Raw genomic sequence first — 236,814 nt, forward strand, 5'->3', positions numbered from 1 at the left:
CGTCAAACTTGAATTAACACCATGGCGCCGCAGCTCCGTGAGCATCAGGCATCCGTGGGGTCAGACCCCCGCCCACCAGCATCCCCTTCTCCTGGCAGGACCTGCAGAGGCTGCAGGGGGGCTTCGGGGACGGGGAGAGGCCAGGCGGGCGCCCGCTGGACGGGAGGCTGGCCTCCCTGGAGGCCAAGGGCAACCACCTTGCTCCCCCGGCTCGGCCCGCCCCCAGGGCTCTCTGGAGGCCCTCGTGGGAGCAGAGCAGCCCCTGGAGACGGGGCACACTGGTGCCGGGGGAGACACGCTCACGCGCACACACACTCACGCGCACACACTCGCACCCATGCACATGCTTGCTCACACTGGTGCACACTCACACCCAGGCACACGCCCGCCCACACGCGTGCACTCACGCCCACGTGCACACTTGCCCGCACACGTGCACACTCCCACGTGTGCGTGCTCACTCGCACGTGTGCACATTCACACTGGATCCTCACTAAGGCTTCCCTCTCTACTGTGGACGCGGCAGGGGGCCCACCCCGGGACACCGAGCCCGTTCTGGGCCCCGAGAGGGCCTCCCCGTCCTAAGCCCAGACCGTGAGGGAGCCTGAGCAGGACCGCTCCCAGGACAGGACATCGGGTCCGGCCTCCAGGAAGAGCACGAGCCTCCCCCACCCCACGAAGAAGACGGGTCAGAACAGGTCACCAGCAAGCCCTCTGGGGAGAAGGGCCCAGCGTGTGGGCACCGTGGCCTCCCATGGCCTGCCATGGCCTGCCGGGGCCCGCTCCCCTTCTGCCATCACAGCCTTTCGATCCCTTCCTCTGCCTGAATTCCAGGAGGCCAAAGGGTAGGACGGTCTGGGCTGGGCCTCCTCTGCCCAAGGATGACAGCAGGACCAGGGGGCCTCCGAGGAGGCCTGGAGATGCGGCCTGGGCCTTTGGGAGAGGCCTGCCACACCTCAGGGTTAAGACTGTGGGGACCTCAGGGCGGGACCAACCAGCCCACTCACCGGGAGGCCGGGTCACGGGAAGCTTGCAGCAGCCCCACAGCAGGGCCATGCGACCTTGGAGACTGCTGAATCGTGGGTGTCTGCCTCTGCAAATGCTCCTCTTCTGGCCCTCGAGGACCTGGCCCGAGGACGTGCCGATGCCCCACCCAGCTCATCGGCCCCGTGGTTCATCCATCCAAGGTCAGTGGCCTTGCCCAACGCTCCGACTGGCTGTCCGCGGTGTGACATGTGGTGCATGTCTGCGCACAGGCGGGCCCCAGGCTGGGCTTGGCAATGGGGAGGCTGGAGCCCAGACCATCCCTGCAAAGGAGGGAGGTGTCCCCTGACTCAAACGGGTGCAGCTGGGACTCAAACCCACGTCTGTCACTAAGGCTGTGCTTCCTCCTGGACCGCTCGCCTCCCCTTCTCGTGGGACCCTTACCATCAACTGGGACAGCTCTACCTCCCTCTCCTCGAAGAGGAGGCCGGCTGATGCAGCATCCAGGGAACTGTCCCCTCCATGGGGCACTCACCACCCTGGGGATCCGGGGTACGGCCGCCCCAACCAACCAGCCAGCTCCTGAGAGTGGCCGCCACACCTGGGTGGCTTTTGTGTCCCACAGCGGGCCCTCAGGAGAGGAAGCTGACCAGCCAGAGCAGGCCAGAACCAGCACTGGCTCCGGGGCCCCAGGAGGGGGACAGAAGACACAGCTTTTGCCACCTCCCTCCTGCTCCTCTCTCTCTGATGCATGCAAGCCGTAAGTGACTTTCTGGACAGCATTTCAGTGATTTAAAAAATATATTCAGAACAGTAACTGCGGATTAATCCCAAATATACAGGGACACAATTATGAAAGAATTTAGGTTCCAAAGCACACAGCATGGAGGCAAAAGCCAGCATCTGGAAGGGGGTGGTCATCAACTCCCCTAATGAAAAGGATGTGATTATTTCCAACAAGTGCAGCCCATAAGAAAACCCCTTCCGCCATTGTGTTGGCTTTAAGAATGACAGGAGCCACATCTTATACCCACCCACCTGTGCAGCCAATCATCACTAATATATTCATCCGTCCGTCACTCATCATGGGCCAATTCATCCGTCCACGCGTCATCACCCAGCCATCCATCCATCCACTCAACCCACCCACCAGCCCATCTACTCATTTACCCACCCATCAACCCATCCATCCATCCACTCACCCACCCATCCACCCATCCATCTACCCATTCACCCATCCATCCATCCATCCTTCCATCCATCCTTCCATCTATACACCATCCATCCATCCACCTACCTACCCATCCACCCATCCATCAATCCATCCAACCACCCACCCACCCATCCATCCATCCAACCAACCACCCATCCATCCATCCATTATCCACCCATCCATCATCCATCCACCCATCCACCCATCCACCCATCCATCTACCCATCCACCCATCCACCCATCCACCCATCCACCCATCCACCATCCGTCCATCCGTCCATCCGTCCATCCGTCCACCCGTCCACCCACCCACCCATCCACCCATCCATCCATTCAACCACCCACCCACCCATCCACCCATCCATCCATTCAACTACCCACCCACCCATCCATCCATCCATCCAACCAACCACCCATCCACCCATCCATTATCCATCCATCCACCCATCCACCCATCCATCCATCCATCCATCCACCCATCCACCCATCCATCCAACCAACCACCCATCCATTCATCCATCCATCCATCCATCTATCCACCATCCATCCATCCATCCATCCACCCACCCACCCATCCACCCACCCACCCATCCACCCATTCATCAATCCATCCAACCACCCATCCATCCATCCATCCATCCACCCATCCACCCATCCACCCATCCATCCACCCATCCATCCATCTATCCATCCACCCATCCATCCATCCATCCATCCACCCACCCACACACCCATCCACTCATCCACCTATCCATCCACTTCCCATTAAATTAATATTAACTGAGCTGCTGGTATGCCCAATACTGTTCTAAATGCAGGTAATAGAAAGATTAAGAAGTTGCCTTGACCTCTGAGTGTGTTGTCTCCCATTATCTCCCTGATTAAATCCAGACATCTGCGCCTGTGGTGTAAAGCTCTCCAGACCCAAGCCTCCCTGTCTGATCTCACCTCTTAGGATAGCTCTACTTCACTGTCACAACAATCTGGACCACTTGCTGTCCCCCGAACATGGGCTGCCCCTCCTCTCCCGTCCCCTCCCACTCTGTGTCTTTTGTCTACGACACCCTTTCTCCCACCACTTTTCCCCAAGAGTCTACCCACACATCAGTGCTCTGCTTTAGTGCCACGTCATCCAGGGAGGCTTCCCAGATTCCCTCAGTAAGATGGTGGAGACCATTGTCTGCCACTGTCCTGCAGCTCTGTCACACGAGTCATCCTAAGCTGGTTTAGGAATGACTTCCCCTCACCCACCTCATGAAGCTGGAGCACTGGTGGGTGAGGGACTGGAGTGGCCCTGTTATCTGGCAGCTGCTGTCACAAGAGCCAGCCAGGGTGTGGAGGGTCAGCCCCAGACTCGGCGCCGGCATTCAGGCCCTGCCCTGTCCCTCCCCAAGTGTGACCAGGCAGCCCCCCACCCTCAGCCCGCTGTCCTTTGTGGACCGAGCCTCAGTTGCTCCTCCTGTCACATGCATACCACCTCATCCATCTCCCGGCTCTGGTGGGAGTAGCCAGACTGGCTCGTGGCTGCGGGCTCACTGAGCCTTGGCCCCCAGCCCTACCTCCTGTGTGACAGTGTTTTTCACTCCCCTGTCTGTGGACAGTGGCTGCTGGCCTCAGCCGATTTCAGGGACCACTTGAGACCACAGAGAAGCAGGCGAGGGGCTGGGGAGCCCGTTAATCCCAGGCTCCTCTGTCCCCGAGGGCCATCTCCGGGATGCCCACGTGGTCCAAGGACCCCCACAGGCAAGACCCTCCTCCACCTGCGCCCGGGGGTGCCAGGACCAAGTGTGACCCACCTCATCTCCATGCGCCGTGACCTTGGCGGGACGCTCTGCCTCCCCGAGTCTCGCTTTGCTCCTCTGCAAAAGGAGCTTAAAGCGGCCCCAGCTCTGGGGGTCCCAGAGAACCCCCAGCAGGAGAGGCCCTGCTCACCCTCCTCCAACCCCATGAAAAGACAGAGGGGAGGCGGGGGGTGGGACAGCCAGAAAGCAGACTCGGGCTCTCTCTCTCTTCACCTGCAGAGTGGAGGACCGAGCTGTAAGGGCACCTCTGATGCCCACGCAGCCCTCTGCCGCCCGTGGACTGGCTGCTCTGTACCGAGCAGGGTACGTGCAGCCCCCAACAGCCCATGAGGCCCATGAGGTCATTGCCACTATGTGCGGACGAGAGTCTGGGCCGACCAGGGCAGGCCCTCTGTGCCCCTGTGCCCTTCCTGCCACACCTCTCCCTGCCTCTGGCCGGGAGGAGCTCCCAGGAGGCTCCCACGGGGCTCTCCGAGGGAGGATGGCTCCCAGGCCCAGCACAGGGGGACAAGGGGCCCCTGTCCCAAGCGAGTATCCCACACGACAGCCCCACCAGGACCTGGAGGAGAGGACGCTGCCCGGGTCTCCCGCCTCCCCCAGCCCCCCGGTCACAGCTTCCTTCCTTCCAGAAGATTCCTGCTTCATCTCTCATTCTGAAATATTTATTTCAACACAAATTATTTAGTATTTAGGAGCAACTTCCCTGCCTCTGACTGTCGGCAGGGATCTCAGACCGCCAGGGCGCTCCAGGACCTTCCAGGACCCACGTCCTCACAGGTGGCAGCATGGCCACCAGCCCTCAGGGTCCTCGGGGCCCCCCGGGGCGCCTCAGACACAGGCAAGCCCTCCCCACCGTGTGACAGAGTAAGGCTGCCCAGGGCCCCCGGGCCTGATCCCCACCTGGGATCACTCACCGGGACCGGACGACGCAGGCTGATGGTCCAGAGGACAGGGGTGAGGCAAGGCCTGGGGACAAGCCCAAGCAAGAGAGAGACACTCACATTGCCACACCGTCAGAGGCCCCCCGGTGCCCTCGAGGAAGCCCATTTCCACCCCGCCCTCGGGGCCCTTCCTCTCAGTCCTTTCTTCCCCCTGTCCGTCCGTCCGTCCATGCTCCCTCAGCTTCCCCGAGTGGACAACCCCCGCCTCCGCCTGTCTGGAGCCTGCCCTTGCCCACCAGCCCCCATCCCTGGGATCGGGGCTTGGCACCTGTTTCCTGCCAAGGGCCACCCGGGCACCGCTTCTGGTGCCACGAGCCGATCTCCATCACAACTGCTCCGTCCCACTGTTGTGGCCCCACAGCAGTCACGGCTGATGCACAAACAAGGAAACTCTCCGCGTCCCAATAAAGCTTCATTTACAAGAAAAGGCAGAGGCTGAATTTGGCCCCTGCCACAAAGGGTCCCCCAGGTCGCTGGAGCGACCCAGAGGCTCCCACGGGCCTCAAGGTGCAGGTCCCATGCTCACACCCCACCTGGCAGCCGGTGCCCGAAACAGGGGCCCTGTCCTCCGCCTGGTGCCCGCAGCTGGCTCCCCTGCCAGGGGCTCCCTCCTGGACCCATGGTGCTCTCGCCGAGGACTGTGGCTGGATGTTCATCGTCGGTTGTCACCTAATGAGGGCTGGCTTCATGATCCTGGTCCTTCTTGAAGGACCTCGGCGTCTGTGGAGTCCCCGCCCTCGCCTGGTCCTTCTTGAAGGACCTCGGCATCTGTGGAGTCCCCGCCCGCGACTGGCACACCCAGCCCCCACCTCCTGTGGCATCTCTCGAGCGTGGGAACAGCACCCACTGCTGAACGCAGGTGCTCTGGGAGGGGCGGGGGCCCGGGGCCTACTGCCCCCTGCACTGTCGGGGCTCAGGTTTCTGGGCACGATCAGAGCCCTGCTGGTGGCCACACACCTACTGCTCAGTTTACGGGTGACACAGCTGAGGTCCGGGGCAGTCCCTGAGCCCAGAGCACCTCTGCTTGAGCAGACACTTTGCCTAGGACCTCTCCCCCGCCAAACTAGCACGTGTCGGGTGCGGCAACCTTAACCCTGGCCAGCCTTGTCCTTGTCCTGTCCCCGTGACACCACAGCCACTCGGGGAGCCTGAGCAGACTGCACGTGCCAGAGTGCACCCCACATCCCCTCCCCCCGTGAGCCTGGGCGGGACGAGCCCCGGCGTCAACCCTGCTGCAGGCCAGCTCGCGGGGACACTCGGTGGGCGCTTGTAACGACAGCTTGTTGAGCTGACCCCCCCGCCCGCCCCCCACACCCTCAGTACCCCCTTTGCACCGGCTCTGTGCCACCGCCCCCACCAGACGCTGCGCTCCGCGTGGGCGGGGACCCTGTCTGTCCCTAGCACGGTGGCCGGCATGCCTCAGGGGGACGTCAGAGGCCACGAAGGGAAGGAAAAGCCCACAGGACCCAGCTGTCACAGCAACGTGGTGACAAACACTTAGCAAGCTGTGCTTTGTGTGCGAGGCTCCAGTCCATTCAGCTCGTCCGTCAGCCTGACAAGATGCTGATTTACTCAGCCCGCGGCCAGATTGAATTGACCTGTGGGGGTGGACAGGGCTGGCGGCAGCGGGAAGACACCAGAAGGGAGGGCCGCGGCACGGGCACCGAGGTCCGCGGAACGGCCCCACGCCGATCTCTGCAAGCCCCCCTCATTCCCGGGACGCCCTTCTCCGAGCCGCCTGCCCCGGCCGAGCAGAGTATGCGCGAGGTCCGCCGGCCACGCGAGAGGCCCCTGGGACGAGGCTCGGGGTGGCCCCGAGCCCTTGAGAATCTCACCTGGGGCACGTCTCCTTGCTGTGTGTTCAGCCGTCCGGCCCCACACACGTCTTCGTTTGTTGCAGCCACGGAAAGAACGTCAGAGCCGGAAGGGGACCTGCTTCAGTCCATCGTGGGCCGCCAGACGCTCAAGCGTGAGCTGCGCCACTGGGCGCTTGCGGCCGTCGCCGCCGCTCTGTGCCCCGGCTCCCCCGTCCAAGATAGCACCACCACCCCCCGCCCCCGCCGGCAGCACTGGGGCGACACCGTGGGGCCGGATGGAGGGGTCCTTGGTCAGCTCTTAGCTGGCGGGGAGCAGCTGTCACGGCCGTGGCCGGGGCCTGGAAATGGCTCCCCGAGAACACCGGCGGGGCTGGAGGCTCAGAGGGAACCCCATTTTCCCCAACGTGACGGGCTCAGACGGTCATCTCTTTCGGAAGAGGAAGGTCACGCTCAGGAAGCCCGAGGGATTTGCTCAGGCCGAGAAACCTGCCTGAGGGTCTGTTTTCCGCGACCACGATGCTTTCCGGCCATGGTCCTGCCCACACGGCGTCCCGCCATGGACACGCCTCCTGTCCCTCTCCGCCGGGCGGGAGGCAGGCGTGGCGCTGCCCCGGGGCCTGTGAGTTCAGGTCTGCTGCACGCGCCTCTCTCGTCCGGGGGCCCGTGGCCACCAGCACTGCTGTCCTCACGGCAGGTGACCGAAGCGCAGAAGCCAGGCCCAACCATCCAAAGACAGGAGACTCGCATCCTGTCCGCTAACAGCTCGCCGGCCAAAGCCGGCCAGACCGGCAGGAACTTTCCGGACAAGAAGGAGGCCGGCTGCCGGTAAGGACGTACAGCCGCACATCCACATCGGCTAGGCTCCAAGGACGCTCCCTCCTCTGACCCGAGAGGCCCTCGAGGCTGGGAGCAGCTGGGACCTCTGCTCTCCAGGTGCCCGGGGCCACCTGCTGCCCGCGGTGGGAATCCACGATGCCGCCTCTCCCAACGCTCCCTCCCGACGCCCGAGGGCTTGTTCACTCTGCCACCCCCAGCCCTCAAGGGCTGACTTCATCGCGGGGCCCGACATGGCTCCCCCAGGGGCCCGTGGGCGGCCTGGCTGAGAGACTGGCCCGGCCGCGCACATCTGACACGGGGGGCCCCCCCCAGCGCGGTCTCGCGTGACTCGGGCCTGATGGCGCTGGAACCTGGGAGACACAGAGGAGGAAACCTGGGCCGTGCTCTCAGGGAGTACAGCCCTCAGTCATTCCCCAAGTGACCGAGGTGCTGGCAGTGGCCGTGGAGCAGAGAGGGAGGGACAGGGAGAGGCCGACTCGGCGAGGGTGACGACGGTCCTGGCAAGGACAGTAGAGCTGAGGAGGCGGGAGTGACGCGCAGCAGCGGCCATAAAACATCAGGAGGACGTGTCGGCCGTGGGCACGGAGCGGCGGTGGCGATGGTGACGGTGACTGTCGTCACGTCAGAGACGCCGGCGGCGACGACAGTCAAGGAGGAAGATTTGCACTGTCAGGACCGTGAGCCCTTTCTCTACACATCTCGCCAGCCTCCACTGACCATGGGGTATGTGTTGTCCCGGCAGGTTGAAGGGCAAAGCAAGCCCTCTCGAGTCCGCGGCCCCCACCTCTGTCCCCATGCCGTCCCACCCCCCCCCCCCCCCCCCGTGCTCCGGCGGAACCTAGAAGCCACCATGGCGGAGGTCACGAGGCGTCTCTTCCCCAAACTGCATGCTCTTCTCAGGTTCCGTTGTGTTTATCGTTAGCGGCATGTTGGAAGCACGTGAGGACTCGTGGGCCTGGGGTCGGGGGCAAACTGGATCCTGATCCTGGATTTTTGGCAAATGTTTGGAAAACCCTGGATTCCCTCCAGACACCCTTGGCTCCCGTGGGTGGGGGGTACCGAGGACTTCTGTCCTGTGTGGCACAAAATTGCAACACGGGTGTGGTGCGTGTTACTTCGTCCCAAGAGGGAAAGGCTCTGCAAAATTGACGTTGGTGATAATATATTATGTCAGGCGAAATAGGCAAGAAGTTAATTAAAGTCAGTGAGTTAATTAATGAGATCCAGCGCGCATTAACGATCATTACCTCATCTGAGAAGAGTAACTCAAGGGGCGTTGCCGGTGTTTCTCTCCTAGGTGCCGAGTTGACACATCCCGTGAGTCAATCGGTGTTGGAGAAGTAATTCTCCCTCCGTGGCAGCTGGGACAGTCAGATGTATCAGCCACGGCCACTGGGGTCTGAAAAGCGGCCTGGTCTCGCGAGCTCCGCGTCGGGTGGAGTGGGCCGCCACGAGCAGTCGTGGACGGGAGGCACGGCCAGCACGGCCCCTGCAGCCAGGTGGGGCCCTCCGGAGGGGATGCTCTGCGGCCGGGGGCCTCCCGCGTCTCCGAGCCCTCCTCTAGGCGCTTGGGCTCACGCAGTGCTGACCTCCGGTGGGGGAGACGGGACCCCGGGGCACGAGCCCCTCTGCGACGGGTACACGCGCACCCGCAATTTCCTGGATGTGACCCCGCTTCCCTCCGGCTGCCCGGCCCCGGTTCCGCGCTGCATGATTTCCGCCTTTGTTAAGGGTGGCCCAACGAGGGAAGGCCGCAGGAAAGCCCAGCATGTAAACCAGACCCTCCGGGGGCGTGGGGGTCCTCTGAGGAGGGGCCCGGGCGCCCATGTGCCCTCCCCTCAGATGCTGCTAGGCCACCTGTATCAGATCCTGTCCTTTCCAGGAACGTCTCCCATCCAGGACACTGCCCGGCAGCTCCCTCCTGAGGCCTCGTACTGTCCCAACCTACAGGCAGGAAACTGAGGCCGGGGAGGGACCAGCCTGCACAGGAGGCCCCCCACTCCTCCAGGAAGGGCAAAGAGTAGGTTCTGGCCCGGGAAGGAGCCTTCCACCTGCCCCAAGGCTGGGCACCGGCAGCTGCCCAGAGAAAGAGGACGTTGTGATGAGCTCCGGGCGAGCCGGGCAGCACGCAGGGGGGCAGGGAGGCGGGGCCGGCTATACCACGGAGCCGCCACGGAGCCACGATGGAGCCGCCACGGAGCCAAGCCATCAGCCATGGGGAGAGAGGCTGTGCCAGGAAGAAGGCCGAGAAAGAACCCCAGAGAGGCAAGAGACCCACCTAGGGGACCCCCAAGGCAGGCCTAGGACCCCATCTCCAGGTCGACGTCCTCGTGGGGCTCAGAGCCACGTTTGAGGCCTTGCTCCCCACCTTTGGGAAAAGCACCGGCTACTCTGGAACTCAGTGTTCCCATCTGCAGAATGGGGCACTGACCAGACACAAGGGTGCCGTACCCCTCGGGCCCAGTATCCTCCAGGAAGGAGGGGTCTCCCTTCCAGAACCAGAGTTCCCGGGGCAGGAGGACCATATTTCTCCCCAGAGCTCTCCCACCCCACGGGACGCCACCCCCTGACCTCAGCCCCTCCCAGGAGCAGCAGGGGCTCCGGGACCCCCTGCCTGCAGACATGTTCTCCACCGGGGCTCCAGGGTAAACAGGAAACACAATGATAACCTGGTTCCTGACGCTTTCCTAAGAGAGTTTAAGGTCGTCAGGTGACCTGCCTACCACACGGCACCATGAGCAGTGATCCTGCATGCAGAACCTTCCAGAACATGGGGGTCTCTTCTGCACCTGGGAGATGGGCACTCGAGCAGCCTGGGCTCTGAGCCTCCCCTCGGAGGGCGCAGGGGACACCAAGCACACCTCCTCAGGCCCCCACACCCCCCGGATTGCCCTTCTCTCCCCTTGCCTGTCTAGGGTCTTGCACAAAGCAGCCGGAACCGCTGTCTTCAAGCTCCGTCACCCGGTGGGAGTCCCTGTGCCGGACGTACAGCAGAAGCACCTACTTCCATGAGCCTCTGCCAGAGCCCCACAGCCAAGCCTCTTTGGGAGCCCAGAGGAGGCCCCGCGTGGCCCGAGGGCTGGCCCAACGGCACACAACAGTCCAGTCCTTGCTCTGCTCCCGGACTACCAGCTCTGGGGGGCGGGCACCCATCCTACTCACACAGGGAGGCCGCACCCCCAGGCGCCCGGCCGATCCGGCGGGAAGCGCAGAAACCCTGTGGGTGCCCTGCAGGCGACAGAACGGGGCTCAGGGTGGCCCGTGGCTCTGGGCTCCCATAAAAACAAATTGCTCGTGGTTCTGCATAATTAACAGTATCTGGTAATTAGGGCTGGAACTTCACAGGATTCGCGGACCGTGGAATTTCCAAAATAACAGCAGATAGACACGAGCACACCTGAGCACACGTATGCACACACACGTTAACCCTGGGTGCTGGGCGTTCTCCGCGGGACACCCCTGGGGCCCTTCAGAAACCCAGGACCAGAGTGACAGCAGCACCTACCTGTCACCTGGCCATTCCGGCCCGGGGGGAGCACGCTGCCTGTGAAGAACCCCCCCCCCCCCCGCAGTGAATCCCTTCCCCACCCAGCCCCCAGACCCCCTACACCTCCACCTTGCCTGCTCCCTGGCCCCCAGGGGATGTCTCATCCTGCAGGCCCCCCCACCTGCCGCAGGGGCCTGGCTCCGCCCAGCTCCTGGCCTCCCACTCTGGCCTCACCTCCCTGGGCTGCGTCCCTTCGGCCATCCGGCCAGGCAGCCGCTGGAGGACTGACGCCTTCCCCGGAACTGCAGCTGGAGGCCTGCGCGGCTGCCCTCCCACCAGATCCCACCCGGCTTCTGCTGGCTGCTCCCACACCACCCAGCGGCCCCAACCTCAGTGTCACCTGCCCACGAAGCTTTCCCTGCCTGACCCGGGTGTCCCTCAGCCCCCATGATGGGCCACAAGCCCCGCCTGGACCGGAAGGGACACCATCCTCCCCGTCGTCACACCCCACCGAGCGCCAACAGCCCCCAGGCTGCCAGTCACCAGCTGTCCCCAAGCCCAGGACTTGGCTGGGCCCGACACCCCCCGCATACCAGCCATTTGTACGTCGTGTCTCACTGGCCTTCACTGTGTCCCCTGAATGAACACAGAATATGTACTCCTGCCCCAGGGCCTTGGCACCGCTGCTCCTGTTTCTCGGGTTCTTTCGTGGCACATCTTTGCATAGCTATCTGTTCACAGCATTCGGGTCTCGGCCCAAATGGTCCCTCTTCAAGAAGCCGTCCCAGCCACCCAGTCCGCAGACCCCCTTCTGCCAGGCGGCCCCTTGCCCGTCCTCACAGCACAAGACGTGTCCCTCCTGCTCCTCCAGGACTTGAACCTGGGGGCGGGCCTTGCCTCCCCTGCGGCTCTGAACAGCATTGTCAGCATATGGAACGGAAATAAGACGGGCCTGTCTCTCGACCGCAGGATGAGTAAGTGGGGAGTGAATGAACCCCAGAGGGCTCACCCCAAAGTGCAGGGGGCTTGCCTCCAGGAGATGCCTCGCACTTCTGCCTCACCCTGCCCTGGGCCGCGGCCCTGCCCCCCGCCCACCCCACCTCCCTGCCCTGGACCCGCGATACCAGTTTATCGACCCCTCCACCCCCAAGGCAAACTCGCCCTGCGCCGTGTCGCCAGAAGCCCCTCGAAGCCGAAGGGCCCAGCCCCAGGAGGCCGGCCTTCCTGCTGTGGCCAGAGGAACGAGCACCCACCCACTCACGGACCCCAGGACCCAGGACGTGGAGGCACCGGGCGCCCCCAGGGAGGGGCCGGAGCACATGCCCCATCCCTCCCCAGGTACGCGAGCTGAGTCTCCAGGCCAGAGTGCGGGCATGAGGCCCTGTGCTCCTCTGCGCAGCCGCAGGTGAGCAAAGTGCTCCGTGGCTTATGCCACGCAAACGCGTTGTCTCCCCGGGGACGCCGTGGCCCTCCTCCAGCTTCGGGTGGCGCTGGCTGTCCTTGACTGGGGTCCCTTCTCGTGGCCGTGCCAAGCCGACCCCAGCGTCCGTGTTCACGCGGGCCTCTCCTTCCGCGTCTCCGAGTCTGCTCCGTGCGGTCTCTGACCCCGGGCCAGCATGGCCCCCTCTGGGGATCTTGACTTTACTCGCACCTGCTCAGGCCCTAATCCCAAGGAAGTCCGTATTCTGAGGGTCCGCGTGGACGTGAATTTGGGGGGCACTGTTCAACCCACTGCAGACCCCAGTAAGGGAGGGGTGTAGGGACGAGCACAGCGGGTCCTAGGTGGGGCGGGGCCTGTGAGGCGGGCTGGCCGCGACCCTCCCAACCCTCTAGGGCCCCGGGCCACCCCGGGCTCCCCTGCAGCTGAGGCGACAGCCGTCCCTGCTGTCTGCCCACCTCACCGCTTGGCTCTGCTCTGACCCCTGGGCACTCGGGCACAGCAGAGGGGGAACGGGTAATGGGCCGGTCAGGAGCCACTGCTGCTGCCGCCAGATGGCACCAGGCTCAGGAGGGCGCTTGGGGACAGGACCCCAATGACCGCCTGGCCCCCGGAGTCAGGACCCCTCCCCCAGGTGCACCCGAGAATCTCCTGGGGCGCTTTTTAAAGGTTCAGACACAAGACCTGCCCAAGAGAGTCTCTGTTGCCAGACGCCAGGGAGGGCCACGGGCCTGGCCCGACAAGCAGGTGCATCCGGTGCCCGGAGAAGAGAATGCACAAGAGGGGAGCCAGGTCCTGGGGGGCTGCCTCCAGGCGGCGAGGACCCCTGGGCCCCCCCCGCATCTCCCTCCAGCTCTGGCAGCCAGGCTTGCCCTCACCGGGGACACGCAGGACAAGGGACAGTTGTCAGCTGCGAAAACGATTTTAAGTTCTCTGGTGCGGCATCCGCGGGCAGCTTAGCCCCCAGTCGCGTTTATTCTTTGCTTCTCTGGGACACGCTCATGCATAGCCAAGAAGATTTAAAATGTTTATGCATTACGCGGGCCGGAATAAAACGAGCAGAGGTGCTGTTATCGCTGGGTCCTCAGACTCCTAATAAGTGGGTTCCTGGAGACGATAATACAGAGAGAAACCTGCGGACGCTGTGGGGCCCTTTGGGCGCAGACTGGACACGGAGCGGGAGCCCCCCGCGCCCAGGCAGAGGGAGCTGCACACCCCAGGGGCCCGTGTCTGCGGGGCTGGCATCCAAGGGCCGAGAGCCGCCTGGCCCCTCCCCCGCTGACCCGTCCACGCCACACGGCAACCCCGTTCTGGAACGGGCAGAGCGAGAGGGCACGAGGGCTGCTACTTCCTGAAGGCCCACCTGTGGTTCTCACACACGCTCTCTCATCTAAGACCCACCCAGCCCGCGCCCCCATTTTACAGGCAAAGTGACGGAGGCTCAGGCGGGTTAGGGGGCCTGTCCAAGGTCACGTACTGAGCGGCAGAGCGGGTTCGCACCAAAACTTGAGGGCCTGCAAGGCCACTCCATGCCCGCCTGCTGCTCCCCGGGCCTGCTCCGGGCCACCCTCCGAGGGGGACACCTGGGAACCAGGCACGAACCCTGAGAGGGAAGATGTGACCCTCGTCACCTGGAAAAGGAAGCAGTTGGGGTCCGTGAGGCCACCGGTAACAGTGGCACGGGGGACACACAGGGCAGGTGCAGGCAGTGGGTGCGGGCTGGGGACACGGTGAGGCCCCGTGCTGTAAGCGCCCGAGAGAACCCAGCTCTCCCCTCGCTGGACCGCCTCCCTGCGGACATCTGTCTCCGCCAGCCTTGGCTTCCCCGGCTGTGACATGGGGCCACTGCGGGTGGTAACGGGATCGAAAGAGCTGTGGTTTCTTGGCCCCATCGCGGCCCGGCCCCGGCCCCCGCCCTCTGCCGGGGGCCTGGAGACACGAGGCCTCTCGGGACCACAGGTGCTCATTCGATGGAGGCGGTTTTAAGCCCACTGCCCTAAACCAGCAGGGGAGCGGGTTTTGTTCGTGCCCGTGTTTCATTCTGCTTGGCAAGGCTGGTGCCGGGGCGCCTGGCACGCGTACCCGGGCATCCAGCGAGCGCCCCCACTCCCGGAGGCCCTTCTCCGGGCTGCCGGGCGGTGGGCCTGGGGCAGCGGACACGCGGCTGGCCCTCCAGGGCTCAGATCCCAGCCCTGCCGCCTCTGGAGCCGGGGCCACGTCGGCCTCTCCGAGGGTTCCACACGCCCGCCGTTGAGGGGATCCACCCGGTTGGGGGCGGGGACGAAAGGGAGCAGGGGAGCCCTCTGCCTGGGGCGGGCAGGGTCCGTCGCTCCTTCAGCGTCTATGAAGCACGTTGCTGTGAGTGGGGAGAGGGTGGTCCGACCAGGGCCCACGAGCCTCGGCCAGAGCCGCCTCCTGCCGTCCCGAGTCGGGGGGACGGAAGGAGTGGAGTGCCAGGTTCGGCCAGCCGCACACACAACGCTCTCAAACTGACGAAGTATTCCTTGTGCGTCGGAACTCGGATCCTGTGTTTTAGCGTTTTCTCTGCAGGGGGTGGGTGCGGGTAGGAACTTGCCAGTCCCAGAGGCGCCCGATGGCCCAGCCTTTCCGCGCACAGCCCGTCCTGGGGGCCGTGAGCACGTGTATCCCTTCCCCGCGCCGTCCCCAAACCAAACAGCAGCGCGAGGAGCCCAGAACCGAATGTTAGCCTCCTGAATACGCCCGCACTGGCCCCTCCTCCCGAGCTGGGTACCCAGAGGAAGAAGGCCGGTGCTCTCAGGCTCCTGAACTAACCTGTCAACCGGCTTGGAGAGTCCCAAGCTACAGGGGGAGGGCGACGGTGAGGCCCCGGGGACAGAGAAAGAGCCCCGAGGGAGGGCACCTCCCTGTGATGTCCGGAATCGGCAGGAGAATCACCCCCCTCAACAGCGGAACCTCCTCTCCGGGAAGCTGCAGGGGTGGATGCGGGGCCGAGATGTGGGAGCCCTCCGCCACTCGGCCCCAACCTCAGAGTCCGCCCTGACGCTGCTGCAGGGACAGCACTTCGTGGATGAAGTGCCCCCAGGTCGGCCTCCCGGCCGGGCGGCCGTGTTCCGCTTCTGCAGGACGTGAGCGGTGCAGAGGCCGAGCGAAGGTGCCCGGGGCGTCTGCCCCACTTCTCGCGCTGCATGCGAACCCGCCCCCAGCTTCCAGCTGAAATCTCAACCCTCTCCCTTCCTCCTTCCACCTGCTCACGCTCTGAAAGGTGCCTTTCAGTTCTGGCCCCTCTTGCTCTGTGCCTCCTTCTCCCCTTTCTTCTCCCCTCCCCCGCCCCCACCGGCAGAACCTGCCGGAACGGGAGGGGGAGTGGCTCACTGGCACACGGCATAAAGGTCAGCCTCGCGAGACACAGATCAGAGGGGAGGTGACGATGATGGCCACCACGGTGGTGGCGGCACCGTGACAGGTGCCAGTGGAGCAGCCCCCGGGGGTGACGGCACTGGGACAGCAGCCAAGGTGCCATCGGTGGCCTCGACTGTGAGGCCGTCGCTGTCTCCACGCATCCCAGAACGCGGCCTCGGTGCGTGGGCTGTGCTGTGTCCGCCCTGAGACCGCCGAGCGTGACTCCCCTGCCAGCTGAAGCCAAGCTGCGCGCTCCGTAGAGACGGGTCTTCGGTTGGGGAAGGCTCCCCGCAGGAGGACCGCGTGAGGGAAAGCAGACGGGGCGTCCGCCTGGCTGCCACGCTCATTAGGCCCCGTCCCCACCCTCTCGGGAACAGCCGTCCTTTCCACTGGCTGCTCCAAGCTGTAATCTGGCTAATTAGAGCCAATTTGCTTTGGATCCAAACAGCGTTTACTGTCACAGGCAGGCAGTCAGGGGACAGTGGAGAATAGCCCTCCAGACGCCCCGGAGAAGAGAGAGGAGGGCGTGCCCCGTGCACACGGGCCGTGCGAGCAGCGGGAGGGCGCTTCACCCCCGGGGCCTCAGTTTCCCCTGCACCCCACAGAGGTCAGGAGGGCCCCTCCCAGGGCCATGAGCGTGAACAAGGTGACGCTGGCTGAGGGCCACAGAGCCTGACGGAGGGGGGGGGGCTCACCTCACCCACCCCTCCCTTGGCCACAAACGGCAGCATCCACACCATGGACAGGGACCCCTCTGCGTCCAGAGTACCCTCCTTGGTGAACGCCCGCCCCGCCCTGACCCTGAGTCTGCCCCACACAGGGGCTAAGGGTGCCCAGGGATTGTGGCGGGGCCCCGGGCTCCCGGCCCTGCCCGGCGGCAGGCCCGGCATGCAGTCCGCCATCAAGTGAGAACAGGGATACTTCTGCGCTCACGTGAGCCCCGCAACTACCAGGAAGCTGGAATAAAGGGCACAAGAGAAAACCTGCTCCCTGCCCCCAGGATTTGCAGCCCAGGGGAGACCCACCTCCGTCACATCCTGAAGACGCAAGTCAGGACATAAACACCGGCTTGGGTGCCATGGGACTCAGAAAAGTGACGGCACAGTCCGAGCGGGCCACCTGGAGGAGGTGGCGAGGACGTGTGAGAGGCGTGTGAGAGGCGTGCGGTCCGGGGGCAAGGGCGCAGGGGTGGGGCTCGCAGTTCTGCCGAGCTCTGCCTCTGCCTTGCTGTGGGATCCCGAGACAGTCGCACGGTCAGCCGTAAAGTGGAAATCTCCCTCGGGCGGCTTAGGGATGCAAGCAGGGGGTGCCCAGGACGCCCAGGAGACAGAAGGGGTCGCCATGGGTGTTTCTAGAGCTGCAGGGAGAGGAAGGAGCGGTGATCCCGGGGTCAGTGCGGCAAGCCCTGGCGCTCCTGGCTGAGCCGCTGGGACGCATCTGAACAAAAACGCCTTCGACTCCGGGAGAACGCGTCGAGAGGCAGTCGGGTGCTCAATTCAATCTCATAGGCCACCGACCCCTGGAAGCCGCCAGTGGGCAGGCAGCTGGGCCACAGGATGGTCAGAGGGGACCCAGGGAGCTGAGACGGTCCTCAGAGCTTCTCCCTCGGGTCTGATTCCGGACTTGGAGACCAGCTGGGCTCGCCACCCCTCCGTGCGTGCCGCAGGGCATGGCAAGGGCGGGCTTGCAGATGAGACAGTCCGGGAGGGGTGAGGCCTGCCTCACCCACCCAGCGTCCCCCAAGGTAGGGTTCCAGGTGAAATACAAGAGGCCCAGGTTGACCCGATAACAGATAAACAGTGAGCAATTGTCGGCCGTGTGCCAGGAGGGCTGAGGGTGGATAGGACACACTTATAATAAGAATCATTCATCCTGCTTCTGAAATTCAAACGTTCCTGGCCGGCCTTCCTAATCTGGCAACCTTACTCAGAGGTCCCCCCACCAAACCAAAGCCCTTGTGAGAAGAGTCAGGCCTTCCCCAGGGAACCCCAAAGGCAGAAGCTGTATGCCCCTCATCAGCATGCGGTGTCCCCCCAGAACGGGATCGTCTCTCCTGCCGGACGGGGCACCCCGGGAGTGAGGACTTGGAACCCCAAAATGTCTGTCTTACTGAAAGGGGCAGCTCTGTGGCCAGCCCACTCCCAGGCATTAGACCCCGACCCCCACCCCCAGCATTAGAACTTCCCATCATTCTGGGGGCCCCAGGATGGGGAGGCTGGCCAGACACCCTAACGTCTCCCCACCCCAGTCCATGGCCGCTTTGCCCCCCGCCTGCCCTCAGCCCCACCATTGTTGGGAAACCCTCCCACCCCCAGGGCCTCAGACCTGAGAGGCCATGTCTCAGGATCCTACACAGCTCCAGTCCTGGCAAGTCTGTGTTTCTTCCATCATATTCCATCAGCCGCAGAATCCCTGCCCCGTGCCCCCCACGTGGGGCCACCCGGCATCTACTCCCCTCTGAGAAAGTCGCCACCCCCCAGGATGGCCCGTTCCATTCTGGAACAGATTTGGCAAGCAAGAAGCTCTTTCCTGAACTAGACTCCAGCTGGCACCCCTGTGGCCACCACCCCCACGGCACGGAGCTGCCCCTGGGCTCTGGGTCCAGTGCCCACAGAGGGAAAGCCCCCTGTGGCACGAGAGCAGAAGCATGAGCCTTTCCTCCTGGCGTGCTCCTCTGGGCCCTGGAGCGGCCCCCACAGAGCCGTGTGTCCAGCGGGGCCCCAGCCCATCAGCTTCTGTTGTGTTCTAGAAGATTCCACAGCATCCTGCCCCCCAGCGGGCCCACGGGAGGCTCCTGGGACTTGTTAGTGCGAGGCCCCGAGGAGTGTGCAAACTGCCTCGGCCCGGTAATGAGAGGGTCGGGCACCCACAGCCTGGGGTGTGCTCCTATGTGTTCCCACCGCCCCCCACCTGGCCCATGGGACCACACCTGACTCACGCAGCCAACAAGGCTGCCCGAAGGCGGAGGAAAAATCAGGCTCATTTCAGGAAGGCTCTGTCGGAAACTAAGGTGAGCGGCAGCCCGGCCCAGGAGAGCGGGGGTTGTCCCCGGGCACAGGCCCCAAGCCACGGGGGACAGCAGCCCACCGCAGGGGCGGAGGGAGGGGGCCACCCAGCTCCCCAGGAGCGTCATTCCCACAGGCCCGGCGGAGGCAGGCGTCAGGACCGGCGCGGCAAACGAGTCACTGGTGGGGTGGGACTGGAGAAGCTGGCAGGCTGCTGGGTGCGGAGTCGTGCCGGGCCTGTCCCCGCGGCGGCCAGGAGGACGGCTGGGCTGGAGCAGAGCGCAAGGGGGTCGCGGGCTCAGACGAGGCAGCCTCGGGCCTGGAGAGGGTGCACCGTGCCCTGCGTGCGGGGGCCACGGTGGTCCTGGGCGGGGAGGGAAGCGTCGGTTTCAACAGGCCCCGCTCTTGGAGAATAGCCGCATGTTAAGGCGGACACAGGTTCCCAGGTGCGTCCTCCTCCCGCACCCACCCGCTCAGAGCGCTCGACTGGAGTTCTCCAGCGGGTGTACATTCACCGCGTGGCACGCAGGGCTCACTCTGAGCTGGCTGCCCCCGCTCTGGAGACCCCTGCGACCCTTGGGGTGATCAGGGCGGCCCCTGGGAGAGGGCCCTGTGAGGCGCACCCCCACACCCCGAAGCAGGGGCGAGCCCAGGCAGGGAGGCGTCTGAGCCTCGTGGCCACCCCCCCTGCATCTCACGACCCCCCGCCCCAGGCCCCCGCTGGACTCTGCCAGCAGCGGGGATGGGCTGATAGGACGGCCCCCTGCATGTACCTCCAGGGCCCAAACGGCACAGCCCAGGACAACGTGCTGCACGACATTTGAGTGAATAACCAATGGGGAAGTCAGCGGGGGAGCCTGGGGGCTGGGGGCTTCCGCTGCCCTGGCCACCAGGGAGGGGGCCATGTCCCCCAGGGAGAGCTCCCGGCCGCTCTCCTGGGCGTCTGGGGGCACATCTACCCGCAGGGCAGGAGGCCAGGCTACTTGAATATTGGGGAGGCATGGCCCCTCTCTCGGATCAGGAGAGGAGAAATCATTTCATCAGGTCGGGGCAGAGCCCTCAGGAAGCAGTAATGACACAATTCTGCATAATCGCCTCTTAAAAGCACTTTAACTCCCCAGAGGTGAGGGGCCTTTCGGTTTAATTGATCCTCAGGGCACCTAAACCGGGTTGGCAGCAGGAAAGGGGTCCTGACCCCAGCTCCTCCCGGCCTGCCGCCTCCAGCTCAAACGGGGGTCAGAGAGAGACAGAGCGCGTGGGGACAGAGACCACTCTGGGGGCACCATCCCTGTGGGCCCCCCTCCGACACCCCCAGCTCCCTGGGCTTCGCAGTGTGCCTGCCAAACACGTGGGGGACCCGGAGCGGCCACTGCCCTGCAGCGGAACGTAGTCTCCCTGTAGCCATGACCCCCGGGTCAGGGGTGGCCCTCTACCCACTTTTCTCTGCACAACAGGGTGGCCTTCCCCCGCTCAGCCCAGGAGGGCTCGGGATGAGTTCACCTGGGTTGTCACAGCCGCAGCAGGGCTGAGCCTCAGAAGCCATGCCTGCACAGAGGACTCGTGGACATGGGCCGACCGCCACAGGACAGAGCCCCACCGAGCTGGGTTGGGTCTCACAGGAGTGGGTTCAGCCGAGCCGAGCCGCCACCAGCTTGAGGGAGGGGGCAACCTCGGGCAGAGTTGTCCACAGGGGCACGGAGATCTCAAGGCTGGACCCAAGAGAGTCAGTTGCTGATTTATTCTTATGATTGATAACAGTGATTATAATGTCAGAGAAAAGGATAATAAATGGCACTCAGGGAAGGGGAAATGTAGCCGTAAGTTTGAGCGTTAGGAAGGAAGTCCAACACAGCGTCCAGCTCGAGGGGCTGCGGCCGGGGCAAGAGAATGGGTAGAGAAGAGAACGGGTGGCCAGGGAAGAAACAAAGTAGAGTCAGATGCCAAGGAAGGTGCAAAAAATAGTCCCCGATATGGATTGGTGGGAGAGCGTTCTGCACACGGGCCACCTACCTCCTTTCAGGACTGTGGACCTTTCACTCGAGGAAGATGGGCTCTTTATAAAAGTATGGTTGTTTTCAAAAATAAAGACCATGTCTCATTTATCTGGGTAAATTGTCCCCCCCCATCTCCCCATCCCACCCTAGGTGGGAAAGGGGTCCCAGCACACAGTAGACACTCAAAAAATAATTGGTGAATGACTGGATGGCAGGAGGATGGTGGTTAGATGGATGGAGGGATGACGGATGGAAGGATAGATGGATGGATGGATGGATGGTTGATGGGCAGATGGATGGATGGATGGATGGTTGATGGACAGATGGATGGATGGATGGATGGTGGATGGTGAATGATGATGGATAGATTGGAGAGGCAGTGTTATCTAGTCCAGCCCCTTCCAGACTGCCCAGGGTCACTGTGCCAGGATCTGTGCTGACCTCCTGGCCTCGGTCTCCTCTTCGCCTACCCCCACACTGAGGCCGGCACACCCTATCGCTCTGCTGTTGTCCTTTTGCCTTTCAGGACCCTCACTCCTGACCATAACCTGCCTTCTGTCTTGCCTCTTATTTACCTCCTGCACCCAAAGGATGTCTCTGATGGCCCGCTCCCTGATTTGCCCCAGGTGCCATGGTGCTGCACACCCGTTTCACCTCCCAAATCCCTCTGGGCCGGTCCAGGCCCATCACAGATGCCCCCTTCCCTAAGGCCTCTCTTCACCTGCCGGCAGCTGGGAGCCTTGCTGCCCCCAAGCCCCCTCCCCTGCTCGAACCTGGGGCCAAGCTGGGCCCCTGATTCATGGCATTGATGAGTGGGTGAACGGGACCCAGCAGATGCCTGGGAGGGGACACGGCTCGAAGCAGAACTCCAGAGAAGACGGCTTGGCAGCCGTCCTCCCTGGCCCCGGGCCCGGAGGCTAATGTGCCCAGCAGGAGGCTGCCTCCACTTCCAGGAGGGGCCATGAGGGCCCAGAGAGGGAGAAGAGTTTACCCAGGGTAGCCCAGCATGGGCCAGGGAGGCTAGCCCGCACCCCTCCAAGGGTTGTTCCAGACAGAATTCTATGATTCCAGAGGCACAGCCTGGTTCCCTGGCTCCTGCCTGCCACGTGGCCCACGTATCTCATGTGTCACACCTAGGAAGAAGTCCGTCAACAGCCAGGTATGCCCTGCATCTGTCCTCAGAGAGCTGAGGAGATCCACAGCCGGGACCCAGGAGCCCAGGCTCTGGCTCCAGTGTGCTGTGTGCCCTAGGGTGGTCCGAGTTGCCTCTCTGAGCCTGTCTTTCCCACAGCCACGTTTGGGTGTCCACGGTCAAGAGCAAGAACTCGGCAGCCGCTCAGTCGCACCAGCAGGGAGCTTGGGTGCAGGACGGGGTGGGGGGCGGCGGGGAGGGTCCGCACCGGGCAGAGACGGCAGCCCCCTCCGAAACCCCCGCCCCCCGGGGCTCGCCCGTGCACCAGCCCCCCAGCGTGTTTATTCACAAGCCCGTCTTGCCTGCGCTGCGGTGCTCGAGCTGGCGTTCACGCTCTCGGACGCCCCGCGGGTGAAGCCGCCACACCGTCTGGACCGTCTCGTTCCCCGCGGATGCCGCTGTTTCGAACCCGCTGTTGCCGCGTGGACCGACAAGGGGTCCGTGTGCAAGAGGGCCGACCTTCTCTTCCCGCTCCTTCCTTATTTCTGAATGCGTCGCAGCTTAAATCAGTGCCGTGAAGGAATCAGACACACGCAGCCCGGGAGGCCTGACGGTGGGGTCCTCGGTCGCAGCAGAGAGCTGGAGACAGTGGGCGGGGCTAGGCGGGCCACGCGACAGCCACAGGCAGGGGCACCGGACACTACGAGCACGAGGGCCACGGCCTCGCCGCCACTCACAAGCAGACAGACATCGGGGTGCACGGAGGCTGGCGGGCCGGGGCTTCACGGCTGTGGGACACTGGGGGAGTCCTTGCGACCCTACACAGGGGCTGCAGACCCCACACGGCACCCGCCAGCTGCTCTGCTGGGTGTGAGGGCCCGGGAGGTCCAGGCAGCGAGTTAAGGGAGCCCTGGGCGGGGAGGGCCGAGAGCTGCACGGGCCTGTGGGGGCCAGGCCGGTGCCCAAGACCCTCGAGGGTAGGGCCACCATCTGCCCGGGGCCAGCCCACAGCAAGCCGCCGGCAGGCAAACAGGGTGCAACGGCGAACTTCACGGTGACCCTCATGACAACCCTCCGGGGAAGCCTCCCTCTGTTTCTCCGGGGGCCTGTTCTCCAGTTTGGTAAGTCTGGGGGCCACCCCGGGAGCCTGCTGGGCCCGGGGAGCGGAGGCTGGGGGAAGGGTTGGTGCAGGAACCACACCCGCTCACCGCCTCCAACGTCCCCACACTGTCCCCCCCGACTGGCGGCCGCGGCTCGGGCTCAGGAGGCTCAGAGGCCACGGACGTTGCTGGAGCAGGGCTCAGCTAGAGCAGGTGCGGCCGCGGGCACCGCCCCCCAGGAGCTCACCCTTCGCCGCCCTGCCCTGGGCTCCCCAGACTCTCCGCCCTGTTTTGTATTCCACGGTTTACAGGAAGGAAGAAAAGAGGTCACTAACTGATGGGTTAATACATTAAGGACAAATGAGCAACATTCTTTTGTCTCAAGCATTTTCCCACAAAAAGTAGCACGCAGTTATCCACAAGAAAAATCAAACGCCAACAAGCAGGAAGGGGGAGGGGGTCCCGCACAGTCCCCATCCCCCACCCGCCGAAGGTAGCTGGGTTTTTTTTTCTAGGCAGAGCTTTGTCTTAAAAAAAAAAAAAATAAACAAATGTTGCATTTATTCTTTGTGATTAAATTCCTCCAAGAACCCTTCCTGAGAAGGAAGCTGGGCCGGAAGGAATTTGCACATTCAGTTACAGGGTTTCCTCGAACCCCCGGGTGCCCCGTCAGGGGGTCCGGCCCTCCCCACAGTCAGAGCCTTCGTCAGAGGTGAGGACAGGGATGCGGTACCTGCCCAGGGTCCCAGGACCACTCGCCCGTCCTTTCCTGCCGTGACACTCTGGGACTCAGAAACCCGCGGGCTTCAAAGACCCCTCCGCTCCTCCGATTTGCTTCCGGAGGGCCCGAGGGACAGCGGGCAGGGGGACAGCTCTCCTGTCCTCCAAACCCGTGAGCCACCACGTGGCTCGGCGTCCGCTCCAGACCCTCCTCCCCCGACTGGGCAGCCCCTGCTCCGGGCCATTCCACGAGCCCCTTGTGCAGGGAGCCGCCTGGGGATGCGCTCCTGCTGCTTCCTGAAGGCACACCTCGGGGGGTCTCCTGCCCAGGTACTTACTGAGCTCTTTCCAGAACATCCTGTTCCCTCCACAGCAGGTGCCCCAGGAGATGCACACCCAGAGCTCTGGCCAGCTCAGGTGCCGTGACCCCCCCCCCCCAATGCCACGCCTGGATCACCCCTCTTCCTCTTCTTCCGATCGCTGCACAGGCTCCCGGAGACCGCCCGCGACCTGCCTGGCCCTCCGCCCTGGACCTGCGCGCCTCCCCGCTGGTGGGGACCCGTGCGTGTCGTGTTGGGGCTCCGTGCTCTCAGCCCCGCCTTCTGCGCCCCTGCTCGGCTTCAGAGCCGGCGTGTCCTTGTGAGTCTATGCGGAGGAATTCAGAGGCCGGTCTTCTCCTGGGCCTCAGGATAACGGCGCGTCCTTTGCCCCAGCAACTTCCACAGGGCCTTTCTTGCTCTGGTGTCCCCACCTCAGCGAGGTCCCCCTCCCCAGTCAGGGACACAGGCACAACGACGCCCAGTTAAATTTCAATTTCGGACAATGTATTTGTCTCATTAGTATAAGTAGGTCCCCCGTGATAGTTAGGAAATCCTACACTAAAAAGTTCCTTGCTGTTCATCTGAAATTCAAATGTAACTGGGCATCCCGTAGTTTCTGGCAGCCCCACCCCCAGCCGGCTCTTCTCTCTGAGGCTAAGGCCACCTCTTTCCACGTCTTCTAAAAACCCTTCGCGGGCTCTGCCCCGGCCACCTGGAGGAGGCCGGGTCCCCTCAGGGGTGGAGACAGGTGCTGATGTGTTTCACGGCACCATATAGGTGGCTGTGTCTGGGCTGGTGAACGCCACGGGGGGTGACACTGTTGACTGGCAGATGGGGTGACGGTGGTGTGGCTGGCCCATCCAAGTCGCAGCGCCCTGGGTAAAGTGGCATGCTGGTCACCAAGTGGCAATGACCGTCACACCGGGGCCACCGACATGGCACGTGTCGGGGTGCGGGTAAAGGCAATTGAGCCAGAAGGGAGTCTTGGATACGACCTGGGGAAGGGACCTGGGCCCCCCAGGCCCATTCTGAGTTGACTGGCTCTGCCCCACCAGACGGGACTCAATACACTCTCGGGCCAAAGTTCAAGAAGGGACCCACGTTGGGGGGGGGCACGGCTTCCTGGGGCACGGAGGGCATGAAGAACACACAAGGCATAAATAAGACATCTAGTCGCCCCTCAGACGAGCCTCAGCCAAGAGTCACAGGGAGTTATTAACTGTGGGCGAGGCTTCTCTCGGGAAGGATGTGATCTATGAATAATGAAAGGCCCTCTGTCTTCCGTCTCAGGGCGTACCGTGATGAAAGGTGCTGTTCTGGGGCTTAAAAAACACTGACACCTTAAATCAACCTGAACGAACCTGCTGTCATCCAGGCTCGGCCCCCACGCCCGGAAACCGGCCATCCGCATCGTGCGGCTCAGAGACTGTTTTCTGGCTGCCGGGTAATCAGGAACCGTGGCTGTTTCCTTGATTTGCTCCTTTTCTGCTATCGTTTTCAGCCTGAGCGTGGCCCGTGGGCCTCTGCCTCCTCCGTGCCCCTCCTCGGCCCCTGGCTGCCCAGGGCGCCGACCTAGGGCCCGGCCCCGGGGACCTGGGCCCATCTGCGACCAGCCCACGTGTGGGGAGGCAGGTGCACAGGCCTAGGACCGCCCGGTGTCGGGGCAAAGGTCTGTGAGACCTGGCGATGACTGTGAACGGGGGGAAATAGCACGGCAACCCGGGCCACATCCTGCCAGCCACCACCGGGGTGGGGCGGGGGGGTGGCGTGGTGGCCACGATCTACTGGGGGGCCTGCTGGGACCCCCGCCTCCTGAGTAGGGGTGCGCCTGGGGCACAGGCACACACACACAGACGACAGTGTCACATGGCTGAAGCTAATAACCGTGTGGCGAATGAGGAAACCAAGGCTCCGAGCAGCAGGGCGCCCACTCCGGGCCGTAGAGCTCCCAGCAGAGAGGAGCACCGGCTTGGCACTTGCTGTATACCTGGCCCCTTCCATCCATCACCTCTGTGGCCCCACAGAGCCTCGCCTTGTCTTCCTAGGGCATTGAGACTGTTCGGAGATGGGAAGCTGGGAAGCGAAGTGACTTCACTGGTAAGTGGCTCGGAATGGCCTGTTCAGATTGGAACACGCATGGCTACGTTACGAACGCAGCATGGATTCGTAAGATGCAACAAGGGACGTCAAGGAAGCACCAAGGCGCTTACGTTTTCCTCTTCTCCTCGCTGGGCTCCCTGACTCCCCGGGGCCAGAAGTGACCCTCATGGGGTCCTGTGATGCAGACTTGATTCTGGCTAATGAGAAGGGAAGTCATAGAGAACGAGAGAGCAAGCTTCTAGCTCAGGGTCACCCAGCAGCTAATAGGCAGATTCGGAGCTTGAGCACGTCTCACGTGGCCCCAGAAGCAGGGTGCCCAGAGAGGGCTACAGCCCGGGCAAGGCGGGGACATGGGGAGGTCTCGCCAGACGCAGGGATTGGAGCCTCCCTCCCCTGAATCATACACCTGACTGGGCAGTGGGACACCCGGGATTGACTCCATTGTTTCTGTTTCCAAATGTGCGTCCTGTCCCTTCTGAGCCTCAAGGGCCTTACCTCTACAGAGGGAGAAGTGACACTTGTCACATGGGTCTACAGGAAGGCTGGGCGGGGACACGTGTGGACAGCAGCCAGCCTGCACTGGGGCATCAGCCCTCTTGTGTCACCCACACCCTCGTGTGTCATCAGTTGTGTGCCCACTTGTCTCACAACAGCCTTTTGCCTACAACGGCCCTAGCAATGCCTTGTTCAAGGGTATGGATTCACAGCCAGGTCACTGGTCACCACCACCCGTAGATGCAAGGATGGACGAATGGGTGGGTGGAAGGATGGATGGATGGACAGATGGACAGATGGATGGACGGACCAACAATGGATGATGAGTGGGTAGGCGGATGTCACGTGCAGGGGACGATGAGGAGAATAGATCAATGGGGAAGTGCCTTCTCCCGAGATGACCACCACCCGCCCCTACCTGGCTGTGAACAGGGGTGCCCTGGACCCCGGGTTCCCCAGAGGCGGCCTGGCCTGGTAGGAGAGCCACAGCCACGGAGCCCTGTCAGCCCACCCTTCCTGACCGTGGGAGCTGGGGGTGCCCGGTCCCCCTCCGGGAAAATGGGGACGTAACAGTGCCCACGGTGCAGCCCAGCCCTGCACACAGAGCCTGACTCCCCCGGGGCCCAAAATGTCAGCTGTTTGTCCTCGCCATCGACAAAAACAAGGCCTTGGAGAGGCGGAGGTCCCCTGCAGTGTGGCCCCCAGAACATGGGGCCCCTGGCTCCCGGCCGAGCCCAGTCCTAACCAGACCTCCCCCTCAACCTCCCGCCCTGAACTCCATGCTCTGCACAAACTCCGCTGTGTGCAGGGCGAATCTTCCTCGACGGCGGGTCCCGGGCCAGTCCCGTCCACGGATGGTTAGAGGACTCGTGGGGCGGAGTCTGCGTGGCACTGGCTCAGCGTGTCCTCCGTGGAAGGACGGGGGTGGGGGCAGGGAGGAAGAGCTCGGATTCCCGCCCAGCACGGACCTGGCCCGTAGTAGATGCTCAATAAATGTTTGCTCAACTGAACTGAAGGGGAAAATTGACTTTCTGTGCTGAGTGCAGCCCAGAGCCCTCTGATCGATGGCGGCCATCGCTCCTTCCTGCTTTAGAAAGTGGCCGCAGTGTTTGTGTTCGTAATGGCCAGAGAAACGAGGAGGCATGTCTCCGACTCTGGGAAAACCCTAACCTCACGCCACCGTGTTGATGGGGCCTCAGGCCGCCTCTGGCTCACGGGGTCCAGGGGAGAAGGGGCCGTCCACACGGACGCAGGGATGGGGTTTGGGCCACCACTCCCTGCGGTCCAATCACTCGGTGGCCAGGAGGAGCGGCTCCCTGCCCAGACTGTCTCAGAGCAGGAGACAACAGCGTGACGACTGAGGTGAGCTGCCAAGCAACGGGGTCGGAGGGGGCTCTGCTGTGCCCCCTCCCTCTCCCCACTGCCCTGCCAGCCTGCGGAGGAGGGCCCGCCCCCTTCTGGACTCTCTCTCTCTCAGCCCTTCTTGGCCTGCACCTCTGGCTCCTTTGTCCCCCAAGGCCAGGGTCTAGCCATCGGGGGCAGCCCCAGCCCCTCCTTCATCACTACCCCTGGGCCCTTACTTGGCATCCGAGACCTGAGGGTCCCGACAGACTCGTTTCAGCAGACTCCCCAGACCCCCCCACCCTGCGTGCCAGGCCATGTGCCAGGAGGTGAGGTGGGACCGGGGGGCAGACCAGGACCCCGCCTGGAGCTGGGATTCTGGGGCAGGAACCTGGGGCCCCCTGACTGGGGCGGGCGGGAATATGAGGAGGAGGCCTCCACCGAGGAGGGAGCGGGGTTGGATGGGCAGACCCCTCTGGGAAGGCCGCGGGGTGGGGGGCTCCACGGAGGAGGTGAGGGGGCGGACAGGCGAGGGGCAGCCAGGGGTCGCGGCACCTGCCCGGGGGCTCCCGCTCCAGCTTCACACCAGGAGCCCTCCTCCGGGTCCGGCAGGTGCAGGGCTATAGGGGGTCTCAAGGACACCTGGGGGCCTCTGCTCACAGGCCTGTCTCCCCCTCAGCCCACGCTGTCCTGAGGAGGCCGGAGCAGCCCTGGCCTCTGCACCCAGCTTCGGCGGATTGCTCCTGTCACCCCGTCAGGGCCCTAGAAGAATCCAGGCAGACGCAGGAGGCCCAGGCGTGGCTTCCCCGCCCCAGGGACGTGCCTTCCCCAGTGGGGACCCTGGCCCTGGACTCCCTGGGCCGTTTCCAGATGACCCGGGGACACAGGGCCTGCCCACCGGCCACCCCTGCAGGAGGAGACATCCTGCCCCTCCCAGAGCCCCTTTCTCCTGTCTGATTGGTTTCTCCCCAGCTGCCCCCCTCCCAGATCTATGCAAATCCAACTGCCGGATTGTTCTTTAATGTCAAGCCCTGGTGGGTGAATGTCAGCTCTGGCCTCAGCCTCAGTCCATAACCGCTCCGGACAGGCTAGCTCAGAATTCCCTCCAAAGCCGGAGGGATCCGCTCTTCAAACCCGTGGCTCAGTGAACCCTCCCTCCCTCTCCACCACCCTGCCCACCGCCCTGTCCCTCCGACACAGTGACACCCACACCCCACACCAAGCTTCAGTGAAACCGGGGGTCGGGTGCTGGCATCGATTCTGCTCGGCAGATCGGGGGCACGAGCCCCACTGCTGTCACCTTGTCACCTTCCCCACCACCAGTGAGGTCACCCAGTTCACCTCCTCCAGCCCCCAGTCACCACCTCCACGATGTCATCATCCCCACCGGCACCCCGTGCCCGCCGGGCCAGGGTATGTGATGTGCCCAGTGCCCGTCCCTCTGTCCCAGCTCACCCCTGCCCAGAGCGCCCGGGGACACCAGCCCGTGAGCTCAACAATGGCGTGACTGACAGCATAGACCCCGGACTTGAGACACAGTCTCAGCCCTGCTGTCTGCCAGCCACGTGATCTCAGCCAACCCCCTTGCCTCTCTGAGCCTCAGTTTCCTCCTCTGTAAAATGGGATGGCAGCGTCCACACCGCAGGCTCAAGGGGAGACTCGAAGGGCGTGAGATAAGGGAAGGCCAGGGCAAGGTACAGGTGAGAAGTCCTTGGGTGCTGAGCAGGGAGAAGAGACTTGGCTTGCCGGAAGCAAGCAGGGAGCCACGGAGGGCACTGGAGCTGGGGAGCGACACAGGCAGCCTCTCTCCCCTGTGGGCACGCCCCCAGGCCTGCAGCCCCTTCCCTCTCCCTAGCACATGGGGATGGGGACAGAGCCCAGGTTTTCTCAAGGGGGCACCGGCCAGGAGCCGGCTCAGGAGCAGCCCGCAGCTGCTAGGGACAGGGCTGTCGTCACGGGGACCCGCGGTGTCTGCACTCACCGTCTAGGTCCAGGGGCCACCCAGAGGGGAAGCTGCTGAGTGAGAGAGGAAAAACAAAAATAGAAGCACCTGCCTCACTGGCAGCAAGATGGTGAGAGATTAAAAGAAAGAAGTTGGGGCAGGGGGGCAGGGGGGCAGGTGGGCTGGGGGGGTTGGGGAGCCAGCTGGGAGATGTCAGGTGGGATATTTCTGGAATTCTCCAATAAAAGGCTGGGAGGGCACATATATTTATGATTCAAAGTGTCTCTCCTGAAACAATCAGGCTCCTTGGAAATGTATGCAAATTCATTTAAATGCATCGGGAGGGAGGGGGAGGGAGGAGGAGGGAGGGGAAGGGAGGGGGCTGTGGGGGGCTCTGCAGAGGGCAGGGCAGCCAGTGACCCTAGACACAGCCCGGCCACCGGGCAGGGGTCGCGCTCCCTGGAGGGTCCTGCAGGGCCAGCCCACCCTCCTCCTTGTCCCCGGATGAGGGTTCGCCTCAGGCCCGCAGAGTCTCTAGGGCAGCGGGGAACCGAAGGTCACCTCCTCCGGGAAGCCCCTGTCCTCTTTAGTGTCCTCTTTCCTGTGAGGACAAGGATTTCCAGGGCACTGTGCACCCTCCCCGCCATCACTTACCCATGAGTCTCTTCTACTTGAGCCCTACAGCCCTAGAGGCAAGAGGACCCTGACCGTCTTGCCCCCAGCGGCCCCCGCTCCCTGGGACGCACTGCCCCTCGATGGGATGGGTGAGGGAGAGACAAAGGAGCGAAAGAGGAATACCACCCCTCCCCCAGCCAACTCGCCCTCAGGGAGTCGTTCACTTTGTCTCCAGAACAAGCTGGTGAAAGAACTCACTTTGCGGCCAGAAACCTGGAGCGGGGGGGGGGGGGGGGGGGGGGGGGGGGGGGGGGGGGGGGGGGGGGGGCGCATGTGGCCACCTGCCGCGGTCTGGGTCCCCCAAGGCTCTGTGCTCCGGGGACGCGGTGCCAGCGCTGGACACAGACGCCTGACGGGTCTTCCTCTGGGACTTGCCAGCCACTCATGCCTCTCCCGAGACCTCTCTCCATCTGGAGGCAACAGTGGCTCCACTGTGGATCGCCTGCGTCCCCGCAATGTCTCCAAAATCCCAGTGATGCGTCCGACACCTCGGGGGTGACCGTGTCCGGAGATGGGCTTTGTGAAGGTGGCGAAGGCACACGGGGTCACTGGGGCCCCCATCCGAGCTGGCTGTTGTCCTCATGAAAAGAGCCCAGGACACGAACACACCATAGGGACGCTCAAGGGACGCCCACATGAGGACACAGGGCGGAGACATGTCCACATGTGCAGGAAGGAGGCTCAGAGGACCGGGCCCGCCACACCCTGGAGCCACGAGACCACACGTTTCTGCCGTTTGAGGCACCTGCCTGCGGTGCTTTGTTACACAGCCGAGCTGACTGCTACACAATGTGGCTTGTAGTAAAGGAACGACCAAGGAGAAGCCGTCGGAGCAGCAATGGGAAGAGTGGGGCCAGGAGACAGTCCCCGCTTGTCCCCCACCCCCCTTTTGATTTCATTTTATAATGAATCGGTTTCAACTTAAGTAGACACATGCGGCCGGTGGCCGGCACCCCCGACGGTGTGGTTTTAGTTGGATCCTCTGGTGACTGGGGCGGACGGACGGTGTGGGGACAATGGGTGGAGCTGGGGACCGGCCAGGACCTGCTCGTGAGGTCGGCCAGTGAGATTCCGCCAACAGGCCCTGCTGGAGACAGACCCAACCTGGAGGCCGCGCACCCGCGTGGGCGCCCGGACGGCTGTCCTCGAAGCAAGAGGACACTCGCGTCCACAAACCTGAAGGGGAAGATCCCGCACCCGAGGAGTTTCGGAGATGTCCTCCCACCCCAGTCCCCACCCAGCCTGCCGGATGCTCCTCCTGACGCACGGGGCCGGCTGGCACACCCGGAGGTGGGTGACGGGGCAGCGAGCGGGGGGAGGACAGGGGGAGGAAGGACTTGGGGGGCTGCCGCCACCCTGAACACAGACAGAAGAGTCCAGCGCCCTCCTAGCTGAGAGCCCCCACCAGCAGCCGCAATTAACACAGAGCCGTTGGCATCTAAATAATGTAAGAGTTATCATAAATAATATGCAGCCATGATGAAGATCAAGTTATTTATAAAAGAATTAATATTCGCTACGTGAGTTCACGGATGGATGAGCATTCGGTGGGGACACTGCCCAGATCCCTGAGCAGAATTTCTAAGGGGAATAATGAGTCCCGGAAGAAGACAAAGACCTTGAAGCTTCCTCTGCTATTTACAAACTCATTCCTGGGAACGAGGAAATTACTGTGGACAGTCACCGAGCTCTGCGGACAGAAGAGGCTGGACGCACAAGCTGGCCCCGGCATCCCGGCCTGGGGACGGCCACTTTGTCTGTTGTTCCAGAACAGGATGAATCAGATGAGCCTCTAGATCAAAGGGCCGGCCGCCGTCCAGAGCCTATGAAAGCACAGACCGCCCGGATGTGGGGTCTGCAGGCCCTCCGGGGCAGGGTCTCCACACAAACCAGAGACAGAGGGGAGATCCGGGGGGGGGGGGGGGGGCGGGGTCACAGGATGCCATGGGGAGAGGAGCCGGACCGGCCCAGGGGGCTGCCAGGAAGGCTGCCTCAGTTTACCTCTGCTGCCAAGGACCGGCCCCACAGCGGGAACAATGAAGGAGTGTCTGGTTTCCGGATGCCAGCCCGCCGCCAAGGCCCCTTCCTCGGTCCTTCGCCTGGGACTCGGGCTCCGGGGACCCTGGGATGAAGCTTCGCAGCTGGCGGCTTCAGCAGGAGACATTTACCGTCTCAGCTCTGAAGGCCGGCAGTCCCAGACCAGCTGTCCAGGGCTGGTTCCTTCTGGCGCCTCAGGGACACTCCGTTAGGGGCCCCTCCCCAGCTCCCACAGCACCCACCGTTGCCTTACAGAAGCCTCAGCCCCTGCCTTCATCCTCCTGCGGGGCTCTCTCTGGGAGCACGTCTATACACGTTTCCCTTCTGCAAGAACCCCAGTCCTATGGATCGGGGCCCACTCTGCTCCAGTTTTTCCTGGAACGACCTCATTCCAAGTACAGCCATACTCCGAGGGGCCGGGACCTGGGACCCCAGCATGAATTCGGGGCGACGCAATTCAGTTCCGGACACCCGCGTGGGCAGGGTCCCCTGGCGACCGTGGGAAAGGGCGGGAGACAGTCCAGCCGGATGCCGGCGGTCCCGAGGTGCGGGAGCGCGGCAGGGCTGGGCACCTCGGTCCTGCACACCCTGTGTCCCCTGCACGGGCGTGGCTGCCGGGCGAGGAGGTTCCACACCCGCCCCCACGCCCCCACACCAAGGGCAGGGGTCAGGATGGGGCTACTTACTCATGTGTTTGTTTTCACAGTTTACATGCCGACCAGGAGGGTAGATCCTTAGAACGGAGACGGATCCCCCCACCCCCGACATGGCCAGGTTCACAGTGCCATCCAAGTCGTGATCCGGTCCCCAAGGAGCCGTGCAGTGGCTGTGGGGACACGGCAGGGGAGGCAGAGGTAGGAACACGTGTCCGCGAGTCTGCTCTGGGCCTGGTGACCGCAGGACGGTCCTCAGTTTGCTGTGTATCAACCGGGGCGGCCGCATCCCCTCTTTACAAGCGAATAGGCTCAGAGAGGCTCTGGGACACACCCAGGGTCACACAGCCAGCTGGGACAGGTGGCCAAGCACTCCAGGCCGTGCCAAGCCCGCCAGCCCCTCCCTGTCACTTCTGGGTGCCCTGAAGGGGCCCTGGCTCTGCTGTCACCTGCAAATCGGGGTCACAGGACTCACCTCACTGCTGGTGGGACGCCACCATCGCCCTGCCACACGCAGTGCCTAACAAGCCTGGGGCCGGGACGACAGCTCCCTCCCCCCGGACGGCCTTTTAGGGATCCTGAGCTGCCCCCAGAGAACTGCAGAGAAGCCTGGGAACGTTTCCCAAGCCAGGAGCACTAATGGAGCTCCACTGCCTACCGGAAGCTTCCCAGCCCTCGGGCCACAGCCCTGCCCAACCCCTCCTCTCTTCCAGGTGCTTCTTTCCTGCAGGCGCTGCCTGCCGGGCTCCCGGCCTTCCACGGAGGCTCACACAGCCTTTACACGACGCATCGGAGGCCCAGGCACCGCAATCTGGAACTTACCTGCTTCGAGCCCTCCGACAACGCGCCATACAAATGGGAAAGTGATGAATTGCCTGCTCGGAGCTCCACCCCCTCCGTGGGCACCCACCTTCCCTAACTGGGCCTGGGGGGAGGCGGCCGCTCGGGGCGGGTGGGAGGGCGGTTAATGCTGAGCTGGCTTTATTGTCGCAAACAGAGCCTCAAATCACGAGTCCCGCAATGGGGTCAGACCCACCCCTAATCTGGGCAAAGCCCTGCCCCCTCAGGACCTCCCTTTCCTCCTTTGCAAAGACAGGCTGTCCCCCAGGGACGTGGGAGTCAGACAGTTGAGGTTCCCGTAATGCTCACTGGGGAGGTTTGGTCCCTCCGATGCTCGCATGCCTTCCACCCATCTAACCTCTCACCACTTTCCAGGTTTCTCCTCAGAGGTCACCTCCTCCAGGCAGCCTGCCGGGCTCCTTCCCTCTGCTTCACTGGCATCACCTGTCCCGCCCAACCTCTCGTGTGGCCTTAGACCCGTCCCTGAGGCCTCTCTGGGGCACTGTCTTCTCGCCTGTAAGGTGGGGATGATTGTCGGGGCCACTTTGTAGGACCGTGAGGATCAGCGAGGTCATGCACGACAAGCACAGGGCCGGTGAGTAGTGACGTGCTAAGTGTCCACATCCCCTTCCCACCTCCAACTGCAGGACCCGGGACCAGGGGATTCCTCTTCCTGGACCCAGACTGGGCGTGCAGCGCCCTGAGGCTGGGACCAGCCAGAAGTAGGCCCAGACGTTCCCCTCGGGCCAGACTGTAATAGAGACCCACCCGGAGGGGTCAGCGAGGGGCTGCGACAGGGGAGGCCCCTAGGCGACTGTGTGGGCCAAGCCAGGCGGGGCCAGCTGCCTCAGTCAGACCTCATTCACGGCTCCAGAGCTCAGGGGGGCAGCTGGCTGCAGACCACCGGCCCCGACTGTGGGCGACCAGGAGGGACCAGCACCCCAGGCATAGCCCGCCCGCCGTCCCTAGGTCCCCAGGACACGGGACACAGGCTCTGTCTTTGCCGCATTATTGCCTCCAGAGCGCGGGACGGGCCTCGGTTGCGTCCCTAATTGTAAGTGTCCTGAAATACTGCCAGAAACACAACCTTTGAGACGTTTCCTCTCATTTAAATTCTTCCGTGACATTTGCACGGCAGTGAACAGAACAAAGCACCAGTCCCTGTTCGAGCGCAGAAGGGGGAGGAGGAAGGAAGGGCCCGCGCCCAGGGCCAGAGAGGGGCCGCGCAGGGACGAGGCACGCGGGGGCGGCGGAGTGGGGCGCCCGGCTGGGGCTCACTTGGCCCGGCAGCCCCGGAGGGGAACCAGTCAACCCCATTCCTCAGGAGGGAAACAGACTCAGAGGGCCCGGTGGCCAAGGGCGCACACCCGGGGAGCTAGTTAAAGCTCATTCTTGCAGGGCCTGCTGTCCGGCAGGAGCACGATTCGGATTCAGATACGCAGAATCCAACGGGCGGACGCGGCCGCCTGCCCCGGGGCTTGGCACACCAGCTCACTGACTCCCCTCAGGTGCTGGGGCCAGTGCCTCCCGCCTGGAACGCAGTCAGCTCTTTGCTCCGGTGCAGGGAGGGGACGGGCCTGACCCACCCCGGCCGGCCCTGTGGCCTCAGGCCGGCTCCCCCACAGACAAGATGGAGAAGCCCCTGCCCGAGGACGGCTGCTGGCCCACATCCAGTCAGGGTCAGAGAGCCACCCGTCCCACGACAGCTGTGTCTAACGGTGATGCTCGGGGTGCCCGAGACCCCCAGTGAGGGGTTCTCTCGGCCAGCGGGGCCTCCCCCGTGACAGCGATGTGTCTTCTCAGAGTATTTGGGATCTTGTGTATCTGCAGAAGGGGGGCTTCTCCCAGGGTCACGGCCCCAGGGAAGAGTAGGGTGCAGCCAGCGCTCCCGTGGGAGCTCAGGGGCTGGGGCAGCCACAGACGGCTCTCTGCGTGGCCCTCCCGCTCTTGACCGGGAGCTGGGGCAGGCTCCCCCGAGCGTCTGCCCCTCCCTCGGGCTCGGGGCCGGGGGCCAGCCACAGCTCAGCCACCGGCCCACAGACCCACGGCCCTCGGCCTGGGCAGCACGGGAAGGTCACCAGCGACCGTCCCACAGCCTGGGCTCCCTCTCAGTTGCCGGCACTGCGTGTGGTTAAAGCTCCTGGGGCCTGGAGGAGCACCAGGGGGGTCGCAGGGGTCCCCCCTGAGCCACCGACCTGGGTCCTGGCACATGAACTGCCCTGCTGTCACCCTAGGCCTCCGTGTCCAGCCTGGACCGGCCCGGGCTTTGAGAGGCCCAGGTTCTGGGTCTTCTCCGACGGGCAGCCCCGGGGCACATCCTCGGAGCTCCGGAAGCAGCTGTCAAAAAACTTTTTCCGGGACAGTGACTCATGAGAAGAGGGGAGGCGTCTTCAGTGCCCCGTTGGACGAGCCGGTGACACTTAGTGAGGAAAGAGCGATGCCCCTCATTCCACAGCCCACTGTGGGCTGTGAACGTGCCCACAGTGTGTGGCAGGCCCAGCAGGACACGGGAGAGGGACCCAGGCTGGCTCGTAGGGCCTCACAGGGCGCTACTGAGACCTTGGGAGCCTCTGGGGAGTTTGGGACAGGACGAGGGACGTGATCTCACCCTGGTACTGACCGGGACCCCTTGGGACTCTGTTGGAAATGACCGGAAGGGTACCGTGGGTGCCAGGAGGCCCTGAGAGGCTGCAGACGCTGACAGCAGCATGGACAGCATGGACAGGGAAGGCACAAACAGGGCAGGAGGGGCCGCCTCTGGGTCTCCCGTGAAGACGCAACCCAGCCCACAGGGCCTGTCCAAAGATCAGATGCGGGGGGTTGGAGGTTCCAGGCAGCGCTCCGGCTCCCGAGTGTCTGGAAGGAGGAAGGACAGAACTGTGGACGGCACACGCAAGGTCTGTGGGAGGAGCTGGTGGGGACAGGCTGTGGGGTCCAGGACGGGGACGCTGCACCTGTGTGCCCGTGAGCCCCCGGCAGAGGCGGTGGGGGCCGCATGTGGGGGTCCTAGAGGCAGGCCTGGCGCAACATGGACACGAGGGAGCCGGGGTGGACTCGGGGCTCAGAGGGAGCCGGGGCGGAGCCGGGGGTGGCGCGCAGGCCTCGGGTCGCAGCTGACGCTGGCCCGGCCGGGGGGCGCCCCGCAGGGCCGGGTCAGCAGCTCCGGAGGCAGGACCCCGAGCCTGGGCTCTCCCCGCTGGCCAGGGCAGGCTGCCAGCCGGGCAGGAGGGGGGCTGGGCCCGTGTCAGGCCCAGCGGGTCCTTCCCAAAGCTGCATTCCGGAACGCCGGTTCCCAGGCCCCGGCGAGCAGGAGGGGTGCGCACTCGTTTTCCCTTCCTTCGATACAATTATAGATTAATTAGCTCTCACCAGGCGATATCTGACCTACATCGGTGCCTCTGTAAGACGCGGAGCCGGGAGAAAGGAGCACCGGCTATATAAAGACAAGCGATCTATTTTAGAAGAGGCCTGTGTGTGGAGAGTCAGCTGTTCCGCGGCCCTGTTACATAAGGCTTATTTAAAGGCGGCGGGCGCTCTCGCTGCGCGCAAGTCACGGCTCGGTAGGTCCGAGCGTGGGGCTGATCGCCCGGTGGAGTCTGGACTGACCGTCGGGGCTCTGGCGGGAGAGCGGCCTGCCCGGGCACACGGAGGCCACGGGCGCGGCCTCACCTCCCCGTCCGAGCACCGGCCGCGCTGTGTTTAACTGTGGGAGCCTCTAGGCCAGGGGCCGCCTCTCCGAGCCGGCGTCCCCCAACACCGGGGAGAGCCCGGGGTGCGGGAGGCGTCACCGTCACCGCGGAGAATGAAGCGTGCTAACCATTGCGATAGGCAGGTGCTAATCTCCCCTGATGGCCTGGCCCCTGAGAGGTGGGCCACCTCAGAGACCCCCACGCTGACCGGCCTCCTGGAACTTGTGCCCCGGGGTCATTCCCTCCCCTCGACGTGGCCGGACTGCTTGGCTCACGACTGGCTTCCAGGCAACAGAAGGGGCAGAAGCGACTTTCCCGAGACGCCCTGCACGTGGTCCCTGCGCGTGCCCTCTCCCTCTGTGCTGCGGGGCCAGGGGCAGAGGCCTGCCAACGACCACACAAGTGAGCTTGGATGCTGACCGCCCCAGCCAGGCCACCCTCAGATGAGACCACAGCCCCGGACAGACGGCAGCCTGACAGCAGCCCCCACAGGGGTCCCGGGGAGGCCATGCCCGCCTTTCCAGCCCACGGACGCCGAGGGAGCATAAGCCGTGCTGTGTCGAGCCCCCGGGCTGTGGGGTGACTGGGTCCACAGCAGTCGATTTTGAGTACACGGCCTCATTTTCGAACTGGGGGCACGGACACCCCGAGACGTTGACTCAGCTCAGGTCACACCACGTGGCCAAGCCCGATTCAAATTCAGATTCTAGAGTATGCTCTGGCCTCCCTGCTCTCCCCACACCTCGCCCCTGCCCTCGGCAGCACCAGCAGAGACCTGCCCTACCCGCCCCCCTCTGCCCCGGGGATCACACCTGCCCCGCCCCCTCCACCCAGGGTCACACCTGTCCCGCTCCAGGCCAGAAGACGGGCCAGCCATTCCTCACCTCCCTGAGCCTCTGCCTCACCTGGAAAATGGGAGGGGACAGAACAACAGCTCCCCAGGCCCATGAGGCCCCAGCCCAAGGCCCTGAGGGGCCAAATGGCCCTGCAGAGGACGAGGCAGGACAAGTACACCACGCACAGGCTGTGGGTACAGTGGTCCCCTCCCTGGTGGCCCCGGCCTGGTGGCCCCGTCCGGGTGACCCTGTCCCAGTGGCCCTGTCCCGGTGGCCGTGTCCCAGTGGCCCCGTCCCAGTGGCCCTGGCCTGGGGGCTCGCGGGGCTGGGGGCCACGCGGGGCTGGCAGAGGAGGTGGGGTCCGACGGCGGGCCCCCTGCCTGTGGGCTCGCTGGAAGTCAGCACCCACATTCTCTCGCCCCGTATTGTGCACTCCTTCAGCCACAGTCCACGCCGCTGCTCGGGCACTGGGACCGCAGCAAACAGAGCAAAGTGCTGCCTCGTGGACACCATGGTCCGGGGAGTGACAGGCCGCGGAATGCACGTGCACGTCGGGGAGCGAACAGCATCTCAGAGGAGGCAGCGGTGGACACGGGGCTTTTCGGTGACGGACCGGCAGGTGCTCTCTGTTACCCCCCACCAGCTACAGGAAGTGACTCGGACCAGTAGGTCCTGATAAGAGGATCCCTTTGCCTCGTCCCCTCATCTTCCTGGTTATTTCCAGCAGGGCCCCAGCTAAGAGGCTCCCGGGGCCACGGCCACAGGCCGGAATGAAATAACACGGGTTTGCTTTCACTGTGTTTCCATCCGTTCGTGGAGAAGGGGAGAAACCCAAGGTCTTTCCATGTGTAGACAGGGTGGAAGCACCCCCAGGTGATAGAAAAACACATTGTAGGAACGATGCGAGGTCTTTGCGTATCTGTGAAGACCGTGGGGACAGGTGTGGGCCACTGGGAGGGAGGGAGCTTGGAGGTATGGCCCCTGGGATGGGAAGAGCTCTGTGCTGTCCGCTGTCCGAGGGCACGGCTGGGGGAGGGGCCCCCCAGCTCCCAGACCTGCCCGGGCACCCAGCCTGGCACAGGCTGGGCCCCCGGATCCCGGCCAACGCCCCTGGACGGAGGCCGGCTGCCCCTTCCTAACGCAGCCTGAGAACCAGCTCTCCTCCCCCCACCTTGTTCCCACTGCCTCCTCTCCTCTCCCTCGCGGTAACTATACTTAGGTATCCCTCTAGCACGGCACTCGGCGACACCGTGCTTGGGTGTTACACACGCCACGCAAGCCAGAAGGGGACGGCCGGGGACGTTAAGTCGCTTGCCCGAGACACACACCAAGAAGCAGAAGCAATGTCTGTGCCCACACCCCCAGGCTGCCGACCCCCGCCCTTTCCAGGCCCGCCTCCAGCACAAGCCCGGGCACAGACTCCGAACCCCCACGTGGTGAATCCCCGCCTCCGACCACCCTGGAGAGGTAAACGGAGGCCAAAGTTCGATTCAAATCGGGCAGCATCCGGTCCAGCCGACGGCGCGGGGCTCTGCGGAGCTGGGCAAACTGAAGGACTTTTACGGACGGAGCCAAGAGGAGTGGTTGCTTGCCTACTTGCCTCCAGGGGCTGTTGGGGGTCCATCAGCCGATGACCTAGCCCTTGCTGATCAGACCGGTCCTGGCTGTCTGGCCTAAGGCGCCACCTCTGGGAAACGGCAGGAAGTTAGCCTCGGCTGAGCGATGTGTGGCCTTGGCCTGAGCGACTCCATTTGGGGGTCGGTTGTCTTGCTTTTGACAGTCTGAGCATTGACGGCTTTATAAACTGCCCGCGCTCTCCCGCCTAACATGGCAGGGTCGGAAAACCCCTATCGCTGGGGGATTCCTCACCGAGCTTGCTCTGCAGAGTGGAGTCTGGAGATCAGCAGGGCCGGGGGCACCTGGGAGGGGGCCAAGAAATGCAGAATGTCAGGCCCGGGCCCAGATTTGCCCAGGAACAAACTGGATGTTGACCGCACTCTACACGTGGAGGGTAGCTGTGGAGGGCAATGCCTCCTGCCCACTGAGGGTGGGATGCCGGGCACTGGCGGGGAAAAATCGGGAATTCAGGAGGGACCGCCGAGTCGGCTAATATTACGCCTGCTGACGGCTGCCCGCAGTAACGCTGGCTCAGACGGCCAGCCTCTGGCCAGATGGGCCCTGCCCGGGCCCGGGTCTTCCACAGGGTCCCCAGGCCCACAGGCCAAGCCAGGCTGTTGATGGAGTCTGGGCTCCTGGCCAAATATCATTCTGGCTTTGAGAGCACTTGGTGTTCCTTCAACGTGTTATGCATCCACGTGAATTGCAGAGTGAATCCTTCAAACCTGTTAAACAGACACACGTGTACACGCACACACGCACACACGCACACACGCACACACACACACACAAGCTAACCTAGTAGTCAAGATCTGTCTCCAGTCTATCCCCATTTCCACCATACCTGACCCCCGGGCCCAAACGTACTTCCCAGCTTCTCTCCCCTGACTCAGTCCAGAAAGAGCCAGGACTAGACGTTCTAATGTCAGGACTCCAGTTGCGACTCTGCTGTGTGACCATAGAGAAGTTGCTTTGCCTCTCTGGACCAGACCTAAGTACCAAGACTCCTAGAAGCTCAGATTGGAAGGAGTCTTGGGGCTCTCCCGGGTCAGCAACCCTAGCATACCCTAATCCTGTCAACAGCACCTAGTTCGGAAGGCGACCCATGGAATGCTTGAATGCCTCTGGGGATGTGGTGCCAGCCCCCAGATAAAATCAGAGACTTAGCACAGATAACTGAGGCCCCCCAGCTGTGAAATCTGTGATCCTGCCTTTTCCTCCCTCCTCTCCGTTCCCTCTGCCCAGAGAAATATTCTGGCACTGGTGGGTCGCCAAAATACCAAATAAAATCAGGATGACGGGTAAGTGATCAGGGAATTGTTGATTGGGTTTCTTATCCTTTTTTTTTTTCCCTTTCTGACACTTCAATTATCTCAGTTATGACTTTTTCATAAAACCGTTCATAGATTGCAGGGGAACAAGTAACCTTTAAGTCTCCCATTTAGCACATTCCAATAATTTCCTAGGAAATGCATTAGAATATCACAGGTGCTCACGTCGTATGACCTACTGCAGGCGCTTCATCAGCAAATTAATGTCGAGGTTAATTCAAACTTTGGGGGAAAGTGCAAACTTGACAAAGATTAACCCAGCCACTCACGGTGACGATCAGGGCAGCCCAGGCAGGCTGCCGGTGCCTTCAACGGGAGAGCAAGCCCGGGAGGCAAGCGAGCCTGCGGTATTTCATCAGAAGTTTCAGTTAGGAGCGGGCATCCCAAGATCGGGTTCCCGGGGTTCAAATTCTGGCTCCAACACTGGCAGACGTGGGATCTTGAGCAAGTGACTGTGCCTTTCCCGACCCCGATCTCTTCATCTGAAATATGGGTAGACAAGAGCATCCGTCGGGTTGTGAGAATGAGATGCGTTAATACACAGTGGTATTCGAACCATCATTCACGTAAGGACAATAAGTGTTAGCTTTTGCGATCCCCTGCATCACTACCGTCAGCAGCAACACCATCACCATCATCACCTCAGCGGGTCCTAACAGCACCCCTGCCACCCTGCTGCTGCCTGGCCCACCGGACCCTCGCAGGCCCGGATCCAGGACTCCACCCAAGCCTGCCCGCGTCACAGACCTCAGGCAGCATAGCCCCTCCCCCCGAGTCGTCACCAGCCTGCCTCCGTGTACTCACGGCACCTCCCTAATGGCTTGTTTGCAGCCGGCTCTTTCTCCTCCCGGGAAGGGAGCATCCCCAGGACCTAGAACACTGCAGACAGAAGGTGTTCAGGGAAGATTTTGAATAAATTAATTGCTGAAAGAGGGGACGAATGATCCAATGAATGACCCAACGAGCAGTCCCATTGCTTCTCCAAGTGGAAGGCCAGCATGCCTCCCTGCCCACTTCCCTACCTGGGAGAGGAAGGAGCCTGGACCCGATGTCACCGGAGTCTGAAGCTGCCCACACGCTGTCGCCTCTCCACTTTACTCAGGCAGACAACAGCCCGAGGAGACTATTTTACAGATAAGGAAAAGGAGCTCCTGGGGGTCAGGGGTCCGGGGACCAGGGCTCAAGCCCATTACTAGTAAATGGCAGAGAAAGGTTTTCCTGAATCAAAGCTGTTCCTTCTCTACCTTAATGCCCCTTCCCCTCCCTCCCCTAAATCTAAGAGCCAGGAGTCACAATCAGGATAAAGGACGTCTGTCCCCTGCTCTCCTGCCCTCCTCATGTGCCATGGTCTCACTTCTGTGGGCTCTGAGAGGCAGGACTGTGTCCTCATCCCTGGCCACCAGCACGGAACCTGCACACAGCAGGTGCATAACTAAATCTCAGATGGGGTCTCTTGAATTGCCAAACCCGGGACAGGATAGGGACAGCGGCCATTGGGGTGGGACGCCCCACGTCCCCAGATGCAGGGGTGCAGAGTGGCGATGGTCTCCTGCACTCACCCTGGACAGGCTGCATCCCAGCTGTGCAGATGGGCAAAGGTGCTGGCACCCAGAATCCTGGCAGAGGAAGGGAGCCCGAGGTGTGGAGAAGTATCAGGAAGGTCTGGGAAGGGCCAGGGCAAAGGGGCAGAGCCCAAAACCCCACCTGGGTTCCCCGGTGCCAGGAGGCCTGGCCCGTGCAAGGCTCAAGGTTCAGCTTCCTCCAGGCCAGGGAGAGCCCGTCAGCAGGACACTCTCCAGAGACGGGTGTGGGACAGTTTCCCCTGGGGCACAGGGTGGGGAGCTTCTGGGGTTCCATGCACCCCAAAATTATGACTCTTCACTAACAATTGCCCACAGAGCCGTAAGCCCCTGGACAGGGAGGAGCTTCTCACAGTGTGCCCTTGATCCTGGGGACCCTGTGACTGAACAGATTCTGATTCTGTGGGTCCACGGTGGCCAGGCTCCCGGGTGACGTGGCCACTGCAGGGCCCAGAACCTCACAGACCGGCAAGGCCTGGTCCCAGGGGAGCAGGGCCAGCACACAGGACCCCCAGGGAGAGCAAGCTGGTGGGATTAGTGGGCCACAGGGGACAGAGGGGGACTCTGCTGCATCTTGGGAGCATGGGGCAGGGGCAGATGTCCAGGGACCCTATGGCCCATTACCTCCTAGGGACACAGGCCCTCAGGGGACTGCTGGCTGGGGCTGGGAGCTCCTGGGGCCCTGCAGTTGTGGGGAGGGCGGAGTCCCCACACGAGCAGCAGAGGCAGCAGTGGGCCGCATGTTCACCACCGCAGGCCCCAGGAGGCGCAGGGCTCCCCATCATCAGGACAGTTTAAACTTGACCTCGCTCTTGGCCGTGACTTGGGAGAAGGGCTCAAAGGTCTGATGGGGGTTGGGCTGGGCTCCCGCAGGACCACTAGGCCGGGAGGGGCCGGCCGAGGCCCCCATTGCGTTGGACCCAAGAAGGTGTTTCCCCAGCTCGGGCTCTCCAGCCGCCGCCTGGTGCAGACTCCCTCCGCTCCTCTCCCTCGGGGCTGGTTCCAGGAGCATCTCACGGGGGCTGGTGGGGGGGTGGGAGCACAGAGCTCACAGGAGACTCCAGGGGGGAGGCGGGGGGAGGAAGAGCATTTCTAGCCAGTAAGTGGTATCAGTTCCGGAGAAAAACCTACCAAGTTGGGACGGAGGCCCAGGAACCAGTGACAGCCGGGGGTGCGTCCAGCTCCCCCAAGGGGCGTCTCCAGGAAGGACTTGAGGGCCTGGGGCAGAGACCCTGAGCAGAAGCGCGGCCGGGACCAGAGAGCAGAGGGCGGCTGGAGACGAGACTCCGCCACCGTCCGTTCATTCCTCAGCAAGTCAGAGCAACACGTCGTCGCCCCTACAAGTCTAGGCAGGTTCGCGGCTAGAAAACACGGCAGGCGGCCTGCCGGCCGGTGTTTGGGCAAGGGACCCGGGGACACCCGGCCGTGCCCCAGCCCAGTCACCACGAGGGGCTCGCGGAGGGGCTGTGCCCCTAGAGAGGCAAAGACAGCAAAGGGCCCGCTCAGGCTTAATCAGCTTTGTGCCTGGACCCCCTGCTCGGGACATGTGTCCGGCTAGCCCCATGGGCCCGGTGAGAGGCCGGGTGCCCAAGAGGATGCGGGCAAAGAGCAGCCACACCCACACACCGCGCCCTCCGCACGCTAACCCCGTCCTCCCTCGAAGGAGGCTCCTCCTGGTCCCAGACAGGGCAGGCGCACTGGCTTTGCTCTCTGGGCGGGAGGTGGGGCCTGCCTGTCCGTGCTCTGGGCCCTTGGTGACACAGACCGTGAGGCAAGCCACCTGGGGGACATGCCGGCTGCCTCCTGACCCACAGTTAGCCCCACACGCAGGCCCCAGATCCACCCGGCCTCCCCTCCAGGCTCCCCGGACCCTGCCTGTGGTCAAATCACCACCATCAGCAGGGAGGTATCCCCACTCAGAGATCAAAGGGACAGCACGTGCCCCGGACCCATAGCCGCTGGGGCTGGCGGCTCCCGGAGCAGGGCCTGGGCGCATGGACCAGCCCCGTCGCGGCTCTGCCCGCAGCCTCCCCGCCCGTGTGCACCCACGGCCTTGGGTTCTGAGCCCAGCCTCCCACCCAGGGCCACGCGCTCAGCAGGGGCAGCCAGGATTTGCCCCGCCCCGTCCAGCAGGGCAGCCCAGAGGACCTGGCCAGGCGTCTGACATCAGCACCAGCACCATCCAGGCAGGGCTGAGGGGGCAGGGCCGTGGGGCAGAGTCAGGGACGGTGTGGCCTCCAGGCCAGGACTCGACCTGCTCCCTCGGGGGAGAAGGCCATCAGCAGGGCGCTGGGGCCTCAGCGGGCTCACCTTGGCTGACCGGGCCAGGATTCCAGCCCCGCGTGGACACTGCCACCACCCTAAGGCAGGGCGGCCCGTCAGGCCCCGGCTGTGGCTTCCCCCTCCACGTCTGGTCACGTTGACCTTTTGCAGAATATCCCCTCCTCCCTTCCCTGGTCCCTCCGCACCTCTTCCCAGCTCCGAGCTCCTGCTGGTCTGGCAGCCCAAGCGGCTCTTTCGGCTCTAAGAGGGGACAGACGTAAAGTGCGGCTGACGACGGGCCCTCGTCAGTGCACGGACCGGAGGGTTCCCGGCAGACGGGCGTTCGGCTGGATTTTGACGGATGTGTAGGAGTTCACCAGCTGGTCAGAGGGCCAGTGAGAAGCATTTTGAGCACAGACGCAGAGTGTGGAAAGTGGGGGGAAGGAGAGGGACCAGCAAGGCTCACGTGAAGAGTCAGGGCCGGGGAGGCCTGGGAGGTGACTGAGTCCCCGTAGGCGTCGGGCACAAGGCTCCGGACTCTCACCGGCAGGAGCGCAAAGGGGACCTCGGAGGTCTGGGAGGGGCAGGGTCACCTGGCCGCTGCTGCCGGATCTGGCCGGACCCTGGTCCCGTCGGGCCCGCCAGGGCTGCCAGGAGGAGGGCAATGGATAGGGCCATTCAGGAGGCAAAAATAAATGGAATACTTATTTTTGGTGCTTTTTATAGATTCAAAGTCACTTTGTTAGCTTAAGAACATAAAAATGTATAATGCATGGCTTGATTTGTTCATAAAATTACCATGTTTTGGTCTATTTAGAGAGAAGGCCAGAGGGAGGGGGCCGCGTGGGAGGAGACTGCTTTCTCCAAGGATTTGTTTAACTCACTTTTTTCAGGTCTTTGCTGCAACGGCAACCTGTCATCTGGGTTACGCTGCAGCGTGTCAGGGGTCAGAGGTGGGAGGTCAGCCCGGTGGGTGAGCCACAGCCCCTGGTCCCGGCCAATGTGGGGGTCGGAGGAGGGACACCTCTCAGAAGGAGTCTGGGGAAGACAGATGGCCAGCTATCCCGGGGGGGGGGGGGGGGGGGGGGGGGGCGGGCTCCTGCCGCGGGACCAGCCCCTCCCACAAGCCCCGGGGCGGTGGCCTTGGTGCCTGCTCAGAGGCTGGGGACAGCCAGGCACTCCGGGCCTCTGCTTGATTTTCCCACCTGGAACCCACTCTCCCTGGGGAGGCTCCTTGCCCCACACCCTCCCCAGTCCTGCTCCGAAGGCCATCCCTCGCCTGCCCGTTGGCTCCTTTCCTGGGGGTTGTGTCTGATGGCCCGGGGGACCCCTGCTGCCCCGCCCAGGACCTGCCTCAGAAAGGGGCCACCACGCGTTTGTTGAGTTACTTGATGACGGGCCTCTGGCTCTTGGCCCAAAGCCCCAGCCAGGAGGGCCCGCGCTAGTGTCCGGCTCCTCGGCTCCGGCTGGGGGCCCGAAGGCGGAGCAGGAATGAGAACAGTCTCCTCGCCCCCCCCCCACCCGCCCCGAGTAGTTTCGGTGGCGGAAGTGATGTCTATTGCTGAGCACGTGTGCTTATGAAGACATGTGACCCCTCAGCAGAGCCCGGGGATGCCCGCGTTGCACACGTGGGGACTCGGGCGCAGGGAGGTGGCAGGGCTGTGCCCGGGGTCACGGCCGCACAGGGGCAAGGCCTGGATTTAAGCCCAGGCTCCCTGAGGGCCCGCTGCACTGTCTGCCCCAGGGGAAGGGGAAGGGTAGGGCCTCTGACGTGGGTGGGGCGGGGGCCTGGGAGACGGCCGGGGACGGGTCGTGCCCTGCCGCCTCCTGGAAACGGAAGGTCAGCTGGACCCTGAAGCGGCCGTCCCCTCGCCCGCACCAGGGCCGACCAGCCAGGGCCCCCAGGCCTGCCGGGAAAACGTGCTGACCCTCGCTGCCCCGTGTGAGGGTGGCCGCTGGCGTGGGTCCACACGCACACCGTAGCGGCCGGTAAGGACCCCAGGGGCAGGTGAGGGATGGTCTGCAGGGCAGGACTGGGGAGGCTGTGGGGCAAGGACCCTCCCCAAGGCAGTGACAGCGGCAGCAATGGGAGCCCCTGTGCCAAGTGTTCTCCAGGTGAGAACGTTCATAAATTTTGGTAAAGTTTATTGATTTTTGAGAGACAGGGAGCGAGAGAGAGAGACAGAGCCTAGTGGGGGAGGGGCAGAGCGAGGGAGACCCAGAATCCGAAGCAGCTCCAGGCTCCGAGCTGTCAGCACAGAGCCCGACGCGGGGCTCGAACCCACGAACCGCGAGATCACGACCGGAGCCGAGGTCGGACGCCCAACCGGCTGAGCCACCCGGGCGCCACTGTTGAGCAACCATTATTTTGTTCTGGTTTTTCGGGGAGCTGTGACTCAGTGGGGCTCTTGCCTGCACCACCCACCGACAGGGGCGGGTCACGTCCACGAGTCCAGCCCCACGATACGTGAGCACCGTCTACAGACAGCAGCGAGGGAGCGCCTGCCTCGGCCTCCCCGGGACCTGGGGCTCTCCGAGGAACGGGCAAACCCCACCAGCCCCTGGACCCCACTGGTCGGGAAAAGCAAGCCAGCGCCCGGGGCACCGTCAGCTCCTCGGAAGAGGGAAGGGTTATTAAGCAGAAGAGCCATAAATGTTGTATTCTGCTGGGTGTCCTGCCGGCCCGGAGAAGATCGATTATTTCTGGTTTATGGACAGCTTACCCGCGAATGTTGCCGGAGCCCGTGACGCCCCATTGGTTTGTCTCTGCCTCTCCCGCCCCGGGACCGGCGTCAGGAGCCTGGAGTGCTGTGATGGATGGCACCGGCCGGTGCTCCCGCCGAGGCCAGAGTCCGCTCTGCGTCTGCAGGCCGCCCCGGGGCCTCACGCGGTGCCGCAGGTGATCACGGGGGCACTGCCAGGCAAGAGGGCTGGGGCCCGGGCTCTGCCTCTCGAGCGCTGTGTGGCCCCGGACAAACGTCCTGGCCTCTCTGGGCCCCTGTGTGTGACTACTCTCCTGCCCCCCTGCCTGGGCCGAGGGTCCGTACAAAAATGGGGCGCCGTGCGTGAGCCTCGCCATCGATGCAAACTCCCCACGGGCCGACCGTTCGATCCAGAACCTTCCATGCCTGTGCTCACCTCACCCCCAGGCAACTCCGCAAGGCTGCCCACGTGCCCGAGCACAAGCGACCCCACGGTGGACTCAGGCCCGGACTCCGCGTGTCTCTGAGACTCGCTTCCTCTGGGTGTCAGGTGGCATGGAGGGCAGGAGGGGCATCGCTGGGCCCATAACCCAAGTGCCGGTTCAATGTCATCACCCCCAGGCAGGGCCACGGAAGGGGAGGCACGGAAGGACCACGTGGTCAGCTCCACCCCAGCGGACGCAGCCTGTCTTCCTGCCCAGGAGCTGGGGCGGCCCCTGCCCACCGGGGCTCCCAGTCACGAGGACCCGGCTGCTTCCAGGCACGAGGCGAGTCCCCCGCGAACGCTGGTCCCTCTCCCCTGCCGGCTCTGTCCTCGGCCCAGTCCCGCTCTCCCTCTCCCCGCTGCCCCTGCCCTGTGAGAGGCTCTGATCCCGCGGGATTCCTGGCACTTCCCAGGGGCTCCAGGCCACGCTTCTCGGGGACGGAGGGAGGGGCCGCCAGCCCTCTGGGGACAGGGCCGTTTTGGCACCTGCTGATTGGGAGGCCTGGGTTTGAACCCACATTTTCCGCAGGCTGAAGGAGCCTCCGCACTGATTCTGGAAGAGGCCAGATTCCTCCTTCCACGTTTCCAGCCCTGCCCCCCCTTCCCTGGAGCCCTTATTCTACAACAGGACCGAACCACCCGTTATTTAATAAAATTGTCAGAACAACTGATCTGTGTGACATACACAGCTCTCTCTCTCTCCCTCTCTCCTTTCTTTCCAGATTCGATAAACCCTGGGAGTGTTCCAAGAAGCCAGGAAAGTGATAGGAGGCATCAGTCACACGTGAGATAACGTGGCCGTGCAGCACCCAAGCCCAGTGCGGGGAAGCCCCCCCTAGAAGAGGTCAGACCGCTACTCTGCGCAGGGGAACTGGCCGCACGCAAGGGCAGCAGCTCACAGGGAGGACAGGGCAGTGGAAGAAGCTTTGGAGGATGGATGCAATCCGGGGAGGCTTCCTGGAGGAGGAAACATCAGCACTGGGTCTTGAAGCACGAACAGGAGAGTTTGCCTGTGGGAAAGGGCTGGGAGGGACTTGCCTGCCAGAGGAACACTGAGTGTGCACGGCCACGGGCAGGACAGCAGGGGCTATGGGACGATCCTTGGTGGCCGAGTGTGAGGCACCTGGGGGGCCAGGTCAAGGCCACAAACTGGATGTGGACGTGAGGTCCTTGATGTTGGTGGCCCTGAGATCACTCAACGGCCACAGGATTTCAGGAGAGGGGTTGCTCTTAACCACAGGCCCTGGGCCCTTCACCCCCTGAGGGCGAAGGCATGATGGGAAGCCTTCTCCTAACTCGTTGCCTGGAGGGCGTCACTCCCCACCCACAGGGCTGTCTGGGTGGACCCTGTCCCCTCCGCACATCTTCAGCGTCTCCTGTCCCCACACTTTAGGGCCCTGAATGGGTGACAGTCCTGGATTCCTGGGTGAGTCCTAATAGTCACTAGGGTCCTGGGGGGGGTGGGGACGGTGGCAGAAGGCCCGCCCACACGAGCAGATGTGGCCACAGACCAGGAAGGCAGGCGCCTGCAGGAGCCAGGAGAGGCAAGGAGCGGGTTCCCCCGGAGCCTCTCGGAGGAAGCAGCCCCCTGGCCACGGGGGGTTTAGCCCCTGACCCCCAGGCTGGAGCTCTGGACCGGCCGCGGCCGCGCAAAACTCACGCGGGGCGCCGGCTCCCAGCCGCAAACCTCAGCGCCCCTCCTTAACCTGGCTTCTCCCCACCAAACGCCGCGGCCCCAGGATTTGAGGAGGACCCCTGCCCCGGCTGACACACGGCCCGGGGGCGGCGACATCTCCCTTCCACGCCGAACAGGGCCCGGGGCTCCCGTCAAGGCCTCGGTGGCCACATTACCGGCAATGGCTGGGTGTTTTATGCCGAACATTAAAGATATTTTACACGGGAGATTTACTACGGAACATTAAGAACCATTGAGATCACTCATATCAATTGAAGATACAGTAATTGAACCCCATAAAGATTACTGAGAAGCTGGGGCAGCTCTGAGGAGAGACGCGCACAGAGATAAACTGGGCCCCTCCCCCCTCACCGCCCCCCCCCCCCCAGCCCCCGGATGCACTCCTTCCAGAAACGCAGGGGCCGCTCCCCGGGGGCTGCGGCGGAGACCGGGGCACGGACAGGTGGGCCTGAGGCCGCTGGTCTCAGAGGGCCCGAGAGGTCCGGAAGTTTCTGTGCATTTCAGATATGTGGCTAATGGAGAGAGCAAAGGGCCCGAGACATTAGCAATTTCATTTCATGTGGCCAGAGTATCTCGCTCTGTCACAGGGCGGTGCCCCATGCCCTGACCCTGGTCAGACCCTGAGTCCCGACCTGGTCATACAATGAACCCTGACTTTCTTGCCCAGGAGAGTCCTGATCCCAGGGGTGGAGAGCCCCTGATGGCACCCACTCATTCACCAGCCCCTCCCCCAGCGCCCCGTGTGCCCGGCCCCGGCTGCCTCTGTGCGTCTCACGCAGGGTCCCTGCCCTCGGCGAGTTTGAGCGGTGGTGGGGGGTGGCAGGGAGAGACCGCTGTGGTCGCCCAAGTGTTGAGACACAGTCCCTGGTGCACCTCCATGGGGGGCAGGGAGCCCCCCCATCACCTCCCACGCCCCGGCCACCAACTCTGACCCCAGGGCCCTCCAGCTTTGGCTGCCCCTATTTGGGGCCCTCAAGCGAACCGAAGTCCTGCTCCTGGATGTCTCCTCCCTGGTGCTCTGTGCGGGGTCCCTGTCCTAGTCTGAAGTGTGTATAAGCCGAGGTCATTCAGGCCAAGCCCTGGGGCTGAGCCCAGGCCCCGCTGCGGGGCCTCACCCCTGCTGCCCCCCAGCCTAGTTCAGAAAAGCTGAGTGGGAAGGAAGGTGCACCAGTCAGTCTGTCTGGCTTCAAACCCCTGGTCTGGCCCTTCTGCGTGTGACACCAGAGCAAGTCACTTAACCTCCCTGAGCCTGGCTCTCCCCTGCAGCCCGGGATGATGATCCATCGGATTCCCGGGGCAGGGGGTGGGGGTGAGCATCATCGCAGGGGACCCAGGTAACCCCTCAGCAAGTCCCTGGGACACGCAGCCCTCGTGAGCTGGGCTCTGGGCCCAGGTCCAGCGGCAGTGACCACGGTGGGTGAGCGGCCGCTGCCCCCGCCGCCCTGCCAGGTTCGTAGACCTGCCCCAGTCCCCTCGAGCCGACGCCCAGCCAGGCTGCCTGCACCATCTCCTGTATTTCATTTACAGGCTGGTCTGCTGCCTGATTCATGACCGATCTGTCACCCTGAGGGATCGATGCATTCCTGGGGAATCACATACATAACACCTGGTGCGTAATTGGATTTGGGCTTCCTGGCATCTCGGTGCGGTTCAGGGCCCCTCCCCGCTCCCAGCCCGGGGCACGGATCCCTCCTGGCCCTGGCACACCGGAATGGGGTGTGATCCCAGCAGCAGGGCACAGGAATGTGATCTCGAGGACAAGGGCAGGCCGGTCAAGGGACCAGTCGCGTCGGTGACTGGAGGTCACCCTGGAGGTCCCGCCTCTCTCTTTGACCTCACTTGGAAGGGCCTCAGAGGCCAGCCCCCCAGGCCCAAGGGCGCAGGGGACAGTACTGGCCGAGTACCTACCTACGTCGGCTCGGGTCATCTGCTCAAAACTCCTGGGGAAAGCTATCATTTTCCCATCTTATGGATAAGGACCCCGAAGTTGAAACGCCAGCTTCCCCGAGGCTGCAGTGCTGGCTGTGAGCCCGTGTCAGGGCCCCGGGGCCTGCCCCCTGCAGGGGTGCAGCCGTGCCCGCAGGCGTTCTCCCAGCCCCCAGTCCGTGGGGCTTGCTCGTTCCCCGGCCCGGCACCCTTGCCGACATCACCTGCAGCAGCTGCAACGAGGCCAGGCCCTCCCCTCCCCCAGATCTTTCTGGAAGGCTGTGGGGCTGGCCTCCCAGGGTCAGGCTCAGCACAGGGCTCCCGCTCGGGGCCCTCCCCTTCCTCACTCTGCAGTTAATGATTCTTCCTTTCACAGACGGGGCGCACAGGATGATAACGGCATCTTGGCTGCTACAAAGATCTATATCCCAAAATAGCAAAAAAATCCCCATCGTGCAAGAATTTTTCAGGCCGAGGCCGTGCAGGATGGAGTTATCGGGCTGTGTTTCCACAGGTTCCTGATTTATGGACACACCTAGCCCTGGGGACCGCCAAATAAATCTGCTCGGAGACCCGGGAAGCCATTCCCCTCCCGGGATGCACCAGGGTGGGGAAGGCTCCAGGGGACAGAGACCAGACTCTGGGCCTGCTCGGCCACGGTCCCTGTCCTTGGTTTCCCCATCCATCACAGGCAGGTGACTGACCCCTGCCCCACAGTAGTGTAAGGGTCAGGCCACATCTGGCCATCTGTAAAGGGCCACACAGATGTCCCTCATCCACAACCCACATCACAAATGAGAAACTGAGGCCCAGACAGGGACATGAACTGCCCCAGGTCTCCCAGGCGGGCCAGCGTGGAGCCAGGACGCTGTTCCCTCAGGCTTTGAGAACCGCCCTGGTCACACAAACGTGTGCACACACAGGCACAAAGAGACACACACACACGCACACACCCAGAGAACAGTTTTGTTTCATGTTTAGGGGAGTGGCCATGCGGTCATGGCCTCTTGTTCCCTGGTGGCCTGGCCTGCAGGGTCACCCCCTGGCCGTCTGGGTGCCGAGGTCCCCCATGCCTCCCACAGGACATGCTGGGACAGGGTGTGGGGCTCAGCCAGAGAGGCGTCTGCACAGCCACCCCGCCCTGGGCTCCAAGGCTTCCCAGACGCGGGCACTGGGCAAGTCCACACTCTGTCCCATCCCTCTGACCCTCTGTTTCCCGTCTGGAAAGCAGAGGTGGTGACGATGTCCACCTGCACACCGAGGTGGCTTATGCCAGCCCCCAGGCACGGAGCCCAGAGCGGACAGTCCCGCTGGAGGTGACATTCCCGCTGGAGGTGACGGGGGAGGGTGATGGGCAGAGGAAGCCCCTCTCAGAGCAGCTGTGCGTCACAACAGGAGAGGCTCTCCAGGCAGGACAACACGAGGAGCGGGGTGGGGGCGGGGGGGACAGGGGGGCCACAGAAGGCCCGATCCAGCACCGCGTGCAGTCCTTCTTCCTGATCCTACTCACAGGATGTCACAGCCGCAGGACCCCAAGACCTCCGGCCCACCTTGCAGATGTGGAAACTGAGGCCCAGAGAGGAGAAGAGCTTTGCTCAGGAATACCCAGCAGAAGCAGAGCCCTCAGAGCTGAAAATGCCTCTCGCCCGCCTCCCTCCTGCAGGGGGACCCAGGAGCAGCACTGGGCAGGGCAGGATCCCCGCCTCCCCTGTTGGCCTAGCGCCAGCCCGCGGGGCCTGAGCGGTGATGGGGGAGCCCCCTGGGGAGACGGGTTTTATGGGGACCGCAGATCACAAGGGGTGGCAGTCTGGAAGGGAGGACACAGGGAAGGAGACGCCGAGGCCGCGGCAGCTCTGGGAGCACAGCCTCTGTGAACTGTGGCAATTCGTTATCCTTCTTCATTTGATGAGGATGAACTCCAGGACAATTAGTCTAGGAATGACTGACGGAGGAGAACGTTAAGAGAAAAATAAATTAAAAAGAAATCCATTCACGCTGTAATTGTAATACCGTGTATCATAGTCAATTGAATCTCAAATACATGCTGGTCCCTTGTCAATTGATTTCAGCGAGTAAACAATTTGGGTATTTAAATTGGAAACTCACAGGGGAAGGGAGCAGGGATTTGGTGAAAGGGACAACTGAAGACTTCGGGCCCAAAGTTGGCTCTGAGCCTCCGGTGCTGCTAGACTGAGCCAGCAATTCTGGGCTGGAAAGAGGTCACTTGCTCCTGCCCTGCCCGCGGCTCACGGGTCACCTCTGGGTATCATCCTAGACCCCAGCCAAAGCACACGGCTACCTGCTCTGTGACACCGCTGTTCCTGTGCCCTTCCACTGCGCCTCCACAACAGATTATGGCTTCTCTGTTTACATGTGTGAATCGGCCTGCACACCGGGAGCTCGTGGTAGGAAGGGGTCCTGGTTTACTTCTTGAAACAAGACCAGGTGGGAGGACATGCGGCTGACAAGAGGATACACAAATGGATAAGTGGATGGTGGATGAATGTATGGTGGGTGGATGAATGGATGGATGATGGGTGGATGAATGATGGGTGGATGGATGGATAAATGATGGGTGGGTGAGTGGATGGATAGATGGATGGATGGGTAGATGGGTGGATGGATGGATAGACGGATGGATGGATAGATGGATGAATGAATGATGGGTGGGTGGATGGTTGGGCGGGTATGTGGATGGATGGATGGATGGATGGATAGATGGATGGATGCATGCATGGATAGATACATGGATGGACAGATTAATTGATAGATACATGGATGGATAGATGGATGAATGAACGATGGGTGGGTGGATGGTTGGGCGGGTATGTGGATGGATGGATGGATAGATGGATGGATGGGTGGATGGGTGGATGGATGGATAGACGGATGGATGGGTAGATGGATGAATGAATGATGGGTGGGTGGATGGTTGGGCGGGTATGTGGATGGATGGATGGATGGATGGATAGATGGATGGATGGGTGGATGGATGGATGGGTGGATAAATGATGGGTGGGTGGGTGAGTGGATGGATAGATGGATGGATGGATAGATGGATGGATGGATAGATGGATGGATAGACGGATGGATGGATAGATGGATGAATGAATGATGGGTGGGTGGATGGTTGGGCGGGTATGTGGATGGATGGATGGATGAACGGATAGATGGATGGATGCATGCATGGATAGATACATGGATGGACAGATTAATTGATAGATACATGGATGGATAGATGGATGAATGAACGATGGGTGGGTGGATGGTTGGGTGGTGAGTGGATGGATGGATGGTGGGGGACACATGGATGGATGGGGGGTGGGATGGATGGATAGGTAGGTGGGTGGATGGTTGGGTGGATGAGTGGACAGGCAGATGGATGGATACATGGGTGGATGGACAGATAAAAGAGACTGATGGATATTTTCTGAGCTCTTGAGGACAAGTGGCCACTTCTCTGCAAGAAACTTTGTTCCTGAGACTCTGGAGCCTTCCTCAGCTTCCAACCAAGAAACCCTTTCCGAAGCCAAAAAGAGCAAACCAACGCATGATGCTCAGAGGACCCACTGGTCTCCCCATCACCCAGAGCAACTAGCCTTGAGCACAGTGGAGACCCACCAGGGACCACACAGCATCAGGAGTGGGCGCCATCTTGCAGGACGGGCGTGTGCTGGGGCCCCTTCCCCCACCGTCAGAGCAGATGAAGCTGGTGTCTCTCAAAGTTACGCCCTCCGCCAAGTTACAACGTCTCCACCCGGGGACTGCCCATGTTAGTGCCCAAGGGAAGAATGTTCCTGCTGGCGGTCGCGGGCCCGGCTCTGCTGCAGTGGCGGCCACTGTCCACTGCCACTGAGGGCAAAGAAGGCACGGAGGCCGTGGCCGGGTGATTGGGCCCGACAGCCCAGAGCAAGAAGGTGGGGGCGAGGCAGAGGCAGACGGAGCCCAGAGGAAGTCCCGGTGCCGTGCGTGTTAACGCGGTCGCCGGCGGAGGATGCCTCGGCCCCCCCAGGCAGGACCCCCACGCCGTGAGGCCCTCAGAATGAATACGGAGGAAGAACTTCCAGCCAGCTGAGACCGAAACAAAGGAGAATTGGGGCAGATTGCATCTTCTAAACGCGGTCATTTGACCCCTCCCAGCGAGAGGGCTCGTCTCCTGGCCCTCCCCTGGGACCCGGACAGCCACAGGAGCGCTGCAGAGGGGATGCTGAGACGGGGTCCCGTAAAAGGACACGGTTTCTGCCCCGCTGTCCCTCGGGACGCTCCTGGGGACGCTTGCCCTGGATGTGTGCCAGGCTGCGAGGAAGCCCTGACCACGGGAGGAGCCACGGCCAGCAGCGCCCGGCAGGCATGTGACCGAGGCAGCCATCAGGCGATCCCAGCCCCACAGGCAGGTGGGGGATGCTTGGCACCCGGTCTGTCACGGCAACTGGCCGTTTCCCTTCTTTACTGCGCCGCTCCCCACCCCACCCCCCTCCAGCACCACACGACCCTGAGGGGACTAGTTTGCCACTTAGCACAGGACACTGTGGTCGCCTGGTGACAGCAGTGCCAGCAAGTGTGCTGATTAAGAGCAAAGCCGCATGGACGAACCTGAGCAACCCCCCCCCACGGGAGGGGGAAGGGGTTTTGCTCTCTGTCGTCTGTCGTTTGCTTGTTCGCCCAAGTTCTATCCTAAACGGAAAGGCTGGGGACACAGTGTCCGCCCTGAGCTGCAGGGCGCCTTTGCCTGTGGCCCCGGCAGGGGCTGGCTCGGCTGGGGCCTCTTGCAGACCCACGGCTCACAGTCAGAAGGGCCCAAAGCGCCCAGGGCCAGCTCCTGGGCAGAGGGTCCCCACGGCAGGGTCCTTGTGGGCTCCTTTGGCAAGGAGGGTGCCAGACGGTCCAGGCAGGGTGGGATGGAGGCTGAGCCCCACACCTCTGCAGCCTGCCCCCCACCCGCCCCCCTGTGATGAAGGCTCTAATCCCCTCCCCCCCTTCATAGCAGAGGAGCTCAGGCTCCCGAGGGAGGGAGGTGTGCGGGGGGGCTGCGGGGTTGGGGGGCAGGGAGGTGTGGGCTGACGACGAATGGGGGAGGGAAGGCTCCGTGGTTCTTGAGATGCGATCTGCGACGGCCCCAATACCCCCGGGCCCCCATGAACCCTGTCCGGCCTGGGAAAGTCCGGCCTCCAGTCTTGCCTGTGCCTCACGGTCCCTCTCTGGGTCCTCCTTCCAGAAGGGGGACAGGGAGGGTCCTTCCACCCCGAGCCGCCGGTTCCACCGGGTCCACGCCGTGCCCACGCCAGACAGGCACCCGCAGGCGTCCCGGCCTCCCTCTGGCTCTTAGCCAACCCCTGCCCCCTGCAGCGCGGGCTGAAGGTCACTCGGACACCTCGCTCGAGAGCTCAGAGGCTGAGTCCCGCCAGCTGGTGGCAGCGGCCGCCTCCATCAGCACTGTCCGCGGTGCCCTCCGCCTGGCCCCGTGCTGCCCTCGGCCCGCCGGCCTGAACTCCTCACCTCAGAACACCTGCTCCCACCAGGGCCACCGACAAGTGCCGACGGGGCCGCGGGGGATGCCTGGGGCCCTGTGGATCCCACCCCCACGTTCCAAGGTCACGCAGCCAAGAGGGAGTCCCAGCCGGTCTCCTCCCCGGGAACACTGAGGCCAAAACCCCAGCCCGGGGACCTCAGTGTGCGGCCCCTGAGCCATTGCCCTCCACCACTCTGGTCTCCCGGTCCCCCATCCCCATTCCAGGGCTGGCCTTGCCCCCGGGGCCCATCCTGGACGCGGCCACCAGCTGCAGGACTGCCGGCTCAGACACGGGCTAAGTGGCCGGCTATGTCTCTTCGTGTCTTCCCTCGCACCTGCAGCTGGAGGTGTAAAATTCAATTTGCTCCCAACGCCTCCTCCGGATCCCCCCGGGGCTTGGCCGGCCCGCAGCCACTGCGCAAAGCTGACGAGGCGGCCACAGCTCAGGCGTCGGGCGGGGGTGGGGTGGGGGGGGGGTCCGTGCACACCCACCTGTCCCCCCTGCCCACACCTCAATGGTGTCGCCTTTCAGGCCCCTGGAGGAGAAAGAGCTGAGACACGCAGGGCTTCACAGAATCTTCTGAAGCATCTTTGGAACAAAGCAGCCAGGATGCAGAAAGCTTTAGAGCTGCCCCAGCCCCAGCAGAGGACCGGGGCTGCGGGAGGGGTGGGGAGGGGTGGGGAGGGGCGGGGCCCTCCGCTCCTGCCCATCTGAGCTGGAAGCAGATTCTGGCAGGCCTTTCTGGAATGTGCCTCCCACGGGGGCATCTGGTGGGCAGCCACGCGCCCCTCCCCCCGTGAGGTCCTGAGCTCGGCAGGGGCTCCGGAAGGGGCTCCGGAAGGGCACTGCTGACCCTGCACTGTGCCGTGGGGCCCTCAGTCCCCCGCCCGGCGCCCACTCCCCACGGTGAGCTGCCTCTTGCCCTCTCCCAGGGGCCTCTCTGGCTCCAGCCCCTCCTACTTAGGGGTGCTTCCCCCACTCCCTGCCCCCTTCTCCACGCCCTGCCCTTCAGCGGGATGCCCGGAGACAGAGAAGCTTCTAGCTAGGGAGCAGGAGGGGGCTTCAGAGCTGCATCCCACCCCCAACCCCCGGCCACTGCTTCCAGGGTGGGGACACCGAGGTCCAGGGAGGGGCTGGGTCCTTGCTGTGGGGGGAGGGGCAGCCCCGGTCCAGCCACCCGGGTTTCACACCCCTGTCACCATGCCACCTGGAACACACTCACGACACGCACACACCCTCCCACTCCGGCCACGGCCTCTCCTGCCCACTGCAGCCCAGGGTCCGTCCCCAGGGGCCCCGGAGCCGGAAAGGACATAGACCGGGGCCAGCAGCACCACGGCCAGCGAAGCGGGCGGTTTATTAGGCCGGGCCCGGCCAGAGGTCGGAGTAGAGATGTCCGGTAGTGCCCTGGAGGGAGGCAGGCAGGTGGCGAGCTCTCCAGGGTGCCTGTAGGCCAGGTCACAGCATCAATCTGCAAAACAGACCCCATCAACTCCCAGCTGGGAAAGCGGGGGCTCAGGCGTGGGGAGGAGGCCCGGGGGCAGGATGGGAGGGAGGGGGGCGCTGGCTCCCCCCTGGCTCTCTCCACCACGGCCCCTTCCTCGGGGAGCCCACAGCTCCCCCACAAAGTCAGGCGGGGCCCCCCTTCCGGCTCACCCGGGGCGGGGGTGGGGGGGGGCTGGGGGCTGGGCAGGAAGGCCTGAGGCAGCAAGTCCACCCTGGTGACCCCCCCCACCTGCCATCCTCGGGTTTGCCCCAGGAGGGTGCCCCCCGCCCCGAGGACAGGTCTCTATTTCACGGATCAGAAGCCAGCCAGCGACTGCCGGGGACCACGGCTGCCAGCACGGACTCTCCCGGCCGGGTCAGGCTGCCCTCCCGCCCCGCTCGCCCCGTCCTCACCCCCCGGCCCGCCTGAGCCCCCGACTCCGCTGCCCTTTGTGCACGCGCCCGGGGACCCCACCAACAACCCCAGCTCCAGGGAACCGGGGAACCCTGCCCATTTCTCCAGGGCTGCAGCTGGGCCGGGGAGGAGGGGACGGAGCTCCGGGACCTCTGCGAGTCTCTCTGGGTGGTGAGCCCACCAGAAAGCGGACTGCCCGGAACATAAGTGGACACCGGACAGAGGCCCCCCTGCCTGCCCATCACGCTCGGGCCTCAGGTCAGACAGGGGGGCCTCTCCAGCATCCTCCCGTGACGTGCCGGCTCCCACGTCCCTCCACGGGACTCCTCAGGCCTGGGGAGGGTCCGGAGGCGCCGGGCCTCGGGAAGGACCGCCCCTAGCTTGTGTCCCAGCCCACAGACTGGGCTCTCTGCCGGGGCCCTGCCTGGGGTCGCCTCCACCTCCCGGTGGTTACACGCCGTTCCGTCCATCTGGAATGCTTTTCCCTGAGATACTGGGCAGCTCTTCAAACGTCACCCTCTTGACGGGTGGCCCTGAGCACCCTGCTGAAAACCACGAGCAGCCTCACCCCCAGCCCCGAGGTCAGGAGGCGCACCCCCTGTCCCCTGATCCCGGGGCCCAGCCACAGGAGTTCCCCAGCACGAGCTGGGCCCAGGCAGGCCCTGTCCCGAGAGCCGGGTGCGGGCCATGCCTCCCGAGCCTGGTTTCCTCCATGACAAACTGAGGAAGTCTCAGCTGGCACCCCTCAGGCTGGCTTTGTGGCTCCGGGGACCTTCCCGGAGGGCTGGGGCCCGGCTGGCCCGTCCTGGAGTCAGCCACGCTACCCCAGCCCCCTGCCTGCCTCTGGGCGTGGGGGCACCCGCAGCTGAGTGGCCTCGTGCCGGACGGGGGTGGGGGGTGTCTCAGAGGGGGACCCACCCCGTTCCCAGCTCTTCTAGGTGCCTCCTGGCCCCAGGACCCCAGCGCGGCGCCATGGCAGTGTGTCCCCAGCCCCCAGGTGCCCGGCCAAGTCCCCCCTCGGACAGAGCCTCAGCCACAAGCCACATAGAGGGAAGCACCAGCACACGGGATTTGGGTGGACCATGGAAGGGACAGGGGCGAGGCAGGGGTGGGGCAGTTGACGCCCAGGCTCTTCCTGAACAGCTGGGTTGCAGGTGGCCCCTGGGCTGGGGTCCTAGAGGGGCCTCTGGGACCTGCACTGCCAGCAGGGCATCTGCTCTCAGGGGGCTGGGGCTTGTCCCTCTCCAGGCTGCCCCTCCCCCTCCCCGGTCGGTGGCCCCCGTACACCTCTTCCCTTGGCTGGGGCCCCCCAGAGCCACCCCTCCCCGGGCCCCCCCGCACACCCTGCTTCTGTTTCTGCCCCGTGTTGCCTGTCAACTCTCAGAGAACCCTCACGCGCGGCCACCTTCTCCGTAGCCACCTCAGATACAAACTTCCCTGTCCTGTGTCCCTCCTCTGGCTCATGCACGTCCCCGCGGAGAGGGGGCGGGGGCTGGTCGGCACAGGAGGGGTCAGGGAGCCCCTCCCAGCTGCTGTCCTTGGGCAGCCCACTCACCGCATCTTGAAAACGGGCGCACGTTTTCACTGACCCCTCAGGTTGAATTCGATTCTCCTCCCAAGCAGCAAATGTGCCCGCATCCCTGGGCCACACACACTCTGGGGTGACCCAGCAGACTCGCAGGCAAAGTCCACAGGGAGCCCGTGGATGGACACAAAGAAACTGCCCAAACTGGCCCTGGGCAGAGAGCGACAGGGCTACTAGCAAACTGGACGGTCCCTGCCCGGCCCAGGGAGGGCTCGGGGGTGTCCCTCACCAGCTGTGCCACCCGCTGTGTCACCGGAGCGTGTGGCTGAGGGCCAGGGACCTCGGGGATGCCAGATCACAGGACTTGGCGCCAAGGACGAGGAAAACAGAGCCCCTGCCGCGGGCAACCCCATAGGCCGTGCTCCATGATGGTGGGGCCCTCCAGCCCCAGGAGCCAGATGCCTGGGCTCCCAGCTTCACTCCTCCCACCTGGCTGACCCCCAATGGCTGAGTGGGGGCAGGGACAGCGGGTGGCAGGGTCCAGGCCTGCTCTCTGGCCCTCCAAGCCCCCCTGCCCTCCACCCTGGAGCACCGAGCCCAGCCCCTGTCTCCCAAACCCCTGTCCCACCATCGAGGCCCACACCGGCCTCCCCAGCAGAGCCTAGGCAGAGGGCAGAGGCCGCTCCTCTCAGCTCCCAGGAGAGCACCTTCACTTCCAGTGCCTATGGATGGACGGAAGGGGCCTGAGGGGCCTCTCACCCAGACCCGCAAATGCCCCGAGCCCCACGATCACAACAGACCACACTTACTTCCCAAGAGCCTGTCACACACTAGGGTTTCCCCTGGATTTGCTCATTTATCCTAAAAAGAGCCTGCAGGGTGGGGACTCAGCCTGGGGCGGGGGCGGAACTGGGACCCCGCTGAACCCAAGCCCTGACCTGCCAGGACGCTCAGAGGAAAAGTTAGGCACCTCCTCCTCCTCCTCCTCCTCCTCCTCCGCCCCCTCCACACCTCCTCCCTGCGCCTCGCCCCTGCTCACTGGCTCCTGCGGTGACTTCTCAACCTCTCCTGTACCCGGGACACCAGCTGCCAGGAGCCCCGGGAGGGGCGGACAGCCCTGCCGCGTGGGCGGGCAACATGCAGGACGCCAGCCTGCATGTCGCGGGAGCGGTGAACGCTTGCGTTAGTGCAAGAACGTCCCAAACGTTGCACGGGGCACGCTCACACCAGCAGATGGTTTGTTCTTGATTGGAAGTTCACATTTAACCGAGCTCTTTTGAGTCAGCTGAATCTGGCGATTATGGCAGGGGCGTCCACTGGCTGAGCTCTGCCTGGGGCCTCTCGGTGCCCACTGCTGCTCGGCCCCCGACCGCGCCTGGGGGATCAGGGCGCTGACACAGAGCCCCGGGGCTGAATTCGGGTGCGGAGCCAGCTGGGGCCGAGCTGAAGGCCGGAGGGCCCAGTGGAAGGTGAGCCTCAGGCAATAGTCCCAGCAGCCTCCGGCCCCGGCCGAGGGAGCAGGGCCTGGCTGGATCCAGCACAGGCTGTACCGGCCCCAGGCAGGCCCTCCTGGGGACCCACCGCTCGCAGTGCCCGCCCCTCCGCTCCCCCTGCCCCAGGCACGGCGCACCCCCTCTTCCAGCCCGGGCCCTCCCACTCAGCCCCAGTCTCCTGGGCAGGGGCCACCATCACGGGGCCAGCACATCCAACAGCCCCACCACCCCTGCCACGGCTCTGCCTGGCTCCAAACACCCTCAGTGCCCCAACGACACTGGACTGAGACCGGTCCCTTGGCCTGCATTCGCCGCCCTCCAAAACGTGCCCCGGGCCTGCCTACCTTCTCCACCATCACCGGCTTTTTGCTGCAGCCGAACACAGTTGTCACGGTCTGAGTTTTCTCATCTCTTAAAAAGAGGTTCGGGACCAGCTTCGTCATGTGACCAGGGTCAGGGCTCAAGGAGTGACCAGGGTCAGGGCTCAGCATGTGACCAGGGTCAGGGGCCAGAGTGTGACCAGGGTCAGGGCTCTGAAAGTGACCAGGGTCGGGGCTCAGAGTGTCCAGGTCATGCCCCGCACGCACCCTGGAGCATGCTCTCTGACCGGCTGAGGCCAGGCCACCCGTAAGCTCCCCCGGCTGAGTGGTGATGGCTGAGAGGCCTAGCGCACAGGTGTCACACAGAGCCCTGGCCTGGCTCACCGGGGTCCTGGTGGGGACAGTCCCCACCTCTCAGGTCACCGTCAATGTCCTTCAGGTGCGTCCTTCTCTCGTCCACGAACCACTCCGCCAAATGGTGCTGCTGCCCTCCCGCGACGAGGGGCCTCGGCTGCCAGGGAGGTGCCACCCAGACCCTGTGGGACCTCCTCCTGCCGATGGCCCGATGCCAGCCTCATGGGCCTGCCGGCTTCCTGGCAGAGTGTGGCCAGGGCGTGACAGCACATCCAGGCTAGCACACTGTCTCCCTCCTGGACCGAGGCCCATGAGGGTCAGTCCCGCCCCGGGAAGGGGGTTCCTGGGGGCCTGGCGGGGAGCACCCTGGGGCAGACATATTCTAGTGGTCCTTGCTGGTGACACTCTCGGAATAGCTTATTAGAGATTAATATTTAATTCTCTTCTGTGGATTTAGCTTAATTATTCAATTTATTATTGCAATTGCTGAGAAGCACCCAGAAGCAAAACTGCCTGCTTCGAGCAGGGAGATGGCACCAGAGGAGGGGCTTGCCACCTGCAGCTGGCTTGGCCGACTCTGCCCAGCGGGGGTCCTCCTGGGTCCCCCTGAAGCGTCCTTTTCTTCAGAAAAACCCTCTTTTCTCTGTCAGGATGGGCCAAGGACGCTCCCGCCCAAGTGTCTTCCCTTCGGTGGGGCCAGAATCCCTGCGTCTAAAGGGGCCCTGAAGGCAGAGTCCCGTCTCCTTCTGCTTTGTGCTGGAGGCCACAGCCCAGAGAAGCAGGATGAGAAAGATGGGAGGAGGAAAGCGGTCAGGCACTCCCATGTCCCCGCTGACCTGCTCTAAGGGAGAGACTGGTTCATTTCACACCTGATGCCAATGTTCCACGAAGTTCAGTGGCTTAGTGGGAACAGTAGGCGGGGACTCAAACCCAGGGCCATCCCACCATCACAGACAAGGTCTTTCCTCAATCAGGTCCTCGGGTCATCGTGCCCTGCTTCCGGCAGGGGGCTCACACCTCCCCAGTGAAGGGGAGGGTTCCTCCCTCCCTCATCTGCTGCTGGGTGTTCCTTGGGGGAAGAGCAAATGTCCTGGGGCAGGCAAGCCCGTGTCTCCTGCCACCTAGTGAGCAAGGGACACAGCAATGCCTGTGTGGCTGGCTGGGAGGGCTGACCCTGAACTCTGCCCCAAGGCCGAGGTGGGCATGGGGGTCAGGCCTGGCTCTGACCTTCTTCCTGCCCTGGATGAGCCCCTCAGAGACTCAGCCGACACCCATCAGGTGTGGCTACAAACTCTCGCTCCCACCCTCCTGCTCACTGAGGGCCCAGTGCCCTGGCACAGCCCTCAGGCTGCTGTGTGTTTGTAGTGACCGTGGTCACTGCAAGGAGGGCGTGGCCCAGTGGAGGGGCGCTGGCCCAGAGCCAGGAGTCGTGGACACCAAATCTGAGGCCATTGGGAGCTGGGGATGAAGGGAGGTAGGGTGGAGAGATAGATGGCAGGGGCTAAGCCCGACCCTCTTTCCAGGAATGAGGGTGGGGTGGCCCACAGGGCTCACGCTCCCTCCCTGTGACCGGGACAGGGGCCTGGCAGCTCAGGTCTGGGGGATGTTACCCAGGCCGGGGTTTCAGGGCTCAGCAGGGGAACTCGAATCCCCACTCTGGGGAGCTACATGGTGGGGGCAGGTCGGTGGCCAGTCTGGGGACAGTTCGCTCGAGATGGGGCTGTACAGAGAAGAAGGGGTCAGGCCAAGGCCCAGAGCAAGACAGGACGTAGGGAGGGGGGAGGAAACGCACCAAATGTGTGCACCAGCTGCGTGCACCAAGGGCACCCATGGCTTCACCCAAGCCGTATAAAACACCCCAGCGAGGTCTGAGTGTCCCGGGCCCAAAGAGGAGGAACCTGGGACTCCACGCGCCACCTACCCAAGGCGCAAGGTTGGAAAGCCGGAAGGGTTCGGCCCGGGTCCTTTGACTCCACTCCCAGACCAGTTCCGGCCCTCCAGCCCCGGCCCCGCCCCCAGGTCTAGACCCGCCCCGCCCCGCCCCGCCCCGCCCCCAGCTCCAATCGCAGGCCAGTCCGGCCACCAGTCCCGCCTCTCAGCCCAGCCCCCTCCCTCAGCCACGCCCCCAGATTCGTCCCAGGCCAGCCCCGCCCCCAGACCCGGCCGGGTCCACCAGCTCCAGCACCCGCCTGCCCATGCAGCACCCCACCTGCGGCGGGAAACTGGCCAACCCGCCAGCGGCCCCAACTGTGTCCCATGGTCCCGCCGTCCTGCCGAGTCCCACCCAGGGACCACGGGGCAGCTGTTCCGGCCGTAGATCCCAGGCTGGGTCTGGTAAGATGCCACCCCCTCTCCATGCTGGCTGACAAACTGCATCATGTCCGTCGACACCTCCCGCGCCACTCACACACTTGCCGCCTTCTGTGCCGGCCACCAGCACGCTCGTGCTTTTCTTTTGCTTTTTTTCATCTTCTTCCTGGCCAAGAGCCGTTTCCACTGGCTGCTTCAGTCCTGCCCTCCTCATATGGCCATCTGCCCGGCCGCGGTGGGAGTGCCAAGGGGCGGGGCAACCACATGCAAAGGGAGGGGGTCTGGCGTCTGCTATGGCTCCCTCAGGCCCACTAGGAAAGAACTGCTCCGGACAAGTGCCCCAGGGAGCCTCTGGCCTCTCGGCCTCTCCACCTGCCACCTCTCTCCTACTCAAGGCCCTGCACAATCCGGCCCCACCCAGCTCTTGCCTCAGTGCTGCACCCACTCTGCCGTCACACCTCTGCCTGGGCTGTGTCCTGGGCCTGGAGTGCCCTCCTCCTGGGCTGACAGAGGAGCCATACCCACCTCTCAATACTCCGCTTTCAAGAGCCGCCTCCTCCAGGAAGCCCTCCAGCAGCACTGCCCCTATTACGGCTTCCACTGTGCTCCTGGCAGTTCACACCTCAAGGGCCTCCCTCTCCCTGAGGCTGTGAGCTCCTCAGGGTGGTGCTGGATCTGACCGCACCTGCAGCTGGCCAACAGGGAGGGACTGGGGTAGTTACCGAACCACATGGACACATCACCAGCCTCTAGGTGGCTCTGGGCCCTGCCCTAGGCAACAGAGAGAGCAAGATATGGCCCTGCTGGCTGGAGGGCCACACGGGAACATGGGAGGGAAAAGGCCAGCTTTGTCGCACCTCCATAAAGCAGAGCAGGTGCGTAATAACAGCGATACGATTAATTGTGGTAGCAATGATGGGGACAGTGAAAACAGCCACCAGCATGGAGTGCAGACCCCCTCCGGGCCAGGCGCCCAGCAGGCTTTCATCACTAATGCTCACCGTGACCCCAAAAAGTATGCCCCCATTTCACAGAAGAAACCGAGGGTGAGATCAGGGCCATGGTGAAGCCCACCGCCCTCAGCTCTGCTTCCAGCCTTCTTACTGGTCTCTGTCCCATCTGCCTGTGACCAGGAGCTCTGGGAGGCAGGACCTGGGCCCCAGAGGAGAGATTTCCATGTGTAACCCCCCACAGAGCCCCCAGGACACCCAAGGAAGCCTCCAGCATCCCAGGCCTGGGCCAACCTTGGCCGGCGTGCTTACAGGCTCAGGCAGAGCAGCAGGGTGGCCCAAAGCCACCAGATCCCCGGCGACCGGGCTCTCGGGACTTTGGCTCAGCACAGAGAGTTCATCCAATTCATCTCCCAAACTTTGGGGATGAAAGGTGCCACCACGAACGACCATGCCCCGACCATGAACGGTCACCACTGAGCCATCTGGAGCCACCCGGAACACACGCAGACCCTGGGTCCACCTCAGGGGCACGAAGACCGGGTCGGAAGCCCGGCCACGGCACGCCCAGCTGTGTGGCCCAGGGCTGCACTTCACCTCCGGGCAAGGGTTTCTCTAACAGTCCCAACGGCGGATGATCATCCCCTCCCCCATGTCGCCCCCTTCCGGGAACGGCCCTCCATCGGCCTGCACCTCAGTTCACTCGTCTGAACAAGGATCCACCAGCACCTCCTTGATAAGGCTGTGGATGAAGTGAGACAATCCCCAGGCGAAGCTCCTACTAAGCGCTTGATGAGCAGAAAACAGAGCCACTGCTGTGTCCTGCCCTCCCAGGATGACGCACTCAGGCCCTTATTCGAATTACAGCTTCAGGGAGCGGGGCCGGGCAGGGAAAGGTCTTTCCTGACCACGCACGTGGAAACACGCACACACGCAGACACACGCAGACACACATGAAAACACATGCGTGTATGCACAGCAGAGAAGCATGGACATAAAAATCCAGGCTACACATTTCCCAAATGGAAATCAATGTCTTTTGGCCGATATTTCACAGCTTTGAGAAAACATTAAAAACATGAGTTGCTAGAAGCCTCCATTTAGCCCCTTAAATTTTTGGGGCTCATGGAAAACACTCCATTGACTGTTGCCTAGATACTGTCATCTTCTGTCCCTCGAAGCCCAGCCTGTGACTCCAGCAGGGAGCCGGGGACCCGGGACAGGCCCCCGTCAGCGCTCTGCTGGCCCTCTACCCCTTCACTCACCCATTCTGCCCCGGGTGCTGCACTTGGCCGGCGACCACAGACGGCTCACATCCCACAGGGACCCACGGACAGTCCACGGCAACCAAAGTCCAACACGAAAAGCGGTCCTGGGCTCGGCCGCTGCAGCCGTGTGTGCTCAGGAGGGCAGTGGGGTGGGGGGCTCTCCTGAGCCCAAGGACTCCCCTGCTTCTACGAGGTTCCACAGCCAAGATCTGGACAGGGGCGCACCGGGAGCCCGTCCCCCCGGTCTGATCAGACGGCTACTGTGTGCCCACTGCAGCCCGGGAACGAGGGACACAGGGTGCACCTGCAGCCAGAGCCCTCTGACCCCTGGGCCCGAAGGACTCCCAGCTGGGCTGCCGGGGGGGAGCTGTGCCCACCTCTAGACACGTCAGTGCTGTGGGCAGTGCTGGGGACCCAGAGTTACCCTTACTTCCTCTTCCAGGCCCAACATGCGAGCCTGACCCCGAACTTCATCTCCAGTGTGAGGCCTCCTCACCAAATGGCCAGGCTTGGACATGCTTCTGGAAACAGTTGCACTTTCCTGGGCGGGAAAGGGGGTTCCAACAGGGACATCGGGGCTCGAGGCCAGGGCGACTTAAGGAGAATGGGCACGTGGGCTTGTCCCACTGTGTTTTCCCACCTGCCTGCCAGGGCCAAGGAAGCCCAGGCCTGACCACAGACTCAGTCTACACTCTGGTCACACCCGGAGCCCCGACTCAGTCCCAGACCAGCCTTCACGCTTACATAAATTGAGTGCGGGGACTCTGGGGGCACCTTCCCCACTGTGGAGCCTCCTGGTACTTGTCCTCCCTGACGCCTGCTTGGTGGCAGCCGCTGTCCCCACCTGAGTGAGCTCCCCCTCCTGACTCGTCCCTCAGGCCCCGTGAGGACCGGGTGCGAGCTGGTAAATGGGAAAGAGCTGAGCCACGGTGGGGGTGCACAGGGGGTGACCCAGACCGCGGTGTGACGTCGGTTGGGGGGGCTCCTCTGCCCCCTTGGAGCTGCCCGGATGGCAGGGTCTCACCCGTCGCACAGAAATGGGCACGTGCACCCGGCCGTCATGTGGGGGGCCTTCTTCCAAGTCGGGGAGCCGAGCTCCTCCCCCAGAGACTGCTGTTCTCTGAGGAAATCATACCCCAGCATTTGCATCAAGCCTCTTCCTTCCTCAGAGTGCTGTTTATATTTAGCTGCCTTCGTCCTCAGAGCAGCTCGGTGGGGCGGCGAGGGAAAGAGGGCAGCCTCCCCAGGCCCGCTTCTCTGGGACCCGAGCCGGAGGGCGGCCTCCGCGTCCCCCAGCGAGACCCTGCAGCCCCGGCCGGCTGCTCACAGACGGCGTCCGGGGTGCCCGGCCCCTCTTCTGGCCCGGCTGGCGCACCTGAGCTGATGTGTCCCTGCGTGGCCCGCGGGGACCCCTGGCCCAGGAAAGGGCTCCAGGGTGCAGAGTGGGGAAGCGGCTGGGTGGCCACGACTGTTCCCCAGCCCCAGAAGGGAAGGAGGGGGAATCTGAAGGGGAGAGAGGGTGTGCTGGCAGGAATCAAGAGACCCAGCCCTGGAGGAGGAGCGAGGGGAGGGTCTGGCCCTTACAGCCCCGCCTCGCCTTGCCTCCAGATCACTGGGCATCCGTCTGTGGGGCCCCAGCTTCCTCCCAGGCACCTCTGTGTGGCTCCTGCAGACGTGGGTCATGGCTTCAGACAGCAAGATGTCCCCCAGGCCCCCTCTGTCCTGCTGCCCTGCCAAGCCTCTTCCTCCCCTTCTTCTGAGCTCGGCACACGAGGGGCCCAGGCTTTGCGTGACCGAGGGCAAGCCCTGAGAACGGGCCGGTGTCCCCGGCAGAACGGGGCACCAGTGCTGAGGGGCGTCCATCCTGTGGGTAACATGCCTGCCAGCCTCAGGTGTCACACAAGTGGAGCTCTGGCGGTGTCCTGGGGCTGTGGTCACACGTGACCGCAAATGGAGTGACTTAAACCAACAGGAAATGCTCTCCCACAGCGTGGAGGCCAAAGTCTGGATGCCTGTGTCCACAAGGCCTCCAGGGGAAGATGCTTCCTGTTCTGCCCAGGCCCCCACACCTCCAGCCAAGGGGCACCAGCTGTGGACCCCAGCAGGAGGGGGCCGGGGACAGGCTCACTGCTCCTGAGTCCCAGCTGGGGACCTCCCGGGTCGGGGGGCAGGAGGCACCGGCTCCCCAGGTGCCCAGGAGGATGACAGTCCCCACCAGGGCAGCCACGAGGGCGGGGCAGGGAGGCTGCCTGGGCCCTGGCCCCCCCTCGTGGGGCTCCAAGGCCTCTGCCCCCTCGGGGGTCCCACCCCACCCAGCCTGCCACTTGAGGCAAGCTGCCGACTTCACCTGGAGAGCAGGCCCCTCCCATAGTCCCACCACCCAAGCAGGAATTCTCTCTGCGGGCCCAAAACTTCAGCAGCGAAGGGACCCCGGGGGAGCCAGGCCACGCGGGGCTGCCGTGTGTCTTCGGGAAGTTCTGCAGCAGATCCAGGGATAAGCCGAGTACTGGGCGCCAGGGCCGGTTCGCACGCAGCGTGCTCCCGGGGAAAGCCAAGACCTTCTGAGTCCGGGGCTCCCTTGGCCCCAGGGTTCAGCCAGGGTGGGACCCTGCCCAGCTCGGGGCACCAGGAGGACCAGTCCCTGCAGGCTGACAGCAAACGGGTCTCCCTCTCCACCCCCACCCCTCCTTGTTCTGGCTGCCTGCATCCCAGCCCAGCCGTAGGGACAGTGTGACCCAATCAGAGGCTGCCCGCCAGGACAGGGCTCTGGGCTGCCAGGGCTCCCCACTCCTGCCTTGTTGGGGTGGCTCTCAATGAGAGTGGCACTCGTTTTTGTTTTTAATGTTTATTTATTTTTGAGAGAGAGAGGAAGGGAGAAAGTGCGTGTGCATGGGGGGAGGGGGCGCAGAGAGAGAGGGAGACACAGAATCCGAAGCAGCTCCAGGCTCTGAGCTGTCAGCACAGAGCCCAACGTGGGGCTTGAACTCATGAACCACGAGATCATGACCTGAGCCAAAGTTAGTCGCTCAACCAACTGAGCCACCCAGGCACCTGGAGACAGCAGGACTTCTAAGACAAGTCTGGATGCGGGACCCTGAGGGCTCTGGGCTGTACTGACTGTCCACAGAGCACCCTGCAGCCCCCCCTCACCTGCTGCCCGCCACAGACACTGCCGTAGGCTGTGATGGGGATCATGGGGACAATGACTGGGGGGGACACCGAGGGAGGCTATGGAGCCCAGTGGGGTCTGCTTGTTCCTCCCTGAAACCCCCGCCCAGCACCCGCAGTGTCCCAGAGCTGGGCCCAGGTGCTGGACACCAGGGTGCCCTGAGTGCCCTGAGGAGACAGACGTCCCTTTGCACCATTGGCCCCCTCCACCCACCCCCTCCCTGCAGCCAGAAGGACCCTTCTAAAGTGCAAAGCCTCTGCAGCGGCCTGGATACAAAAGCCAGCCTCCAGGGTGACCCCCTGGTCCGCCCTCCCTGGAGTCACGCCCAGTGAGGCGCCCCTCACACCCGCGGGGGCGGCCCCGAGGGAGTGGTAGGGTGCCGCGGAAGTGACTAGGTGTGGCGTCTGCCTGGCTCCCTGGGACCCCTCGCTCTGGGGGAGCCAGATTCCAACCGGATCGTCCTGCCCCTCGTGTGCTGGGCCCCTCGTGTGCTGAGCTCAGAAGAAGGGGCGGAGGAGGCTTGGCAGGGCAGCAGGACAGAGGGGGCCTGGGGGACATCTTGCTGTCTGAAGCCATGACCCACGTCTGCAGGAGCCACACAGAGGTGCCTGGGAGGAAGCTGGGGCCCCACAGACGGATGCCCAGTGATCTGGGTGCAGCCCCAGCCCACATCTGCCTGCACCCTCGGGAGAGACCCTGAGCAGCGCTTCCATATTCCTGACCCACAGAACCTGTGAGATAGTAAGTGTTTATTGCTGTTTTTAGCCACTAAGCTCTAAGCCAATCTGTTTCGCAGCCACAGAGAAGCCAGACACCTGCTCAGCACGCCGTGCCGGCTCCCACTGTCGCTGCGGCCGCGTCCCATGCCCCGTCTCAGTCTCCCATCCGCTCCAGCTCCTGCCCAGCCCCAGGACAGGCCCAGCACCTGCTCTCCACTGTCCAGCACCCCCACCAGGGTCCCGGCACCCGCCCGCTGCACCTCCCAGCATGCTCTGCTCGCTGGCCGGACCAGGGGAACTGCCAGTCGGGACCCTTCGGAAGTCAGTGCCTATATGAAGGGAGCTTTGGGTCAGCCGCCCCCACAGCTGTGGGCTCCAGGAAGGGGGCCCCCACCTGCCACATCCCCTGCTGGGTCACCGGGGCCAAACCCATGCCTGGCACAGAGGAGGCTGGATGGATGCACAGATGAGCGGAAGGGTAGAGGGCCAGATGGCGTGGGGGCAGCTGGGACACTCACCGTCGGTGGCATTACTTTCGGATAGAGGTGGCAGTGATGAGGATGATGACCAGCAGGACAGTGACTCCAGCCGACAGGAAGCAGCACTTGATCTTGCGTCTCTGGAGCTGGGAGACAGAGAGAGAGAGACAGACAGAGACAGAGACAGAGAGAGGGAGAGAGGTTGTTATGGTGACCTGTAACTCAGCCTCCCATCCTGGGGGCATTTGGTACATGCCTGCTTCGGGCTGTGGGCCAGGAAGAGCCTGTCCCTTGCCAGGCGCTCTGCCCTGAGCTGGCACACATGCTTCGGGCTGGCCCTGGAGCCAGGCCCAAAGGGAAGGAGGCAGCCAGGCCTCGATGTAATGCCCAGTTGGCCCCCTTTAGCTCGGGAGGGGGGGGAGTCCTTAGCCACAGCCCTTCTTCGAACCTTGTTTTCTTTATAAGCACAGGTTGATGCCCCTGACTCCAGGGGGGACATTTGAAAGCCTTAATTAAGATGAGGCATGGAAAGTACAGAATGTAGCCCTCACCAGATATTCTTATTCCTGTATATTGTTGTGGTTACTATTAATTGAACAGGTTCTGGGCCCCACCAGCAAAGTCCTCATGGAGAGGGAGACACACAGATCTGTGCTGGGGACTCATGGGTGGATGACTATTGGGAGGCTTCTGGAAGAAAAGATACTTTATCTGGGCCCTGGAGGAGGGGTGGGGACTCTCCAGGAAGGCCAGGAGGTGGAAGGCAAGGGACCAAGGGAGAACCCAGGGCAAATGGGGGCTTAAAATGATCTGGTAGGTCACCAAGTGGCCAGCGTGGGCAGGGAAGGTAGGAAGGCAAGGGAGACAGATGGGATGGGCCTGCAGATTGTACAGGGGTTTGGGCAGCAAATCCAGGGACAGCACAGAAGACAGTGAAGAATTTTAAGCAGGGAGAGAGTGTAGTGAAGAGGCCACTTGGGAAGCAAATGGAGAAGGTGGGTTGGAAAGTGGAGAAGAACCATGAAGACTGGTCACAAGGAAGGCTGATCCGTGGAAGGGAAGGTGTCTGGAGAGAAAAGGGAGGATCAGAGGGGACAGAGGCAAGACCAGGAGAGGAATCCTCAGAATCACCTGGTTGTGACTGAGTATGAAGGGAAGTGAGGTAAATAAGTCAAGGATGACTCCCCCAGGTTGCCCATCTGGGTCATCAGGTGGGTGCTCTGGCTGTCCATTCATTTATCCATCCATTGATTCCACCCATCCACCCATCCACCTATCCTTCCATCCATCCATCCATCTGCCCATCCATCCATCCATCCCTCCATCCATCTACCCACCCACCCACTTATGCATCCAATCATCCATCCATCCACCCACCCACCTACTCATCTACCCATCAGCCTATCCATTCACCCATCCACCCACCCATCCATCCACCCAACTCCCTATCCATGCACTTATACACCCATCCACCCACCCTTGTCCATCTTTCTCAAAATGGCTATAGGTGGGGGTGGGGGTGAGGCACAGAAACTCAGCCATGAGTGAGGGGAGGAATTGGTGGCGACGAGGGGAGTCACCGGGCTTCTTGGAGTAGGTGTGACTGAACTTGGGTTTGGGGGGGATGGTGTCCACAATGAGTTTTGGGGTGAGGGTCCAGTCCCACTGTAGGGTGGCGGGGGGGGGGGGGTCTGCTGGGTGTTGGATGGGTATTTAGCTCCTTCAAGCTGCCTCGGTGTCATTCTGCTTTGGAAGGGACGCACACGCCATGTGAAGATCATCCATCATCTGAACAGCTCTGCTTCCCAGCCTTGAGTGCAGTATTACTACCCCGGGGTTCCAAGATGGTGCATACAGATCTGAGACTCAGGTCTCCCTGCCCCCAGCTGTTGTCACGAGTCACATGCCAACTGTGTGTGGGAGGGAGGCAAGGAGGGGCCGGGAGGCCCAGAGTAAATGAGAAACAGACCTCTAGTTGCTAAGAGCCGGGGGTGGGAGGGCAGAGAAACCCACAGCCCTGCTAACAGGGAAAGAGAACCTGAGCCAAGGAGCAGTTCAGGACCCAGGACAGCGCCTGGGCTGAGGACCCTGGTGTCTCTGTCCGTGGTGCAGACGCACAGGCCCCGTCCTCATCGGCAGGACAGCTGCCCTTTCCCGAGCCTTGCGTGGTGCCGACAACAGGCTGTGTGGATTTGTTCACACTACCCTCACCCAGAGCTCAGAGGGTGCCCTGTCAACACCCTGGTCTGCAGATGATAGCTCAGACAGGTGAAGTAGCCTGTCCAAAGCCACCGGCTTGTGAGCTGCAGGGTCAGGATTCAAATCTGGCCTCCAGCGACGCAGCCAGCTCTTAAGCACTGCACGCCCCCCACAGATGGGATGCCCCGAGGTCTGACCCTCCACACACATCCGGCCCCTAAAGGAAGCTTACGCACGGAACCGGTTACACGCTTCATCACCCGCACGGATCTGGGAGCCCCCAGGGGAGGCGATGTGCCGTACGGAGCACAGCACCGTGACATGCGACATGCGTGACACCGTGACATGCGCACAGCGACATGACCTAGGGCATGTCGCTCGCCTCCCGGAGGCTCCGGTGTCTGGCTATCCCATCTGTGCAGCCCAGGCAGAGCCCAGCCAACGGGACCCTGCATGGCCTCATGCTCACCATCTGCCAGGGTTGTGTCCACACCTGCTCTGCCTGGGCCCAGATCAACCTTCCCGGACCATGACCTTGTCCTGGATGGCAGCCAAATGCCTCCTTGGATGTTATCTGCACTCAGACCTGTCTCTCCACCTCTACCCTCCAACCCTCCACCTCGCTGAGGCAGGGAAGGGAGGCGGAGAAGCTGGGAGACACAGGAACAGCCAAAGGGACTGGGCTAGGGTGGAGAAGGATCCCCAGAGAGGCAGGAGAGATCACCTGGAGAGGAATGGGGGGGGGACAAGTGACTCCTTGGCACCTTCCAAACCTACAGCAGCCTCCACCAAGCCTGGCCCCTTCCAGTCCCCTCTCTACCCCACCAGCAAACTGCCACTGGGTCTCTCCACTGACTTCAAGGGGAAGAGGCAGGTGGGGCCGTGACAGGCAGGGCCCAGGGGCTGCCAGAAGCCCAGGCTAGGACATATGGTGGAGGCGGAGGCAGTCCTTTGATGAGGAGCTCTGCAGACCCAACCCGCAGCTCCCCTCCTGGCACGAGGCAGAGCCCCACCCCCAGCCACCTCGGCTCCAGCCCCCAGCACCTGCCGCCTCCCCTGCAGGGAGGGAGCCTTGTGCAGAGGCACCAACTCCTGAGGGGGCCACTGGCCAGGAGCTGAAGATGTCACCTCAATTCAGCGTCCAGCAGCAAGATGAGGGGCAGAGGGCAGGGCATGGGTCACCTGATGGGCTGACCCCTCTGGCTCCCTGGTGACCTTCCAGTAAAGCATGGAGAGACTTCCTTAAGGAGGTGGGAGGGTTTTCCCATTGAATATCGCTGACTCTGAAAGGGGAGGAGGCCACACAAGGCGCCAAGCTCGGGCCATTTTTAAAGGCTGGAGGAGGGCCCTGGACCCAGGCAGGGGCTGCTGAGTGGGCGGATGGCTGGGGCCTCAGAACAGCACCCCATGAGCCCCCCATTTCCCTGTGCTGGGGAGGCCCCTCATCTACAGCAAGCCCTTCAGTGGTTAGAGGGAAAGTGCCAACAGTGATGCCACAGCACTGACCTGGGCGATCTGGTGGCACGGGCTGAGCTGTGTCCCCCCAAAAGGATATGCTAAAGTCCTAGCCCCCAGGACCTCAGAATGGGGCCTCACTTGGAGACGGGGCCTTTATGGAGGTGATGCCGTTAAAGCGAGGTCATCGGGTGGGCACTGATGTATCATGACTGGTGTCCTCGTAAGACGGGCAATTTGGACCCGGGTCCACAGGGAGAACGCCGTGTGAACACGGGGACGGCTGTCTGTCTACCGGCCAAGGAGAGGGGCCTGGAACAGATTCGCCCTCACGGCCCTCAGAAAGAGCCAGCCTCGGGGCGCCTGGCTGGCTCAGTCCATAGACTCTTGATCTCGGGGTTATGGGTTCAAGCCCATGTTGGGTATAGACATCACTCAAAAATTAAACCTTAGGGGCGCCTGGCTGGCTCAGTGGGTTGAGTGTCCGACTCTCAATCTCAGCTCATGATCTCATGGTTTGTGGGATAGAGTCCCAAGTTGGGCTCTGTGCTGATAGGATGACACCTACTTGGGAGTCTCTCTCTCCCTCTCTCTCTCTGCTCCTCCCCACTCACTTGCACATGCTCTCTCTCTCTCAAAATAAATAAGTAAACCTAAAAAAATCTTTAAAAAAATTAATTTAGAAAGAGCCGATCTTGCTGACACCTTGACCTTGAACTTCTGGTCTCCAGACTATGGAACAGTAACGCTGGCCTTTCAGCTGCCCCATCTGTGGTGATTAACTGAACAGACCGGGAGCCATTTCCTTGCTGACCCTGGAGAGTGGCCTCCTGATGGAGAGCTCAGGGGCGGAGCCAATTCTCAGCCTCACCCAGCCCAGCGTGGTCACCCTTGCCAGAGAAGAGCTGTCCCTTCCTCCCCTGCCCGGGTCTCCCCAAAGCCCTCACTGCCCAGAGGTGGGGAGCCCCCGCAGCAAGGGGCCACAGGTCACTCTCTGGGAGCAAGGGTGGGGTCCCCCAGCCCTCGACCCATGTCCAATACCCAAGGGGCTGTCACGAGGCCCCCAGTGACCAGACTTCCAAGACACAGAGTCCCCCTGTCCTGATGGCTGCCCGTCTCTGTCCTCCTAGGGATGGCGCTGGGCACCACACACCGGCCACGACGCTCAGGACAGCCCGTTTCAGAGATGCAAACACCGAAGCTGGGAAACGCCCTCCCAGCCCCTCAGTGTGGTTTTGGGACAAAGCTGTCCGGGGACCGGACAGGAAGGAAAGGGCAGGGAGAAGACACCACAGGGGACAGGGACCCCAGCCCTGCCTTCATGCCCAAGTGGGGTCTGGATCCTCTCTCCGCTTGGCTCCCTCACACTCCAAGAAGCCACTGTGACTAATCACTCTTAAATGACAGCCCTGCATTGAAGGAGCTGATGGGGCTGACAGTGGGGGGGCCAATTAACCCAAATTATGAATTAAGCTCTTGATGGGGGCCCAATTAGTGTCAGCTGTGCGGTCAAAAGCTCCTGCGCAGTAACAGCTGGGGGAATGCGGCCCCTACCAGGCCTGCTCAGGCCTCCGAGGGGGCGGAGGGGTGGAGTCTAAGTTACAGGGGTGGGTGGAGACAGGGAGGGGGTGGAGTCTAAGTTACAGGGGTGGGTGGAGACAGGGAGGGGGTGGAGTCTAAGTTACAGGGGTGGGTGGAGACAGGGAGAGGGTGGAGTCTAAGTTACAGGGGTGGGTGGAGTCTAAGTTACAGGGGTGGGTGGAGACAGGGAGAGGGTGGAGTCTAAGTTACAGGGGTGGGTGGAGTCTAAGTTACAGGGGTGGGTGGAGACAGGGAGAGGGTGGAGTCTAAGTTACAGGGGTGGGTGGAGTCTAAGTTACAGGGGTGGGTGGAGACAGGGAGGGGGTGGAGTCTAAGTTACAGGGGTGGGTGGAGACAGGGAGGGGGTGGAGTCTAAGTTACAGGGGTGGGTGGAGACAGGGAGAGGGTGGAGTCTAAGTTACAGGGGTGGGTGGAGTCTAAGTTACAGGGGTGGGTGGAGACAGGGAGAGGGTGGAGTCTAAGTTACAGGGGTGGGTGGAGTCTAAGTTACAGGGGTGGGTGGAGACAGGGAGAGGGTGGAGTCTAAGTTACAGGGGTGGGTGGAGACAGGGAGAGGGTGGAGTCTAAGTTACAGGGGTGGGTGGAGACAGGGAGGGGGTGGAGTCTAAGTTACAGGGGTGGGTGGAGACAGGGAGAGGGTGGAGTCTAAGTTACAGGGGTGGGTGGGGTCTAAGTTACAGGGGTGGGTGGAGACAGGGAGAGGGTGGAGTCTAAGTTACAGGGAGAGGGTGGGGTCTAAGTTACAGGGGTGGGTGGAGACAGGGAGAGGGTGGAGTCTAAGTTACAGGGGTGGGTGGAGACAGGGAGAGGGTGGAGTCTAAGTTACAGGGGTGGGTGGGGTCTAAGTTACAGGGGTGGGTGGAGACAGGGAGAGGGTGGAGTCTAAGTTACAGGGGTGGGTGGGGTCTAAGTTACAGGGGTGGGTGGAGACAGGGAGGGGGTGGAGTCTAAGTTACAGGGGTGGGTGGAGACAGGGAGAGGGTGGAGTCTAAGTTACAGGGGTGGGTGGGGTCTAAGTTACAGGGGTGGGTGGAGACAGGGAGGGGGTGGAGTCTAAGTTACAGGGGTGGGTGGAGACAGGGAGAGGGTGGAGTCTAAGTTACAGGGGTGGGTGGAGTCTAAGTTAGTTCGGGAGGGCCCTGCTCCGCGGCTCCTCCTCTGCCTACCGGGGCGTCACTCAGAGAACTCCTGCTCCATCGGCAAAACCCAGGCCGGCACCGCCACCTCCAGGATGCCCTCCCCCAGCCCGTGCTTCCTCCCACACAAAACCTGCTGCTTCTGCGCCAGCTCGGCCCCTTTCCTCCCACTAGGACACCGCAGGTGGGAGCGTGTTGGGCCGACTGCTGCCCTGACCTGGGCAGGGCTTAGCGGAAGCCAGAGGACCAAGGGGAGGGGACCGGCTGTGCCCACGTGGGGCCCTGCCGCCGCCCTCAGGCCTCCACAGGCTCCGTGTCCACGCTGAGAGAGGACGGACGCCGGGTCATCAGTCCAGGGGGCACACACGCAGGTGCCGCCACCCTCCGCCTGCTCCCCCTTCGCTAAAATGAGGGAACAGGGTGCACCCCCAGCACAGGGACTGAGGCGGCAGGGCTGCAGGGGGCGGGCGGGCCCGGCTGAGGGGAGAGGGGCTTCAGGGCCTGCAGAGGTGCGCAGTCAGGTGAGAAGCAAGGCCGGAGCCAGCCTCAGAAGCAGGGGAGGGTGAGCGGAGAGACTCCCAGGCTCCCTCCTCCCCACCCCTGCAATTCTCTGGGACTCCAGGCCCAGTGGAGGGAGCCAAAGCTGTGATCACAGTAGGGGCTGGCCGGCCCGAACCTGGGAGAGCTTTCTCCAGAGGCCCACGGGCCAGGCTCTGGGAATACCCCATGCAACCCCTGGCCTCTGTGCGCCCCAATAAAGGTCACGGCCAGCTCACACTAGGTGAAGCCCCAAGGCGCGCGCGCGCACCCTTCTAAGCAGCATTTCGGTGCCGCAGCCTCAGATACAGCACCGCGTAAGGACCCCACACAGCGGGGAGCACTGTCATCACAAGGGACGGAAAACAAAGCAAACAAAAAAAGAAATTCAAAGAACCAGAGTCTGTGCGGGAACAGAAGGAAACTCCGCACAACTGACAGATCCTCGGGAGAGCAAAGAACACGCCCCCGGGACAGTCTGGGGGAAAGGCCTGGGGGGAGGGGCAAGTCCCCCAAGCTCTCCAGGCCCTGCCCCCTGCACCTGCAGGCTGCGCGAGGGGCGGGGCCCGCCTCCCAGAGCGGGGCCAGGGAGCAGCCAGGCGGGACTGTGGGGTGAGAGGACCCCGGGGCAGCACGGGAAGGCTGTTCTGCCCACTCCCCAGCTGCCCGACCAGCACCAGGGGCGGGGTCTGGGGCGCCCCGGTGACCTAGTGACAAGCGTGGCCGCCCAGACACTCCCTGAGGAACTGAGGACCCTTGCCCACGGAGCTGCCACGAAGTGGGGTGTCAGGCCTCCAGCCGGCAGGCCGGGCCCCCCAACCTGCTCCCCTCCGGCCTCCACCTGGCTCTCCCCGCCCGAAAAGGGCCTGGATGGGGCTCCAGGGCGACCCGCCCTTCCCTCCAAGACTCCCGCTCTGAGCCTGCTTCCTCGTGTGACAGGAGGGGCGATACCACCCCTCATGGCTTCTCTGAAGGTGTTCGCCTGCCTGGACCCGGATGGCGCATCTCTGCACACCTCGGCCTCGAATTCTAGGGCGGGCCCCTGCACAGGCGGCCGGTGACCCAGGCCAGCAGGGCCTGCGTCCGGTGGGTGCTCACTAAAGCCAGAGCCTCTTCAGGGGTCCAGGGCAGCTGGAGGCCTCTATGCCTGACCTGACGCTGCCCTCAGTCTCTGGGTCCTGCTGTCCTGTGTCACAGGGGTCCAGAAGGGCCAAGTGGGGGTCCTGGAAACCCGTCTCCAGCAGCCATGGGCTCACTGGGGAGAAGGGAGCCAAGAGAAGGGAAAGCAGGATGGAGGCTGAGGGGGGGCGAGGGCATCGGGGCATCAGGTGCTGGGCTTGGGACTCGGTGGGACCGAGGGCAGCCCCTGCCCTCGCCTCCAGGGACCCTTGCTGACACCCAAGCCCTCGAGTACTGGGCCTGGTGGTCCGGGTGAGGACGCAGCCCAGGGAAGGGCAGTGACTGGCCCAGGGCCTCCCAGTGAGGGGGCCGGACCCCTGGGCCAGACCCCGTGCCCCCAGCCCACACAGCTCTGTGCCCTCTCTCGGCCGGGAGCTCGGCCCCTCCGCCCCTGCCCTCTGACCCACCGGTACCCTCCTTCCCCGCCCCCCCCAAAGCTGCCCAGCCCCCACCCCACTCCTCAGAAGCCGCTTCCCATGCAAATGTATTCAGAATACATGACATTTCAGAAACATCTATTTGTATATATTTAGACTCCATTTCAAAAGAATTATTCAAAATCGGAGCCATTTGGATAGATGGGTGTGGAACGGATTGTTTCTTAAGTGTTCACGTTAAAAATATCATGTTTTCTAAGTGGATCACAAATGCTGTAATTATTGAAATGGGCACATTCTGCTGGGGGAAAATTACAGAATCATGACTTGATTTACGGATTCTGTGTCCTGAGGACAGTGCTCAAGGGGCACCTGTCCCAGGACAGCACTGGGGCACCTGCTCCAGAACAGGGCACGGGGCACCTTCCCCGGGACAGGGCGCAAGGGCACTCACCCCAGGATGGCACTGGCCAGAGACCCGGGGGCTTTGGTGGATGCCACACTCCGCCAGGTGTGTGCTGGCCCCACTGTGCTGGGACCCGCCCCAGGGGACCGACAAGGTGTAGGGCAGGAGGGGGCCGGTGCAGGTTAGTGTCTGAGGCTGAGGTGGGGCTGGAGGTTCTGAGGTCCGGGGAAGGAGCTGGCTCATCCAGGGGCCTGGGACGTGGAGGGGCTGGGGCTGGGGCGGCCAGGCCTCATTCTTCTCTCCTGGGCTGAACACCTGCCTGGCCCCCCAACCCCAACTCCACCCACCCCCACGAAAAACCCCACCTGTACACCTGCCTTTCTCAGCTTGATGCAAGGCCTCACCAGACTGCCTCCTCCTCCCTAAATATGGCCCCAGCCCCAGGACCTTTGCACTGCTGCTCCTACTGTTTGAACCATCCTAACTCCCTTTCCCACGTGGCTCAGGTTCCAACCTGAAAGTATGTCCTGATGCCTCAGGGGATGCCCACCTGCCCACCCCTCGTCGCTGCCCTCTGTGATCAGGATGGTGGGCTTGTCTTCCCCTCCCCTCTGAGCCCATGACTTCTGGTGGGCAGGGCTCAATCATGCCAGGCTCAGGACTCCTACCCTGGGCAGTGTCACTGGTGGGGACAGAAGCGGGCCAGGGAGCCAGGCTCCGTGCACTGCGGTCTTCACTCGCTGGCTGTAGAAAGCAGGCTTGGTGACCACCCTTCACGCGTGTGTGCAGGGGTGAGGCCGGCATCCCTCCGAGGGGGCCCCGGGGGTTGGCAGAGCACTTGCCATATGCCGGACCCAAAGCAGGCACCTACCAGGGCCAGTCCCTCCAACAGAACGTCTTGTCGGTGAAAGGAACCCAGCCTGTGCTTTCACGCCGGATGGAGTCAACCCTGACCAACGACTCCCTCCGTCGGGGACCAGGTGTCTCCGGGCACTCAGGGGAGGGTCCCCTGGTGGGACCTCCTCAGGGCTCAAGGGGACACAGCATTAGGTAGAAGCCTCCAAACAAAGTCCCCAGGCCCAGCAATGCCACTTGGGGAGTACTTGGGGGACAGCTCATCCCAAGGCCGCTCTAGCTTCCGAAAGTCACTGGCCACATACTGGGCAAGTGCATCGGCCCCTCGGCCAGCCTCCTGCGGCGTCAGAGGGGGGTCCGCTGCGTGTGCTGCCGGGAGAGAGGCCCTGAGACGCACGAGTGGGAATGAGCGTGAGACGGTGCCCGTGGGCAGCCGTCCGCGTCACAGACACACGAGCACACGCAGGACAGTCGGGTCACTGCAGACACGTCACCACTGTCACTTCCCGGCACTGCTCTTCTCCGGGGGGAGCTTCTATTTTGTTTGATTTTTGCTTTTGTGTTTTGGCTTCAAGGAGCTTCTGTGATAAAGACACAAGTCTGAACGGGGAAGCCTTTTAAGACCCACTGCGGCTTCTCCCAGCTGCCCGGGCTGTGGGACGTGGGACAGTGGGGCCAGAGCGTCTGGGCTGGGACTCGTGCCCCCAGGAGGTCACGGACAGGACCAGCCCCCACGAGCCAGGGGCCAGTTTGCAGGTGTCAGGCACGGACGTCCCACCGAGGTCCCGGCCCCCGCCCCATCTCCGTGACTCAGTCCTGAGCTGCTCCCCACCAGCCGCGTCCCCAGACCCCCTCTTGCCAGAGCTCCCTGACAGCCGTGTGAACAAGTGAAGGCCCCTACCGACATCCACCCCCACCCCCAGCTGATTGCCCCGAGCTCCTCTCTCCTTTCCCAGAATTAGTAACAAACACGCATGGGCCCCCCCGCCCCCCGTGTGCCAAGCGCCGTCCCAGCGTTGGAGCGGCAGCAGGGAACGACGATGCCTCGGCGTGGAGGCGGCTTCCCAGGAGGAGCCAGGTGAGAAGCAGGCTCTCGGGAAAACCCACAGGGCGCAGGGGGGGCAATGAAGAGTAGGCGAAGAAGAAGCAGGGCTCAGGGCCGATCGGCGAAGGCATCACTACGAAGCTGACTTTTCCATCTAGACATGAAGGCAGGGAGGGAGGGAGTCAGCAGATTTGTGAGAATGGTCCAGGCAGCAGGTCTGTGCGTGCCAAGGCCCTGAGGCAGAGAGCACCTGGGCGCCCCCGGAATGAGGGGGTAAGGCTGGTATGGTCTGAACAACGGAGAGCAGGACTGAGGCCTCGGGCCTCAGGACGTTTGCACGCACTGTTCACACCACCTGGGCACAGCCCAGCCTCACCTCCTGCAGCTCTTTGCTCGTTTGTCAGCAAAACCCTCGCCGGCCATCCTAAGAGGGCCCCGCCCTCTTCGTGCACACCGGCCGTGCCCACCCTGGCCTCCTCGCCCTCCGCTCGGTTCCCCGCGTGCGGTGCTGGGTACCTCCCGCACTCCCGATTGTGTCCGGCTCTCCCGACTAGCGTGTCCGCCCTACGGGCCCAGGACCGGGGCTGGCTCACAGAGGGGCTCGTATTTGGGGGAGCCGCATTGCTAAGCATCACCACATGGGGAATCCACGGCGATACGCCCGCTCGTCCCCGGAAGGGGCCTGGCGTGAAGGCGGCTCTCACGGAACGAGCAGGTCTCCCAGCTCCGCCCCTGGGCGCTGGCCGGCACCTGGCCCCCTGAGCCTCGGTTTCCGGTCTACGAAACACGGTAACGAACGGTCTCGTGGAATCCACGCCGGGGACGCCCGTGGTCCCTGGTGACTTCACTTCGGGCTGTAAACGCGCACCCTCTCGTTCCTGTTAAGGAAATGTCCCCAAACTCTAGGATATGGTGCCGTGACGCTGCTGCCCCAGCAGGCCGGGGACCCCGCTGGACCCCGAGCGACAGCTGGAGGAAATGCGCATCTTGGTGGAGTGGACACTGCTCGCCGGGCAGGTGTGTGTGATGACACCGCACGCGGGTCCCCGCGTGTCACTCAGGCGAGTGTCGGTCGGGGCCGCTGGCAGGTCGGTCGGAGACAGCTGTCTGCTTGTCCTTCCCTCCTGGCCCGCGCCATCCGCCTGGGTCTGCGCGTTCCTACCGAGGGCGGCGGCCAGCCCCACCCAGCGGAGGAAGCCGGGCCGCTTCGCCGACGAGCCCCCGCCCCCCGCCTGCCTCTTCTCCGGGAGAAGGACGCCCCTCTGTCTCTTTGGGGCCCCAGGACCCCCGCCCCTCCCAGGCCGCGCAGGAGGTACTCAGCTCCCCCAGACCCTGCCCCCCATCAGCACCAGTCCCCAGCTTCGCTCCCCCGCCTCCGACCTCCTTTGTCCTCCGTTAGCTGAGCTCGTCCGGCTGGGGGTGCGTCCCGGACAAACATGCAGAGACACAGAGGACAGAGGGAGGGTCCCACCTGCAGCTCAGCCCGCCGTGCCGCCAGGGTGCCAGCTGCCAGCCGCTCCCCAGAACCCCATTCTCCAGCAGGACCCTCAGTGGGACATCAGCCCCTGTCCCCTGCCTGCAGCACCCACAGCCGCCTCCACCCCCCTGGGTCCCCCCCCCCCCACGCACAGGCGCTAGCCGGGCCTGGGGACAGGAGGAGAGGCGCAGGTCGGGGGGAGGCTCCCGGAGGAGGTCCTGGGGGCGAGGGCAGGTGGAAGGGAGAGGGTGGATGGGCCGGAGCTCCGAGGTCAAGGTCCTGCTAGCAGTCAGAGGCCGCACCGCGGCCACATCCCCCTACCAGGGCCGACCTTCTTCTGCGTCAGTGTGGCCCACTGCGGCCCCTTCCTAGGAGGAGCCTGAGCCCCCACCTCAGCCATCTCCTTCTGTCTCCCCACGACGCCGAAGGTGGTCCTGACTCACAGGTCCCCACCCTGCTCCCTCCCAAACCCAGTCTGCCATGCAGGCGGGGAAGGGCGCGAGCCTGTGTGCAGGGTCCTGCCCCTGTCGCCAGGGCGCTGACCCGTGCATGCCGCTTCAGGGGCAGCACTGACTGCCGCTGCCGCGCGGGGCCCCTGCTCCGTCCCAGGCCCTGCGTGGCCACCTTCGGGATGACAAGAGTAAACAGTCCCTACCAAGCGCTCTCACGAGCTAGATCCACGCCGGGTCCGCCAGTGCAGAGCATCTAAGGACAGGGGCGCCTGCAGGCACTGGGGAGCCGACGGGGGCGGGGGGGTGTCACACGTGGATGATAAACACAACGTGTCTTGAAATCAGACGGTAGGTGAGCAGGCAGAAACCGTGGTGGAAAGAAGATGGTGTGCGGCGAGGGCAGAGGCGAGGCGTGGGCAGGGGGTGGAGATTAAAAGGCCTCAGGGTGGAGCTCACTGGGGGGATATTTGAGTCGAGCAGGGCGGTGGAGAAGTGCATCTGGGCAGAGGGAACAGCCAGAGCAAAGGCCCTGAGGCAGGAGTGTGCTGGCGGGGGTGAGGAACCCCAAGGAGCCTGCTGGCCGGTCCCAGTCCTGCCCCTGTGCCATGTGCTTTCTCGGGGACCTGGCAGCCTGGCCCTGGGGACCCCCGCCCGCAGGAGATCCCAAAGATGTGAGCAGAAGGAGAGATGCCTGGGGAAGCTTTGTGGCGTGGGCAGTGAGCCTGCGCCTCCTCCAGGGTGACCCCCTGGGATTCCACTCTCCTGTGCGGGGACAGGTCTGCTGGTGAAGACACGGGCACTGGGGCAGACGCCCCGACCTACGCCCCGACCTTACCACTCCCTAGCTCTTACAAACCGTGAACCTGTCTGCGCCTCGGTGTCCTTCTCTGACACGGGCCGAGCACCCCCCTTCTAGGGCTGCGGGGGCACCGAGAAAGGTCACCCCAGTGAGCGCTGAGCGCGGAGCCTGGGACGGAACAGCTGCCCAGAAACGACAAGCGTCTGCCTGTTGCTGAGGCTGTGGCCGCCAGCCCCGCCCCAGACGAGAGGCCCACAGGGCAGACGAGGAGAGGAGACCGGAAAGGGGTCCCCTGCAATGCCAGCACTGGGACCCTCCCCCCGGTCCGTCACACAAGGCGGTGGCTGGCAGGAAGCTCAGCCCCCCACCCCCACCCCCACGCCGGCTCCTGGTACTTAGAATTGCACCATTAGAGAGTGTTTCCTTTGGGGTCAGGAAAAAAAACCCAGATCCAGCTTGAACCACTAGCGCGTGTTGGGGAGGTGTGGTGTGGACACCGACCTTCCTGAGCACAGGTCACCCGCTGCCCCCCTCCCAGGGGGCGTGCCCGCAGGCTGCCACAGCTGCTCCCACCCCACCCGATTCCTGGCTGGGACGGAGCCTGCCCAGTGCAGGCCAATCGGCCGGCTCCGCTCAGTGGCGAGGCTCACGGTGCTGCCGCCTGGGCGGGACCCTGCAAGGGGCACTCTCCGGGACACGCTAGTCCCATTCGAGGTGGGCCTGGTCCCCAGGGACGCCCCTGCTTCAGAGAGTGATGCCTGAGCGGGCCGAGCCGCAGCCGGCAGGGAGGACAGGGGGCGACGGCCGCCTCGACGGTGAGCCCCACCTCCTGCAGGGACGCCAGACCCCAAGGCCAGCTCACAGCCCAGCGAGGGCCCTGGCGGCTGGGAGAGCGCAACGGAATGCCCTCTGGAAGAGAGTTTCCCGGTTCCTGGTGAAGCCCAGTCACAGGCTCGTAGCCAGACGTCATCCAACAAGCCAGAAAGCCACACGTCAAGAACGGGCCAGACAAGCAAAGGATATAAAAGTGGCGGGGACACAGGGGTCAGGGGTCTGAGGAGTGCAGGATGTGGCCATAGAAGGCAGCACGAGACCATCAGGAAGGAGCAGATATGCAAGAACAAAAGAAACTTTCGGAAGCGAAACCGTAATTTTTGAAGACTTTGCTGGCGGCCTGGGCAGACTCCACCCAGCTGCAAAGCGGGGGATACGCCCCAGTAAGTTACCCAGACGCCACAAGACGCCCAGGGCTGCAAACCAGGACGCGGCGACGCGGGTCTAACACAGGTGCCGTCAGCGCCCCCGAAGGGCCGCCAGGACAACGGGCAGAAGCGGCATGTGACGAGTGACAGCGACCACTGTCACAAGTCACGAAAACGGGAGTCCACCGACCTGAGAAGCACAGAAGGCAGAAGTTAAAAAAAAAAAAAAATCCATACCAGAGGCGCCTGGGTGGCTCAGTCAGTTGAGCGTCTGCCTCTCGATTTCCGCTCAGGTCATGATCCCGCGGTTGTGGGATTGAGCCCTGCGTCGTCAGGGTCCATGCCTAGTGTGGAACCTGCTTGGGATTCTCTCTCTCTCTCTCTCTCTCTCTCTCTCTGGGATTCTCTCTCTCTCTCTCTCTCTCTCTCTCTCTCTCAAATATAATTTAAAAAAATCCATCCCCAGACATATCGTGGGAAAACTGCAGAACCCTGAATACAGAAACAAGACCTTAAACTGGCCAGAGGAAAAAAGACAGATCCCTAAACGATCAAGACAGATGGACAGACAGCGATGGAGCCCAGAAGGTGCAGGATTAAGTTCGCGCCCAAACCAGGAGTCTTTGTTGAGCGACGTTCTCCGTGAAACACGTGAGCAAACAGCACTACAGACACACACACACCGTCAGGGTACCAGCAAGGGGCCCGCACTAAGGAGAGGCTCTGGGAAGAAGGAAAAGAGGCCAGAAGACCTGAGATAAAGGAAAGAGGACTGGGCAGGAACACATCGCACGTCTGTGTAAGTCCCGCTCGGCCCCAGCTGCGTGAGTGACCGCGTCCCGTGTGCGGGCAGGAAACAGTGGGAGGCAGTGGCACATGCTTAGGAAGAGCTCGTGCCACAAGGCGCCAGCCTTAGGTGGGGGCCGCGTCAGTCCAACTTCAGACTCCGTTACGGAGGGGTCACCTGGCAAAAGCTCAAGAAAATCAAATGAAAGTTTGAAATAAAGTATATAAGAAAATTTTAAAAAATAAAAGAAGAAAAGCATGAGCTAATTTTTAAACACTCACTTGATTAGAGCCACGGCAATGAAGTATAACAGGTGGTCCTGGCCTAGATCCTGGCCCAGATCCTGGCCCAGATCCTGGACCAGATCCTAGACCAGATCTTGGATCAGATCCTGGATCAGATCCTGGACTAGACCCTGAACCAGATCCTGGACCAGATCCTGGCCTAGATCCTGGATCAGATCCTGGCCTAGATCCTGGACTAGACCCTGAACCAGATCCTGGACCAGATCCTGGCCTAGATCCTGGACCAGATCCTGGACCAGATCCTGGAGCAGATCCTGGACCAGATCCTGGACCAGATCCTGGCCTAGATCCTGGCCTAGATCCTGGACCAGATCCTGGACTAGACCCTGAACCAGATCCTGGACCAGATCCTGGCCTAGATCCTGGACCAGATCCTGGACCAGATCCTGGTCTAGACCCTGGCCTAGATCCTGGACCAGATCCTGGACCAGATCCTGGACTAGACCCTGAACGAGATCCTGGACCAGATCCTGGCCTAGATCCTGGACCAGATCCTGGCCTAGATCCTGGACCAGATCCTGGACCAGATCCTGGTCTAGACCCTGAACGAGATCCTGGACCAGATCCTGGACCAGATCCTGGACTAGACCCTGAACGAGATCCTGGACCAGATCCTGGCCTAGATCCTGGACCAGATCCTGGACCAGATCCTGGACCAGATCCTGGCCTAGATCCTGGATCAGATCCTGGACCAGATCCTGGACTAGACCCTGAACCAGATCCTGGACCAGATCCTGGCCTAGATCCTGGACTAGACCCTGAACCAGATCCTGGACCAGATCCTGGCCTAGGTCCTGGACCAGATCCTGGACCAGATCTTGGCCTACATCCTGGACTAGACCCTGAACCAGATCTTGGACCAGATCCTGGCCTAGATCCTGGACTAGATCCTGGACCAGATCCTGGACCAGATCCTGGACTAGGCCCTGAACCAGATCCTGGACCAGATCCTGGCCTAGATCCTGGACCAGATCCTGGACCAGATCCTGGAGCAGATCCTGGACCAGATCCTGGACCAGATCCTGGCCTAGATCCTGGCCTAGATCCTGGACCAGATCCTGGACTAGACCCTGAACCAGATCCTGGACCAGATCCTGGCCTAGATCCTGGACCAGATCCTGGACCAGATCCTGGTCTAGACCCTGGCCTAGATCCTGGACCAGATCCTGGACCAGATCCTGGACTAGACCCTGAACGAGATCCTGGACCAGATCCTGGCCTAGATCCTGGACCAGATCCTGGCCTAGATCCTGGACCAGATCCTGGACCAGATCCTGGTCTAGACCCTGGCCTAGATCCTGGACCAGATCCTGGACTAGACCCTGAACGAGATCCTGGACCAGATCCTGGCCTAGATCCTGGACCAGATCCTGGACCAGATCCTGGACCAGATCCTGGACCAGATCCTGGTCTAGACCCTGGCCTAGATCCTGGACCAGATCCTGGACCAGGTTCCAGACAAGACCCTGGACCAGATCCTGGGCTCTTAAAGAATGTGCTAGAAAAATCGGCACCACCTGAATGGGATCTGTGATTACACAGTGATACTTGATTGGTGTCTGTGTGCTGCTGATGGCGAGTGGCATGGTGTCCAGTGCTCATCCACCGCGGCTGCGGGACAGAGGAGTGCGGATCCCCGAGTGGCAGCGAGGTGGTGACGGGGAGCATGGCTAAGGTATGTAGTGACCCCACATTCTATCCCTGCCACTGCTGTGCACATTTGCAGTTTTTAAGGAAATAAAAAGTTAAAAACTCTAGTACTAAAAACCAGAGAAGCTTTCAAAAATAAAGATAAATACAAATCAGAAAGGAAGATGTGAGAAACCGGTGCGAATACGTCAATAATGGATTATACTCACCGGTGGAAAGATGGGAGTTGTTACAGGAGATTATTTACACCCAGACACACGTTATTCACCGCAGATGTATCGGAAGCGTAGAGGCACAGAAACGCTGACAATGAAGAGTAGAAAAACATATCATGAACACACTAATCAAAAGAAATTTGGCACAGACCGACTGACGACAGACGCCACGTGGGGTGGAGAAGTCATGTCATAGCACTGACAGCTTCATTTTGCCAAGAGGAGATGGCGATTCTTAACCTGCAGCCTGAAAACGACAGCCAGAGAATACAGAAGACAAACATTCACAGACCTGCAGGGAGGAATCTCCAAACCCAGTGACGCGGCGCAAGACTTCACCTTATTTCCTTCATTCCGTGACTGGCCCGACTGACCACACACGGCAAAGACACAGACACTCTGAGCTAGCAACTTAACGAGCTCGACTCACGGATGCCGACAGAGGGGTCCACGCACGCGGCTCGCACGGCGTGCCCCTTTCTCAAGCACACGTGGGACACCTGCAGAGATGGCATTCTCTACGCCTCACGCAAAGCAAGTCTTAACAAATTTCACAGAACCAGCATCACATAAAAGACATTTTCTGAACGAAATGCAGTAGAATTAAAAAAAAAAAAGCACACTTAAAATGCTCATGGGTTAAAAAAATTTGACAATTCGCTTCTTAATAGCTCATGGGTCAAAGAAAAACTTGTATAGTGATCATACATCACACTGAGCACTGATGAAAATACACGGGGTTCCAGCGTGCGAGACGCAGGAAACACAGGCTGCGGCTCGGAGTTCTAGAAAGTGCCAGGCTGGAGCTTCAGGCCTTGGCAGCGAGAAGAAGGGGCTCAGAAAGCCCCACCGTGAACCCCAACCAGCACGAAGCAGAACGACAAGGCACAGACGCTAATGAAAAAGACAAACGTCTAGAAAGACTGATCAGGGCGAGAAGTCACTGGACGAATAAGACTGGGACTGACTGGGCACAGGACACGGAGTGGGGATCACGCAGAGGCGAGGGAACAGTATGAACACGCTTGCAGCCTTGCGGTCTGAACCGGGAAGACGGACGAATCCCCGTCTTAGAAAAATACCATTTACCCAAAGTGACTCCAGAACAAGAGAGAACCCAAGCGGTCTTACATATGCTGTGAGCACAGAATATGCGGTACATAACAGAGGAAAAAGAGTGATCCCTGACTCGTTATGTGAGGCTGATATAAAACCGATACCAAAATCAGACAAGATCGGAGAAGTCAGGACAGGTAGAGGCCGAGACAGGTGCCAAAACTCTAAATAAAATAGGACCGCACAAGACGCTTCCATGACCGTGAACCAGCCGCGTTGAATTAGAGCGGCTCAGTGCCAGACGTGTGTGCATGTGTCGCTCACGCTAACCGAGTGAAGGAGAAAACTGAGCCATCTCAATGGATCGAAAGCATATTAGATGAAAATCAACAGCCGTCTAGGATTTAAAACAAATGACCACCCAAAACTTTCGAACCCTTGGCAAACTTCCTCGATCTGACCAGAGTATCTACAATAAATGTACAATTTCTTCCCTCCGTGGGGCAGGACCGGAACCACGGGGCCTTCCCCCTGGGCCGGCACTGCCCCCACCCCCCCCACGCAGGACCCGGGAGGGCAGCCAGCGAGGTCTCTACGCCAAGGACGGACACACAACCGGGTCATCGGCAATGACAGGATTATCCCGAAGCCTCAAGCGACGCGCCAGAAATGCTGAGCCCCTGGTGTGGGGCTGGCTGGCGCTCAGCTTATGGGATGACACCCATCCGTGCACACAGGCAACACGCTGCCACGTGGGCCATTCAGGGAAACAAACAAAAACATACGTTTAGGAATCAATCTGAAAAAAGATCCGAAAGCTATACGCGGAGAGATTCATCGTCTAAATGTACGTAACAGCGTTGAAGAAGATAGGAATACACGGAGAGGTACCTAGGTTCACAGACAGGCAGACCCAGCGTCGTGAAATGTTCGAGTTCGCCGGATTACCTCGAGTCAGCGCAATGGCAGTGACGCTACCGACTGGGTGACTGACGGAAGCGGACGGGGCGGACACGGAGGGCGTCTTACACGCGGTGCGGGGCCACTGAACAGCCGGGGGAGGAATGTCAACGCACAAGTGCCAAGTCCTTAGAAGAAAACAAAGGAGAAGGTCTTCCAGACTCGGGACACGGGGAGTCCACAAGCACGCACAAAATCGGGGCGTCTTCAAGAGACCCCACGAGGGACGGGGCAGGAAAAGCGCAGCGGGAGACGCTATTTGCAACACGTGCGGACCAAGTGGCATCCAGACAGAACACACACTCGCCCATATGTGTGTGTGTATATGTTCCACAAGCCATTAAACGGGGAAAAAACAAACAATCCAATTCTTAAAATGGGCAAAAGGCATGAACAGACTTTTCACAGCAAAGGAAACACAAATATAAACATATGAAAAATTCCAACCTCGTTAGTAATCAGAGAAATGCAAATGAGGACCACAATTAGATACTATTTCACACCCACCGCATTGGCAAAAATTAAAGATTCTGACAGTGTCAAATAGCACAGAGGCAACGCTCTCACGTCGCTGGCGAGCGCAGGACAACCCACAGCCGCCCTGGAAAACCACGCGGTCTCGCCCGGTAAAGCGGAGCCTCGCGCCCCAGCACAGCCACGACCACGGACGGGGTGGCCCTGGCCCCGAGCACAGACCCAGGGAAACTCCACGCCCTGCAGCGAGGCGGACACGCGGCCTCGGGGCAGGGCTGGCCCGCTGGCAGGAGAATCACTGGCCACAGCAGAGGAAGCACAGCTCTGCACGAGCCCGTGGCCCGGTCTTGGAAACGAAGTGGAATGAAAAAAGCGAGTCCTGGAAGAATACAAATGGTGCGGCTTGATTCTTATGCAGCTAAAAATAAGCAAAACTAGACAATCCGCCGCTCAGCAAGCAACACGTTTTACCGACGTTGTCTGTTTGATGCAAAGCTATTTTAAACTATGTGACAGCAAGGGGATCGCACGCGCAAACTTTAGGGGAGAGCTTACGTGTGGCGAGAGCAGACGGCAGGACGGGGACGCGAGGGGTAGTTTGGGCCATCAGGTGAGGAGCGGTCAACCCAAGTTCATCATGTTACACCTTGTATCATGTTGCACCTGTGATACGTACGACCTCGTGTGAGTATCGAGTAACAGACTGGAGGGCGCCTGGGCGGCTCAGGCGGTTCAGCGTCTGACTTCGGCTCAGGTCGTGATCTCGTGGTTTGTGAGTTCGAGCCCCGCATCGGGCTCTGTGCCAACAATTCGGAGCCTGGAGCCTGCTTCGGACTCTGTGTCTCCCTCTCTCTCTCTCTCTCTCTCTCTCTCAAAAATAAACATTTTTAAAAACTTAAAAATATATAATAGATTGGAAAATATCACAAAAAATGACAATATTGAGACCTGCTAGGGCTTCCCTGATACATCATCTCGGACCATCACAGAACCTTCCCTGTCTGTGAACGTGACTCTAAAACCCTAGGGCTCTAAGATTCTAGCAGAATTCATGGCTCTTCTCATGCAGCGATGCTGCCTGTGTGCCCAGGGGTAAGATCCTTACATCCAGCATGAGACCCCCCACCAATGTCAGGTCCCAAAGACCCATCCCATAAGGAGAAAGGTCCCAGGAGATGTGTCTGCTTGCAAGGCCACGGGGGCCCCGTCCTCGCCGGCCAGCACTGAAGAGGGCCGTGCCTCACACACCCCCAGCCCACATCCCACAACCCCCCCCACGGCAGCCCCCCATGAGAGGCCCCCACAAACTTCCCCCTGTGCTGATGGTCAGGGGTCCCTTCTCTCGGGCTCAGCCAAAGATGCTCCAGCTGCCGTGCCCCAGCCCCAGCCTGACCCCAGAGCCAGAGTCAAGAGCCAAGAGCCAGCTTCCAAACCTTTGCCCACCGCCTGCCCCGCACGCCCCCCGCCCCCTTCCCCTGCCATCTCTGGGCACAGTCCTGGCTCCTTCCTTCATCCTCAGAAGAGGAGGACAGCCAGGCCCTTGGCCTGGGGTTGAGCACACAGGGTCCCAGTCGAGTGTAGTTCGGGGAAAGCCCCTCAGCTGCGCTGAGTGTTGGCCCTGTCCTTGCACACAGACTGAGGATTCCGTGAGATGCCGTCTACACAAGGCAGAAACTGGTCGATTCTGAATCCCTCCACCTGCGGGGGACCCAACACACGCCTCTTCCTGAGCAATTTCTGCCAGCCTGTGGAGCACCTGACAGGTGCCAGCGTGCCCTGGGCTGTTGGGCACGGGCTGAGTGAGGATATCACAGAGGCTGCTGCCCACAGTGGCCACAGCGTGCCGTCCTCCACGTGCCCATCGAGCCCTCACGGATTCAACAACTGTACATTCGTGCCCACGAGTGCCAGGAGTGGCCACAGCCACACAGCGCCCCGCACGCACGGCTCTCCTCCTCGACCGGCACAGCCTCAGCCCCGGATCCACTACACCCGCAAAGCCCCGAGCCTGGGCGCCCAAGGGAGGAGGGAGGGGCGGGGAGTGGGGGCTCCTCAAGGGCCCTGAGGCCCCACCTGGACCAGAGGTGGAAGCTGAGACCTGACAGCTGGCTGAGGCCCTGTGCCAGGCGAGTCCCCTGTCGGGGCTGGACTGAGCAGCGGGGGAGGGCTGAGGAGAGCGGGGCCCGCAGGGGTGGGGTGAGGAGAGCAAGGTCCAAACGTGGAGGGTGGCCAAGCTGAGTAGGGGGGACAGGATGGCACCGGGGCCCCTCCCTGGCACAGGGGCAGTCTGCTACTGGGAACTCACCCCAGAGAACTGAGTCCGGGAGCGGAGGAGCAGCGGGTGAGTTTCCCAGACCCCCAAGGTGGGCGGGGCCTGGCAGAGGGGAGGGGAGGAAGGGCCGATGAAAGCCGGGGGGGGGGGGGGCAGGGGCACGGCGGAGGGGGGCGGCAATTCTGGGGATGTGGAGGGTGCATTCTGTTCCGTGATGCCCACCGCCCTCCGCTGCCTCCCCCAGGGCAGGGGGACCGCCCCTGGAAACTCGGGTCAGCGCACCCGAGCAGGAGTCCCCGGCTTCCTCCACGAAGACCCTGCAAAGCCACGGCGGGCTCTTCCTCCACTCTGGTCTCTCCACCCGGAGCCCGGCGACGTCTAGGAGGGCGCTGCCCCGCCAGCCTGGGCCCCCGAGTCAGAAGCACAGGAGCAAAACCACCACCAACCCGCCGTGGACGTGTAAAAACCAGGAAAAACCAGCCACGAGACTTGGGATCCTTCGTGACCACGGCCACACAGCCGACTGAGGCCAGGAGGCGCGTGAGAAGCTCCGATCAATGGAAGGGCTGTCGGCAAATCCCGCCACTAACCTGCTGTGTGACTCTGGGGCCCTTGCTCCCTTCCTCAAGGTGGACAGGGAGGCTCTGGTGGCCGCCAGCCGTAGGGACCGCGGGTGGCACGGTGGCAGCTCGGCGGGGGGTGCGCCGGTCACACACGCAGGCTAGGCCAGAGGAGGGGGGGCAGCCACGCGTCACAGCCTCGTCAGCGAGCGGGAAAGCCTGCTCTCCGATGAAAGCATGTGCGGCGGTCTCTCAGTCCTGGGACCACAGGCATCCCTGTGCTTTTGTTTTTTCCTTCAGAGCCTCTTCATCTGTCTCGCCGATAGTGCCATTAACCAGCGCTCGCTGGCGTTCCCGAAGCAGCCAGTACGGAGGGGTGGAGAACACAGTCTACGCAGCCCGGGAACGCACAGACCGGATGGCCGCCCGGCACCCTGACCTCACCGCGCGCAGGGGCAGGCGACCCGAGGGGTCAGGTGGAGAAGGGCAGAGCCCCACACACAGACGGCCTCCCCGGCTGTCCCCTCCCGTGTCGCTCGCACAGTGACGATGGCACGCCACTGCTCCCCGAGGCCGGGGTCTGCACCTGGGCAAGGAGGGCATGGGGACCCTGCACGACTCAGCGGCCCAGCCTCGCCCCTGCCTCCGGAGGGAAAGGGGGCTGTCCGTGGTGCTGTCGCTCAAGCCCGAAACTCCCTCCGTGGACCAGAGAGCCCATTTACAGGATGAGAATACTGAGGGGTGGATGACCCCAAGTCATCTGTAATCAGATGCACACCTCCCACCCCACGCACTTCGGGCACATCCTTGTTCTCCAGACTCTGATCCCCTGTTCACTGGGTCCTCATCCCGAGAAGCCCACTCCGGGGGCTTCTCTCGGAGCTGCGGCTCCACGAGACGTGGCCATGGCTCATCAGGGGAGCAGGTCACGTCCTGCGGTAACTTCTTGGCGGGCCGGGCACCGTGTTCTATCACAGAGCACGCGCTTTGAGAGAGAGCTTGTTTGACGTCTGAGCGATTTATTTGGTTTAATTTTGTTCTTCTCCCTTCTGCTGTCAAGAGGTAAACAGACACACTGCTTCATCTTCCGAAGGTGGGCCAGATTAATAATGCATTGGAGCAGGCGGGAAGAAGGCCAGGCAGGGCCACCGGCCGGCTGTGTGACCCAGGCTAAGTCGCTGTGCCTCCCGGGGCCTCTTCTCTTCAGATGTAGCTCGGGGCTGGGACCTGGCCTGGCCCTGAGTTCAAGGCGGTGCTGGCAGTGGCTGTGTTCAGTGCGAGAAGAGGCACCCGCGTGTGCTGAGCTCCCGGCAGGCAGTCACCTGCATGGTGTCACTCGAGTCCCCCAGACCTGGGAAGGAGACATTCCGGATGACGAGGGACGGCTCAGAGACGGTGGTTTCAAAGTCCCGCAGCAATTAACTAACACAGCCAGGACGCAGGTCAGGGCACTTCCAACCTTTGTTTCTTCCGCGACCCTGAGCTGGTGGGGACAGTGAGGTGCCCTGGTTTACCGATGGCCGTCACCGCCCTCATCATTCCTGTCTGCAGTGGCTTGGAGGCAGGCCTGAGGTGGCCTCGGCACAGAGTCCCCATCCTGGCTCCTCCTTGCGCCGGGCAGGTCCCCTAACCTCCCTGCGCCTTGGCTGTTTCATCTGTGTGATGGGCATGTCACTTCCTGCCCTGTCTCTGGCCTAGGACAGGTGTGAGGCCAGGCTGAGTGATGAGGGGACAGGCTAGCTCTTTGTCAGGTCCTGCCCAGGTAGGAGGACATGCAAAGGAGCACACAAGGCCCCCTCCCCTGTCCTGTACCCCGGAGGATGGCATTCTGTGGCTCACACAGATGAGTGGCCTCAGACCAGACACAGCTCCCCCTCAGGGGGCATTTTAGGGAGACTGGACTGGGCAGGCCATGCTGACGGAGGAACAGGCTCAGTGGCAGGAGGGGCTCTGAACCACACAACCAGGCCCTGCCCAGCCAGGGCTGGGCGTGACCTTTCTCGGTGACGCAGCAGGGACGGCGGGGGCCACACTAACAGCGGGGCTGGTGAGAGGTCAGGACATGGCCTGCTGCTCATTCCTGCCGCCTCCAGCCCCCTTCAGACGCCAGGCTGGACTGGGAGGAGGGATGTGGGAAGAGCGGAGCCCTTTCCAGAAGACAGGAATGATTTCACGCAGGTATTCCCAGCTTTTTGCTGAGAGCAACACAATTCTGCGTCTCCTTTCCCTCTTTCCTGGAGGAAAGCACAATGGAGCCGTGGGCCCTGGTCCCGCGGGCCTGGCAGCATTGAGGTGTTCCAATGAAATCAAACCTGTGTCTGTCTGTCTGCACAAGGCAGGGCTCCGCCAGCTGGACTCAGCCGCCTCCAAGGCTCGGGCTGCACTGGCTTCTCCGGCGGCCACCTGCACGGCCTGGCACGCGGGCCCTCCCTTCCTCCATGGCTCCCTCAGCCGAGCTGCCCAGCCAACCCCCTTCGGCCCCGAAGGAAGCTGCCTGTCCCGTCAAGCCCACTCCAGACTCCAAGTACACCAAACAGTCCCTGAGCTTCCAGAAAGTTCAGAACACCTCTCTGTGCACGGTGGGTGGGAGTGAGGGCTGCCCCCTGGGGCCGCTGCACCCGTGGTTCTCCCCGGGCCACCGTTCTGTGGCTCTTCCCTCATACCGGTCCTCCCTGCCTTTCTGGCTCTGCCAGAAGTGTTTAGGGACCTGGGAGAGCCTGGCCATCAGAGAGACCTAGATTCCAATCCTGCTCCATCACCTCCCAGGTGCACGATTCAAGGCAAACGCAAGCCTTCTGGGGTTTCAGTGCATATCTACAAACTGGGCAGACAGCAGCCAATCGTGGACGGCACGTCGGCCCAAGAGTGGGATAAGGGACCGGACCATACCCGGGGAGCTCTCGGTGCCCCATGCCCTCTACCACCCGGCAGTGCCCCAGGGGGAGCTCCGAGAAGGCCAAGTGGGGCCCTCTGGCAGGTCCCGTACCCTCGCTCTGCACTTAGCCCCGTGCCGACCCCCAGAATGGCAGCGAGAGACAAGATTGGGCCCTCCCTCCGGGAGCCGGAGGCCAGCTGGGAGGCAGGCCCCTCGGGTGTAATGAAGACAGCGGGGTGGGAGCTCTGACGTACTGACGAAGTCACAGGGCCCTGCAGCCCACAGGGAAGACAGGACAGGGTGTGGTCCTGGGTGCCAGGCCATGTGGCCACAGCCTCCCCTATGCTCCCGCCTGCCTGGCGTGGCTCTTTTCCAAGGGCTCTGGAAAAGGTCAGCCACGGTCCCCACTAACAGGAGAGGTGGCCGTGGAGAGAAGCTGAATAGTGGAGCTCTTAGGGACAGAGGCCTCCAGTGCTGAGAGAGTCGGGACACAGGGTGGGGTAGGGACACAGGTTGGGACACCGGCTCCACACTAGGGAGGCCTCTGCATAATAAACAAGCGTCTCAAAGACACAGATGCCTTTCTTCTCCACTATCCCAGTGCTCTGTGCCATGCCTGGGAAGAGGACCCATCATCACCACCACCACTGTCATCAGAACAAGTCACTCTGCCAAGTGCCTCGCATGCAACCCTCTGAGGCATTACTGGTGTGTATTTTACAGAAAAGAAACATGAGAAGTGGAGAGATTAAGCAATGAGCTGATGGTCAGACACAAGCAGTTCATTCACAGAACTGGGATTAGAACCCATGTTAAGTAAACAGCAGTAGCTGGCCCTAAGCAGCACAGCTTCTGGAGAAGGGGATTCTTGCTGTGAAGGAGGCAAGGGGCTGGGCTGACTCTGGGCCTCTAGAACATGGTTGCTCTGGGCCACAGGTACTGGAAGGAAAACGGGTTCATTTGCATATAATTTGCATACAGCTGCTGAAAATAAGCCCAGATTCCCGGTCCCTTAAAAACTGCATTGTTTCGGTCTTGAATGGGACCTTCCCACGCATACACCCACCCCCAATCACCCTGCTGTGGGGTGGCGTCCCCTCGTCACCCCTTTCAAGGAGGCAATTCCCCACTTGGGGGTGACCTTAGACACAGAGCCCCTCACTCTGGAGGACCTAGGCCTTCCCACGGCCCTCCCAGCTGAAGCCTGCAAAGCTGGCCCGGGGCAGGGTGGGAGGCCGACTTCTCCTGCAGCAGAGAGGCCGAGCAGGTCCGCTTGGCGTGGGCATGGGTTCTTTGTGAGCCTGTCACATCCCTGACAGCCGGCCTCGTGCATCTGAACACAGGAGCTGGGCAGGAGGCCAGGTGCTTCTCCAGGGGCAGGCTGGTAGCTGCCCGCCCAGCCCAGAGCCTCAGGGCGCTCCTCCCTCCTCCCCGGCCACCCACCGTCTTCCAGGCCCGGCCCTCCCACCTGCCTGCCCTGTGGCCAGGGCTCAGGGACGCTGAGCAGCTTCCCTGCAGGCACAGTCCTCCTCCGGAGCTCAATCTGGGACCTAGAGCTGCCGGGCTAGCCAGAAGCTGGGCTAGAAGGGGCCCCCGGAGGCCGGCCCCCCAAGTGCAAATCCAGAGGCACTTGTGGATCGGGTCTGGGCCTCTCTGGAGATCCACCCTAGACAAGGGTCTGTCTGGCAAGCGGCCTGGGTGGTCGTGAGGTGCAGCCGGACGCCCTTTCCTCCTCGCACGGTGGGGTGGACAGCTCAGAGGCTGGGGGCCGGGCCCCGGGCCCGCTGCTCTTCCCCGCCCCCCACCCAGCTCCCTGCATCCCCATCAGCCCTCAGCCGCTTCCTGCAGAGCTGGCCAGCTCCTGGAGAAGCCACATCCGGAAAATGGGCCACTTCTTCCTCTGTGCTCCTATCACCGCCCCAGAAGGCAAGTGTGCTCAGGTGCACACACACCAGCGTGCACACACGCACTTGCGCACACACACACACACACACACACACACACACACACAAAAGCTCGCCGGCGCCCCCAGGGCATGCCCGTGCCTGTCTCCCCCGGGGCTGTGGGCAGGTGCTCCCTGAGCGCTTACTGAGTCTGGGACAAGTCTCCAACTCTCCGGCCTCAGGTTCCTCACCTGTGCGATGGGGTGACAGGCTTCTCGCCTCATGGGGTCGCTGTGAGGACCCAAGTCTGAGTTCCCCCACCCTAGGGGGTAGGCCTTTCCAGCTCTAAGATCCCGCTGGTGTCTCAAAGCAGTTTCATTCCCCTCCTCTGGGAGGCCTTTCCCAGTCAACCTAAGCCATGCTGATTTATCCTCCACCTTTGTCCGGCCCACAGTGCTGGCATTTAATTAGCCTCTCTCTCTGGCAATTTCTCCTGGGCCTCAAGGACACCCCTGACCCTGGCCCATAAAATAGGAACACGGTGGCCAGGCTGGCCAGCCGCCTCAAGTCGCCCTCCCACAGCCTGCTGGCCGGCGTCCTGCTGACCCTCCCAGCACCGAAAATGCGCACCCACTTTCCTGACCAGCCAGACAAGAACACGGAGTGGGGTCGGCACACGGGGTTCCACAGCCACGCCCCAGGACCAGCCCTGTTCTCCATCTGGGCAGATCAAGAAAGGGTAACGAGGCCTCTGCCGGGGAGGGGCTGGAGGGCTGCGTCAGGCTTGGGGGGAGCCCCCTACAGGAGCTCCCTGCAGCCCAGAGCAGCCCGGAGGCCTGGCCCCAGGACCCGCACCCGTCGCCCCGTGTGCCTGCAGGTTCCACAGGCCCCAACCCCAGGATGCCCCCACCGCCAGCCCAGAGACCAGACCTGTCACCCAGTGTCCCCGACATCCTGGGCGTCGTACGGCAGGCTCAGAGGAGTGGGACCACCCCAGAGTCACGATGGAGCAGGGCTGTGGCAGTGCCGGCCCTGAACTCAGGCCTGCCCGATCTGAAGCTGCTCCGAGTGGCCGAGGACAGTGGGACAGGTAGGTGGGGGGCTGAGTCAGGTGCAGGGCCCTGTCAGGAGCTCATCTCCCAGGGGGCTCTGGGACAGAGTGCCCGGCTGCTTCACACTGATGAAGGTAGGAGAGCATCCCCCTCCCTCGCTGGGCCCCCCTGGCCTGTCCTCCACCCCAGCCCCGCCCTGCAGGTGGGAGGGGGTCTGCGGCTCTGGCCCCCGGGTGCTGCACGCAGGGCATTTATTAAACACTGAGCGGATTGATCTAAATCTTGGCCGAGGGTTGTTTTCCTGCACGGCGCTCATCCAGAGCAGGGCCGGTGGGTCTCCGCACAGCCGCTGCAGACGGGAAGGGCAAGGCCCTGGGGCCCAAGTGCACACAGGGTCACCCTCTGACTGCCCCCCACGTTCCCACCAGCTGTCTGGAACACAGTTCGCATGTACATTTCTCAGCAGACGGAGGAGAGAATCTGTAACAATCTGATCACGAAAATGAGATTGTTCCCTTCACCCAGGGACATCGCACACACTTGGGCCCTCACAAAATCAAATTGCTGCTTATTTAACCTGCTCAGTCTCCAAATGAAAAGGCAGCCCCAACCCCCGTCGATACACACTCCCCTCCCCCCACAGCAGGCGTCAACAGGCCCAGCCAGGGGCAGCGGGGTCTCTGGGCAGTGGTGCTGAAAACACCCCGTCACCAAGAATGCCAGGAAGAGCGCGCCCAAAGCCTCCTCTGGGTGCTGGCTGGTGGCCAGGAAGCCAGCTGGCCTTCAGGAGCGGGAGAGGGGCTCCACCCACCCAACCCGGGCCCAGGGATGACCCCTTCCTTGGGCCTGGACAGCTTGAGCCCAGAACCTGACGGCTGGCAGGCACCCAGCAAAAGTATCTGGGATGCTGACCAGATCCAAACCTCTAATTTTACAGAGAGGAAAATGGAAAAGGTCAAGTCATGATCAGGGGACAAGCAGCCCAGAGCCTGAGCACCAGGGAAGGTCAACTGACTCTAGAAGGAAGGAAGGAGGGAGGAGGGGAGTGGAGGGGAGAGAGGAGGAAAGGAGGGAGGGGGAAGAAGGGGGGATAAAGGAACAGAGGAGGGGAGGGGAGGGAGGAGGGAGGAGGGGAGAAAGGAGAAAGAGGAGGGAGGAGGGGAGAAGGGAGAGGGAGGAGGGAGGAGGGGAGTGGAGGGGAGAGAGGAGAAAAGGAGGGAGGGGGAGGAAGGGGGGATAAAGGAATAGAGGAGGGGAGAGGAGGGAGGAAGGAGGAGGGGAGAAGGGAGAAAGAGGAGGGAGGAAGGGAGAAGGGAGAGGGAGGAGGGAGGAGGCGAGGGGAGGGGAGGGGAGGGGAGGGGAGGACTCCAGGCCTGACCCCACAGGACCTTCATGTGCCTCCTCACCTCACTGCCCGATGCACCAGGCCCAGCCTTGCCTCCCGGTGGGGGGGGGGGGGGGGGCGCCTGTGAAGCCCCACCCCCACCAATTCCTGCACGACGTGCTTTTACTGAGCACCTACTGCATGCTAAGCACTGTCCTAGGCACCAGGCAGGGACGCAGCCAGAGCCCTGCCTCGCGGAGCCAGTGTCATACTCGGGAGAGACGGTGCCCCAGCAGACAAGTCGGCACGGGGTCAGCACGGGGGTGCCAGCCGCAGGGGATGAACTAGGGGGATCCTCTCCGATAGGAAAGCAAAGGGGAGGGTGACCGGGGTTGAAAGGAGACCCACACTGGTTGAGCACCTGCCCTGGGCCAAGATGGACATTCACCACTTCCTGCTGCCAGTCGGGCCGGTTATTCGGTTCCCACGGGTCAGGCAGCTGGGCTCGTGGGCAGAGGGGCAGGCAAGGGGCCGCAGGGCGACAGTCAGTTAGTGTGCAGCACACAGGTATTGTCGTCAGCCCTGGTCCTTGCAGCAAAGACCCCTATGCGTGCAGGTGTGTGTGTGTGTGTGTGTGCGAGTGTGCACGTGCATGCATGCATGTGTGAACACGTGTGTGTCCTGCACCTCAAGCTCTGGAAAGGTCGGTCACAGACACAGTGTGGCTGGCTGATGCTTTACTCGGGATTGCCGTGTCTACGGTCCTGGGACAGGCGGGCCCGCCATGCTCCTTTGCCATGTGGCCATCTCTGATTTGACCCTGTATCACGAATTTGGAATTCCCCTCTCTCTGCTCTCTAGAAAAGTCTGTAGAGGCCGGACCTCTTCCCTGGAGGTCAGAGGAGCATACTTGAGAGGCCACACGGGCCCAGTGCTCTCCGCGGCAGCCGCTGGGGGCCCTGTGCCTGGTCTGTGGCGGCCCAGCGCTTCTCCAGGAATCGGCCCGTTTGATTTCTAAGTTTCTAGCTAGGGTGGCATAAATTGTTCACAGAATTCTTATTTTGGAATTTCTCCTCTTTTCCTCCTGCATCCATCTTATCAGTGGCTTGTCTGTTTTCACGGCGTTCCCGAACAATCTGCTTTTGGCTTTGTGGAGACTATTATGACTCACTGAACATGCCCCGTCTCTACACGGTTCTCCCTTCTAACTCTGTTTTTTTTCTGTGGTTCTTTTACTTAATCTCTTTAATATCTTCATACGGTAACGTTCCGCCTCTTCCTGGTTCGTGGTCGAGGCGTTTCGGGCCAGCAATCTCTGAAGCGTCCGGCAGACTAGGACATGGCCCGCTTCATCGTCACTCGCTCACGTCTTTCTCGCACACCCATTGACGGTTTCTTCTTTGACCTGAGTTACTTGGAGCTCTTCTTAAATTTCCAAACATACAAAAAAAAAACGTATTTTTCAAGTTACTTACATCTGAAGACTGCATTTCTCCAACTGCATTTTCTAGAAGTCGCTGTTTTATGCAGCACTGACTCGGGCTCCGCAGTCTATTGACCCTTTATATCTGATTTGTGGTCGAAGCGTGCACGGGTCCCAGGCGTACTGGAGAAGGGCCACGTGTGCTCACGGGTGCAGTTCAGTGAGTGTCGGCAAGCGGAACCCTGTCTGTCTGCTAACTTCCTGTGCGCGAGCCCCGCGTGTGGCTGGAGCCTCCGGGACGCTGGGCTCCCTCTGGGGAGGGAAGGCCGTGACTGACCTCATTTTGAGCTGTTCTATTAGGTGTATCCAGGTGTGGAGTTTTCATTTTCCTGCTGGGCGGCCACTGTTACAGGATAATTCTCTTCATCACATTTAATTCATTTACTCCTTTTCCTAGTATTTACGAACATGTGTGTGTCCTAACGTCCACTGTCTGAAGCCAACACTGCCTCTTGCACTGTAGGCGGTGGGGTGGGGGGAGGGGGTTTCAGCGGGAGCAGCTACATCGTCACCTTGTCCTCTTATAAACGGCAGAGACCTTTTGCCTCCAGTCGGACGATCTTGGACATTCCCCGGGCTCTTTGAACCCACCTGCAGAAATGTGTTTCCCGGACAGGACTGCCCATTTCCCTTTTGCTGTATTTTTTTCTTCTATATTATTTTCGTTTCCTTGTTTTCTTCTTTTCATGTTCAAAGAGAATTTTTGTTTGCTTAATTGTATTCTTACTCCATTTTTACTGGTTTGGAAGTTAGATACCCTAACCCTCCTCTTTCAGAGGTGACCCTGGCCGCAGATCTCGCACTTCTTACTAGTTCCTTCTGTGCACGTCCGGCCTGTGTGATCCTCCCAGACGCACAGACTCTGGCCAGCACCGTGGTGACCCACACACCTCTGCCCTGCGGCGCTCGGGCTCCCTCGGGCAGCCCCCCGCAGCCACGCCCGGCCACCTCGGCTCCCCTTCCGCCACGCATCGCCACAGCGCGGCAGTGGTCAGTTCCCCTCCCTAAGGAGCGAAAAGCAACCTCGAGGCAACCTTGCTCTTTGCTTACTTGACAACATCCGTCACGACCTTGTAACATGAGATCACCGAATCAGACTACACGTTTGCGTGTTACCATATATGGGAGTCCAAGAAGTAGAAGATACAGAGAAAACCATGCCACACGGGCGTTCGGGGCTCAGTCCTTTGGGTACGAACCCAACTGAGCGGTGCCGGCAAGAATAAAGTTGCTTCCGGAAAGAAGAGCCTCGGTGTCACGACTCTCTGTGCGAGACTCCTGCTGCACAGCCACTTGGCGAGCGTTCTGTACAGGGACACACGCGGCACATGACCCCCAGGCCTGGCCGGTGGGCTCAGAGCCCGCAGGCTGCTCGTCCTCCTTCACCGCTGGGCAGCCCCCCGGCGTGGACACGCTGCAGTTCCCATCTACCACGGAAGGACACCTTGGCTCTGTCCGGTTTGGGACTCTCACAAACGCAGGTGCTGCGAACATGTGTGTGCAGCTTTTGCTGTGAACGTGACTCTCTGCTTCTCTAGGGTAAATGCAACTGGTGGCAGTGTATTTAACTTAAGAAACTCCCAAACGGGCTTCCAGGGTGGCCGTCCCGCCGGCGGTGCACAGGCAGCCCGGGCTCCCCGCGTCTGGGCGTCTCCTCCTTTGGCCACTCGGGCAGGCTGGCGGCGGGAGCTCCTGACGTGCCAATTTGCATTTCTCCAACAGCTGGTGACGCTCCGACGCCATCTATGCATCTTCTTTGGTAAATTTCTGCTCAAATCTTTTGCCCATTTTCTTCCTGCTGAATTCAGAGAACTCTTTATATATACAGGATACAAGTCCTCTGTCAGATGGGTGACTTGCAAATATTTTCTCTCCGTCAGTAACTTGTGTTCCCAACCTCTGAACAGGGATTTTTGCAGAGGCTAAGTTTTTAACTTTGATGAAGGAACCCTTGAGTTTTTACCAAGTGTAACTATTAACAGAAGCTAAAATTAACCAATATTTAACTTCCCTGCAGATAACAGATGGGATTAACCATTCGTCCCAACCGGCATACTAGCTTTGTCCGACTGTTGGCCTGTGCTTTCTAAAAATGCAACCCGCGAAACAGACGCTCTTGTCACAATTATTATTTTATCGCAGGATAACTTTATTATTTCACACGCCCGTTTGTTGGACCCGCCTCCGTATTCGCCTGTGTTACAGACCTTCCAGCTTTGCTCCCTCCTTCCTGCAGTCCAGCCTTCAGAAACCCCTCTGGGGAAAGTCTCCTGGTGGTGAGCCCTCCAAGTTCCCACATGTATGGAAACATCTGCATTTTGTCTTTGCTCCTGAAGGACCGTTTTGTTGGAAACACAACGTTACGTTGACAGTTTGCTCAGCGCTCGGTCAGCCTCCCTCCTGGTTCTGCAGTTGCCCTCGTTGCCGACGTTGATGTAAAACAGTCGCCTCTTCCCTTCTCTTCGCTGCGACGAGATCCCTTCCCTGGGACCCTGGTGTCCACGCTTCTCCCCGCAGGCCTGCCGCCCGCGTCCCTCCGCCTCCCCCGTCCTGGATGGCGGGCTGGACGAGCTCCTCTCTTCGCCGCCGCCGGCTCACAGCTCTAACACTGTAGCATTTCCGGGGTTCCCTTCATCTGTTGTTTGGCACTTTCTGCGACCAGACGCCCGGACACGCGGCCCTCCGTGAACTTCTTCATGACTTAAAGTTGCACTTGATTTTCCAGACACACTGGGTCGCTTCTGATAACCTCTCATTGTTCACTTTTGTGATTCCATCTTATTTGAAAATATTTCGTAAGAACTATCTATGTTACATGCTTGATTCATTCCAACAGCTGAAGCCACTCTGGGGCCTGTGTGGTCAGCTCGGCGGACAACTGACACCACGGGCTGGCGCCTGAGACCACGGATACGGGCTCCTCCCGGCCGTGGCAGCCGTGGGTCCGAGACCCAGGAGCGGGCAGGGCCGGTCCTCCTGAGGCCTGTCCCCGGCACGTGGGGGGGCGTCCCCTCCCCGTGTCCTCACGTGGTCGCCCCCCCAACCCCCGTGCGTGTCTGCGCCCTGGCCTCCCCTTCTTGTGGGGACACCAGCCTGGATCAGGGCCCCCAGTGCCTTCCTTTACCTCAGTCACCTCCGCAAAGGCCCACCTCTGAGCACAGTCACCCTGCGGCCCTGGGGGTGGGACTCGGGTGTGGCTCCGGGGACACAATTCGGCTCATAACGGGGCCTGTTTTGTCATTCCTGCCATTGTTGCTGTGTCCTCAGCTTTCCACTCAGTGGCCCCGTGACTCACGGGGTGACCTCCGACTGTGGGCTCGCGTGGGCCTCTCGTTCTGTGCGCAGCACAGACGCCCGACTGTCCTGTTCCCTCAGTGAAGGGCCCTGGCAGGTCTGGGATCGCAGGTCAGCCAGCCCTAAACTTGTTCCCCATTCCAGCACATTCCATCAGGGCGGTGGGGGGAGGCGACGGCCGGCAGGGAGCCAGGCCAGTTACTTTGTTTATTCTTTGCAAGGCAGCAAAGCATTTTTCTTTCCTTGAGGGAAAGACAGAGAGAGCACGCTGGAGCAGGGGAGGGGCAGAGGGAGGGAGAGAGAATCCCAAGCAGGCTCTGTGCTCAGCACCATGCCAGACACGGGGCTCGACCCCACCACCTCGGGATCATGACCTGAGCCAAAATCGAGAGTCAGACACTTAACCGACAGCCACCCAGGCGCCCTGGAAGCCAAGCTTTTTAAATCGTGGGTTTCCCACGTTGAACTGTTCTATACCGGGAGAGCCGTCCGGGCTGGCTAAGCTCCAAGAGCAGATGTGCCCAAAGGCCCGCATGTCCCGAGGCGACTCCAGGGCGGGACCCGGCCTCGCTGGTCTGCGGGGAGAGCCGTGAGGGGACAGGGCAAGGACCTGGGCATCACCCCTGCACCCCCAGTGCACCCCAGGCTCTCAGGTTTGCCATCTGTACAAGGGGCGCGGTCAGGTGACCCGCAGCCTCTCCGGCCTTCTGGAACACACCACGGAAGGCCCTGTGGTCAAGCCACAGACCCACAGAAACGTCTCCCGTCTCGGTCGCAGACACCTTCTGGATGCACCCAAATCGGGTGCGAGGCCGACGTCCAGGACCACTCGGCTCCCCTTCCGTGCACAAGGACCCGCACTCGGGGCTGGCCCGGCCCCCTCATGCATCCCTGAGTCCGGGCCGCTGTCCCCGCCATGCTCCTCCCCGGCCCTCAGTGTGCGGCACAGGGCTCCAGCCGCAGGGGCCGGAGGGCGCACGGCGGCCTCAGGACCTGGACGCCCCACCTCTCAGGCCCCAGCAGGGTGGGGTCGCTCTTCCCCAGCCTCACCCTGGACTCTCTGCCGGCCCTGCCCCTCTCACCCGCTCCCCTGGCCGCATTTCTACCCGGTCTTCAGGGCCACTCGGTCGTACCACTGGCTCCCATGGTGGGGCTGCTGGTCGCCCGTTCATCTCCCTGCCTTCAGTAACAGAACCTCCATTTTGGGCTAAAGCTATCAAGATACTTCCCAGCTTCTATTAGGACTTAGTGGGGGCACCTGATTAACTTCCTAGCCCATGGGAGGAGACGCAAGGAGAGGCGTCCTCGGAGGGAGTGGATGTGCCTACTTATCCCTTCTCTTCATCCTGCTACCTGGGACATGAGCGCAATGGTGGGAGTCCTGCAGCCATCCTGGACCATGAGCATCGCCACGGAGCAGGGGGCCATAAGCCACGTGGGTCCTCGAGGACCACAGGGCCACCCTGCCGCGCTGGACCACTCGCCACAGAAATCTCTTAAGTAATTAAGTCATACTTGTAGTCATTATCTACAACATGCTACTCGGGGTTTCTTCCAAATACAACCAGATCTAGTTTTGACTTCTACACAGAAAACACTTACCTGACACGTGTTTACTTGCTTAGTGTCGTTTCCTACAGCAGACCGTGAGCGCTGGGAGGAGAGGCCCCTGGTCTCCCTTGGTCACCTGTGCATCTTCGCACTTAGTACAGGGCCAGGCCCCAAGGGGGCTCCTGATGGACATTATGGAAGTAAGTGGGGCCAGGGCTCAGGGTCAGGGCGCAGCATGTGATCAGGGTGAGGGGTCAAAGTGTAACAACAGTCAGGGCTCAGCATGTGACCAGGATCGAGGACCAGCGTGTGACCAGATCAGGGCCCAGAGTGTGACCGGGGCCAGGGCTCAGTCTCCACTGGAGGTGGCACAAGCAAGGGGCAGCAGTGCTCATGGACAGTAGGGAGGTGAATGTCAACCAGTCAGGCACGTTTCGTCGGACAAGGACAGCCCATCCCTTCCACCCACAGAGAAGACTAACGGTGGCTTCGAGAGCGTGTGGAGAAGGATCCGAGGTTTGCGGGGCGGACAGAAGGCTTCGCAGGGCGGGGCCACCTGAGTAAGGCGGCCATTGACAAACGGCACCCCCTGCGACTAGAGGGAGAGGAGGCTGCGAGGGCGGCCAGGCCGTGTCGCGGGGGGCAGCTGGCTGAATCGCCAGAGAGCTCTGGCTCCCTTCTGTAGACAAAGTCACCGACACGCTGCTGGCTCACGGTGAAAATGGAAAACCAGAAGAGGGTCCGCCCAATGTGCCAGTGACGCGGGTCCGGGCCCTCCTCAGTGCGGGGGCTTCCCCGGGAGCCCTGGCACCAATATGCTGCCCGGCCCATGCCGATCCTTCAGGCTCCTGCGTGAAGGATTTTATCCACAAGGGTCAGGAGAAGGAAGTAAAGGGGAGGCGGGCAGAGGGCACGAGGCCCAAGACCAGCGAGGCCCTGGGGAACCCTGCCCTCCCCTCCTGGCCCCCAACAGCCTCCCAGGCTGTGTGGCTGCAGCCCAAGCTCGGTCTGAGAGGGCCAAGGGCTGGCCCCAGCTCCCTGAGGGACCCCCCCCCCCCCCCCCCCCACCCGGGGCACAGGAGGTAACGGAGAGAGCAGATCTGAAAACCCAGCAAGCGCTCAGGGCTCCCTGCCGGGGCCGAACACAAAGGCACAGCCGCGTGAGGAACAGGACCGGGCTCCGTCTCATTTGCTCGCGAGCATCACCACCGGCAGGGCCTTCTCCGTTGTTATTTTATGCTTATGTAGGAAAAATAATTCTTTTTGCAAGAAACATCAGTAGGTACAAAATGGTATCCCGCCCCATACAGTACCAGGTGACATATATGCACACGTGTGTCTGTCAGACCACAGATCTAACACCGGGCAGAAATGACCGCAGGCTGCAAGACGGGGGCGTCCTGGGCAGAACCAAGAAAACCGCAGGAGCCCAGCCCGCAGCGTCCACACGTCCAGGAGGAGGAGGCTTCCGGTGGGCCCTCCGGGTCACCCTCTGGGGACCTTCCTGACACCCCGCTGAGCCACCCCTCCAGGTCTGGGGACACCGAACCCTCTATACCCCCTGTGGCCGCAGGGGGGTGCTGGCTCTGCCCTCCAAGGCACTCGGCACAGCAGGTGAGAGCGCGGGACGGGAGCGGAGGCCGGGCCCCGCCAGCGCCCCTCTGCGTCTTCCAGCCACAACGTCCCTGAGTAGACTTCTGTCCAGGACCACCGACCGGCCCCAGAGCCTTTCCCTGCACGAGTGTGTCCTGTGTCCTTGCCGGCTCCATCGAGGCCCCAACTCCGCCCTGCTGTCCCCCAGCCTGCCTCTCAGAAGGACTGGGGTCCCCGCTCCTCGTGCAGCCCTCCAGGGACCAGACCCTAGACCTCCTCTTCCACCTTCAGGATCATCCCTGAGAAGACCTCCAGGCCCGGGTGGGGGCCCTGGGGGCTGCCCTGGGGGCCTCTGGTGGGCCCAGAGGCCACTCCCCCAGCAGGGGTGCCGTCCAGGACTGTGGGCGAGGCTCCCCGGGCCGGGCAGGCCTCCACCAGCTTCTCGAGGGTCCGGTTGAGGGCCTCGACGCCGTCGGCCAGCCGCTGGGTCTGCTCGGCCAGCCTCTGGAGCAGCAGGTTCTGCTGGGCCATCAGTGCACTCTGCTGCTGAGACCAGTGGGAGAGCAGGGCGCCCTGTCGCCGATGGGAGTCCAGCAGTCGCTGCTCAAACTCGGAGGCCTCCGCTGCGGGCCTCCCAGGGGGCGGGGGTGGCACAGTGGAGGGCGGGGAGGGTCCAAGGGCCCCTGGGAATGCAGCTGCAGGGGGCACCGAGGCCGGAGAGGCTGGCGGGGAGGGTGAGGAAGCAGGTGCAGGGACAGTTCCTCGTAGGTCCAGGGGGTCAGGTTCGGGCAGGCTTGGCCCATCCAGGGTCCGCAAGGGTAGCCACAGGCAGCTGGGGGCCTCGTCTTCCTCGTCCACTGGTGAAGGGGGACAGGAAATGTCAGCCTCCAGCAGCCATGACTCTGGGGCAACACCTCAGAGGGATGGGGAGGTGACGGGTGGGGGCCCTCTGCACATGGCCCTACTTTGGTCTCCTGATGCCCCTCCATGGTGGGCAGCAGTACCCACATGAGGAAACCAGGACTCAGAGGTGAGTCTTCCTCTAGTAACACTTAAGTCCAAACCTCAGCCTGGCAACCGGAAAGCCTCGGTGCTTGTCCCCCATGCCGCCATTTGTCTACACTCCACCCAGCTGGCTGTGGTCTACCATCCAGTCTGTCCATCTGTTCACCTCCGCATACCACCCACCAATCTATCTGCCCATCAATTTCTTCGTCCGTCATCCATCCATCTCCTTCCTTCTTTTCATCTCTCCTTATACTCATCCACCAATCTTCCTTCCACCCATCCATCCACCCATGCCTCCGTCCGTCCATCCATTCACTATCCGTCTATCGTCCATCTACTCATCCATCCACCCATGCCTCTGTCCACGCGTTCATCCATCATCCATCCTCTATCGACCCATCCATTCACCCACCCCTCTGTCTACCCATCCATCCATCATTCATCCTCCATCCACCCATCCATTTACCCATGCCTCTATCCATCCATCCATTCACCCACCCACCCACAAATCATTCATCCACCCATTCATTTACCCACACCTCTGTCCATCCGTCCGTCCATCCATCCATCCATCATCAGCCTTCCTCCATCCACCCACCCGTTTACCCCTGCCTCTATCCACCCATCAATCCACCATCCGTCCACCCATCCATTTACCCACGCCCTGTCCACCTATCCATCCACCCACCCATTTACCCATGGCTCCATCCATCCATCCATCCATCCATCCACCCATCTGTCCATCCACACCTCTGTCCATCCGTCCATCCATATCCATCTTTCATCTACCCATCCATTTACCCATGCCGCTGTCCATCTGTCCGTCCGTCCATCCATCCATCCATCCATCCATCCATCCATCCATCCTCCATCCATCTAGCCATTTACCTATGGCTATTGACCCATCCGTCCATCCATGCCTCCATTCATCTACCCATCCATCCAGGAACCCATCCATCAACCTCTGAGTGCACTCCTCCAGCAAGGAGATGTTCCAGGAGGGTGGGAGGGTGTACATGAAGCAAAGCTTTCCCAGTGCAGCAGGAAAAGCCCTGGACGTGAAATCCTACAGCCTAGGCTCCAAAATCAGCTTTTCCCCTTGAGACCCATGTGGCTTTGGGAAACCCTTTTCCTCTGGACCTTCAGTCCTCAATCTGCACCTGAAAGGTCTGGCTAAGGGCTAATCCTCCCTCCTGTCTGGGTGTGGAGGTTACGTTGGTCAATGCCCCAGGGAAAACCTGAACCTGAAACGTGGGGCTATGTCATGCCCTGTCTTGGTGGACACTTCCACCCCTCCATCCAGTGGAGGTGAGAGGAAGGACATTCCTGCGTGGCAGCAGCTTTGGGCCGCACCTGTCAGTCTGAGCCCCACTCACCTCACCTAGGGCACAGGGGCTCCTGAACTGCCAGGGAAATGGGGTGGGGACGGCATCACCCCAGAGGACAGGGTCCGATGAGCAACATGGGGCTGGGGTAGGGGTCTGAGCCTGATGAGGTGTCCATGGACACAGGTGGCCCCCCATGCCACCTCCACCGCCTCCTGCTGCTCCTCCTGCTCCGCTGTCACACCTTCTTTCTGGGGTCCTGGCATCTGCAGGTCCTGCTCGGATGGCCCCAGGGCATTCGTGGAGGGAGCCACCCTGCTGGCCTGTTGCTTCCCTCTCAAGACGACGCTTTCTGTTGGTAAGGGCTTCGGGCAGGCACTGCCACTCGGAAGAGTTTCCATCAGAGAGAGGCCGGGCCCTGAGCTTCTGGCAAGTCTGTGTCGCTTCATTCGCAACCTGAACCTTCCGCTCCGGGAGGCCCCGGAAGGACCAAGCCTGGTGGAGAGGCCCCAGGTGAGGGCCTGGCTGCCCTCGGTGTACCACAAGGTGGCAGGGGCCGTGGGCCGGGCGGGGAGCACCGAGCTGCTGTTCTCTTGCCTCTGCTCCCATCTTGCAGATGAGACCTTGCCACGGCACCTGTCTTCTCCTGGTGTGGCACTGACCAGCTCCCACGTGTGACCCACCCATAGGCACCCTGACTTCAAGTCTGACGGCCATTGACGGAGAAAAGAGGAAGCCGACACGGCTTTGACTTCCCGGAGACCCAGGGAACGAGAGCCCAGGGAACCATCCGCCCACCTCTCCCGGGAGCCCTCTGCCCCGCTCCTGCCCGCCACGGCCCCCACACAGGGGTCACGTCCAGCCTGTGTGTGGCATCCTGAGCTTGCCCGGGCAGCTCCTCCTTTGGCCTCCGAGCACAGCGTCCTTTCCACCGAGACGATCCCACTTGGCCTTCAGGACAGAGCGTGTACTCTCCCAGGAAGCCGTCCCTGCTCCGCTAGCCCGGGGTCCCCCTGTCACCAGGCTGGACCATCCGCGCCGCCCCACCCCCCCCTTAGGATGTCCACTGGTGGAGAGGCGGGCTCCATGGGGTCCATCTGCGTGTCAGAGCCCAGCGTGGAGCAGAGAGCAGTGTGTAAGCGATGAGTGAATGGGTGCTGGCTCCCCAGCCCTCCCTCCCGGCCGGACCAAGGCCCAAGCCCGCCTGGCCTGATCAGGTGCTCACATGGTCGCCGCGGGTCAGCACAGAGGCCCAGTGGTCCGTCCCCAAGGCCGCTCTAAGCCCCGTCTCAAGCGAACAAAGGTCTGATATTTGCTCTCTCTCCCTCTGAGCCACCCAACTGGTCCCAAGCCAAGCTCCACTGGCTCCAAGAAGGGAGGGTCCCTCCCAGCTTCCAGCCCGGGGCCAGGCCAAAGGCAGACCCGAAACACACAGGCACCTAGACTGCAGGTGCAGGAACAGGAGGGTCGGAGGAGCCCTCTCCACGGCCGGTTCCCTCTGGGAAGGAGGCAGATACTGCCCGACACACGTCTCCCTTCTGGGGAAAAGAGACCACAGAGCTTTCCATAGGGCACCTCGGTGAGAGTGGTCCTGGGAAACCATGGGTGTGCACCCACACAGTGAGACCTCCCGGGCGGGCGCCGCTCGCACTCTCGACCAATTCCCTCCCTGCAGCTTCCACAGAGCTAGGCCGGCAAAGGCCCTGGCCGCCTGCCTTCGCGGGGGTGCAGACGGCGGGCGACCGTGCACAGCGTCCTGGGTGCAGACCCCGCCGTCCTGCCTCTCCCCCCTCGGACACCGGTCCACCTCGGCTCGGAAAAGACCCTGTGGGCGTGCCCCTCCCACGCACAGGGCAGGGCCTGGGCCTCCCAGGGAGACAGGGGACGGAGGGGGCCACGGGCCAGCCGGGCCGTCCCCTCAAACTGACTTACTTGGTGCCGGCTGGCTCCGGCCAGGAGCTCGCTGGCCGCCTCTGTGTGCGAGGACGCAGCCTCAAGGCTGGCTTCAATACTATCTGCAAATCAAGACAACGGAAGCAATTACAGAGTGGCGACCCTGAGGGTGTGACGAGGGCGAGCCCAGGGAGCCCAGGCCCAGGGGCTTGGAGCGGGGCCTGCCCTCCCGTGGCCACTAAGGCCCCGTCCTGGCCTCACCAGAGGCCAGGTGAGGAGTCCAGACTCCAGAGAAGCGGAGGCTGCAAGGCGCTGGGCCACCTGGCTGGGGCAGGCGCTGGCCGCCAGAGCCGTCAGAAGGTGCCCTCGGGGCAGGGGCCACCCACTCGGGAAAGGTGGAGGCCAGCCTGGAAAGAGGCCCGGCCCTGCTACTTTTCTGCGCCCTTGGGCCGTCCTCCAACTCCTGACCATGGCCCCTGCTTCTGAGAAGGGGCCAGAGCCGCCGTGAGGACGACCGTGACCGGGTCCGTGAACGCAGGTGCAGGGGACCGGGCAGCGGCACGCGCTGGCCTCTGGCCACTTCAGCGCGGGGCCCTGGGCACGGACCTGGTGGGGGTGTCCACACAGCCCCTGACACCTCACACCGGCAGCAACACCTAAGCCACCGTCCCGAGGCCCAGAGCGGCCCCAGGAAACCAGAAAATTCCACTCAGCAACGCTGGCGGGAAAGAGGCGGCATCATGAGAACGTGTCCGAATTCATAACCAGACCCATTCGGAACACGCAGCCAGGCCGCGGGGCCGTGCGGAGCAGTGGTGAGCTGAGACGAGGACGTTCGCCCACGGTGGGAACTGGCTTGGAGTCCCGGTGAGGGATGCGGCTACACCGTTTCCTCTCCTACCACCAGGGATCCTGGTGGCGCCGGACAGAGGGAGCGTGTGACCATAGCAAGAGGCGCGCTCTCCCCAGACCGGCTGCTCTCACTGCTGGCCACTGCAAACGCCCGGAGTCCCCTCTTCAAGGAAAAGGAGACAGGCCTCCGAACGCCTGAACTTTGCTTAGGACTTCGGAGGCAGAAACAGGTCAGTTCGAGTGGCACCCCTCCCCCGGGGCACCCCGGGCGCCACCTGAGCTGAGCGACGCGGGAGGCCCGAGGCCGGGGACAGAGAAGGTGCAGATGGACACAAGCGCCTCTGGGGCACCGCGCCCTCTGCCCAGTGGGTCGCTCTGCGGGGGTGTCTTCCCCGGGGCTCCTTCCCCTCGGACTAAGCACAGCCCCTCCACGCGGAGCCCCACTGGAAGGAGAGGAAGGAGAGCTTGGCCCCTCCTTGCGCCGGGTCACCCCTGCTTCTCCCGCAAGTGCGGCGCCCACCCCCCAGCGTCCATCCAGGCCCCCGCCCCTGCCACGGCCCAGCTCCTGTGCCAAGAAGCCACCTTGCACCCCCAGGCCATGGGCGGCAGCAGCCCCACCTGGCTCCCGCTGAGGAAAGAGGCGGGTGCACGGGACAGGAACGGCTGCCACCAGGCGCAGGAGACAGCGGGGCCACGGCCGTGCCGGGCGCTGGGGGCCGCACTCCTAGCTGGTGTCTCCCGTGCCCGGCAACCACACGGAGCCTGGGCTGCCCCAGGACCCTGCGCTCAAGCTCCGACAAAGCCCAGGTCTGGTCTGCACCCAGCAAGGTCCTGGGGACACCGAGAGCCCGACTCTGATGGTAAAATACTGCCCGGATTCACAAGTGGTCCCCACAGCTGAAGCCCAGCTGAGACCAGGAACGGGCGCACTCAGCACTCAGCCAGCAAAGCCCTCCCCAGATCACAGTTCTGCCCCTGGCCACCCGCTCACAGCCAGCTCCCTCGTCCTGAGCCCCAGGGGCAGCCAGGCAGGCATGGGGCACCCCGGTGCTCCGCTGGCCGTGAAGCACACGGCCTCTGCCTCACCTCGGAGATCCCAGGTGGGTCAAGGGCAAATTGCAGGAGCCCTGAGCTGACCCCCAGGCCCCCTGCAGGGCTGCTCAGTGGGAGCTACCTTGCAGGGCTCTGCTGCGGAGAGCTACAGGGCATCTGGGCACCGGGCCAGGCCTCCAGGGCCCAAACAGACCCCCCATTAGCACTGCTCCCCCAAACATTGACAGAAATCAGGGGGATGCACCCCAAGGTGCAGCAGATAGCACCCTGTGGAGGCCCCACAACACTGTCAGCTGGCTGTCCTCACCCCCGTGGCCTTGACGGGGCCCCTTCAAGCCTGACCCTGCCCCAGCCCCCGGGCCAATGCTGACCCAGATAGAGGAACTGGTGGGACCTTCAGCAGCAGTCTTTGCACAACCCCCACCCCCCCGATCAGGCTTTGCAGCCACCTCCCTGCCCCATAGCTCAGCCCTGCCAGGGAGGCCGGCCCCATGCATTCCCATTCGGTGACAATCAGCACTGTCCCAGGAGGAACACTCCCAGGAGGAGCCCCAAGCGCTAAGAGACCAGTCGGCTGTCCCCATGGGGCTGCAGGGTCTGGGGAAGGGGGTGCCTGGTTCAGCAGGGCAGACAGAGTTGTCTGGGCTGGACCGGGCCCCACCATCAGCCAGCACAGGGCACCTTCAGGAGCAACACAGCCACCAAGTTCCTGCCCTGCTCCAGGGCTGGGGACTCGGGGGGTGGGTCCGGGCACACCAGTGCCACCTCTGCCAGTACCCCCTCCAGTGGGCACACCCTGGACCCCAAAACCGGGTCTTGCTCTGCCTGTAAGGAGAGTGGGGCGCCCCCCAGGATGACAGGCTGGCCGCGATCAAGGCCAGCCCCCAGGGACGGCAGCAGGTCCACACACGTCCCCCAGCGGGTCACCAGCAGCTCCGAAGCGGCCATCCGTCATCAGGGGCTCGTGGCCCTGTCTCTGCAGGGCCAAGTCCCGCGGTCCACTCCGCGGCCTTCACGAGGGAGCCGTCCTGCTCCAGGCTTCATCCCCACCATGCTTCCAGCAGCGGCCCGAGAAGCGCAGGGTTCGTCTTGGCCGTGAGGAGGGGCGCGGCCCCCGAGCAGACTGACCAGGACGTGCAGAGGTGTCTTGAGGAGGAGGAACAGCAGGAGGGAGCACTGAAGGAGGCGGCACAGGAGTCCGAGGCGGCACCACTCTGGAGGCCAGAGGAGGCTGGGTGCGGCAGAAGAGCCCATCGAGCACCCTACGCTTGCCTCACCAGGCACAGAAACTTCCAGCAAAGGGGGGCCCTGGGGGCGGGCGCGTGGGCTCAGAGTGGGGCGTCAGTGTGCCTTGGGAAGCTGAGAGCCACCAGAGACCGGCCTGGCCTGGTCTGGGGCCTGAGGGGCCCTGGGGAGAAGAGCCCCCACAATGAGAGCACAGGAAGGGGTCAGAGGTCAGGGGCGGTCTCCCCCGCCCCACACCAGGAGAGTGGCACTGAGTGGGGACAGGGAGAGGAGCGCGGCCCCTGGTCGTCTGCTCCCTGAGCCTCCAGAGGCACCTGGCTGTGCTGGGTCACGGTGGGGGCACCCCCAGAAGGGTCCCAGCTTGGGGCCAGGATGAGCCTGACTCTGAGCCCCAGCTCCTTTGCTCCCCACGTGGGCCGGCCCCTCCCCGACCCGAGGCTCAGTTTCCCATCTGGAAGCAGAAAGGCCCCACGTGGGTGGTGGTCACGCCCACAGGCCCGCAGCCCTCCCCTGAGCGTCCTACTCCCCAGAAGCCCGGGTACGGGGCGGGGGTGGGGGGCAGGCCCGGGGCGGTGGGGGCCACTTACTTGGCAGGGGCTCGGCAGCCTGGCCCTCGCCTAGGGGGGCTGGGGCCGAGAAGGTCTCGGCCACCATGCGCTCGACAGGGGTGAGGACGAGGCCGGGGGCCCGCGGGCGCTCCGCCAGCTTCTTGCGCACCGCCCCTCGCAGGTCCCTCCACTTGTGCTTGAGGTCGCCCAGGTCCCTCCGGCAGTAGCCCAGAGCGTTCACGGCCTGCAGGATCTTGCTCCACACTCGGTGCTTCCGGGAGGGCGTGCCCCGCAGCGCCCCGAACAGCAGCGGGTAGTGGCGGGCCACCCTCTGCACCAGCACCTCCGTCTCCTGGGGGCTGAAGTTGGGCTTGCGCGTCTTGGTGCGGGAGTGAGGGCCCGGCCGCAGGGGCGCCACGGCTGGCTCGGGGCTGGAGCTCCGCCGGCACGTGGCCCTGCCGCTGCTGGACCCTGGAAAGGCACCAGAGGCTGAAGGAGCAGGCGGGCCGGGAACAGCAGAGCGCCGCCCGGCTCACAACCCCAGGCGTGCACTGTGTCCACAGGAGCGCACACGGGCCCCTGCCCGTCATCCATCGTGGTGGGATCACCCGCGTCAGCACGCGGCGGGATGCCGAAGTCCCAGCCACTCCGGTCCCCAGGCCCGGACCACAGTTGCCACAGGTCGGCCCTTGCCCGTCCCTCTCCCCTTCCCCGCCTGGAGACGGTGCCTCCCGATCAGCCCGTCACGGGGACTGAGTGACCATCTGGGTGACATGCGGGTATCCATCTGGAGCGGACACGCACTCTGCATGCCCGGAGACAGCCAGCCAGAGGTGGAACCAGCCGCAGCAGCTGTGCTGAGGCCGATGGGGGCGAGGGGTGGGGGACGTGGGCCCAGGCAGGGGTCTGGGGAGAGAGCGCCTCGAGGGCACGCTGGAGCCGCCCGCTGTCCAGCTGTGGAGCAAACCCCTGCCTGCAGCCCAGGCTCTGAGAAGGAGGGAAGGGGAAGCCTGCCGGACAGCAGCCCCAGGAGGGAGCCGGCCCCACCCTCCCCTGGGGGTGCAGCATGGCCAGGGGGACGGCCGGGCTGGATGCCAGAACCTTGGAACGGGGGTGCAGAGGCTGGCGGGGGGCTGCCTATGCCGGCCAGTGGCTCTGGCCTACCCCAGACACTCTGGGTGCCCAGGCACGCGAACAGTAGGAGGGCCCACGTAGCCACGTAGGGTGCAGAGGCCAGGCTGAAGGGGGCTGAGGTCCTCATGTGGAGGGAACACAGAAAGAGCAGGGACATCAGCCTGCTCCCGGCACGGCCCTGCCCCCACCGCACCCATTTCCCAAGAAGCGGCCCCTCCAAGGTGACTCTGGGCGCCACACGTCCAGTGCTCTCTGCCGAGGCACCTGCTGCAGCCTCGACCCCTCCCCCACCCAAGGATAGTTTGTCCTCGCCCGGGAGGGGGGGTCCCTGGGTGGGAGAAACGCCCGGGCTCTTCAATGAGCAGAATGGATGGGCCACCCTCTCGCACGAGGCTCCCTGACTCCGGCCTTCCTGAGGGGCTGGGGAGACCTGGGGACATGGAGAAGGAGGGCAGCAGATCCTCAGATGCCTGGAACTGCCCTGGGTCTCATTCATCCAGGAGGCGGCCCTGCCCACACGTGGGGGAAAGGGCAAGGGGCTGTGGGGCAGGTGGCTCAGATACCCACCAATGGCATCTCCTTGCTCTGACACCATGGAGGCCAAGTCCTTGATAATCTGATTTACATCCAACAAGTCACTCTGTGGAAACAAGAAGGCAGGTGTTAGGTGCAGCGGTCAAGGGCACAGCCATCAGGGGGTGCTAGGTGAAGCCAAGAAAGCCTAGGGTCCCCCCTCCCAACCAAGTCAGAGACAGGGCTGGGATCTGAATACTGTTTCCTGACTCCGAGGCCAAACCCCAAGCTCTCTGAGAATCCCAGGGCTGTAAGCTCCCTCACTGGGTACAGAGGACCCAGGGTTGGCCCTCAGAGAGCTGCAGTCAAGTGCAGAGCAGTGTCACCAACACTGCCTGCACCTCCTACAGGCCCATGAGTCCTGTAGACACCTTGTTCCCCACACTTGCTTTGGGGCTCCTTGATAGAAGGATACCTTTCCCTCTCTGTACAGCCAGCACCTGGCATAAGTCAGCACACGGGTGCCACTCAAGAAATCCTGAAGAAGCAGGATGGGTTGATGGATGGATAGACAGATGTATGACTGGATGGTGGACGAATAATAGATAGATGGACAGACGGTGGATGCACAGATGAACAGTAGATGAGTAGATGAGGGGATGGTGGGTGGGTGGGTGGAGAGGCAGGTGGATGGATGGACAGTGGATGGGTGGATGAACAGACGAGTCGGTAGATGGTGGACAGGTGGATGAATAAACGATGGGTGGGTGGATGAGCGGGTGGTGGATGGATGATGGATAGATGGCGGATGGATGGACAGGTGGGTAGATGTGGGCAGACGAACGGATACATGGATGGGTGGATAGATGGTAGGCAGATGAATAGAGAGTGGGTGGATGGATGGATGGATGGATGGATGGATGGATGGATGATGGATGGGTAGGTGATACAGGGGGATGGATGGGTGGATGGATGGATGGATGGATGGATGGATGGATGGATGATGGATGGGTAGGTGATACAAGGGGATGGATGGATGGATGGATGAATAAATGATAGATGGGTAGGTGATACAGGGGGATGGATGGGTGGGTGGATGGATGGATGGATGGATGGATGGATGGATGGATGGATGATGGATGGGTAGGTGATACAGGGGGATGGATGGGTGGATGGATGGATGGATGGATGGATGGATGGATGGATGGATGATGGATGGGTAGGTGATACAAGGGGATGGATGGATGGATGGATGAATAAATGATAGATGGGTAGGTGATACAGGGGGATGGATGGGTGGGTGGATGGATGGATGGATGGATGGATGGATGGATGGATGGATGATGGGTGGGTAGGTGATACAGGGGGATGGATGGGTGGGTGGATGGATGGGTGGGTGGATGGATGGATGGATGGATGGATGGATGGATGGATGATGGATGGGTAGGTGATACAGGGGGATGGATGGGTGGGTGGATGGATGGATGGATGGATGGATGGATGGATGGATGGATGGATGGATGATGGATGGGTAGGTGATACAGGGGGATGGATGGGTGGATGGATGGATGGGTGGGTGGATGGATGGATGGATGGATGGATGGATGGATGGATGGATGATGGATGGGTAGGTGATACAGGGGGATGGATGGGTGGATGGATGATGGAGAGACGGATGGAGACGGTAGGTGGGTGGATGATAGACAGTGGATGGTGGACGGATGGCAGTCCCACTGCCATGGAAAGACTGAGTGGCTTCATGAAGCTGGTGAACAGGGCAAGGACTAGAAATTTGGCCCAGGGGGGTCTTGCACCTCACTCCTCCATGCTGCCCAACTGCTTAACTCCATTTGCCAGGAAACTAGCAGTGATGCTTGTGAGGGACACGGCCACTCCGTTCACAGGCCACATGCTGGGGGCATGTCACACACCATCCTGAGGCCAGGTCAAAACGCCCAACTGACGGTAGACGTTGGGCGCTCAAGAGGCTCCGTGACGTCCGGGGCCTCTCAGACGGGGGGAGGGCTGGTACCGGCACCGGGGCCCACTGGCTCCAAGGCCACCCTTTTTCCGAATGCCACCCTGCAGGGACCAGCTCTTCCACTGGCCAGCCAGGTCGCCCTGGGCAAGACCGTTCACCTCGGGGCCAGGTTTCCTCACCTACCGTGTGATCCAAACCAAAGCTTCCTCCTTCGGTGCCTGGCTTGTGGCCAGGGATGAGCCCCAGTCAGGGAAGGCTCCTCCAGGCCAGTGAGAGGGGCGGGGAGGGGGCGGTGAGAACCCTACCCCAGGCCCACCCACTCTACAGCTCATTCTGGAACTCAGATCGATTTCCACAGGGGTCGCTGCAAAATATTACGGGGAAACTCATTTTCTTTTTCGGAGTGTTCTCGGAAATGAAGCAATTAGCATGATCTCAAACCCACGTGTGCTACCAACTACAATTCAATTACAGGCTTAACCATGGTGCAGGCAGATGGCCACCCTGTGGAAGCGGCCCGTGGCCGGGAGGGTGGCCGTCAGGGTGGAGCCTGTGGGCCTCAGCCCCGGGGACTGCAGCAGGTGAGTGGGTGCTGGGTAGCCCTGGGCCTGGGCCCATTTCTGGGATCTCAGTCACCACAGCCTCCCCTGAGTGAGGCCACCGGTGGTGGTGCTGAATGCTCATCATCCCCCTGGCCTGTCAGGACAAAAGGCTTGGGAACAGACTCTGAGCTCAGTGTGTCTGCTGCCCGGGCCTGGACACCCCCTAACCCAGACACCTCACCCACCCCTCCACCAGACACAAGAGGATCCCCGCTCCCCGGCTCTAGGGGCGTATGCACAGCCTATGGCCCTGGAGGTCACCTGATGGGAGACATCCGCTTGTGACGATCCTTTTGAATAAAGACTCTCCTTGCTCAACAAAGCAAGTGAGCCCTGTGGGGGAGGAATGAGGGGTGTGAGAGTGTCCCAAAGTCCCACGTGCTGCAGCTGGTCTCTGCCAGGTCTGAGGGCTGCAGGCACGGGAGCGGGAGGACAGGGACGCCGCGAGGGGGCCGGGCTGACTGCCGGGCCCCTGTGCAGGGCCAGCCCGGTGAGGTAAGCGGGATGCACACACCCACCACGAACAGCAGACAAGACCACAGGGCAGGGCTGCGTTCCAATGGCTTCCCTGCGGGGGCTCTGGCAGGGCAGCCGTGCTCCCCAGACAGGTGGTCCCACAGCTGTGCCTAGTTCTGTGGCTCCTGAAGGGTGGCTCAGAGGCGCCGGGACATCCCGGTGGTGCGGGGTTTGTGTCTCATTCGCCCCGGCATCCAGTGGCTGTTTGCAGAATGGATGGGGTCATGAGGACTAGGCAGGCTCCGGGGACAGAGCCCCCGATGTGCCGGGACAGGGAGGGCCCACGGGAGGAGGCGCAGACGGGCACCCCAGCAGCAGAGGGCAGCACGCAGAAAGGGAACATCTGGGCAAAGGCAACTGACACTGACAAGTGTCCCCCCAGCCCCTGTCCCGGGCGCCCGGGACCCTGGCAGGCAGGCCTCACTCAGCTCCCGGAGGAGGACGCCAAGGGCAGGCGGGCCCAACTCCCAGGCAGGCCCAGGGGCACCCCTGAGACGTAGATCCCACCAGGAGCCGGGGTGAGAGCCACGCACGGGCACGGCTCGGGGCCAGGCTGCCCACGGGCCTGAAGGTGAGCTTCCACTGGGGGCCCGGAAGCCCCCAGAGCCACCCAAGGACGGCGCCCACCAGGGACGTCAAGCGGCAGCGGCTGTGGTGCGCGAGGGCGGCGGGCGCTGGGAGCCGTGCGCCTGGCGTGGGCACCAGAAAGCGGGAGAGTGGGTGACGGAGAGACTCAAAACACCTTAACTTAGTAAATGTTTAAATCATGCCATTATTTTCCTGATTGCTTCTAAAACTGGGGCTCATTAAAAGCTCTCATGGAATCTTTTTTCTGTTCCTTTGCTGGCACCACGTAATAACAACCTTGCACGGGACATAATAAAACCTCGATAAGCGTGTGTGTGTGTGTGCGCGCACCTGTGCGTTCCCTCACTTTTAAGAAGGAAAAGAAAGAAAATACCACTGCGCTTTTTCTATTACGCGATCTCTTCTTATAATTAGAATCTTGGCAACCATCCGCCTATGAACACGACTGTTCCAGTTAATGGAACAGCCAAACTTCACTGATTTATTCCCATATTTATAGGTATCGGCCACGTCACCCCCTCCCCGCCCCCCGCCTTCTGGCTGCACAATGCCACCTTCAGGGAGGGTAGCTGGGCCCCGTGGCTCTGCCTCCTCCCCAGCCTCCTCCCTCCCAGGCCTGCCAGGCAGCCATGGCAACAGACCAGCTGGTGTGCTGGGTCAGGTGCACACGGCTCCGGAGGGGGCAGGGAGCACCAGTCCTCACAGGTGAGATCAGGTAAGGTGGGCTTGGGTGGGGGGGGAGCCCCGCGCAGACACGGCCGTCCGGCCCGGGGGGCTGCCCAGGCTAGGAGCGGACAGACGACTAGGGCTCCGGTGCGGTCAGCCAGACCCGAGCCCGGCAAGCCTGCCCCACGCTGGCAGTGGCTAGGGGCACGCGCCCATCTCATTCGACCTCCCCCCACCCTGGGAGACGAGGCACTGCCCTCCCTCCAGACGGGAAGAGCCAGCCTCAACCAGGATTAAGTGGCCGTGGGCAGGGCAGGGCAGGGCTGGGGCTCAGGGGCTGGCTCCTTCCGCTCCCGGCTCCCGGGCCCCGCGCCCCCTCGGCGACCGCCTGCATCCTTCCCATCTGGGAGAGAGGCTGAGAGGCAGGGGTCAGACACTGCAGCCAGCCGGCACAGCCCCGCTCCTGAGTCAGGCAGCTTGGGCTCGAATCCCTGCTCTGCCACGCACGAGCTGCATGGCCAGGCCAAGTGACGCGGCTTCTCTAAGCCTCCGCTCCGTCTCCGATAAAACTGGAACACGGGAGTGCTCACTCTCACAGAGCTTTTGTGGGGGCTGCTAAAATGATGCATATAAATAAAGGCAACAGAGCCCTCTCATTAAGTCACAGATCTGCTGTGGAGTCCCAACACTTAAGACACATTCATCCATCCACCCCCCCATCCATCCACCTACACACCATCCATCCACCCATCCATCCATCCGCTTATCTGTCCACCTACCATCCGTCTCCCATCCATCCATCCCTCATCCTTCCACTCGTCTATTTGCTTGTTCGAGGAACAGTCATCAAGTGCCCAGATAGCATCATGTGTCCTTTGTGGTGCTGGGACCGCTGCAGTGACTAAACAGACAAGGATCCCTGCCGCCGTGGGGCTTCATTCTCACGAAGAGAGAGAAATATTAACATAAAGCACTGAACAGTATGCTAGACAAAGGAGAGGGACACTGGAACTCTAGACGGCCAACATTTGAGCCAAGACCTAAAGGTAGAAGGAGTAAGTTGCTCGAGTGTCTGTGCCAGCGTGTGGAAAGAGCCAGGACAGCTGGAGGACAGGGACGGGGAAAGCGTGGTCCACGAAATGGCGTGTGTGTTCGGGGGGGGGGGGGGACCTGGAAGCTGCACCTCCCAGAAATGGCCACCCCGACATACCTGCTGTGCTTCTCCTAAGAAGGGACCCTGGCATGCCCCCACCAAGGGGTGGGCCCGCACAGGCCGCCGGAAGTGCCGTAACCAACAGGGCAGAGGCGAGGCTGTATGACTTCCAAGGCTAAGTCACAAAAGCACCACGGGCTCTTCACGCTAAGAAGCCGGGAAGATCCCAGCACCTGGAGACAGCAGTCTTCCTTCCCTGGGAAAACGCCGGCACCCGGAAGGCCCACCCTGCCATTACCGCATTGGTGCCCAGGCTCTCGGCCGACCTCAGCACCTCATTGACAGCGAAGCCTCGCACCCGGGTGAACCCCCGGTCGGCAGCAGGCTGCGCCAGGCCGGGGAGGGTCTGACCTGGGGCAGGGGCCTCAGAGGAGCTCCCCAGGGAGGGCGGGGAGGGGCCGCCGTCAGCTAGGCGCTGCCCCAGCCACACCTGCCGGCGCTGACTCTGCCCAAGTGACGTCCCTGCCGGGCAGCTCAGCTCTGCAGCACGCTGTCACCCGTGGGCTGACAAAGATCTTTCATGGTCCCTTAACCCTTTCAAGGAGAGACTGGTGTCACTGTCCCCTCTCACAGGCAAACTAAAGCCTCCGCAAGAGACCCCAGGGCTCCCATGGCCAGGCAGTGGCATGGCTGGGGCTGGGAGCCTGGGCCAGACTTCTATTTCCCCTCTGTGACCAAGAGATGCCCGAGGACAGCCAGCCCCTCCCCACAAGGGAACAAGGAAGCTTCTACCTTGGCCACTGGGGGGGCCTCCCCTGCCTCCACCCTCCCTCCAGGCTCTGGCCTGCCTGCTGCCTGCAGCGAGGGACTGTTCTTTCCGCCACAGCCCGCAGCTCTGGTGGTGACAGGCCACGAGGGCCCAGGGATGGTCCCGGCTGCAGCTGTGAGGACAATGGGCAAGCCACCTTCCAGGGGCAGGCTCGTTCCCGGGAGGAAGAAGCGAGGGGCAGCCTCGCCCGCGGGCCTGCAGCACAGGGTCCCGGACACGACCTTCTGCTCCCCTGGGAGGTAGGCACCTCCCAGGGCAGGGAGCTCAGCCAAGGTCTCGAGGGGCGCCTTCCTGTTACTGACCCTTAGCTCCACCTGAAGTCACCACGGTGCCCCCAGGGATCCCCAGAGCCCATTGTCTGAGGTTCCCCATTTCTGACAGCCCCACAGGACCAAGAAATGGGCCTAGAGAGGGGACCTGAGACCAGAAGGGACGGGAGAGGTTGTGGCTCGGAGAGCTGGCTCTGCCCAGGCTGGCGATGGCCCTGCCGTATGTGCTCGGTGGCCGAGGGTACGTCGTCAGTGGGAACAGGAAGTAGGGACTCACCCCTGCGGGCCAGACTCCCAGGAGAGGACGGCCAGAGAGGAGGGGTCGGCCGGCAGTGCCGGCACTGGCTTTGGCACAGCTTTGGCAAGGGGCAGCACGCGGGCCTGGGGACAGAACGCTCCACCGCCCGTCACCTGCCGACCCGCGGTGGGAAGGGGCAGCAGCTCCTAGACACGACTTAACTGTGTGGCTCGTGGATCCTGCTTCTTCCGCCCACGCCCAGTTAAAGCCTGAGCTCCCACTGGGACGTGCAGTCCCTCCCTTCCTTCCCTCTGCTCTACTGACGGGGCCGCTGGCCCGGAGGCTGCCAGGCACCAACACCTGCCCCAGCATCCCTGACACCCTGCCCCCTGGAACCCTGGGAGGTCTGGGGTCACCTAGGGCCTGGCCCATCTGGGACCAACGTCAGGAAGGGGCCTTAGGCTTGGAAGCCAGAGACCACCCGCCTCCAAATCAGGGGCCAGGAGAAGGAGCCCCAAGGAGGCCAAGAGCTAGCCCCGTGGAAAGTGGGCTGTGTCCCAGCCCCCTCCACTCCCTGTGGGAGGGACTCACCCGCCGACCTGGCTCGTGCAAGTGCGCTGCTCACCTCCCCCAGGAGGGGCCAGGGCCCGGGCCGCGTGGGCCCCAGCAGCGTGGCCTCCCCCATCGGGAAGTGGGGGACAGGGCCCTGACTTGTGAGCGCGTGCCTGGGACCAGGGTGCCCGGGCTGGCACAGCTCCCTTCGCGGGTGCAGGGCTCCCGCCCTGCGCTTCTCACTGGAAAGGGCCGTCTGAGCCCGAAGGCCTAGCGCGGCCGTCCCTGGGGCGGTGAGGCTCCTGACACAGCCAGACGCAGCTCTCTGTGGGTGGGTGTCCCCAGAGCTATCCCTCTGAATCCTAGTCTCCCCGTGGGGAACAGAAGGGGGAGGCCACCAGCCCGGGCCTCCAGACCGTGAGGGAGAGTGTCTGGGGCAGGGGTGTCTCAGGCTAGCCCTACAAGGCAGCCCTGCAGCCCTGCTCTCATACTCCACAACTCCGGCAGCCTGATGACAGCCAGCCAGTGCTTCCCACGGGAGGGGATGTGAGGCCCAGGGAAGGCCTGGGCCCGCCACAGGCCTGCCGGCACTTGGTGGCAGGAGGACGGAGCCCAGGCTGGGAAAGCACGCAGAGTCCAGGCCCAGGAGGCCAGGGGTCAGGACAGAGGACAGCTGTGCTAAGGTCATCTGTGAGCAGGGAGGAGCCGGACTGAGCAGGGCCGTCAGGGGCATGGCCTTGGAAGGGCACAATGGGTCAGGGCGAGGCAGCGCAGGGCGGAGCCGGGCTAAGGGCGGAGCTGAGTGCGGCTGGGCGGGGCTTCATTAGGCAAGGCAGAGTGGGGGGGAACTGTGCTGAGCTGGGCAGGGGGCGGGGCGAGGCTGGGCAGGGCAGAGTAGGGAGGGGTGGAGATGGGGAGGGCGGGGCTGGGCGGGGCTGAAGCTGGGAGGGGAGGGGCGTGGAAGGGCGGAGCTGGGCGGGGCTGAAGCCGGGAGGGGTGGGGCGGGGCTACCCCGTCCCAGGGCCAAGCACTTCCGCTGGAGAAGCGGAAGCAGCAGAGCTGGATGAAAGCAAGGGATACAGGGACACTGCTTACAGCTTTCTGGGCCAGCGGTCTGGGCACAGGGACCCTGCGTGGGGCCGGCGGGGAAAGGACGCGGGTGATGGCACCGCGTCTGTGGGGCTCCAGGCCCCCTTCGCAGCCCTGCACAGCCACCTGGCCAAAAAGCAGGTCCAGGGCTGGGCAAGCAGGCAGAGACCCTCCTGGACAGCAAGCTGAAGGGCAGCAGCTGATGACCCTGGTGGACAGGAGCAACTTCCCACATGGGAGCCACTAGAGGATGACAGGCTGCTTACGGGGGTCCTTACCCGGCCTGGAGGAGGGCGGCCCAGACACGGGTGTAGGACACAGGCCTCTATCGCTAGGGGGAGTGGCCCCTGTGGTGGGGGGGCTGACCACTTGTCTGGGTTCATTCAACACGTCTGTCGAGCAAGCTGCTGAGGGCCCTGGGGATTGGGCCGGACACCTGACAGGTGAGGCCCCTGTTCTGCTGGACAATAACAGGCTAGCAACCAGAGGCAAAGGGGAGACCGTGGGGGGCAGGTTGTGGGGGTGGCAAGAGCCTGCTCAGCTCCACAGGGAAGCTGCCAGCAGCTCAAGTGTGAGCCACCCCTGTGTCTCCTGAGGCTGCTCCCCACAACCCGCCCACACCACGGTCCGCTGTCCTCTCCAGCTCTGGACAGACAACCCCCATCACCCTGAGCAGCTAGGCTCCAGGCTGGCCCCGTGGGGGCCGGGGGACACCCGTCTGTCCCTGGGACTCCAGCCTGGCCTCTGCCCCTGGCTCACTCATCACATGGAGAAGCTGTCACTGGGACCAGCTGCAGCACTGGGGGAGGGAGAGGGGACATCGCAGGTGCACTGGCAGGCGGCCTTGGGAGCACCATGGCAAGACCCTGGCTGCTCCCACGCCACCCTCGTGGGGCAGAGGAGGGAACTGAGGCTCAGCACGCAGCTGGCCACAGCCCGTGCGGTCCCCCGCTGACCCCCGTCAGGCTCCGAGGCCCACAGACAGGACTGGCCGGATTCAGGCCCCAGGTTGGCCCGCAGCCCCAGGCCCCTCCAGCTCGGCTGCCCCGCACAGGCCTCCACGTGGGGCCCATCACCCCTGGTGAAGCCCACCCCTCCACCTATGCTCACCACACAGAGAACCACAGCAGGGCACAAGGAACCCCACAGCCCACCTCAGAGGTGGGCCCTCGACCTACTCAGGGGCCCCAGGCCACGCACTTGGTCGGCAGCGTCAGCTCCCTGGGCGCCAGCACGAGGCCCCATCATGGAGAGCAGCCTGGCCCCTGGCCCTGCCCCCACCGCCCACGGTGCCAGCAGGGCTGCGGGCCCTTCCTGCAGGACCTCAGTTCTTGAGCCAGAGACAACAGCAGATCCCCCTCTAGGGACCCCAGCCCCCCATGTCTTTAAGGGTGACCGTGCCTGGACTCCCTCGTCAGCCTCTGGCAGAAAGTCAGTCCTGCTGTGCCAACAGAGAGGCGTGGGCGTGCGTGTGTTTGGTCCTTATCTGGTGTCTCAGGGAGAGCAGAGGCCTGTCTCCGGTGCTGCCTCCTGCCAGGGCCCCGAGCAGGTGCACCTTCCCCTTGGGGGAGCAGGACAGGGTGAGGGGGTGGGGCTTCACCGAGGCAGCGGCTGCAGTGGGGGGACCCCAGAAGTAAGGGGCCGAACCCCGCCTCTCTGGGGGGGCATCCACCTCCTTCAGGGTGGGACAGGAGACGCGGCAACGGGTCCTGAGCTGGTGACTCAGTTTACCACCTTGCCCAGGTCCCTGTTTCTCTAGACAAAGGTGCTTTCAGAGGACGTTTGTCCAGAACCCCAGCCCCTGCAAGAGGCTCCCCCTCCCCCTGCAGATGAGCAGAGGGAGGCCCAGGGGAGAAGGGGGGGCGGGGCTCACAGGGCTTCAAGCCCCCCACTGGCAGGGCCAGCAGCCCTCCTGCATTCCCGATGCACCTCCGGTGTCCAGGGACAGGGGCCACCGGTACAGGGATTCACACGGTCACGCCCCTGCTTGCACACACGCGCACACTCGCCAGGCCAGGGCCTCACCTCAATCTGCAGGATGGCCTCCTCGCGCAGCCGGATGGCCTCCTCGTCCTCCTCGGTGATCTCGGGAAGCAGCGCCTGCTCCTGGCCCTGCCACATGCCGTCACCCCCGTTAAAGATCTTTTCATCGTCGGGCAGCTCAGCAAAAGGGGCCCGGGGACTCTGCTGGCAACAGAGACAGGCCGGTTAGCCCGGGTGCGGCCCAGGAAATGGCCTTGTCCCGGGCCGGCAGCGGCAGCTCCACGTCGGGGCTAAGCCTCGGCTCTGGGCACCAGGAGCCTCCGGGGCTGTGCACGCCCCCCCACCCCGCACTCCTGGGAGGGGAGAGGCCCCACGGCCCGGGTTCTGCACCCCCGACGGGGCCTCTGGCGGGCCGCCTTCGGGGGGACGCCCTCACAGGGCTGCCCCGGCGATCAGCGTCCGGTGGACACGCCGTGCCGGCCTCTGGCCATCCCAGGCCCGGCTGCGGGGCGCCCCCGGCAGACCCCCGCAACCCCGCGGGAGCACATGAGTCCCGGCATCCCCAGCTCCTGGTGAAACCTGTTCACACACCAACACAGACCGCAGCTTCTCACGGGAGGCCATGCGCCCACCGGTTCCGGAGGCGGCCGTGGGTCCCAGCGGGAGCTGCGGAAACCGAGGCGTGGGCTCCCACACGGCTGGGGGCGCGTGCCCCCGGGGACCGCGTGACGTCCTGCGAACCCCTTCGCTGTGACCAGGCCGCGGGGAAGAGAAGCCAGAGGGTTTTTCACGTGGTTTCATTCTTTACTGATTTCTTTAGTTTACCAAATTTGGGGATCCAGTAAAATGGCGGCTCTTCCCTTCCATTAACCATCTGCTCTCCGATGGGATACTCTGAGTACAAGCGAGGCGAGTGTCAGGTCCTGAGCGGGGGAGCTGGGGTGCCTGGGGGGGGCGCTGTCTCCACCCTGGGCACCGCACAGGGGAGAGGAGAGCGGGAGGCAGGGGTGAGCCCCACGCCGGAGCTGTGACTTCACGCAAAGGATGTGCGCGCCTCGGCCCTGCCCCCATCAGGATGCCGGGCCCGGCACAGCCCAGGTCCCCCCCCCGCCCGCCACCCCCGGGTCAGTCAAGCTCTCCTTCGTGTCAGAGAGGTGAGTGTGGGTACGCGTGTGTGCATGTGTGTGTGTAAGAGAAAGACATCAAAAGGGCAACCGGGAAGGCTGGAGGACAGGCGGAGCCACCTGGCAGCCCCAGGTTCCACCCCCAGCCCCCCAGTGTCCAATCTCCTTCGAGCCAGCTGCCTCTGACACTCCTGACCGCCTGCAAAAGACAAAGCACTATGGGCCCGTTTTACGAACGAGGACACTGGGGCCGAGAGGCCAAGGAACCCACAAGAGGCAGCAAGTGAAACCCAGCTGAAGGCTCCGTGGTGCACCCAGCCCAGGGGTGGCAGGGGGGGCGCGAGCCTGAGCCCACGGCTGGAGCAGCTTCCTCCCCAGCTGACTCCGCGCCCCAAGCCGCACCGGGGCCTCCTCAGCTCCCCTCCTGCCCTCCATCCGGCCCCACGGCTCCTCCTCCTGCCCAGAGACAGAGAGCAGGACACAGCTGCCGCCCCCAGTCACCCAGTGCCAGCCCCGAGCTCCTGTTGAGCCCCTCGTGCGTGCCGGCGACGGGCCGGGGCCGAAATGCAGGGCGGGACGTCCGTCTCGGGGCCTCCCTCCCCAGACTCCACGTTGCTCTGCGGTGGTCAGCCCGCAAGGAGGCTTCAGAAGCTACCACCTGCCTATCCTCTCCTTTCCCTTCATGACGAGACCACCTTCCTGCTCTCCTGTGCCACTCGGCCACGTGGCAGGGTGCTGGCCGTGCCACAGCCACCACGGCCCACCAGGCGGCCTTCAGATGACCTGGGCAGCAGGGAGAACACAGCCTGTGCCGCGCGCGCTCAGGGCCCGTGACCGCCCACCCTGCGTCAGGCCTGGGGACACGGCGGACGGACGCCAGGAGCTCCGTGCACAGACACAAAGGCTTCAGCGCAGTTCTCACCGACGCCAGCACGGGCAGGCCCAGGACACCCTGAAAGCCACGTGTGCATGTGCGACGACACCGAGGAAACACAGGGACGGCTGGACGGCCCGGGCGACCTGCCTGCGGGAGGCCCTCGTGACCACGGGACCACCGCTAGGAGCCCCGGAGGGACAGGTGCTCTCTCCAGTGCCACCCACACCCCATGCGGTGGACGCGCTCACCCTCGTGCAAGGAAGGCACCGTGAGGCCCGCACTCACCCAGCTCTCCTTCCAGAGCCCACGTCCTCCCCCAGTCCACATGCCACGGGCAGAGCCCCTTCCCCCAGAGTCAGCAGAGGCCTTTACATAAATAAATACGTGGATACGTGAATATAAAATAAAAGACCAAAAAATCCGCTGACAAGCACTACTGGTCCAAGGTGGCAATTACCACCCCCCCTTCCCGGTGTGGGCGGGAGGAAGCGAGCGGTGCCAGGAGGGGCTGGCACGCAGCCGAGCCACGGCGTCTGGCCCAGCGCCTGCCGGCACGCTCTCCGGGCCTCAGCGTCCTCATCTGCAGAATGGGACGACGACCCCACACCCCCGGGTGCCCGCCACACAGCAGCGCCCCCCCCAGGAGCGACCCTGTGGGGCCCCCCTGCTGCCTGCCGGCGCCTTGGCCCGGGTGGCAAGGCCCTGGGGAGTTCCCCGGATCCCCCAGCCCAGGGTCTACCCCCACGGCACGGGGCTGACACCCCACCCCGGGGTCAGGACGGGAAACCTCACTGCCGTCCGCAGGCGCACAAGGAAAGGAGGTGAGCGCAGGCAGGCTTCGGGACACAGACGCGGGTTCCTGCGTGGAAGCCACGGTGCCGCCCCCAGACGGGAGCGTGTGCACCGCCTCCCCCCCCACCCCCGCCCCCCCAGGCCATCCCAGAGCAGCAGCGGGAGGCTCCACAGGGCCTGGTGCTTCCCAGGGACATGCGACAATCCCCCGTGGTGACAGCTGCCCCGAGGCCCCCTCACTGTGCAGCCGGGGACAGGACACAGGAACCCTCACTGCATCTGCTCCCGGAGAAGGGACTGGAAGACCACAGTGCTCCTATACAAGGATCCCTACAGACCCACTAACGGAAGCAGTCAGACACACCCGTGACAGACGTGCCACGGGGCACCACGTGACCTCCCCCGGAGTCTGGGGCTCCGCGGAAGCAGCACGAAAGCTGGGAGCAAAGGGAGTCTGCGTGCCTCGCCTCCCCAGGTGCCCTCACCTCCCGGGGTACGGCCCACCCACGCCTCCCCAGGTACGGGCCGCACTCCCTGAGCGGCTCGTGACAAGACAGGGCAGCAAGAAATGGCTTGAGCGCCTGATCTCGTGCAAGGATCAGAAAGTGTCCCTTTATTCTCCTCACAAAGACCCGATTTGGGGATTAGGGATTTGCTGGCAAGACGCTGGGGCCGGCGTGGAGGGGACAGCCCTGTGATGGTTTTCCAGCTCAAGAGGCGGCCAACAAAGAGGGCTTTCTCCTCCCTCCAAGGCCGACGGTTTGGGTCCCGCTCTGCACAGAAGAGACCCACAAACCAACGTGACTGCCGGACCTCGGGGCTGTGAGTGGTTTCCCGTGAGAAGAACCAAGGCCTGCGGCGCCTTCAGGGAGGCGGGGAGGAGGCACACCAGGGTCCCAGGGTTCCCGGGGGCTCTGGGAAACGGGCCACTTTCTCGCGCACTCCGACCCTGGGCTCCGCGCAGGAACACCCGTGACCCGTGGGAGGGCAGGGGTCAGGGTGCGAGCCGGTCCCAGGCCTGGGAAAACTGCTTCTGTTTCGCAGCCCAAGCCTGGTCATCAATTTCGCCACAGAGTAAATGACTCTGTTTGTGAGCTAACGGAAGTTTCTGGAGACTTGTCAAAGCCCAGAACGTCGGAACTGGCAGGACTGTAGCAACCCTTCCCCCAACACCCACATGAAATAACAGAGCCGGGGCCCTCCCGCCCTGTGCCCAGCGGGGCGGTGAGGCAGGATTTCCGGGGAGCACAGGAAGGTGAGGCGTGCTTTTCCCGCCGCGGCCGCGGCCACGCGCACCTCCGGTGGAAATCCGTGCCGAGCCGGCCGACGGCAGCACAGACTGCGGACGGTCCCCCGTGAGGGGCGGGAGCCAGCCCACACACACCGCCTGGGCCTCACCTGGTCTGAGACTGGCCCACGTGGCCGCCAGCCACGGCCCAAAGGGTCTGAGCCGGACACTCGGCTCAGATGGGAGAAGGGGGCCGCCGGGCACCCCTCACTCCCGCCAGGACCGCCGCCGGCAGACAGCAGCCACACAGTCTGCGGCATCGGGGCAGCAACGGTGCCCGCGTCGAACAGGGGACGATTGTCATCGCGTCATTTCCAGTCTGCAGAACTCCCGGAAATAACCTGATCTTTCACAATTTCTCAGAAGCACTGCTGACCCTTCCCTTCCTTTTCTAAAAATTCTGCTGAAACACAACACATCTACGTACAGTCCGATGCCCAAATCAGAAGCATACGGGTCTGAATTCTTAGACGGGAGAGACCGCGAGCACTGCCAGCGTCCCAGCACCCCAGAAGGGCCGCTCCAGCCCCCCGGTCATTCGGCTGCCTCCAGCCCAGGAAAACACCGTCTGGCTTCTAACACTGCCCACCACTTTGACCTGCTTTTGATCTCTGTCCTCCTCGGTTTCAGGCTTCTTTGGCTCGCCATCCTGTCCGAGGTCACACCGGGGGGCCTGGCTGGCGACAGGCTTCTGCGCGTGAATTCCGCACCGAAGATCTCGCCGTTCCGCTGAAGGCTGGCTCCCTTCCCAGGAGTCTGCTGTCTCGTGTCCGGCTGCCACGGGCATTCTTCAGTGTGACCTCTGGTGGGCACACGTGTGCGTCTCCCCCGGCTCTGTGCTTGGGGTGGAACGGCGAGGTCACGGGAAAGAAAACGCGTGACTCCAGTGAACGTTTCGGCGTCCCCGAGTGGCGGCGCCGCTCCGTGCCTCCAGTGGGAGGACACGAGGCTGCCGGCCGCCCCACATCCTCACCAGACTGGGTGTTTTCCTGCGTGTCTGACTGTTCTTAGTTACTTTGGTGGTACAGGGCGACGTGTGGTGACAGCACCATGGGGTCGCTTTCCCTCTTCTGATGGCAGATGCTGAGCACACGTGTCCCCACCTGCCATTTGGATGTGCCCTTCTGTGACGTGCCTATGGCTTTCGTCCTTTTAGGTTTTTGAAAGCAGCTGTCTGCCTTTCTCTTATTGGTTTGTTGGAGACCTTTACATGTTACGGACATAAATCGTTTTCAGGTGCGCGTTATGTAAACACCTTCTTTAATGCCACAGGTCGCCTTCTTCACTCTCTTCAGGGTGCATTAATTTAACAAAGTCTCTTCTTTATACTTAGTACATTTTCATCTGTGTAAGAAACGTTAGCTCACCATAAAGATGTGAAGATAGACCCCTATGGTATCTTCTAGAAGCTTCGCTGCTTTATCCTTCACATGTATGTCTGTGATCCAGCTGAAGTGCTCTTTGTGCACGGGGTGGGTTACGGTAAAGGATCCGCTGGCGACGGCAGTCGCGTGCACGCGGGCTCCCGGCCCCTCTCGGCCACGTAAGAACGGGCCGTGGCCTGGGGCACTTTCTCACCAAGAGACAGAGCCTTCACAGCTGTGCCGGGCTTGGCGCCTCGGACGACAACGTCCTTCCCTGTTTCAGACTCAACTCGTCCTCCTTTGTTCGGCCAAAGCACCTGCATCACGTGGCACTCCGCCAAGCCCACTGCGGGTGGGGGGCGGGGGCGGGGTGGACAGGGGCCCGTCGCTGCAGCACAAGAGGGACGCGCGCAAGCCAACGACCCCGCCTCATCACCAGGAGGGCCCCACTGGCCACGGAGGACATGCCCACCGCAGGAGCTGGCCTTGCCAGCTAGTCTCTGTGTGAGCACGGCACTGTTGCATCGGTAACTGACGGCACCGTTTCCCTGGCGACCCCGACACCGGGATGCAGGGGCTGGGGTGTCTGCACTTGGACTGGTCATCTGCTCAACAGGATCCTTCTTCCCAGTTCCAGCCCCCCGCCGGTCCGGCGTCGAGCCCCAAACGGACCTTCCATTCCCCACTGCAGGGCGGGACTCTTGTTCAAACAGCCGCTCAAAGGCCTCTTTTAGTTTTGATGCTAATACAAGGGGCATCACTGTTTTAAATTTCACTTTCAAGCTGTCTTTTGCTAGCACGATGTTTCCTTGTCTACTGACCCTGTTACAGCCACTCACTAATTCTAAGTTTATCTGCAGATCCGATCACCTCTTCTAGTAATGCAGTCATGTCTCTGAAGTGCTTTCCTCCGCCCCAATTCTCCTACTTTTCATTTATTTTTCATGTCTTAGTGCACTGGACACGCCCTCCAGCGCAGCGGGGAGTAGAGGGGATACGACTAGACACAGGGTCTTGTCCGCGGTCACAGGAGGAAAGATCTGAACATCTCCCCAGGAGGTGCGATGCTAACTGTGGGGCTTTTGAAGACACCCATCATCAGACTAAAGGCATTCCTACCTACCCGTCCGCCGAGAGTCTCTCTCCTCACCCTAAATGGGTGCTGAAGTTCACAGAGTGATCTTCCCTACTGAGACTATCAAGTACATTTTCTTACTCCATTAACATGGCAGCTGACGCAGGTTATTTCTGGATGTCAGCTAACCTTGCATTCCCAGACTAAACCCACTTTATAATGATGTCACATATTGCTAGATTCGGTCTATTCGTGATCTGGCTAGGGCTTTTGCTCCTGTGCTCACGAGAGAACATGTTACTTTCCTTTTTGTGATATCCTCGGAAGAATTTGGAATCAAGGTCTGGTGGCCTCCTAAGGCCAGGTGGGAGGTGTTCCCTCTTGATATTTAAGATACTTAAGAGTTTGTATAAACTGGTAATATTTACTCCTCAAACACTGGAAGAATTCACCAATAAAACCATCTAGGTCTACGGTTTTCTTGGTGGGATTTTAACTATGGAAATTACTTAGTTATTGATTTCATTTTTTTTTTTTTTTTTAATTTTTTTTTTTTAACATTTATTTATTTTTGAGACAGAGAGAGACAGAGCATGAATGAGGGAGGGTCAGAGAGAGAGGGAGACACAGAATCTGAAACGGGCTCCAGGCTCTGAGCAGTCAGCACAGAGCCCGATGCGGGGCTCGAACTCACATACCGCGAGATCGTGACCTGAGCCGAAGTCGGACACTTAACCAACTGAGCCACCCAGGCGCCCCGATTTCATTTTTTTAATACACACCGGACTTTTCAGACTCCGTATGTCTTGGTAACTTACATTTTCCTAAAACAATTTATGTTTTACCTAAGTTGTCAAATTTATTGGCATAAAGTTGTATCACAATATCGTCATACCTCCGTTATTTCTAATTGGTAGGATCCGTGCTATATTCATTGTCATTCATGATACTAGTAATTTGTATTTTCTCTCTGTATTGTGATTAATCTTGTAGGAGTTCATTATTTTCATTAATCCTTCTAAAAAGTCAAATTTTGGCTTTGTTGAATTTGTCTACTATGTATCTATTTTACCCTTCGTTGATTCCTGGGGTTTTTTTCCTATACATTTTCTTAGGATTTAATTTATTGTTGCTTTTCTAGCTTCTTGAGATTGAGAATCAGATCTGTGATTTTTCATCCTTCCTTCTTTCCTAGTGGAAGACTTTAAAGCTGTGAGTTTCCCTCTGGGAGCTGCCTTGGCTGCACCCACAGGTCTTAACTCGGTGCCACTCTCATTTTTGTTCACGATGGTTTCTAATTTCTGCTGTGACTTCTTCTCTGATTCATGGGTTCCTTCAAACTGTATTCTTTCACTTCTCAAGCGTGGCAATTTCCTTTTTGTTACCAAATGTGAGTTTAATTGCGCCACCTTGAGAGTGTTCTCAGGGTCCCACCAACCCTCTGGAACCCGTCGAGACTGGACTCAGCATGTGCCGTGCACCTGCAGAGAACGCTCGCTCCCCTGTGGCTGGCTGCAGTGACATGTCCACTTGGGCGGAGTGTATTCCTTAACTGTGACGAGTCTTTTAGATCCTCACTGAACTTTCCTCCGTTCACCTCATCAGTCATTTGGACGGCTGTGTTAAAACTTCCAACTACGGTTGTGGATTTGCCATTTTTCCTTTTATTACTATCAGTTCTGCCTTGTGTGTTTTGAGGCTTTGTTATTAGGCGCCTATACACAATTACATCTTACATCTGAATTACCGTGTCATCCCCGTGAAGCACACCTCTGTCGGCAGTGACATTTCTTCACACGGACTCGCTCGTTCAGATATTAGCACCGGACACAAGTCTTCTTTGGTTTCACAGTTATCTCTGACCGTCCTTGTCTTTTCAACATTCTCCTGGATTTCAAGTGTGCTGCTTACAAGCACTACTTTTTTCTTTTCCCCAGATCTGACAACGTGTGCCTTTTCATCAGAGGGGTTAGGCCAGTCTCCTACAGTCATAAGTGAATTTGCTATAAGTCGACCATGGTGCAACTTGTTTCCTACTTTCCTTCCTGCTTTTTGTTGATTTTTCTCTTTGTTTGCTTTCTTTCCAAATTTTTGAGAGAGAGAGAGAACATGAGACAGACACAGACAGAAAGAGAGGGAGAGGGAATCCCAAGCAGACTCTGTGCTGTCAGTGCAGAGCCTGATGCAGGGCTTGAACTCACAAACCGTGAGATCATGACCTGAGTCAAAACCAAAAGAAGGACACTTAACCGACCGAGCCACTCAGACACCCGTGTTTTCTTTTAAATTAATCCTTCGTCATCTCGTATGTTCCTCTTAGTTTATAATTCATGTTCTTATGCTGTCCTTTAGTGTCACCTGCCTAACGCAACAGGCAGCCGCCTCAGATCAGGGTTCTGGTCACTCCTCAGAGGACGGAGACGCCGCACGCTCTCTCGCAGCTACTCCTCGTCCTGTGCCGCCGGCCGAGCGCTTCCACCTGCCCCACAGCCAGGCCCCACGGCCGGGGCCACCATTCACCAGCCGCACTGCCTCACACGCGTCCTCACGTCAGCGTTCCCGGGACGCACCGTCCCTTCCTGCTGCCGCACGTCCGCCTGGGACCACTTTCCGTCTGCTACCGTCAGAGTTCTGTTGACGATAAATGCCCTCGGTTTGTGTTTCTCTAAAAATGTTTTCATTCAACCTTCATTTCTGAAAACTATCTTCACCAAATGCAAACTTCCACGTGAGCGATTACTTTCTGCCCGTTGTCCTCCGGCTTCTCCTGATTTACCTTAGAGTCGGGTGTGAGTCTTGTCGCTCCTTTAAAAGTAACATCACGGGGCGCCTGGGTGGTGCAGTCGGTTAAGCGTCCGACTTCAGCCAGGTCACGATCTCGCGGTCCGTGAGTTCGAGCCCCGCGTCGGGCTCTGGGCTGATGGCTCGGAGCCTGGAGCCCGTTTCAGACTCTGTGTCTCCCTGTCTCTCTGCCCCTCCCTCACTTGTACTCGGTTTCTATCTCTCTCAAAAATAAATAAACACTGGGGCGCCACGGTGGCTCAGTCGGTTAAGCGTCTGACTTCGGCTCAGGTCGTGATCTCGCGGTTTGTGGGTTCAAGCCCCGCGTCGGGCTCTGTGCTGACAGCTCGGAGCCTGGAGCCCGTTTCAGACTCTGTGTCTCCCTCTCTCTCTGACCCTCCCCCGTTCATGCTCTGTCTCTATCTCAAAAATAAATAAACATTAAAGACAAACAAGCATTAAAAAATAAAATAACATGACTTCTTTCCTCAGGCTTTAATCTGCTGTTAGGATTTTATCTTTGTCTTAGGTTTTCAAAATCTTATTATGATACAAGTAAGGGTGGTTTTTAAGGAACAGGGTAAATTCATCCTTTGTATGACAGAGGCTCTTCAACCCGTGGCTTGAAATATTCGGACACTTTTGGAGAAGTCTCAGCCACTGCACCTTCAGACGCGGTTCCCGTCCACTCCCTGCCCTGTTCGTGTAGGACTCCAGTTTCTACCCGTTTCTCTCCCCCGGGGAGGGCTGGCGGGAACAAGCCCGTCCTGAAGGCAAGCAGACGGTCAGCCCCCAGTACCCCGTCTCGAGCCTGCGCCGCAGGACTGAGGCCAGAATACCGGCTTCCTAAAAGGTCCTTCGTCAACTCACATCCCCCTCCCCCAGATGGGGCCTCTGCCCTCGGCGGCCCCTGCGCCTCCCCAAGCACCGAGGGCAGCGAGTGGACTCTGTGCCATCACCTAACGCCCCCCGACCGTGGCGGTCCCTCAGCACCCACCTGCTGCGTGCCGCCCCTCTGCGCGGCGGGAAGCAGGGCTCTGGACTTTTCTGCAATTTTCTGTTAAATAATAGAGGGAGACGGGAGGAACAGAAGGGTGGGGAGGAGAGAAGAGATGGTCAGCTGAGCACGCAGTACGGGACGGTCACCGACAGCAACGCACACCGTCAGCTCCGCGGCCGGAGGGAGACGTCCCAGGTCTCAGGAAAGCCGGGTGCTCGGCCGGGCACCTGGACGGGCTCTGCCGACAACCCCGGGGGCGGCCCCCTCCCACACTCTTAAGCTCCGGGTCTCCGTGTCCTTCCGTCAGGACGAGGGTCTCCCGTCTTCCCACCTCCCGGCAGGGCTCTGCTGATGCCTCCTGGGCGCCAGACGGTAAGGTTCCTCCACTGCACACACGGGGAGCCTGTGGCTCCCGGCCCAGCCCTCTGCTCTGGGGGCCAGAACCACACCAGGCCAGCCCGGGGACAAGAGGGCCCGAGCGGGTGCCCGAGGGACCGAGACCCACCCCCGCCTGGCCGGCCGCCCCCGCCAGGGGTGCCTCACCTTCTGCACCGCGCCGTAGCGCTGAATGGCATCCGACAGCTGAGCTCTGAGGCGGTCCAGCTGGAGACGCTCCTGCTGCAAAGAGGGAGTGTGGCCTCAACAGGCAGCCGAGGCCCCGTCCTGCCCCGTGGCCTCCTCCAGCCGCTCAGTTCCTCACGCTCCTCGGCCCCCCGTCCCTCAGGGCGCGGGCCGCACCGTGCCCCCAGCCCCCATCCGGCCCCACACTGCCATCACGCCTCTGCCCTGGGAACGGGGCTCGGGCCCATCCACTTCGCCCCATGCCGTCTCGTGCCACCTCAGACACCAGCACGGGCTCCACGGGCTCGGCCTGCGTCCCCGCAGACGCCTCCCCCCGCGATCCCACGCACGACGCCCTCGGCACCCGCCGCGGAGCCAGGCGCTGGGCCGACACCATACGCGTGTCTGGTCCGCACAACGTCTCGCTACCTGAGGGCTCGGGAGACCTCAGTCCGAGTTCCACAGGGCCGGGCCACAGTGGCCCGTGGAGCCAGGCCCCAGAGCCAGGCCACTGACCCAGAGCCCTGCACCCAACCACACGCAAGGCTGCAGCTGACGCCCCCAGTGTCGGACCGTCCCCCTCACCACTGAGCTTGGCAGCACGCACGGCCTCACCCCTGCACCGAACAGGACTTGGTGTGTTTGCCGGTGCGCCCTGGTGCCCAGAAGGACGCCTGGCAGAAAAGTGGCGCTCGGGCATACTTCCAGAGCAGGGAAGGACGAGCAAGCCCTGAAGGCTGCCTGCTGGGGTCGTGTGAGCTCCACAGGCCGCCAGGAGCCCCTCCCCTCCCCTCCCTCCACGCAGCACCGGCACAGACAAAGTCACACCGGCGCCCTGTGCCCTCGCCCCAGGACGGGACACCGACGAGGAACCTGGGCACCTCCAACCTGAACTCGGCCCCTGGGCTTGGTGCCCACCCCCCCCCACCACCACCCTGCGCCCCCATGCGAGCCCGCGGAGGACCAGCTGCGGCCGCGCAGGCAGGCTGTTCACCCTCAGCGATGCCAGCAGGCGCGGGTCTGCGGAGCCCTGTCTGAGCGTCCGGCTCAGGCCCTTGCGAGGGGCCCCACACGCGCACTCGGGACAGAGCTAAGAGCCCAGGCACTGAGAAAACGCCTCCGGCTCTCCGGTCCGTGAGACCCAGCAGCAGCCCACGTGAGGGCACGGCCTTTCTTCTGCGGGGACAGCAGCCCCTGCAGCCCCTCCGGCCACGTGTGCTACCACGGGACCACGAGCGCCTCAGAGGGGACCCCACTTGTGTCCTTCTCCCAGGGGCACAGAGTAGGTGCTCAGCGTGTGCTGGGTTCTTACGCGGGCGGGTGGCTGGACACAAGGAAGGACACGTTAGGCTAAAAGCGATCCCTCTGACCCCCGAGGGATTCAAGCTCTGATCCCTGGCCTCCAGGGTGCACACCGGCAACACCACGGACTCTGGCCCCAGAAAGACCAGGGCTGCGATCTAGCCAAGGCTCCTCCCTGGGGCTGCAAAGCTCGGGGCGGGGCCCTCTCCCAGCCTCAGGGTCCTTCCATATAAACGGGGGGTGGGAACAGCAATGCGCAGACGCCAGGAGCACCCAACGCGAATGCGACGTGCAGAGCTGCGCACGAGAGGCCCCGGAGACGTGCTCTTGGATGAAGGAGGCAACACGGAGCCCATGAGCAAAGAGCCACGCCACGCGTGAGGAGGCCACACACGTGGCCAACACCACAAAAGCACCGTTCCCCGTGCCCCCGTCCACCGGCCCAGAGAGCTCCCGGGGCCCCGTGGGCCATCCCACCTCCCCTCCGGCCACGCAGCCCCCACCCCTGCTGCCCACCCCGGTCTGCATCTTGCAGACCCTTTGTGCGAACGGGGCCACATGACACAACACGTGGCTTCTGCACCGGCCTCCGTCACTGAGCGGACCTCAGGAAGCACAGCTGGCATCTCAGGCATTCCACCGGAAAGCCACGGTGCGCCTTCCTCACCAGCGTCCCGCCTCTCTCTGCGGAGGCCGGACTCGAGCGTCCCCAGAACCCGCGTCAGCCGAGGCAGCGGGAGGGGGCCCCGGCACCGTGTGACGGGCAGGGAAAAACTACAACTTAAGAGCACGATCCCGCTCTGTGGCGGCTGAGGGTCTGAGGGTATTTACCGTTTCGTGACAAGCGCCCTCCAGCCTTTGGGGACTGGGCAGGGCGGGGAGGGACAGCAGACAGGGGTGCGCTGACCTAGCAAATGGGGGTGGAGGGAAGTAAGAGGCTGACGGTGAAGATGACAGGGGAGGGGCTGTGGGGGGAGGGGCTGCAGGACAGAGGGGATGTGGCCATGGGGGAGGGGCTGCAGGGGGGAGGGCCACAGGGAGATGTGATGAGGGTCAGGGCTGTGAAGGTGACCACAGCGGTAATGCCTGTGCTCTGATGACGAGCGGCGGCGTTGGCGAGGACAGAGATGACGGTGGTGACAAAGAGGGTGAGGGCTGGCAGGCTGGGTGGCAGGGAGATGTGGGGGTGGGGGGGAGGTTCATCCGTCTCCGTCGGGATGACCCAGCAGGGACACGGACTCCACAGCAGTGCCCAGCATACAGTGGGCGCCCAGTGAGCGCGCTGAGCTCCGGCCCGTGCAGCCACGTTGGCCGATCCCAGGCCGGCGTGGGCATCTTGGGCACGTCAGTGTCCCCGGGGCCCCCCGCCACGGCCCCCCTCCCACGGCCTCCAGGACCACCTACCCGGGAGCAGCCCCGCAGGAGCTCCGCCATCTGCTTCAAGGCGCTGGCGCTGGCCGCGACGGTCTTGTTGGTCCCCTGCTGCGCCGCGTGCCTGAGCCAGGACGGGGTGGGGGTGGGAGCAGGACCAGCACGGACGGAGGGGGAGACGGAGAGGAAAGGTGGCCAGACAGACGAGGGCAGGGGCAGGGGGGTGGGCAGGAGACACGCGTGGTGAACGAGAACACGGGAGGGGAGAATCCCAGGAAGGAAAGAGCCAGAGGCACAAGAGACAGCAGCCATGGGAGGGGACAAGGATTGGAGGCCCAGAGAGGGACGGACAGACACCCCCACAGACGGAGAAGGCAGCAGGGAGCAGAGAATTGGGGCAGAGACAGGGGTGAGGAAGGGGGAGAGAACGATAGGAGTGAGGCCTGGATCGGGACGGACCCCCTCTGTGCACGGCGGCCCCACACCCCACAGGCAAGCACGAGGAGGCCGGCCACAAGCCCTCCCTGGGGAGAGGGCCACCCCCCGCCAGGGTCAGCAACAGTCGGGAACCTGGGGGAGCAGGGGGGCCGCAGACACGCCTGGGACCACGGCTCTGTGGGCCGGAGGGACACTCCCACCTCCTGACCCAGGAGCACAGGGAGGCTGGGCCCGGGCCTCCCCCCGCTCACAATTTACGGTTCCGAGGGTGACCTGGAAGGGACTGAAAAGACCAGCCCCTCATCTGCTTGGGTTGACCGCTGTCCCTCTGGATGGAGTGACACCGGGCCGGGGGGAGTGGGGGGGGGGGGGGCGGGTGGCAAATCCAGCCCTGGGGCCTCTGCAGGCACACACGTGGGGCAAGGAAGGGACCCTGGCCTGGCTTTGGGCCTGACAGACACCAGAGAAGAGCCCTCCTGACCCTTCAAGCTGCAGCCTGATGCTCCCCTTTGCTCCCTGCAGGACCCCGTGTGGCAGAGGTGGGGGCGGGGGCACCATCTGACAAGGTGGACGCCTGGCAGACGTGGGCCTGGGTCCCTGACCCCTGCCTGTGGGCCGTACAGGCATGTGGCATAAAGAGGGGGAGTCGCCCACGCCGGAAGGTGAAGGGGGGAGTAGGAAAGGAAGGAGACCCCAGGCCGGCCTGGGGGATGCAGCGTGTGAGCCCCCTGCCGCCAGCGGAAGGGTTCACTAACACAGTCGTACCCACCGAGCCCTCCATCCACCTTGCCGCACCTCCTCCCGTGGCCCCCACACTGCCCCCCACCCCCTGGTGCCCACACTGCCCCCCATGCCCCGCGGCCCCCACACTCCTTCCCACACCCCCTGGCCCCCACACTTCCCCCCCACCCCCTGGTGCCCACACTGCCGCCCCTACCCCGTGGCTCCCACACTCCTTCCCACGCCCCGTGGCACCCTCCCAGCTCGAGGCCATCCTGCACAAGGTGCTCAGCTGGCCCCTCGTCCCTCTGACCTCCTTGTGTCTCAGCTGGGGGCTCAGACCCTGGACCACCTTCTTCACTCCCTGGGCTCGGCTCTTGGGTGTTCTCATGCGGCCTCACGGCCTGAAGTCACATGTGTGCCGCCGTCCCCCAGTCACACCCACACCTGGGCCTGAACTCGGGCCCAGCCCCTCCAACAGCCCCGGAGGTCCAGCGGACATCTCAACGTCCACGTGCCCAAACCGCCCTACCCCCTTCCCAGCCCGCCCTCCGCGGGCCCCCCCACGGCAGCTCGGGGCAGCTCTGTCCCTCCAGAAAAAGCCCTGGGGCCGCTCTTCCCGAAGCGTCTCTCCTCTCATTCTCGAGGGAGGCATGGCCCTCAGACCTGACCCAGACCCAGACTCGGGCCGCCTCCCGCCGGCCCCCCCACGCCCTCGGTGCCCGCAGCTCCCCCACACCCTCCGGACCCCTGAGCTCCCCGACGCGGCCGCGTGTGTTCCTGCAGAAGTGCAGTCCCCACCTGTGTCACACGGTCCCACGGCCCCCTGCTCCCAACGTGCCGGACAGACCCCTGCCTCGCTGCCCATGCCCCACTGCCACCTCCTCAGACACCCTGACGGACGGTGCACGCAGCCGCCTGGACAGAGGACGCTGCCGCGGCGGGGGGCAGTGGGACAAGTGCCTCCGTGAACTGGGAAGGGCAGGCACGCCCCGCCCCGCCCCCGCCCCGCCCCCACCGCCCTCTCCACTTCTGCCCTCCCTGATGCCACCAAACTCCTGGCAGGGAACGGGTCACAAAGTGCCCCCGCTCCCGCCCAGCCATGCCCGCAGCTCCGCGGAGCCTCTAGCGAGAACACAGAAATAGTGTGAGGAGACGGTCGGCCGCTTCCCGTGCTGGGGGCGGTGAGCTGTCTCCCCCAGGAACGGCGACCGCTCGTGCAGCGAGCGAGGCCTCCCTACCCAACCCGGCCCTTCCCAGGTACCACACCACTCTGCTGAGGCCCCTGGCAAACAGAGGGATGGCAACCAGCACACCCCAGAAGTGACTGGGGCTCCCAGAGGCTGGGGAAGGGGGGCGGCCATCAGTCAGGGCAAGGCAGCCAGGGCCACAGGGACGTCTGGACGTGGCCCACCTCCATGCTGCTCGTCTTAATAAGGAACCCCATCGAGAGACGCAGCGCGGAGCGGCGTCTGGTGCAGGCCACCTGTGCCGCCATGAACAGAGGGAAACCGGGAGGAAATGAAACTCAAGGGACGAGAGCCACGGACGCGGCGCGAGCGGCCCTGGAAGGGGAAGCGGGGCTCACCTGCCCACAGCAGAGAAGACGGAAAATGAATGTCTTACGGCTGCCCGAGAAGCCAGCCGCCAACCGCAAAGGAAGTAGAAGAGGAGAGACACGACAGACACGATGAAGCTCAGGAGTTAATGAAGTACAGCAGACCAGTAATAGAAGCGATCCACAAAATCACAAGGTATTCTTTGAAAGTACCAAAAAGCTGCACAGCTCTCGAAACACCGCGTCAACTACGCAAAAATAAAACAAACTGCACAACTCTGTCTAGACAAGTTGAGGAAAAAACTCACAGATTACCAATACCGAGACTAAAAGAGAGAACAGGACTCCAGCTCCAACATGAAAAAGTTTATTAGCAGGTCTTACGAATCTATTATGATAACAGATTTCATAACTAAGACAAAACATGAAAATTTCTCCAAAGGCACGAATCGTCAAAACTGACTCAAGAAGAAAGGGAAAACCTAAGTAGCTCTGTCTCTATCAGAAGACTTAAATATGTTCTTAGAAACATTCCCACAAACACACAAGGACAGACGGCCTCTCCACCACATGTTTAAAGCAGAGGTTGTACCAACACCACATGCTCCCCAAACACCGATGGACCGCTCAGCTCTCCTGAGGCAAGCATTACACCAACACCAGAACCCAAGCGAAGACTCTAGAAGAAAAAACACCTCCCATCACTCACAAACACAGGAGCAGAAACCCTTAACACCAGAGTCACTGAATCCAACAATACGTAAGAGGAATGATACATTGTGGCCAAGAGGAGTTCATCCAAGGAACGCAAGGTTGGCCTACCATTCCAAAAGCAATTAATGAGGGGCACCTGGGGGGCTCAGTCGGTTGAGCATCCGACTTCGGCTCAGGTCATGATCTCACGGTTCGTGGGTTCCAGCCCCACGTCGGGCTCTGTACTGACAGCTCGGAGCCTGGAGCCTGCTTCGGATTCTGTGCCTCCCTCTCTCCCTTTCTCTGTCTCTCTGCCCCCCCCCCCCCACTTGCATGCACATGCTCTCACTCTCTCTCAAAAATAAAATAAGCCTTAAAAAAAATTTTAAAGCAATTAATGAAATTCTCATATTCACAGAATAAAATTTTGAAAGGAGAAAACCATCCCAATACATTATACAGAAAAAGCGGTTGTCAAAATTCAACATCGATTCACTATGGAAACTCTAAGAAAACTCAAAAAAAGAATGGAACTTGTCCAATCAGATAAAGAAAATCTAACAAAGTCCGAGGACACAGGGCGACACACAATCAGGGGCATTTCTGTGTACTTGTAGCCAACAACTGGAAAGTGAAATTTAAACAGTAATAATTTGTGTAACAGTATAAAAAGTATGAAATTGCTAACGATAAATTGGACAAAACACACGCTAACCTAAGAGGAACAGCTAAACAGGAGAGTACATAAATGAAAGAAATTCTGACCACACTCACGGGTTGGAAAACTCGATCGTAAAGATGTCAATTCTCCCTTCGCTGGTCTACAGATTCGATACAATCTTAATTAAAATTACACCAGGACTGAAAACTCAGGCACTGACCGGCTACTGTAAAATTTATATTGAAATGCCAAGGACCGGAAGTGTCCAAAGCAACTCCATCCGCAGATGAGCAAAGCTGCAGGCTCCCACAGCTGGCACCGGAACGTCCTATAAAGGTTCGGTGATGGAGACAACGTGGTGCCGTCGAACAGACCGACGTGTCAATGAGACAGAATAACCCGAAACACAGCCGCACAGACCAAGTGCAGCAAGTTTTGAAAAAGGTGCCCAAGTATTCAACAGGGAAAGGAAAATCCTCCCAACAAACGGTGCTGGAACTGGATAATCATCAAACCAAATCAATTAGCCAGGACCCCTACCCGCGCGGCACTCCCAGGGGCTTAACCTCAGGGGCGCACGGGACGGGACACACAGCAGGCAGCTCGCAGGACCCAGGCGCCCCCCGGCCTCAGGGAGCCAGACAAGTCTGTGGAAGGGGCGAGGGAGCTCTGGGTCCTTTCCCAAGGGCACTAACCACACCCACGAGGGCTCCACCCCAGGACCTCCTCGCCTCCCCGAGGCCCTGCCTGCCGACACCATCCCCCTGGGCTTAGTTCCAACCTAAGGATTTGGAGGGGCACGAGCATCGGGACCACGGCAGGGCGTGTCCACACAATGGAAGATCACTCGGCCGTACGCAGGAGTGGACGGGTCTGTGCCACAACGTGGGGCAATGTGACGCACCCCGTGCCTTCTCACGGTCACAGGGACCTTCCCTTCTGCCAAATCTGACAGTCAGTCCCCGTGCACCTTCCCCAGTCCTTCCTGGATACTTTCAAAAACCGCTTCCCCTTCCTGCCCCCTTTCCCCACGAAATCCAAGAGCCCCAGGAGGCCCGGGCAGAAGGGGGCTCTGCCATCCTGGGGCTGTGCCCTCGGGCAGGTTCAGGGAGACCAGGAGCAAACAGCCCGTGCTTTATGGGCCCAGCCACGTGCCCAGCGTGTGCTCACCGAGCCTGGAAGCCTGGCCGTACCCAGCCCGCGGGCAGGGGTGAGCCTCTCCCGCAGCACTGCATAATTCACAGCTGCTTGGTCGTCGGGGATGCTCCGGGGTCCTGGCTGCCTGGGGTGGAGGGGTCTGTCTACAGCCCCTGACCTGCCAGGCTGAGGGGGCAGTTCTCCAGGCGCCGCCCGGGGCTCCCTCCACCCACAGTGACAGCCTGCATCCATCACGCCACTGCCTTCTAGAACCTTCTATTGGCTTTCCACTGCTTTGGAAATAAAACCCAAGCCATCTGCCAGGCCTACAAGGCCCTGTGCCCACCTCACGGACACCTCACTCGGATGCAGGCCCCTCCTCCTGGCTCCTCGAACGTGCCACGACCACTGTGCTCTACAGTGTATGGCAGCTTGGAAAGAGAGCCTCCCCTGAGGTGGAGCGGGTCCCTTCTCCTTGGTCCAGGGGGCTCACCTCCACCGTCTCTGCAGCAGCGTTTGCGTGGAGCCCTGTGCTGAAGCAGCACCGTGAGGCCGCCGTGCCACAAGAGACCGTGTGCAGACGCTGCGGGTGCTGCCCTGGCTGGGCCCATCGTCAGTAAAGAAGCTTCCAGACGCGCCAGCCCCAGCTGTGGCGTCGCCTCAGCTCTGAGTGTTCCCGGCAGAGTCCCAGACGTCTGGAGGCAGCACAGGCCTCCTCACTGGCCCTGCCGACCTGTGGTTCACCAGCTCTGTGGCTTTCGGCCCCACTGGCCTCGGTTTCCCCTAGAGACGGGGCCCAACATCATGTCCAGGTCCCCATGGCGTCTCCAGGCCCAAGACGACAGGTGCACACCACGTCCACTTCCCGGGGAACGGTCCTCCACAGCTCTGCTCTCGCTCCGTGGCCCCGAGAAAGCCCTCCCCTCCCCAGCCTCAGTTTCCTCATGTGCTTAAAAAAAAAGACCTGGTCAGTGAGGCTCCGACCCCAGAGGCAGCTCCAAGGAGTCAGGGGCAGGTCTCCGGTCAGCCCAGGTGATCAGGGTCCATGACAGATCAGCGGTAAGAGAACGGGCTGCAGAGGGCGCCCCCCTCCCCCCCCCAGTTCTCGAGCAAACTCCGGCTCGGTGTCTGCGCAGCTGTGGAAAGGCTGGAGTCAGGAGCTCGGGTGGTCTGAGTTCTGGGAAGAGGAGGGACAGAGCCTGTCCAGTGCCCCTGCAGCAGCACCGGGCCGTCGGCACGAAGCCCCTCCGAGAGCCCCGGCCCGCGTGGTGCGGACCACCCTGATCCAGGCCCCCCTGGTCCCCTGGGTGCCCATCCTGACACACAAATCCTTGCCGTGGGGAGGAGAGGGAGGGCTGCTCACTTGGGCCAAGGGCCCCACCCCCTCCCTGCACACCCCGCACCCCGGGCCTCGGCCCTGCACCCTGGGCGGCATCTGGGCAGACGTCTCTCACAGACACCCCCGCTCAGGGCCACCTCGACTTGCACAGGGTGAGGCCAACAGCCCCGCAGACCAGAGGCAGCCAGTCAGAAAGCCCCAGGGAGACGGTCCCCTCTGTCACACACTAGGAACGGAACACTGGGTGGTCACCTCCCTCCTTCAGGGTGCAAGCCCCCCAGGGAGACGGAGGGCGGCCGCCGGGGCTGGGACGCGAACAGAGTCCGGCTCCAGGGATGGGACCGGGCCCTCGGCACCCCATCAGGTGCCCCCGCCAGGCGTGGCCTCCATTATCAAATGTGCACCTGTGTACCTGTGACTCAGGTGGGACGGCCCGGTTACTAAGGGAAGGGGGCACTGCCGAGACCCCCGTGAGGACGGGGCAGGGCCCCACACCACCCAACCTACCCCCACGCACACCTGCCCCATCCAGCCCGTCTCCAGGCGGAGACCCCACAAAACACCCGGTGGACTGGTGAGCGCCCACACACAGGCCTCAGTCCCGAGACGCCACCATCTCCAGCAACGGGGAGGGAGGGGCTTGGAGCTCTGGCGACTGCGGCAGGGACCCTGAGCTGTGGGCCCAGCGGCCGCCAGAGCCTCCGGGAGCACTGCCACCCTCCCCACACCACCCTCTGCTCCCAGTGTGCACCCACCCCCTGCACCCGCCCCCCGGATCATCATCAGGCTGCAGCCAGGCCTGACTGGATCTCTGTGGGGCCGGGCCCAGCACCAGGCGCAGACGCCGTCATTGCCTCCTCCAACAGGACATCACCCAGAAGGGTCCGGGCCCACCCAGGTTACAGGGCCTGTCACGCAGCCAGGAGGGGACAGGCTGGCCCTCCCCACGCCCCACTGCCGCAGCCCGTCAGCACACGGGTCTAGGGCCAAGCCGGCCCAGGCGCCAGGCTCCAGAGGCGGCAGGGTGCTGGGGGGTGCGACGGGGAACGGGGGAGAGCACCATGGGGCGTTGTGGGGGTACGCTGAGGGAGGGGTTCTGGAGTAGAAGAGGCAAGCCGTGCTGGAGGGTGGGATGGCCGATGCATCCCTAGGGTCCCCTGCTTCACGGGCTCAGGCCTGTACCCGAACAAGGGCCCGGGGCCGTCTGTGGTCACGGGAGCAGGATGCAAGAGGCCAGGTGTTTCGGGTGGAGGAAGGTGAGTCGCAGCCCCTGAGGGAGGTGGCACCAGGAGGGCTCTGGAAGAAGTGATGCCCCCCGTGAAGGTGGAAGGGTGGGAGGCGGGGGCTGGCGTGCACCCCTGTGCACCCCAGGCAGGGCCGCCCACCTGCGTCTGCTTTCTGCTTTTGGAGCCCGGCTCACTGCAGCCTCCAGTGCCCCGGCACCCCCTCGCTCTGTCGTAGCGAGGCCGGGGCCCACGGCCCATTCACAGATGGCACCGTGAGAATCAGAGGGGAGGGCCTGTCTGGGCGTTGACCACCACCGGACTCGGGCAGTGTGCCCAGCCCCATGCCTGCTCGGAGCCGGGACCAGCAGAGCGCCGGAGCTGGGGGCCCTCCTGTCGGCCGCGAACCCAGGCTGATGACAGCTAGGTCATCCAGACGCCGTGCCTGGGGCCCTAGAGATAGGAGCCAGGGCCGCCCCGCTGCGTGGTTACAAGGCTGAGGGTACCGCGGGCAGACTTCCCGTCAGGGCTCCTGGAATGACCATCCATCTGTTCAACAGCACTCTGGGTGACACCCCCAAGAGACAGACAAACCAGGCCCCGCTGTCACCTAGCTTCACACCACGGGGGAGAGAGAGCTACGACCCGGCCACCCTGGCCAACCTGGGAGCCTACGATGGTGTGCCCAAGGCAGGGTCCCTCACGGTCCCGACAAAGATGGCCAAGTCCACACCTGTCTCGTGCAAGGCAAGAAAATCACGTTCAGCCCTGAGGTTCACAGGTCACTAGCTTTATTCATCTCGAAGGAACGTCCTCTCTCCCAAGACCGGATCCCATCTACTTCCGTCGCACTGAAATGTCTTGCCTTCCACAAAATGATGGCAATGACAGATGCCATAACGGACTTTTTAAAATGTCCTTATCTGGCAAAATAAAAAAGCCAATGAATGTCGACGTGGAGAAAACGGAGCTGCTTGGCCCCCTATGCTGGTCTCCATCGTTTAGAAAACACTAACGGTCCACGATGAATGGGGCCCTGGAAGGTTCCAGGCTTGTAGCCTGGTTAGGAACTGCCCCTCGGGAGGAGGAGCCAGATGGGGGTGGGGGGGGGGGGAATGGTCAGGGGAGGGGGTGCGGGGCAGGCAGGTGCTAAAGGCCAGAGTGGCTGCATCTGAAGGTGGAGGCGGACGGGGCAGAGGCCCCCACAGCCCTCAGTCACCGCGGGCAGGCCCAGAGTCCGGCCGGGAAGGCAGGAGCCCGCTCTCCACTCCAGACCCACGTTGGTGACGTCGGCCTTCGGCCAGCTGGGCAACACAGCCCAGGAAACGTGTTCGAGGGCCAGGGGCCCTGAAAATGCCATCGCGTGACCCAGGGGACACCACTTCAGGGACCTACCCCGGAACAGGCAAACACGGAGACCAACCCCAGCGCCCTCCCGGGGTCTGGTCATGCCGCTGACAAACGGGAGGAGCCACAGATATGGCTCCACGTCTCAGCGCAGTGACTGCGCACATTGGACAGTGTCCTCCGCGGCTCCACAGAGCGTGTCTTTAGTGTGTGATTAAGGGCACACGCACCCCAGAACCCGAACAGCAAAAGGCGGGACCGGAACATTACTCACTGAAATCCAAGTCTGCAAGACGCGTAAGGATCTGAGAAGAGGCTGGCAGGAAATGCCAAAATGTTAACAGTGCCTCCTCAGACATCCTGTGTGTCCAAATTTCCTATAATGAGCATATGCTACTTCCACAATCAGAAAACAATACGTTATTTTAAAAAAGAAACAAAAAAGAATAATTAAAAAAAGAGTTGCACAGAGAATCTGCAAGGGCCCTCAGCTGCCTCAAGCTCTGGACCCCCACACTCGGCAGGAGTGGTCTCGGGCAGCCCGTACGGACGGCCGGAGGACAGGCGGGCGGGTGGGCGAGGCGGGTGGGCGAGGCGGGTGGGTGAATAAACAGACAGAGGGAGCCGTGACCTCTCCAACGGACATCACTGCCAGGAAGAGACATGAGGTCTTGGCCGCGGCCCACACCCCCCCGAGCACGTTTGCTCGGGCATCCACACCGTCGTCTTTCCCAGGCAGGAGGCCCAGGCTCACACAGGACCCGCCCGGGGTCCCCTGGCAAGAAGGTGGCAGGGGGAACACCGGCTTCACGGCAAGTCTCAGGACCCCGCCTCGGGGCCCCCCAACCCACGCCATGCCGGGACCACGTGGCGGCCTTGTCACGTCCCGCCGGGCCCAGGGTGGCAGGGCGTGAGCAGCACTGCCCCCTGCCCCCTGCCAGCCAGGCTACCCCCCTGCAGAGGTCCCCTTCCTTCTTCCCCAGGGACCCAGCCCCCGAGAAGCCTTTCCGTCAGGAGAGGAACTCACCCGAGGCCACTGCTTCACCCAACCCAACCCAGGGCCGGCCTCTAGGCAACCCCAGCGGGAGCCCCTGGGGGCAGAATCAAAACCACAAAGCCACTCTCCAACCCAGCCCGTGTGTCCACTACGTGCAGGCGGCACGAGTGTGCCCCCCAGAGGGTGACGCCGGGCACGCGTGGCCTCGGGCTCGGGGCGCAAGCGGGGCTGGCCCTCGGGCGTGTGGGGCAGGTGTGGGGTCCGGGCAGCTGCCGCGCCGGGACGTGGACAGGCAGGCGTGCGAGGGGGTGCAGGGCACACCCGGGCACGCCCACAGCCACGCACACGATCGCACACTCACAGGCTCTCCCTCAACTCCTGTGTGTCACTCGGTGTCCCCAGGGACCGGAGGCTCTGCTCCAAGGAGGTCACTGCCAGGAGAAAGGAAGGACGTAAGGAACAGAAAGACCTCCCCCCCGGAGACCCCCAGACTCCAGCAGAGGAGGGCCGGGGGGGCCCCAGGACACGGGGGCCAAGGCCAGGGAGACCACCCAGGTGACTGGGGGCAGCTTCTGCCACGGCCCAGCCCCAGCCCCGCAGAACCTCCCGGGCAGGGACCCTCCCCCTGTTCGGGCACAGGCCCCCAGGCCCTTGTGGGCGCAAAGGCTCTTGGGAGCCTCCTCCAGGGCCCTCAGCCTCCAGGGCCCCTGGGTCTGGGGATCTCTTTCTCCTCTCCTGGTCAGCACTCTCCGGCGGGCCTGACAGAACTCAGGGTTCACGGCAAACATCAGCCCTCACCCACAGAGTGCGGCGAGCCACCCCTGTGTCCCCATGTCCTCCTGCCCCCGCCCCCCCCCCCCCCCACCGTCTGCAGAAGCTAATAAGGATAAGGCCTGGCCCAGTCCCATGAGGCGTGACTGTCGCTCCTGACCCCAGTACCCTCGACCGTGAGCTGACCTGCACTGACGGTCTGAGGGAGGTTCTGAGGCCGCCCTCCCCCTCAGGGATGCGTCCAAATCACAGCAGCCGGGCCAGGGAGCACACACGGGCCCTCCCTGCCCCACCCTGAGACCCCAGGGCTCAGCCCATACTGTCCTAAGAGAGACGACAGGGTCTGGGCTGCAGGGTGGCCGGGTCAGGAGAGGGCGGTGGGCACGCCACCTCCCCCAGTCGCCTCGACCTCCTGGGGCGTGTTCGGTGGCCCGGGCGGCCAGGTGGGGAGGGGTGAGGCTGGGCCCACCACGGACTCACCGTTGGAGTTGATCCGGAAGACGCTGGCCGATGTCTGCTGGAACAGCTCCTGGAGGTCACCTGGGTCCACCCGGGTGGCTAGAAGACAGGAGAGGGAGCACAAGGTTCACAGAGCGGGGGCAGCAACACCCTCCCAGCTGGGGTGGCCCCACGGTGTCACAGAGGGAACAGCAAGCCCGCCCCGGGGCACCCAAAGCCCCTGGAGAAGGAGGAAAGCAGGGGCGGCCCCTCAGAAAAGCCCCACCCGGGCACCAGCTGCCCCCAGCGCCCCTGCACCTGCACACGGGGCGCCCTTGACAGAAACGAGGGCCCAGGCCCACACGAGAGCCTGCACAGCCGAGGTCACTGCAGCTGTACGTGAGTCACAAAACAGAAACAACCCAATGGGGGCGTCTGGGGGCGGCCCGTTAAGCATCCGTTAAGCGTCCGACTCTCGATTTCTGCTCAGGTCATGATCTCACGGTTCACGGGATCCAGTCCCACGTCCGGCTCTGTGCTTGACACAGCACGGCCGGCTTGAGATCCCCTCTCCCTTCTCTCCGCCCCTCCCTGGCTCGTGCTCAGGTGACTTTTCTCAAAATAAACACACGTTTTTAACACAAAGAAGGCAGCAACAACCCAACGGCCGGCATCTGACGACGTGGGGTGCAAGCCGAGGGTGAGCACCACGCAGCCTCGAGAAGGAGCGGGTGGCGACAGCACAGCGACGGTGTCGCACCAGCGAACGCGGCCGGACACAGGCCTCCCACCACGCGGCTCCGCGTACGGGAAGAGTTCAGGTCCAGGGACAGAAAGCAGACCCGTGGCTGCCGGGGGCTGGGCCAGGGGACGGGATGGCTGCTGACGGCCGTACGAGTTCTCTTGAAGTGACAGAACGTTCTGGATTACTCGCGGGGATGGTCGCGCACACTGCAGGATACGCCACCAACCACAGAAACGTCCACGTGAAGGTGGATAACGTGGTGAATTTTACGTTGTGTGAACTTTATCTCCATCTGAAAGACCACGCCGAACATCGTGTGGTTACCACCCACTCCTGGGGGGACGGGAAGGCCCACTCCACCAGGCGAGCACGAAAGTCTTGCGGACGCTACGGAAAAGTCTGCCCCCTTCACGGGACGAGGCCCGGCCCGTGGCCACGGCCTCTTGGGTAGCTACGCGCAGAAACACAAACGTGCCCGCACGAAGCTTGTGTAAGACACTCACGGTGGCTTCATTCTCAGAACCTGGAAAGGCTGCCACCAGCCGGCAACGGAACGCACAGGGCCCCTCACCTGATGGAGCCTGGGACAGGAACGACTCCCACGTGTGTCTATACTACCCACTACTACCGGCCCCCAGGGAGGCTGGCGCCTCGGCCTGAATGGGCCAGACCCGGACAGGGATTTGTGCACCACGACAAGGTCAGGGTGCACACTCTGAGCTTAACGCAGAGGCAGACGGGTGGGAGGCTGTGGCCTCCGGGCCCCGCCTGGGCTGTGCAGCCTCAGCCCACACGTGGGGAGGCTGGTGTGCGTCTTCCTACAGGACAGACACAGGCAGGGGCGCAGCCTGGCCGCCTGCCTCACCCGCTAAATGCTGGGAGGAGAGATCCAGCTCCAAGAATCGTTCCTATTCTCCAGGTCTGTGTGTAGGTGATCCCAGAGGCCACTTACACTGGGACAAACAGCCACCCTTCTCAGAGCCACCTTCCTCTGGACATCTCTTCAAGCCCGTCCCCTGGCTCGTCACCGTGGCCCGTGCCCTGGGCCGAGTCCTGCCCCCGCCGGTGCCCTGTCTACTCCTGACCCCACAGGGCATGCGTCTTTCCAGAGGATACCGGCTGATGGCCTTTGAGACATTCTGTGTCCAAACCAAGGATGACAAGGCTGAGCTCCCAGAGGCGCAGAGAGTGGCCCCAGGAAAAGGCAAAGGGGGGACTGGAACTGCAGCCTTTACAAAGGTGAGGAGAGCTACATCCCGCAGGGCAGGGCGGGGCAGGGCTGCTGAGGGTCTCAGCAGGAGACCAGGCCTCAGATGCAGCTCTCCAGCCTCCACTCCACCCGTCAGTGCAGAGCCCTCGGGGCGGGCAAGCGGGTGATCGGGCCCATTACTGGCTAGGGTCAGGGTGTCGGGGGCAGGGGTGCAGGGTGTGGGGGGCAGGGCTGCAGGGGGCAGCACGGCAGGGGTGCAAGATGTGGGGGGCAGGGGGTAGGGGCATAGGGGGGCCAGGGCTGAGGGGCAGGGGCGAGGGGTGTTAGGGGGGCAGGGTATGGGGGACAGGGGTGTGGGGAGCGGGGTACAGGGGTGCGAGGGGCTGGGGTGTGGGGTGTGGGGGGCAGGGGTGAGGGGTAGAGGGGCGGGGGGATAGGGATGCAGGGGATGGAGGGGTGGGATGCAGCAGGCAGTGGGGGCTGGGTCAAAACTGCCCCGAGGAGCTGCATCCAGGGCCGGAATGCACTCTGGCCAGCGGGCAGGTGCCTGGGCCTGGGAGGCCCCCAGCAGGGCGGTGGTGGGCATGCCAGCCCGGTCTACACCACCACCACCGTGGGATTTGGGGCACATCTCGGAGCCACTGTGGAAACCAGGGGAGGGGGCAGCTGGCAGATGCACAGTGCAGGTGCGGGGGGAGGGGGGGACTGGCAAACATCCCAGCCCCGCAGCAAGGACAGCAAGTCCCCACCCAGACGGCCTTCCACCTCCACGGAGGTCTGGGGGAGGCCGCGGGGAGGCCGTGGGGGACTCCTACCTCAGCAGAGGGGATGCCAGGGATGCCAGATGCCGGCTGCAGCTGTGGGGCAACTCGGGCTGTCTCCCTCAGACCCGGCCTCTCCCTGGTCCTGGCACCTGACGACACAGCCCGGGACACCCCCTGCGGCCAGGAGGGGCCGCGTGACTAATTCTCACCCTGGAATTAGAGAACCGAGGGCAGTTTCCCCTCCTGTTCTCACAAGGAGGCTGGAGCCCTGGACTGCCCCTCACCCTCTCCCTGGCTGGGACACGATGGGGTGTGACGTCCCTCCCAGGGACACCACCGAGGGGGCGCAGCCACAGCCGGGGGGGGGGGGGGGGAGCCGCGGGGGTGGGGGGGCTGCATGAGGGGAACGGAGGCTCCGTGTTATCGCGGGGGCAGCTTAACCTCTTCTTTCCTTTTCGCCAAGGAGGGGCCGGAACCCCAACAGAGGCCGGCGTCCGCATACACGCGGCTGGGGCGCTCAGGGCCCGGGTTCACCTGGAGCACGTGTGCCCAGATCCCACACCGAGGCAGCCGTCGGACAGGGAAGCAGCAAGACGGTGACCACACAGCACGAGCAGGGCCTCTGCACGCAGCACAGGGGACCAATGCTGGGCAGGGACCGGGGGCTGGGGGAGGGTGGGAGGACGAGGTAACGGGACTGGAGGAGGTGGGACTCCCAGGGGCGGAGGGAGGATGTCGTGTCTGGTGGGCATGATTGGGGATGGAGGGGGGCTGGCCACCAGCTTAGGAAACACAGAGGAGGAACAGGGACATTAATCCCCCAAACATAAGCCACTTTTTCACGGAATGACAACGCAGGGCGGCAGATCAACTTGAGCTTCTGTGGGGGGGGGGGGGAGGGAGGGCAGGGCCCAGGCCCCCCCTCCCCTGCATGCAAGCCGGGAAGCGGTGCTCTGACCACAGACAGCCCTGGTGCGGCCCCGTGGCCCCCACGGCTCGTCGCCTGGTGTCTCCTACAAGCAAGTCCAGACTGCGAGCAAGGAGGGCGGGTCGGAGCGGAGCCGGCGTCACTGGGTCCGGGGGTGGGGGACTCCGGGGCCTGGCAGGTGCCGCGGCTGCCCTGGGGCAGGAGACAGGGTTGAGGCGATGAGGCAGGAGGGGCTCCAGAAGCCGGTCTCGGTGCCCTGGTCCCTGGCCAAGCACACGTCTGTGCTCACACAGGGAAAGACACCCCTCGGCCGAGGACCCGGGGAGCACAAGAAGCTGGAGGCCGCTCCCCCCTCCCCCACACAGGGTCAGTGTGCGTGGGTGGAAGTCACACGAGGAGAGAGGAGAGGGCGCCGCCCAGCACCCGCGGCGTCGGGCAGGGCCCGCGGAGGCCGCAGCCACAGCACAAGTGCCCTGAAACAGCACCGTGACCCCGCGCAGGTTTACTGCCCCTGGACAGAGTCCAGTCCTCCCGCAAGGAGAACAACCAAACCTGGGGAGGGAGGACACAAAATTCACACTCGCAACTCGCGGGCCATACGAAGAGGCAGGAGCACGTGACCCCAAACCGTGAGAAAGGTCACTCAACAGGAAATCAGGCCCAGAAATGGTGGCGGACAACCTCACTAGTGCAGAAAAACAGGCGTAAAAGTTGCAAAAGGCTGACGGGACACCGAGGCGCGTGCAGAGCAGCAGGGGAGACCCGGAGAGGCCGCAGGCCTGCCACCCCGCCTCCCCTGACACCCAAGGAGACACTGAAATGACTTCCCACTGCACGGGGTCAGCCACGGGTGCGATGCTGCACCGAGGTTCCCTGCGGTGACAGGGCCACGGGGCACCTCGGGGCGACACCCGGCGACCCGGCAGCCACGGAGCCACAGAGGGGAGCAGAGTTTCAAGAAGTAAGAACCCAAAGTATCCAAATTCCGTCCAATAAAAACCGAGTTCCAAGAACTTCATTAAGTCACAAGCAGAATAAATACTAAAGTCTAAGGGCGCCTGTGGGGCTCAGGTCATGGCCTCGCGGTTCGTGAGTTCCAGCCCCGCATCAGGCTCACTGCTGTCAGCATGGAGCCTGCTTCAGATCGTCGGTCTCTCTCTCCGCCCCTCTCCTGCTCACTCCGTGTCTCAAAAATAAACATTTAAAAATGCATATATTAAAAATTTAAAGCCCAAAGCACGGTAATCAAAACCGCAGAAAGCCTGTGGCGAAGGGGCCCCTTTCGGAGGGGCCAGAGAGGCACGTACCCCACCCCAGAAGGAAACACAAAGGTCGCCCCGCCCCCGTCAGAGCCGCGGAAGCCAAGCCCAAACACGCTGCAGGGACATCTTCAGAGTGCCAAGAGAGAGAAAACAAAAAACACCTTTCGACCAAAATTCTACATGCAATGGAAATATATTTCAAAAATACAGGCAAAATAAAGATTTATTTTAGACAAAAGAGCCGAGAGACTGTCTCAGCCAGATGTGCACCATAGGAAAAGCTGAAAGAAGTCTGTCGGGTCAAAAGAAACAATAAAAGGCAATTTGGATCCACACGAGAAAGCAGAGTGCGGGAGAGGCACACGTCTCATTTTAAAGGTATCTCAGACGCCATCGGTTGATAAAGCAAACTGCCAGCCAGGTGCTTCCAGCAACAACGTGGCGTCCGGGGTCGGCTCTGTGAGGTTCCCACGTCACGCGGCGCGACACCGTGTTACCCGCAGGCAGGCTGCGAGCGCAGGTGTGGGTACGGCTAGCGCTAAACCACAAACGGAGCAGGTCACTAATACGCCAAGAGCGGACTTACCATCATCAGCAACGGAATCATCATCAACACAATTACCCCAAACAACAAAGGGAAATACCACAAATATCGAGATGGGGGATGTAAGCCTGAACATATCGGTATTTCTGCCTAAACCTGAGGCACCCGTGCAGTCCCCAAGTGGCCAGCGGTGGCCACGCCATCATCACCAAGGCCCTACGGGACAGCACCACTGCCACCGCTCTGGGCAAAGTGGAGACGGTCAGATGGGGCCAAGGGCAAACCCCAAATACACGGGCTACGAGGAGGGCACTTCCTACAGAAAATCAGACGCACCTATGAGTAAAGGGACCGGAAGATTCGTTGTGTGACATGGCTGTGTGAAAGCTGCCACGCTAACATTAGAGAATTCAGAACAACACATGAAAGGAGAGATAAAAGAAGGTTTTACAGTGACAAAGGGGGCAATGGATGAAGAAGACAAAATCCTCAACGTTCAACGCGCCTAACAGCACAGCTGGAAAACGTGCGAGGCACAGACTGACAGGCTTGAGGGGAGAAGCAGACACATCCACGGCCGTGGTCATCAGCATCCTCTCAGCAGAAAATAGATCGGGGGACAGAAGATCCGTGAGGATACCAAGACCTGAATGGCACCGTCGATCACCTCGGCCCAAGTGACAATTATTGGACACTCATACCCAACGACAGATGGACACACTCTTGTCAAACACACGGGGAACACGCACAAGACACGATGCACCTCCAGTGTGCAGCAGGTCCCGATGCATGTGTAACAGCTGAAACCATATGAAACATTCGCCAACCAGGACAGCACGAAACCAGAAGTTAATAACAGAGAGGTATCTGGAAACAAAGAGAATTATTTGAAAATTAAGCAATACCCTTCTAAGCAACCCTTAGTTAAAGAATAAACCACAAAGGAGATTAGAAAATATTTTTAAATGAATAAAATGAAAATACGATATATGCAAAATTGTATAAGTAAAGCAATGCACAGGGAAAAATTTACAGCAATAAATACCCGTTACTAGGGAAGAAGAAAGGTCTCACGTCAATGATCTAACAAAAGCAAATTAACCCCAGAGTAAGGAAAAGGAAGGAAATCATCAAGATGAGCAAAAATCAATTAACTCAACATTGAACAAATAGAGAAGATTAATGAAATCAAAAACTGGTTCTTTAAAACAATCAATAAAATTGATATACTCACAGTGAGACGAGTCAAGTATGAAACAGAGAAAACACAAACCAGCAATACCAGAAATGAAAAAGGCAGTCTTACTACTGACCATACAGGCATTCAAACAATACTAAGGCAACATGACAATTTCGTGCCAGTACATTTTACAAGTCTGATGACGTGGGTAAGTTCCTTGAAAACACAAATGATCAAATTTGACTCATGTGAGTAGCAGCAGAAACCTGGGCAACACTGCAGCACGGTGACACGGTGACGCCACAGCACGTAACACTGTGTCACTACAACATTGCCACCTACGGCTGTAACACGTAACACCACAGCACCGTAAAGCTATGGCTACAACATTAACACGTATGCTAGGGCGTGTACATTGTGATACCGCAACATTGTAACGCTGTACCATGTAACGTGACACGGCAAGGTTAAAGAAACTGCAGTCTCAAATCTTCCCACGATGAAAATGCTCAGCTCACATGCCTCCTTGGAGAATTCCGCCAAATGTTTAAGGGAAGAATAATACCAATTCTACACATTTTCTCAGAAAACAGGAGAAACCAATTCCCGACTCGATTCAGGACTCACTTTATAGTTACACCAGTCAAGGCAGTTCCGTATCATGTTAAGTGGAGACCCAGGTCGATACGGACGGGTCAACACCCAGGTGAGCAGTCACGGGGTTTCAGACACAAGCGTCGAGGTGACTCAGTCATTTCCCCCATCGATGATGACCAAGTGGACAGCCACTGAACCCCGACCCATATCAACAAAACTGAGAACCCACTCAGCCTGGCTCACAGATGCAAACATAAACGCTGGAACTGTAAGACTTCAAATCACAACAATTTGCGGCCTTGTTGTGGGTAAGAACTTTTCAGGTGGGATACAGACAACAGAAATCCCAAGGAAAACGCTGGTAACACTGAAATATAAAACCTTCAAAAAAGACACAATTAAAATAAAAGGCAGTCCAGGGGGCACCTGGTGGCTCGGGTCACGATCTCGTGGGTTTTGAGATTGAGCCCCGTGTTGGGCTCTGCGCCGACACCACGGAGCCTGCTTGGGATCCTCTCCTTCTCTGTCTGCCCCTCCCCCGCGCTCACTTGCTCTATCTCAAATAAACGTAAAAAAAGTTTTTAAATAAAAGGCAGTCCAGAGCCTGCAGAAGAGGTTTGCAGTCCAGATCTCAGACGGGCCCCTTGAACTCAGAGGCAACGGACATGTGCAACACAGGAAGGCCCACAGATCAGGGCAGCCTCTGGTGACAGCAGAGGAGACACCAGGCAATGCTCAGTGATGTGTGGGCAGACACAGAAGTGAGGCCCCGCCCTACCCAGCACAGCCCCGCCCCACCACAGCACAGCCCCAACCCCATAAAGCCCCGCCCCAGCACAGCCCCACCCCACCTCAGCAGGCCTCACCCAGCCCCGCCCCCTCAGCACAGCCTCGCCCCGCCCCCCAGCCAGCCTCACCCCGCCCCACCCCTCAGCACAGCCCCACCCCCGTAAAGCCCCGCCCCCAGCACAGCCCCACACCACCTCAGCAGGCCTCACCCAGCCCCGCCCCCTCAGCACAGCCTCGCCCCGCCCCACCCCCAGCACAGCCCCGCCCCCCAGCCAGCCTCACCCCGCCCCACCCCCTCAGCACAGCCCCACCCCCAACACAGCCCCACCCCACCCCACCCCCAGCAAGCCCCGCCCCATCCCAGCACAGCCTCACCCGGTCCCGCCCTCAGCACAGCCCCGCCCCCAGCCACGCTCACCCCGCCCCGCCCCCCCAGCAAGCCCCTCCCCATCCCTGCACAGCCTAACACAGCCCAGCAAGCCCCGCCCCCTCAGCACAGCCCCGCCCCCAGCAAGCCCCGCCCCACCCCAGCACAGCCCGACCCCTCCAACAGCCCAGTACAGCAAGACCAAAATCAACCCCAAGTGGTGGTGGGAATGAAGAGTAAACCCAAGCTCATGGCTGCAGGACCCAATAGTGGGACAGCCAGTTTCTTAGACACTTTCTTGGAAAGTTTATCAATCAACCCCCACAAGAGTGACACTATGTCAATGCAAAGATTTTATACAAATGTTCCCAGTACCTCCACCCGGCCAAAAGCTGGCAACCACAAAACCATCCATCAGGGCAGACAGAAGGACAGGCTCCCGGGACACAGACACACGGACGGCCCTCCAGCACCCCCGCCCTCTGCAGAGACAATGGGACGCTCCTTCCTGAGCACGCAAATCCGGGGAACCGCCTGAGCATCTCCACACAGGTGCCCAGGGCAGGACGGGGACCCGAGGCTTCCAACGCACACTTGGCAACGCCCTCTGTCCCCTCCACGTCTGCTCCAGACACCTGCCTTTCATGCCGCCGGGTCCAGAGGCAGCGGCCCACCCAGCAGTGCTGGAGCGCCGGAGCCCCCTGGAGCCAAACATCGCCCCCACCTGCCCCGTCACGTGGGCCGGCCGGACAGCTGGGCTCTGCCCCGCTGCCGAGGGCTGGCTGAAGGACTGCGTGCCCACTCGGGCCGGGCAGGAGGAGGCCGAGTGGCAGTACGGTGCCCCAGACACGGGACGAGCAAGGAAGTCAGGGGGCCTCTTGGGTCCAGAGCAGACAGGCCTGGGAGAAACCCAGTGGCCCAGTGCGCGGGCACTGCTGCCCAGGTGGGCTGCCGGGGGTCCGCCAGCACCGCGCCCGCACAGACCCAGGGCCCCGAGGAGGCTGGTGATGACAGCAGCAGCCCGTTCCCCGGACGACACTGGCCGTCCCACAGACAGGACGCAGGGATGTGCGAGCCCCACGCTGAGCAACCCCCAGTGAGGGCAAGTCCAAGCACACCCAACGGGCACCAGTGGCAAAGGGCAGGACAAGGCCCCCTGGCCGGCCCCTCGGCTCCCCCCCACACACACACAGCCCAGCCTCCACAGGGGACCACGCACCTCTGGCCTCCGGGCCCAGCCAAGCAGCTGCCGATTCCGTGGAACCCAGCGGGGTCACCAGTGCCCGCCTGCCTCCCACCCCACGGGGCCACCGTGCACTGGGGCAGACAGTGAGCAGAGCTGGGGGACCAGTCCCCTGAGGGCATCCCCCTTCTGAGCCTCACATGCTCATCACAGCTGCACAACACGGGGAGCCCCACCGGGTGCACCCCACACCCCAGAACACGGCTGGAGCAGAAGCACAGGGAGACCCCCTGGCCAGCCCCACCTCTGCCAACCGGAGCGGAAACTCAGAACCGAGGCGCTCTAAGAGCAGACCGGAGTCACCACGTTCGGGCGTCACAGGACGCTCCACTTCTGGGTCTACTCACCCTGCGGACACAGGCTGGATCTCTGCCCCTGCACCAAGCGGAGGGAGGAAGCGGGGCGGCGGTGGGGGTGGGGTGTGGATCCCGACCCACGTGTGCATGAGGCACAGGAAGGAAAGAGGGACAGCACGGGATCCTCTGAGCATCAGAGGCATCCTCCTTCCTAAGCAGCAGGGAGCCCCCACTGGACAGGGCGAGAGGAGGTGTGGGGCTGGGGGCGCCTGGCCTGGCTCTCGGCCCGGGGCCCGTGCTGAGGGCACCAAGGAGGACCCAGGGAGGGGCTGCGTTCCAGGGAGAGGCAGGGACAGCACCAAATCTCAGGGGGATGACCCTGAATACACAGGTACTCTGTACTTTCCTGTTTCTCCCGGAGAGATCGTCTCCTTGTTCTGCAGCAACAGCCCCCCCGCAAAGTGCTCTGGGGAAGAAAGGCCATGTGACCAGATCCAAGTCTGGGCGGGCAGCAGGACGTCCCCGGTGCGGAGCGAGGCCCGCCACCTGCACCCGGGCCACACCATGGAGCCTCCCACACACGCTCAGCCACCCCCCGAAACCCAGGTGTGCGGCAGGCCACGGTGCCAGGGAGGTGAGAAGGTGTGTGGACAACCATCGCAAAGCCGGGAAAGCCCGGTGCTGGGAGCCAAGGGCCCGAGGGGCCCGTAGGGAGCCCTGCCAGGGGGGCCACACTCCTGCCTCAGGGCCTGCAACAGGGACAGGGACCTGGGGGGAGGGGGAGGGGGAGAGTGCTGGAGGGGGAGGAGCCGGAGGGCGGGGCTGTGAGGAAGGTGTGCGGTTGGGTCCCCCACCGGTGAGAGCACCTCCACCCTGAGCCGAATGCACCGGCCCCCCTCCCCCCACGGGGGGAAGGGGAGACCCAGGAGGCAGAGGGGAGCCCGAGGGACCGCGCAGGGCTCAGTCTGGGGCCAGGGCCAGAGCAGGGCCACAAGCGGGCTCAGGGTCAGCAGGGCCAGGGAGGAGGGGGCCTCGAGCTCGGGGTGCGGGGCAGCAGTCCGGTCTTGGAGGAGGGAGGCAAGCGTTGGGCTCCGTCCGGGAAGAACACGGGAACCAAGGAACGGAGGCACAGGTTCTGGGCACCTCGAGCTCTCCCGCTGCCCACGGCAGGCCACGGAGGTGTCCACGCCTGCCATTACAGAGCAGGAGGCCCTCAGCCTCGGGATCCCACTGCTTCGTGGCCCCCGGCCAGCACCAGGTGCCACTGAGGACACCGCAGGCAGCGGCACCCAGACCACCGCCTTGCCCGCCACCGGCGGAGACGACGTCCCCAAATGCGGGGCTGGCGGGGGAGAAGCGAGGCAACGCCTGTCCTGTCTGCTGCACAAACACGTGTCTGCTTCTGTTTTGTTTCTGACGTTCTTTGTGTATTTTCTGGCCCCGTTTCAAAGCCGAACACCAGGTACGGACTCAGAAACGGTCCTCAGGACCTAACACCGGCACTCCCGATGACCAAGGAGTCACGCACAGATGACCTGCACGCCCCCCACACCTCCCTTGTACCTGCCGTCCCCTCCCCCTCCCCACCGGCCTTCCTCCGCCTCTGGCCCCAAGGCTGCTGCCGCTGCAAAGCCCCACTGCTGTGCGTGACCCTGCACCTGTCTGGGACCCACCCACTGGGCTCTCTGACGCCCCGCTGGACCTCCACGGGTCCCCCGACCCCCTGTGCCCGACAGGAACCTTCGAGAAGCGACCCCCACAGGGCAGCACGCCCCAGAGAGCTCAAGGTGCCCACCCCCCCCACCCCCGCCGCATCCCGATGCCGCGGGGCCGGCTCTGGACGTCAGGCCAAACCCCAGCTCTACCACCCAGGCCTTAAAACCAGAGAGTCGGCGGGAGCACTTTACTTCACGCACAGGCTAAGAGCCCTGGACGGGACAGGAGAGCAAGAGAGGGACACGCCGAGGCACAGAGGGTGACGTGGGGTGAGCGCTCGAAACCCGCGTGTTTCGGGTGTGTGCGCGTACACGGGACAGCAACAGGAAACGCGTTTCCTCCTGGGGGCCGGGGTCCAGAGGCAGGAGGCGGAGTCCTCGGGGGAAGACCGTGTCTCGACACGACCGTGTCGTGTGCCCGGCTCCCCGCTCTGCCGCCGCGAGGGTCAGGGCTGAGGTGGATTCACCTGCCGCGCCCGGACATTCAGAAGGCTGTCCCCGCACGGGCAGGCGAGTGCGCGAGTCCGGGGGCGGGAGTCACCGGAGGTGGTGCAGGTGGGGAAGAGGAGAGGGGAGGAGAGCGTGGCGGGAGGACCGAGGCCTGGCCACGAGCAGGCCACCGCGGGCCTGCGCCTCCCGCCGGCCGGACGGCCGGGGCAAGGCACTCACCTCTGAGCGGCTCCAGGCCGAGGCCCTCCGAGGCGGGGGCCCGGCAGGAGAAGGTCTCGGCCACCACCTGCTCCACAGGCGTGAGGGCCGAGGCCTGGAGCCGGCCGGGGCCGTGGGCCACGTGGCGGAGGTCGCCCAGCTTGCGCCGCACGACAGCGCGCAGGTCCCTCCACTTGTGCTTGAGGTCCACGACGTCCCGGCGGCAGTAGCCCAGGGCGTTCACGGCCTGCAGGATGCGACTCCACACGCGGTACCTGCGGGTGGGCTCGGCCTTCAGCAGCCCCGTGCCGAACAGCAGCTGGTGGTGCTTGCTGACCTTGGACACCAGGACCTCTGTCTCCTGCGGGCAGAAGTTGGGTTTCCTCTTCTTGGCCCGTGTGGCGCCGGGCCCCGCCAGCCGGCCGTGGGCCCCGCCGGCAGAGTCCGTCCTCGGGCTCGCGGCAGGCGGTGAGCCGGGCTCTGGTGTCCCACTGCCTTCGGGGGCGACCCCTGGCCCTGGAACGGCACCAAAAGGCGGGTGTGTAAGGCCCTGGGCCGGCGGGGTGGCCCCCAGGGCGCCTCCTCTCCGGCTTCGGCTTCAGGACACTGCCGGCCCCTCCCTGTGGGTGTCCACAGGTCCGACTGGGCTCCGCGGGCAAGGCGCTTCACTTCCGGGCTGCGGGGCATGTCTCCAGAAAGGGCCACCTCTGGCAGCCGTCATCGGGAGCCAAGGAACCAGACAGGCAGGAGCATTCCTAGGTCATCCCTCCCCAGGGGACAGCCTGGCCACGGACGTGCCTGGCGGCCCTGGCTGAGAGGCCCCGCCCCGCCCCCCCGGGCCCCCGCAGCCTGCGGTCCTCAACACACGGGGGTCCGGGGCTGGCCGTGCAAGTAGCAGGTCCTGGGGCCTCTGCCCAGCTGGGAGCTTTGTCCCCAGCCGGCACATGCCTGCCGGGGGTGCAGGGGGCCATCTGTAAGGGCAGAGGAGGCAGCTCCCCCATCAGACCACAGGTTTCCCAGACGTGAGGAGAAAGCCCCCGAGGGGAGAGGGATGTCTGAGCCCCACGGAGCACGCAGAGAGCAGCCCCCCCGCCCCGGCCTGTCTCCCTCCAGGTCCCCGTCAATCAGAAGGCGACCTCTACAGAGGCCCACAGCCCCTGCCCTCACTATAGCGCACGCCAGGGACCCTGACTCTCCCTCACCAGCGCCCCCTGCGGGGAGAATCCCGGCTCCAGAGTGAAGGGGCCGAGTGAACCAGTCCCATAGGTCTGAGCCTCATCCCTGGAGCCCACGGGGCCCCAACCAGCACAAGTCCTCATGCCGCACCCCTCTGTCACCAGTCCAGCCCGGCTACACCATCTGCCGTCCCTGGAGAAGGGAAAGGCTAGCGGGGGTGAGGTACAGACCAACCAGAATCCCGGCCAGCCTCGGGCCGCCTCGCCCAGCTCCCGCCTGCTGACCCTCCCTCCTCGGCGCTGGGCGTCTCTGGGCGGCCTTCCCCGGAACCCTCCCGGACCCAGCACCCGAGCGGAAGTACCTCGCTTCCTGGCCCTCGGGCCTCTGGGCGTGCCCGCCGACCCCAGATCACCTTCCCCGTCCTTGCCCACACAGGGGTCCTGCGGGCTGCTCTCTGGCGACGGGCAGGGGAAATGGCGTATTCCATACTCGGTCCAACATTTAGCGCACTCTACAGACAGCAAGGGACAGTCACAGTTACACCCAGCCCGTCCACAGAGCAGCTCGGGTGCTGCTGGCAGAGCAAGGCCCCCACACAGGACAGCAGGTGCCCTGAGCCCTCCAAGCATCCACGCCAAGAAGCTCCATTCAGTCCCACCTCCTCCAAGGAGCCCTCCCAGACTGCCAAACCCTCTGCTGGAGGCCAGCTCCGAGTTCAATACTTTAAATGCTCCAGATCTTTCTTTGAACCACAATTACTCCAAAAGGTGACCCCAAACAAGGACGAAATCGCCTAGAGCAGGGCCTTCAGGCACGGCCCACAGACCAGGCCAGGCCTTCAGCGGGTGTTACCTGTCACCTGTCTGCAACAAATGATGTACGTAAACGGGGAGCAAGGCCTTAGGGATGTTTATGGCAGTTCAAAATCACCACAGCAACCACGCACGGGAGCATTCTGTTGTAAGAACGTTGTTCCGTGGCTTCTGGGCAGTGAAGATAAATGTAAAACCCGCCCTCCTGCCTCTCGGCTGCACAGCTGAGGGGCAGTGGCTCTGGGCACCTGGGCGGCCTCCTCCTGCTCCCTGGCCCCCAACAGGCTCCCATCATGGGGTTGGTCCCCCAGGGGAGACACTTGGTAATTTTCATGTATTTAAAAACACTTCCTGGACACATTTTCCCATAATGTGTCAACCAAAGACACGCCTTATAAAAACACCTTTACGTCTCTGAGAGATGTGCCCTTCAATCCATGGCACCTTGAGTCGATGAGGGGGTGCGTGCAGCCTGGGGCCACACAAACCAGAGCCCGGGGCTGTCTGTGTGACCCTGTTCTCTCTGGAGCTCTCTCTGCAAAGGCAGTTTTCAGGGAGCGAGCTCTAGAAGGTGTCGGCTGACCTGACCACACTGACAGCTGCTCTGAAACCCAGGGACACGGCCTGTCCCAGGCCATTCCCAGCTCAGAGCTCCTGAAGGGGCAACTCCTTCCCGGAAAAGGCCTGAGACTTGCATCTCCCCAGAGGAGATAGCAAAGGACACCGCTCTGCAGGGGGTGGGGGGGGAGGGACACGGCGGCCCAGTGTGACAGGAACAGAAGGGCTGCACCAAGCAATCCCCCTAGGACCCCACCCGGGGTGGGAGAGGTCTCCAGGCAGCAAGAACCCAAAGCACACAGGCAGCCCCCGGGGCCCCCGGCCAGACTCGGGGAGGAGGGCACCCCTCGGGAGGAGCCTCCACCCTTCCGGGAAGGTGGCCCCCGTGCCTGCGCCATCAGGGGAAGGACGCGGGACGGCAGGACGGCAGCCGGCTTACTCGAGGGTGGAGGTTCCCCGGCCACGGAGAACTGCAACAAGCAGGTCTCCGAGTCAGACCGAGAGAACTCTCCTCCGTGAGTGGGGAGGCAGGCGCGGCCCCGGATGGTCACGGCACGTGAGAGAGAGGCGGGGGCCGAGGGCCGACACGGAGGCATCTGCGGGTCTGAGCACGAGCCTCCAGGCCAGGGCCCGTCTCCCGCAGCCCCTCTTCCTGAAGGGCTTCGTGGGGAGCCTGCGGGGCGGGTCCTCTCCCCAGACACCTGCCAGGCGCCCCTGCAGGCGCGCGTTCCCCGGGTAACAGCGTCCAGGTACCTGGCAACTGGGGTCACCCTCTGCTTCGGGCCCCCCAGAGCTCCCCCCGTGGGGGCAGGGAGACTGGAGGCCCAGCTGGCGCCCGCATCGCCACCCGATGACCTCGCCACGCTGGCATCTGGCCACGGCAAGCCCGGGCCCTGCCCACCTCCTCCTGCTCAGTCCACACGGTCCCCAGACGCCTGTGGAGGGGCCCGCGTGGCCTGCCCTCCGGAATCACATGACCCTTGGACTCTGAGGGGGTCCGGAGACAACTATTGTTTCTGACTATTAGAACACACACGGTTGCGAGAAGTTCGAACGCAGACAGTTACAAGAAAACGATACAGATCATCTGTGATGACGGCATCTGGAGACGAACACTGTTACCGCGGGGGCAGGGGTCGCGCACAATTAGAACACTCCGGGCACGGCTCCGCGTCCTCCAGTCAGCACACCCGTCACCACGTCTGGACGTGTGCAGAGGCCGCCCAGCCACCTTCAACTGACGCTAACACCGCCATCGCAGCCCGACCCAGGCTGCGCCTCGCCCCGCCGGCTCGCTCAGCGAATCCTCTGTCGGCCACCGCCGCACCCGGCACCCCTGCCCACAGGTCGGTGACTTCCCAGCCGTCCAGGAGGCGGCGGCACCGGGCCAGGAGAGGGCAGGTTGCGGGGTCCGGGAACCGCCCGTGCCCTCCCCTCCGGAGCGAGCCGGCACGCGGTCACCTCCAAGTCCGTCTCTCTGGGCACGGTGAGGCCCGGGCCTCCCGTCCGCAGTGAGCTCGCGAGTTGGCCCGCTTGCGTGAGGACTGTCGGGTTTCCCTTCGATTTGTGTGAGTTCTTCACGTGTTAGCAGTCGGCCAGTCAACTTCCTGCTGTGACTCCTCCACGAAGAGGTCACCCTAAGCTCTGCATGACTCCCTCCAGGGTCGCATGCACCCCAGGGCTCGGTGCACAGCGGGTCCCGGGTGACGGCAGCCGCTCCCGCACACGGGGGTCTCCGCCGGGCCCCACCGCCCAGGCCCCTGCCCGGACCCTTTTCAGGGCGCCCCGCAGAGGACACGGTATAAGCAGCCGGGTCCCGACAACTGTCAACAAATCAGGACAATATAGATCCTCTTCTGGCAAAAATGCAATTAAGTAGAATCATTTTTTAAAGATAGCCAGAAAAAAACCACATATATTTGGAAACGATGAACCACAGTTTGAAATAAATCCCGAGTCAAAGAAGAAATCATAACGGAAATGAGAAAATACACCCGAAGTCTAACTTAAGAATACTATATACTTTTAAATGTCTGACGCTCAACGAAAGCAGTGATTATTTGGACATTTATAATCTAAAGTGGTTTTATTACAAAAGAATAAAAACTGAACACGAATGAGGTAAACATCCTCCTCAGGAGTCAGAAAAATCAAACAGCTCCAGCTTCAAGAAAAAAGGGAGAAAACAATAAAAATGTGAGCAGAGATCAATCACGTACAGACGCATGCACCGGAAGGTGTCAGGAAAGTCAGGAGTCAGTTCGTCAGAGAGACTTACAAAACTGCCAAGCCTCAGTCAACACGATCGTAAAAGAAGAAAATAAGGAAGGTACAAATAAACTCTATCAGGAATAAAAAAAAGAGTGCGATCCAGACACCGTGGCTGTTAGTAACACAGCAGCCACCGCAAGAGTGGGCGCTCCCAGCCTCTGGGATTTGCCGCGGTCCGTGGGAGGTCACGCACGTCCAGGCGGTGGGGCAGGGGCAGCGTAGGGCAGGCGGCCCCCGGCCAGGCCCTCAGCGACGCCACAGGGCTGCCTCGTCAGCAACCAGCGGCTACTGTCTACATTTCACTTCCATAAATTCGAACGTTTACATGAAGCAGACGGAGGTCTCACTTTGATTTAACCAAAATGACCCAAGAGGAAATAGAGAGCCTGGGTAGTTTTTACAACTGGAGACATGAAGTGCTAATCTAAAAAGCATTCCCCAAAGGGAACACTACGCCCGGATGCTTTTACAGCAAAATCCAGAAACACTTAAGGAACACGGAGTCCTGTCCCTCCAGAGACTCACACAGGAGACAAACACCCTGTCGCTCAGCATCACAGAGGCTCTGAGCGGCTCAGGAAGGCAGAAGAAGGGCGAACACACTGGGGAAGAAGAGAAAAAAAGTCACTATTTACGAATGACACCATCCAGACAGAATGAGTACGGTCAATAGGAGTTTGGCAAAACGGCAGCATATAAAGTTGGGGGGCAAAAATCAATTACGCTCCGCAGGAAAAACGGGGTTTCTTCAAGAAATAAACTTCGAGGAAAAAAGGGCCAAAACGATGGAGAAGCTCGAGCTTCCGAGAGACGTAGGAGGCCTGTCAGCACACGGGTCTTCCCAGGGTCCCGCTTCCCAGCACGAGGCCACCGAGCTGTGATTGACAGCGGGGCACATCCGGCCAGGCCCTCTGGGGGCGCTCAGAGGCACGTGGACACGTCAACAGAGGGTGCGTGCTATGTCTGGGACTCTCCACAGAATGACGCAGGGGCAGGCCAAGGGCACAAGGAGCTGGACGGGCCACGAGTAGACACCTGACGAGGTGGAGCGGGCAGCCCCGGGGCTCGCTACGTTATGGTGTCTACTCCTTGTTTTTCTTTTTTTGAGAGAGAGGGGGCATGAGTGCACACACGAGCAGGGGGACGGGTGGCAGACGGAGGGAGAGGGAGAGGGAGAGGGAGAGGGAGAGGGAGAGGGAGAGGGAGAGGGAGAGGGAGAGGGAGAGGGAGAGGGAGAGGGAATCCCAAGCAGGTGCTGTGCTGTCAGCACGGAGCCTGACACGGGGCTTGATCCCATGACCCTGAGATCATGACCTGATCCGGAATCAAGAGTCAGACGTTTAACCAAGTGAGTCACCCGGGCGCTGCAATGTCCACTTTTCTGTTTGAAACCGTCCACATCTTGAAAGTTTAAAAAGTAAATAAAACGTCAAGACTGCTTTTTTAAAAAACCAGTTACTATGTATGTGAACCAGCAACAAAGATTTAAAACACGTAATATTCAGAACGGTGCCGCTTACGACAGCATCGACAAACACGTTTTCTTCATGAAAGCAAAGCTAACGAAAGGTATGTAAGATTTTTACGGTAAAAGTTCTAAGACTTTACTGAACAATACGGAAGAAGATCTGAGGAAGAGAAAGGCGCGTTCACGGACCGGAAGCCCACGGCGATGACGGGGCCAGGACTCACCTGTACCAGGTGAGTGCAGCAGGTGCACGGCAGCTCCCGCCAATGCTCCAGGCCCGAGGGGCGGGAGTCTGAAGTTCATGTTCAAGAACGAAGGGCCAGAAACACCCAAGCCATGTCTGAGAAAAACAAGTAGGGCAACTTACGTAAAAAATACCAAAACCCGTAACTCTGAAAACTAAGGCGGGATTTGGGGCAGGAAGAGAAAAACTGACCAAGAGGGCCCACGTGGAAGCTGTCCCAGAACTCTGGCTCTGCGGGCCTGCAGGATGGGACGGCATCTTCGGAGACTAGCCCCAGGACTAGAGAAACAGCATCACGGCCCCACCCCCGCACACACCTCTCGCGGTAAACAGAAGTCCAGGTGAGTGAAAGACTGACCCCGGAAAACCAAATCTCGTCGTAGGAAAGGAAACAAGCCGGTACCAGCTCGTGCCAGGATTTGTCACACTGAACCAAAGTGCAAAGGTGACAGAAACCACAAGCACGCTCAGGCGCTCCAACAGCCCGCACCTGCCCAGCAGGCACCACAGAGGGAAGCAGGCCCCCGCCGGGCAAAGATGCGGAGGGCCAGCTGACGACGGGTCCGTCCAGGATGCAGAAGGGACCCTTACAAATCAGCAGAACACGGCAAACTTGAGAGGAGAATTAACGGGAAGAGTTCTCAGCTGGAGAAGAAATGGACCCGTCCCATCAGTCACCAGAGAAATGGAAAGCGAAGCCAGAAGAGACCGTTCCCCACCCACAGACCGCAAATGGTCACCGCCCGCCACCGGCTGCCACGCGGCATGACGGGGACAGGCGCCAAGGGCACCGGGGTGGCGCCAGCACAGCTGACCAGGACGGGGCACCAGGGGCACCGGAGCGGGACCAGCATGCGCCTCAGGTGCGCGGCAGCCCAGACAGAGCCAACGGGTCCCCTGCACCTGCCGGGCGACGGCGCCCCAAACAGACGCCCACGCTGGTCCTCGCACGTGGACCCGTGCAGATGCCACGCAGCCACAGAGCAGGAAGAGTCAAGGGGACAGCGACATTCCACATCAGGGATTCAGAAGCAAAGCCAGCAAACGGCAGAATAATAAATTGTACGGAACAAAGTTCCGAGACGTGCGAAGGCAGCAGGGGGCCCTGTGGGGACGGACAGACACACACACACACACACACACACACACACACATGTAGGCAAAACTAGGAAGAAGACAAAGAAGCCAGAACCACGCTGTTCAGAGTGAGGCGGTGCTGGGACAGGGCAAGGGGACTTGGGAGTCCTAGAAGGGGGTCCCCGCTCTGCCCTGCACCAGCTGCATGGAGCCCCGAGCCCGCCTGGCCTCAGTTTCCTCCCCTGTGTGTTGCGAAAATTACACCCCTGCACCACACTGTCATTAGGAAGACCAGTCTAGGCCATCCATCCACTCAGCTGTTGGCCAGGTACCCCAGGCACCCCCAGACCAGCTCGGGGCACCTGCTGAGTGCCAGCCTGAGGCCAGAATGGCCTCAGACACCAGGTCCGTCCCCACGGCGGGCCGCCTCTCCCAGTGAAGCCTCTCCTGGTGCTGACCCAGTCCAGCACCAACCACCCCGCCCCAGCCCCTGGCCACAGGCAGCACTGCTCCCACAGCCCACCTACCCCTGCCACCACCATGACACAGCAGAGACCCGCCCACTGCCACCCCTGCCACCCTTCCAACGCCACGGGCCACTGTCATTACCTAGGGGCTGATAGCCTTGTCTGGAGGGTCCCCCGAAAGGGCTGTGGCTCCCCAGGCCACCACTGCCAGCGATGGATCCATAGGACATCTTTTTACAGAGAGCAGGGCCACTGCCTTCCCACAGAGCTGGAGGAGACAAAAAGCAGGAAGGGAGGGAAGAGGAGTTAGTGCTCCAGACCCAGGGTCACTCGGGCCCCTGCCCGCCCAGCCCACCGGCCTGGCTTCACGTCGTCCCCACCCCTGCATCTCAGCCCAACTGAGCCCCTTCAGGTGCCCACCTGTCCCACTGTCCTCACGTGAGGACAGACACCGGGAATCACCTCTCCCCTGAGCAAGCCCACCCCTGCCGAGCTGAGAACCCACGGGGCTTGTGAACCCGCCAAGCCTCTGGCTCCAGCTCAGTTCTTCTGAGCCTCGCAAGTCGGCGGGAGGGCTGGGGACAGGCTGCCTGGGCCGGACCCACCTCAACACGTGGTACCGATGCAGCTCGGACGGGACACTGACCCTCTGTGGGCTCAGCGACCCCATCTGTAAGATCAGGGGGACGCGAGGCCCTGCCTCCCAGGCGCACAGAGAGCAGGAAGTGACACCCACGGTCCCGGCACTCTCGGAACACGACCGCCTGTATCGCCGCCTGAACACGACACCGGCCGTCCCGGCCGCGGGCACTCGGCCTCCTGCCCGCCCCACCTGCTTCTCCGGTGAACCACAGCTCCAGGGCAGCGGAAGGGACATCTCCAGACATGAACTGCCCCCCGGGACCCTCCAGGGTCATCAGCTTCCCGGGTGGCCGCACACGTGCCGTGTGCACAGAGACCCATCCGGCGAGCGGCTGATCGGCCACGTCACGCTCCCAGCAGGCCGGGCTGGGCTCCCAGCACATCGGAGCCACTACTCCACTGCCCTGGACAAAAGCCCACGTGAGAGCGCGAGAGGGCAGGACTGTGACCTGCGAGCTCCCAGGGCCGGTGGGGGCCCACGGAGCGGGCTGCCCGAGCCGTCTGCCAGCCAGGGCCCCTCCACGGCCAGGAACTCCGGAGCACCCCAAAGAGCTCTGGTTTACGGGCGGGACGTCCACCGGTGCTTACTGGGTTACAAATTAAAATAAGGTTGTAAAACTATATTCAGTAACTCATCTTAGAATAACAGTAAATCCATCAGCTGTTAAATAAGCGACACAACTTTAGGACACACAACTGCATGTGCCCGGACAGAACAGCTCAGCAAGAAGACGGGCCGCCCGGCTCCCGGTAAATCCGCAGGCGGGCTCGACGGACGCGCTGGTTCTCACAGCTGCTTCCGGCTGCGACGTGACGGTGGTTGGAGCGGATGACGAAATCTGGCCCCAACAGGGCAGCTGTCGGGGGGGCCCCGGGGGCCCCGCACCTGCTCCAAGGAGCGCGGGCCTCACATCCCGGATGCCTGCCGAGGTCACCACTGGACTTGGCTTCCCGGATGCCCCACGAGGGGAGACGGGCCGCGCAGGGAGAGCGGGAGGAGCCAGCAGCAAGAGAGGACGCAGGGGTGACCGCCGGCCTGGAGGGGAGGTCTCGGCGCGGCAAGCCGGGCACCCGCACGCTTGCCAGCGCCTGACGGGAGCACGTCGGACGTGGAAGACGGAGCCCAGGACACACGGGGACACAACCCGGAGCGAGCGGCACCGGGAAGAGCCGTGTAACGTGGAGGGGAAACGGCCGGGGCTGGCGCCCAGAGCAGCGGGCACACTCACGCTTCCCTGCGCGGCTCCACGGGCTTGCACGCCGTCCTCACGAGCAGCTGCGAGGACACCCCACCACTGCTCACGCCGCAGACGGGGACACTGAGGCACAGAGGGGTAAGCGCCCAAGGCCACACGGCCGGCAGAGAAGGGTTTCGGACCTCACGGGGCGACCCCAGTGCCCACGACCTCCCCAGGTGGCCTCCTTGGGGGCAAATCCAGGTCACCCAGCCCCTCGCCACCATCCCTGGAGACAGGAGGCACTGCCCCCAAAGCCCCACAGGACACTGTCCGGGGCGCCCGGGGCACACCAAGGTGCTGGGGACACCACAGTGCCCAAGTGCAGCGCTTGGTGCAAAGGTGGGAGACATCTGCCCCAGGAAGCAGAACAGAGACAGAACGGGCCCGGAGGCCAGAATGGGCCTCCTGCCTCCGAGGGACGGGAATCGTGGGGACAGAGGAAACCAAGGGAAGGGGATGAGCAACTCAGAAACTCAAGGCGACGGCCCTCATGAGCCATGAGGACAGAACCTAAAACCACGGCGGCCCCGTGAGGGCACAGAAGACACTTTCTGACACGGTGCCGGCCCTTCCCTGCCCTTCTTGGGAGAGGACAAGAGTCCACACTCCCCCTAGGACGGAGAACCCAGGAAAACAGGCACGACCGCCTGCGGCACAAGCCAAGAGGCCCGGGGCCCAAGCTGTGCCAGGGCCAGGGGGGCGACTGGCTGACAGAGCGGCAGAAGGTTCCAGACACACATCCTCGGGAGGGTGCAATCACGGCCGCGGCGTCTGGACCTAACCGAGCCCCAGGGAAACACGGTGAAGGGGAAACGAGGACGATCCCAGGTAATGACGAGGCTCAGCCCTCAGCGGCTGCAGTTAAGAACGGCCTCATCCACCTGCCAATAGGATGCAGCACAGAGCCGTGCTGGAGGAGGGCAAGTGTGTGTGCGAGTGTGTGTGCACGCGCAGGTACGAGTGTGTGGGTGTGCTCGAGCGTGTGTGCACAGGTGAATGTGCTCGAGCGTGTGCATGTGTGCGTGCGTGTATGCTCAACCAAGCGTGCGTGTGCTCAAGCATATGCGCGTGTGTGTGTGCATGTGTGTGCTTGGGCGTGTCTGCACATGTGTGTGCGTGTGCTCGAGTGTGTGTGCACAAGTGTGTGCGTGCATGCATGTGCTGTATGCATGCATGTGCTCGAGCGTGTTGCATGGGTGTGTGTGCTCGTGTGCATGTGTGTGCACAGGTGTGTGAGTGCATGTGTGTGCCCAGTGTGCATGCGTGTGAGTTCAAGCACACGTGTGAAAGGACACTTCAGTCATCATCTTGCAAGACAGTGGATAGTGTCTAACTGCTGGAAACGACGGAGAAGTAGTGAACGAGCATGTTATTCAGAGAAAAGTTACCCAAAGATCTAGAAGATCAAAAGTAGCAGACCCTGGGAAGAGGAAACTGGAACCCCTGTTTTTCTCAAATAACCACGTAGGGCTCATTTTTTCTCCACACTCTGTATGTGTATAATCCTGAAACATTAAAGCTTCATTTTTAAGATTCCACTGAGATCATCACGCAGAAAGAGGAGTCTGGAAACAGAGCGGCGGGCTGCAGGGGTGTCTGCCTTGAGCAGACGACCCAGGCAGAGACCCACACTCTCTTCAGATGCCTGGAGGGTGGCCCCAGAGTCACCATGTTGTCCTGGGGGGCTACGAGGACCCCAGGCAGGCACAGCGCACTGGGCACCGTGTCCGGTGTGAACAGGGTGGGCCCCGGCACAGCCTTGGGGTCGTGAGCATCTGTCGGGAGTCGGCGGGAATGTCCCCTGGGACAGGAAGCTGTGGGGACCGGGGGCCATGGCTAGAGCCCTGGACTGGGCGGGCTTGGCAGCTCCCCAGAGGAAGCAGCTCAAGCGGGGTCCAAACGGGCGCAGGAAGGACTGGCCGACTGGGTCGCAAGGGAGGGGCGGCCCGCACACAGGGGAGCCCGGGGCCTGCCAGAGGAGGTGACAGAGACTGGTGGGGGGGGCAACACTAGGGACTCCCAGCCCGAGCCCACAATGTGCCCAGCACAGGGAGGGCAGCAGAAAGGGACAGAGGGGCCGAGCCCACAGCACCACTGAGGGGCAAACGGAGGCCACGGGGGCCACCCTCGGCTGCATCCGGGCAAGCAAAGGGCAATGAGCAGCCCACCTGCAGAGGCAGGGAAGGGAAAAGACCCCCAGCCTGCCGCCTTGTCTGGCCCGCAACCTCCTCTCGCCGGGTACCGCCCGCAACACGTGCCACCAGCGTCTGCTCGGCAGACGGGGGGTGAGGCTGCCCCACTGCCAGGGCCACAAAGAGGCGCCCCAGCCTGAGAACCAGAAACACCAAACACCAGTACCTGTCCTGGGCCCACTGCTCCAGCCCCTGGGGGACCCAGAACCCAGCAGGGCCCCCCCCCACATCGCTGGGAGACAGCGAGGGGCCGTGGGCACACACTCAGGTCCCCCAGGCGCCCTGTGCCCGGGCTGCGCCATCAGCTTCCTCCACACCGCTCCCACTCAGCCGCCCGCAGCCAGTTCGCGCCCCGACCCTCAACGGGCGAGGGCAGGCGGCAGGCGGCGGTGGAGTCAGACGGGGAGGGGGAGCAGCTGGACAAAGGCCGGGGCGGCCACCGGGGACCCAGGCGGGCGGAAGCGGCAGCAAGGCCCACGGGAGGGCCGGGGGGGCGGGGGGGGGGGGATGCTGTTGGGCCGCAGTACCCAGGAAGGGCCCTGGACCGCCTCGGAGCTGCCGGAGGCCACGGGAACACTGCCTGCTCCCGAGCAGGCCTCCCATCGAGCGTCTTCCTCGAGCCGCCGGCTCCTCGGACCCTGCGCCCCCAGGGCTGGCGCCAGGCTCGTTGCCAGCAGCCTGAGGGAGCCATCTGTCCTTGTAGTGCCCAGATCCTGCTTTTGGGGCAGCAAAGGAAGCGGGGGGTGCCAGGGAACGCCCCAGCAACACAGCCCCGCCCCCAGGACAAAGCCCCTAGGCCCCAGAGGAGAGAACAGATGGACAGCAGGACGCCTCCGGACCCTGGTCGGGAGAGAGCAGCGGACACAGCTCCAGGCTGGAGTCCAACGGCCTGGCCTCCAGGGCCGGTGCCAGGGCCAGGACAGGGCCGGCTCTGCCCCAGACGGGCTCCCGAGCAGGACATGACCTCTGCCTGCAGCTTCCTTCCATCGGCCTGGGGCTGTCAGAGGCAGGGGAGTCCCGAGACCCCGGCTGACCTTGCTGGCAGCAGAGAAAGGACAGTATTTTCTAGACTGGGGTAGCCCTCAAGCTGGAGGGGACCCCAAGGATGGAGAGCAGGCGTCTGTTTTCTCAAGTGTAAAATGGGCAGCTGTCCAGCCCTCAGTGAACTAAGCAAGGAGTGAGTTCATCTTTGGGTCTCATTCCCTGGACCGCTGACCTGCACTGTGATGGGGACACAGCAAACTCAGCATCACACAGTCCCCCCCTGCCCGTGGGCCTCAAGCTCCAGCTGGGCACAGACAAGAAAGGAGGCAGGAGACCGATGCACCATCATGGGGACCCTGCCTCGGTCCCACCCAGACTTCGCCCTGCTGACGGCCCTGGGGACCTGGCCCTCAGGCCTGGGCTCTGGCCTGGGGCGCTGTCCTTCACCTGAGTCCTCGCCCGTCTCTACCCTGCTGCCCCTCTCTTGCCCTTCTTCCCCACCCCTGCACAACCACACCCCTGGTTAATCTGCCTTTCCAGGCAACACTGCACCCGCCCGCCCCTCTGAGACCCAAGTGGGTGTCGGGCCGCAGTGGCACCGGGACCCCCCTGCCCCTCCCTGGACTCATGGCGAGCCCTTCTCTGGGCACAGTGCCGGGCTGAGGGACAGGACCCAAGCCATGACGCGAAACGTGTCCAACACAGAGAGCGGCAAACGGGCACCGGCTCCCTTCAGTGCCTGCCGTGTGAGGGGTCAGCAGGGAGGCGGGGAGGCTTCCTGGAGGAGGCAAGGCCGGGTAGAAGAAGAGCATGGTACCAGGCGGTGCAGAAGGAAAGCTGGCCGGGGCCTCCCCCCACCGCCCGGACCGTCCCGCTGCGAACCACCTTCCGCTCACCTGGCCGCACGCCTGGCACGACCGAGGAGGCCCGCTGGGAGGGGACCCGAAGCCAGCGCTGCCCCGCGCACGGCTCCGCCCGGGGCCCAGCCGCCAACCCCGGCCACGCCGCTCCGGGGAGGCAGGAGCCCCAGAGCTGCGTTGCTCAGAGACCGCAGCGCGGCCCCCGGGGAGGGCAAGGCTGGAGGCTGTGATGCCCAGTCCCACCCACGCTGCTCCAGGCAGAGGCCGGGCAGCCCCGGCTTGCCGATCGCGGCAGGCGGACACCACGAGTCAGCCCAGGGGAGCAGCGTCAGGCTGGGCCGCTACCCTCTGCGCCCGCGCTTCCCTCGACGGACTGCTGCCCATGGGCCCCCCAAAATGCCTGTCTCACCAACGTGCCCTCACGGGTGCTGCGGAAGCCAAGCCGGCCTGGAGACCCTGGGCGAAGGCCACGCCGTCACAAGACCCGGCTACCCAGCACGCTCGCCGATCCGGGCACACCCAGCACCAAGACAGGAGTGTCACGCAGGCAACGTCCGGGGCGCGTCTGGAGTCACAGGCAGCCTTGCGTGAGGACGGACGTCTACCGTGCATCCGTGGCAGGGGTGGGGTCACCTGTGCCGAGTACTCCCTGATCCAACCCAAACCCCAATTTTTAAGATGACAACACTGAACGCACAAAGAGAAAGTGACTTACTCCAAACCACAGAGACAGGCAGGACCTGGGAGCCGGCCGCCGGCCCTCGGCACCCTCCCCCGGCAGCAGCAGGAGGACACCTCCCCTCAGCCTGTTTCACCTCCGCCCAGCACGCTTCCCCTCCCCAGGGAGCACCATTCGACCGGAGCTTAGAGTCTCCCGTTTGGATTCAGGTTTCAACATGCACAGGCCTGTGCAGGTCGATGTCACCACAGGCATGGTCCTGTGTGTGTGTGTGTGTGTGTGTGTGTGTGTGTGTGTGAGAGAGAGAGAGAGAGAGAGAGAGAGATGCTCGTTACTTCCTCGCTTCCTCGCTTTGTCTCCCCACAGCAGGAAGCACACCCAGCACGCTGATCTTGATGCTAAAACACCATTCTTCCCCAAGAAGAACTCAGACTCCCTGGAGACACGGCTGATCCCAGGGCTGGGGCAGAGCAGGGAACAGATACACCGGGAACAGGGTGTTCCCGCTCGCTCGACAGAGCGGGAAGTGCTCCAAGGTAGGTGGGGACGTCACCAAAGGACGCGGGAGCCGGTGGGAAGGCTTCCACCGCCACATCCGGGACAGTCTGAGCCCCAAAATAAGTAACAGTAACGAAGGATTACAATCATTGCACAAAATAAAAACCCACGGGTCCACACGGTCACAAATAAATAAATGAGGGAAAAAAGGAAAAGCTCCTCCTTCGAGCAGAAAGCCGATAATGCAGAGGGAGTGGGGGAGGGGCGGCCGTCACGACCCTGATTCAGACAAGCGTGTCCAGGGTGCTACAGCTGCCGGGACAGGTCTGCTAAATGAGAGGCCAGCCACACAGGCTCCAAGATCTTCCCCAAGATACCTGCTAATTAAAAATGGAAAAATTATAACTTTTCAGAGGCAGCTGGCAGACATCCCCTTAACCAAATGATCTAAGTGAACACGGTCACCGCGCACGGAGGAGCACGCGACAGCACCTCCGCGATCCACGCCCCCCTCCCACCCGCCGAGGGCCGCGAGAAACAGCAGAAACGACCAAACTGAGAAGCCGTCTACTCAATAACTGACCTGCCATCTTCACAAATGCAATCTCGGGACACAAAGACCAAGGGATCGTCCCAGAGCAAAGGAGGCTGAAGACACGTCATCGCTTAAACTAACAGGCGGTCCTGGATTTCTTTTGTAAGAAGGTGCTATGAGGACAATTCACAAGCTCTGCCCTGATGAACACGAACAAGATCCCGGGACGAGAGCTGCACCTGTGTCACTTTCCCGACTGGCACTGCCGCGCCGCGGTTGCGTAAGACGGTGTGTTTGAGGACCAGGGAGCATCCTGTCTGCCGCTCACCATCCAGCGGTCCAGAAGGGAACACGTACGCGTGCGTGCACACACGCACACACGGAAGGACAAAGCCAAGGTGGGGAGGGGCACCGGGGTGCACACTGGATGTCTATCCATCTGGTAACTCTTCTGTAACCTACAATTATCGTGCCCCAAAACTTGTAAGTTAAAAATAAAATAGGGGCGCCTGGGTGGCTCAGTCGGTTGAGCGTCCGACTTCGGCTCAGGTCACGATCTCACGGTTCGTGAGTTCGAGCCCCGCGCCGGGCTCTGTGCCGACAGCTCGGAGCCTGGAGCCTGCTTCGGATTCTGGGTCTCCCTCTGTCTCTCTCTGCCCGTCCCCTGCTCATGCTCTGTCTCTGTCTCTCTCTCTCAAACACAAATAAATATTAAAAACCGAAAGAAAGAAGGAAAGCAGAGCACACGTATGTGAGTGAAGAAACGTGCCGTGTCCACGGACGGACGCTTGAGGCTGGGGAACCAAGGCACTGGCGTCAGCGTGATCGTGTATTTTAAACGTGTCCAAAAACCAAGAAGCCCCTCCCATTTTAAGCACGATCCATTAGACAACTCTTAGGAGAAAAAAGAAAAAATACAAACAAAACTTTGGAAATTTCCAAAAAAGAACCAAACAGTGAAAACATCGCACAAACACATCGATAAGATACATTTAAGAGAGTGACCAGAGGAGAATCCACGACACTGAACATTTCGTGAAAAAAGGTGAAAACAAGCAAAATTCTTAGTTTAAGGGTTTGGAAAAAGCCATGCGTTTACCCACGCACTGCCAGCTAAGGTGCCCACTGCGCACAGCGCTCCGAGGGTGGAGGACGGTGTGCCAGGAATGACGTCGACTTCTGTGCCTGCCGTCCGTGTCCCCTCGGCTTGCAGCCGTCCTCTGACCACAGGCCCGGGGGGCCTGCAGCAGCTCACGCACAGGGGAGCCACGCGAAGGGAAGCACGGAGAAGCGCAGTATCCCCAACACCTGCCTCCTGCCCGCCTTTGCTTTCCCGTGAGCTTCGTGGGCTGTTTCCACGTCACGTAAGCTCACGTCAGTTTGATTTCCTGTTATTTGCAGCCCAAGATGTTCTAATGAATACATCTACTCTTAAAAAAATAAGTTAAAAAAAGCAGTAAGATAATTCAAGAGTACCCACAGAAACAACATAAATAAAAGCAAATATTAACGAGGTAAGAAGTGGAAAAACAATAGATCTGACTTGTGAATCAAAACCCTATTTTCTCGACTACTGACAAAGGAGACAACCACTAACACGCTCAAGAAAAGAGGGAGGAAGCAGAGATATGTCATGTGAAAAATTAGAAAGAAAGAAGAATCGCTGAAACAGAAAAAAGGTTACGGAATCGCAAGGCTGTGCTTTCCAACGTCTACACGCCAAAGTGGTGCAACACAGATGAAAGGGGTTGTGTCTCCGGAAAGTGAGGTTCGCCAAAAGTGACCCACCCGAGACAGCCTGAACAGACAAATCTGGAGAGAAGAAATAGAAACCGTTATCATAAAGCCACCCCCACAAAACACCAGGGCCAGATGGTTTTGCAGGGGAATTCTGCCACATTTCCAATGCTCCATAAATTATTCCGGGGCGCTGACGATGGAGGGAAACTTCCCGACTCTCTTCGGTGAAGCACGTATAACATTGGTACCGAAACCTGATAAACGCGGTCCAAAAACAAATGGCGAACCGGTTTTGCGTTGATGTGAAAACACTCCATAGGTTACTAAGAAAACAAAGTCCAAACCCCCAGGTGTTTCTTTCGCCCTGAATGCAAAGCATATTCAACGTTAGGAGCCTGCAGCCACAGCAGTGGACCAGAGGGAAGCTTACAAGCTGTCCACAGATGGCCACCAAACCCTTGACGGAAACAGAGGAGAACTTTCTGGAGATGATGAGGTCAACGCCCCTTAGATAGAAGGCCCAGGAGAGGGCAGAAGCACCGCCACGCCCAGCACTGCCCAACGCCGGCCCACGCGGCCTGACGGCAGAGGCCACCGAGGGGCGACAAGGAAACGGAACGCACGGTCTCTTTGCCACTGACACGAGGGCATGTGTGTAAAACCCAACCTGAATGCCGAAAGTCAAAGATGCGGGTGTTGCGGGAGGGTGCGAAATTCGCCATCAGAGGGCAGGAACCTCCACACACGGACGCCGGTGAGAGAACAGAGCAGCAAAGACACCGCACCGACGACGAAAAGGACAGGACACCCGGGAACACACGTGCAGGAACGAGAGAGGAACCGGGAAGCATGACTAAGAGGAACCTGTAAATCACTCCAGGGGGACAGAGGGGCAGAACCGCTCCAGCAGAAAGAACCCCCTGTTCCCGGATGGGACGACCCGGCCTCGTGAAGATGTCCGCTGTCCCACCCTGATAAAAACCCCAGCGAGCTTCCTTAGGGAGCTCAGAGGCTGAGGGTGAGTCCGCGTGGAAAGGCAAGAGGAACAGACGATATCCAGGAAAACAGCAAACAAACTAACGGGAAGGACCACTATCCCCAGACCCGACATCCTGAGAATGACGGGCGGGCAAAGGCCACGACACGGACGGACCTGGAGAACATTCTACGGGCAGAAAGGATCCGGCACGGAAACAACACGGGTGTGATTCCACTTAGGAGACACGTCCAGCACGAGCAAATCCATGGGAACAGAAAGCAGACAGGTGGCTGCCGGAGGCTGGGGCAGAGGGATGGGGACGGACTGCTCCTGGCTGTGCGCTTTCTTTTAGGCCGGCGAGAAGGTTCTGGAAAGAGAGAGTGCTGACGGAGGCACAGCTCTGTGAACAGTCCGAAAACCGCTGGGCTATCCGTTTCCAAAGGGTGAACTTCAGGGTATGTGAATTCTCTCTCCACAAAGCTAGTACAGCAAACACTGGAGCGCCTCCATAACTGCCACTCTGTGCGTGAAGACGTCAACCGACGGAATAAGGAAGTGTCAAGACAGACCCATGTACACACACACGTGCAGCAGACAAGAAATGGGGATTCTCAGCTCACCCGAGCGCAGGGAAGTTTCCTAAGCAGGGTGCACAATCCCAACATCGTCAAAGGAAAGACCGCACACGGGACGGGCGCCCTGCCCTCTCCCCAGCCTCCGGGGTGCTGGGGGGACAGTGAGCCTGTGCAGAGGCCTCCGAACACTAACTAGTGAGCCCTCCTGCCACTTCCCTGCTGTCTCCTGTCAAGGCACACTCGGCGAGGCCACCCTGCGGGAGGGCCCGTGGGGTCTAAGCGCCCGCCCCTGCTTCCGCTTTCTTCCTGTTCTCTCCTCCAGGCCCCTTGGCCACTCAGGCTTCCTAGCACTTTCCTCCCTCACCCGTCTGCGGGGACTCTGGGCTCTCAAAAGACACGCGTGCGTGCATGCGTCTGTTCTGGTGCCACAGGAAGGAGAGACGGGGAGACGGGAGGGCGGTGCCCAGGACCAGCTCCCTGGGAAGAGCCCCCTCCGGCCTTTGAAGCAGCTACAAGTCAGACGGGGCTGGTGTCCAGACCGTCCCCACCCCCTTCAGAGGTCAGGGCCCTGGGAGCCCAGGACCCGGCCCGGCCTCACACCAATGGGAGGCAGGGAGACGACAGGGACAACCCGGACCCTCCCCCGACACCTACTCGACCCCCAACGTGCCCAAGAAGCCACAGCAGAGCGAATATAATTCAGTGACCGCCGCCCTCCAGGAGGAGGCCAGGGTGGGGCTCAGAGCTCCCGCCAGGACTGTCCATCGGCCACCGTCCCCGGGACCTGCCTCAGGCTGCGGCGGGAGCCCAGGTCGGTGACAGGTGGGGACTCGGACATCAGGGACCCCAAGACCACCACGCAGCAGAGGGCCTTGGCCCTGGAGCTCTGCGGGGCAAGCCCACCAACAGGTCCTGCTGCCACGCAGGGATCTGCCCCAGCACAGGCTCTTGGCCGCAGGCTGGCGCTCCAGAGACGGGCCACCAGGCTGAGCCCCGTAGGCACTGGGACCCCTGAGGCGGAGGCAGGGAAGCAGACAGACAAGAAGGAAGGAGGGAGGACTCAGCACACAGGGTGCACAACACAACCCCGCAAGATGAAGCAGCAGAAAGAGAAGGCAAACCTGGGGCGGACTGGGTGGGGCCGGTCACCGGGGACATGGCTTCTCAGCACGTCACTTCAGAAGTGGGAACTCCGTGAACCGAGGCCCCTCAAGAATGCTCTCAAATGAAAACAGTTTGAAACGGGAAAGAGGCACTGGGAGAGGGGGCAGAAAGAGGCCAGACGGCAAAGGGGGACCCCCGGGGCCCCGTGCCCTGCCCTCAGGGGGCCTGGAAAGGCCTCTGTGGCTCGCAAACCCACCAGACCGTCACCGCCACACAAGTGCACGCTGGACACGACCCGCGGGGCAGGCACCCAGACACGGGAGCTCCGGTCCCCTTTCCACCAGAAACACGGGTGCGAACACAAGGCGCGACCCGGGAACACCTCGCCTCCAGGGCCTGCCCAGCGGGGGCCCCCCCCCACCTGGGTGGCGTGGCCAGAGGACAGCACGCCTGGGGCCACGGCACACCGGGCCCCATTCTCCGTGCTCCAAGACATCTCTCGGGGCCGCCGGGCACCCACAGTGCACTCCGCATCCGGGGCCCTGTGACAACGTGGGTGATCTCCCAGCTGCTGTCCACCCTGTGCCTGTGGGGGGCAGGGACAGGTCAGGATCACCACAGATCAAGGCAGTGTGGGCAGCAGCAGGCCCGTCCCTCCTCGCCTCTAGGCCCCTGCATAAGACATCCCCACCTGGGGAAAGAGGAAGGTGGGCAGGGGGAGGGGGCGGGTGGAGGGGAGGTGGCGGGTGGAGGGGGGTGGGCAGGAGGAGGGGGAGGGGGCAGGAGGAGGGGGCAGGTGGAAGGGGAGGGGGAGGAGGAAGGGAAGGTGAAGGGGGAGGTGGGCGGGGGAGGGGGCAGGTGGAGGGGGGTGGGCAGGAGGAGGGAGAGGTGGGCAGGTGGAGGAGAGGGGGTGGGTGGAGGGGAGGGGGCGAGGGGGGGGGGTGGGTGGAGGGGAGGGGGTGGGTGGAGGGGAGGGGGCGAGGGGAGGGGGCGGGTGGAGGGGAGGGGGCGGTGGAGGGGGGGGGCGGTGGAGGGGAGGGGGTGGGCACCCAGGCAGCACAGGCCCTGGGGCGGGCACCAGCTTCCTCTCTCCTCAGCATCTGCCAGGCAGGCCTGGTAGCAGCCAGCCACAGAGCCACCCGCCGGGCAGTCCATGATGCGTCTCCGGCCGAGCCCCCGCCCCCACCAATCTGTGCCGGCGCAGGGGGCACAGTGTCTCACAGCCCTGATCCTGGAGTGAACACATCAGATCATTCACACCGAAGACACCATCGCACCCACCGGCCCACGTCACGGTCCTCGCGGCACGGCCCCAAAAGCAGGAGCCTGCTTCCACCCCCGGCCCCCACACCGGGGGTCCCACACGGGAGACACGGCTCGGTCCCTACCAAGCCCAGGCCCAGGCCACAACAAAGGAAGAACAACGTGTGGACGGAAGAAGGGAGGAGGGGGGACCCCAGGCGGGAGGCCGGTGACCAGCTCCCTCTTTACAGGACAGCACCAGGCCCAGGTCCCCACGTGCCACTCGCCAGCCTTGTGACAGGACAGAGCCGCTCCTGTCCCCGCTGTGTGCACTCCGCGTCCCGCAGAGCCGCCCAGGAGTGAGTGTGGGACAGCGGGGCAGGCTCAGCCGCCGGGGCCACAAGGAGCGCCCGTCCCTGCCATCCCTCGCAGGGAGCCTGAGCCCTGGGGAAGGTGCGGGCGACAGGACAAGTTGAGGACCAGAGGCCCTGCCACCCGCAGGGTGCAAATGAGGAATGCACAAACCCACCAGCGGACACTCCGGCCGACAGTCCACCTGCCCTGGGGAAGCAGGGGCTTCAGGCGGCCCCGTCAGGACCCAGGCCGGGCAGGGGCGCAGCCGCAGACCAGGGTCGAGGAGAAGTGACTGCTGAGCTCACAGCCACCCGCAGGGGCCCTGCCCGACCCGCCGTCCTCAGCAAGGACTCCAGGCACACGGAGGGATGGAGGGACGGAGGGATGGAGGGACGGAGGGACGGAGGGACGGAGGGACGGAGGGACGGATGCTCACTGGAGTTCACACAGGCGCCAAGGAAGGGGCCCTCCCCTCCCGGAGCTCACCCCTCCCCCCACCAGGCCACAGTGTCCTCCCTTACCCCGTGCTTGACACACCGGTGAGCCCAGAAGATCCAGAAGACACCAAGCCAACTGGTTCCTCATCTAAAACCTAAACAAAGCTAATCCAGAAAGACTAAAGGGTTGAGGATTTAAAAGAATTTTTTTAATGTTTATTTATTTTGAGAGAGAGAGAGAGAGAGCGAGCATGAACAGGGGAGACACAGAATCGGAAGGAGCTCCAGGCTCTGAGCTGTCTGCACAGAGTCCAAAGTGGGGCTCAAACTCACGAACCATGAGATCGTGACCCGAGCCAAAGTCGGACGCTCAACCGCCTGAGCCACCCAGGTGCCCCAAGATTTTAAAAACGTATTAAATATAGAACATTAGGGGCACCTGGGTGGCTCGGATGGTTGAGCATCTGACTCTTGGTTTTGGCTCAGGTCATGATCCCACGGTCTGGGGATCAAGCCCCACATTGGGCTGTGCCTGCTCGAGATGCTCGCTCTCTCTCTCTCTCTCTCTCTCCCTCTGCCCCTCCCCTGCACTCGCTCGTTCTCTAAAATAAAACAATAATAATAAAATAAAAAATAAAAATAAACATTAAAGCAACCCAAAAGACACATCTCAGAAATACAAAAGTAACGTTAAACACACACACACACACACACACAAGAAAACACATTTGGCAGCGTATTAAACTTAAAAAAGATTTTGTAAATCAAAATGCAACAGAGGCAAGATTAAAAGGCAACAACGCTGGAAAGACCCGCACCACAACGGGACAGAGGCTGCTCACGTCCACACGTCAGGCACCCCTACAAACTGATCTTTAAACACATTCGAGGGTGATGAAAAGCAGCAAGGCTGTGTGCAGATAACCCAAAGAAGAAACGCGCACGGCCCAGCCACCCGAGAAACAAGCCCGGGGGAAACCACAGGCGGGTGGGTCGGTGTCCCCAGGGGGAAGAGACAAACCCGCACCCGCCCTCCAGAAGATGGCGGGCCTGCAGACACAGGACACCCGGGGACGTCGCGTCACACACGGGAAGCCAGACCACGGAGGGTTCACGTGGTGCGACAGCACGCATGTGAAATTCTAGAACAGGCAGCACTCGCGTCTGGTGCGGGGGGACCTGCCGGCGGGCGGGAACGTTGACCACGGCGGCGGTGGCGGTTTCACGGGCGGACACAGCCCTCAAAACTCACCACGCCCGGCGCAGGAGAGCTGAGAGCGTCGCCGTCCGTCAGGTCCGTCACGGTCAAGGCAGCCGCGTGGAAGAGTCGGATGAACCTGCTGAGACCGCCACCCCGGCAGATGAAGCGGGACAGCCGTGAGCGCCACGGAGAGCCACGCGAGGGCGGATCCCACTTCTACGAAATGTCCAGGACAGACGAGTCTATGCGGACAGATGCAAACCAGGGGCTGGCAGGTGGATGAGAGACAGGAACGGGAGTGACTTCTGTGGGCCGGGGCTTTCCATCTGCAGGGGTGAAAGCGTCCGGCAACCACAACCCGTGAGTGTGCTACAGCCGCTGAAGCGCACGCGCTAAATAGGTGCCCTGCGGGGGGGGCAAATCATACGTGTAGGCGGTCACAGAACTGCTCGGAGCTCTGCGGCTGAGTGGCAGGTCAGGGGAGGCCGTGGGCACATGAACCGCGCTTGGGTCCCAGCACCCAGGGTGTGAGCTGCTGGGGCTTTCCGAGTTCTCTGCCAGGCACACGTCGCTTCTTATTTTCGGGAGAAATAAAACGAATGCCCTCACTTAACCAGGCACACACATCAGCGCTCCTGGGCTGGGCAACAGGGCAGGACGACGGGGAGGACAGGACGGTTTCAGGGGCTGGAGGGCGGCGGTACGCGCAGCCATCCAGGCCACGGCACGTGTCAGCCTTGGTCACGGATGCGTCCCCGGGGCCGGAGCGGCGAGCTCGAGTCCTTGTGCTGGCTGAGGGACCCCCGGCACTCCAGCACTGGGCACAGGCTGCCCGGTGCCCCAGGAGCTGCCCCGGGCAGCAAGGACCTGGAGCAGCCAATATGTGGTTCGACATAGCGCGAACCTCTGCAAATGGCCCACCCCGTGTTGTTCATCTCTGCTCCCTGGGAAAGACGTTCACTGGGGACACTTGGTCCCCACCGGCCACGGCCTGGCCCAGGATGAGCCCAGGCCGACCCCCGATTTGGTCACCAGCGGCAAGTGGCTGGGCCACACGGTGAGCGGCCCACGGCCGGTGCCCCATCTCGGCCACTTCTGCATCACCGGCACCTGGCCCACTCCGTAAATGTCTGCAGACGAGTTATTCCCTCCCGCAGCCGGGTGCCGGGGCCATGAGGCACCAAGGGAGCCAACTGGTGGCCAGGCCCAGGTCCCCGCGCCTTCTCCTTCCCACACCCAATGCACCCTCCAAACAGGAGCAGGGGCGGCCGTGGTGGAGGTCAGGGCGTACGCGGGGCTCGGGGCTGGCGGCAGTGTTAGGGGAGCAGAGGCAGGGAGACTGAGGGCTGGCGCTTTCCTTCTTTTCCTCCACGTGGTTTTCCTGACAGTAAGAGCGTGGACACAACCACCTTGATGCGACAGGCCCGACAAGACCTTCCCAGACGTTACCACCCGACTCATTCCCACGAGGCAGGCACAGCCATCACCCAGGTCTTGGCCACAGGAGACCCTTGGTGGAGGCCCAGGGGGTAGAACTTGCCCCAGACCACCAGGCAACTGGGCAGAAGCGGGTCCCCCAGCCGTCTGTCTGCCAAGGTGGGCCCGTGTGTGTGGCCAGGGGGTGGCTGCCGGCTCCCACGGATGCTGCCGCCTCAGGCTGGCCGGCCGGCTGGAACCCAGAACCCCTCCCCGAGGGGAGGACACGGCAAAAGAGGTGTTGGGGAATCGTGACTACTGATGTTCTTGTTTCCTTCCGCGGGAGAGTTGGCTGCCGGCCAGGGCGAGTCCCCTCCCACGGGGGACCCGGGCACACACCCTCACCTCTCTAAGGTGCATCTGGGCGCAGAGACCCGGAGTCAAAGAGCCCCAGTTCATGCTCTCACCCACTCTCAGGCCACCATCCCCCTGACCGATTTCTGCCCTGCCCCCCCACACGCCCAGGCCAAACGCTCGGCCCCACGCACATGTGCGCCCGTGTGCACCGTAGAGCCAGAGGCAGAGGAGGCCAGCTGGGGGAGCTGCGATGGCGCGCCTCGGAGCGTTGTTATAGCAACGTGGACTCCGCGCCACGCAGAATGCCAGCCAGGCACCCCAGGCACCTCGCGGAACAGCGCCCAGAACGGGCCACGGAGCAACAGAATGGCTGACGGCACCGAGGGGCGGTCAGGACACCAGCCGAGCACGCCCTTCTCTGTCTCCACCTGCCTGCCGCGCCGCCCCCGCCCCAGCCCTCGCTCCCTCTCTGGGAAGGCCACAGGAGGCCAGCCCACCGCCCAGCTGCCTGCTCCACCAGCGGAGCCCTCGCCCAGGATGGTGGCAGCAAAGGAGCAAGAAGGCAGCCTGAGTCACAGGGGTGGGGGCGGAGCCATCCACACAGCTGCGCGAGGCCCAGAGACTTCTGACGGGGGTGGGGGCAGGCAGCGGGGGCAGGGTTGGAGCGGGGGCTGGGCTTGGGCACAGCTGGACCGGTCACCATCTAACCCTCGGACCCACGGCAAGGGAACCTTAACCGTCATACTTCACGGCTGGGAAACTGAGGCTCGGAGAGAACAAGAACTTGCCCAGGAAGCCCTATCAGAGGCCGAGGCAGGATCCAGACCCAGGTCCCTGTCCTGCCAAGGCCTGTGTTGGCCCCACCCCACTGGGCCTCCGCCATCGGACCAGACCGTCAGGCTGCAGCTCAAGCCGTTCCGGGGCGTCACACCCCAGCTCTGCGCACAGAGGCCAGTGAGGGAAGGACAGCCAAAGCACCAGCAAGAGCCGCCGGCAGGACGGCACAGCCCCAGGACCCCTCTGCGTGGGACCAGGCGCGGAGGGGCCGAGTCCACCGGTCACAGGGAAAGGGGGCAAGGGCACACAACAACCTCACTCGTGACGGCACCCCCTGTACGACCCCGTGCCCAGAGCACCTTCCCCCTCAGGGAGGGAGGACGCAGGGCGCTGGGGGCACAGTGAGGAAGCCCTGTGTAGGGGGAGCAGGGGAGACGTGGGACGGGGCCTTCTCCCAGCAGGCACCGTCACCACCACCAGCACCATCAACACCGTATGTGTCTAGCTTCACCTCCGATCCCGCTGTCCCATCACACTGTCCCAGCAGGAGCAGCCCCACAGCAGCAGGACCACCAGGAAGCCCCCCCGGCACTGCCACCTGCCATCACCCCCACTGCAGTGTCCTGCCTCCCATGAGCCCCCAGCCCCAGGGCCACCGCCCAGGCCATCAGCAGGGATGGGAGGCTGGTGGCAGTTTGTTGTTTTAACGGGAGGAACTTCAACAGGGTACCAGCTGAAGAGCAGAGACCCGTGCGGCTGGAGGGGGCAACGGCTGCAACAGGATCTCAGGGAAGATGGCGGGGGGAGAGGGGCTCCCCTCTAACTTTTAGAGTTAAATCACAGAGGGGTGCCACCACTCGCCCAGGGTGGCAGGCAGCAGGCACAGGCCAGGGCCCCCAAGCCCACACTCTTCACCACAGCACTGAAAACACAGACCCACCCAAGAGGGGTCTCCCGGTGAAAGGAGAGCTTTCCCTCACCCCCAGCCCCCAGCAATACCCCACAGCCCTCCCCTGACTGCACGCCCCAGCTGCTGGTACCGAGTGCCAGGCCAGTGGCTCTGACACCAGGACAGACCTGCACCTCCAGCCACTTGCCCCTGGGGCCCGGGGTCTGCAGGGAGGAGGCATCCCTGTGGGCAGGATGGGCTGCCCGGGACGGAGGCACCCCCACTTCCGAGGCTCCCGCAGGGACACCCTGGAGCTGTCCACGGTGCTGACTGCAACAGGCCCACTCAGCTCCGAGCCCCCACAGGGCCAGCCTCTCCAGCCTGGAGCTCAGCCCTGCAGGGCCGGTGGCCCTTCTGTCATGGCAGAAGGGGGCCGGGGTGTGGATGAGTCCTACGTGCCAGCACCGGAACAGGCACGGGAACCACACCGACCTGTTTTCCTTCCCACAGTCTGGATTACTGAATACAAGGAAATGAACTGAGCATAGTTTTTCCTATTTCCTCCCAGAAATCACATTACGGTGGTGAGGAGAATGACGCTCCCCCCACCAAAAGGTAATCAAACAAAAACCTTAAAACTAACTGAACACTTCGTATTCAGAGGAAGTAAGAAATGACTACAATTTGCAGCCCTACAACACAGGAAAAACCCACAAAGAGCAGGTGAGCTGAGCAGAGTCCTCACAGGAGGAAGTGCAGGGAATCAGAGTGGCGGGGGAGGGGGGGAGCAGCGCAGGGGCAGGTCTCGGAAGGACCTCACATTCCCTGAACGCCACAGACTAACCCTGAGTCACTGAGAACAGAGCCAGGCAAGGAGGGATGTCAGAGGCAGCCCGAGAGGCCGGTCAGGCTATGTCAGCACAGCAGCCGTGACTATGGGGAGAAGTGCCCAGATGGGTGGCCTGCGGGCACAGGCTGCTCCCCTCTAGGCACCCCCTGCCCCACCTCTCTGAGAAGGGGGCAGGGAGAGTCTTACGAGGACTGATCCAGGGAAAAAAAACAATTTGTTCCAAAATGAACAATAAAGTCCCAAGAGCCAAAACAATACTGAAAAAGAACAGAGTTGGAGGCCTCATACTTCCTGATTTTAAAACTTACTACAAAGCTACGGTCATCAAAACTGTGGTGTCGGCATAAATGTTGGCATAAAGACGGACACACAGACCAGAGGCAAAGACCAGAGAGGCCAGAAACAGACCCTCACGTATGCAGTCGAGTGATTCCAACCAGGGTCCAGGACCACTCAACAGGGAAGACCAGTCCCTTCAACACACAGCTAGGAAACTGGACATCCACACGCAGCAAAACGAAGCTGGACACTTACCTAACCCCATACACAAAATTAGCACAAAAAAAGATCAAACATGGGAGCCGAAGTCTAAAACTCAAGAGAGAAACACAGAGCAGCAGTTTCGTGGCGCTGGACGTGGCCGTGGCTGTTCAGTCTGGCACCAAAAGCACAGGCAAAAGAAGAAAAAAAAAAAAAGATGAATCAGACGCCATCAAAATTAAAGACTCTTGTGCATCAAAGCACACGATCAGCAGAGTGAAGAGGTAACCCACAGACCGGGGACAAACGTTTGCCAGGCATGTCTGATGAGGGATTAATACTGAGCATATAAAGAAACTTCCTAAAACTCAACAACAGAAGGGCCAGTCCTATTACAAACGGGCAAAGGGCCCCGCACAGACATTCCCTCGGAGAAGACGTGTGACGCGGACCCACGCTCGACATCGTGTGTCAGAGAAACGCAGGCCACGGCCACAGCGAGGTGGCACCTCACACTCAGAAGGACGGCTACTGTCAGAACAACGCAGGAAGCAACAAGAGTTGGAGAGGATGTGCAGAAAGGGAACCGCATGCACTCCCGGTGGGTGTGCAAAATGACAGCATTCCCACGTGCCCCAGCAGCTCCACGTGTGGGCAGATACCTAAAGGAATTGAAGGAAGGGACGGAAACCACGTTGGCAGTGGCCAGAACACGGAAGAAACTCAAGCGTCTGTGGACGACGGGTGGGCAGATATGGTCCCTCCACCGCGCTACCGCTCAGCCTTGAAAAGGAAGGAAATCCCGACCCTCCGGCACAGATGAACCTGGAAGGCACGGTGCTAAATGCAAACAGCCAGACAGCAAAGGACACAGGCTGCGTGACTTCACCAGGAGGAGGTCCCCGGGGGCCTCGGGTTCTGAGACAGGAAGTAGAACGATGGAGGCACGGGCTGGTGGGGCGACGGGAGCTGGTGTGCAACGGGGACAGAGCTCCAGTTTGGGAAGAGGAGAGTTCTAGAGGTGGACGGTGGTCGTGGCTGCACAAGCTTATAAACGCATCGAATGCCACAGAATGATACACTTAAAAGTGGTTGGAGTGGGTGGCGCCTGGCGGGCTCTTGATCCCAGGGTCATGAGTTCAAGCCCTACACTGGCTGCAGAGTTCACTTTTAAAAAAATGATCATAATGGCAAATTTTATGCTACGTATATTTTACTAGAATAAAAAAAAAAAGATTTTAAAACTTTTTTAAAAAGACCAGTGAAAGAATTGCCCAGCATTGATACAGACACTAACGAGGTGGGGGTGAGGGACAAAGAATAGAGCAGGGACACCTGCCGAGAGGTGAGGGACACCCACACACCCCACACGAAGCAGAGCAAAGCCCTGAACTGCAGAGTCACAAGCACTTGTCCCTACGTGGGAAGTCCACAAGCAGAGTTGCAAGAACTGACTCAGAAAGAGAGAGAGAGAGTCTCGGCCCAGAAAACAAAGACAAGGGTCACAAAGGACAAAGACAAGAGAGGTGACCCGCTGAGGACAAAAGAAAGACAAGACAGCCTCAGGAAGAAAACAAGCTAGGCAGGCCCGGGCGTCCTCCGAGGGAGGAGACCAAGGAGGGGCCTCTACAGGACGTGCAGAGGTCAGAGGGTCCCTTCAACACGCACACAGGCCCCACCCATCAGCCACTCTGAAAAAGCAAGTGCAGGGCAACCCTCCGCCTTCGGCGGGGGGGCCGACGGGAGCATGATGAAAAGGGCGGGGAGCACCAAGCAAGCTTCCCCGTAGGTGCAAGACAGACAGACGTGGGGCTGGAGAGACAGACAGAAGGCAAACCACACAGGTGAGTGTGGAGAGGGGATGGAGGAGGAAGGGGACAGGAAGGGAGGTGGGCGAACCAGGTCCTCACCTGGGCAGGAAGAGCTCCGAGGCAGAGGACGGACGGACCGCCGACGCTTTCGTGACAAGGTACAAGTAATAATGGCACGAAGGTAGAGCTGAGGAAGGGAACCAACTGTGCTGACCACACCCGAGTGAGGAGAAGAAAATAACAAGGCGCATCATCACAGCCACGACTCGCGGAAGGGGTACTTGTTCCTCGCTGCCGTCGAGCGACGACCGCGGACTTGGCGGCAGACCACAGATCCGCGGTCTCAGTGTCTGCAGGTCAGGAGTTTGCCTGGCCACCTGCGGCTCTGGGAGGCGGCTGAGACCCCTGGCTGAACACGGGTCCGTGCGGCCACAGGGCTGCGGTCAGCTGGTCAATCCTGGGCCAGAGGCGCCCCCCCCCCCCCCTCCGGCCCTGCACCACAAGTCCTTCTCACTCTCAGACTCTCTCACTTCTCCCTGGACAAAGTCCTCTGCTTTTAAGGGCTCAAGGAATCACTTTCAGCCTACCCAGATAATCCAAGATCAACTCTTCCTTTTAGGGACCACAACCTTAATTACACCTGCAAAGTCCCTTTCTGCCCTAACACACTCCCAAGTTTCATGGCTTAGGGTGGCTCCACAGGGTTGAAGGGTCGGGGGGGACGAAGACAGCAGGAGATAATATTCTGCTTGACACAGAAGGTACTTAATAAGGTGGTCCCCACACACAGAGTGCTAATGGCATTACGTGAGGCAGCAAAACAAAGGGAACCCTTACGGCAGATACAGACTCTGCCTAAATGTCAGAACTATACAGACTTCAAAAAATAAACACAGAAGAAAAACACACCAGAGAGTAGAAGACGTCAAACACACACACACACACACACACACACACAGAACATGAGAGAACTTAAATCAAATATAATTGATCTACCAACTATTGTACCTTAGTTTACCTTCTCCAGTGAAATTAAAAAAAAAAAAAAAAAAGATTCTCAGATTGGATCACACAGCCAAATGCAACTTCATGTGGCACATAAAAGACACATCTGAGGTCCTTCAAAAGGGTCAGGAATAAAAGGATGTGCAAAGGCATACCAACAAATGCAAACTAGAGGAAGCACCATTTGTCACGACCCGAACACAGGCAACACAGAAATGGGACGGAGAAGGGCACTTCATGATACTAACAGGTGCAATTGAGAATAAAAATAAAATAGTTTTAAATAGCCGTGCCCCACGCCACACAGCAGCCAACATTCACAGGAGAGACAAGGAGAAAGAGACAGAAATGTGCCAATGGCAGAGACCACGATTCACTCGCCTTGGTCCACGGCAGAGCCAGCGCACAGGAACCAAGGAGACGTGTGACCGAAATGACACCACTGAGGCTGTGGAACTGACTGGTACACACATCAGCCTCCATACATCCAGGTTCGAAAACAGAGCCTCTTTCCAAGCACCTGTGACACAGTGACAAAAACAGACTCCACATTAAGGCCACAAGGAAAACTGCATAAAACCCAGAAAGTCCAAAAGGGAACAGTCCGTATTCCCTGATCAAAATGCAACTAAAACTTTCGTTAATGACAAAACCAATGACTCAAAAGGCACGTCACTTGGAAATTTTAAACCTTGCTCCTGAACGATCCTTCGACCAAACAGGATAATATGAGCCAAAATCACAGAGCTTCCAGCAGTGATGATACAGAAAACATATTTGATCAGAACTTAAGAAAAAGCTCTTCCACGTGAAACACTTTTTGGAAAAGAACATAAGCAAATGAATCAAGCATACAAATCAAACACCGAAGAAAACGGACAACCTGAAAAAAACGAAAGGAAGTTTTAACTGTAAGCAAAAAGCGATGAGTTACAAGGCAGAGAAGCAGAAAAATGAACTTAACGAGAACATCTTAAAGCCGAATCTGTGAAGAACAGCGAGAGTCATAAAGGAATCGGTACGGTCGGCCCTTGAACAAGTGGTGTCCAGGCTTCAGGAAGGCTTCCAGCCAGCAGGCGGCCATCACTGGCCGAGCCTCTGGGGAGGCGCAGGTTACACACAGATTTCTGGCCGTGCAGGGCGACAGTGAGCCCACCCCCCACTGTGTTCAACGGCCAAGTGTAGCAGCTAACCCAACCAAGCAGCGGTGGGAGCAAACGGGAGGGAAATAGCCCCAGAGACCAAGAAAATTAAGACTCATAAGAGACCATTTTCCTCGAGTCTATGTGAATTAATCTGGCAGCCCGGATGAGACTGATATTTTTCTGGGAAAATGTGTGTGATTTAGAAGACTGACCCCAACAGAGAAAACTTAAAAAAGAACTCTCTTTCTTAAAACGGAAACAAAACAAACCAACAAAAAAGCCCCAGCCCCCTCCCCCACAAGCTTCACAGGGGAACTCTACTTGCCCCGTAAAGACCTCGTAATTCAAAATAAAAATAATAAAAAGTGAAAACACCGTGTAATTCAATATTATCAAACTATTCTTGAGAACACACAAGATGTCTTTTTTTTTTCTATTTTTAACGTTTATTTATTTATTTTGAGGGGGGCAGGAGGGACAGAGAGAGAGGGAAAGAGAGAATCCCAAGCAGTCTCCGTGCCATCAGTGCAGAGCCCAACACGGGGCCCGACCCCACGCACCGTGAGATCATGAGCTGAGCCGAAATTAAGACAGGCTTAACGGCCTGGGTCCCCCAGGCGCCCTGAGAACACCGAAGATTCCTAAGTGACCTTCACGAAGCAAGCGCAGCACTGGTACCAAACCCCGAAGAAGGCACGGATCCACCTGACTTGTAACGAGCAGCACACGGACGCTGAAGTAAACGAGAGCAGGAGCACCGGGCGGCCCTTCCACGCATTACGTATCAGACCGCGCGAGGCACGTCCACTGGGTCAAGAGCGCACCACCCTCAGCGACAACACCAGTATGGGGTCTCACGTTTACGTACCCAAGGAGAGACGTGCTGCGATTGTCCCACACATGATCTTCAGAAAGGGAACTGACCGATTTCAACGGTGATTTTTGCTTCAAAAGGAAAAAACACAAGAGAAAGGACAGGCTCTTCCTGGGCTCGTGACACATTTGTACCTTACTCCAAAAGCCACGCCCACCAGGCGCCCATGACAACCGCAGCTAGTCACTGCCTAACAGTGCGGGAACCGGCCCCCACGACTGGTAACAGGCAGAACCCAGGGACGAGACTGGAGAGGGAGGGGTACACAGCACTGCCTGCTCTGCCTGGACACCTGAGAACCCACGATAACCACACTAAACCACAGGACGGCCCAGCGAGGTAGCAGGGGACCGAGTTTTATGCAGATACCGACAGGATTCGCACACGCTCACGCAGACAGAGGACAGCACGGAAAAGGCTCCTCGCGGTAAAAAGGCCAAAACTTCCTGCAAAGAAAGCGCGGCGATTCTGAAGAAGAACGCAAAAGGGGACCAAAACGAGTGGGAAGATAAGCCACAGCTCGAGCGGAAGTCTCGGGATCACAAAGATGTCACTCTCCCGAGTCAACTTACAGCTTCACCACAAGTCCGACCTGAAACCAACCCGAAACCAACCTGAAACCAAGCTGGTTTGGGGGTTCTGAGTGTGCGCACTTGTGTTTGGTCGACGGGCTGGGCAAACAGACAGGCTAATTCAAAGTCCACATGAAGACAATCTAGAAAACGCCCCCCACAATCAGGACAGACGAGCACTGTGTTCTCAGAGATGTGAAAACACACAGTAAGGCGTCAGTAACTGAAGCAGCGTCTACATCTGCACACGCGGACAAGGGAACAGCTCGCAGAAAACAAACACCGTCAAGTCAACAAAGAGCGAAAAGTTGGGAGACATCACACGCCTGGACTTCAAAATACATCACAAAACCACAGAAGTTAGAACAGTAGCAACTAGCATGCAGACAGACATATGGACCAACACAACAGAGAGCCCAGGAATAAACCCACACAGCCAACTGACCTTCGACACGCGTGCCGAGAATACACGGCAGGGAAAGGACAGTCCCTTCAACGAAAGGTGCCGGGAGCACTGAAGCCACACATGCAAAAATGAAACTGGAGCCCATCTTACACCATGCACAAAACCAACTCAAAATTAAAAATGCAAATGTTTATAAGACCCAGACTGTAAAACTCCTAGAAGAAAGCCTAGGGGGAAGCTTCACGACATCGGTCTTGGCAACGACTTCATGGAGCACAAGACAACAAAAACAGAGAAATGTCACTTCATCAAACTAAGAGGCGTCTGCAGACCCAAGCAAACCATCAACAGAGTGAGAAGGCACCCAAGGAACACGACGTGTGCAAGCCAGAGATCTGATGAGGGGCTAATCTCCAAACCATACGAGGAAATGCTACAGCTCAACGGTAAAAGATAATGACATAACTCAATTATAAAACGGGCTGAGGACTTGAACAGACATTTCTCCAAAAAGACATACAAATGGCCAACAAATACGTGAAAGGATGCCCAACACCACTAATTACCAGGGAAATGGAAGTCAAAACCAGTATGAGATACTACGTCGCGTCCGTCAGGATGACTATCAAAAAACCAAAAGCTACCAAGCGTCGGGGAGGATGTAGAGAAACTGCAACCTGTACACACGGTTCATGCAAAACGGCACGGCCACTGTGCAAAACGGCGTGGGGCTTCCACAAAAGAATAAAACTGGAACCACCAAATGACCCGGCAACCCCACGTCTCCGTATTTACCCAAAAGAACTGAAACCAGGATGTCGCAAAGAGAGGGCAGCACTCCCGTGCTCACGGCAGCACCCTTCACAGGGGCCGATACAGAAACCACCTCCACACCCATCCACAGAGAAACGTCACCTCCACACCACGGAATGTTATTCAGCCTCGAAAAAGAAGGAAGGTCTGTAACACGCGCCAGCACAGATGAGCCGTGAGGACGCTGTGCTCGGTGCCATCGGCCAGTCACAGGACAGACACCGCACGACGACATTACACGACGCATCTGAACTAGCCAAATTCACGGAGTCGGGGGCACGGCGGCCGGGACTGAGCGGAGGGGGAAACTGGGAGCTGCTCATCAACGGACACAAAGCTTCGGTCGAGCGAGACGAGTACGGCCGAGAGATGGGCTCTACGACACCGGGCCTCTGGTCAGCAACACGCTCCATACACACCTGCATTTAAGACTGCAGGCTTCGCGCTGAGTGTTCTCGCCGTTAGGAAAAAACACACCTTTAAGAAAAACCTAAACAGAGATGGGAATTCAGGGCATGACTAAGCTAGAACCTAAAACTGGCAGGGTAAGACCATCGGGATGGGACTCCTGCTGAAGCATCTGGAAAAGGCTAGTCGGACTCGTACCTCACACCACACACCGTAACAGACACACGGATGGAAACTTTAAAAATAAAACCGCGAACACTAGGAGAAAACTGCATTGCTTTGTAAACGCGAAAAGCAGCCCTTGTTAACTATACTCAAAAGCCAAAGCCACGATATAAATGTTGATGAACTGAACCACAGAAGAGCTTCTAGATGGCGAAAGAGAAACAATAACCAGAGAAGGCAAGTGACCTAATGCATCTGACACTCAAAGAGCTAATTTCCATAGGATATAGGAAAAAGATCAACAACACGCTTTGTAAAAATGAACAAAGAAACAAAGTGCACAAACAAAATACAAATGACTCTTCGATGCATAAAAAGATAGCACACTTATTCCTAACGAAGGGAATCCAGACGTGTCCCCATCTGAAGCTTGCTCACTGCCAGCACGGAGAGCACGGGGGCAGTCGGGCGCCTCTCGGCCTTCCCGGGGCACAAAACACACTGCGCTCGGGAAGGCGGGTTGGCAGCGTGCCTCATAACCCAAAAAGCATGTCTCTCTGGGCCAGAGTCTGCACTGCAGGGCACCTACCCTGCACACACACTGTCCTTAAACAGGGACGAAGGCTGTTCCTTCTGTAACACGCGAGGACCGGAAAGCACCTACGCTGCCACCAACAAAGGGCTACTGAGCTGATTCTGGCACATCCGTGCTGGAAACACCCTGTAGCTGTGCTCAAAAGGAAAAAGAGAAGCCCTCTGTGTCAGTATAGAAAGATCTCCAGGGCATTTTGTTTAGAAGGAGGAAACAAACACCAAGGCGCACGGACTTGTCAGCACACGACTCGCGAGACACAAAGGAAAAATGTTTGGCTGATACTGATATTCACAGACCGGGCAGCGTAGATCAGAAACCAGGAACAGCGTCACCTGTGGAGCTGAGGACGGGGCCGGCTGCCACGGGGGGACTTGGAACTCTGGGCCGCGTGCGTGCTCGCGGACCACATAAGCCGTTCGAAGTGCAGAAATGCGAGGGCAGCGGAAGGGTTCCCTGCGGTGCATCCACACCGCAGAGCAGGACTCAGTCACGAAAAGAAACAAACTGCTGATACATGTGGCAACCTTGGGAGATCTCCAGGGAGCTGCGCCAAGGGACAGAGCCAGTCCCCAGAGGAAACATGCCATACGGGACTCCGTTTAGGTGACACTCTTGACGTGACACTGGAGCAAGAAGGGCGCATTGGCCGGTCCCAGGAGTTGGGGGGCGGGGGGGGGGGGGGGGGGGGGGGCAGGGCAGGAAGATGGGCGTGGCTGTCCAAGAGCCACACGGGAGGGGTCCTCTCAGCGGCAGAAAGGAAAACAGCCTGTGCTTGAACTGCAATCCTGGGTGTGACAGCACACGACGGCTTTGCAAGACATCACCGCTGGGGAAACCGGGGAAGGGTCCACAGGATGGCTCAGAATTCTTTCTCACAGCGACATGTGAGTGTACCATTGTCACGAAATTAAACACGTAACAGAAAAAAGGCACCAGGCTGTCCGTCTCTGTGCCCGGAGTCACTGAGTGGGCAGAGCAGGGGCCGTATTCACTCTGAGCTGGTTTCCTGAGCACCTGCCTCCTGGAATGTGGGACTAGACAGGGCCCAAGCTCTCTGTGCACAGGGGACCCCCCAGGAGGAAGAGGGAGGAAGCCCAGGAGAGGAGGGTGTTCTTCCAAATGCACAAAGTCGCCTGGCCAGGCGGTGTGAGCATCAGCAGAGCTGGCCACCAAGTCTGGTTCCCTCCCTCGGGAAGCAGGGCGGCACCACTGTCCCCGGCCCCCTGAGGCAGAACCACCGCAGTCCTTCCGGACAACGAGTTGGGAACAAAAGCAACCCAGCTCCCTTCTGAGCCAAGCGTTTAGTTCCCAGGACCAGAGCCCCAGAGTTCTTTCCCTGTGGCGGGAAGGCTACATTCTCAACGGTGCCTGCTCGGTCAGCCTGGGTCTCTGACGGCACCGAGCCCGTCCGGCCGATCCCTGGGGGGTCGCCTGGGGGGACGCTGTTACCTACGGCGGAGGCGAGAGCCAGCCTGTATCCTTAGGACCCCCACCCACCCGATCACATCCGCGCCTACACCCGTCTGTCTGACCTCACCCCCGCCAACCTGGCCCTCCTCCACGCTGCCCGTGGGGCCCCTCTCCCACGACGGCCTCCACACCCTCCTGCAGGTGGCCAGAGGCACAGAGGTAGCAGGTGGTCCGCCCCAACGTGCCGTCAGACCGGGAGGCCGGGCACGGCTGGGGCCACAGGGGCAGGCAGCTCTGGCCTCTGCCCCCCGCGTGTAGCATGAGTGCCGAACCAGGTTCACAACTGTCCCCGGTGACAGAATCCCTCCTTCGGACGCACGGTACTGGAAAGTACAGGTGACACATGAATCCAGAGCTGTTCTGGGTAACAGGAGGGGGCGCACAGGGCAGGGGTGACTAGAGCCCCCGTGCCCGGTCCCCGTGAGCGATGTCAAACCTGCTGGCCTAGCAGCTCTCCACACTCCAGGCTCCAGGGTGCCACCGGGCAACCAGCGAAAGACAGAGCCCAGATTCCACGGCCCACACGCGGGCTTCCACTCCCAGCTCTGCCGAGCTTGCTTCCGGCCTTGGGAGAACGAAGTCCCCTCTCGCAGTCCAAGAGAAGGGACCCGCCCACTGCCCTGCTCCCATCAGTGACACGAAGACCACCCACCGTGCACTCGGCTCAGAGCCCGAGGCACTCCTCAGGGCCCCCGCGGCACTGCGCACCCACCTGCCAAAGGTCCGTGGCGGCCGGCTCACCCCTGTCCCGGGAAGCAGGGAGCTGGGAGTCACCCCTTCCCCAACCCGCCCCGCCCCGGCTCCAGCTCCAAGAGCCCTCTCCTTTTGCTGTGAGGAGTGCACACGGCACACGTGAGTACCCTGCTCAGGGCGGGCCCACCCATGCTCTCAGCGCCCCTCACAGCTTCCCACCCGCAGGAGATGTGGGGGTGACCCCAGGTGCACCAAGGGCCCAGCAGAGGGTAACAGCCCTTTCCAACTGCTAGCTGGTGCTTGCACAAGTGTCTATCGAGCGCCTACTATGTGCCAATCCCTGCCTGGGGCCACGGGTGACCCAGGGGAGCGCACGGGGAGCCCGACACCACGGGCAGCGAGGAACCAGCCAGGTGAGACTCTGTGTGCCCTGCCCTCCCGAAGGACTCAAGCAGGCCCCACAGACGGGGCAGGCTTCCAGACAGCAGAACTCAACCCAGCCTTCACCTGGAGGGGACCACCCGGCAGGGCTGGCACCAGCTGTTCCAGACAGACAGACAGACAGCAGAGCTGACATCCGGCTCGGGAGGCCAAGAAGTCGGCAGGGCAGGCTGACCGAAGGCCGGAAAGGTGATCAGGTCAGACGGCGAGGAGCTGCAAAGCCGAGGGAGGGAGGCGGCCCTACCGTGCGAGCACCCCCCAAGTGCCGCCCGCAGGAGAGGGACGGACCGACCAGCACCACGCCTCGGCAAGGACAGCCACAGCCTGAGGAGTGAGCGAGGAGCCCCGGCTGGAGGCTGCAGACTCTCTGGACCCGGAGCCAGGAAGGAGGAGACGGGGCTCTGCCCCCACCACCGGCCCACACTCATTAGCACCCTCGCTGTGGGTGCCGCGGCAGGGGAAGGAGGTCAGACCTGAGTAATGAGTCCAACTCCTCGACTCTAAAAGCTGGTGCGGAGCAGGAGCCCAGCCCGGGAAGGGGGCTGTCGTGCTGAGTGGGTCTAATGTGGGGGAAGACTGATTCCGGGCTGTTGGTTCAAAAACATGCCCCCTTCCAAAGACTTGGCTGGGACGGATTATGGATCCCAGTGGAAGGCAGCCAAAGGTGGCCGGGGGTGCACCCATCTCCTCCGTGCTGCCTCTGTCCAGCACCTTAATGCCCCCACTGTCCCTCAGGGTGCCTGTCTGCCCCCTCTCCCGCCATCTTCCCCAGAGGCCATCTCCCCTCCTCCGTCACAGCCACCTGCAGCCCCAGTGTCCCCTGCGGGCCCAGTCTGCACCCCTCAGACCACACCCAGGGTCTGCCCCGGGGGACAGGAGGACACACGTGAACAGGTGGGTGCCCAAGCGTGGCACCAGGCCCCAAAGCCCTGAGAATGCTGACTCAGTGACAGGACATCTTTCCATGGGTCGGGGAGAGCCAGCCACCAGCCACCGATGAGCTCATTCCATCCCCCCACCCGCTTCCATCCAGCCTCACTGGTCCGCCTCGGCCTCCAGTCCCCAGGTGCTAGTTTGCACTTTGATACCTGGGTTCCCTAAAGCCCTCAGACCTTTGCCAAGCTCTCCTTTAGAATGAGCCCGATGGCAGCTCCAAATGGGAGAGGGGCCCAGGATTAAGTCTGTATAACATAATCACGGCACCATTAACACGGCCACTAACTCACAGGGCATCCTTCAGGGCGGAGGCGCCTTCCAGTCCCCAAGCAGTGGGACAAGAATGCGGGGCAGACGGGGCAGCTCAGGGATGACCAGACGGGTCCCTTATGGGCCTGTGCCTGTGGATGAGCTACCCAGCCCGGGGAAGTCTCCTGATCTGAGGAACACAAGGAGCCCAGCAGGGGCCAAGCAGACACCAGAGGTCAATAATCAGGGGTGACTACGGTCGGTCCCCCCGCATTCCTGCTAATCCAACTCGAAAACGACCCACACCTCACCTTCCCCGTCCAGCAGAGCCGGCCCTCCGAAGGGGGGGTTCCAGCTGGAGGTCACTCAGAAGGGGGGCACTCCCTCAGCCCCACAGCACCCCCCCTCGCCGCACCCTGGGCACCCCTCCCCCACCCCAGGGCTTCAGTGTCCGCCCCTGCGACGGCCCCCGCTGCCCGGATAGCTGCAGGACCACAAAGGGCCAGCTCGGGGACACACTAATGAGGACATCAGTCAGCACGCTACAACTAAGACCCTGGGTTGCCACATCTGCAGGGCCTCACTGTTTCCGTAGCAGGATGCTAACTCAGTCAGGGCTGGTCCCAGTCCCCTCTCAGGGGACATCAGAGACAGAAAATAAGACCATTTCCCGTCGATCCATTAAAGAAAACAGTAAAGGTTTACCGGGCCAGAGCTCCAGGCTGGGGGCTCATGGGGTCAGCGTGACGACCAGGCTCTGCTCTCCCAAAGCAGGAGCCCCGCGAGCACCCCACCATCCTGGTCCCCGGCCCGTGATCCCTCCACCGAGGGGATCTGCGGCACTGTTACACCACCACGGACCCAGCCACGTGATACTGAGCCACGGGGCCCATAGGCCTGGACCTCCCACTGCCCCTGGCAGCCTCCCACCACCAGCCCTGGGTGCCATCTGGCCCAGACCCCTGCTCCGCCCCCCAGCCTAGTTCCCCCAGCGATCCTCAGCCGGGCTGGCCTGTGGGAGACCTGCACCCCTTTATGCCTTCCCTCGTGTCTCCTGCTGCCTGCAGCCTCCTTCCCGCCCCCGAGCCCGGATGACGCTCAGCTTTCAAGAGTCAGTTGAGGCCTCACCAACACCCAGGACCCCTTCCCAGGTATGTACCCAGACCCTCCAGCCCCACCCACAGCCACACGCAGAGCGGGGGCCCTCTCTACACCCTCGCTGACCGCTCACTGTGACCTCACTCTGTGACATATGCACGGTAGCATCCTTGAGGACGCCAGGAAAGCCGTCGGGGCGGCCCCCAGCTGCTCACCACGTACCCTGAGCCTCTGTGCAAGATCCGGCCTTCGAAACTCCCGGAAGAGTGTTCCACACCTCAGATGGCAGCCCTGAGCAGAGACCGTGGGAGGGGCCCTGCCAGAGATCCTGTGCGTTCAGGCACCGGCCCAGCACACCTGTAAGGACACCTGCAGCCCCCCAAACTGGGTCGAGTCCTGACGAGGCTTCCCCAAGCCTGGGGCGGACCTACAAGCGGGGAAGGGCTCCACCCAGTGTGGTTTGGGTTTGAAGCCAAGTGTGGAATTACCTTTCCTTTACTTCACACCTGTCCCAGCCCTTACTAGGGTTTCGGGCTGACGGGGACAATCCCACAGCTGTAACAGGCTGCGGAGGACAGCCCTGGATTGCAGGGAACGCACGGAACCAAGGGCCCCCGGGAGACACCACTGTCCCCGTTGCTCGGCTGGCTCAGGCACCTGCAAGGCACCGGGTTCAGCTCGTTGGCGAGTCCTGTTTTCTCCACCGGGATGTGGGCCAAGACAACTAACTCCCTTCCTAGGAGAGGTTCCCTGGCCCCACAGGAGCGCTGACCGCAGGTTCCAGCCGGCTGTGTCACAACCAACCTCACTTCTTCAACAAACAGCCACCAGCAGCTACCGGCTCCAGGCCTGGGCCACAGACGGGCTGCCATTCACAGGCACGGCTCCCGTGGGTCGGGGGTCGGGGGGCAGGCCGGCTGCATCTGCCACGGAGGCCCAGCTCGGGTGCAGGAGGAGCCCTCCCTGGGCCCCAGGCCGCCACCTGGAAACAGGTACAGTAACTCTCGTCACCTGCCTCCGCACGCCCAAGCGGGATCAGGCTGCTCACGGCAGGGCGCAGAAGCACAGGCCGGCACCAAGGCTGAACCGCCAGACGTTTGGCCGCGCAGGAGGGCCCCCACCCCATCCCTTTGGTCTGTCTGCTCTGTCACCCAGGCTGCGGCACGGGCCCGGGGTCGGCTCAGGAGACAGGCGGCGCAGGGCGGCCGGGGGCGCAGAACCGGAGTCCAACAGGACGCCCACCTTCAGATTCCCAGCGAGTCCGCCCGACTGTCGCCACCCGAACCGGATTCTGACAAACGGCATCGACTCCAGCCGCCCTGAGCCGCACACTCGGTTCCACTTGCACACACACGGCAGTCAGAACGGATCCAGTGACCACACACACAGCGTGTAAGTTAAGTAAGTAAGGCCTCGGCCTTGGCCAGCTGTTCACACCCCAAACAGGAGTAACAACAAGGTGCCCGAACCTTGGAAGCTTCGGTGTCCCAGGCTGGATGGGTGGTACCTTAGGACTTCACAGTTAAGGGACGTGGGGCAAGTCTCCTTTCCTGTGCCTCAGTTTCTTCATCTGTACTATGAAAACATAAGAGGCCCTGTCCCGGGCTCACTGTGGAAATGAACTGAGCTGGGGAGCCTAAACAGCTGAGGACCAGAGCCTGGCCCCCAGAGCACCACGTGAGCACGGCAGGTACGACTAGTGTTAAACCCCCACGACACCCACCCACCCTTCCTGGCCGACCAGACATCACCGTGCTGCCTGGCCCAGCTCAAAGCCCATGACCTGCGAAGCCCCCCTTCTCTGCGACCCCGGAAAGACCCCTCCCTTCTCTGAGACCCCGGGAAGACTCCCCCCTTCTCTGGGACCCCGGGAAGACCCCTCCCTTCTCTGGGACCCCGGGAAGACCCCCCCCTTCTCTGGGACCCGGGGAAGACCCCTCCCTTCTCTGGGACCCCGGGAAGACCCCCCCTTCTCTGGGACCCCGGGAAGACCCCCCCCTTCTCTGGGACCCCCGGAAGACCCCTCCCTTCTCTGTGACCCCGGGAAGACCCCCCCCTTCTCTGGGACCCCGGGAAGACCCCTCCCTTCTCTGGGACCCCGGGAAGACCCCTCCCTTCTCTGGGACCCCGGGAAGACCCCTCCCTTCTCTGGGACCCCGGGAAGACCCCTCCCTTCTCTGGGACCCCGGGGAGACCCCCCTTCTCTGGGACCCCGGGAAGACCCCTCCCTTCTCTGGGACCCCGGGAAGACCCCCCCCTTCTCTGGGACCCCGGGAAGACCCCTCCCTTCTCTGGGACCCCGGGAAGACCCCCCCCTTCTCTGGGACCCCGGGAAGACCCCTCCCTTCTCTGGGACCCCGGGAAGACCCCCCCTTCTCTGGGACCCTGGGAAGACCCCCTCTTCTCTGGGACCCCGGGAAGACCCCTCCTTCTCTGGGACCCCGGGAAGACCCCTCCCTTCTCTGGGACCCCGGAAGACCCCCCCTTCTCTGGGACCCTGGGAACCCCTCCCCCTTCTCTGGGAGCCTGCAGCACACATCCATCCTTGTCGTTAAGGGCCCAGGGAGTGCTTGGTCCAGTATGAGTCTTCTCTCCCCAACCGGAAGGTAACCGAAAGGTAAGCTGGCCTCCTTGCCTCTAGCTTCCCCTCGTCTTGAACACACGCCCAGCCATGATTGCATTTCTCAGCATGCACTCTTTGCTGCCCTGTGTCACCAGTCCACTCTCTCATCGCAGCCTGCTGGGCGCCCACACCACTCCAGACTCTAGGCTAGGCACCCAAGATGCAAGGGTGACCAAGACGGAGGTCCCTATGCCCCAGGGGCTCTCAGCCACGTGTGCGAGATAAACACACACACACACACACACACACACACACACACACACACGGATCACTTCAGTGCAGCAGAGAAGGCAAGCTAAGCATCGGGGCCCTGGGCCACGAGCCTGTGGGTGAACCTCATCCAGGGGAGGCAGGGGACAGGAAGGTTCCAAAGGGGATATCAGGAACACTAGGGCATTCCAAGCAGAGGACCTAACTGTCATGTCGGTGAAAAAACGACGTGGGATGCAGGAAACAAAGCATCCGAACTGGCTGGGTACCTGAAGCAGGCCGTGGAAGATGTGACTGGAGGGACAGGCAGCAGCCACACCCCGACCTTCACCCTGCAGGCTGCAGGGAGCTGGAGAAGGGGCTTAAGGACGCCTGCCTGCCTGTGAGCCAGCAGACAGCAGCTCCTGTGGCCAGGCACCCATCTCACCCGCACAGGGAAGTCATCTGGACACAGGGCAGCCAGGCCAACGGAGGACAGATGTGGAGGTGGCCCGGCCAAAGCGCCACTCTTCCAGGAAGCCTTCTCGGATCTGCCCATCTCCCACAGCCGCCTGCAATGGCGACTTGGCTCCTGATCCCGTGCTGTCCTGGGCAGGCATTTGCTGCACCAGATTTCTACCGAGGACCCAGCACAGGAGAGGCGGAACCTCACCAGAGTACCCTCTTAAACAGGCTGGACACTGCAAGACTGACGAGCGTCACCTGTGTCTTTCACCCAAACTCGGTGCCCCTGCTGGGGTAGAGTGGAGAACCCCCATCCCTGCCTCCCAGGAACGGCACACACACGTGGCAGTGACAGAACAGGAGAAGCCACAAAGGCAGGGAGGCAAACCCTGGCGGGAGAGGTAGTCAGGAGAGCACCCCAGCCCCCAGAACTGGGAGCAGGGCCGAGGCGGGCAGCGGAGGGAGGGGGCCAGGTGAGGCTGCGATGGCAGAGGCCTATCTCGTCCAGCGGCCAGGCCCGCAGAACTTTCTGCGACGGGGCAGCGTTCCATACCTGTGCCACGCGTGGCTGCTGCCACCACGCCGGACGGCGCACACGGAGCCCCGGGCCCCGGAGCAGTGAGTGAGGTCCCCGACAGGAGGCCCCAGCTGGGCTCCCACGGGGCCAGGTCACACCTGGTCACCTGCAGACTACTCGGGCGGGAGGACCTCGCGCTCAGAACCGGGAGGCGCCTCGTAAGCCAAAGGTGGCTGAGGGCAGAAAGGCGCGGAGGGGCCGCCCCCGAGGCCTTGTGGCCGAGGGCCGCCCCCTGCGCCCCACAAGTGGGAACCGAGGCCTCAGGGAGACCGCGCGCATGCGCCCTCAGGTGGGTCCCAGCCAGGGCGCCCTGGGGGCGGAGCCGGAGCGCCCCCGGCTCTCCCGTCCGCCCCGCCCCCGTCCACCCGGGCCTCCCGCCGAGACCACGCCCCCTTGTGACCACGCCCCGCACCGGCCCCGCCCACCTCCCGCGGCCAGCCCCTCCCTCGGAGGCCCCACCCCCTCGCCCCGCCCCCGCAGGCCCCGCGCGCCCCTCCCGACCCCCGACCCCCGCACCCCCACACCTCGGGCCGCGCGCCCTTCCCGGAAGGGCCCCCCTGGCCCTGCCTGGCCCCGCGGCCTGACCCCGCCACCTCACCTGGGCCGGGGTGGTTCGCAGGCGCGCTCCGCTCGCTCTCGGCGGGAGGGGCGGTGCAGGGGGCGGAGCCGGGACCCAAACATCACGTGACGACCTCTCCCGCGCCGGGCGAACGCCGCGAGACCGCCCCCCGCGCCCCACCCTCCAGTCCCATCGGCCTCGGCGCCTTGCGCCAGCCAATGGCCACTCGAGCCGCGCCGCGCCGTGGACGGCGTGCGCCTCAGGACTACAAGTCCCAAACTGCCCCGCGTGGACGACCGGAAACGGCCGGAGACGGCGGCCGGCTGGGCCAGAAAGCCTTCTCTGACTGGAGCTCCTGGCTGGCGTCGAGGCCGTGGTCCTCGAGGGCCGCACAAGGGTCCCCGGAAACGCTCAGTCCCTTCCCCAGCCCCTTGAGGTGGCAGGTGCGCTGTCACCCCCGAGCCTCGGTCTCCCATCCGTGGAACCAAGGCGGGCGGGGGTGAGGAGGATGAGGATGAAAGTGAGCTTGGACAAGGCGAGCCCAGCCCTCAGCCTCAAAGGCCTTCGCCCCGGGTGGCAGCCCCGCGGGGCCTCTGCCCAGGAGCGGCACTTGGCCCTCTAGAGACCTTCGTGGGGTCGGGCTCCCTCCTGCACGCTGCCTGCGCCCCCTGAAGAGCTGGACCGGTGGCTGTGTGCCCTCCGGCCCGCATGCCCTGTGCCTGAGCCTGCTTGCCCACAGGCGAGCCCAGAGCCGCCGCTGGGGCTGGGTCCTTCCCGCCTCCGTACCAGCCCTGCCTCCTCGGCCCAGGTCCAAGGCAGCGTCCTAACAACTGCTGGTGATCAGGCCTGGAGGGGTGTGGGCAGGGTTGTCCCCACAAGGCCAAGCATCTCCATGCAGGGGTTGGGCGCGGGCCGCCTCCTGTCTGCCAGGACTCCTGGATCGCCCTGCTCCCTGATGCCCGTGACATTACGGGATCTTCAGTTTGGGCACAGATGTGCGTGTGAACAAGTCCTGGGTACGTGTGTGCACGGCACACAAGTGCAAGGCCGTGCACATGGACACTGGGCAAATGCGTGTGCACGACACAAGTGTGAACACAAGGGTGTGCAGCGGGTATGCTCGGATGGGAGCAGGGGGATGATTGTGTGTGGTACGTGTGTGTGCTTGTGTGTTGCCCGCACGGGTGGGGAGGAAGAGGCGACAAGAGCAGGCCAGCACACGTTGGCTCAGATCAGCCTGTGCCGGGGCTGGGCCTCGTGTGCTCACCACAGCCTTGGGGCCGATGGCCTGTGCCCGTTTCACAGGCCAACCCGACTTCCGTCAGAGCTCGTGCCCTGCCCCCAGGACAGCTGGAATGCAAAGGAAGCCAGTCCCTTGCCCTGCAGAGGCCGTGATGGTGACTGCTGACCACAGCTTAGGCCCTTCCAGGGAGAGGTCTCCCGAGACAGATGCCCGCCTGAGAGCCGGACGCTTTGGCTCTGCTGGAGTGTGAGGCCAACCACTGGGCTGAACTCTATGGCCCACAGGACGAGTGACAGGCATCGGCTCCTGCAGGGAGGGTTGTTACCTGAGAGCAGGGATTGGCTTAGCTCAGAGCCCCCCCCCCCCCCCCCCACCGTGTGGATCTTCCCTTTAGGCCTCAGCAGGGGCGTGAGCCACAAGGTTAGGGATGGGTGGAGGGTCTCCAGAAGGAGCCTCCGTGCAGCTCCCACTAAAGCCGCCCTGGAAATGCTTGCTCTGGCTTCAGGAGCAACACGGGCTTCTCCATGGTTATGCTGGATCTCCGGGTCAAACACTGTCAGCGTGGGGTCTGCAGTGAGCCACCCTCCCCCACCCTTGCTCTCCATGCTCTGGAGCCTGGCTCCCTCACCCCTGCCCAGACTGCAAGGTTTGCAGGTCCGCACTGCTCCCGTAGCCCTCATTTGTCCATCCATCAAGTCTCGTGAGCACCTGACTCACTGTGGCCCAGTCTCCAGTTGTCCCTTACGGACAGAACTCCAGTTTTGTTCAGGGCGGGAATGTGCCCAGCGTCACTGGCAGCTAGAGCTGGCCATGTGACCGTCCTGACGGGGGGATGATGGGAGAAGGCACAGTAGTCTTCAGGCCCCCCCAAAAGGGATGGAGGAGGCCGGCCAGCTCATCTGACTGTCCTGCTCCCTTCTGTCCCAGCCCAGAGTGTGGGCAGTGTGCAGAGGACAGCAGCTATTCCGGGAGGAAGAAGATGGGTCCCAAGCCGAGGACGGGGAGCCTCTGCCCCAAGTGTGCCCCCAGACTCATCGTCACGGGAGAAACAGGCCCCTGCTTCCTTCGTGCTGCTGATGACACCGTTCCCAGCAGATACAACCCCTGTGTGCCTCAGGATGGAACCATCACCCTGGTAGGTGTTGTCCTGCCCACAGCAGGAGGGGTCCCCTGAGGGGAGGCTTGCACAACAGCACACAGAGGACGGCCTGGCGCACGGCGTGGCCTCAAGGGCAGCGCCGAGGGCATGAGTGAGCACGTGAGCTGTACCTGCCGGTCTCCCTTTTCGCGCGGTGTCCCCCGTATAACTCGGTGAGGCCGGCCCAAGCGCGGGCGACGTAGAGGGCTGGGCGAATCCGGGAGCGCGGGGGTGCCGAGGCTTCTGTGCAGGGGACACGTGGAGAGGGGCACACACGGGGAAGGTGTGGCAGGGGCCCAGCACGTGGCAAGCGTTTGAGACCGCTCTCGTCACAGCCCTGGGCTCCTAGGAGATCAACTCCGGCGTGAGACTTGTAACAGCCTCCCAAGGTATTTGACACCAAGAAGGAGTGGCAGAGAAAAAAGCAAAAGCAAACCGTGAGTGTTGTCTCCGCCAGTCACATCTTCAGTGAAGGATGGGTTTGCCACCCCTCCTGGGAACGGCAGAGCCCACGCATGCTCCATCCCCAAGGGAGGGGGCGTCTCCACACCCCGGGCTCGCCACCTGGCAAGGCGCTCCCTCCTCTCTCGCCAAATCTCACCCTGCTCTCCGTCACTCATTCATTCAACAATCTTTGCTTCCAATGTCAAGGCAACATGCCAGGCCCTGGGGATACCATACGATTAGATTCAGTTGCTAAGGACAGAAAGCCCCAATAACGTCGGCTGAGACAAAATCGGTGTTTGCTTCTAATGTTGCACACTCGAGTCCAGGCAGGCAATAGGGCTGCAAAGGTGACCTCATGGTCACCAGGACCCCAGATTCCTTTAATCTGGTTGCTCCCGTGACCCTCAGATAAGATCTTCTGCCTTGCGGCCGTCATGTCTGCTCTCCAGCCTGCAGGAAGAACGGGACCCTGGAGAGGCGTATAGGCACGCTCCCACCCCGGTCCTGCCCTTGTGAGGACACCTCCCCGATCCCCACCCCCTTGGCCAGAGCCGGGTCCCTTGTAGCGGCACGGGAGGCTAGGAAGTGGCTTCATCCCCGGGCCTCGGTTCCCAGCTGCCCTCGGAGCCCTTGTGCCTAATACGAGGCGGGGGGTGGCTCCCCTAGCAGTCGCCGTCAGGACACGGCCTCTGACACGGTGCTCACAGTCTGGCAGCCACAAATGGGCCCTGGGAACCTGAGCGGTGGCCATGAGGGAGCAGAACGGGGGTCTTGGGGAGCAAGAGGCCCCCCCCAACAAAGAGGCTGGCATAGGGAAGCCTTGAGGGGTAGCGATTCCGGGAGGGGGCTGTGGGTATCCTGAGGTAGGCGAGGAGCCTGGGGACGTCCCCGTAGGGCTGTCACACGCTCCTCTGTGCCCACGTCCTGACCCCTGCAGCCACCGCTGACTCCAGAACCCCTGCCCTCCACCACCGCTTCTGCTGCACATCCCCCAGGTGGGAGGGGCACACGGGGCCGCGTCACCCCGGCCACAGCAGACACACGGACTATGGACGCGGCCCTGCCACTCCCTCTCTTCACGGTCGGTGGCACACAGCTCAGCCTTCTCACGCCGGCACCTGTTTGTGCAATAGACCCCGGCCCCCGTAGGGTGGCACCAGGGACCTTGGCCCGACACCCAGGCGGCCAGCGACAGCTCATGGTGAGAAGGAGTGAGCAGGAGGTAAGCACGGGAGGGGGTAGGAGAGGCACCGTGGCCGGGACACTTCTGACGCTCATCTCTGTCCCCCTGGAAGCGGCACAGTTCCCAGCCTCCCTGGCGGTGCGGTGGCTCCCGGTGGCCCCCAGACACAGGACCCTGAGCAGAGGCAGGGCTCAGCCTCTCCGGGCCTCATGCTGACGCACCAGCCACAGGAGGGAGAGGACGGGCAATTGGCTTTCTTAGGGGGTGACTGATTTCGGGGCGACAAAGGTTGGGTTGCAGGAGGTGGACAGAGGCAAGGGCACCGCCCTCTGCAGGACCCGGGCTTTCACCTTTCTGAGCCCGGGCCGCACCCGCGGGTTTGGGGGCAGGTGCTTCAGGCCGCCACCATCTCCCAGGGACTCGGTAAGCACAGCAGTTTCATCAGAGAGAGTGGGGGGCTTGAAAATCGGGGGCAAGAGAAGTAGGCGGCAGGGGTGGGCAAGCCTCAGGGGGGAGCCCCCCTCCACTTTGCATGGGGGGCCCTCCCCCAGACTGGGCTTCGGGCTCCTGGGGCGGGGGGGGGGGGGGCTCAGGGGGAGTTCTCTCAGGGCAAAGCTGGAACGACAGGCCTGGCCGCAGAACTTCCCACGAGTGAGGGGCAGAGGCCCGGGGACCCTCACACCGGAACTAACCTACCTACAGCCTGCAACCCGCTGTGGTTTCTTCCGAGGTGCTCTGCAAACACGACACGTTGTCCTCCTGGTAACGAGTATCCGTTTAGGGGCAGGTGGGGTCCACCTCCCCACCCCCCTCCCCCCGCCGCTGCCCTTCTTCTCCCTCCGGCTGAGCCGCCAGCCCACCGGCCACAGCCAACCAGCAGCCCCAGCCTCCCGCTGGCCCCGTGGCGCCTTCCCTGGGGTGTGTGGCTCGACCCCTGGTTCCACCACGTGCCTGCCAGGTGGGCCGCAGTCAGACACCTGCCCCGAGCCGGCCGCCTCCTCACGCGTGCGAGCGGCACAGACCACAGTGTTTCCAACTCTGTGGCGTTAACGGAAGGCTTGAGGGGGTCGGTGCCAGGGAAGCTTTCAGGAGCCCTCAGCCCAGCACCTGGCCCCCTGGCCTTTGGCACATGAGAACATGCCGATGGCACCCGCAGAGCATCTCAGAGGAGCAGAGGGGACAGACAGGACCGGAGAATCCCCTGCTGAGCCATAAGGTCATCGTTAGGTTGTGTGAGGAAACAGCACGCCATTCCCAGGGTGTCGGAAAGGTTTCCCGGAGAAGGGGCATTTGGGCTGGGTGCTGAAGGGTGAGTAGGAGTTTGTCAGGCAGGAACAGCGTGAGTCTAACATAGATGCTGAAGAAGGCTGCCGCATCCACCTCCTGTGTCCGTTTCTGCCCAAACTCCTATTTCAAACATAACGTTCGGGGGTTGCCCCAGCCCCCACCTTCCTTCCCCCCTTCCGGGCACCACAAACACAGTCCCAGACACTCACGGAGCAAAGAATTGACTTCGGTATGCTCCCCCCCACCCCACCCCAGGAGCCCGAGCCCCCAGCCCCCACCGTTGTTGCGCAGAAACGTGGTAATGAGATGCTAATGAGCGAAGGTAAAAATCACAGAGAATAGCAGTTTGCAAAATCACAACGCTTTGTGCCTCCGGAGGCTCCCCCCCCCCCCCCCCCCCCCCGCCACAACCATGCCACCAAACCTCACGACAGCGCCGTGTGTGTGGGCAGAAAGCACCCACGAGCCCCACTTCTTGGGGTTGTTGACGGGGTCCAGGGAGGGCAGGAAGAGGAGCCCCTGGCCCCAGGCCCTGCCCAGGCAGGGCTTCTATTCTGCCTGGCTCATGCGCCTGGTCTGATCTGGGGGAGGGTGGGGGGTGTGCCTCTCCTGGACCACCCGTCACACCGGGGTCACATCCAAGCTCCCTGCCTGGCGTCCCGGACCCTTCCGGACGCTGCCCCGAGCCCACGACCGCCACCTCTGCCCGCACCCCTGGTCTCCACCCAGCCTGGTTCCTCTGCCTGGAAGGTGACTTCCTCCGGCCTGCGAGGCTACCCTCCCCACACTCTCACCTCTGCTCCTCGGCCTGCGTGTGGGGCCTCCTCCAAGCTTACCCCTCCCACGGCACCGACAGCACCGTCTGCCCCCCCGAACCGTCAGCTACTTGTCGGCAGCGACTGGCACGTGGCTGCTTTTCTTGGTGTTTGTCGAACGAATAACCAAGTGAGGGAATGAATGATGGGCTTCGTGTGGCTGAGCTGAAGGGGTCTTGGAGATGATCTGGACTATTCCAAGGGAGGCTGAGGCCCAGAGGGAGGATGCGGCCTCCCAAGGCCTTGGCCCTGAGCTCCTGGCCCCCAGGCAAGCTCATCCTCTCCCAGCTGTGGTGGCAGGACAGGTCCTCGGAGCTGGGGACCCTGCCTTCGCCCCACTGTCTCTCCCACACCCCTGGGTCCTCACTGCTGCCCACGCTCCATCAGTGCCCTCCCAGCCAGAGCCCCTAGCTGTCCCTCCTCTGTCCCGGATACCTGCCCCTTGGCCAGGCTGCGGGCTCTGACGAACAGCAGGCCGAGGGGACTTGACGTACCACAAGGGGCTTCTGCTCTGGGGCTGATGGGCCCTGCGCTCCTTCACCTCCAGACCTCGTGGGGCCTGAGTGGGCACCAGGGTGGACAGCATCTCTGGCCCCCTGGAGGTCGTGGAGGCCGAGAGAAAGGTGACCTGGGCTGGACCCAGGTGAGCCACTCCCTCGGCCCCTCCGCAGGGAAAGGGCTGGAGCACACGGGGCTGCAGCTACCTGCCGTTGACCACCAGGGTCCCAGATGGGTCCGTCCAAAGCAAGTGCAGGGGGTCTCTGGGCCCTGCGCAGGCAGGGGTGGGGCCTCAGGAGGAAGGGAGCCTCCATTTTGAAGATCCTAGTGTGGGTTGATCGGGCTCACGGTGGCAGAGAAGGGGGCTGCGGGCAGGACTCCGGGCCGAGGGGCTGGCCGGGCAGAGCCGGGTGGGGCTCCCAGCAGCGGCAGCGCTGTGATGACCACAGCCGGGGGATCCAAGCTCCCCTGGGCCACTGGGCACCACTCTGTTCCACGGCCCAGCCACGCCCCGTGAGATGTGGCTCCCGGAGGCACCCCGGAGCCTTGTCCCGGTTCAGACCTGGCTGCTGCTCTTCCTTGCTCTGTGACTCTGAGAGCAAGTCCCTCTGCCTCTCTGAGCCTCAGTTCCTCCCGGGGCAATGGGTGCCTGGGACCAGCCACGTGGCTGGGACGTACGCAGAGCCTGGCACGCAGCTCTTTGTATTTCGCACCCTAAATGGAAGAAAGGGGAGTGCTGGGCCGTCCAAGACGGAGCGGAGAGGAGGTCTGTCCTCGAGAGCCTCACGCACCTGTCCCTGCCCCGTCCCTGGCCATGCAGTGTACTGCCGCTGGCCTCCCCTGGTGACCGTGGGCCAGTGCCGGGCTGGGAGGTGTTGGGCGCATTGCCTGTGTTTGGTGATCACTGTTGTATTTATAGGGCTTGATGGGGATAAAAATAAAGTGAGTGCAGTCTTGGGAGTTACCGCAGAGCACAGCACAGTGTGGTCTCGCCGTTCCTGCTTGGAGGCGGGGCCTGCAGGGGACAGGCAGGGGCGCAGAGTGACGAGCGGACGTGTTGGTGGATGTCAGTGGGCTCAAGTGAACGACTTGAAGCAGGGTTCGCGCCGCTCCTGCCCTCTGCTTCTCCCACCCAGGCCTCCGTGGGGCCAAAGCCTGTGTCAGTGCATATCAGCCTGGGACCAGGGTCTGGGTCAGCCTATGACCAGGGTCAGGGCTCAGGGTGTGACCAGGGTCAGGGCTCAGGGTGTGACCAGGGTCGTGTCCCAGAGTTTGACCAGGGTCAGGGCTCAGTGTGTGACCAGGGTCAGAATGTGCTAGGGGTTGGGGTTTAGCATGTGTCCTGATCTCCAGGCAGGACCAGTACTCAGGTCCCATCTGGGAACCTATGTATACTTGAAAGTGTCCCCATCAGGCATCCTGTGGTCTGGATCCCTCTGCATCACAGACTGTCCTGAGTGCTTCGTGGCAGGGACAGTGCTCCACACATGATGGGAACCCTGTGGCCCCTCCCTGTCTAGGTCTCCCCATCCCTGTCCTCCAAAGAGGGCAGTCCCCCCCACCCCCAGCTACATCCCACCCCCCACTGGAGCCTTCTCACCCGGGAGACCCTCGCCTCACGTGGGGAAGCCTCAGAAGCAGGTGCTTTGCCACCAAGCCTGTCCCCTTCCCTGGCCGTACAGCCTGCGGTGGCCTCCGTGGACACCCCAGATTCCCCTTCAGGCCAAGGCAGCCGGCTCCCCGCCGCTCGTGTGCCGCCTCCGTCTGTGGGACTGACCCTGGCTGACCGGCGTTCACTCGCTCGCCGTCCGTGGGGCAGCCCACACCCAGGACTGGCTGATGTGCGCTGCAGAGGCCCGCACCCTTGTCCCTGCTTGGGACAGCTCCTCAGGGCCATCCCTGCTCCTGTCAGCCAGCTGAGGCCTCGGGGACGCGGCAGCCTCTCCCTCCCTCCCCCCTGCCACATGTTCCCGGCAGCTTTCCCTAGGAAAGTCCCAGCAGGCAAATCTCAGTCTCAGGGTCTGCGTCCTGGCTGAATCGCTCTTTCCTGTGGACCCCGTTCCTGATGCTCGCCGCTCCCAGTCAGGCCCTCCCTCCCAGCCTTTTCTGCTGTGAAGGCACCGGCTTCTGTGCCGCAGGCGGGAGCTCGTCTGAGAGCTGAGGAGCAAGATGGGGTGTGTGCAGGACCCCCCGGGCTCCTAGATCCACCCGCGCCTGAAGCAGTATCCTGCCAGGAACGTATGGGAGTTTATTGGGTTTTCTTTCCCTCTGAGTTCGGAGCCCCACCGGCCTGGCCGTGAAGCTCTGTGAGTCGGGAGACACCTTGCCGGTGGGGAGGCTGGGGACGCTGAAGGGCCGCCAGGTGCGCTGAGGATACTGGACGTGGCTCAGGGCCGTGCGAGCCACCAGGAGCTCGGGACACCAGCTGCTGTGTCCCCGAAGGTCATCTCCGGCCATCACAGCCCACCACCGCTGGCTCCAGGGGGCAGCGCCGGGGTCCCTGTCCCCCGGGGAGGGGCAGGGGTGGCCCCTCCATCAGCTGACCCAGGCCCCACAACGAGGCCCTGCACAAGGGGCCGTGGCCACTGCAACTTGGGCCCCCCCCCCCGCCCCCGCCGGGTGGAGGAGGATCCCAGGAGAAGCCAGGTCGGCTCGGGCAGAGAGGGGCACCAGGCCCGGTGTCATCTGGGCCGTACCCAGCCCACCAGCACGTCAGCTTGCCGTGGAGGGGACTCCTGCCTGCCTCGCTCCCGTGCAGGCCCCCCCCCAGCACCACGCCTGCCATCTACCCCCCAAAGCTGCTGGCCAACACAGACATCCCTCTGTTGGCAGAAACCAGGGTGCCCGGTAGCCGACCCCGAGCTCTCCCTCCCTCAGCCCTGCCTGCCCCCCGCTCCCTTGTGGGCCAACGGCTCTCTCTGCCTTGGGTCCCTGGGTGCCCCTTTGCCCAGCCACCCGGGCAGAGTCTTCTGGAACCTGCAGTCCATGAAGTGGATATGAGACACGGGGAGGCGGAGGCTCTGAGAAGGGGAGTGGCTAACAGCCCTAAGACAGAGGGACAGACCTCTCTGCTGCCCCACTGCTGGGGACCTGCCAGGACTCAGGCCACTGAGGGGCCTGGGCCTGATTCCAGGGGTCAGGCCCCTGCCAGCCCTCGGCGTCCGGCTGCAGGGGGGTGGTGGGGGACGGTGGGAGGGCTGGTGAGGACAGCCCAGCCACCTCGGCTGTGGAGAGGTGTGCCCGCGGCTCTGAGCGGTGTTGGCCACACTCGGGGGTGAGAACAGGCTGGGAGGTGCAGAAGGGGCAGGCCGCCTTGAAACGGGGTCAAGGAGGCGTGGGCGTTCGCAGGCCAGAGGTCAGCGAGGACACGGGTGCGAGGGCGGGGGGCTGGAGCAGCAGAGGCAGGAGGCCTCCCGTGGGCGCCCAGGCAGGGAGGCTGCTCAGGCCGTGCTGTGTGGGTGTGGTGGGCTGGCCACCCCCCGGGCTGTCCCCGGGACACCTCTCTCACGGACACTCTGCTCTCCCGGCCCTGCCCCTGCTCCAGGGGTTCATCTCACCCACTGTCCAGCAGCTTTGTGGGGCCTCTCTGGGCCTCCATTTTGGGGCTGGGAGATCTCAGCAGACCACCTTCCACCCTTCCCCTGGGCACAGGGGCCCCACCCACAGAGCCACACTAGGCCGTCGGAAGGGTCTCTGGGGGGCTGGGCTGCCCCGGAAAACGTCGTGAAATGCCCATGGCTCTGCAGGATGGGCCCTCGGGGTCCTGGACCCGGCCACCCTCCCAGGCCCTCCCCGATGACCCCCTCCCCAAACCTGGTGGGAGAGTCTGGTGCCCTGACTGGAGCTTTTGATTCCCAGAAATGCTCCACACCAAGAGCGGGACCACCTGAAGCTGTGCTTCTTCCATCCTGAAATCCAAAGTCGCTCCTTCCAAGGGGAGGCCGGCAAGGACTCGCTGTGCCCGCCCCCCACCCCCGCTCACCCTGCCCCCACCCCAGTCCTGGCTTTGGCAGGTCCTCCCGCCCCCACCCCCACGGCCAGACCCCCCTCCAGTCTTCCAGCGCCCTTCTGTGAGCCCTGACCTCCCCTCCCCCCGCCCTCTCCACTAGCACCCGGGCTCACCTGCTGGGCCCCCCGCGAGGACCCAGGGCAGCCTGGCCTTTCTGGGGCCTGTCGCACTTGTCCCTCGTGCATCCTCCCCAGCGTCCCGGGTCCCCACGAACCCCAGCACAGGTGTGCACTCCCGCCCTTCACACGGCAGAGGGGACGCGGCCCCTGGCCTCGCTGGTGTCCGGACCCTTCGCACACTGCTTCCCGTCCTGGAGGGGCTCCAGCCGGTCAGCATCCCCCACCCGTCAGAGCGCAAGCTCCCTGCGTAGAGTGGGAGGACGGGCCCCTCCCACTCGTGTCCCCAGGCCCCCACCCGCGGACCCCTCGGAGCTGGCCACTGGCCTCTGCCGGGACGGTCCCGCCCGGCACGTTCTTCCTGTCCGCCTCCCAGACTGACCACGTGGCTGCAGCCCTGCCTCGTGAGGCCCCTGGGCCGGGCTGCCTGGGTCTGCTGCCCACGTGGCCCCTGCCTGGGCTGTGCAGAAACCTTGGCTTCTCCGTGGTTGCGTGTGAGACATCTTCACAGGACGGCTGAGGGATGGCAGGAGTCAGAGCGTAAGGCTCACGGCAGGGCGGCCCCTGGCCAGGACCCCATGCTGGGACCTCAGCTCCCTGCTGCCCTCCTCTGTCACCCGCCACGGACAGTGAAGGGGTGTCACTGGCGGACCCGGGCCCTGGCGGGGTGGCCAGAGTCCAGAGGGGTTTCACAGTTGCCAGGGGACTGGAAGGCTAGCCCGGTGCCCATGCCCCTGTGGGCTTTGGGCCGGCGTCCCATCCAGTCCCCGCATGCCTGACTCGGCCACTGCCCGATGTCGGGATGGGCTGCACCAGAAGGCAGGTGGTGGTGGTTGGGGGGGGGGGGAGGGGGTGCCCGACGTCGGGTGGGTCTGAACGTTCACAGCAACTTCACATCTCCGCCTGGCCGCCACCCCTGACCCCTGCCATCACCGCGGGGTCACCAGCACCTCCATCGCCACCACCCTCGGTGCCACGGTGCCACCCGTGTCCCTTCTGCTGCACCACGTCACCGTGCAATCCCCGCCCGTTCCACACCCGCTGGGGGGCCCGCCGCCATGTCACGGGCTCCTCGGCCCCCGGAGGCTGCACTTGGTCTCACAGATGCTTGGCTTTCCCGCCCAACTGATGACGGGAAAGGATGAGAAGCTTGGGGACAAACATCTATCGGACCACGGGCCGCATCCAGCGAGAAGATAAAGGTTTTTCTGAAGGGTCAGGGAGGGACGTTTAGTCTGAGCAGTGCAGGGAGAGAACATTTCACTTTATGAGAGAGTCAAAGAATCTTCGGGCCAGACAAGAACCCATACCCATCTGAACTCAGGAATGATCCGGGAGCAGTGCGCAGGCCGCATGGTCAGTGACGGCTTCAGAGGGTGAAGGCCCACCCACGGCCTGCCCTGTCATTAGGCCTGGTTAGCTTTGCCCCCACCTTCCACACACGGGGTGATGCCTTGGCTTGACAGGTCAGGCTTAGACAGGAGGGTCTGTGACTCCTCACTGTTGGAAAGGCAGACGGTGACTCGGGGGAACCCCCACCCCCTTGTGCCTTCTCCTCCCACTTGGAAATAGGTAGGCACCCCCGGGGTTGAGACCGTGGGGAGGAGGGGGTCTGTGTTAAAAGTACCTGGGGTTCAGGTTCTCGGTGGGACAGAGAACTCACTGCCCCCTCCCACCGAACGTGGCTACGACACCCAGACAGAGCGCAGGGAACAGCCGTATCAGCACTCTGGAAAGTCCGCGTCAGCCGGTGACTGCAACTCGAAGGAACCCTCAGGTCACCCCTCTGGTGTCCTCAAGTCCAGGGTGGGTGTTGGTGTCCAGCCAGAGCTCAGAGAAAACCCCTCCAGTTCTGGTTCCCAGAACAACAAAGAGGACTCCTATCACGGAGAGTGGGAGACATTCCTTGCTTGATTTTCCTTCTCTGCTGTCCCCACACCCGGCCCCAGGAGCACCTGCGGTGGCTGGCACGGCAGCAGTGGGTCTGCGGGCACCCGGCGTGAATGCAAGAGGAGAAGAGTCCCTCTCGGATCAGGACCTGTGCCCCCAAGAACGTGAGACGGACCCACGCTTTTCCAATCTGTCCTCATCCAACGTGGCCCCAGATGTAGGCACAGCGGCAGGCAGTGAACACAGAGCGTCCTAATGAGAATCCCCACCTTTTGACCGGAAGACCAAAGGGAGGGTCCCAGGAAAGGGCAGATACCCGGGGAACACAGAGAAGGGGCCGGGGAAAGTAACTGCGTATAGTCCTTTCTGATTGGTGAGGACAAACCCAAGCCGAACATGCATGGCCCCTAAACGGTGCACCACCCACGGTGAGAGGCGGCCGCGGGGCGGACACAGCCAGTCCCACAGCGGCCACGGAGGCCCGCATGGGGCAGATGGGAACAGCACCGACAGCCTGTCCACACTGACTGGTAGGAGGAACCGCAACCCCTGAAGGCCGGTTGGAACTTGCAGCCTGCACGCAGCTGGCCTGTTGCCTCCGCGAGTGAAAGTGTCTACACCTTCACACGACTTAGAGCAGAGCCAGAGCCTTCTAATACAATCTTCAGAGTTTCCAGGACACGATCCAAACGGCTTGGCAAATGAAGAAACGGGAGAATCACAACTTGCGTTCTGTACGGCACAAAACAACAAACAGAAGCCAACTCGAGATAACACAGATGTGAAGATTAGCAAACAAAGACGGAAAAGCTGCTATCATAAAAAGTATTTCAATAGGTAAGAGCAAACACTCTAGAAACAAGCAGAAATACAGAAAGGCTCACCAAAAAGAAAGAGAGAGAGAGAGAGGGAGAGAGCACATATAAAGAGGAACCAGAAGGAAACATGGGAAGTGAAAGAGACAACCAAAATAAACGTACTCGTGGTTTAAGTTCAAAGCTGAACAGACGGGACGGAACGACCAGGGGCACAAACAGCACAGGAACAGAAACAGAACCTCCGGAACCTAATGTTCACGAACGTGGGGTCCCAGAGGGAGATGGGGAGGAGTATGATGCAGAAAAAAAATGTGAAGAAAGAGTGACTGACATTTTCCCACATTTAGTAAAATGCACACACCTACAGATCCAAGGTCAACAAACCAAAACATTCATCCTTGGGCGCATCAGATTCAAACGAACAACTAGCGATAGAGGACAAGCCCTCGAAGGGGGACAGAGAAGCATCACAGATCGCTTATGAGAAAAGTCATCCGAAGGCTTTGGATGCCTCGTGGGAAACCGTGGCGTCCAAAGGTGAGTGAGGCAATGCGTTCAGAGCTGGGGTCCAGAGTTCTGTGTCCAGCTAAACTATCCTTCGGGATCGGAGGACAAAAAGAGATGCTCCCAGAGGCAGGAAACCCACGGGACCTGTGCCAGTCCCCATGAGCCTGTCATGGTCCTGAAATAAAGAGTTAAGGAAAAGGGCTAAAGAAGAGACACCCCACCCAAGAGGGCGTTGGGTGATAAGAAAGCACGCGCGCAACATCGTCAGTCCCCAGGGAAATGCCGACCCAGACCCTACGGGTTTCCACCTCACACCCGTTAGAGCAGCTGAACTAGAGGTGCCAGTGAGAGAGTGGGCGACAGGGATTCTCGCTGCCGGCCCTGCCGGCGGGAGCACGCACGGACCCCCGCTCTGCACAACAGCTTGGCGGTTGCTGCCCGAGCTGCACACAGGTGTGCACGGGCCCCGACGGCCTTCTGGCAAGAGGGTGTCCGCCCGAGGCATTTACCCACGTGCAACAAACAGCCCACAAGCGTGCACGGCGTCTTTGTCTGTGCGAGCCCCGAGTTGAAAACCGACCAGCAGGCTTCCGTGCAGGACGGCAAAGCCACCTGGGGCAGCCCCACGCCCCGGAAGAGTCCCCAGCCGGAAGGGAAACAAGCTGCTGGTCGACCCAACGACGCAGCTGCATCTCAGGTCCGAGAAGCCAGCCCCCGGGGGCTGTGAGCCTGGAGAGCCCACCCACAGGACGTCCTGGAAAGGACGCGATGATTACGACAGAGGTCACAGAGTGGTGGCCAGAGGCTGGGGTTGCGGTAGGCGCGACGGCAGACACCCGTCTTTTCTCCTCCCTGCCTCTTTGAGCAGGTCCGTACCCGAAGTCAAATGTCTAGAGGGTTTGCAAGTGTGGAGCGAACCAATTCACGCTTGGCCGGGGGGCCCCCTCCCCCCACCCCACGCAGCCGCCTCTGGGGCTGCCCGCCCGCCTGCCCGGGCCGTCTCCTTCTGGCTTGGTTCCCAGCACCGCTGCCCCCTGTGTGCCCAGCGTTGGCGACTCTCGGCCCCGCCAAGTGTGTGTGGTGATGGCGTCGTTCCGTACACAGAGTGTGATGACAGATTCGCAAATACAGAAACATGTCAAAACTCCTAGAATTCCACGGGTTAATCTATTATCTTTAATTGTTGAGGATAAAGCCTCAACCCCAGGGACACAAGGCTTCGGGACCACTCCTGGTGGGAGCATATGGGGTGCAGGCGGCCGCGCCCTGGCTGGGCCCCCGCGTCCTTCTCGAGGTGACATCATGGCCAAGGGTGACGCTTGGCCCCAAGCGTCTCCTCCGCCCCCTCTCTATTTGCACCTGTGGCCTCCCGGCCTCCGCCTCCCTCCTCCTCTCTCTGGGTGTTCTGCCTCCCCCAGGGGCTCTCCAAGGGCGGGGGACCCCCTCCTCGTCAGACTGGCTGCTCTCCAAGCAGACTGGGGTTCCCTGGGTGCCTCGAGTGTTCTGGCCTCTGCCGGTGGAGACGCTGGCCCCACGCGACAGGCACAGACGCCCAGCCCCAGGGCAGCCCAGGTGCAGGAGGGACCGGGATTTGAAAGCAGGATGGGCCGAAGCCAGCAGCCACCCTCCCGGCACACAGCTGACCTCTGTTGCTTCTGCCTCGTCCTCAGGTCGGGTCCGCACCACCTCTGCCCACCGTCAAAGGGCATCGTGGAGCCTGGGCAGCCGCCGTGCTGGGCGGGGGCAGGAAACCCGCGCAGAAAGCCCGAGAGGCCTCCGCGCGGCCCCCAGTGTGGGGGATGCCGGGGTGGGGGCTCAGCACCTGAGGGCCTCTGGGGTGGGGGCCCGGACTTGGGCGCCTGCCTGCCAACCGGCCCTCCGGTAGCCGTCAGAGTCGGCTGTGCTGAGACCCTCCTGCCAAGCAGGGGAGGGCTTGTGAGCTAAGCACATGACACGCGGGCTCCCCGGACGGCCCGGGAGGACAGCCCTCATGGCTCTGAGGATCTGGGTGAGGCGAGGAGGGCAGGAAGCAGGCAGCAGGGGCGGGTGGGGAGGGTGGGGAGGCCGGGAGCCCGGGGCCCTCTCTGCCGGTCACACGCCACCTCCAGCCCGTTGTCACCGGCCGGGCACAGGCACTCGCTTCTCCGCTCTCCGGGCGGCAGGCCCCCCATCTCCTCGGCCGCACAGCGCACCTCCGCGTGGCCGCTGTAGGGCGGCCGCTGGATCGTGTACCCCACTGCCACCCGTGGGGTCCTCTCTGCCTTGGCCTGCCCGGCCCTGCCTTCTCCCTGCCCGAAGCGTTGGAAGGAAGCCCGTCCTCAGCTCTGTCTGGCTCTCTCCCGTGTCCCTTGCTACCGCTGCCTTGCTCTAAGGCTTGTCTCCCCACCAGGGTGTGGGTGACCTAGGGGAAGCACAGTGTCTGACTCGCCCGCTGCCCCGTCTGCTGCTCTTGGAGCAAGGCGCCACTCTGCTTGCCCGTGGGCACTGAGTCCCGGCTGCCAGCTAAGCCTGGATGCCAGGCCCTGTGCTGGGATGTCCCGGGGCGGGGGGCTCCCAGGAGGTGGTGTCTGTAGCCATTTGGCCCGGGCCCCATTACCTCCTGCCCCTCTTCCACAAGAATGGAAGCCTGGGTGTCTCGCTGGGTGAGAATCTGCCCGAATAAACGCCTCACTCCCCAGCCTGCCTTGCAGCGTGGTCTGAGTTCTGACCAACAGAATACGTGGGAAGCTGGAGCCTCGATCGCACTTGACCTGAAACCCACAAAGTTCAGACTTCTCGTTTACGTGAACCAATCCATCCCCGTTATGGTTTAGGCAGGCCCGGGTGGCATTTTCTGTCACAGGCCAATGAAGCTTCCCAAAAGCTACTGTGGGGGACACATGTGCCGTGAGAGAGGCATACGGCTCAGTCCTCCTATGCGAGGAGAGTCCTGACGAGGGAAAGAAGCCTGGGGAACACGCAGAAGGCTTCCTGTAGGAGGAGGAGCCCCGGAGGGGAGGGGGTAAGAACATTCCATACGGGGGTCGGGGGGGTTAGGGCATAGGGGCTGGCCACACTCCGGCCAGTCCCACAGACAGGGAGAAGCCACGGCCCCCAGCCGCAGCCATTCTAGGGCCAAGAGCCTGGCCACCCGCGGTTGCCAAGCCCCGGACACTTTGCCAGTCTCCACTTGGCCCAATTTAAAATTCACAGGTAGCTCCCCACACCTTCCTCCGAGCTGTGAAAAGCACAGCATGACCTTTACACAATCTGGGAGGTTTATTTCACACGCCACCCGGATTTTTCGAGGCCACGGGGATTTGCCACTCCATTCTCCGCCGGCCACGGGCACGTGTCAGGCATGCGCACACACGTGTGACAAGCACAGGTACCTGTGCCCTCATACTGTGGGGCCTGCACACCCCTCGTGTGTTCATATGTGTCCACGCGTGCAGGCTAGCCACGTTTGTGCTCTGCCCTCACACCTGCATCCACGCCCAAGCGTGAGTGTGGGGTGCGCACGTGTGTGGTGTGAGTGTGCATGTCTGTGTGCACTCCTATGTGTACGTGATGCGTGTGCGCACACCCATGTGCACACACACACACACGTGTTGCACACAGAGGCACCTGCTAACACACACATTCCCCCTCCAGATTCAGCAGTGACGGAGGCCCTGGGGGCGGGGAGAGCCAGGTGAGCTGGGGCCCAGTCACACCTGAGGGGCGCCCCCACCACTAACTCTCCGGCCCCCACTGTGGCAGAGCTAAGGCTCTCCGATCAGACGGGGACACAGCTACGGCCACGGGCAGAGGCCCGGGAATCCAGCTCTGTGTCCTCTGCTCCATACGACATCAGAGCTCGGGCCAGAGCCCCCTTTACAGGTAACTCATCTGTGAAATGGGCGTCCCCTTCCCTCCCGGGCCTCTGAGGAAGGCAGAAAGGGACGGGGCTAGGGGGTATGCAGAAAGCCTTGGGTCGGGAGGGCCGCGGTCCCCCCTTGCCTGGTCCTGGGGAACCGCCCGCTCCCTGGATTTCTAAAACGAGGCTCCAGAGGTGCCGAGTTGGTGTGTCAGAGCCCCAGAGTCACCCTGATGTGGCCGCTGCTCCCCAGGTCCCAGGGGACCTCGGCGAGAGCCGGCAGGGGCTGGGGGGTGCCGTGAGCCAAGCCCCTCCCCTGGCAGGAAACCGGCCTCCGCTCCTGGTCCAGACGGTCCGACCCTGGGGCGCTGCAGGGGGGGGGCTGTGCGGCTAAGGGTGAGGGAGAGTCTCCAGCACCGTCTGATCGGCTCTGGGCTCCAAGGGCCTGTCTGTCTGACTCCTGTTCCGACCCGGGGAGGGGGGACGGGGAGAGAAGTCCTTGCGTCTTTGCTCCTTCACGCACTGGGAAGCGGCCTCCCCACCTTCTCGGGGTTTGGGGAACAGCTGTCCTTCACACCCTCTAAATATGGGCCCTAAGGAGGTCAGCCCAGGAGGGACAATTCCCACAGCCTTGGCCCCGTTTGTGACCCACATCGCCTGCCTGTCCCACCCTGGACTGTGCCGTGCACGCTGGCGTGTGGTTCTGGGGGTGTGGGTGGGAGTGGATGTGTGCCAAGGCCATCACCTCCTTATACACACACACGCACACACGCACGCTCCCAGCAAGCTGTCTCCATAGACACCATTGGGGGGCGTGCCCCAGGCCCGCGCCCGCCCCCCACTCCCCATCCTAGGAGTGGGACTCTGGGCCAGCCGGGGTGGGAGCTGGACAGGCAGCCCCTTCACGTGGGGACCCGGCCGGCACCCACTCCATTGCCCGCGTTACCCCAACCCCACCAGGGACGCTGCCCACCTGCCGTGTTCCCACCCACCTCTGGCCCTTGGGGACTATTCTGTCTGCAGGACATGACCTCAAGGAACACAGGCAGCAGAGCAGTAGGGTGGTGACTCTTGGGGGCCCGGCTGGGCTCTGAGCTGGCCCCACCCGGCAGAAGGTACTAGGTGCCCCCACCACTGGTCTGACATCAGCATCATCCCGGCCCCCCAGAAGCCACCTAAACCATCAGCACCGCCACGTCCCTGTCCCCTTAATGCCGCATCATCCTCCTCTGACCAGTGCTCCACCCCGCCAGCCCAGCGCCACCACCAACGTCCTCAGTGCTGTGATGTCACACATCACGGCAGCAGGGCGGGGGGCACACGGCGCGGGTCTGTGGCCAACCCTGCCTTCTCCAGACACACCCCAGACACCACTGTGGCCCGGCCGCCACCCGCCACGCACCCTCCCTGCACCACCGTGGGCTCTCCCTGTGCCAGGCACCAGGTGACCCCCCCCCACGGCCGCGGTGCCCCCCAGGCCTGCGCCACCCCTGGCCCCGGGCCCACCTTGCTGGCCGCCGCTCCCCTCCGCTAACTCCCTGAACCAGCACTGAGGGAACCCTCCGGGCTGCGTTTCGGTCCTGTTGCCTGTTTGTTTTTTCTCCTGCGCGCCTCACTCTTTTTTCTCCTCTAAATTGGCACGGCGTGGGGATTCGCGATTCACCCTCCTGGTTCCCATTCCACACGCTCTCCTCTCCGCTGCCTTAATTATCTAATTTGTAATATTTCGTCTCCCCGCCCTTTCATCTCTCTCCGAACACCCCGACCGGTTAAAATAAATATGTATTTTTAATTTTGAGGCGCCTAATTTAATCTGGCAGGCAACGCTCTGCCACTCGCTGGCACACAGCTCTGGCTGAGTCACACTCCAGGCCACCGGGCGCACCAGCCTCCCGCCCGTCCTGCCAGCGGTGTGCGGGGAGAGCCCCGGGAGGAGGCCCGGCGCGGCCAGGCGCTTCCCCGGCCCCAGCGGCGTCCGTTCCCGCAGAGGGCCCACCGCACGCCACCGCGGAACCCCGCAGGAAGCTCCTGGCTGCGAGCATCGGCATCGGGGGCCCAAACCCTCAGCCGGAGCCGGGGTGGTGGGGGGGCTCTCCAGGGGCCCGTCAGGTACTAAGGGAGGGCTTGCCCGCAGGTGAGGGGTGGAACCCCCCAGCCAGGTGCATGTTGCTCCTTCCTGGTACCACTTTCCAACCCTTCATCTCCTTTGCCAGGCTCCTCTCAGACCACCCGGAGGCCGTTGTCACCTCCCTGGAGACCCCCGACCGCTCCCACAACCCCATCCTTGCCGCCGAACTGGAATCTGCTGTTCTGCTCTCTCTCCTGCCCGCAGCGCTCCAGGCCGGACCAGGCCCCAGAGGTAAGGGCTGCACCTGCCAGTCCCCGGGTCCTTGAGCCAAGGGTGCCGGGGCACAGGAGGCAAGAGCCCGCCCGTGTCCCCTGGCCCCACCTGGGGAGACCCCGGGCCTCCACTCGCCCAGAGATCTCCTGCAGCCCGTTGACCGGAAGCGACCGTCACGTGCCTGAAGTACTGTGCACCTTGCTCCCAAGTGAAGTCCGGCAGGCTTGTCCATTCATCCGTCCACGCGGCCTCCGGCTCATTCGCTTACCCAAGTGTGTGTCTGGCTGGCCGGGAGGACATTCTGAGTCCAGGGATTCAGAAGGAGGTGTGTTGGGGGATGGGGTTCTGGCGTCCGGAAGGCTCAGTGTTGCTCAGGGCTGGAGACGGCGGGAGCGAAGACCGCCGCCAGGCCTCAGGGTCTCTGGTCCGGGCTTGGCTGCCACCCCCACTGGTGCTCACGGCGGAGGCCTGAACCCAGCCTTCCTGCCCCTCCAGGGCCGCTGGGCGGGACATCTGCCAGCACTCCTGCCTGGAATGGGACTCACCGACCTGTCCCAGCCTCCCCGCCCCGGGTCCCGGGTCCCTTTCCCCGTCAGTCTCCAAGGCCAGGGGGGATACATGAGGGACGGGGACAGACACCAGGAGACCGCAAGATGCTCATCCTCGGCCCCCAGGCGGGACCAGCACCCCCGACGAGCATCCATGATGGACAGCAAGGTGTGCCCGCCCTTTGACCTGTGAGTGTGTTTCCAGGCCCCCCCTCCCGCCCCGCACCTAAGAGGTCACCAGGAGGACGTTCCGTGCAGCCTGATGTGGAGGGAGCCCGCGAGCCTTCCTGCACGTGCTGGCCACTGCTCGGGTGTGGTGGACACGACACCTCCTCTACTGTGGGCGATGCCCCGGGGGCTCTGGGCTTGGGGCCGGGACAGGAGAACGGGTGGAAGATTGTGGCCTGTCCCTGACGGGGCGTCAGAGCGTGGAAGAGGACGCACGGAGCTGTGCCGTGGGCGTGGCTCTGTGTCACAGAGAACGACGCCGGCTCCTGGGGGGGGGGAGGGTCCAGGCGACCCCCACCTGGGGCCCCTGCAGAGGCTCAGGTGGCATTGAAGGCCAAGAGGGGCGGGGCAGGGTGAGCACGATCCAGGGTCCAGGAGGACAGGTGCTCGGACCGGCTCCGCCCTGCCCGGCTGTGTGATCTGGGTCCTGCGTGCCGCTTGTGTGTGCGATTACGTGGGTGTCAGTGGCTGTCGGTGTCCACAGGTTCTGTGTGTGTGTGTGTGTGTGTGTGCGCGCACGTGCCTGCACGCCCGGGACTAGACCAGGTGGGATCCACAGCCCAGCAGGGAACATGGGGCAGACGGGGCCCCGGAGGCCCTGCAGAACCGGGCTCTGGTGCGAGGGCAGACGGGGGCAGTAGCAGGTGCCCGGGACGTGGCGGTGGGCAGGGGCAGGGGCAGGGGCAGGGGCAGGGGCAGGGGCAGGAGGGAGGCAATGGAGCAAGAGGGCTCTTCGGGGTCTGTGGGACTCTTCCCCTTGCCTTCCTATCTTCACATCTGGACTCATTTAGGCCTCCACTCATCAGACACTGGTCAAGTAAGGAAGCCCCTCAGCCCTCCCCTCAGCTCAGCGTGGGATACATGCAGAAATCAGGACGCACCAGGCCACGCCACCCGAGCGCTGGGAGACGGAGGCACAGCCACAAAGGGGCCGCCTGGGAGAACAGGATGTAGGGAGAGCATTGAGAGGGAGCCCACCCCCTCCCAGTGCTGCACACTGGAAAAGGGGACAGTGGACCAACCAGAGGCAGAGGACACAGGCATTGAATAAGCCGGCCACTGGCATCGGAGGCATTGAGGAAAGGGCCACACAGATCCTTGTTCTTGGCTCCCTGAGTCCTTCCAAACCGGGCAGACCCATGATCTTCCCCCATTAGGTTCTTGGCAGAGGACTAAATAAGTCAAATGGGGATGGGCGGAGGGTAGAGAAGAGCAGAGGGGATTGGCGCTCTCAGATCCTTGCCAAGTTACTCACTTGCCATGCGACCTTGCACAATTGACTTGCTATCTCTGAGCCTCCGTTTCCCCACCTCTAGGGAGGAAGTTATGCCCCCTGCCCTCACTACCTTTCGATGTTGTTTTGACAGCGAAATAACTGGAAATCGTTGAAGGTGTCACGTGACTTCTAAAGTATCACCATGTGAAGTTCAGTCCCCGTCATGCTCCCCTCTCCGCAGGCCACCAGCAACCACACGTTGACGGGTCTCGGGAGAACCACAGTTCCAGACGCCAAGGCCGGGAGCTACACGAATGGCTCCACCTTTGAGTAGAACGCAAACAACATACAAATGAGCACAGAACTGCCTCCGCTCCTTTGGGAGATCCCAGCCTGGCGCGGGGTGGGCTGCTGCCTGCCTCTGTTCAGGATGCGGGGAGGGGCGGGGCTGTGGGAGGCAGAGGAAGGCAGGCCCCAGACACCAGCTCCAGACTGGGCCCTCAGGGGGCACCGCTCTTGCCAAGGGTCTGCTCCACCAAATACGAACGCGTGTTCACAGGCCGCCCCTCACGGCCTCCGGTGCCGGCGTCCGTCCCCCATGGGCCCCGGCCCCTCCCCTCCTCCCCTCCCTTCCTCCAACTTTCCCCGGCGCCTGGGCAGGCCTTGGATCCCGTCTCCCCCAATGGCAGTGGAGCTTCAGGGACGGACAAACAAGAGGTGACCCCCCCCCCAAGCTCCACCCCACGGTCCCACCAGTCCCACAACAGCGACTCCATATGCAGAGGGATTTGGGGACACTGAGGCGGCTGGTCACACTCACCTCGGGGAAAGGCAGGAATCCTCCCCCAGGATGACATGGTCCAAATGGAGGGGGTGTCCCAGACAGAGGACATATCCATAAGGGACTTAGAGAGCAAGGAAGAACCTGGCTCAGAAAGGGAGAGAGGCAGAGCAGGCGGGGTGGAGGGGCGGGGCAGGTGGGATGGAGGGGGGGGCAGGTGAGGTGGGAGGGATGGGGCAGGTGGGATGGGGGGGCACGTGGGATGGAGGGGCGGGGCAGGTGGGGTGGAGGGGCGGGGCAGGGGGGATGGAGGGGCGGGGCAGGGGGGATGGAGGGGCGGGGCAGGGGGGATGGAGGGGCGGGGCAGGCGGGGTGGAGGGGCGGGGCAGGGGTGGAGGGGCGGGGCAGGGGGGGATGGAGGGGCGGGGTGGAGGGGCGGGGCAGGGGTGGAGGGGCGGGGCAGGTGAGGTGGGAGGGGTGGGGCAGGCGGGGTGGAGGGGCAGGGCAGGCGTAGAGGGGCGGGGCAGGGGTGGAGGGGCGGGGCAGGGGGTGGAGGGGCGGGGCAGGTGAGGTGGGAGGGGTGGGGCAGGCGGGGTGGAGGGGCAGGGCAGGCGTAGAGGGGCGGGGCAGGGGTGGAGGGGCGGGGCAGGGGGTGGAGGGGCGGGGCAGGTGTGATGGAGGGGGGGCAGGCGGGGTGGAGGGAGGGGCAGGTGAGGTGGGAGGGGTGGGGCAGATGGGATGGGGGGGCACGTGGGATAGAGGGGCGGGGCAGGTGGGGTGGAGGGGTGGGGCAGGTGGGGTGGAGGGGCGGGGCAGGGGGATGGAGGGGCGGGGCAGACGGGGTGGAGGGGCGGGGCAGGGGTGGAGGGGCGGGGCAGGGGGGATGGAGGGGCGGGGTGGAGGGGCGGGGCAGATGGGGTGGAGGGGCGGGCAGGGGTGGAGGGGCGGGGCAGGGGGGATGGAGGGGCGGGGTGGAGGGGCGGGGCAGGGGTGGAGGGGCGGGGCAGGGGGGATGGAGGGGCGGGGTGGAGGGGCGGGGCAGGGGTGGAGGGGCGGGGCAGGTGAGGTGGGAGGGGTGGGGCAGGCGGGGTGGAGGGTCAGGGC

At 62.2% G+C, this 236,814-nt stretch overlaps 1 protein-coding gene across 8 annotated transcripts; it reads right to left on the reverse strand.

The window, feature by feature from the left end:
• Nucleotides 1-72,408: 72,408 nt before the first annotated feature.
• Nucleotides 72,409-212,894, reverse strand: TSNARE1 (t-SNARE domain containing 1). Of its 8 annotated transcripts, none has more exons than XM_042923799.1 (14): nucleotides 212,847-212,894; nucleotides 175,827-175,952; nucleotides 169,149-169,298; nucleotides 167,633-168,127; nucleotides 155,366-155,443; nucleotides 154,476-154,545; nucleotides 144,035-144,125; nucleotides 141,311-141,385; nucleotides 140,765-140,824; nucleotides 130,509-130,670; nucleotides 120,055-120,127; nucleotides 118,393-118,824; nucleotides 114,695-114,777; nucleotides 72,409-72,520 (listed from the first exon to the last, which is right to left on the reverse strand). In XM_042923799.1, the coding sequence occupies exons 2-14, from the start codon at nucleotides 175,912-175,914 to the stop codon at nucleotides 72,425-72,427; spliced, it is 1,953 nt and encodes a 650-aa protein (XP_042779733.1). In that variant the 5' UTR covers nucleotides 175,915-175,952; nucleotides 212,847-212,894; the 3' UTR covers nucleotides 72,409-72,424. The 8 variants fall into 8 exon arrangements, with proteins under 8 accessions (XP_042779733.1, XP_042779734.1, XP_042779730.1 ...); XM_042923800.1 differs by lacking the exon at nucleotides 212,847-212,894 and adding an exon at nucleotides 212,225-212,424 and having other exon boundaries at nucleotides 130,509-130,667; XM_042923798.1 differs by lacking the exon at nucleotides 72,409-72,520 and adding an exon at nucleotides 110,870-111,286.
• Between the last annotated feature and the right edge of the window lie 23,920 nt (nucleotides 212,895-236,814).

The sequence above is a fragment of the Panthera leo genome, chromosome F2 (genome assembly GCF_018350215.1).
Source record: "Panthera leo isolate Ple1 chromosome F2, P.leo_Ple1_pat1.1, whole genome shotgun sequence".
Taxonomy (NCBI): Eukaryota; Metazoa; Chordata; class Mammalia; order Carnivora; family Felidae; genus Panthera; species Panthera leo.

Excerpts from the sequence above, each read along its gene's own strand:
- TSNARE1 (XM_042923794.1), bottom strand. The coding sequence starts at position 175,914 with ATGTCCTATGGATCCATCGCTGGCAGTGGTGGCCTGGGGAGCCACAGC. Across the intron at positions 169,299-175,826 it reads ACAAGGCTATCAGCCCCTAG|AGTGCGCTAAATGTTGGACC; the intron begins GTAATGACAGTG and ends TGCTGTCTGTAG. Across the intron at positions 140,825-141,310 it reads GCTACGGCGCGGTGCAGAAG|AAAATTGCAGAAAAGTCCAG; the intron begins GTGAGGCACCCC and ends ATTATTTAACAG.